Below are 288,358 nucleotides of genomic sequence, written 5' to 3' on the forward strand. Positions count from 1 at the left end.
AGTTCTGAAGTAAAGAAAAGCGATATGAATTTGAAATGATGGATCATTTCAATGACTTTATTATTTCCATTTTAGACATAACACAGGGAAACTTTATAATTTTTAAATCTCTTTGATTTAAAAATTGATTGATGGTTCGTTTACATTTAAGAGCACCTATGTGACTAAAGTCACCTAGTTCTTACATAAGCATGAGAAAAACAATAGACAACGTTAGATCAGAAGGACGGTTTCGTGTTTCAAGGGGCTAGACCGAGAGGTCAGAGTATGCGAGTCGAAAAGTGAGTGTGTTGCGAGAGTCAGAGTTGATCGAGACATCGAGGAGTAGAGTTGAGAGAATTGATCGAATTGTCAGTGTTGTAGAGTTGTTAGAGTTGCTAGTGAGAGAGAGAAAGAGAGAGTGTGTTAGATTCGTTGTGACGAGAGTTACCAAATAACTGTAAAGTTGTTTGAGATAGATACGAGTATCGCATTTAATTTCAGTTAAACAAACATCGTTTTCTGTCCAATTAACGCCTGTATATTCAATTCAATATTAATAAATTGTAAGTAATCGGGGAAAAATTTATATCTTTAATTTCTACGATACTACAGTATCTTTCTACATTTATTTTTCATTTTGCATATCTGTATGTTGCCTTAATTGCTGTCTACATATTATTTTAGTTGCATTTTTCTTTTGGATCGGAAATGACTAACCTGTGTTTCATCAATAATTTATCTTCCTTCTCTTGGTGCATTTCTAAATGAATTTTTTACTCCAAGAGTCAACATCACTTTTTTTCAACCTCTTTTTTAGTTGACAAGAGTACAAAGCTATATATAGGCCAAAACATGTATGTATTTTTCGATAAAAGATAAATCTTTATTCAAAATCTACGAGACTGCACGCAGATATTTCAAATTACAGCGAATATTATCACGAATACTTCGCGTTAAACATCTTACATCTTTTAACATTTTCAGAGACGCGTAAACATCCGCAAGCTATTTATCACTTTATCCATTGCATATTGTAGCGGCACATGAGTCATAGGACGATGCGAATCGAGAGTAACTCATGTTGTTGATTTGCCTCGGGGCATTGATACCGTCTCGATGTACGAAACTTGATAATAAACAAACTCCGGACAAAACAATATCGCCGCTATGCGCAACCGTCAACCGAAGTCGAATTTAAACTCGTTAGAAGGAGATCGTTAAAAGAGTACTGCCGATAGTTTTAAATACATTTGACTACACCAAATATTAACTTGTCTCATCACTATATACACCAACACGTTTAATCAACCTCCACATAACCGAGAAGTGATTTCAAATTTGACCCACGTTTCCATCTACTTCGCTTTCTTCTTTATTTTTGAAGAAATGCACTTTCACTATTTATCAGCTAAGCGAACTCGAAACAAATGAAAATTCCCAACCACCACGTAGATCAAAGCCTATCAGTCTTTTTCGAACCTGTAGGTTACAACGAGATTCTCATCTCGACCCGAAGCTCATAGTTAGAGTTCGAACTGGGCTATAAAGTAGCACGACCACAAGCAGCACGAACAGTCCGTAAAAATAGAGAACAGGATCAAGCGGTGCATCGGTATCGCTTATACGTACAATATTTCGTAGCACGTACGTCACGAGCGCGAGCTCGAACTCGCGGACCCGTTCGTTACGTAACAGCTACAGTCTGATAATAAATGTAAAATACAGGCGGGCTGAGTTACGAGGCGTTGTGCAGGGCCCGCAAAACGCCAGCCGAACTTTGAGCTTGTTCAACGAAGCGCTTCACGCGAGAAACATCGAGACGACTGGAAATAACGTATAGGCGAACCACAGCATGTAACCGTAACATGATCGATATAGTATATCGATGTCGATAAGGGAAACACGGCTTAGTTACTTATTTAAACGCCAATTTCCAAGCGCGCAAAGATCACATTTCAGAATGGCAGAATTTGAAGACCACGAGAAGAACGTAATTTGATCTTCACCTAACCAAACGTACGACACGGGACATTCCAACTTACGCGTCAAGTAACGTCCAAAATGCGACAAAATGAACTTGTTATGTTCCCTTGTGATCTTCGAATTCTATTCTCCTTGAGTGGATATTAAGAAACAATCGATGCTCGAGGAACTAACGAGCCGCGTTCGTTTCGTCGAATTTATTAAATTACCAATTACGACAAGTTGAAATTATTGTTTAACGCATTTATACAACGTCAAAGATAAATTGTGCAAAATACAAAACGTGTGAGCCGAAGAGGAAACCTGGAACTGTCGGTGCAGGCGATGACCATAAAATAGGTGTCGAGACGGTGCAGAGATAATCGGCTGGAAAGCCAACCAGCTGGGACCGAGCTATATGCTGGCAGCTCCGCCTCCTCGTGGCCGCCGCTGGTAACGACGCGACGCGATGCATGCATCGTTCTCCGGGCGGGGGGCGCTAGAGGGTAGACGAGAATGAAAACGAACACCTAGATGCGAAGCCAGTATGAATTTTTACTCGAGGTATGGCGCGGTCGATCAAAAGGTCGGGCTCTGAAACGCACACATTACTTGTAAGTCCAAGTGAGTTAATTGTGAAGAAATTTTTTGTGAAGAAATTTTTTGTGAAGAAATTGATTTAAAGAAACAAAGCATTACGATAATTGCAGTAACCCCTAATAAATAATCCCTGATTCTCTCGTTTCCGTATGAGCGAGTTAGAAAAGGCGATTTATGAGGAAAACGCTGACCATGCTTTTGTTACTCCTGCATTGTTCCTGCTGACCGTTAAGGCAGGCAGTCAGATTCGTAATAAGACTAAAACGTATCTGCGATCCTTTTAATTAACGACACCGCCTTCTTCTTCTCTCGCGCGATTCCCTTAACCTCTTAACCTATGATTTACGTTCGAGAATTTTGGGCCGAAAACGTAGACATGCTATTATATATTATATTTGGCTCGATCATCGTATTACGGGCTATGCTTGTAACATTTACGTTTGGTCCGATTATATACTACGGGCTATGCCCGCAATATTTACGTTTGTCCCGATCCCGTTGTAGGTTAAGGGATTAATTAACTCACGTGCCCACTTTTCGAGAGGCCGAGTTAATTGCACGCAATAAAACTCGAAAATATGCGAACTAGCGAATTTATTTACGTCGCGTGTCGTTGTCACGATCATCAGCCTTTTAGGAAACAAACCTCTGACAGAGTTATTACGCTGTTTCACAGCTCTTACAATATGAGAAATTAATTAATAATAATAATTAATTAATTAATTAATTAATTAATTAATTAACCTCCCTATTCTTCATTACCTTTTTCATGTTTACGTGTTTAAAATTTCTACATCATCGTAAGAAATATTTCGAATATTCGGGGCTCAAATGAAATTTCCACGGATTATCCCGCGAAGATATGTATGTCGGGTTTACATTGGAATTAGGGTTAGGGGCGTGAAACGAATCTTCGTTTGGATTACACGTGTCGTTATGCAATAGAGAAGACATCGACTAGTGCAAATACGATTATCATAGAACTGGAAAAGTCTTTTTTTTTTTTTGTTATTTAAAATTTCACATTCACAATTTGTCCAGTAGGACATTTGGTAAAATATTATAGCGGCGTGCTAATATAACATGTGGGTGACTACCCCCAGCGGGGTACCATCTTCGTGTTTGTTAAGATATATCCTTTGTGAGATCTGCTGGGTGTTTCCTTTTTAATCTTCTTTCTATGGTTGTGTTGAACGTTTCCGCTGCCAGCCGATTCAGGTGCGTTGCTATTCTTTCTCTGTACCTTCTTGCGAATCTGCTAATTTCTTCCTTGACCGTTGGTATTCCAAGGTCTTTCCGTATGTCCTCGTTTCTAACGTACCATGGGGCGTTTACAATTGATCTAAGAATTTTAGCTTGGATTGTCTCTATTTTGCTTATATGGCTCATTGCTGCTGTTCCCCAAAGTGGTAGTCCAAATTGGTTTAATGATCGTTTTGTATATTTTTAGTTTATTTTCTATGCTTAGTTTGGATTTTCAACTTGTTAACCAATACATTTGTCTCCTTGGTAATTGTATTTTGTCTATTATAGATTTAATATGCTGTTTCCATGTGAATCGTGTATCTAAGTGGAGTCCTAGGTATTTGACTTGCCTTGTTTGTATTATGTGCGTGCCGTTCAGTGTAATGTTTGGTGGTATCTGTTTTCGCAGTATGAATGTAATGTGGTTGCATTTATCGGGGTTTGCTTTAATTTGTTTAACTTGAAGCCACTTTTCTATGTTTGTAATATGTTCTTGTAGTAATGTGACTGCTGTTGCAGGGTTAATGTGCCTGACTAGTACAGCTGTGTCGTCCGCAAATGTCAGTATTTTGCTATTAGTAGTTGTTGGCATGTTGGCCGTGTATAGTGTGTATAGAATTGGTCCTAAGACGCTTCTTTGCGGAACCCCTGCCTTGATGTCTTTAACTTCAGAGTATGTGTCTTTAATTTTAACTAGGAAGGTTCTGCTGCGTAAGTAAGATTTAATTAATGGTATATCTGCTCCGGGAATTGTTTTCTGATTGATTGAAGTAGACTTTCGTGGTTTATTTTGTCAAATGCTTTCTCGATGTCCATAAAGAAGGTTGTGCAGTATTGTTTGTTTTCTACTGTTAGAATTATTTCATTTGTAAGTCTGTGCATTTGCTCTATCGTAGAGTGTTTGTTTCTGAATCCAAATTGGTGATCTGGTATTAATAAGCGTGTCTATTATCTGGGCCTCGACAAATATTGGTGGTGGTTTTGTAGTGTTCGTTGATTTAGTTGTGTTTTTGGTTGCTGGGTCGTCGTCTATTTCTTCCGTAAGTGAACTGAAGGAGTTTCTTAGTGGTAATTCTTGCAGCCATCGCTGCTTTTCCGTATCTAGATTACCTGTTATTTTTCTTTTTTTGTTATAGCTGGCCACCTTCCATCTTTCGTCCTGTTGAGTTGTTTCTTTGTTGGTTTCCATGTCAACTTCAATTGTGGCTGAGCAGTCATGTCCTTGATTTGTTTGTTGACTTGTTTTTGATGTGTCTGTTGTTTTGTATATGTAGTACGATTTTCTTTGTTTATAATTTTTATTGGTGTAATTTTTTTCATGGTAGGTTTGCTAGTCTTCTTAATAGAAGACACGGGTTTCCACCATTTGGCTATAGGCGTAGCCGTTCTTAACTTTCTCTTCCCCACTTGCCGCACTTTTCTGAAGCACTACTTTGCACGTCCAGTTAGCTCGGCTACTCGGGCAGTATTGTAATTACCATTAGGTGTTTAATGTTTTCCAGCCCAACTTATGATTCAAATGCAGTACAAGATATTTAACCGAAGTCGTTTGTTGGATTTTCTGATTTAACAATTTAACCTTAGAAGATTATTTCTTCTTAAAAATGAAGGCAATGTGCAAACAGTTGTTTGAGTTTAATTGGATTTTGTTATCTCTCTGTTAAGGAAATTCGAGGATTTGGGAATACAAATTATTGACTATATTTCCCATACAACAGTTATACACCTATATTCCTCTCTAAGAACGTCTTGCACGCACGCTGGTTGCCAACCGACTAGCCTGGATTCTTCTAACATCTGGCAACAGTCTTTTGTCTCCACTGAGTCCTTGACGCCCTCTAACCCTTAGACACACACTCTCATGTACAGTGTAAATGTATCACTTCCCTAACACGCCTCCTTACATTTATACTGTACACTTAATTTTATTTACATACTTGTCGAATTAACAAAATATTTGACATTTATCGCTTTCTTTACATTTCTCTTATTTTACATTCATCCATGACCTAAACCTTTCAAATTTCTCTCTACACAGTGCCTTCGTAAAAATATCCGCAGTGTTTTCTTCTGTACTTACTTTTATTATGTTTATCTTATTTTCCTTTATGTACCCGTGAACGTAGTGGTAATGAACTTCGATGTGTTTAGAATTTTTTGTAAAAGTTCCGTATTTTGCTATACTCATTACTCCAGAGTTATCCTCATAGATTTTTACAGGGTTATCGTCTACATTTACATCGAAGATTTTCATTAGTTCTCTGATAGTCATTACTTCGCTCACCGCTTCCGATAGAGCTACATACTCTGCATACGTCGAGGCTTTTGTCACACACCTTTGTTTTTTAGACTTCCATCCAATTACATTTCCATACAATCTAATTACATACCCAGAAGTCGATTTCCTATCTATATGATCTCCTGCCCAATCAGCGTCCACATAACAATCTATCGTTTCGCATTTTTCATTTCTTTTATAATGTAGCCCTAAATCTCTAGTCCGGTACAAATATTTCAATATTCGCAAGGCATATTTAAAATGTGTCTCGTTACAACAATCTTGAAATCTACTCAGATAATTCACACTATAACTTATATCGGGTCTGGTATTTACACTAATATACAGCAATGCGCCAATTAAATTCTTGTATCCAATGTCCTCTCTATTTATCTCAGCTTTTTCAATTTTTAAGTTGGTCTCCATAGGTGTACAGTACAATTTGCTGTTATGTAATTTATATTTGTTTGCTAATGATTCTATGTATTTCTTTTGGCTTAATCTCATTTCATTTTTTAAATAATCATACTCTATATTTATTCCAAGATATTCTTTTACTTCACCTAAATCTTTCATTTCAAATTTATCAGTTAATAATTTTTTTTTACACTTTGTATCTTCCCTTTGTTTTTACTACAAATCAACAAATCGTCTACGTATATTAACAAATAAACAACATTTTCTCCCTCTCCATAAGTATATAGGCACAGCTCTATATTGTTCTTTTTAAAACCTAATCTCGTCACATACTTATCAAAACACTCATACCAGTCCCTCGGACTTTCCTTTAACCCATAAAGCGCTTTCGATAATTTACAAACTCTATTCGTTCCGTCCGCATATCCCTTTGGTTGATTTACATATACCTCCGAGGTTACTTCACCATTTAAAAAGGCAGCTTCTACATCCATTTGCTCAATTATTAATCCATTTTGACAACAATATGATAGCAATATCTTAAAGGTCTGATTACTCGCCACTGGAGAATATATGTCATCGGCTACGTTTCTTTGTTGAAATCCCCTTACCACTAATCTAGCCTTATACCTGTCCTCTGATTTTTTCGTGTAAACCCATTTTACATCTAATACTTCTTTGCCTTTTACCCTTTCTACCAATTTCCAAGTTTTATTCTTATAGAGACATTCTATTTCCTTATCCATAGCCTGTTTCCAAACTTCATTATTTTCGCAACAAATCGCCTCCTCAAATGTACGAGGGATATCTACTTTACAATAATTTGCATGAATCTCGCAAATATTTTCCTTTTCTGGATACCTTACTGGAGTTTTCTTAATACGTGTAGATCTCCTAGGAGTGTTTGAGCTTTCAATACTACTATTATTTTCATCTTTCCTACCTTCTAACTCTTCCTTATCCATACCAACCAATGAATAGTTATCTTCGCTATCATTTCTATCTGCCTCTGATGAATTTTCCTCAAAACCGATACATTTAGTGTCTGTCTCTATGACCTCTACATGTCTAGATATTGTTATTTTCCCACCTAATAAGACTCTGTATCCTACTTCACTATATCCTAATAGAATTCCCATATCTGCCTTCTTGTCCCATTTGGAAACTCTTTTTCGTTCTGGCCTTCTTACAAAAACTTTACTTCCATATAGATGTAGATTTTTAACACTTGGTTTTCTCCCGAAGAATATTTCAAAAGGTGTCTTTCTTTCTATAGTATTCGCTAATATTCGATTTTTCAAGTATGCCGCTGTACAAACTATTTCCGGCCAGTACCTTTTATGTACTTTCGCTTCCGCTAACAAGCAACGCGCCATGTCCATCACTGTTCTATTATACCTTTCCGCTGTCCCGTTTAATTTATGTACGTATGTTGGGCAATTATTTATTCTTATACCTTTATCCCTAGCAAATTTATAAATTCGATTATTTAAATATTCTTTACCATTATCGCATCTTAATATTTTTAACCTCTTGCCCGTTAAATTTTCGGCTTCATTTACGAACTGTACGAAAGAATCAAAGACCTCATCTTTTGATTTTATACAATAGATCCTAGCTATTTTACTATAATCATCGATAAATGAAATGAAATATTTTTCTCCATTGAATCCGGTGGTCTTAAAGGGACCACATACGTCCGTATGAATAATTTCCATTATTTCCCTAGCCTTAGTTCGATTATTTTTGAAAGGTAAGTTATGCATTTTGCTTTCTATACACACCCTACATTTCAAAAATTCCTTTTCAAATTCATTCGGTATGCCAGTCACTAGCTGCTCTTTACCCAAAATCTCTAAATATTTAAAATTTACGTGTCCTAGCATCCTATGCCATCTTTCCTTTTTACTCATACCACTACGTTCGGCGCTGTTTACTAAGTGCTTCTTCCCTTTCAATATACTTTTTATTCTATATGTCCCATTTTCTTTGAACGCTACAGCTGTAAGTTTATTATCCTCATCTATTATTTTCGCAATATTTCCTTTGGAAATAACCGTATTCTTATTGTCTGTTAGTTTACCTAAACTAATCAAATTTGCGGACATTTCTTTCGCGTAAAATACTTTCCTCATATTTATTTCATTTTGTTTTCCGAATGCTTCAAAATAACTTATAACATTCCCAACTTTTGTCGCTTTTATCGGTCTATTATCGCCTAAATATATATTTACCGGTTCTTTTAGGTCGATAGATTTATCGAAATAATTTATATTATTAATTATGTGATCGGTACAACCGCTATCTAATAGCCACAATATTTCGTTCTTCCTTATTTCATTCGTCTCACTGCTGTTTGCTGCGTGCGCCGTTGCTATCCATATGCCTGCTCTTGAGTTTCCATGCTCGCCCGTGCCGGTTGTTGATTGACGATGAAAGTTTCCACGTCCTCTGCTCGTATTGCCTTTGTTCCCTCTTCCTCTGTTTCGACCACGTGTTGGCCCATGCCAATAGCCGTTACTGCTTCCCGCTTGGACGCCATTTTGACACTCTCTCGCAAAGTGTCCTAATCTACCACATCTGAAGCATCCTTCCTTTTTTGCAGAAAAGGCGTTGGTTTGCCTTTCTCCTCGATTGGATTTATTTTTCTTCTCTGCTATCTCTATTTTATTTTTCACATACGCTACCGTTTGATTCTCTTCTTTCAATGCGTCTATTATGTCCGCTATGTAGCTGTATTCTTCGGGTAACGTATTCAGCATGTAATTCAGCTTTTCCCTCTCACTTACTTGTGCGCCCGCACTTTTTAATTCATTGATTAATTTTTCGAAATCGTTAAAGAATGATGCTGAATCACTGTAGTTCTCCAGTCTTATGTTTTCCAATCTCCTTCTGCATACGATCTGCAGTGCCGTCGACTCTTTCAAGTACATTTCATCGAACCTTTTTATTATATCATACGCCGTTTTTCCTTCCCTAACATACTCCAATTGTCTGTTCGATATTGCACTATAAATTATATTAATCGCCTTCAAATCCTTTTTGTCCCAGTCTTCATCGTCTCTTTCGTTCTTCATTCTAGTTGTAACAACCTCGCATTCCTTATATTTGAGAAACATCGTGATTCTTTGCTTCCACATTCCATAATCCTCACCATCGAATATAGGTATCATGATTTCCGATCTCTCCATTTTAATTGATTCTTCTTTTTTTTCTTTTCTTACTCAAGCGTTCCTACGTGCTCGAAATATTTTTTTTTTTTTTCTGAAAGCTTTTTTTTCTTTACTGAAAACTCACTCGCAAGATCGTAACCACGCACTAAATATCTTGCAAAACTAGTAACCACGCTCTGCTACCATGTTAAGGAAATTCGAGGATTTGGGAATACAAATTATTGGCTATATTTCCATACAACAGTTATACATCTATATTCCTCTCTAAGAACGTCTTGCACGCACGCTGGTTGCCAACCGACTCTACACTTCGGTGTCTCGATTAACTCTGACTCTCGCAACACACACACTTTTCGACTCGCACACTCTGACCTTTCGGTCGTCCCACCTTGAAACCGTCCTTCTGATCTAACGTTGTCTATTGTTTTTCTTCTAACATCTGACAACAGTCTTTTGTCTCCACTGAGTCCTTGACGCCCTCTAACCCTTACACACACACTCTCATGTACAGTGTAAATGTATCACTTCCCTAACAAAAATGAAATGTAACAATGTATTAAATCTAGTCGGAAAATAAATGGCAGAGTCAGAAATATCGGCAAGTCGAATGACGAATTACTTCGTTTGCTGTTATGAGTGGATAGGAGGCTACTTAGGGCGAATACTGGCATTGTCGTGTTGTCGTCCCTTGATACGGCCATCATGCTTTCCTCGGAATTTGTTGCGCCATGCTGATCCCATTTTTTCCTAATCATTAGTCGGTTGAAAGAATATTCTTTATCCCATCTACTCCACCAATACTTTTTATACGGACAAAACTCGCCTCAATTGCTATCAGTTTAGTGGATAATTCTTCGTATGCGAGTGACGTGTTCCCTACCATCAAAATCCCGAACAACGCTTATTTAAGTACTTACGAGATAAGTTAGTGGGAAAGTTATTTGGAAGGATATTTCACAGGATATAATTTTTGAGATATGTGTAATTTTGTGTGTTACACACAAATTAGCCGCGTAATAGTGACACATATATGTGAGTATGAGTGTGTGTGGGAGAATGTGCGTGCGCAGCGTCTCGTAGAACAAAAGAACGGAGAAAATGATGGTGAGACAAAAAGAGTACTGAGACACGTTCAGTGTGTATCTACGAATATCTTGTAAATCACATATTAAATAAATATGAAACTATTTTAATATCATTTCTACGTGTAATGCGAGTGTTGCTATACGTTTATTTCGGCGACTAAGATCCACAATTCTCAACAATAATAAGACTATTAAACTGTTATAAAAGTAATATAGAAACATGGTTTATTTAAAAATTATTTTCAATGTAATGTTTTGTCCATGATGAAGTATTTACTTCTAGAAAAAATCTATATCTTTTTCTTTTGTATACTCGTGACCTGGACACCGCTGTTACGGTGAAAATAGAACTTAGTGAAGCAAAAAAGTTAACGAAAAGGAGAGGTCCATATTATTGTGTCCTTGAATATAAATGTTGTTTTTGGGTCACAAGGTCTAGAAACAAAAGAGCTATAAGTAGACCTTTATTGCTGTTTCTTGTAACTTTCAGCTAGAGTTACACACCAAGGTTAATTTTTTGGTAATGTCCTTTGCTGTCAATGTATCAACCTGCTCCCTATTATATTTTATTATACTGTATCACTGCTAGAGTGAGGATCTGGATCAGCATATACTATACCTCTACTTCAGCTTACTTCAATATATATTTCTATTATAAATTTATCCATGCGTTCCTCTATCAGATAACTTCAACAGTCCAGAAGCACTTTTTCGGATGACAATATTATGATATCTACGTTAAATAGAAGATTTCATTACATAAGCAGTCAGCCTTAATAATTTCATAACTAATAATTCTCTAAATTTTTTGATGTTTGTATTCTTCTTTGTCGTAGTCTTATAAACTGTTAAAGCGTTTTTCTGTAATTCCCAAAAGAAGCTGAATGCCAAGTTTCCGTTTGAGTGCTTTTCTGATTGTAGTGGCATAAGAAACCACTTAATTCGAATAATCTATACTACACTTTATTGTATGCAAGAACAGCTAGTGGTTTCAATTTTCCAGATGATTATTGGCTCGTAAAAGCAGCACGAATGTTACAAAAGCAGCATAATGTAAATTAATATATACATTAAATTATAAAAAAAAGCAATAATTTGTTTGGATAATACCTCTCCTGTTTTTTAAATAAATAAGTGCATAGTGTACCTCACAGATTCATAGAAGAAATAAAAAATAAGGGAACATCCACTAAATATTAAATAAAAGGATAACAAAATTAACATTGAATTTATATTGTTTCACAGCCAAAAACACAATTTTAAGAGAAAATTTAATTTTTTCCAGAAAGAAGACAATTTTTGTTTGTTCTATCTTCAGATTTGTTTTATATTATAATATAAAATTATACAAACGATCCTTTCAACTTTTGTTTTAGTATCATAAAAAATTTGAATATAGGGTTGAGTTTATAATTATTCGCAGCAGTATATATGGTAACTAATAGAAGTGTAAAAAGGTGTATAAAAGTGAGAAAAATATAACTAGCAGAAGAGTTTGAAAACGTGTCAACAAGTATCTATGTATCAGAGTTATTTTGTTATGAAAGATATGGGCACACGATAACTCACTTATTATTAGCTTTACTTATGTTTTGAAATATTAATTTATACTTAAATAAAAAAAATATGCAAAAATATGCAGAAATATGCAGAAATATGCAGAAATATGCGAAACTTGATCTACATTATGTACGCTTTGAATATATTTTATATATGTTTTATATCCTTAAATACATAAAAAATTTACCAAATTAATTTTTATGTACATTTTGTGATAGACAAAAATTATACTATCACTACTGCACTAAAATAATATGTCGGAGGTGAAAGGAAAACCGGAGCCTTCCTTTTGCAATTTTGAGGAAGCCTTCTAATGCTTTAGCCTAGATTTTATCATAACTGTAATTAAGCAATTGTCATTTGTAATTGTTTGATATTTGTGAAAGCGAAAGTGGGTTCGAGGTGACAACTGGTCGCCGAACGTAGCCACGGTCACGGGATAAACGTTTTACCTGACGAAGGTGTGGATCGGTTGTATTGTTCTCCCTAGAAATCACATAGAATTGTACCTTAGAGATGTCGATATAATGGGACACACGTTGTATTAGGAATCAATCTCCAGACAAAAACTGCCTAGTAACGGCGTTTGGATCTTTCTCGATGTTTCCAAAGAGTATACAACAAACTTTTGACAGAAACTGCCTAGCAACGACGATTGGAACCTTCTCGATGCCTCCAGCGAGCATATAACAAACAAATGCAGTCGTATAGCGAAAAAGATTTTCATCAGATATTCATTCGTGTGATCGCCTTGGAAAGTGATACATCGAGCAATTTACCGAGTGTCTCAGCAATCGTATTTTTGTGTTTAAAATTATTCTACGCATAGTAAAGAGTTATCCCATTGACCGTGGATTCGTTTGAACCCCGGAACATTGTTAATAGCGTTAATTAAATTCATTATTCGTAAAACCTATCAATCGTTAATCTCATTATTCGTTAAATTTATTATTCGTAAGACATATTATTCGTTCCTCTTATTGTTCGTTAAACTTATTATTCTTTAATCTAATTATTAGTTAAACTTATCGTTTGTTAATCTTATCATTTATTAAACTCATTATTCATAATATTTTGTAAAATCTTGTTTATTCGCGTAAATATATTCTCTGTTTCGTAAAACAATGGCTAATTCAAACGAAGAATCGTTACGCGCCTTAAATCCTAATGATAACCCGATATCAGAAGTGGGATCAAGCCCATGTGTCACCTTGGAACAACTCATGAAAATCATGGACCGGATAACTCAGCCGAGGGAGCAAAGACCGAGTACGGAACCTAAGGATGTAACGTTACCACGTTTTGACCCTGAAGGCACGGGCGCTGATCCATCCGCGTGGTGCTCATATACAGATGTGATTTTGAAAGACTACCCGATACAAGATAGTGCGTTACTTTCCGCTCTAAATCGCGCCCTAAAGGGGTCTGCTGCGCATTGGCTTTCACAAATAGTGCGCGGTGGAAAGCTTTCCTGGCCAACGTTTAAGGAACAATTCCTTTCGCGTTTTGGTGGCAGAGAGACAGCCGCCTCGGCGTTAATAAGGATATCCAGAGAACGACCGTCGGAGACCGAAACCCCAGGAGCTTATGGTAGTCGCCTCCGTTCCATATTGCAGATGAAGTTGCAAGATCTAACGATGCCCGAAGTAATCAATGCCTTTGCCCTTTATATGCTAAGCTCACAAGATCAACGCTTTCGACGACTAACGCTCGCAAATAATATCAAGACGGAGGACCAATTTTATGATGAAATGAGAGTTCTTCCTTACAACGATCAGCCGACATCTTCGTTAGGAAATTCATCGGGGGAACCTGAAGCCAAATTACGCGCCTTAAATCCTAATGATAACCCGACAAATATATAAATATTCAATTTTACTCACTTTACTGTACATAAAAAATTGTAAGCTGTAAAAGTCGTTTCATTTACGTTTCGTCCAAAAGAATAAATACGCGAGGATTTTCATAGGCAATTTTATGACATATACTTCCGAACATAAGAGACTGTTTTAGAATCAGGACATTAGTATTTCTGACGGCATCTTTCCAATAATTGTAATAATGCATTTCATTTTCTATGTCCATCGTGTTCTCAATAGTCGAGCGTGTTATAAACGCGAGCATTTCCGGAAGATCATTCGGACGGCCTCTTCGGCGCGGCAATCCCACTGAACGTGCCGCCGTGCCAAAATAGTGCACGGTGTCCGAGAAAGGTCGTCAGTGTCACGGTGACCGTGGGAATGCAGCGAAAGGATAATTATATCTCATATACCTTAGACATCAAAACAGGAAAACCATTATATTATTATTCCTGCGAAAAATGTACAAATCGACGTGTTATGTAAGACACATAAAATCCTAGAAATTAGACAACCAAGCTTAATTAGCAGTAAAACCGGGTGCATAATCACATACGATCATAATATCATGAAAATAGGAGGATCGCGTAAAAATATCTCTTACGAAACCAAATTTAAGAATAGTATATACAGCTTCGAAGAAACAGATGTTCCAATATTAGAGAAAATATTAGAAACAGCTCCAAAGGTAACTCACGATTTTAATCGATATAAAGCCAACCTCGATGCATTACAAACACAAATCAGTACCCTTCAATTTGAGCGACGCATAAATTCACTGAAGGAATATGGCATATCCACACTACAAATATTAGGAATCGTAGTCCTAGGATTAGGAACAATATATGTGTCGGAGATGAAAGAACACCGGAGCCTTTGGAATTTTTGATAATCCCGCAATATTGTAACCTAGAGTCTACTATAGCTGTAATTGAACAATTGTAGTTATTCAATCCGATTGTAATTGTTCGAGGGTTGTGATAATGAGCTTGGGCTCGAGGCGACAGTCAGTCGCCGAACGTAGCCGCGATCACGGGATAAACGCTTTGTCTAACAAAAGCATGGAATAATTCTATAGCTCTCCTTAAAAAGGAAATAGTTGTAACACTCGACAGTAAGCATTCCAACGGTCTCTGTCCCGTAGCTCGCCACACGCAGACCCTATTCTTCGAGTAAGATGATTGCCAGATGTCGATGCGTCTCCGCAGTAATGTTCAGCTAGCCCGAGGGCCCGTTATAAATCTTAAGATTTAGCTAACTAAAGTCCTTCAAACAGACAAACAGTCTTTGTCCCAACTACGGGAAAATAGGGGAGACCTATTTTTCAACGAGCGGCGTCTCCCACTAGCAACTTTCCCTCAAGGGCGGCTAGCATCTTTTTCTAACCACCGATATGGAGATTGACCAATTAGCAACAACGCCAATTTCCCTTACTTTCTGAACGAAGGCTTTTCTCGACGAATCCGATGATCTCGTGTCCTTAAACACACCCCATTATAGTTTTCCTCTGTGGCATCATCGGGACGGGAAAGGCATTCTCGCTCGCGATCTCATTGATGAAAGGAGTAACCCTTTACGACCAGTGAATATTACGCGTCCGACTTAGATTTTGTGAGTACGTTCATCTATCATCCCGTCGACCGCGGATTCGTTATTGAACCTAGAATCATTGTCATTAGTTTCTCGATTACCTACTCTACCACGGTTACTTGTCCGGTTCTATAATAATCGTATTTGCACTAGTCAATGTCTTCTCTATTGCATAACGACAACGTGTAACCCAAACGAAGATTCGTTTCACGCCCCTAACCCTAATTCTAATGTAAACCCGACATATGTAATGTACAAATGTAATATTCGAATATCTACGCCGATCACTTCCTAAAAATGTATGTATCAAAATACTCTGCCCTACCGCTCGTGTAAACAGGATCGATCAAACATCAACAGTACCAAGGACGGTCACCTTCCGAAATATCACCGAAGACGAAGATGAGGGTATCATTCAACTTAGAAGCCCCATCAGAGCCTTACGCTTTAGCGGAGCAAAGCGAAGCTAAGGAGGGGGGAATGTCACGGTGACCGTGGGAATGCAGCGAAAGGATAATTATATCTCACATACCTTAGCCATCAAAGCAGTAACTAAGCAGTAACGGAATCTCTATGTGTCCGGCATCCAGCGATAACCCCTCCACAGGAACCAAACCCTTGATATAAAAATACCTCCCAAGTCAGTACTCGACATTCTATTCTGTTCTGTTAAAACATTCTGTATCGTTACTCTGTCAGTTTCTAATAAAATTTGTAATAACGATCATAATTGAAGTGCGAATCTCTCACCTTACGTGCGGAACGTGAAATTACCCCGAATCGACGTGACATCAGCAACCGCGTTTACGCCTCACTGCAAACCAAGCTGCTCTGACGGTGTTTTTCGAAGAAAAAAGCTTTCCTCAAAACAGGGTATTTATAACTTCTTAACATACTCACTTTTAATTACAATTTGAAAACAAATAACATTATAGAATATAATAATATAATATAATATAATATAATTGTATGGATACGAATAGCTTTTAATAATGGAATTGCGTGTGGTATTTTTCGAAACATGGTGTTACACACAGGACAACATCACAAATCTGGCACTGGTATCGCGATTCGCTCCACATCAATCGATTATAATTGATAACACACTTCAGTTTTTTAATCATTTTTTGCGTGCGATAAAGACGTTTCGTATCAACAAATTTTTCATTGCGGAAAGAGGACAACATATACAATGCCCTCTTGTCTCACCATTTTATTGCTAATGAAGGCTTGTACAATACTCGTTGTATGTAAAATACGAGATGTCTTACGCAGGGCGACTATAGTCGCCCGTAATAGCGAAAGAGCTAGTCCGATCGGTCGAGAACCATCCGTGAGAACTACTGCGATCCATAATCCGAATATACTCCTTTTCATTTTGAGATATTCATCGAAATTTTCATCCGCGTTTCATCGAAAGTGATCATCCAAACAGAAGAGTGCACAAAGTAGAAACAAATTCTATTTTTGGTGAGTTGACTGGTAATGAAACGATACTGACTGATATAAACATTATATTTTATAACGTGTGTGTATGTTATATGCGTATTCAGACGAACAGTTTACATTTCTGTGTCACATGCCACGCAAGATGAATATCGATCAATCACAGTTCTGAATTTTTGCAAATTAGTGGATATAAGTGTTATTAATATTTGTTTATACAAAGCACTTTCTACGAATAAAGGAAATAAGCGAAATAAATCAAATTTGAGATGTTATCCTGAATAAGAAACATGTAACAAGCATATATATTACTTTATCATGCTAAAAATTACTTCTAGTGTAATAATAATTGTCAGACCGTTTTGGAGACCAGTGGTTCATTCGGTGCAATCATCCAGTAAACTGGTCCTGAGTGATATTTGCCATGGCCGAACTTCAGGAACAAACTTGCAAAGTTTGTGCAATATGTAAGTTGTATACAAATTCAAAATTTCAGTGGCAAAATGCCAGCTTTTTAGAGATTAATGAAGGTGCACTAGAAAAATTAAGTGAAGGAGCAGAAGATTCTCAAATCAACAGTGAATCGCGTGCTTTGCTTGTGTATGAAATTAATTTTGAATTTATTTCGTCCACAATTATTTGGCATGAATTGTTGTTTGCTATCTTTAGTGCTAGCAAAAGTTTACAGAACATCGAAAATTTAATTTCACCTGCGATCTCAGTTTAGCCATACATCTCCTAAAAGGATTAAAAGATTTTTTTACAAATTTTCAAAATAATAGCTATTTTAGAACAAGGGTAGTGGAAATACATAAACATTTTGTTAATAGCGACGTGTATGTACTGATAGGAACTAATATCTGAAGAATATCTGAATGTCTTGAAAAGCTTTTTAGAGTAGAAAATAAAGTACACTTTAGAAGTTTTGAATTGTGGAGTGAAATAGGTTTATATTTTTATTTATTCGGAAGTTTGTTTGTATTATTTATTGTATTCATTTTAATATATAAAACAAAATAACGAATGAAAAATGATAGAAAATAATGAAAAGAAATATTCAGAAAAATGTAATACTTTTCTGATCTTACAAACACAAACTTTAATATTCTACTTTTAGTTTCTAATCTAAAAAATTCTCTGCCGTAATTAATTTTTAAGGCGCTGAATACTCATATCGCTATCGTTTGTCATCGAAACATCTATGTATTTTTGTTTAGTCTTATTCTAAAGTAGCCGTTATCTCAAAAGGAGGGCAAAACTGTAAATCATAAAGTCATATCGTCACATCTTAATTAAAAATAAAGCGACATATGCGTCAGTTGCTACCGGATCGATGCCCTAACGTGAACCTAACTCTTATATTTTATTCATAATATATGTAGGTGTGATAGAGCGAATGGGTATTACGGGAGATTGAAATATTATTTAACTGCTAGGTAAAAAGAGACGTTCGCTTAAACTCGCTGACTAAGCTCCCTTGTCTTCTATTGAAAACTATTGACATCGCCGATAGCTCTGTGCCCTTAACCTTTGAGCTCGAGAGGAGACTCTCAGTTGTTACGGCGTTCCATGCTACAACTCCAGTGGAGAGTGAGAGGCGACTATCTCTGTTTATCCTACTTTATCTGTTACGACCGTTCGCGGAGAGACGCGGCCGCTAGGAGAACGCGTCAGCGAGAGGCGTAAATTCTTGCTACGATGATGTTAATCGACGCCGCGAAATAGTCGTTCCCCTATTTCGTTTAGGATAACAGAGGTGGTTTAATGAATGTAACACTGTATTAACAGGTTAACATAGAACAATATATTTTACAATAATATGATGAAGATGTTACAGAAATTTGACTCGACTTTGCGATATCTCTAGATAAATTCGTTTGCTCGTCAGATTTGTCGAAGTGTCACGTTTGACTCGTCAGAAGGAACTGAACTCCCTTCGATTATTTTCGTTTTTTCTGGAAGGCGACCCCCACTACGTTCGGATCACGCCACATTCTTTTACGCGAGGTAAAATAACGGCCACGAGTCGATGTTTCTGGAGGTCGCCCTGCTTAATGAACCATGCGCTTGCCACTACAATGTTTGTTTGCCGGGCAGTCGCGACGATCCGTCTGCGACGTTGTAGGACCGCGAGCGACGGTTAGAAAATACAGCCTGTGGTAAGCCTCGTGGCGTAACATTATCCGTATTTTATCTCTACACCCAATTGTATGTAATTGTACGCAAATATAAGAGCACAAAGCCTTTCGTTCAGTCGTTATCTCACCTCACTTGTATTTCGAAACAAACTGTAGAACAGACGGACAAACGAACGAGCGAATCTCAAATAGACGATTCTGAGAGTGTTGTGTGATAACAAGCTTTCAAGCTGCACTCAAATTTTTTTTTTTTTTTAATATTCAATTTGTACTTTAGAATTTGTTCAGCTGGACATTTGGTAAATTTTTCTAACTTAAACTCTCAAATGGATGCACAATTTCAGTGTACTTTCGAGAGCAAATGTCACAAGAAATTCTCAAACTGGCTTAACGATGCTCTAGAAAGAACCAGCCACGGAGCAGAGAAGACGATGAACCTTCTGGTAGAAGGATTATGATCCTCGGTACTTATCTCACAACTATCAGAAAACTACGACTGTCGTGACAAATTATTATTTACAAGTATATGATTCACAAATTATTATTTGTGAAATGTCAAAGCGTCGGAGAGATTCGAATGCAGAGCTCGAGAAAGGGAATTTTTAAATGAATGAGAAAGAAGAGTTTGAAAATAAACTTCCAAAATTGACGGAATATTTTTCAGTAAATATTTTTCAATCGATGAAGCAGAAACATATATCGCAATTCGCAAAAAGGTAAATTTTAGAGAAGAGGCTTTTTAAAATTTTCGAAGAGAATTTCAACGAGTCATTTCAATAACATTATCAGACTGACTAAACACAAGATATACCATTATTCGCGAAAGCAGTATGACCTTCCACTTATAGTGTCGCAAACAACTGAAGATATGAAATTATTATCGTAAAACTAAGGTCAGGGCGATACCTAATAATTTTGTCCTGTAGCGCAAAACTGACGGAATTTTAAATTTACCGTTTTATATGATAGAAAGAAAAGCATAATGTAGATTTGCTATTCAATAAAAGCAAATTCGAAATTCTTTTTAGTTGTGCCACCATCAATACCAAGTAGCGATATAAGAAATCTAAAAATCTTGATAATGTTAATATTTTCGATGAAAGTAGAGCTATGTGCGTTTAGCGGTTCCGTTCTACCGAATGGCGAACAAGCCATCGTGAGTTGTGCTTTTATATCGCAAATGAAATACGGTAGATGATGCTTGCCTTAGCAGAAGTGTTTGTTGTATCGCGTATTGTAGTTACATTTTCTCCTAGACCTTTAGTTTTTTGAATAAACTGAGAAATGTAAGAACAAATGTTGCGTCTGAGATGCTTTTTCGCTCTAATAATTATTTAAACATGTTTAAATGTTCATAGTGCAATAACAATACATATCATTTTATTCGGGAGAGTCCACAGAATTTTTTTGTCTCAGCCGTAACTCAATAGCTGCTACTATAAGGAGATAAAATATTTCCAAAGTTGAAAATTTCCGATTTTCTTCAAAATTGACTTTTTCAAAAATTGTGAGTTATAGGAAAAAACGGTTTGCAAATTCGAGTGTGGCTCGCAAAAGTCTACAAGAATCGCCTATTGAAGGTTGCAAAATTAAATATGTGTCGAACAGTGTTATCAACCGAGCACGAAGAAATTCGATTTTCTTGAAAATGAAGCTTCATACGGAAAGATTTTATTCCACATTTTTCTCTTATTTTTGCAGGTAGAATAACTTCCGTCTACTTAGTCGGAGACTAACCAAATTTACATGTTTCAAACAGATTTCCAAGATCAATTTTCTCGAAAACAAAGTGTATTATTCTTTATGTCCTTCTTGTTTTTCTTCGTACAAAACTGTTTTTCGTTTGTTGATGTTATTTGGCCGGACCTTATATTTCACATATTCTAACATACTGTATTCATATAAAAATTCGCAGTATAATAATCGTTATTTTCGGTGTTAAAATCATTAATAAATATTCGTTTAATTAATCTTAAAATTGTGATACAATTACGAAAAACTAACAAAAGAATCATGTCTAGATTTTACAAGGATGTCACGAATTATATATGTCGGAGATGAAAGAACACCGGAGCCTTTGGAATTTTTGATAATCCCGCAATATTGTAACCTAGAGTCTACTATAGCTGTAATTAAACAATTGTAGTTATTCAATCCGATTGTAATTGTTCGAGAGTTGTGATAATGAACTTGGGCTCGAGGCGACAGCCAGTCGCCGAACGTAGCCGCGGTCACGGGATGAACGCTTTGTCTAACAAAGGTATGGAGTAATTCTATAGCTCTCCTTAAAAGAAATATTCCTGGCGACACGCGACAGTAAACATTCCAACGGTCTCTGTCCCGTAGCTCGCCACACGCAGACCCTATTCTTCGAGTAAGATGATTGCCAGATGTCGATGCGTCTCCGCAGTACATGTTCGGCTAGCTCGAGGGCCCGTTATAAATCTTAAGGTTTAGTTAACTAAAGTCCTTCAAACAGACAAACAGTCTTTGTCCCAACTACGGGAAGATAGGGGAGACATATTTTTCAACGAGCGGCGTCTCCCACTAGCAACTTTCCCTCGAGGGCGGCTAGCATCTTTTTCTAACCACCGATATGGAGATTGATCAATTAGCAGCAACGCCAATTTCCCTTACTTTCTGAACGAAGGCTTTTCTCGACGATTCCGATGATCTCGTGTCCTTAGACACACCCCATTATAGTTTTCCTCTGTGGCATGATCGGGACGGGAAAGACATTCTTTCTCGCGATCTCATTGATGAAAGGAGTAACTCTTTACGACCAGTGAATATTACGCGTCCGACTTAGATTTTGTGAGTACGTTCATCTATCATCCCGTCGACCGCGGATTCGTTATTGAACCTAGGATCATTGTCATTAGTTTCTCGAGCACCTAATTACTGCGGTTACTTGTCCGGTTCTATAATAATCGTATTTGCACTAGTCAATGTCTTCTCCATTGCATAACGACAACGTGTAACCCAAACGAAGATTCGTTTCACGCCCCTAACCCTAATTCTAATGTAAACCCGACATATATTTTGTATGGCGCGTGCTATCATTTTGTTATCTCAAATTTATCTTCTATTTATATTTCTTTACATAATTTTCACAATATATTTATGAATTAGATGTATTTTCATAACCTACTACTAGCGTTCTACTAGCGAGTTTTCACATGCTCAATGAGATATGTAGTATAGGAAGTGTATAAATATATATTTTTTATGTATCTTCAAACACGAGCTAGAATATCGAGCATGTTATCATTTTCCTGTGGATTGTAAAATGATCAACCGTGGTTGATAAATTAACAAATTGTAAAAATTTGTCGATCTGTACTACGAGTGCGGAGTGCGAGTAGTAACGATAGTGAACACACAATTGAATACCCAAACGACAAAACTCCTGAGCTTTATACTTATTTTTACGTGGGTCCAAACTTTATCGATACGATATAGGCTCCGACCGCTCTGAGTTATTTAAAATATATGTCGGGTTAAAATCGGAATTTTGGGCGCGTGACAACTCTTCGCGTGGACTAGCCATCGTTTCACAAAGCCGAGATTATATGTACGCGTATATACAAGACTATCACAAAGCTTAACAAATAATTAAGTCTAATGAATAATAAATTTGATGAACAATGAAGTTAATAAATAATAAATTATACGAATAATTAAGTTTAACAGATAATAAGTCTAATGAATAATAAGCTTAACGAATAGTAAGATTAATGAATAATATGATTTACGAATAATGAATTTAATGTACACTATTAACAATGTGTTTGTTGGGTTCAAACGAATCCACAGCCAACGAGATAACTCTTTACTAAGCGTAAAAATAATCTTAGGCGCAAAATACGATTGACGAAAATGCTCGAGGTGTCACTCTCCAAGGCAATCGCACGAATGCCGGCCTCGTCTGAAATTTGATACGCACTCGTTAGAAGCATCGAGAAAGTTCCGAACGCCGTTGCTAGGCAGTTTCTGCTTGGAGTTTGGTTATTGATACAATGTATGTCCCATTGTATCGGCACCTCCGAGGTAACCTCACACGTGGCTAGGCCCGCTCTCGAGGCCGCATGCCGCCACAATCACACTTCTCGGAAAACCCATACAACCACTCGTCAGACCTCCGTTAGGCAAAACGTTTATCTCGTGACCGTGGCTACGTTCGGCGACCAATTGTCACCTCGAAGCCAATCTCGCTTATTACAAATCTTAAGCAATTACAACTATAATAAAATCTAGGCTAAGGTACTAGAGGATGTTCCCAAAATTTCCAAGGATCCTTTCCCTAGGGACCCAAAATTTCCTTTTGATCGGTACCCTCTCGACGGGGGGAGTATGTTACGTCGCGTAACACTCTACCTAGCCGAGGCCACACACCGCGGGCAATGTGGCAACCAGATGTCTTCGGATACTCGCAGCGTATCCTCCATAGTTTCAAGGACCTTCCATAAATCTCATAGATTTCCTAGGAAAGGTCCTTCAAACAAAACAAACATCTGGTTCGGAAGAATTTCCAAAGACTATTGTCTACCACGGCTTAACTAAGGAAAGTTGGTTTTTCGCACGTACGCTGCAACTGTCCTCTCACTAACCACTTTCTCTCGAGGGCGGTTAAGATCCTTCGTTTAACCAATTAGAAACGAAGCCTATTCCCTCACTCTCCTAAATAACATCGGCACCAACAAATCCGATGGTCCCGTGCGCTAGACACACCCATCCTTAGCTTTCCTCCGACACATCATCGTCTCCCAGTACAGTACTGATTTTACATCCTTCGAACGGTCAACATCCTTCCACCGGGTATACACACCCGCAGATCAGTCACTCGCTCATCTCGTGCATACGCATCAGCGTAACTGTCTTCGTTATAAGTTGTTGGAATAAACGGTGAAATATAACTTACTACTGTGTCATATTCATTTAACCACCTCTGTTATCTTAATCGAAACAGGGAAACGACTACTTCGCGGCGTCGATTCACCGAATCGTAGCGAGAATTTACGCCTCTCGCTGACGCGTTTTCCTCGCGACCGCGTCTCTCCGCGAACGGTCGTAACAAATTGATAATATTGTATTTGTTGCATAGTATTATAAGCATTAACTCTAGTATTTACTAGTTCATTACATGTCTAGCATATATGTTTATATTTATATGTAACTCTCCAAGTTGATTGATTAAAATATATTTATATATACATGTATATCTGGTGTTTCAATTATTTCCCCTTTTGTAGTTATTCTTATTTCCCGGTTTATTTGTTTGGTTCGTAACTCGTTCAATCCGTTGGCTGGTTTCATTTATTATTTCTTTTTATACTGATTGGATTTATTAGTTGCCCTCGCCTTGTTAATCCTTCCTTTAGTTTCGTAGCGCCGTGTGTTCGTTTGTGCATTCAAATCTTTATTCGCGCGTTTTGCATGGGATAGTTTTCTTGTTCTCGTTACGGCGCGTGCGGAGCGCGGGACGTGACAATATGTACGCGTATATACAAGACTATCACAAAGCTTAATTAAAAAATTAATTAAGTCTAATGAATAATAAATTTGATGAACAATGAAGTTAATAAATAATAAATTATACGAATAATTAAGTTTAACAGATAATAAGTCTAATGAATAATAAGCTTAACGAATAGTAAGATTAATGAATAATATGATTTACGAATAATGTATTTAATGTACACTATTAACAATGTGTTTGTTGGGTTCAAACGAATCCACGGCCAACGAGATAACTCTTTACTAAGCGTAAAAATAATCTTAGGCGCAAAATACGATTGACGAAAATGCTCGAGGTGTCACTCTCCAAGGCAATCGCACGAATGCCGGCCTCCCTTGAGGTTGTGCTGTTTGATCATCGATATTTCGTTTTCTTTTGAGGTATAGTAGCAGGTGGGTAACTGAGCCGCATATTGCTCCTAATAGGGCGATTCCACATCCGTAAGTTTCACGTAACTGGTATCCATGTATGGCTATATCTATTATCGTCTTGATTAGTTTAAATATTACAAGTATTCCAAATATTGCTGCACTGACGGTTCCAAATTCCATAAAACCAATCCATAAGCTTGATATGGTATTTTTTACTATTGTCGTTAATGTGTTTTCGACCATCATTCCCAGAATGTTTACTGTTCCAGGGACGATTGTTTTTCCTGTTGCTCCTCTGGCCAATGTGTTCAAAACTGCAGATTTTTCTGCCGGGAACATGACGTGGTCCCGAAGTGCATCAAGGTCCTTTTGGGTGTATATTCCGCTCGTGGCCAACGACGATGGTGCTGAATATTGCCACGTTTGACGTACATCCGGGCGGAGTTCCTGTGGTGCAATTGTTTCCATGGGTTTTGGTACGAATTTGTGCCAGAGTCCGTCGATATTGTATAGTGTAGGTAATACCGCGCTACATTCTCTGTGGATTCCGTGTTGCGTTAGAATGTGTGTTTTTGGCGTTAAAAATGCGGTGCGATTCCCTTGCCAAACGGGTAGCTCCGAGTAACATTCTGTTGTATGTCGTACCTTTACTTGTACCGGAATGCATTTGACTATGTGGACTGCTTCTCCTGCGATCAGGGCCATGTGTCCTGGGGTTTTGGTTATGGTATATGCAAATTCATCGGGCAGTAAGATTGCTAAGCTTAAAGCATTCTCTATTAGTTTCTTCTGCGTGGTACATCTTTGTGTCAATATATCATGGTACAATGTTGTCATTTGTCGTTTAATATGTTTCTCTACGTAAATGAATTTTGAGTTGACGTATGCGAATATGTCCAAGTTTTCGACTGCTGTCTTTCTTTTGGAGATGAACGTATTTCCTCTTGTTGTTTCTAACAGGAACAATTTGGGATGTTCGGTGGATAGTAGGGTATATCCACACAGTGGCTGTTCTCCGGTTTTAGTCAGTGCAAATGTTACTTCCTGCGTTGTTAGTGCGTAAACTGGTTGTGCTGATTCTCTGTTGGTTTTTATTTCTTGGATCTTTGTAGCAATTCCTTCATATAGCACATCGTACTGATCAAATTTGCATGGTGAGGGTGGTTGTGGTTGCCAATAAGTGTATCCGTCTTCAGCGTCTAGACAGTTTCCTTCGCTAAAGGTACATACCGTTCCTGATTTCAGTAGAATTTTGTTCTCCTCGATCCGTACTGGCACGACTGCTGATTTTAAACTTATCCTCACTGTTGCTTGTACGACGACCTTTTCCCAGCTCCCGTATGGCTCTACATACTGTGTTCCCTGGCAGCTGCCGTCGTCTGTTAGCTTGCCGGCTAGGACAAGCGACCTTGTTTCTGTTGCATTATCCTTTAGGCCAACTATAAGGTTTTGTGGTCCGAGTGAAAACGTGCCGTCTTGGTGCATCCTTGCGCATTGTTGGGCGGTTGTTTCATGGAGGTATTCGGCGAATCCGTTATGCACTGCCGACGTGTGAGAGTGCATGCCACAGTAATATACAATTCGAGTTATTTGCACCTTGCATTGCCTTACGTTGGTAAATTCAAATTCTGAGAGTTGAAGTAATTGTATATAAATATCTTGGGTTTCAGTCAATGTAGGCTGTATGCTGCAGTCCCCGATGGAGTTTAGAGAGATAGTGGTAACATTGAGGTGGTTGCCATTGCAGTCATATCCTACCAGGCCGTGTGTTATTTTGATGAGGGTGAGTACGATGACTAGGCAGTTCATCTTCCTATCAACAATTTATTAAATGGTTTCTTACTCTCGGGTTTATTAGAAATAAGAATAACCTTTTATTATTATTATTAATATATAAAAAAAAGTTTATATGTTTTTTGTGTGTTGTTTTTTTTTTATTATTATTTTTTTTTATTTCAATTATAGCTTGTCTTTGAATATATATATATATATATATATATATATATATATATATATATATATGTGCGTGCAATGGTAAATATGACGACTTATTTTACGAGTCACTTAGATTATCAATAGATATCGCCTACTTTACAACATGCGTGTATGTATATATTGTTAAACATTAGGTGAAAGTTATATGCATAGTTATAAATGTCATTTGTTTACAGGTGGATAGCAAAAGTATTTGGTTTCGTGAGTGGCGTACAGGTGCTTTACAGTTCTACGGTACGGATTGCTATTCCTTGGACTAAAAAAAAAAATTCTTTCGATGTCTGTCAGATTTTTGTAAACGAACATGCATGGAAGGATTTTCTGCAGAGATTCAAAATGCTCTCTGGATTCCTCGTGAAACGTCTGGACAACATCTACATGTTCTTCCATCCGTCGTTCAGAGAATGGTTGATGAATTCGCCATCAGTTCTATACACACATACAAAAATAGTTAATATATATATATTATATATATTTTTTTCTTTTTTTTTATATATATATGTTTCATTCGGACCTGTTCCTTGTATGAATACTGTATCTCTGTATATAATATAATATATATAATATGTTATGATTATGTTAGTTGTTATTTATTATATGTATTTTCCTTAACTCTCTCCCCTTTTTTTTGTTGTTGTTTTTTTTTTTATTAGTACCTAATATTACTATTATGATGCTGTATTTCATTCTATTGGCTATTATTTGTATTTGAGCGCGACGAATTTTTCAACATGGCCGCTCGCGTGTATCTTTGGTATGGCGTTGGTTTAATGTCAACAGTAGCGTGTCGTTGAAATAGTTAATTAATTGTTAATCACTATAATTTTACTTAGTAATGTTTTTGTAATATTGTTTTGTGTTTCATGATATTGTGTGTGTCAATACCGTGTGCTACCTTAATGTGATAGCATGGATTGTATTGTTATCGAATTTCGATAGTCATTGTTTTGATTATACGTGACTTGCATTTATATAAGTCTTGTTTAATTTAGTTAATGTTTTTTGTGTATTGTGTTACCAGATATTTTGTGTAGCGTAACTTTATTCTTTTGCACCGAGTTCAGTCATGTTGTTAATATTTAGTTAGTCTATCTTGATTAATTTCTAACCTACTTCTGTGTTTATTGACCTTTCTCATTCTTTTCTATTAATTTATTATTGCTTGTACTTGCTATTTGCTATTATTTTGTGTATGATATGAATTAGTTTCTTTATTAGTGATTAAAATCTATTTGTTAGATTAACATTGTCTGTAATTCTCCAGATTCTACTCTTTCGATGCTGCATCACTTACCTAGATCATTCCCACAACATCATCCGATTCTTCGATAAGCCTTGGATACTTACTACGGTTGTCTTCAATCGTCTTATATCTGTGGCTATAAAGGTACTGTTTAATTCATTTAATTTAATATGTGTATAATGCATTGTGTGTGCGACCGCTATTGTGCATTACAAAATCCACTTCTACATGTTAGATATAATAATATAACAATGCTACGTAGATTAATACATAATAAAATATCCTTTTACTTTCAATTAATCTATCTTAATTATTTTCTAACCACTTTCTATATTTATCAGCTATTTTATTTCTTCTTGTTAATCTGCGAAATCCATGCATGTACACTTCCTTGTATGGTGATTGATTGTTCACGAGGTAAGTTGCACTTTCACTGTTTTCGTTATTCGTTGAACTAGCTCGTTTCCCATTCAAACAGTAATTGGAGCACTTGTAATAAGCTTCTTTTCTTTTGAGGTTTCCGCCATCTGTGTTGTTCGATGAACAGTGCAATGCTTCCACAGTATTGTTATAACATTTAGTACTGTTGTATTTTGCATTAAGGCAATTGAAGTTAATTAGTTCATTTATTTTTCAGCTGGCTGTTGTACATGGTGTTTCGCAAACAGAGATCCATAACCTATTTTGCACGTAAACCTTCTCGTATGATGATTACTTGTTCACAAGGTAACTTTCACTTTCACTCTTTTAATTTTATTGAATCAACACGTTGTATATTCAAACAATAATTGGAGTACACATGATAATTTTCCTTTTTTTTTCTTTTTTAGGTTTTCCCTATCTGTATTATTCCACGAACAGTGTCACACTTCCTTTTGATTTATCCACAATATAGTTATAACACTTAGTAACCTCGTATTTTGCACTGAGACAATTGAGACTAATTTATTCATTTATTTTAGGTAGCTGTCGTACATTATGTTCCACGAACAACGATCCATAACCTATACTTGCACGTACACTTTCTTGTATGTTGATCACTTGTTCACAAGGTAACTTTCACTTTCACTAGTTAATTGTTCATTGAGTTAACACGTTTTATATTTAAGCAATAATTGAAACACATATAATAATTTTCCCTTTTTCCTTTTAGGTGTTCGATATCTGTATTATTCGACAAACAGCACTACAACATACACTACTGCACTACGTTGCCCACTGAAATCACTTTTATTCATTGTTTATTTCGATTATGCGCTAGTTTTAGCTTGTTTAAGTGCACTGTTCGCGGAATCCCTTTTACTTCAATCTTGACGTTTTGGTTCTGCAGGATTTCTAGCACTTTATATGGTCCAGTATATTGATCGGAGAATTTTCCTTTACTGGGTTCTTTTAGTAAATATATCGAATCTCCTACTTTAAAATCCTGGGGGTTGATTCGTCGGTCGTAATATTCTTTTGATCTTAGTTTGGATTTTATTAAATTTTCTCTTGCCATTCGTTGTACGGTGTTAATTTTATCGAACAGGTCTTCGAGATATTCTGCGTATGTTGGTTCCATGTTCTCTTCGATTATTACTTCACCAGTAGGTTCTCTGGCTAAATGTCCAAAAACTAATTCGTGCGGGGAGAATTTCGTTCCTTCGTGTACAGAGGTATTATAAGAAAACATAGCTAATTCTACCCATTCGTCCCAATTTCTGGAATTTTCAATGTATAATTTGAGATATTCAATCAGTACGTGGTGAGATCTTTCGATTGAACCGTTACTTTGTGGATGATATGCCGTCGTGGTGTATTGTTTGATGCGGAATCTCTTTGCTACTTTCTTCATTTGTGAGGATGTAAAGTTCGTTCCTTGATCAGTGAGAATAGCTCTCGGTGATCCGAAACGACAAATAAATCGCTTTACAAAAGCGTCCGCTATCTCGGTTGACGAGATTCCTCCTAGTGGAATCCCAATCGAGTATTTTGTTAATAAATCTTGGATGGTTAATATATATTCATTTCCCTTTTGAGTTTTTGGTAATGGTCCTACAATATCCATACTAATTTTATCGAATGCTTTACCTGGTGTGTCTGTAAGTACCATTGGTTGTTTTGCTTTTATTCTTGTGAGTTTCTTTAATTGACATTCCTTACATGTTCTTACGTAATCTTGAATTTCCTTTTTCATATTTTCCCAATAGTAGTGTTGTCGTATTCTTTGATAAGTTTTGGTAATTCCTTTGTGCCCTGCTACGCTTGATTCATGTTTTTCTCGTATTATGTTGTTCCGCGCTTCCACAGGTGGAGTAATTATTTCTCCAGTGCAAATGGTGATGGATAAGGTTTTTTCCATAAATATTTCCTTTAATTTTCTGATTGTATATCGCCAGGGTATTTCCTCCAAGTTTCCTTTGCTAATGCTAAACGAAGTTAACTGTTTTTCATTTACTACGTCTAATAGAGATCTTAGCGAGTTTAATAAATTGTCTGGTGTTATTGGAATATTTCTATTTTCCTTTATCGGTAGGGATACAATGTATTTTCCGGAATCGTAATTCAATCTTGCTTTTTCTAACATTAAATCTTCATAACGAGGCAATTTTCCCGTTTCCTTCATTTCTAAGGCTCCTTTATCTATCGGTTTGCCGTGTATATCTATAAATACTACTTTATGGTCACTTACTCTTGCAATTGAGTCTCGGGTTTCCGAAATTTTTAGTTCCGCAATTATCGTAGGTCTCGTGTCCTTTTCTTGTTGTTGAATTAGTTCTGGAACCACAGTGGAGGTTTCTTTTTCGCTTGTCGTGTCCGTGTCTTCCTTTTCTCGATTGGTTATTTCTCTGTCTGTACTTACATTGATTTCTGTTAGTGCTTGGTCTAAATATTTTATGGGGGTTTCTTCTATTGTAAAATGTTTTCGGGTAAAACCCTTTCCTTGGTTTTTGGAATCACTGGGTTGAGGCAAGACGCGTGGTTTGGCTTCGAATACGGGAGAGTCTTCCGTTGACGTGTCTATTTCGAATCTTTTTGGGACAGGATAGCGAATCGGTGAGACTTCCTCTCTCTTTCTGATTGGTAAACAAACTTCTGGAGGGTTCCTAGATAATGCGTCTGCGTTTGCGTTCGCTCTGCCTGCTTTGTATACAATATCAAATTCAAAATCCGATAATTTGAATTTCCATTTCCAAATTCTAGAAGTAGGATCCTTGATAGAATGCATCCACACTAAAGGTTTATGATCGGTTACGATAGTAAACTTTCTTCCGTAAAGATACGGTCGGAAGTGCATTGCGCTGTAAACAATTGCCAGACACTCCTTTTCTATGGTAGTGTCACGTCGATTCGGGGTAATTTCACGTTCCGCACGCAAGGTGAGAAATTCGTACTTAAATTTTGATTGTTATTAGAAAATTTATTGAACACTGACAGAGTAACGATACAGAATGGTCAAACAGCACAGAAAAGAATGTTCTTACAACAACTCGAGAGGTACTTTTTTATATCAAGGACCCGGCTCCTGTGGAGGGGCTATCGCTGGATGCCGGTCACATAGGGTTTCTATTACTGCTTAGCCATCATTTTGCTGACCAAGGTATGTGAGGCATAACCATCCTTTCGTTGCGTTCTCACGACCACCGTGACATTCCCCCCTCCTTAGCTTCGCTTTGCTCCGCTAAAGCGTAAGGCTCTGGTGGGGCTTCTAAGTTGAATGATCCCCTCATCTTCGTCTTCGGTGATATTTTGGAAGGTGACCGTCCTTGGTATTGTTGATGTTTGATCGATCCTGTTTACGCGAGCGGTAGGGCAGAGTATTTTGATACGTACATTTTTAGGAAATCATCGGCGTAGACATTCGAAAAGTTTACATTTGTACATTACATATATTGTTCCTAGTCCTAGGGCTATGATTCCTAATATTTGTAGTGTGGATATGCCATATTTCTTCAATGAATTTATGCGTCGCTCAAATTGCAGGGTACTGATTTGTGTTTGTAATGTGTCGAGGTTAGCTTTATATTGGTTAAAATTGTGAGTTACTTTTGGAGCTGTTTCTATTATTTTCTCTAATATTGGAACATCTGTTTCTTCGAAGCTGTATATGCTATTCTTAAATTTGGTTTCGTAAGAGATATTTTTATGTGATCCTCCTATTTTCATAATATTATGATCGTATGTGATTATGCACCCGGTTTTACTGCTAATTAAGCTTGGTTGTCTAATTTCTAGGATTTTATGTGTCTTACATAACACGTCGATTTGTACATTTTTCGCAGGAATAATAATATAATGGTTTTCCGTCTGCAAAGGTACGAACGTCAATTCTTCCAGCTTGAAGACAGCAGTCGGGCAAGTTTTGACCGTCTGTCGATTAGTAATTAATTCTGATCTGCATTCAAGTGAATTGATTCTATTGTGACTCGGTTGAGTTCTTTTACAAATGTGGATGATTGCCGTTCGTTTACAATATTTGTTTAAGTAGTGACTATCGACAAAGGTGTATTGTTCTGAGTCGGTTAGTATCAAATCAGTTTCTATTACAGGCGCAATGAATACAGAGTTTTGTTTGGAAGGTATCGGGTAAATTTTAGTTATTTTCCATTCATTGTTTTCCAAAAGCGGCACAGTTATTGTATATATAAGTTTGTTATCTCTTATCCATACCTTTAGTTTGCTTAGATCTAGAATTAGTTGAAAGTTTTGAACTGAAGGTTCGATATGGTTAGTCATAAAGTTTTGTCTCGTTATTTGGTCAAGTGTTTTTAAGAATTGTTGTGGGTTTATGATTCCTTGTTTCCCTAACATAACAGTGTTAAAAATTTCGTCGATGTTTATATGGAGTTCTGATATGGTAGATTCGCTTTGAATTAATAGGGAGACTAATATTTCGTTTTTTTCATTGTGGTTTTCAATCTTGTGTATATCGTTGGCTAAGTTTTCAAGTTGATTTGTTTTGGTATTGTCTAGCACGCGTTTGATGAGTGCGGTTTGGTTACTAAGAATTGTTTTTATTTTATTGTTGGAATCAAATAATGTATCGATGTTCTTGTTAATGAGTTCTAAATCGTTTTCGTCGAGAGTTCCGAATAAAGTTTTGGATACTGAGCCTATGACATTGAGCAATCCGCGTTTGCTTTTATAACGCAATAATAATTTGAGTTGCCGAGTCAGGTTTTGAAGATTTCTGTACTTAAATTTTAGGCTGCTTATTTCTGGTATGTAAGCGCAAGGTGGTTTACATTGACGGTCTATTAAATCTATTACGCGTTGTAATCTATTAACTTGGTCAATTGGATCGTTAAGGCCTACTATAAGGGTGATATCTATTTGTTCGTTGTACAGATAGCAATTGTCAATGTGTTCCAGGAATATGTTGGCGTAATTCAATGGTTTTACTTCTAGATCGCTTCTAATGTACTCGAGTGTTATGATGATCCATATTATGGTCTTCTTCCTGAAAGGTAGGGTTTTAGCCTGTTACCGTGGATTCTTTGCGTGTGACCGTTGGAATATTCGATAAGATAGGTGGGTGGATTGGATGAGAGGATTTCTGCAGGTCCTAGCCATTCGTGGTCTAGCTTGTTAGTTTTGTGATCGTTATGTACCCATACTTTATCTTTTACTCGGAATATCGTCTGTGTTTTAATAATTTTTCGCATTTGATCCCTCTGGTATCGCTTTTTGTTAGATTCGGTAACTCGTCTTGCTTTAGCTATATAGGCGTTGTGTCGATTTTTCCAGAGGTTAAACAATTGTTCTCTGGTTAGGCTAGGAGTGGTTGATATTGAGGATGGCATGTTAGCTTGTCGTCCAAATGTTAGTTCGAATGGGGTATGTCCGGTCGTCTCATGTACTGAAGTATTATATCCCATGCATATTAATTTTAAGTTTTCATCCCAGTCGTTCTGTCGGTCGGTCGTACAAGTTCGAATAAGGTCCTTTACTACGGCATGCGTTCGTTCAAGGGATCCGTTAGATTGTGGATGGAAAGAAGTGGTTTTTATGTGTCGGATTTTGAAAGCCCTTTCAAATGTGTCCATCAATTTACATACGAAATTTCGTCCCATGTCCGTCAGAATACTTTTTGGTGCGGAAAATATGTACACATAGTGATCCAAAAGTTCGTTAATGATTGAGTTGGCTGTTTGGTCTTTTAAGGGTATGAGGATGAGATATTTGGTTAATTGATCTTGGATAGACAGGATAAACTGATTGCCCCGTTTGGTTTTGGTGAGAGGTCCGAATATGTCCATTGCGATTTTGTCATTAGGATTAAGGGGTGTGTCAGTTATCATAGGTTGTTCCTTGGCCCTGATACGATTTAGCTTTTCTCGTTGGCAGGTTTCGCAGTTTTGTATGAATTCTGTAACGTCTTGTTCTAGGTTTGTCCAGTGATGGTGCTCTTGTATTCGTTTCACGGTGCGGTGTATACCTAAGTGTCCTACTAATTCGTTATGATTTTCGCGTAGTATCGTTTGTTTTTGTTCGTTATCGTAGTCTACTGGCGGATCTTGTCCAAATATTAATTTAATTTGAGGGAATCTAGTTGTTAGAAACGTTAGCATGAGTTGAATATTTACCTTTTCTAACGTGCTGAAGCTATTGTCGTTTATTCCTATTTGTAAGCGTCCGGTTCGGTGTTTAATAAAGTGTTTGGTTAATTGACGCAACCAATGCTGTTCGTTAAAGTCTCCCAGTTCGGTCTTTGTAATTTGTTTAAAGTGTGGTCTGTTAGGTTTTTGGGTTATCGGAGCTGGGGTGATATTGATTTTCCAGTCTATATACTCGTCATAATAGTCCGGGTTTTCTACATTGGGTTGGATTTCTTCATTAGTGATAGGATACAATCGGGATAGAGCATCTGCAGCTGTATTTTCTTTTCCATTTTTGTATTCGATTTCATAATCGTACTCCTCGAGTCTCAAACGCCATCGCATGAGTCTCGATGAGGGGTCTTTAACATTCTTTAACCATTTCAAGGCTTGATGATCGCTTTGAATTTTAAATTTTCTACCAAGTAGGTATTGTCTTAGTCTTTTGATTGACCATACTATTGCTAATAACTCTTTCTCGGTTGTGGAATAATTCTTTTCAGGAGGGTTCAAAGTTCGGGATATATAACAGCATGGATGTCCGTCTTGGGAGAGTATTGCTCCTAACCCTTCGTTACTTGCGTCTGTTGTTAATGTGAATGTTTTGTCAAAGTCTGGATATTGTAGTACAGGGGCTTTGCAGAGTTTTTGTTTTAGTGTGTCAAATGCAAGTTGTTGTCTATCGGTCCAGTAGAATGGAGTGTCCTTTTTTGTGAGATCTGTCAATGGTTTTGCGATTTTAGAAAAATTACGTATAAATTTTCTATAGTATCCAACGAGTCCTAAGAATGACTTTATGTGGGTCGCGGTCTTTGGTGTTTTAAAGTCTTTCACGGCTTGAATCTTTTTGGGATTAGGTTTTACTCCTTCCTTTGTTACTACGTGTCCTAAGTATTCTAATTCCGGTTTCAAAAATTCGCATTTGTCCGGTTGTATTTTTAATCCTAAATTTTGTAGTCTGTCTAGTATAATGGCTAGATTTCGGTTATGTTCTTGGATGGTGCTCCCGAATATTATAATGTCATCCAGGTATACGAAACAGTTATTTCCTATTAACCCCCGTAGCGCGGTATCCATCATACGTTGAAACGTCGCCGGTGCGTTTTTAAGGCCGAAGGGCATGCGATTATAGTGGAAGTGACCTTGTGGGGTTGAGAATGCAGTATATTTTTTGGAATTTTGCTCCATAGGTATCTGGTGAAATCCTGACGAGAGGTCTAGGGCCGAGAAAAATTTAGCTTTGCCTAAGTGCTCGAGTATTTCGTCCGAATTTGGTAAAGGATACGCGTCTTGGTCTGTTTGCTCGTTTAATTTTCTAAAATCTATAACGATTCTCCATTTTTGTTTGCCTGATGCATCTAATTTTTTTGGAACTACCCAAATTGGTGCGTTATATGGACTGTCCGATGGTTCTATGATTTGTTTGTCTAACATGTCGTTGATTTGAGTCTCGATTTCCTTTTTATGACATTCGGGCGGTCTATAAGATTTGATGTTTATAGGTTTGTCTGTCTTGAGTGTGATTGTATGTTCTGTCAAGTTGGTACATGGTAATGAGTCTGTTTCCATATTAAAAACGTCTAAGTAATTGATGAGTATTTTCTCAAGGGGTTCTCGAAGTTCTGGATCAATATGTTTGGTACGTATTATTTGTGCGAATTTATTAATTTGGCTTAGTTTATCGGGTTTCTCTATTTCGTTTGTAATGTGACAGATTTGCTTACCAGTGTCGATGAAACATACTGTTGTGGGCTTTCCTTCGATGTATTGGGCTGAGATTAGAGTTTCGCCTGGTCTTATCTTGCTATCGGTTTCCTGGAATGGTAATATAATTTCGTCTAAGGTTAGTTTATTGTTAGTGACGCTGTATTGATACTTTGTAAGGAATGGGAGTCCGATTATTCCATCTTCGATTAGGGGAAAGTTGTTAGGGACTACGTAGAATTGATGATTTTTCTTGAGCATGGTTAAATTGCAAATTTTGTTAGTGGTATGTTTGTCACTTCCCATTAGGAAGGTTTTTGGGTTAGAAGTTTGGACGTTTAGTGAGGCTTTTTCTTTTATAAGGTTGATTCCTGCTCCGGTATCGATGAGGAATCTGGCTCTTCCTCCGTCTCTTCGTTGCAGTACGATTGATAGTAATCTTCCGGTGGTGGTGCAGTTAACTCGAGGTAAGCTTCCTCTGGGTTCTCCGTTGTTTGGTTTACTCGAGGTGGAATCTTTCCTTGGCTGGCGAATGGAAAATTTCGAGAGTAGCATTTTTCGGCTGTGTGTCCAATTCGTAAACACTTTGGACACTTCGGTTTCATGCGGTTGTCTAATGGTCGGCTAGGTAGCTGAGCAAAAGTTTGTGGCTGTGAATCGGTAGTAGTTCGCTTGGATACTAATGTAATGTTGTGAGATTGATTCTTTGGGCGGTTGGCAACACGATTTGCATCTCGTAACCATTGTTCTCTATCAGCTGCTAGTTGTTGGGCAAGGTTCAGGTTCTTTGGATCGCTAGATACCACCATCTGTCCTATCTCGTATCGTAAGTTGAGCAAATATGTTTTAAGTGCTTCGCGTTCTTCAATATCTATAGCTACGCGTCGTTCTGTTGGTGTGCGGTTTTCGTTTTGGACTGCATAATTTAATTCGTTTAGCTGTTGTCGGAATCTGGAGTTAAAAGATTGTACACTTTCTGTTGCCCCTTGTTTTAAATTCTTTAATTTGTCCCTACAGTTGCTAATAGTTGTTGGTGTTAATACGTGTTGTCTTAAGCATGAATATAAGTCTTCGAACGAGTTGATTTTTAGATATCGTATGTTTCGTTTCGCGTTGTCGGTAATCTTTTCGATCAGTATGAGATCTAATAATAGCTCTCTGTCACTTGCCTTGCACCTAGCTCTTGCTTTGCGGACCGATAAGATGAAATCTTCAACGCCTACGTCATCTTGACCACGTAGTGTCTCGACAGTTCGTATGGCCTTATCTGCCTCGAGCCCTCGATCTTCGTTGTAGTTGTTTATTGGTTTAATCGCGGCGCGGCTAGATGCGGCTCGTGGTCTTTGTGACGTGTTCGGTCCGTCAGTTTCGTCATCCGTTACGTTATCAGCAGCGGTTTCTAAATGGGCGTTTATTTGCGACTGGTCAGTCTCGGTGTCGTATTTTATTTCCATGGTTTTTGCAAGATCGCGTATTTCTTTAGAGCGATTTCTATCGCTAGTTTCCGCAAATTCTTTTATGTTTTTAATGTTTTGATCGGTGCTGTTTCTAAAGCTTCTAAACTCGTGAGTTAGGCTTTCAAATTGTTCAATCAGGGTAGCGATTAGTTCGTTTTGTTTAGCGGTACTCTTGTCAGTTTCTATTACTGCTTAGCCATCATTTTGCTGACCAAGGTATGTGAGGCATAACCATCCTTTCGTTGCGTTCTCACGACCACCGTGACAGTAGAGTAGTTTTGTTCGGCGGAATTTAATAGTCTTGAGGCATACGCAATCGGCAAATCCTTTCCGATTGGCCCTTGACTCAGTACACCGCTTATTGCATATCCTGATGCGTCTGTGGTAAGGTTAAAAGGTTTAGAAAAGTCTGGATATTGTAGAATGGGTTTCGTCATTAACGCTGTTTTTAAATTATTGAATGCATCTTCTTGATTTTCCGTCCATTTGAAGGGAGTATCTTTCTTTAATAGTTGTGTCAATGGTTTCGCGACCTTGGAGAAATCGGGTATAAATCTTCTGTAATATCCTGCTAGTCCCAGAAATTGTTTGATATTTTTCGCCTTCTTTGGTCGTGGAAATTTTGATACGGCTTCGACCTTTTTTGGATCGGGTTTCACGCCATCCTCACTAATTATATGTCCCAAATAATTCACCTCATGCCGTAAAAATTCACACTTATCGGGTTGTAATCGTAATTTGGCTGTCCTCGGTCTTTCCATTAATTTATTAAATTTAATTTCGTGTTCCTGGAGAGATCTGGAATAAATCACTATGTCATCCAGATAGACGAATAGTTCTATTCCTTGCAGACCCGATAATACCGAGTTCATTAAACGTTGAAATGTTGCTGGGGCATTTTTTAATCCAAAGGGCATTCTTTTGAATTGAAAATGTCCGTATGGTGTCGAAAATGCCGTTTTGTGGGCGTCCTCTTGCGACATACGGATCTGGTGAAAGCCTGATGCTAAGTCAAACGTGGAAAAATATTTTGCACTTCCTAATTGATCCAATATTTCTGTGATGTTGGGTAATGGGAAGGCATCGCCAATCGTTTTATCGTTCAATTTTCTATAATCGATAACTAATCTCCAGCGTTTATTTCCTTGCGAATCGGGTTTTTTGGGCACAATCCATAACGGGGAGTTATATGGAGATATTGATGGTTCCACTACGTCCGTATCTAGCAATTCTTGAATCTGTCGATTTATCTCTTCTCGATGTATTGGCGGATATCGATACTGTTTGGTATTAATTGGTATATTATCTGTGGTAATTATTCTATGTTCCAGAACTTCAGTTGCCTCCAATGTATCTCTTGGAATATGAAATCTATCTTGATTGTTACGAATCAATTTTTTTTACATTTTCCTTTTCTTCTTCGTTCAAGTGTTCGAGTCGTAGTAACTCATTTATTTTTTCGTATCTACTTTCCTTCGATTTTAAAACTGTATTACACGCTGTCCTAGGAAGCGGGGAGGGATTTTCAAATTGCTTAATTACCATCGTCGGTGTTGTAAATTCGTAATCTCTTGAAGTAGTATTTATTACTCTTATATAGCCTTTTCCTTTATGATTCCTCACAACTGCATTTCCGAAATAGATTCCCTTGCTCGGCTCGATTCTTGGAATAAATCCCTCTTTTATCTCTGGATTAGCGATATTAATTGAACACGTTATTGAACTTCGCTTCGGTATAATTATTTTCTCCTTAGTGTCGAAGGGAATATAAATATTTCCCCATTTGATATGTTTTTCTTCATAATCTAAACGAGCTTTACAACCTGCAAAAAATTCGGATCCTAAGATTCCGTCTTGATCGATTAGTAATGAATCATCGACTACGTGAAAAATAACCGGATGGCCCGCGACCTGTATTACCGTCTGCCCTAGGGAGACCAGGCTCGTTGCCGTAATTCCTCGCACTTCAATTGATTCTTTCTCGTCGATGATGGCTGAATCGGGTAAAGCAGGTTTCTTGATAATATTGATTTCCGATCCAGAGTCTAACAATAAACTCGTCTTGGTTTTTAGATTTGGGGAAACTATTCGTGCAGTTGGGGTCGTTGGAGAATCGTTAAATTTTACTGAAATAATTCGGAGAGGTCGCCTTCCGAATCTGAATTCAACTCTTGATGATTTTCCTTCGCCGGTTGCTTGTGCTTCGCTCTTTCCCTTTTGTCTTGAGATTCTGGATTCTCTGTCTGTGGCCTTGTTTGGTTGTGGGATGACTCCCCCACAGTATTTAGTGGCTGTTCGTTCGATCTTATAGTCGGCATTGCGTTCGCTCCGTCTCTCGTTATGGGTGCTGGAGTTGATCTCGCGTGGGTGGCTGCCCTCGTCCTGTTTGTTGCCGTCGGCGCCGGTCGTCTGATTGCCGCTTGTACTCTCGGGCGATTCGGCGTATCGTTCCCTCGTGGCTCGCCCCATTCTCCCGAAGGACGTGTTTGGTTTCCCGACGGTCTCGAAGCGTAGGGTACGATTAATCCGGCGTCTACTCGGGCTTTAAATTTGTAACAGTCCTTCACTAAATGTCCGGGTTTTTTACAATAGTTACACATGATATTTTGTCTATTAGTATTCGGAAAATTCTGCGATGGAGGTACTGATCTTCGATCTTGGCGGTTGTTTCTGATATTGTTATTAGTGTTCGAGGGACATGCGTTATCGCGTCTGTAATAGTTCGAGGGTGTCGGTCGATGGGGTCGCGTTCTGTCGGTTATTTGTCTCAATTCGTGTGTTGCTTTAACGGCTTGACGATACGCATCTTCTAAAGTATGGTACCCTGCTATTTTTACTCGAAAAGTGTTAACAATGTGTTTTCATGATTTGTTTCTCGCGCCTGACTTCCATTAATCCCTAATATTCCTGTCGCCATGACGCGTATAAATCCAACATGGCTGCTCATAAATGTCATCAGTAAAGTTTTAGTGGCGGGTCTTTAGTTTTGTTTGATATCGAAGTAAATTTTCGTCTGTCGCTCGTTTTTCCTTATTCTACCGCAATCAGAACATTTATTTATTAACATTATTTTAAAGTGACAGTAGTATATCTCGTGTGAATATACGTATATATATATGTTTATGTTGTGTGTTACTTCAGTATAGCTAATGTTTTGTAATTCTTTGATCGCGTTATTTATTGTTTCGAGTAGTTTATTTTATAGAGCATTCGATAATATAAAACATATGCACTCACACGTACATATATATATATGTATATACGTATTTATATGCCTATTTCTCTTGCCCGTATAGTGTTCATACGAAATGAAATGTTAATTATTTGTTTTATATTAATTTCTTTTAATAAGATAGAACACGCACACGCACACGCACACGTATATATGTATATATTTCTGGCAAAGTGATTTTCATTCAGATTCTTTAGTGATATAGTGTTGTGTATTTGAGGTTATGTGTCAATCATTTGATTTCATATATACATATATATCTTGTATTGTGACAACATAGTATTGAAGGTTTTGTTTCTAGATTATTGTGCGTTTAATGTGTGTTTACATAATTGTGTTTGATGATAGAATTTCTGTATGCAATTCCTCGAATCGTTGCGGTGTTAATTATTTTGAGCGTTTGAGCTATCGACAGGTTGTCGCTTAGTCCCAAGTGTTGCGTTGTGTGTTCTATTTCTTTTGTAGATTATTAATAGTAGTTTTAGTTTAGAAAAATAGATTATTTATATGTTTATATAGAGACATGCATGTTTCATAATCAAATTCTTATTTTATAATGTTTTACCGGTATGTAGGCTAGTTTTAAGTATGTATCTTAGATTGTAGAATGCACATAGATTAGTAGTAGTTTAGAAAAATAGATTATTTATATGTTTATATAGAGACATGCATGTTTCATAATCAAATTCTTATTTTATAATGTTTTACCGGCATGTAGGCTAGTTTTAAATATGTATCTTAGATTGTAGAATAGAAAGAGCATACATTAATATAATTTATATATGTATATATACAGACATGCATGTTTCGTAACGTAGTTCTTATTTTATAATTCTTTACCGGAACGTAGGCTAGTTTCAAGTATGTATCTGTTTAATAGAATGCGCACACATATATATATGTTTCTGACAATGTAACTTTTATTTCTTTAATAATACAATATTGTATGTTTTATGTATTCGTTTGATTATTAAGTCTTAACTTCGTATATACTTATATTTCATAAATTGATAATATTGTATTTGTTGCATAGTATTATAAGCATTAACTCTAGTATTTACTAGTTCATTACATGTCTAGCATATATGTTTATATTTATATGTAACTCTCCAAGTTGATTGATTAAAATATATTTATATATACATGCATATCTGGTGTTTCAATTATTTCCCCTTTTGTAGTTATTCTTATTTCCCGGTTTATTTGTTTGGTTCGTAACTCGTTCAATCCGTTAGCTGGTTTCATTTATTATTTTTTTTTATACTGATTGGATTTATTAGTTGCCCTCGCCTTGTTAATCCTTCCTTTAGTTTCGTAGCGCCCGCTCTCGAGGCCGCATGCCGCCACAATCTCACTTCTCGGAAAACCCATACAACTACTCCAGACCTCCGTTAGGCAAAACGCTTATCTCGTGAGCGTGGCTACGTTCGGCGACCAATTGTCACCTCGAACCCAATCTCGCTATCACAAATTTTAAACAATTACAGCTATAATAAAATCTAGACTAAAGTACTAGAGGATATTCCCAAAATTTCCAAGGAAAGGCTTCGGCTTTCCTTTCATCTCCGACATATATATTATTTCTGGCATATATATTTCGGGTTCACATTATGATTAGGGTTAGGTGCGTGTAACGAATCTTCATTTGTATTAGCCATTGTTGTTATGTAACAGAGAAGATATTTACTAGTACAAATATGATTATTACAGAATTTGACAAGTAGCCGTAGTAATTAGATACTCGAGATGCTAATGACAATAATCCTACGTTCAATAACGAATCCGCGGTCAGCGGAATAACAAAATGCGCTTCCTTCCAAAGTCCAAGTTGTACTCAACTTGCTTGTCTACGGTACAAGTATTACTAAACTAACTTTTTGTTAAAACGTAGAATATTCACCAAGCGTAAAGACACTATGTAACTCGCTACTGAGACATCACGAGAGAGAATGACTTTCCGTCAGGGTGATGCTGCAGAGGAAAACTGTGATGGGGTGTGTCTAAGGACACGAGGTCATCGGATTCGTCGAGAAAAGCCCTTGTTCGGAAAGTGAGGGAAATTGACGTTGCTGTCAATTGGTCAATTTCCATGTTGGTATCGAGAAAAGGATGCTAGCCGCCCTTGAGGGAAGGTTGCTAGTGGGAAGCGTCGTTCGTGAAAAAAATACATTTCCCCTATCTTCACGTAGTTGGGACAAAAACTGTTTGTCTGTTTGAAGGACTTTAGTAAACTGAATCTTAAAATTTATAACGGGTTCTCAAGCTTGCTGAACATGTACTGTGGAGATGCATCGACATCTGGTAATCATCTTAGCCGGAGAATAGGGTCTGCGTGTGGCGAGCCACGGGACAGAAACCGTTGGAATGTTTACTGTCGAGTGCCGCTACAATTATTTCTTTTAAGGAGAGCTATAGAATTTCTCTATACCTCTGTTAGAGAAAGCGTTCATCCCTTGACCGCGGCTACATTCGGCGACTGATTGTCGCCTCGAGCCCAAATTCATTATCACAAATCTCGAACAAATACAATCGGATTGAATAACGACAATTGCTTAATTGCGGCTATAGTAGAATCTAGATTAATGTGTTAAGGGGTTTTCCCAAATTCCAAAGGGAAGGCTTCGGTGTCCTTTTATCTCCGACATATACATATAAATGTGATATAAATTATATCGTGTTTGGCCTCATTTTAATCAGAAAAATCTCACAAAAAAGTCAGTAAAAATTTAATTAAAAAAAATTAAACATAAGGTTTAACCATTGACTGATGGATAATTAGTATTCTTTCATGGACGATTGAATTCGGATCATTTTACACTACTCAACCGTCGAACTTAGTGGCGTGTTAAAGGGAACACTAGGGCCCCTGTAGGTTGATTTCCCCCCAGTAACGGGAATGACGACCGATTAATTGCGATCAATCATACAGAAAATATAACGAATTGATTATAAAAATAGTATGCTAATAAATAATTGATATTGTTTTACGAAAAGAATAACTGTTAGCATTTTATGCAAGCGTTGGATGAAAAAGGCCGACATTGTTTGACCGATATGTATCTTATTAAGCCGACTCTCACACCTTTTCCTGTTTCGCTTGCGCTGTCTTCTCTAAGTAATTCACTACTGTACAAAACTCTACTGTAATTCATCGCCAAGGAGACACGATTTTCGAACAACTATGAAGACAATACGTGTATGTGACTTTACGTATAAATGTTCGTGAAGATGAACGATGTGCATACGTCCACCTAAATGTATGAAATTTTACTCAGGTGGCTACACCTTTTAGGCCAAACGGTGTTCCATTGAATTCATAGTGAAAACGGGTTGTAGAAAAAACAGCTGGACGTCTCTGTTTCGAAGAAAAGTTGTGCCATTGTAGATTTTGGACTCGTGCTTGAAAGATTATCTCATCAGGTTATTTATATCACATAACTTGTGCTGTTTGGTTGGTTGGTTGGTTGGTTGGTTGGTTGGTAGACAAGTAATATGAACTTTATGCGCATAATTAATTTATGGTGTTACTGGTTTATTTAATCAACTATGTTATATCCGTTGTTTTCTATGATATCCGTTGCGTTATCATAGAAAGAGACTGGATTTGATTAGGAAAAGAAAACCAAGCTGTTTATGTTTCTTCCATCCAAAATCTTTTACAACGACCAGAACGTACAGCAATTAGTATGGTTTCACCTTCTTTGTCTTTTTAACGTGAAAGTAAATATTCACTTAAACCACGAATGACATAATGGATTAGACGTATGTAATGAATATTCGGTATCGAGTTTGCTATATGTTAACAAATTTATTACATCGTCATCCGTGGAATAAAAATTGGAATAAATATAAATAGCCGTTTTGTGCAAACGGCGGCCATAGAGTGTGGAAAGTAAAAACTACTGCAGGAATCAGTGTAATAGATGCATAGATAATTGGTGCGTTAAATCTATTGTGCAGTTCATGAATTATAGCGCACAGTACTAGTGTATAATGTACATGAAATTACACTTACGTGCTAGACAACAATTTATAAGTAGTACGTGATTCAGCAATAGTCTATTGACTTTCAAACAAGCGTACTTGAATGTATAACGAATAACCACGACATTGACATACGCTGTAATACTAAAAGTATATTTTTAACACGATGTACATGACCATAAATTATTAAGAAAAGTAGGAAGAATTGGAAAAAATTAAAAAAAGCCAACACCACACGGAGTTCCCAAGCGGTCACCCATCTAAGTACTATCCGTGCCCTACGTTGCTTAACTTTCGTGATCGGACGAGAACGAGTGCACTCAACGTGGTATGAGAGTTGGCTGAAGTGAGTAATTTTGTTACTTGCTCTTAATATTCAGGAAAAAAGAAGTGGTCAGTTGACTGTAGACTTCCGAGCAGGACGGACCTCTCAGTACGCGCGTCAAAGTAGACAAACATTCGTTAAAGTAGAAGGAATAAGTGACAAAAAGTGAAAAATATTGCATTGACATCATCTCTATAAATACAAATAAGAATAAAAATAAAATAAAATAAAATAAGACAAAATAAAATTGTATAAAAAGATAGAAGTTACCGATAATGAAGCCAAAAGCAACGAAACGGAACCCACCGTGGACCCGATAAAAAAAGCCATCAAGAGAAAAATAATCACACAAAAAACAGCCAAAAAAATCAAGAATAGTTTAAGACTTTCCGCTCAAAAGACGCGGAAACTCAACCCACAACCAAACCTGGTTGCCAGGACGAAAAGACTAGTAAACATCCTAGGAAACACAGTTATAGATTATCACTCCAGCCAAGAAGAAAAGGCTAAAGAAATGAAAAACATGAAGCCCGTAAGAGCTACCTCGCCTCCAGCAATCATAACAAAAAACAGATTCAGTATACTACAATCTGAACCAGAGCCTCATCCACAACCGGGACCATCAAACTACTCTACTTCGAGCTCAACGCTAGAACAAATAAAAAAGAAAAACGAAACATTACGAGGCAAAATAGGAAAACACAGTCCCACCATACCACCAAAACAATCAACACTGCAGGGGCGACAGACCCCATCGTACAACCCAGGAGGCCCAGCGCCACCAGCATCGCCAAGGGGGGACCGAGCACCGGACGGACGCCCCACCAGATACACCGCAGAGGGGCGTACGAACGCCCCATCCACTACAAGGGATAACAAACCGCCGCCTATCAACATAACGCTACAAGACCCAAAGGACACGGTAACGCTCATAGAGAAAGTAGCGGGCATCAATCAGTTCCAGGCTGAGATTAGAGTTTCGCCTGGTCTTATCTTGCTATCGGTTTCCTGGAATGGTAATATAATTTCGTCTAAGGTTAGTTTATTGTTAGTGACGCTGTATTGATACTTTGTAAGGAATGGGAGTCCGATTATTCCATCTTCGATTAGGGGAAAGTTGTTAGGGACTACGTAGAATTGATGATTTTTCTTGAGCATGGTTAAATTGCAAATTTTGTTAGTGGTATGTTTGTCACTTCCCATTAGGAAGGTTTTTGGGTTAGAAGTTTGGACGTTTAGTGAGGCTTTTTCTTTTATAAGGTTGATTCCTGCTCCGGTATCGATGAGGAATCTGGCTCTTCCTCCGTCTCTTCGTTGCAGTACGATTGATAGTAATCTTCCGGTGGTGGTGCAGTTAACTCGAGGTAAGCTTCCTCTGGGTTCTCCGTTGTTTGGTTTACTCGAGGTGGAATCTTTCCTTGGCTGGCGAATGGAAAATTTCGAGAGTAGCATTTTTCGGCTGTGTGTCCAATTCGTAAACACTTTGGACACTTCGGTTTCATGCGGTTGTCTAATGGTCGGCTAGGTAGCTGAGCAAAAGTTTGTGGCTGTGAATCGGTAGTAGTTCGCTTGGATACTAATGTAATGTTGTGAGATTGATTCTTTGGGCGGTTGGCAACACGATTTGCATCTCGTAACCATTGTTCTCTATCAGCTGCTAGTTGTTGGGCAAGGTTCAGGTTCTTTGGATCGCTAGATACCACCATCTGTCCTATCTCGTATCGTCCAGCAATCATAACAAAAAACAGATTTAGTATACTACAATCTGAACCAGAGTGTTACGCCGGGCGACCCTCTGCCTGGCCCAGGTCACTCACCGCGGGCCAGACGGACACCAGATGTCCGCTCTTCCGTACGGCGTACCCTCGATAGCCTTAAGTATCTTCCATAAATCTCAGGAATTTCCTAGTAGAGGTCCTTCAAACCAAACAAACGTCTGTTTCCGAAGAATTTCTAAAGACTCTTGTCTACCACGGCTTGACAAGGGAAAGTTAGTTTTTCTCACCTATTGTTACGACCGTTCGCGGAGAGACGCGGTCGCGAGGAAAACGCGTCAGCGAGAGGCGTAAATTCTCGCTACGATTCGGTGAATCGACGCCGCGAAGTAGTCGTTCCCCTGTTTCGGTTAAGATAACAGAGGTGGTTGATTGAATATGACACAGTAGTAAGTTATATTTCACCGTTTATTCCACAACTTATAACGAGGATAGTTACACTGGTGCGTGTGTACGAGATGATTGAGTGACTGATCTGCGGGTGTGTCTACCCGCTCGAAGGATGTTGACCGTTCGAAGGATGTGAAATCAGTACCGTCTTGGGAGACGATGATGTGTCGGAGGAAAGCTAAGGATGGGTGTGTCTAGCGCACGGGACCATCGGATTTGTTGGTGCCGATGTTGTTTAGGAGAGTGAGGGAATAGGCTTCGTTTTTAATTGGTTAAACGAAGGGTCTTAACCGCCCTCGAGAGAAATTGGTTAGTGGGAGGAAAGTTGCAGCGTGCGTGAGAATACCACGGCTTAACTAAGGAAAGTTGGTTTTTCTACCAGAGACAGAGAAACACCATACATACTTGTTAAAAGGTTTAGACAATAGTTACACCGAAACAGAAATACTCACAGACCTACAAGCCTTGCAAATAGACGACGTAAAATTCACAAAAGTCACACGATTCACGACAAAAAGATCAAGGGAGAACAATATATTGCTCCCAATTTACATAATACAAGTATCCCCCGACAGTAATATAAGTAACTTGTTAAAAGTTAACCATTTTAACTACTTCAGAATAAAATGGGAAAAAATAATTTTAAAAAATGATGATATAACTCAATGCCACAAATGCCAGCGATTAGGTCACACAGCACAAAACTGTAACCTAAACTACCGCTGTGTTAGATGCACTGAGCCCCATGGTCCAGGCGACTGCAAAATAAAAAGAGAAAACACAGTAACCAAAGACAAAATATTCTGCGTTAACTGCAAAAACTACGGACACCCCGCGTCATACAAATGTTGCCCCAAACTCGTAGAGCTTCGTAAAAAGCTAGCCGATAAAATCAAGAAAGACAAAGAAACAAAGATAAAACGAATTGCCCAAATACGCCGTAAATACGTCCCAGAACTAAAGCTCTCTGACGTAGTGAAACAACAAACAAAATTAAATCAAACAATCGAAAACACATAACAATTAACAAACTTAGATCCGCGCTCAAGCCAAAGCTCAATTACAATCGATAACTCCCCCCATCTAAACATTATAAACGTTATCGAAGACTTTAAAAAAGCTATTCTCCAAGCGTTAAAAGAACAACAAATGCAATTAAATGAAATAAAAAATACACTATCAACGCACGAAGAAAGGTTCGACGCCATCTTCAGCACTTTCAATAGTACAGATGACGAATAACCAAAATCCACTAAACCAACAATTACAGCAAAAAACACGTAAATTTAACCTAAAGCATCTGAAAATAAATACAATAAATGCTAACTCTTTAATTTCAAACCAAAAAAGATACAGTATGCTAACCCTAATAAATAAAGAAGCCCCCGATATGGTACTCATCTCAGAAACAAAACTAAACAAAAGACACAATGTACACTTCAAAAACTACTCCATGATAAGACACGACAGACCGAACGCCAGTCAAGGAGGAGGAACAGCGATCCTCATAAAAAACCCTATAAAATACAAAACAATTCTTATTGATAACAATATTGAGAAACAATGATCATAAAAATAAAAATAAGCAATAAGGAAAATTTATTCATCACTGCAGCCTACGCAACCTACGAAAACCAGAAAGACTTTAACTACGAATTCAATAATCTTTTCGAACTCTTACAGCTCAACAAACCGGAAAACTACTATATAATAGCAGGAGACCTTAAGGCAAAGCATACAAGCTGGAAAAACGAAATAAACAACACGAGAGGCAACTTCATTAGAAACTGGCTAGACAATAAAAGCATCCACTACAAAACAAACTTATACAGCTCCGAGCTACCCTCTTACCCAAAAGGAGGCTCATACCTGGACATATGCCTAGCAGATGCGCGACTAAAATTCCAAAACCTACGTCCAAATAACACTCTCAATACCTTAGCCTATGACAGTGACCATAACGCCCTAGTATTTCACATAAACAAAAATACATCTGACTTCCTAACACTCGAAACTCAGACCGAGACACCCAGGTACAATTACAAAAAGACAGACTGGAAAAAGTTCCAAAACATACTTGAACAAAACTGCGACCTAAAGATCTACAACAACGTCAACCTAACAAATAGACAAATCGACTCATTCATAGACGAAATAGAAAAACATACACAAATCGCTCTCCAAAAATCCGTGCCAATCATAAAACAAAAAAATTCATGCGAGCCCTATATCAACAATAAAATAAAAGATCTACACCGAGATAAAAGCTACATACTCTCTAAAATAAACAATATAAAATTTAACTATTCTTACGACAAAAGAGAAGAATTAGAATTCCTAAAGTACCTACTACACAGAATAAAAGCGCAATTGAAACAAGAATTCGCAAATTCTATAAACCATTACTGGACAAACAAAATAAAAAACATCTCCAAAAACGACTCAGCAAACATGTTCCCACAAATAAATCAAATCTTTAGAGCAAAAGAACAAAACCCCATCCCACCTCTCAAATTGCCCCCAGAAAATGCCTCCCTCATCCAAGAAGCAGGTATAACGATATACAACACCATCAAAGACACCGAGGGTAACTTCATAATATCTAAAACAATAGAAAAACTAGACATTATCGGCACCCACTTTTCCAAAATACACACGCAAAACGAACACATGGGCCGAGAACAACTAAACAGAATTATCATCGTCGAAACAAACAAACTCAAAAATGAATTGGAACAAGACAACACGCTAAACAAAACAGTCTGCACATTCCCAAACGAAAACACCGCAGACAACCCCAAACAACCAGATCCAGAAATAAACTACTTCACAAATTACAATCAACTAAACACAATCCTCTCCAAACTAAACAACAAAAAATCCTCCGGCTTCGACGGCATCCCAAACATCTTACTCAAGCGCCTACCGAACAAAATAAAATGGTACTACACAGTACTCTTCAACAATGCTCTAAACAACACATACTTCCCCAGAAAATGGAAAAAAGCCAAACTGATAGCTATAACAAAAAAGGATAAAGACGGCTCATCGCCCGCAAACCTACGACCCATAAGTCTCCTCCCCAACATAAGCAAAGTATTTGAAATAATCATAAACAACCCCCTAACCTCCTTCTGCACAAAAAATAACATAATCCCAGAGAATCAATTCGGCTTCCGACACAAACACTCCACAATCCACGCAATAAACAAACTCACGTTGGACATCTGCTGGGCTCTAAACGCAAAAGAACGAGTAGCCGCCTGCTTAATAGACCTCGAAAAAGCCTTCGACACAGTCTGGATCCCAGGTCTCATATACAAATTGATCAAAAAAAAGTTCCCTAAACACCTGATTAAAATAGTCTGGGACATGATCACAAACAGAACATTCGCAATGACAGAAGGTTCACACTCATCAAGCAAAGAATTCTCCATAAAAAACGGTCTACAACAAGGTACAGTAAATTCCCCGTTACTTTTCAGTATTTACAACAGCGACTTACTAAACCTCTTTGAGCTCAATACATCCATCCATAAACGCTCCATAGCCTTCGCAGACGACCTAATCATCTACGTAACAGGCCGCAAAACCAAAACTATAAAAACGGAACTCCAAGAACTCTTTGAGAAAATAAACGACTATTACCACGCATGGAAACTAAAAATCAACATAAGTAAATGCGAAACCATACTGTTTAGGCCCAAGTCAAGTGAAATCGGCCCAATAGAAAGAGAACACTGCAAAAAATTTCAGATAAGAGAAAAAACAGACAAAGGGGCCCTCATACCACACAAAAATTGCGTAAAATACTTAGGGGTAAACATAGATTACAAATTAAACTACAAGCAGCACACCGAAATTCAACTTACCAAGGCCAATAAAGCATTTTGGAAAATGAAAAAACTATTCCACTCCAAACATCTCGACAGCAAAGTAAAAATTCTATGCTATCAAGCACTAATCAGACCGATCATAACCTACGGCTGCCCAATCTGGTACAACATATCAGCCTCCCAAATGGAAAAAATTCGCATATTCGAAAGAAAATGCATCAGAGCTTGTCTGAGCACTTACAGATCCGAACACAGCGGATTCAAAAAATACGTAAAAAACAAAATAATATACGACCTAGCCAACGTTCACCGCATAGACTGTCACATCCTAAAGCTAATACGAAACCACTTCGCGCAAGCGGCAAAGATAAAAGAAAATAGTTTAATCTTCAGCTGCTTATTTCCAAATGACACATATTACAAAAACACTCTGACAACAGGCTACATCCCGCCAGAAGCTTTCCCATACCTTTTTATTTATTTGTTGAAATTACAATCAATTCTCGCGTTGAGAATTTTCAGTAATTTTTCTGGCGTGGCGCAGTGACATGGCTGATTATTTACAATAAGTTAATACTTATTATAGATAGGTATAATTTATAAGTATTATAAGTAAGTGCAAATGCTTAATTTGGATAATTAAGAGAATCTAACGTTTAGGTCTAGCGGGTAGTGCCTCTTCAGCCTGCGAATCTGGTCCGTCGTATCGAGTAGTCCAGTGATTAGGGGGTTTCGGTGTTTGTTGATTCTTTTGTTATATCTGTCGCTATATTTTGCTATTTCCTCTTTGACGGTGGGTATCTTGAGGTCGCGGTGTATTGTTTCATTGATTACATACCAAGGTGCGTCAATTAGGGATCTTAGCGTTTTCGATTGAAAGCGTTGGAGTATTTCAATGTTGGAGTTACTTGTTGTTCCCCATAGTTGGATTCCGTAGGTCCAGACAGGTTTTATTACGGTCTTGTAGAGGGTAATTTTATTCTCTATGTTTAGTTTGGAGCGTCGGCCCGTGAGCCAATAGAGTTTTTTTAGTTTGTCCTTTAGTTGCTTCGTTTTATCTGAGATGTGTGTCTTCCACGTTAGTCTCCTGTCCAGGGTCATGCCCAGGTATCGGACTGTGTCCCTGCTAGGGATTGTTGCATCGTTGATGGTGACCTGGGGGCAGGTTTGTTTTCGGAGCGTGAAGGTTACATGTGAGGATTTCTTTTCGTTGACTTTGAAGCCCCATTTGTGAAACCACTTTTCCATGGAGTCGAGACTTCGCTGGAGAGTGGATGAGGCTATTACCGGGTCTGCGTGGGTAGCTAATAGCGCTGTGTCGTCTGCAAATGTCGCTATTGTTATATCGTTTGATATAGGTAGGTCGGCAGTGTAGATGGAGTACAGTAGGGGTCCGAGGACACTACCTTGGGGTATGCCGGCTTCTATTGGGAATGTTGCGGAAGTGGCGTCTAGGCATTTAACCATGAATTGTCTATTGGTTAGGTAAGATTTTAGGATGGAGTAGTAGGGGTGAGGTAGGATCTTTTTAATCTTGTATAGTAGCCCTTCATGCCATACTTTGTCGAATGCCTGTTGGATGTCTAGGAAAACCGCTGAGCAATATTTTTTCTTTTCGAGTGTTTGGCTGATCGTATGAGTTAAGCGGTGGATTTGCTCTACTGTAGAATGATGTTTTCGGAAGCCGAATTGGTGATCTGGGAGTGTTTTCAAGTTCTCTAGGATTGGAAGGAGTCGGTTCGTGAGCATCTTCTCGAATAGTTTGGACAGGGTAGGTAAAAGACTGATTGGGCGATAGGAGCAGGTTTCGTGTATCGGTTTACCGGGTTTAGGGATGAGGGTAATCAATGAGATTTTCCAGGCCTTAGGATAGTGTTCCAGGCGAAGGATAGCATTAAAAATCGATGTGATGAGTGCTATCCCTTTTGTGGGAAGTTCCTTGATTGCTTTATTGCTTATTAGGTCGTGTCCTGCTGCTTTCTTGGGGTTTAGGCGACTGATTGTTTCTATAGTCTCTGCAGAGGAGAAGGGTTCGATAGGAGGGGACATTTGGAAGGGGGTGTGCAGGTATTCGGTAACGTCCGCGGCGGCTTTGGGGGAATGGGGTTTGAATACTTTTGACAAGTGTTTAGCGAACAGGTCGGCTTTTTCTGTAGGGCTTCGCGCCCATCCACCTTGCGGGCGGCGGATCGGTGGGATTATTTGTGGGGGGCGTGTGAGTTTCCTGGAGGCCTTCCGTAGTGAGTAGTTGGCGTCGGCTGTGGGGGATAAGCTGGCGAGGTATTTATGGAAGCAGTCGTTTTTATAGATTTTTAAGGTTCTGGATAGCTTCCTAGTTGCGTTGTTAAGTTTGCGTTTGTCCTCCGGTGTTCTATGGGTCTGCCATACTCTTCTTAGTCTACGTTTTTCTGCTATTTTTTTTAGTATGTATTGGGGATATTCTTGTTTGCTGTTAGATGGCTTTGTCGGTGTGGAGAGGCGGATTGCGTTTATTATGCTCGTGTTTAAGTATTCCGTGGCTGCTTCGATATCTTCCTTTGTTTTTAGTGGGGTGAAGGCTGAGGTTGAGTGTGTAAAGACTTCTCTGAAGAGCTGCCAGTTGGTGTGTTGGTTGTGAATGGAGCCATTAGGTGTATTCTCGATGATTGTTGAGCTGACTGTTGCTATCACGGGAGAATGATCAGAGGAGAGATCAGCCGAGGAGTTGATCTGGACGTGTCTTGATGGGATATTTTTAGTTATGAAGAAGTCGAGAAGGTCGGGTATTTTGTTGGTGTCAGTGGGCCAGTATGTGGGTTCGTATGTGGTGAGGTAGTTGAGGTTGTTGTTTATTATGCTGTTTAAGAGGTTTTTGCCTCTTGCTGTAACCAGTCTGCTGCCCCATTGAATGTGCTTGGCGTTATAGTCTCCTCCAACTATGAATCTATTGCCCAGGGTGTCCAGGAAGTTATCAAAGTCTTCTTTGGCGATGGAGTGTCTGGGAGGGCAGTATACTGCTGAGGTGGTGATTGAGCCATGACAGTCTTCTATTGCTACGTTTGTTGCTTGTAGGTAGTCTTTCTGGAATGATGGAAGTTCGTAGTGCTTAATACTTGCTTTGATTATTATTCCGGTGCCACCGTGGGCCTTTCCGCTGGGGTGTTGGGTATGGTAGAATTCGTAACCATTTATTTTCAGGTAGCTCTTGTCGGTGAAGTGGGTTTCCGATACGAGCATTACGTCGATTTGCTGGTGTTTTAAGAAGAGTTCTAGTTCAAGTTTGTGTTGCGCTAGACCGTTGGCGTTCCAGAGTGCTATGCGCCTTGGTTTTATTTTGAGTCGGGGCGTGCTAATTTTTCCACGATGAGTGTTAGTAGCGATAGCAAGTGATTTATTTGCTCTGATTGTTTCTCTATTAGCTTTTCAAGCCTTGAGGAGTTGTCTGTGTTAGGTGGGTTGGGGTCACTGTTTTGGGGAAGGTTCCTTTGGCTGTTCGGGTTATTTTGGATGCCTTGTACTGCTTGGGCATAGGAGGTTGAGGTGGAGATGAATTTGGTAGGACTGGGTGCTTGGTTGGTTGAGGGGGTTGGGGTAGTCGTGAATTTCGGCGGGCTGGGTGTTTGGTTGGATACCTCTTTTGCTCTGAGCTTAGGGTACCTGTTCGTGTATAGTGTTTTATATGCTGGGCAGCCTTTGTAGTTGGCGGGGTGGTCCCCTTGGCAGTGGATGCATTTCGCTGGAGTTTCCGGTGATTTGGCGCACTGGTCAGTGGAGTGAGTGCCTGCGCATTTAACGCAGCGGAAAGTATGGTTGCAGTATTTCTGCGTATGACCGTACCTTTGGCACCTTTTGCATTGCACTATTTCTTTTTTCACAAGCGGTGGTTCGAATTTTACTATTGCGTTCATTAGGCGACTGATATTGTAGATTTCCTTATTGTTTGGCTTTTGTTTTATATCTATGAAAAATAAGGATAACGGGTCTTTCGAGACTCTATGCCTTATATTACTTACGTTGATGACTTCGTGGCCGAGTTTTGAGAGTTCGTATTTGAGTTCGTCTATGTCTGCTGAGTGGTGTATGTTTCGTAGGACCACCCGGAAAGGCCTTTCCTGTTTGAGTTGGTAGGTGTGGAAGTTGGCATTCATTGGCCCTACTCGCACCAGTTGCTATTAAGTGAAGTCTAATATGTCTATTCTGGCAGAAATTTTGGAAATCTTTACCCGTAAAACACCTTCCTTGGTCTGCTATTACCCGGCAGGGATTGCCGAATAAAAATATAGCGGACTTAAGTGCTATAATGGTATTAAAGGAATCTAATTTACGAGTATGATACAGGTATACAAATTTCGTGAAAGCATCAACTAAAACAATGATATACTCTTTCGAGTCACTCTTACCACTTAATTTACCCGTTATATCCATGTGTACCGTATGCCAGGGTATGCTGGTCTTAGGTATGGGATGTAGTTCAGCTTGTACTTTACCCGAACTAGCCTTCGAAACTCGACAAGCATGACAGTTCTCAACGAATTTGCGAACATATTTCGCCATTCCTTCAAACCAGTAATACTCGTATAGTTTCTCAAGCGTTTTATCCCAACCTAAGTGCATAATGGACTGATGCACATGATTAATGACGGACCACCTGAAACCCCTTGGGACAATGGGCAAGCAAAGAGTTCTACCTTTTCTCTGTATTTTCCGATGGAGTGTACCAGACCGTAATTCATACGTATTCGCAATATCTTCCGCGAGCTCTTCATTTTGCAACTTACGGACGATCTCAGAGATTTGTGGGTCGCGACGTTGTTCTGCTAACAACCAATCATCGGAGATTTCAGATAGATTGATTTCTTTCTCTACAATTTTGTTGATCGTACGGTGATCCAGATCTACGGGATTTCTCGAAAAGAAATCTACATGAGCCATTCGTTTGCCTTCCCGATACATAATGTCAAAGGTAAAAGTTTGCAGGTAAGCCCACCATCTGTAAACCCTGTCATTTAAATGTACCTTGTCACTGGATGCCTTCAGAGAATTACAATCAGTGACAACAAGAAATTCCCGACCGTGCAGATAGTGACGAAAATGCTTGATGGCGTTTACCACTGCCAGCGTTTCTAACTCATAAGAATGATATCTAGATTCCGCAGGGCTAGTCCGCTTGCTATAATACTCAACTACTCTATTTTTACCTTCGACCCTATGCATTAGGATAGCCCCAAATCCTTCGGAACTAGCATCCGTATGTAGTTCTATTGGATATTTGGGGTCAAAAATCATTAGCACCGGCTCATTGGTCAGAATAGAAATTACTTTTTGCCTAATTTTTTCATGTTTATCCGTCCAATTTATGTTCTTGCTACCGGAAGTGAGAGCATACAAAGATTTCATTACCTGTGAGAATTTAGGAACAAATTTTCGAAAGTAAGAAGCTAAACCAATAAATTGCCGGAGCTGTGTAACAGTCGTTGGTGCGGGCAAAGAGCTCAAGGCTTGTACTTTACCTGGGTTTGGTCGGACTTCTCCGTTATGAATCACATAACCCAGATAAAGTACTGACGTCTTCAAGAAAGAACATTTAGAAAAGTTGAAAGAGAATCCGGCGTTTACGAGGGTATCTAGGACGGTGTTTAATCTTTCTAACGCCTGATCTATCGTATCGGCAATAATTAAAACATCATCCAAATAAACGACAACATATGAATAAGCAAGATCACCTAAGGCATTGAAAATGGCCCTCTGAAAAACAGACGGTGCATTCTTCAATCCAAACGGCATCGTCATGTATTCATATTGACCATCAGGAGTAACGAACGCGGTATATTCAGTCGAATTCGGGTGAATAGGAATTTGATGAAACCCGCTGGCCATATCCAGGCTTATAAAGTATTTCGCCCCTCTCAGTCTCGCGATCTGATCAGCTATGAGAGGAAGAGGGTACCGATCCGCGACGGTGTTTTTATTTAATGCTCGGTAATCTACACATAATCTATCTGAACCGTTCTTTTTTTTAACAAGTAATAAAGGGCTTGCGAATGGTGAATTACTCGGTCTTATGATTTTTGCTCGGATCAGTTCACCTATCCTCTCTCGAACTATTCCCCGCTCCTCCTCACTGAGTCTATAAGGACTTCGTTGCACGGTAACGTTGGGATCAATTAAACGAATTTCTAATTGACCCGTATTTACACGATTCCGCGGAAAACCCGTAATAAATGACTCTTTGTATTTCTCGAGAACAGAAATCAATCGATCTTTATCGTTACCAACTACATCAGTGTCGACCTCATTAATGTTGATCACATCTTCCGCGACTCTGCTACAAGCGTTAACTATTTTTGTCTTACAAATATCGACACTGTTTCGTGTAACATTCACGTCAAAACCTTGGCTCAAAATTTCACGACCAATCATGATATCGTATTTTAAGTAATTATCAGAAAGGGCATGAAAAGTTATCTCCAATGTAAAACCGTTAATACATACAGTGGATAAAATCTGAGATGTACTGTTAACACAAGTATTCCCTATGCCTCGCATTATTACTACATCAGTCGTTCGTTTGCCAGAAAATTTCGAAGCTACGGATTCTTTGATTAATGAGCATTCGGCTCCGGAATCGAAATAAAATGGGTACGACTCACCCAGATGACTTAATTTACCAGCTGGAGGCTCTACCACACAGGAGTCGACTCGACGTTCATTCTTGAAGCCGGATTTTCTGTTCTGCAGTTGTGGACAATCAGGTGCGATATGACCCTCCGCACGACACTTGAAGCAAACCACCTTGGACGATGAAGCTGGACGGTTTCTTTCCTGGTGTTGTGTATCCTTTGTATCCTTTGTATCCTTTGTATCCTTCCGCTGTTCACTACGCATCCTCTTGCGACACTCCGTTATTTTGTGTCCAAGAGTACCACAATAATGACACTTCACCCGGTAATGCGATAACTTGCGTCGTTTAACTTCAGGTTCCTCCGATGTATTTCCTAACAAAGTTGCCGGCAGATCGTTGTAAGGATAAGCTCTCATTTCTTCATAAAATTGTTCCTCCGTCTTGATATTATTTGCGAGCGTTAATCGATGAAAGCGTTGATCTTGTGAGTTTAGCATATAAAGAGTTAAGGCATTGAGTACTTCGGGCATCGTTAGATCTTGCATCTTTATCTGCAACATGGAACGGAGGCGACTACCGTAAGCTCCTAGAGTTTCGATCTCCGTCGGTCGTTCTCTGGACATCCTTATTAATGCCGTGGCGGCTGTCTCTCTGCCACCAAAACGCGAAAGGAATTGTTCCTTAAACGTTGGCCAGGAAAGTTTTCCACCGCGCACTATTTGTGAAAGCCAATGTGCAGCAGATCCCTTTAGGGCACGATTTAAAGCAGAAAGTAACACACTATCTTGCATCGGATAGTCTTTCAAAATCACATCTGTGTATGAGCACCACGCGAATGGATCAGCGCCCGTGCCTTCAGGATCAAAACGTGACAACGTTACATCCTTAGGTTCCATACTCGACTTTTGCTCCCTAGGCTGAGTCATCTGGTTCATGATTCTCATGAGTTGTTCCAAAGTGACACTTGGGCTTGATCCCACTTCTGATGTCGGGTTAACATTAGGATTTAAGGCGCGTAACGATTCTTCGTTTGAATTAGCCATTGTTTTACAAAACAGAGAGTATATTTACACGAATAAACAAGGTTTTACAAATATTATGAATAATGAATTTTTATAAATGATATGATTGATTAACAAATGATAAATTAAATTATTAATTAGATTAAAGAATAATAAGTTTTATCGAACAATAAAAGAAACGAATAATATATCTTACGATTTACTAATTTAACGAATAATGAAAATTAACGATTGATAAATTTACAAATATTGAATTTAATTTTACGCTATAAACAATGATCCGGGGTTCAAACGAATCCACGGTCAACGGGAAAACTTTAAACAATTTTATAACACAAAAAAAAATACGTTTGCTGAGTCACTCGGAAAAAATTACTCGATGTATCACTTTCCAAGGCGATCACACGAAGGCCTCTCTGCATAAAATCTTTTTCGTAATCCGACTGCATTTTGTTTGTTATATTCTCGCTGGAAACATCGAGAAGGTTCCAATCGTTGTTGCTAGGCAATATCTGTCAGAAGTTTGTTATATACTCCTTGGAAACATCGAGAAAGATCCAAACGCCGTTGCTAGGCAGTTTCTGTCTGGAGATTGATTCCTCATACAACGTGTGTCCCATTATATCGACATCTCTAAAGTACAATTCTATGTGATTTCTAGGGAGAACAATACAACCGATCCACACCTTCGTCAGGCAAAACGTTTATCCCGTGACCGTGGCTACGTTCAGCGACCAGTTGTCACCTCGAACCCACTTTCGCTTTTCACAAATGTCAAACAATTACAGATGACAATTACTTAATTACAGTTATGATAAGATCTGGGCTAAAGCATTTAAAGGCCTCCTCAAAATTGCATAGGGAAGGCTCCGGTTTTCATTTCATCTCCGACATATATATAAAAGGGGGGCAATATAAAAATAAAAAAATAATATATATAATAAATAATAACAAACGTAAATAACCTAACACTATCAGATTTAAAATATATTTTAATATATATATATATATATATATATATATATATATATATATTTTAATATATATATATATATATATATATGTCGGATCAGGATTCGAATTTTGGGCGCGCGACGACTCTTCATGTGGACTAGCCATCGTTTCACAAAGCCGAGATTTTATTTACACGTATATACAGGTCTATCACTAAGCTTAACAAATAATAAGTACAACTAATAATAAGTCTAACAAACACTAAGCCTAATGAATAATACGATCTACGAATAATTAAATTAAATAATACTATTAGCAATGTTTGAGTTCAAACGAATCCACGGTCACCGGGATAACTCCTTACTAAGCGAAACTAACTTAGACGCAAATGCGATCCTCGAAAACGCTCGATGTATCACTCTCCAAGGCAATCGCAAGAATGCCAGCCTCGTGGAGATTTTTCTCCCTGTACGATTGCATTTTGTTTTCTATACCCGTTTGGAAGCATCGAGAAGGTTCCAAACGCCGTTGCTAGGCACACTCGTTGGAAGCATCGAGAAAGTTCCAAACGTCGTTGCTAGGCAGTTTCTGCCTGGAGTTTTGGTTACTAAATACAATGTATGTCCCATTGCATCGGCACCTCCGAGGCAACATCACACGTGGCTCGGCCCGCTCTCGAGGCCGCATGCCGCCACAACCACACTTCTCGGAAAACACATACAACCACTCCAGACCTCCGTTAGATAAAACATCCATCCCGTGACCGTGGCTACGTTCAGCGACCGATTGTCACCTCGAACCCAATCTCGCTTATTACAAATCTTAAACAATTACAACTATAATAAAATCTAGGCCAAGGTACTAGAGGATGTTCCCAAAATTTCCAAGGAAGGGCTTCGGCTTTCCTTTCATCTCCGACACGGCCATCCTGACTATCACACGTCCTCGGGTGTACCTTCGTTAACAAAACAAAAGGAAACAAGATTAGTGTCATTGTGATTAGCATTCAAAGTGCCAGTTGCATTCTGCGTGCTTTCAGTCGGGTCGTAATGACATGACGGACCATTCTCGATTTCACACCCAAATGGGTCTCATCTTTCGAATCGCACATACTCTCAAAGTTCGTTACATAACCAGCTTCGTAACACGATCGCTGTCAACACTAGACCGCCTCCAGCCTCGTGACATTGTCACTGTCGGTACTAGACCAGCTCCAGCTTCGTGACATCGTCGCTGTCGGTACTAGACCAGCTCCAAATCCGTGACATTGTCGCTGTCGGTACTAGACCAGCTCCAACCTCGTGACATCGTCGCTATCGGTACTAAACCAGCTCCAACCTCGTGGCATTGTCGCTGTCGGTACTAAACCGGCTCCCAGCTTTGTGACATCGTCGCTGTCGGTACTAAACCGGCTCCCAGCTTCGTGACATCGTCGCTGTCGGTACTAAACCGGCTCCCAGCTTCGTGACATCGTCGCTGTCGGTACTAAACCAGCTCCAACCTCGTGGCATTGTCGCTGTCGGTACTAAACCGGCTCCCAGCTTCGTGACATCGTCGCTGTCGGTACTAAACCGGCTCCCAGCTTCGTGACATCGTCGCTGTCGGTACTAAACCGGCTCCCAGCTTCGTGACATCGTCGCTGTCGGTACTAAACCGGCTCCCAGCTTCGTGACATCGTCGCTGTCGGTACTAAACCGGCTCCCAGCTTCGTGACATCGTCACTCCCAGTGCCTGACCGCACTGAACTCCGTCCCATGGCCGCACCTGGGCTCATATAATTCTACGATCCTCTGGGATCGGGGTACTCACATCGCCATGGTCACTGTTCTCGTCATCACAACAGACATCCAACTCCGCAGGAATGCGACTATCCGGCATTTTCCTTAACCTGTCATGACTGTACTTGTATGACCTTTTCCCATCCAGTGTTTTCAAGGTATATCGGTCTCCTCCCAGGACCTCCGATATCACAAACGGACCCCTGAATTTTGGATCCAATTTTGTCTGGTTCCTTTCTTCATTTTGGCGTAGTACCAAATCACCGGGATTAAACCTAACTACTTTAGCTTTGGTTTTATCGAATCTCTCTTTGTCATACCTAGCACTAGTTTCCATCTCTTTTATTGCCTGCTGTCTTACACTGGAGATATCTATTTCTTTTTCCTCGATGTTATCAGGTAGTAATAAGTCATACGGTCTTGCTGCTCTACCAATCAATAACTCTAAAGGACTCGATTTGGTTACGCGGTTGATGGTGCAATTCAAAGCCAATTGCATCTCCCCGATCGCGTCTTGCCATGAGCGCCCGGTCGTTTCCACCGTTGTGAACATATTTTTTAACGTGCTCATAACACGTTCTACTTGCCCATTGGCCCTACTTGCACCGGTCGCGATCAAATGAACTTTGATTTGTTTGCTTGCACAGAATTCTTGAAATTCCCGGCCCGTGAAACATCTACCCTGATCTGCTATTATTCGACAGGGACTACCGAACAAAAACACGGCGGACTTAAGTGCCTTGATAACGCTAAGCGAATCCAATTTGCGTGTGTGATGTAAGTGCACGAATTTCGTAAAGGCATCGATCAAGACGACTACATACTCTTTCGAGTCATTCTTGCCACTCAGCTTGCCCGTTATGTCCATGTGCACCGTATGCCACGGTATGCCGGTCTTAGGTATAGGATGCAGTTCAGCCTGTATTTTACCTGAACTAGCCTTCGAAACTCTACAAGCATGGCAGTTCTCGACAAATTTGCGAACATACTTCGCCATTCCCTCGAACCAATAATACTCATAGATCTTCTCGAGCGTTTTATCCCATCCTAAGTGCATAATTGACTGATGCACATGGTTGATGACGGACCATCTAAAACCTCTCGGAACAATGGGTAAGCAAAGGGTTCTGCCCTTTCGTTGTATTTTACGGTAAAGTGTACCGGATCGCAGTTCGTAGGTATTCGCGATATCTTCCGCGAGCTCTTCGTTCTGTAATTTATTAACGATTTCGGAGATTTGCGGATCGCGACGTTGTTCCGCTAATAGCCAATCTTCGGAGATCTCGGCCAGATTAATCTCTTTCTCTGCGACCTTGTCTATCATACGGCGATTCAAGTCTACGGAGTTTCGCGAAAAGAAATCCACGTGGGCCATTCGTTTACCCTCTCGATACATGATGTCAAAATCTAATGTTTGCAAATAAGCCCACCACCTATAAACCCGGTCGTTTAAGTTTACTTTGTTGCTGGAGGCTTTCAAAGAATTACAGTCGGTAACTACTAAGAATTTCCGTCCATGTAAGTAGTGTCGGAAATGCTTGACGGCGCTTACTACTGCTAGTGTCTCCAGTTCGTACGAATGATACCTAGATTCCGCGGGACTGGTCCTTTTACTATAATATTCGATGACTCTGTTTTCCTTTTCGACTCTATGCATTAAAATAGCTCCATACCCCTCCGAACTAGCGTCGGTATGTAGCTCTATGGGACGATTGGGATCAAATATCATTAACACCGGCGCGTCGGTCAGAACGGAAATTATCTGTTGTCTTATCTTTTCGTGCCTGTCCGTCCAAGTTATGTGCTTGTTACTAGAAGTGAGTGCGTACAAGGGTTTCATCACTTGTGAAAATTTAGGAATAAATTTTCGGAAGTAAGAGGCCAAACCTATAAACTGCCTAAGCTGTGTGACGGTCGACGGTGCAGGTAAAGAATTCAAAGCTTGTATTTTTCCCGGGTTTGGACGAACTTCTCCGTTACGAATTACATATCCCAAATAAAGTACCGACGTCTTCAGAAAAGAACATTTAGCGAAATTGAAAGAAAATCCGGCGTTTACGAGAGTGTTTAGTACAGTGTGCAACCTTTCTAGAGCTTGATCTATTGAGTCGGCGATTATTAGAACGTCGTCCAAATAAACAACGACATACGAATAAGCGAGGTCGCCTAAGGCCTTGAAAATGGCTCTCTGGAAAACGGCTGGTGCATTTTTTCCATGTCCAGGCTAATGAAGTATCTCGCACTCTGCAATCTCGCGATTTGGTCAGCAATAAGGGGTAAGGGATACCGATCCGCGACCGTATTTTTATTCAGCGCTCGAAAGTCTACACACAATCTGTCTGAGCCGTCCTTCTTCTTCACGAGTATTATAGGGCTCGCGAACGGCGAATTACTAGGTTTTACAATTTGTGCTTTAATTAATTCGTCTATCCTCTCGCGTACTATTCTTCGCTCTTCCACGCTAAGCCTGTAAGGGCTTCTCTGCACGGTGACGTTGGGATCGATTAGCCGTATTTCCAACTGGCCCGTACTGACGCGAGTACGCGGGAAACCCGTAATGAATGATTCTTTAAATTTTTCGAGAACAGAGATTAATCGATCTTTATAGTTACCGATCACATCAGTGTCAACCTCGTTAATGTTGACCGCATCTTCCGCGACTTTACCACAAGCGTTAACGACCTTTGTTTTACAAATAACGAGGCTATTTTGCGTGATATTTACGTCGAATCCCTGGCTCAAAATCTCGCGACCAATCATGACGTCGTATTTTAGGTAATCGTCAGCAAGGACATGAAAAACTATCTCCAATGTAAGACCGTTAATACAAACAGTGGACAAAATCTGAAGTGTACTCTTAATACAAGTATTCCCGATCCCCCGCATCACTACCACATCGGTTATTCTTTTACCCGAAAATTTCGAGGCTAGGGACTCTTTGATTAACGAACACTCGGCCCCAGAATCAAAGTAAAATGGATACGACTCACCCAGATGGCTTAATCTACCAGCCGGAGCTTCTACTACACAGGAGTCGATCCGGCGTTCGTCAATGGAATCGTAGTTTCTTTTCCGCGATGATGGGCAATTAGGCGCGATATGTCCCTCCTCGTGGCATTTGAAGCAGGTCACCTTCGACGATGCGGCTGGTCGTTTTTCCTTCGGGTTTCGTATATCCTGCTCCTTCCCCGTTTGTGTTTGCAGGCGACACTCCGTTCTCCTATGTCCGTGAGCACCACAGCGGTAGCACTTAATCCGAGGAACTGATAGCCTGCTGCGTTTAGCTTCAGGTTCCGTTAGTGAATTTCTTGGCGAAAATGTCGGCTGATCGTTGTAAGGGAGAATCCTCATTTCATCATGAAATTGGTCCTCCGTCCTGATATTATTCGCGAGCGTTAGTCGCCGAAAGCGTCGATCTTGTGAACTCAGCATATAAAGGGCGAGGGCATTGATCACTTCGGGCATCGTTAGATCTTGCAACTTCATCTGCAGCATGGAGCGGAGGCGACTACCGTACGCTCCCGGAGATTCAGTCTCCGACGGTCGTTCTCTGGATATCCTTATTAACGCCGAAGCGGCTGTCTCTCTGCCACCAAAACGCGAAAGAAATTGTTCCTTAAACGTTGGCCAGGTAAGCTTTCCACCGCGCACCATTTGTGAAAGCCAATGCGCAGCAGAACCCCTTAGGGCGCGATTTAGAGCGGAAAGTAACGCACTCTCTTGCATCGGGTGGTCTTTCAAAATCAGATCAGCATGAGAGCACCACGCGGATGGATCGGCGCCCGCGCCTTCGGGGTCAAAACGTGGTAACGTTGCATCCTTAGATTCCGTACTCGGTCGTTGCTCCCCCGGTTTGTGCGCTAGCGTCTGAATTAACTCGCGCATAAGGTCCATTTGCCCTTGTAGCACTTTAAACGGTTCTGATCCCACTTCTGATGTCGGATCAGGATTCGAATTTTGGGCGCGCGACGACTCTTCATGTGGACTAGCCATCGTTTCACAAAGCCGAGATTTTATTTACACGTATATACAGGTCTATCACTAAGCTTAACAAATAATAAGTACAACTAATAATAAGTCTAACAAACACTAAGCCTAATGAATAATACGATCTACGAATAATTAAATTAAATAATACTATTAGCAATGTTTGAGTTCAAACGAATCCACGGTCACCGGGATAACTCCTTACTAAGCGAAACTAACTTAGACGCAAATGCGATCCTCGAAAACGCTCGATGTATCACTCTCCAAGGCAATCGCAAGAATGCCAGCCTCGTGGAGATTTTTCTCCCTGTACGATTGCATTTTGTTTTCTATACCCGTTTGGAAGCATCGAGAAGGTTCCAAACGCCGTTGCTAGGCACACTCGTTGGAAGCATCGAGAAAGTTCCAAACGTCGTTGCTAGGCAGTTTCTGCCTGGAGTTTTGGTTACTAAATACAATGTATGTCCCATTGCATCGGCACCTCCGAGGCAACATCACACGTGGCTCGGCCCGCTCTCGAGGCCGCATGCCGCCACAACCACACTTCTCGGAAAACACATACAACCACTCCAGACCTCCGTTAGATAAAACATCCATCCCGTGACCGTGGCTACGTTCAGCGACCGATTGTCACCTCGAACCCAATCTCGCTTATTACAAATCTTAAACAATTACAACTATAATAAAATCTAGGCCAAGGTACTAGAGGATGTTCCCAAAATTTCCAAGGAAGGGCTTCGGCTTTCCTTTCATCTCCGACATATATATATATATATATATATATATTGAACACAAAACAAAATATATCAAAAATTAATAACAATAAGGAACATCAAACAGCGAACCAACGAAATTGAAGCAGCTACACTAAATCAAAATCGAAACAAGGAGCTCCGGGATAAAGTTCGCTGAACTCACGCATACACCAATAGCGCACAACAGGGGAAATTCCCTTTCTCCCAGAAGCATGGTGACGAAGATGCGCCTCCAAAACCTCTTCGGGAATTTCATTCGCAAAACGAACTTTCACGCAACGATCAGTATCAACGATTTCAACCAGAGGGGGTTCCCCTCACAGGACTGATAGAAAACTAAGTTGAAATATGGAACTTACATTTTGTCACGTACGATTCCGAGAAGCCCAAAACTGCAACATCCCGATTCCCACGGAAGCGTACCCCCAGCGGACCACCACCCCGTGGGGGATGACATTATAAATAAGCATAGCAACATAGCGCAGCGTTCATTAGTTTGTTCATAAATCTTGCGATCGTTTGTTATTACGGCTCATCATTCTTTGCGCCCATTACTGCGTTTAGAATTTGTATAAGTATTTTTGCGTTTCGGGGTCTTTAGTTTTTCGGTAAAGAAAAAGGAGTCGCGATTAAATAAAAGAAAATTTTAAGTCCTCATTACGGTATTAATTCAGTTAGCGAGTTACTCAATTTGTATCGAAATAGCTTAATAAAGTAAAGGCTGGTAAAAACCCTATATTCGAGATTAAATAATAAACCCAACAAACCTCGTCGATCACCGAAACACCTGGAGTAATGGCACCCGATAGCACCTTTTCCTCAAGGTAAGAGAATTAATTTTAAAAACTTTCTTCTTCTCTGGTAATCTCGTTGTCCTCGAGAATTGAATTAAAAACCTCCTATCATCGATTTCATTCATTTTCGCGAACGGTTTTAAAGATAGAAACATTGCTTAAATTTTAAACAAAGGTGTTGTCCGTTGTGTCGGCTTTTTTCAGCTTTTTTTTTTGAACGGTGTTTTCAGCTACTGAAACATCCTCTGATCTTCGCATTCCTCCTCCCATTGTTGGTAAAATATTACCCGTCTTTGGGCAAGGCTTGCGAAATCACACGAGTTCCACGCAGAGAGGATCGTTAGAATCATCCTCGTTAATTAAACTCAAAAGGCAAGAAGATCGTGGCGACAGACTTCATCGTGGTAAATGAATTGAGTTTCGGTCCTAACGACAAACTACTACGGCGGAATTAAAAGAGAAGAAGAAGTCGAACGTAAAAATAAATTTATATAAAACAACGAACAATCTCATATTCCTATCTAATCCAGCAACGCTAAAATATAAATATCCAGCTAATAAAATATATATATATGTCGGAGATGAAAGAACAGCGGAGCCTTTGGAATTTTGGATAATCCCGCAACATTGTAACCTAGAGTCTACTATAGCCGTAATTGAACAATTGTAGTTATTCAACCCGATTGTAATTGTTCGAGAGTCGTGATAGTGAGCTTGGGCTCGAGGCGACAGTCAGTCGCCGAACGTAGCCGCGGTCACGGGATGAACGTTTTGCCTAACAAGGTATGGAGTAATTCTATAGCTCTCCTTAAAAGAAATATTCGGGGCGACACGAGACAATAAACATTCCAACGGTTTCTGTCCCGTGGCTCGCCACGTGCAGACCCTATTCTTCGAGTAAGATGATTGCCAGATGTCGATGCGTCTCCGCAGGACATGTTCGGCTAGCCCGAGAGCCCGTTATAAATCTTAAGGTTTAGTTAACTAAAGTCCTTCAAACAGACAAACAGTCTTTGTCCCAACTACGGGAAGATAGGGGAGACATATTTTTCAACTAGTGGCGTCTCCCACTAGCAACTTTCCCTCGAGGGCGGCTAACATCCTTTTCTAACCACCGATATGGAGATTGACCAATTAGCAGCAACGCCAATTTCCCTTACTTTCTGAACGAAGGCTTTTCTCGACGAATCCGATGATCTCGTGTCCTTAGACACACCCCATTATAGTTTTCCTCTGTGGCATCATCGGGACAGGAAAGGCATTCTCGCTCGCGATCTCATCGATGAGAGGAGTAACCCTTTACGACCAGTGAATATCACGCATCCGACTTAGATTTTGTGAGTACGTTCATCTATCATCCCGTCGACCGCGGATTCGTTATTGAACCTAGGATCATTGTCATTAGTTTCTCGAGTGCCTAACTACCACGGTTACTTGTCCGGCTCTATAATAATCGTATTTGCACTAGCCGATGTCTCCTCTATTGCACAACGACAACGTGTAACCCAAACGAAGATTCGTTTCACGCCCCTAACCCTAATTCTAATGTGCGCTCCGACATCAGAAGTGGGATCAGTGCCGGTTATAACAGTGCAAGAGCTTACGACCATCGTGCGCGAGTTAATTCCGTCGCTAGTGCAAGAATCGAGTGTGGAACCTAACAATTTTTCGACTCCGCTGCATGGTGCGCAGCTACCAATCTGATTATGGAGGAAAATCCTTTACAAAGCAGTTTCCTGAATATAATTTCAATACCGAGTGTCGAATCGACTTCCACGTAGTGGAGGCGCCAACTGGTAGATCAAGCCATCCGGGTGAGTCGTTTCCATTTTACCCCGATTTCGGAGCCGAGTGTTCGCTAATTAAAGAATCCGTAGTCTTGAGAATTTCTGGCAAAAGAACGATTGATATAGTAGTAATGCGAGGAATAAGAGATATTGGTACTAAACGTATCGCTCAAATCTTGCCCGTTGCAGGTGTTAGTGGTTAGAGATAAATTTTTCATGTCCTGGCTGATAGTTATTTAAAAATACGATATCGCGATTGCTCGTCAAATTTTAAGCCAAGATCTTGACGTAATATTACACAAACTAGCCTCGCTATGTGTAAAACAAAAATAATTCATGCCCGTAATAAAACCGCTGAAAACGAGATCGATGTCAATGAAGTTGACAGTGAGGTACGTGGTAGTGATAAAAGTCGATTAATCTTTCTTTTCGAAAATTCAGAGATTCATCCGTTACGGGTTCCCTACGTACTCGTACAAAAAATACAGGACAGTTAGAAGTACAATTAATTGATCCTAACATCGCCGTACAAGGAGTCCTAATAGACTTCGCGAGCGCAGAGTAGTACGTGATAGAACAAGCGACTTAATTACAGCCAAAAATCATAAAGCCTAGTAATTCACCGTTCGCGAGCCCCGTGTTACTCGTGAAGACGAACAATGGTACAGATAGATGATAGACAGATTTTCGAGAACTAAATAAACATACGGTCGCGGATCGGTAGCCTTTACCCCTCATTGCGGATCGAGTCGCGAGATTGCAAAAGCGAGATATTTTATTATTCTGGACATGGCCGGTGGGTTTCTCCAAACCCCTATTCATCCTAATTCTAGGAAGTATACAGCATTGATTACCCTCGATGAACAATTTGGATAATAAGTTGTTGTTTTCTTCGAATTCTTTTGTGCCTTTGTTCGATCTATTCGATGTCCTTTATTTGCATAACATAAGTGCGTGCGCGTTTAATGTTTCTTCCGGAAGTCATTTTCGGGACGGCGATACTATGCTGACTCCGTCGAAAATGGGGATTCTTATATCTTCGGACAACCCTAATAATTTTGCAACTCATACTTGTCTAAATATTCTAATATTTATGTTCTTCCTTGCTACAATTTTGTAAACCATCAAAGCGTGTACTACGGAAACCCTCAGGAGTAGTCGCGTGCCAAGTCTTCTGTAGCATTTGACCCTTTTTAATTGTGGTAACATAAGAAATCATTTGGTCGGAGTGATCTGTACTACACTTTCCTTCATTGTATTCAGCAGCGGCTGCTGATTTCGATGTTGCGAACAAACGAAACGAGAGATCGTTCTTGAGATTCCTTTGAAAACACGTATAACAGCCAACGTGCCATTCGTACGTTGTCGTCTATTTGGATGATGTCCTAATTATTGCCGACTCGATAGATCAAGCTCTAAAAGTATTGCACACCGTACTAGATACCCTTGTAAAAGCCGGATTCTCCTTTAACTTTTCAAAATGTTCTTTTCTAAAGGCATCGGTACTCTATTTGGAATATGTAATTTACGTCGGAGAAGTTCGTCCCAATCCGGGTAAAATGCACGCCTTGAGTTCTTTACCTGCGTCAACGACCGTCACACAGCTCAGGCAGTTCATAGGTTTAGCCCTTTATTTCCGAAAATTCGTCCCTAAATTTTCACGGGTAATGAAACCCTTGTATGCGCTTACTTCCGATAATAAAAACATGACTTGGACAGATAGGCATGGAAAAATAAGGCAAAAGGTAATTTCCGCCCTGACCGACGCGCCGGTGTTAATGGTATTTGACCCGAACTACCCGATAGAACTTCGTATCGACGCTAGTTCGGATGGATAGGAGGTCATTTTAATGCACAGGGTTGAAGGTAAAAATCAAGTAGTGGAATATTACAGCAAAAGAACTAGCCCTGCAGAATCTAGGTATCATTCCTACGAATTAGAAACGCTAGCAGTTGTAAACGCCGTCAAGCACTTCCGTCATTATCTCCACGGACGAGAATTTCTTGTCGTCTCCGATTGTAATCCTTTGAAGGCTTCCAGTAGTAAGGTAAATTTAAATGACAGGGTTTACAGGTGGTGGGCTTACTTACAAACTTTTACTTTTGACATTCTGTACCGGGAAGGTAAACGAATGGCCCACGTAAATTTTGTCTCGCGAAATCCCGTAGACTTGGATCACCTTACGATCAACGAAGTCATAGAGAAGGAAATCAATCTGACCGAAATCTCCGAAGACTAGCTATTAGTGGAATAACGTCGCGACTCCCAAATTTCTGGGATCGTCAATAAATTACAGAACGAAGAGCTCGCGGAAGACGTCGCGAATACGTATGAGTTACGGTCCGGTACCCTTCATCGTAAAATACAGAGAAAAGGCAGAACTCTCTGCTTGTCCATTGTCCCCAGAGGTTTTAGATGATCTGTTATTAACCATGTGCAACAGTCAATTATGCACTTAGGTTGGGATAAAACGCTTGAGAAACCGTGCGAGTGTTACTGGTTCGAAGGAATGGCGGAGTATGTTCGCCAATTCGTAGAGAACTGTCACGCTTGTCAAGTTTCAAAGGCCAGTTCAGGTAAAATACAAGCTGAATTACATCCTATACCTAAGACCAGCATACCTTGGCATACAGTTCACGTGGACATAACGGGCAAACTAAGCGGTAAAAGTGGTTCGAAAGAGTATGTCATTGTTTTGGTCGACGTCTTCACTAAATTCGCATATCTGCATCATACTCGCAAAGTAGATTTCCTTAGTACCGGTAAAGCACTTAAGTACTATATTTTTATTCAGCAGTCCTTGCCGGATAATAGCGGACCAAGAGAGGTGTCCTAACGGGTAAAGAATTCCAAGATTTCTGGCAAGGTGAACACTAAAACTCCACTTAATCTCAACCGGTGCGAGTAGGGCCAACGGTCAGGTAGAGCGTATTACGGTACGTTGAAAATTATGTTCACGATCATAGAAACGACCGGGCGATCGTGGCTAGACGCGGTTGGCAAAAATACGGCTGGCTTTAAATTGCACCACCAACCGCGTGACTAAATCGAGCCCATTGGAACTATTAATTGGTGGAACAGCAAAGACCTTACGACTCATTGATACCCGATAATATCGAAGAAAAAGAAGTAGATATCTCTGATGTAAGACAGCGGGCAATAGAGGATATAGAAATTAGTGCTAGGTACGATAAAGGTGGAGTTGACAAAACTAAAACTAAGGTAGTTAGGTTTAACCTTGGTGATTTTGTATTATGCAAAAACGAGGAAAGAAACTAGACGAAGTTAGATCCGAAATTCAGAAGTCCATTCGAGATAGCAAAGATTTTGGAAGGAGGTAGATATACTTTAAAAACCTTAGACGGCAAACAATCATATAAGGACAGACATGACAGACTGAGAAAGATGCTAGAAAGTTGCGCCCCTGCTGAGATGGACGTCTGTGGTGGTGACAACGATGGTGATAATAACGATGCAAGTGCACTGACCTCAGAGGATCATTAACACCACGTTGTGGTCGTAGTGTATACCCACAGTGACGTTTTGCGTATCTGCAATATATCCACTGTGATGTCTCATACATCTGTAATATACCCACAGTGACGTTTTGCGTATCTGCAATATATCCACTGTGATGTCTCACACATCTGTAATATACCCACAGTGACGTTTTGCGTATCTGCAATATATCCACTGTGATGTCTCATATATCTGTAATATACCCACAGTGACGTTTTGCGTATCTGCAATATATCCACTGTGATGTCTCATACATCTGTGATATACCCACAGTGACGTTTTGCGTGTCTGCAATATATCCACTGTGATGTCTCATACATCTGTAATATACCCACAGTGACGTTTGCGTATTTGCAATATATCCACTGTGATGTCTCATGTATCTGTAATATACCCACAGTGACGTTTTGCGTATCTGCAATATATCCACTGTGATGTCTCATACATCTGTAATATACCCACAGTGACGTTTTGCGTGTCTGCAATATATCCACTGTGATGTTTCATACATCTGCAATATACCCATAGTGATACACCCAACGTAGCAATATGATCCAACCAACTGAGATTCATCAGTGTACGAAATCGAACATGATCTGTCGTGTCATTACGGTCTGGCGACTCACAGAACGCAACTAGCACTTTGAATACAAATTATAACGCTACAAATTCTTGTTCTCTTTTAGTTTTGTGTTGTCAAGCCTCCGAACGAAATTTTGTTATTGCACTGGACCCTTGACTTGCTTGGACATTTAGTTAAATCGTAAATAATGTCAGTTGAATCTAATGAAAGAAAACACGATATTTTAGTTACACACGAGGACGTGTGATAGTCAGGAAGGCCGTGTCGGAGATGAAAGAACAGCGGAGCCTTTGGAATTTTGGATAATCCCGCAACATTGTAACCTAGAGTCTACTATAGCCGTAATTGAACAATTGTAGTTATTCAACCCGATTGTAATTGTTCGAGAGTCGTGATAGTGAGCTTGGGCTCGAGGCGACAGTCAGTCGCCGAACGTAGCCGCGGTCACGGGATGAACGTTTTGCCTAACAAGGTATGGAGTAATTCTATAGCTCTCCTTAAAAGAAATATTCGGGGCGACACGAGACAATAAACATTCCAACGGTTTCTGTCCCGTGGCTCGCCACGTGCAGACCCTATTCTTCGAGTAAGATGATTGCCAGATGTCGATGCGTCTCCGCAGGACATGTTCGGCTAGCCCGAGAGCCCGTTATAAATCTTAAGGTTTAGTTAACTAAAGTCCTTCAAACAGACAAACAGTCTTTGTCCCAACTACGGGAAGATAGGGGAGACATATTTTTCAACTAGTGGCGTCTCCCACTAGCAACTTTCCCTCGAGGGCGGCTAACATCCTTTTCTAACCACCGATATGGAGATTGACCAATTAGCAGCAACGCCAATTTCCCTTACTTTCTGAACGAAGGCTTTTCTCGACGAATCCGATGATCTCGTGTCCTTAGACACACCCCATTATAGTTTTCCTCTGTGGCATCATCGGGACAGGAAAGGCATTCTCGCTCGCGATCTCATCGATGAGAGGAGTAACCCTTTACGACCAGTGAATATCACGCATCCGACTTAGATTTTGTGAGTACGTTCATCTATCATCCCGTCGACCGCGGATTCGTTATTGAACCTAGGATCATTGTCATTAGTTTCTCGAGTGCCTAACTACCACGGTTACTTGTCCGGCTCTATAATAATCGTATTTGCACTAGCCGATGTCTCCTCTATTGCACAACGACAACGTGTAACCCAAACGAAGATTCGTTTCACGCCCCTAACCCTAATTCTAATGTGCGCTCCGACATATATAATAACCTAAGCAATTCTACGTCAAAATAAAAATCCGTTCAACGAGGAAAAATATTCATTGTACCCAGCTTTAATCCTCTCCCGCGCTAGTATCCCTGCGCATAGCAAGTTAGCCGAAAAGTGAAATTCGTTTACCAGTTGCATTAAGCGTCAGTTAACGCTATCCTTTAAACGCAAAAGAAAATAATAAAAATAAAATATTTTGAAATAGTCTTTAGACTATTTCTGGTGGCAGCAACTACCGTATTAATTAATTACCTAAATCGGAATTAAATACACAATAATATCATTTCAACTTATTTCCCTTCAGATTACATACAAACTCAAACTATATAAAAAAAAAAATTTTTCAGTAAAATTTAAACTTAAGATTTGATCGATTTAAACAAACAAATTAATACGTAACATTTGGAGTAGTAAATTTTTGGTGGCAGCGGTGGGATCCGCTTCACGGAGGATTAAAGTTGGTTTAAACGATTTGACACGCTCCATAGTAGATTAAAGTTGTCACACTTGTTAATAAAATATATATTTAAAAAACAATGGCGACTGTAGTGGAATCGTTTGACGAAGAAATGGTTTTGACATTGTCGGAAAAGCTTAAAGCATGGGATGCGAACTTTCGCGATATGAGTGCAAAACTCGCCGAATTACAAAGCGGATTATTCGAACTTAAAACGAAACAGGAACCTCAAACACCCAAATCGCCGCCGACAGCACAACAGGAAACGGTCCAGACAGGTGGACATACCCAGCCAATTAAGCTAAAAGACGCGATCGAATCGGTGCCAGTGTTTGACGGATATCGACCATCGGTATTCCATTTTTTAAGAGCTTGTGAGCGCGCGCGAAATATGATTCCCAGATATCAAGAACCTCAATTGGTAAAATTGTTAGTAAATAAGCTTCGTGGACACGCGTTCCTCGCCATCGAAGACACGGAATTAATGAGTTTAAATGATTTCGGAAACAAATTAAAGGATCTATTCGGCCCAAAGAAATCTCTTAATGAATATAAGGGAGAATTAGGAACGATATTTCAACGACCCGGGGAAGATATATTAGATTATATGGATCGCGTTAGAAATCTTAGATTAGCAATAATGGACGGAGAAAGAGGCGACTACGGCATCATATCCCCCGATGTACAAGATAATATAGATTGGGAAACGAGAGAAGCTTTCGTTAAAGGACTTCCGAACGAGGTATATGTACAAGTAAAAATAGCAGGGTACCATACTTTAGAAGATGCGTATCGTCAAGCCGTTAAAGCAACACACGAATTGAGACAAATAACCGACAGAACGCGACCCCATCGACCGACACCCTCGAACTATTACAGACGCGATAACGCACGTCCCTCGAACACTAATAACAATATCAGAAACAACCGCCAAGATCGAAGATCAGTACCTCCATCGCAGAATTTTCCGAATACTAATAGACAAAATATCATGTGTAACTATTGTAAAAAACCCGGACATTTAGTGAAGGACTGTTACAAATTTAAAGCCCGAGTAGACGCCGGATTAATCGTACCCTACGCTTCGAGACCGTCGGGAAACCAAACACGTCCTTCGGGAGAATGGGGCGAGCCACGAGGGAACGATACGCCGAATCGCCCGAGAGTACAAGCGGCAATCAGGCGACCGGCGCCGACGGCAACAAACAGGACGAGGGCAGCCACCCACGCGAGATCAACTCCACCACCCATAACGAGAGACGGAGCGAACGCAATGCCGACTATAAGATCGAACGAACAGCCACTAAATACTGTGGGGGAGTCATCCCACAACCAAACAAGGCCACAGACAGAGAATCCAGAATCTCAAGACAAAAGGGAAAGAGCGAAGCACAAGCAACCGGCGAAGGAAAATCATCAAGAGTTGAATTCAGATTCGGAAGGCGACCTCTCCGAATTATTTCAGTAAAATTTAACGATTCTCCAACGACCCCAACTGCACGAATAGTTTCCCCAAATCTAAAAACCAAGACGAGTTTATTGTTAGACTCTGGATCGGAAATCAATATTATCAAGAAACCTGCTTTACCCGATTCAGCCATCATCGACGAGAAAGAATCAATTGAAGTGCAAGGAATTACGGCAACGAGCCTGGTCTCCCTAGGGCAGACGGTAATACAGGTCGCGGGCCATCCGGTTATTTTTCACGTAGTCGATGATTCATTACTAATCGATCAAGACGGAATCTTAGGATCCGAATTTTTTGCAGGTTGTAAAGCTCGTTTAGATTATGAAGAAAAACATATCAAATGGGGAAATATTTATATTCCCTTCGACACTAAGGAGAAAATAATTATACCGAAGCGAAGTTCAATAACGTGTTCAATTAATATCGCTAATCCAGAGATAAAAGAGGGATTTATTCCAAGAATCGAGCCGAGCAAGGGAATCTATTTCGGAAATGCAGTTGTGAGGAATCATAAAGGAAAAGGCTATATAAGAGTAATAAATACTACTTCAAGAGATTACGAATTTACAACACCGACGATGGTAATTAAGGAATTTGAAAATCCCTCCCCGCTTCCTAGGACAGCGTGTAATACAGTTTTAAAATCGAAGGAAAGTAGATACGAAAAAATAAATGAGTTACTACGACTCGAACACTTGAATGAAGAAGAAAAGGAAAATGTAAAAAAATTGATTCGTAACAATCAAGATAGATTTCATATTCCAGGAGATACATTGGAGGCAACTGAAGTTCTGCAACATAGAATAATTACCACAGATAATATACCAATTAATACCAAACAGTATCGATATCCGCCAATACATCGAGAAGAGATAAATCGACAGATTCAAGAATTGCTAGATACGGACGTAGTGGAACCATCAATATCTCCATATAACTCCCCGTTATGGATTGTGCCCAAAAAACCCGATTCGCAAGGAAATAAACGCTGGAGATTAGTTATCGATTATAGAAAATTGAACGATAAAACGATTGGCGATGCCTTCCCATTACCCAACATCACAGAAATATTGGATCAATTAGGAAGTGCAAAATATTTTTCCACGTTTGACTTAGCATCAGGCTTTCACCAGATCCGTATGTCGCAAGAGGACGCCCACAAAACGGCATTTTCGACACCATACGGACATTTTCAATTCAAAAGAATGCCCTTTGGATTAAAAAATGCCCCAGCAACATTTCAACGTTTAATGAACTCGGTATTATCGGGTCTGCAAGGAATAGAACTATTCGTCTATCTGGATGACATAGTGATTTATTCCAGATCTCTCCAGGAACACGAAATTAAATTTAATAAATTAATGGAAAGACCGAGGACAGCCAAATTACGATTACAACCCGATAAGTGTGAATTTTTACGGCATGAGGTGAATTATTTGGGACATATAATTAGTGAGGATGGCGTGAAACCCGATCCAAAAAAGGTCGAAGCCGTATCAAAATTTCCACGACCAAAGAAGGCGAAAAATATCAAACAATTTCTGGGACTAGCAGGATATTACAGAAGATTTATACCCGATTTCTCCAAGGTCGCGAAACCATTGACACAACTATTAAAGAAAGATACTCCCTTCAAATGGACGGAAAATCAAGAAGATGCATTCAATAATTTAAAAACAGCGTTAATGACGAAACCCATTCTACAATATCCAGACTTTTCTAAACCTTTTAACCTTACCACAGACGCATCAGGATATGCAATAAGCGGTGTACTGAGTCAAGGGCCAATCGGAAAGGATTTGCCGATTGCGTATGCCTCAAGACTATTAAATTCCGCCGAACAAAACTACTCTACTGTCACGGTGGTCGTGAGAACGCAACGAAAGGATGGTTATGCCTCACATACCTTGGTCAGCAAAATGATGGCTAAGCAGTAATAGAAACTGACAAGAGTACCGCTAAACAAAACGAACTAATCGCTACCCTGATTGAACAATTTGAAAGCCTAACTCACGAGTTTAGAAGCTTTAGAAACAGCACCGATCAAAACATTAAAAACATAAAAGAATTTGCGGAAACTAGCGATAGAAATCGCTCTAAAGAAATACGCGATCTTGCAAAAACCATGGAAATAAAATACGACACCGAGACTGACCAGTCGCAAATAAACGCCCATTTAGAAACCGCTGCTGATAACGTAACGGATGACGAAACTGACGGACCGAACACGTCACAAAGACCACGAGCCGCATCTAGCCGCGCCGCGATTAAACCAATAAACAACTACAACGAAGATCGAGGGCTCGAGGCAGATAAGGCCATACGAACTGTCGAGACACTACGTGGTCAAGATGACGTAGGCGTTGAAGATTTCATCTTATCGGTCCGCAAAGCAAGAGCTAGGTGCAAGGCAAGTGACAGAGAGCTATTATTAGATCTCATACTGATCGAAAAGATTACCGACAACGCGAAACGAAACATACGATATCTAAAAATCAACTCGTTCGAAGACTTATATTCATGCTTAAGACAACACGTATTAACACCAACAACTATTAGCAACTGTAGGGACAAATTAAACAATTTAAAACAAGGGGCAACAGAAAGTGTACAATCTTTTAACTCCAGATTCCGACAACAGCTAAACGAATTAAATTATGCAGTCCAAAACGAAAACCGCACACCAACAGAACGACGCGTAGCTATAGATATTGAAGAACGCGAAGCACTTAAAACATATTTGCTCAACTTACGATACGAGATAGGACAGATGGTGGTATCTAGCGATCCAAAGAACCTGAACCTTGCCCAACAACTAGCAGCTGATAGAGAACAATGGTTACGAGATGCAAATCGTGTTGCCAACCGCCCAAAGAATCAATCTCACAACATTACATTAGTATCCAAGCGAACTACTACCGATTCACAGCCACAAACTTTTGCTCAGCTACCTAGCCGACCATTAGACAACCGCATGAAACCGAAGTGTCCAAAGTGTTTACGAATTGGACACACAGCCGAAAAATGCTACTCTCGAAATTTTCCATTCGCCAGCCAAGGAAAGATTCCACCTCGAGTAAACCAAACAACGGAGAACCCAGAGGAAGCTTACCTCGAGTTAACTGCACCACCACCGGAAGATTACTATCAATCGTACTGCAACGAAGAGACGGAGGAAGAGCCAGATTCCTCATCGATACCGGAGCAGGAATCAACCTTATAAAAGAAAAAGCCTCACTAAACGTCCAAACTTCTAACCCAAAAACCTTCCTAATGGGAAGTGACAAACATACCACTAACAAAATTTGCAATTTAACCATGCTCAAGAAAAATCATCAATTCTACGTAGTCCCTAACAACTTTCCCCTAATCGAAGATGGAATAATCGGACTCCCATTCCTTACAAAGTATCAATACAGCGTCACTAACAATAAACTAACCTTAGACGAAATTATATTACCATTCCAGGAAACCGATAGCAAGATAAGACCAGGCGAAACTCTAATCTCAGCCCAATACATCGAAGGAAAGCCCACAACAGTATGTTTCATCGACACTGGTAAGCAAATCTGTCACATTACAAACGAAATAGAGAAACCCGATAAACTAAGCCAAATTAATAAATTCGCACAAATAATACGTACCAAACATATTGATCCAGAACTTCGAGAACCCCTTGAGAAAATCCTCATCAATTACTTAGACGTTTTTAATATGGAAACAGACTCATTACCATGTACCAACTTGACAGAACATACAATCACACTCAAGACAGACAAACCTATAAACATCAAATCTTATAGACCGCCCGAATGTCATAAAAAGGAAATCGAGACTCAAATCAACGACATGTTAGACAAACAAATCATAGAACCATCGGACAGTCCATATAACGCACCAATTTGGGTAGTTCCAAAAAAATTAGATGCATCAGGCAAACAAAAATGGAGAATCGTTATAGATTTTAGAAAATTAAACGAGCAAACAGACCAAGACGCGTATCCTTTACCAAATTCGGACGAAATACTCGAGCACTTAGGCAAAGCTAAATTTTTCTCGGCCCTAGACCTCTCGTCAGGATTTCACCAGATACCTATGGAGCAAAATTCCAAAAAATATACTGCATTCTCAACCCCACAAGGTCACTTCCACTATAATCGCATGCCCTTCGGCCTTAAAAACGCACCGGCGACGTTTCAACGTATGATGGATACCGCGCTACGGGGGTTAATAGGAAATAACTGTTTCGTATACCTGGATGACATTATAATATTCGGGAGCACCACCCAAGAACATAACCGAAATCTAGCCATTATACTAGACAGACTACAAAATTTAGGATTAAAAATACAACCGGACAAATGCGAATTTTTGAAACCGGAATTAGAATACTTAGGACACGTAGTAACAAAGGAAGGAGTAAAACCTAATCCCAAAAAGATTCAAGCCGTGAAAGACTTTAAAACACCAAAGACCGCGACCCACATAAAGTCATTCTTAGGACTCGTTGGATACTATAGAAAATTTATACGTAATTTTTCTAAAATCGCAAAACCATTGACAGATCTCACAAAAAAGGACACTCCATTCTACTGGACCGATAGACAACAACTTGCATTTGACACACTAAAACAAAAACTCTGCAAAGCCCCTGTACTACAATATCCAGACTTTGACAAAACATTCACATTAACAACAGACGCAAGTAACGAAGGGTTAGGAGCAATACTCTCCCAAGACAGACATCCATGCTGTTATATATCCCGAACTTTGAACCCTCCTGAAAAGAATTATTCCACAACCGAGAAAGAGTTATTAGCAATAGTATGGTCAATCAAAAGACTAAGACAATACCTACTTGGTAGAAAATTTAAAATTCAAAGCGATCATCAAGCCTTGAAATGGTTAAAGAATGTTAAAGACCCCTCATCGAGACTCATGCGATGGCGTTTGAGACTCGAGGAGTACGATTATGAAATCGAATACAAAAATGGAAAAGAAAATACAGCTGCAGATGCTCTATCCCGATTGTATCCTATCACTAATGAAGAAATCCAACCCAATGTAGAAAACCCGGACTATTATGACGAGTATATAGACTGGAAAATCAATATCACCCCAGCTCCGATAACCCAAAAACCTAACAGACCACACTTTAAACAAATTACAAAGACCGAACTGGGAGACTTTAACGAACAGCATTGGTTGCGTCAATTAACCAAACACTTTATTAAACACCGAACCGGACGCTTACAAATAGGAATAAACGACAATAGCTTCAGCACGTTAGAAAAGGTAAATATTCAACTCATGCTAACGTTTCTAACAACTAGATTCCCTCAAATTAAATTAATATTTGGACAAGATCCGCCAGTAGACTACGATAACGAACAAAAACAAACGATACTACGCGAAAATCATAACGAATTAGTAGGACACTTAGGTATACACCGCACCGTGAAACGAATACAAGAGCACCATCACTGGACAAACCTAGAACAAGACGTTACAGAATTCATACAAAACTGCGAAACCTGCCAACGAGAAAAGCTAAATCGTATCAGGGCCAAGGAACAACCTATGATAACTGACACACCCCTTAATCCTAATGACAAAATCGCAATGGACATATTCGGACCTCTCACCAAAACCAAACGGGGCAATCAGTTTATCCTGTCTATCCAAGATCAATTAACCAAATATCTCATCCTCATACCCTTAAAAGACCAAACAGCCAACTCAATCATTAACGAACTTTTGGATCACTATGTGTACATATTTTCCGCACCAAAAAGTATTCTGACGGACATGGGACGAAATTTCGTATGTAAATTGATGGACACATTTGAAAGGGCTTTCAAAATCCGACACATAAAAACCACTTCTTTCCATCCACAATCTAACGGATCCCTTGAACGAACGCATGCCGTAGTAAAGGACCTTATTCGAACTTGTACGACCGACCGACAGAACGACTGGGATGAAAACTTAAAATTAATATGCATGGGATATAATACTTCAGTACACGAGACGACCGGACATACCCCATTCGAACTAACATTTGGACGACAAGCTAACATGCCATCCTCAATATCAACCACTCCTAGCCTAACCAGAGAACAATTGTTTAACCTCTGGAAAAATCGACACAACGCCTATATAGCTAAAGCAAGACGAGTTACCGAATCTAACAAAAAGCGATACCAGAGGGATCAAATGCGAAAAATTATTAAAACACAGACGATATTCCGAGTAAAAGATAAAGTATGGGTACATAACGATCACAAAACTAACAAGCTAGACCACGAATGGCTAGGACCTGCAGAAATCCTCTCATCCAATCCACCCACCTATCTTATCGAATATTCCAACGGTCACACGCAAAGAATCCACGGTAACAGGCTAAAACCCTACCTTTCAGGAAGAAGACCATAATATGGATCATCATAACACTCGAGTACATTAGAAGCGATCTAGAAGTAAAACCATTGAATTACGCCAACATATTCCTGGAACACATTGACAATTGCTATCTGTACAACGAACAAATAGATATCACCCTTATAGTAGGCCTTAACGATCCAATTGACCAAGTTAATAGATTACAACGCGTAATAGATTTAATAGACCGTCAATGTAAACCACCTTGCGCTTACATACCAGAAATAAGCAGCCTAAAATTTAAGTACAGAAATCTTCAAAACCTGACTCGGCAACTCAAATTATTATTGCGTTATAAAAGCAAACGCGGATTGCTCAATGTCATAGGCTCAGTATCCAAAACTTTATTCGGAACTCTCGACGAAAACGATTTAGAACTCATTAACAAGAACATCGATACATTATTTGATTCCAACAATAAAATAAAAACAATTCTTAGTAACCAAACCGCACTCATCAAACGCGTGCTAGACAATACCAAAACAAATCAACTTGAAAACTTAGCCAACGATATACACAAGATTGAAAACCACAATGAAAAAAACGAAATATTAGTCTCCCTATTAATTCAAACCGAATCTACCATATCAGAACTCCATATAAACATCGACGAAATTTTTAACACTGTTATGTTAGGGAAACAAGGAATCATAAACCCACAAGTTATAGAACCCGAACAATTCTTAAAAACACTTGACCAAATAACGAGACAAAACTTTATGACTAACCATATCGAACCTTCAGTTCAAAACTTTCAACTAATTCTAGATCTAAACAAACTAAAGGTATGGATAAGAGATAACAAACTTATATATACAATAACTGTGCCGCTTTTGGAAAACAATGAATGGAAAATAACTAAAATTTACCCGATACCTTCCAAACAAAACTCTGTATTCATTGCGCCTGTAATAGAAACTGATTTGATACTAACCGACTCAGAACAATACACCTTTGTCGATAGTCACTACTTAAACAAATATTGTAAACGAACGGCAATCATCCACATTTGTAAAAGAACTCAACCGAGTCACAATAGAATCAATTCACCTGAATGCAGATCAGAATTAATTACTAATCGACAGACGGTCAAAACTTGCCCGACTGCTGTCTTCAAGCTGGAAGAATTGACGTTCGTACCTTTGCAGACGGAAAACCATTATATTATTATTCCTGCGAAAAATGTACAAATCGACGTGTTATGTAAGACACATAAAATCCTAGAAATTAGACAACCAAGCTTAATTAGCAGTAAAACCGGGTGCATAATCACATACGATCATAATATTATGAAAATAGGAGGATCACATAAAAATATCTCTTACGAAACCAAATTTAAGAATAGCATATACAGCTTCGAAGAAACAGATGTTCCAATATTAGAGAAAATATTAGAAACAGCTCCAAAAGTAACTCACAATTTTAACCAATATAAAGCCAACCTCGACACATTACAAACACAAATCAGTACCCTGCAATTTGAGCGACGCATAAATTCATTGAAGAAATATGGCATATCCACACTACAAATATTAGGAATCATAGCCCTAGGACTAGGAACAATATATGTAATGTACAAATGTAAACTTTTCGAATGTCTACGCCGATCATTTCCTAAAAATGTACGTATCAAAATACTCTGCCCTACCGCTCGCGTAAACAGGATCGATCAAACATCAACAGTACCAAGGACGGTCACCTTCCAAAATATCACCGAAGACGAAGATGAGGGGATCATTCAACTTAGAAGCCCCACCAGAGCCTTACGCTTTAGCGGAGCAAAGCGAAGCTAAGGAGGGGGGAATGTCACGGTGGTCGTGAGAACGCAACGAAAGGATGGTTATGCCTCACATACCTTGGTCAGCAAAATGATGGCTAAGCAGTAATAGAAACCCTATGTGACCGGCATCCAGCGATAGCCCCTCCACAGGAGCCGGGTCCTTGATATAAAAAAGTACCTCTCGAGTCGTTGTAAGAACATTCTTTTCTGTGCTGTTTGACCATTCTGTATTGTTACTGTGTCAGTGTTCAATAAATTTTCTAATAACAATCAAAATTTAAGTACGAATTTCTCACCTTGCGTGCGGAACGTGAAATTACCCCGAATCGACGTGACACTACCATAGAAAAGGAGTGGCTGGCAATTGTTTACAGCGCAATGCACTTCCGACCGTATCTTTACGGAAGAAAGTTTACTATCGTAACCAATCATAAACCTTTAGTGTGGATGCATTCTATCAAAGATCCTACTTCCAGAATTTGGAAATGGAAATTAAAATTATCGGACTTTGAATTTGATATTGTATACAAAGAAGGCAGAGCGAACGTAAACGCAGACGCAGGAACCTTCCAGAAGTATGTTTACCAATCAGAAAGAGAGAGGAAGTCTCACCGATTCGCTATCCTGTCCCAAAAAGATTCGAAATAGACACGTCAACGGAAGACTCTCCCGTATTCGAAGCCAAACCACGCGTCTTGCCTCAACCCAGTGATTCCAAAAACCAAGGAAAGGGTTTTACCCGAAAACATTTTACAATAGAAGAAACCCCCATAAAATATTTAGACCAAGCACTAACAGAAATCAATGTAAGTACAGACAGAGAAATAACCAATCGAGAAAAGGAAGACACGGACACGACAAGCGAAAAAGAAACCTCCACTGTAGTTCCAGAACTAATTCAACAACAAGAAAAGGACACGAGACCTACGATAATTGCGGAACTAAAAATTTCGGAAACCCGAGACTCAATTGCAAGAGTAAGTGACCATAAAGTAGTATTTATAGATATACACGGCAAACCGATAGATAAAGGAGCCTTAGAAATGAAGGAAACGGGAAAATTGCCTCGTTATGAAGATTTAATGTTAGAAAAAGCAAGATTGAATTACGATTCCGGAAAATACATTGTATCCCTACCGATAAAGGAAAATAGAAATATTCCAATAACACCAGACAATTTATTAAACTCGCTAAGATCTCTATTAGACGTAGTAAATGAAAAACAGTTAACTTCGTTTAGCATTAGCAAAGGAAACTTGGAGGAAATACCCTGGCGATATACAATCAGAAAATTAAAGGGAATATTTATGGAAAAAACCTTATCCATCACCATTTGCACTGGAGAAGTAATTACTCCACCTGTGGAAGCGCAGAACAACATAATACGAGAAAAACATGAATCAAGCGTAGCAGGACACAAAGGAATTACCAAAACTTATCAAAGAATACGACAACACTACTATTGGGAAAATATGAAAAAGGAAATTCAAGATTACGTAAGAACATGTAAGGAATGTCAATTAAAGAAACTCACAAGAATAAAAGCAAAACAACCAATGGTACTTACAGACACACCAGGTAAAGCATTCGATAAAATTAGTATGGATATTGTAGGACCATTACCAAAAACTCAAAAGGGAAATGAATATATATTAACCATCCAAGATTTATTAACAAAATACTCAATTGGGATTCCACTAGGAGGAATCTGTTCAGCCGAGATAGCGGACGCTTTTGTAAAGCGATTTATTTGTCGTTTCGGATCACCGAGAGCTATTCTCACTGATCAAGGAACGAACTTTACATCCTCACTAATGAAGAAAGTAGCAAAGAGATTCCGCATCAAACAATACACCACGACGGCATATCATCCACAAAGTAACGGTTCAATCGAAAGATCTCACCACGTACTGATTGAATATCTCAAATTATACATTGAAAATTCCAGAAATTGGGACGAATGGGTAGAATTAGCTATGTTTTCTTATAATACCTCTGTACACGAAGGAACGAAATTCTCCCCGCACGAATTAGTTTTTGGACATTTAGCCAGAGAACCTACTGGTGAAGTAATAATCGAAGAGAACATGGAACCAACATACGCAGAATATCTCGAAGACCTGTTCGATAAAATTAACACCGTACAACGAATGGCAAGAGAAAATTTAATAAAATCCAAACTAAGATCAAAAGAATATTACGACCGACGAATCAACCCGCAGGATTTTAAAGTAGGAGATTCGATATATTTACTAAAAGAACCCAGTAAAGGAAAATTCTCCGATCAATATACTGGACCATATAAAGTGCTAGAAATCCTGCAGAACCAAAACGTCAAGATTGAAGTAAAAGGGATTCCGCGAACAGTGCACTTAAACAAGCTAAAACTAGCGCATAATCGAAATAAACAATGAATAAAGTGATTTCAGTGGGCAACGTAGTGCAGTAGTGTATGTTGTAGTGCTGTTTGTCGAATAATACAGATATCGAACACCTAAAAGGAAAAAGGGAAAATTATTATATGTGTTTCAATTATTGCTTAAATATAAAACGTGTTAACTCAATGAACAATTAACTAGTGAAAGTGAAAGTTACCTTGTGAACAAGTGATCAACATACAAGAAAGTGTACGTGCAAGTATAGGTTATGGATCGTTGTTCGTGGAACATAATGTACGACAGCTACCTAAAATAAATGAATAAATTAGTCTCAATTGTCTCAGTGCAAAATACGAGGTTACTAAGTGTTATAACTATATTGTGGATAAATCAAAAGGAAGTGTGACACTGTTCGTGGAATAATACAGATAGGGAAAACCTAAAAAAGAAAAAAAAAGGAAAATTATCATGTGTACTCCAATTATTGTTTGAATATACAACGTGTTGATTCAATAAAATTAAAAGAGTGAAAGTGAAAGTTACCTTGTGAACAAGTAATCATCATACGAGAAGGTTTACGTGCAAAATAGGTTATGGATCTCTGTTTGCGAAACACCATGTACAACAGCCAGCTGAAAAATAAATGAACTAATTAACTTCAATTGCCTTAATGCAAAATACAACAGTACTAAATGTTATAACAATACTGTGGAAGCATTGCACTGTTCATCGAACAACACAGATGGCGGAAACCTCAAAAGAAAAGAAGCTTATTACAAGTGCTCCAATTACTGTTTGAATGGGAAACGAGCTAGTTCAACGAATAACGAAAACAGTGAAAGTGCAACTTACCTCGTGAACAATCAATCACCATACAAGGAAGTGTACATGCATGGATTTCGCAGATTAACAAGAAGAAATAAAATAGCTGATAAATATAGAAAGTGGTTAGAAAATAATTAAGATAGATTAATTGAAAGTAAAAGGATATTTTATTATGTATTAATCTACGTAGCATTGTTATATTATTATATCTAACATGTAGAAGTGGATTTTGTAATGCACAATAGCGGTCGCACACACAATGCATTATACACATATTAAATTAAATGAATTAAACAGTACCTTTATAGCCACAGATATAAGACGATTGAAGACAACCGTAGTAAGTATCCAAGGCTTATCGAAGAATCGGATGATGTTGTGGGAATGATCTAGGTAAGTGATGCAGCATCGAAAGAGTAGAATCTGAAGAATTACAGACAATGTTAATCTAACAAATAGATTTTAATCACTAATAAAGAAACTAATTCATATCATACACAAAATAATAGCAAATAGCAAGTACAAGGAATAATAAATTAATAGAAAAGAATGAGAAAGGTCAATAAACACAGAAGTAGGTTAGAAATTAATCAAGATAGACTAACTAAATATTAACAACATGACTGAACTCGGTGCAAAAGAATAAAGTTACGCTACACAAAATATCTGGTAACACAATACACAAAAAACATTAACTAAATTAAACAAGACTTATATAAATGCAAGTCACGTATAATCAAAACAATGACTATCGAAATTCGATAACAATACAATCCATGCTATCACATTAAGGTAGCACACGGTATTGACACACACAATATCATGAAACACAAAACAATATTACAAAAACATTACTAAGTAAAATTATAGTGATTAACAATTAATTAACTATTTCAACGACACGCTACTGTTGACATTAAACCAACGCCATACCAAAGATACACGCGAGCGGCCATGTTGAAAAATTCGTCGCGCTCACATCCAAATAATAGCCAATAGAATGTAATACAGCATCGTAATAGTAATGTTAGGTACTAATAAAAAAAAAAAACAACAACAAAAAAAAGGGGAGAGAGTTAAGGAAAATACATATAATAAATAACAACTAACATAATCATAACATATTATATATATTATATTATATATAGAGATACAGTATTCATACAAGGAACAGGTCCGAATGAAACATATATATATAAAAAAAAAGAAAAAAAAATATATAATATATATATATTAACTATTTTTGTATGTGTGTATAGAACTGATGGCGAATTCATCAACCATTCTCTGAACGACGGATGGAAGAACATGTAGATGTTGTCCAGACGTTTCACGAGGAATCCAGAGAGCATTTTGAATCTCTGCAGAAAATCCTTCCATGCATGTTCGATTACAAAAATCTGACAGACATCGAAAGAATTTTTTTTTTTAGTCCAAGGAATAGCAATCCGTACCGTAGAACTGTAAAGCACCTGTACGCCACTCACGAAACCAAATACTTTTGCTATCCACCTGTAAACAAATGACATTTATAACTATGCATATAACTTTCACCTAATGTTTAACAATATATACATACACGCATGTTGTAAAGTAGGCGATATCTATTGATAATCTAAGTGACTCGTAAAATAAGTCGTCATATTTACCATTGCACGCACATATATATATATATATATATATATATATATATATATATATATTCAAAGACAAGCTATAATTGTAATAAAAAAAAATAATAATAATAATAAAAAAAAAAACAACACAAAAAAAACATATAAACTTTTTTTTTATATATTAATAATAATAATAAAAAGTTATTCTTATTTCTAATAAACCCGAGAGTAAGAAACGATTTAATAAATTGTTGATAGGAAGATGAACTGCCTAGTCATCGTACTCACCCTCATCAAAATAACACACGGCCTGGTAGGATATGACTGCAATGGCAACCACCTCAATGTTACCACTATCTCTCTAAACTCCATCGGGGACTGCAGCATACAGCCTACATTGACTGAAACCCAAGATATTTATATACAATTACTTCAACTCTCAGAATTTGAATTTACCAACGTAAGGCAATGCAAGGTGCAAATAACTCGAATTGTATATTACTGTGGCATGCACTCTCACACGTCGGCAGTGCATAACGGATTCGCCGAATACCTCCATGAAACAACCGCCCAACAATGCGCAAGGATGCACCAAGACGGCACGTTTTCACTCGGACCACAAAACCTTATAGTTGGCCTAAAGGATAATGCAACAGAAACAAGGTCGCTTGTCCTAGCCGGCAAGCTAACAGACGACAGCAGCTGCCAGGGAACACAGTATGTAGACCCATACGGGAGCTGGGAAAAGGTCGTCGTACAAGCAACAATGAGGATAAGTTTAAAATCAGCAGTCGTGCCAGTACGGATCGAGGCGAACAAAATTCTACTGAAATCAGGAACGGTATGTACCTTTAGCGAAGGAAACTGTCTAGACGCTGAAGACGGATACACTTATTGGCAACCACAACCACCCTCACCATGCAAATTTGATCAGTACGATGTGCTATATGAAGGAATTGCTACAAAGATCCAAGAAATAAAAACCAACAGAGAATCAGCACAACCAGTTTACGCACTAACAACGCAGGAAGTAACATTTGCACTGACTAAAACCGGAGAACAGCCACTGTGTGGATATACCCTACTATCCACCGAACATCCCAAATTGTTCCTGTTAGAAACAACAAGAGGAAATACGTTCATCTCCAAAAGAAAAACAGCAGTCGAAAACTTGGACATATTCGCATACGTCAACTCAAAATTCATTTACGTAGAGAAACATATTAAACGACAAATGACAACATTGTACCATGATATATTGACACAAAGATGTACCACGCAGAAGAAACTAATAGAGAATGCTTTAAGCTTAGCAATCTTACTGCCCGATGAATTTGCATATACCATAACCAAAACCCCAGGACACATGGCCCTGATCGCAGGAGAAGCAGTCCACATAGTCAAATGCATTCCGGTACAAGTAAAGGTACGACATACAACAGAATGTTACTCGGAGCTACCCGTTTGGCAAGGGAATCGCACCGCATTTTTAACGCCAAAAACACACATTCTAACGCAACACGGAAACCACAGAGAATGTAGCGCGGTATTACCTACACTATACAATATCGACGGACTCTGGCACAAATTCGTACCAAAACCCATGGAAACAATTGCACCACAGGAACTCCGCCCGGATGTACGTCAAACGTGGCAATATTCAGCACCATCGTCGTTGGCCACGAGCGGAATATACACCCAAAAGGACCTTGATGCACTTCGGGACCACGTCATGTTCCCGGCAGAAAAATCTGCAGTTTTGAACACATTGGCCAGAGGAGCAACAGGAAAAACAATCGTCCCTGGAACAGTAAACATTCTGGGAATGATGGTCGAAAACACATTAACGACAATAGCAAAAAATACCATATCAAGCTTATGGATTGGTTTTATGGAATTTGGAACCGTCAGTGCAGCAATATTTGGAATACTTGTAATATTTAAACTAATCAAGACGATAATAGATATAGCCATACATGGATACCAGTTACGTGAAACTTACGGATGTGGAATCGCCCTATTAGGAGCAATATGCGGCTCAGTTACCCACCTGCTACTATACCTCAAAAGAAAACGAAATATCGATGATCAAACAGCACAACCTCAAGGGAGGCCGGCATTCGTGCGATTGCCTTGGAGAGTGACACCTCGAGCATTTTCGTCAATCGTATTTTGCGCCTAAGATTATTTTTACGCTTAGTAAAGAGTTATCTCGTTGGCCGTGGATTCGTTTGAACCCAACAAACACATTGTTAATAGTGTACATTAAATACATTATTCGTAAATCATATTATTCATTAATCTTACTATTCGTTAAGCTTATTATTCATTAGACTTATTATCTGTTAAACTTAATTATTCGTATAATTTATTATTTATTAACTTCATTGTTCATCAAATTTATTATTCATTAGACTTAATTAATTTTTTAATTAAGCTTTGTGATAGTCTTGTATATACGCGTACATATTGTCACGTCCCGCGCTCCGCACGCGCCGTAACGAGAACAAGAAAACTATCCCATGCAAAACGCGCGAATAAAGATTTGAATGCACAAACGAACACACGGCGCTACGAAACTAAAGGAAGGATTAACAAGGCGAGGGCAACTAATAAATCCAATCAGTATAAAAAGAAATAATAAATGAAACCAGCCAACGGATTGAACGAGTTACGAACCAAACAAATAAACCGGGAAATAAGAATAACTACAAAAGGGGAAATAATTGAAACACCAGATATACATGTATATATAAATATATTTTAATCAATCAACTTGGAGAGTTACATATAAATATAAACATATATGCTAGACATGTAATGAACTAGTAAATACTAGAGTTAATGCTTATAATACTATGCAACAAATACAATATTATCGATTTGTTACGACCGTTCGCGGAGAGACGCGGTCGCGAGGAAAACGCGTCAGCGAGAGGCGTAAATTCTCGCTACGATTCGGTGAATCGACGCCGCGAAGTAGTCGTTTCCCTGTTTCGATTAAGATAACAGAGGTGGTTAAATGAATATGACACAGTAGTAAGTTATATTTCACCGTTTATTCCAACAACTTATAACGAAGACAGTTACGCTGATGCGTATGTACGAGATGAGCGAGTGACTGATCTGCGGGTGTGTATACCCGGTGGAAGGATGTTGACCGTTCGAAGGATGTAAAATCAGTACTGTACTGGGAGACGATGATGTGTCGGAGGAAAGTTAAGGATGGGTGTGTCTAGCGCACGGGACCATCGGATTTGTTGGTGCCGATGTTATTTAGGAGAGTGAGGGAATAGGCTTCGTTTCTAATTGGTTAAACGAAGGATCTTAACCGCCCTCGAGAGAAAGTGGTTAGTGGGAGGACAGTTGCAGCGTACGTGCGAAAAACCAACTTTCCTTAGTTAAGCCGTGGTAGACAATAGTCTTTGGAAATTCTTCCGAACCAGATGTTTGTTTTGTTTGAAGGACCTTTCCTAGGAAATCTATGAGATTTATGGAAGGTCCTTGAAACTATGGAGGATACGCTGCGAGTATCCGAAGACATCTGGTTGCCACATTGCCCGCGGTGTGTGGCCTCGGCTAGGTAGAGTGTTACGCGACGTAACACAATTTATGAAATATAAGTATATACGAAGTTAAGACTTAATAATCAAACGAATACATAAAACATACAATATTGTATTATTAAAGAAATAAAAGTTACATTGTCAGAAACATATATATATGTGTGCGCATTCTATTAAACAGATACATACTTGAAACTAGCCTACATTCCGGTAAAGAATTATAAAATAAGAACTACATTACGAAACATGCATGTCTGTATATATACATATATAAATTATATTAATGTATGCTCTTTCTACATTATTGATTCAAATCAACAATCTAAGATACATACTTAAAACTAGCCTACGTTCCGGTAAAGAGTTATAAAATAAGAACTACGCTACGAAACATGCATGTCTCTATACAAACATATAAAAATCTATATTCTAAACTACTACTAATCTATGTGCATTGTACAATCTAAGATACATATTTAAAACTAGCCTACATGCCGGTAAAACATTATAAAATAAGAATTTGATTATGAAACATGCATGTCTCTATATAAACATATAAATAATCTATTTTTCTAAACTACTACTAATCTATGTGCATTCTACAATCTAAGATACATACTTAAAACTAGCCTATATACCGGTAAAACATTATAAAATAAGAATTTGATTATGAAACATGCATGTCTCTATATAAACATATAAATAATCTATTTTTCTAAACTAAAACTACTATTAATAATCTACAAAAGAAATAGAACACACAACGCAACACTTGGGACTAAGCGACAACCTGTCGATAGCTCAAACGCTCAAAATAATTAACACCGCAACGATTCGAGGAATTGCATACAGAAATTCTATCATCAAACACAATTATGTAAACACACATTAAACGCACAATAATCTAGAAACAAAACCTTCAATACTATGTTGTCACAATACAAGATATATATGTATATATGAAATCAAATGATTGACACATAACCTCAAATACACAACACTATATCACTAAAGAATCTGAATGAAAATCACTTTGCCAGAAATATATACATATATACGTGTGCGTGTGCGTGTTCTATCTTATTAAAAGAAATTAATATAAAACAAATAATTAACATTTCATTTCGTATGAACACTATACGGGCAAGAGAAATAGGCATATAAATATGTATATACATATATATATATATGTACGTGTGAGTGCATATGTTTTGTATTATCGAATGCTCTATAAAATAAACTACTCGAAACAATAAATAACGCGATCAAAGAATTACAAAACATTAGCTATACTGAAGTAACACACAACATAAACATATATATATACGTATATTCACACGAGATATACTACTGTCACTTTAAAATAATGTTAATAAATAAATGTTCTGATTGCGGTAGAATAAGGAAAAACGAGCGACAGACGAAAATTTACTTCGATATCAAACAAAACTAAAGACCCGCCACTAAAACTTTACTGATGACATTTATGAGCAGCCATGTTGGATTTATACGCGTCATGGCGACAGGAATATTAGGGATTAATGGAAGTCAGGCGCGAGAAACAAATCATGAAAACACATTGTTAACACTTTTCTTTAATAAATTTTGTGCGCAACTACAAATGTATAAAAAATATATATATATATGTCGGAGATGAAAGGAAAGCCGAAGCCTTTCCTTGGAAATTTTGGGAACATCCTCTAGTACCTTAGCCAAGATTTTATTATAGTTGTAATTGCTTAAGATTTGTAATAAGCGAGATTGGGTTCGAGGTGACAATCGGTCGCTGAACGTAGCCACGGTCACGGGATGGATGTTTTATCTAACGGAGGTCTGGAGTGGTTGTATGTGTTTTCCGAGAAATGTGGTTGTGGCGGCATGCGGCCTCGAGAGCGGGCCTAGCCACGTGTGATGTTGCCTCGGCAATGGGACATACATTGTATTAGTAATCAAAACTCCAGGCAGAAACTGCCTAGCAACGGCGTTTGGAACCTTCTCGATGCTTCCAAACGGGTATAGAAAACAAAATGCAATCGTACAGGGAGAAAAATCTCCACGAGGCTGGCATTCTTGCGATTGCCTTGGAGAGTGATACATCGAGCATTTTCGACGATCGCATTTGCGTCTAAGTTAGTTTCGCTTAGTAAGGAGTTATCCCGGTGACCGTGGATTCGTTTGAACTCAAACATTGCTAATAGTATTATTTAATTTAATTATTCGTAGATCGTATTATTCATTAGGCTTAGTGTTTGTTAGACTTATTACTAGTTGTACCTATTATTTGTTAAGCTTAGTGATAGACCTGTATATACGTGTAAATAAAATCTCGGCTTTGTGAAACGATGGCTAGTCCACATGAAGAGTCGTCGCGCGCCCAAAATTCGAATCGTGATCCGACATCAGAAGTGGGATTAGAACCGTTTAAAGTGCTACAAGAGCAAATGGTCCTTATGCGCGAGTTAATTCAGACGCTAGCGCACAAACCGGGGGAGCAAAGACCGAGTACGGAATCTAAGGATGCAACGTTACCACGTTTTGACCCCGAAGGCGCGGGCGCCGATCCATCCGCGTGGTGCTCTCATGCTGATCTGATTTTGAAAGACCACCCGATGCAAGATAGTGCGTTACTTTCCGCTCTAAATCGCGCCCTAAGGGGTTCTGCTGCGCATTGGCTTTCACAAATGGTGCGCGGTGGAAAGCTTACCTGGCCAACGTTTAAGGAACAATTTCTTTCGCGTTTTGGTGGCAGAGAGACAGCCGCTTCGGCGTTAATAAGGATATCCAGAGAACGACCGTCGGAGACTGAATGCCCGGGAGCGTACGGTAGTCCCCTCCGCTCCATGCTGCAGATGAAGTTGCAAGATCTAACGATGCCCGAAGTGATCAATGCCCTCGCCCTTTATATACTGAGTTCACAAGATCGACGCTTTCGGCGACTAACGCTCGCGAATAATATCAGGACTGAGGATGAATTTCATGATGAAATGAGGATTCTCCCTTACAACGATCAGCCGACATTTTCGCCAAGAAATTCACTAACGGAACCTGAAGCTAAACGAAGCAGGCTATCAGTTCCTCGGATTAAGTGCTACCGCTGTGGTGCTCACGGACATAGGAGAACGGAGTGTCGCCTGCAAACACAAACGGGGAAGGAGCAGGATATACGAAACCCGAAGGAAAAACGACCAGCCGCATCGTCGAAGGTGACCTGCTTCAAATGCCACGAGGAGGGACATATCGCGCCTAATTGCCCATCATCGCGGAAAAGAAACTACGATTCCATTGACGAACGCCGGATCGACTCCTGTGTAGTGGAAGCTCCGGCTGGTAGATTAAGCCATCTGGGTGAGTCGTATCCATTTTACTTTGATTCTGGGGCCGAGTGTTCGTTAATCAAAGAGTCCCTAGCCTCGAAATTTTCGGGTAAAAGAATAACCGATGTGGTAGTGATGCGGGGGATCGGGAATACTTGTATTAAGAGTACACTTCAGATTTTGTCCACTGTTTGTATTAACGGTCTTACATTGGAGATAGTTTTTCATGTCCTTGCTGACGATTACCTAAAATACGACGTCATGATTGGTCGCGAGATTTTGAGCCAGGGATTCGACGTAAATATCACGCAAAATAGCCTCGTTATTTGTAAAACAAAGGTCGTTAACGCTTGTGGTAAAGTCGCGGAAGATGCGGTCAACATTAACGAGGTTGACACTGATGCGATCGGTAACTATAAAGATCGATTAATCTCTGTTCTCGAAAAATTTAAAGAATCATTCATTACGGGTTTCCCGCGTACTCGCGTCAGTACGGGCCAGTTGGAAATACGGCTAATTGATCCCAACGTCACCGTGCAGAGAAGCCCTTACAGGCTTAGCGAGGAAGAGCGAAGAATAGTACGCGAGAGAATAGACGAATTAATTAAAGCACAAATTGTAAAACCTAGTAATTCGCCGTTCGCGAGCCCTATGATACTCGTGAAGAACGGCTCAGACAGATTGTGTGTAGACTTTCGAGCGCTGAATAAAAATACGGTCGCGGATCGGTATCCCTTACCCCTTATTGCTGACCAAATCGCGAGATTGCAGAGTGCGAGATACTTCATTAGCCTGGACATGGCTAGCGGATTTCACCAGATTCTCATTCATCCTAACTCGACGGAATATACTGCGTTCGTTACCCCCGACGGTCAATACGAATACGTGACGATGCCGTTTGGGTTGAAAAATGCACCAGCCGTTTTCCAGAGAGCCATTTTCAAGGCCTTAGGCGACCTCGCTTATTCGTATGTCGTTGTTTATTTGGACGACGTTCTAATAATCGCCGACTCAATAGATCAAGCTCTAGAAAGGTTGCACACTGTACTAAACACTCTCGTAAACGCCGGATTTTCTTTCAATTTCGCTAAATGTTCTTTTCTGAAGACGTCGGTACTTTATTTGGGATATGTAATTCGTAACGGAGAAGTTCGTCCAAACCCGGGAAAAATACAAGCTTTGAATTCTTTACCTGCACCGTCGACCGTCACACAGCTTAGGCAGTTTATAGGTTTGGCCTCTTACTTCCGAAAATTTATTCCTAAATTTTCACAAGTGATGAAACCCTTGTACGCACTCACTTCTAGTAACAAGCACATAACTTGGACGGACAGGCACGAAAAGATAAGACAACAGATAATTTCCGTTCTGACCGACGCGCCGGTGTTAATGATATTTGATCCCAATCGTCCCATAGAGCTACATACCGACGCTAGTTCGGAGGGGTATGGAGCTATTTTAATGCATAGAGTCGAAAAGGAAAACAGAGTCATCGAATATTATAGTAAAAGGACCAGTCCCGCGGAATCTAGGTATCATTCGTACGAACTGGAGACACTAGCAGTAGTAAGCGCCGTCAAGCATTTCCGACACTACTTACATGGACGGAAATTCTTAGTAGTTACCGACTGTAATTCTTTGAAAGCCTCCAGCAACAAAGTAAACTTAAACGACCGGGTTTATAGGTGGTGGGCTTATTTGCAAACATTAGATTTTGACATCATGTATCGAGAGGGTAAACGAATGGCCCACGTGGATTTCTTTTCGCGAAACTCCGTAGACTTGAATCGCCGTATGATAGACAAGGTCGCAGAGAAAGAGATTAATCTGGCCGAGATCTCCGAAGATTGGCTATTAGCGGAACAACGTCGCGATCCGCAAATCTCCGAAATCGTTAATAAATTACAGAACGAAGAGCTCGCGGAAGATATCGCGAATACCTACGAACTGCGATCCGGTACACTTTACCGTAAAATACAACGAAAGGGCAGAACCCTTTGCTTACCCATTGTTCCGAGAGGTTTTAGATGGTCCGTCATCAACCATGTGCATCAGTCAATTATGCACTTAGGATGGGATAAAACGCTCGAGAAGATCTATGAGTATTATTGGTTCGAGGGAATGGCGAAGTATGTTCGCAAATTTGTCGAGAACTGCCATGCTTGTAGAGTTTCGAAGGCTAGTTCAGGTAAAATACAGGCTGAACTGCATCCTATACCTAAGACCGGCATACCGTGGCATACGGTGCACATGGACATAACGGGCAAGCTGAGTGGCAAGAATGACTCGAAAGAGTATGTAGTCGTCTTGATCGATGCCTTTACGAAATTCGTGCACTTACATCACACACGCAAATTGGATTCGCTTAGCGTTATCAAGGCACTTAAGTCCGCCGTGTTTTTGTTCGGTAGTCCCTGTCGAATAATAGCAGATCAGGGTAGATGTTTCACGGGCCGGGAATTTCAAGAATTCTGTGCAAGCAAACAAATCAAAGTTCATTTGATCGCGACCGGTGCAAGTAGGGCCAATGGGCAAGTAGAACGTGTTATGAGCACGTTAAAAAATATGTTCACAACGGTGGAAACGACCGGGCGCTCATGGCAAGACGCGATCGGGGAGATGCAATTGGCTTTGAATTGCACCATCAACCGCGTAACCAAATCGAGTCCTTTAGAGTTATTGATTGGTAGAGCAGCAAGACCGTATGACTTATTACTACCTGATAACATCGAGGAAAAAGAAATAGATATCTCCAGTGTAAGACAACAGGCAATAAAAGAGATGGAAACTAGTGCTAGGTATGACAAAGAGAGATTCGATAAAACCAAAGCTAAAGTAGTTAGGTTTAATCCCGGTGATTTGGTACTACGCCAAAATGAAGAAAGGAACCAGACAAAATTGGATCCAAAATTCAGGGGCCCGTTTGTGATATCGGAGGTCCTGGAAGGAGACCGATATACCTTGAAAACACTGGATGGGAAAAGGTCATACAAGTACAGTCATGACAGGTTAAGGAAAATGCCGGATAGTTGCATTCCTGCGGAGTTGGATGTCTGTTGTGATGACGAGAACAGTGACCATGGCGATGTGAGTACCCCGATCCCAGAGGATCGTAGAATTATATGAGCCCAGGTGCGGCTATGGGATGGAGTTTAGTGCGGTCAGGCACTGGAAGTGACGATGTCACGAAGCTGGGAGCAATTAATTCATTAATAAACCATCTAAAGAAATTTCTCTAATCGAAATAGTCCTTAGACTATTTCTGGTGGCAGCAACTACCGTGTAAATCGAATGTTTCGATAAAAAAGAATTTTTTAAACTTTAGAAATAGAACTTAACCGGAAATCTTAAATCAATATCTTAAATACAATCATATCATTTAAATTTTCCCTTCCTATTAAATTCAAATTAAATTAAATCAAATTAAATTAAATCACTATAAACATCTAAAAAAAATGTTCCCACAAATAAATCAAATCTTCAGACCAAAAGGACAAAACCCCATCCCACCTCTCAAATTGCCCCCAGAAAAAGCCTCCCTCATCCAAGAAGCAGGTATAGCGATACACAACGCCATCAAAGACACCGAGGGTAACTCCATCATAACTAAAACAACAGAAAAGCTAGACATTATCGGCACCCACTTTTCCAAAATATACACACAAAATGAACCTATGGGCCGAGAACAACTAAACAGAATTATCATCGCCGAAACAAACAAACTCAAAAATGAAATGGAACAAGTCAAAACGCTAAACAGAACAGTCCGCACATTCTCAAACGAAAACACCGCAGACAACCCCAAACAACCAGATCCAGAAATAAACTACTTCACAAATTACATTCAATTAAACACAATCTTCTCCAAACTAAACAACAAAAAATCCTCCGGCTTCGACGGCATCCCAAACATTTTACTCAAGCGCCTGCCGAACAAAATAAGATGGTACTACACAGTATTCTTCAACAATGCACTAAACAACACATATTTCCCCAGAAAATGGAAAAAAGCCAAATTGATAGCTATTACAAAAAAAGATAAAGATGGCTCATCGCCCGCAAACCTACGACCCATAAGTCTCCTCCCCAACATAAGCAAAGTATTTAAAATAATCATAAACAACACCCTAACCTCCTTCTGCACAAAAAATGACATAATCCCAGAAAATCAATTTGGCTTCCGGCACAAACACTCCACAATTCACGCAATAAACAAACTTACGTCGGACATCTGCTGGGCTCTAAACGCAAAGCAACGAGTAGCCGCCTGCTTAATAGACCTCGAAGAAGCTTTCGACACAGTCTGGATCCCAGGTCTCATATACAAATTGATCAAGAAAAACTTTCCTAAATACCTAATTAAAATAGTCTGGAACATGATTACAAGCAGAACATTCGTAATGACCGAAGGTTCACACACATCAAGCAAAGAATTCTCCATAAAAAACGGTCTACAACAAGGTACAGTAAATTCCCCGTTACTTTTCAGTATTTACAACAGTGACCTACTAAATCTCTTACTACCACGCATGGAAACTAAAAATCAATACAAGCAAATGCGAAACCATACTGTTTAGACCCATGTCAAGTGAAATCGGCCCAATTGAAAGAGAATACTGCAAAAAATTCCAACTAGGAGAAAAAGCAAACAAAGGGGCACTCATACCATATCAGAACTCAATTCTGCCCCCGTATAACACAGGTGCAAACATTGTAAATATTGTAAATTTTGTAAATAAACCTATTTAACATCCCCCTCCCCCTCCCTCTCCCTCTTCTCATCCCGCCCCTCCCCAAAGTTACACAGCACCCAAAAAGTAGACTACCGAAGCGTGCTGTTTTGCGACCAAGTTTTCAGGACAGAAAAAAACAACCAACAACAAAATCACATAAAAGCTCCACTCCCCAACGGCTTAAATCCAACGAATAGATTAAAACACAAAAAATGTAAAACGGCGACACATAACATAGTATGGCTATGTCGTATCGTCGCGTATCGGTACTTCTGTCTAACACATCTTATCAAAATTCATGGTTTATTGTGAATACCCAAATGTATTAAAATGTATCTTGGTTTAAATAAACGTTATTAAAAAAAATATATAATAAATTTTACCACTATATCTAAAGTTCAATTCTTCAACTTATTTGTGAAATGTTCGAACTGCGACGCGAGGAGATTACCGGTAATATGTCAATTTCGTGATTTGTTGTGTCTCGTGTGTGGCAACAGCAACGACGGCGACGTCTATCGAGAGTAAAAGTAATATCGAAGTATACCTTACCATGACATTTTAAAATGTGTAATCTTTGATAAATGTATATTAATAAAATTTCATATGAAGAAAGTTTTTGGGAATCCGTATTATATCCATCGAGCAGAAAACGAAGACTTGACGGAAGTCGACGACAATGGAGATAAAAGTCTCTATCGTAATATTACTTTTATTGATTTTAACGTCAGATGGAACGGGTTTCGGCAGAAAACGATCCTCCAAATGTCAGAGGTAACGAGCAGGCTTCAAGTAAAAACGAGCAGAAGTCAACACCCGATTATTATTATTACTGTGACTCAACAGAGTTTGGAGTAGTACAAAGGATTCCGTATTTGCGTTCTTGTTCACCGTGCGACATGATAGAAATTGATTTCTCTTCCGCTTGTATCAGATACGGGATGTGCCTTGCCATTGCTAAAAAAGTTGATTCTTTTTCTCCGGTCTCGGTTATTCTATTTCTCTTTATTTGCATATTTTTTAAACACAAATATAGATGTTTTACGATTATTTATATTGTTGATGACATTATTTGACGAATTCTTCGAGAACTTCGCAAGGAAATCCAGACATAAATGATATTTAAAATGTTTATAGCAGTTCTGAAGTAAAGAAAAGCGATATGAATTTGAAATGATGGATCATTTCAATGACTTTATTATTTCCATTTTAGACATAACACAGGGAAACTTTATAATTTTTAAATCTCTTTGATTTAAAAATTGATTGATGGTTCGTTTACATTTAAGAGCACCTATGTGACTAAAGTCACCTAGTTCTTACATAGGCATGAGAAAAACAATAGACAACGTTAGATCAGAAGGACGGTTTCGTGTTTCAAGGGGCTAGACCGAGAGGTCAGAGTATGCGAGTCGAAAAGTGAGTGTGTTGCGAGAGTCAGAGTTGATCGAGACATCGAGGAGTAGAGTTGAGAGAATTGATCGAATTGTCAGTGTTGTAGAGTTGTTAGAGTTGCTAGTGAGAGAGAGAAAGAGAGAGTGTGTTAGATTCGTTGTGACGAGAGTTACCAAATAACTGTAAAGTTGTTTGAGATAGATACGAGTATCGCATTTAATTTCAGTTAAACAAACATCGTTTTCTGTCCAATTAACGCCTGTATATTCAATTCAATATTAATAAATTGTAAGTAATCGGGGAAAAATTTATATCTTTAATTTCTACGATACTACAGTATCTTTCTACATTTATTTTTCATTTTGCGTATCTGTATGTTGCCTTAATTGCTGTCTACATATTATTTTAGTTGCATTTTTCTTTTGGATCGGAAATGACTAACCTGTGTTTCATCAATAATTTATCTTCCTTCTCTTGGTGCATTTCTAAATGAATTTTTTACTCCAAGAGTCAACATCACTTTTTTTCAACCTCTTTTTTAGTTGACAAGAGTACAAAGCTATATATAGGCCAAAACATGTATGTATTTTTCGATAAAAGATAAATCTTTATTCAAAATCTACGAGACTGCACGCAGATATTTCAAATTACAGCGAATATTATCACGAATACTTCGCGTTAAACATCTTACATCTTTTAACATTTTCAGAGACGCGTAAACATCCGCAAGCTATTTATCACTTTATCCATTGCATATTGTAGCGGCACATGAGTCATAGGACGATGCGAATCGAGAGTAACTCATGTTGTTGATTTGCCTCGGGGCATTGATACCGTCTCGATGTACGAAACTTGATAATAAACAAACTCCGGACAAAACAATATCGCCGCTATGCGCAACCGTCAACCGAAGTCGAATTTAAACTCGTTAGAAGGAGATCGTTAAAAGAGTACTGCCGATAGTTTTAAATACATTTGACTACACCAAATATTAACTTGTCTCATCACTATATACACCAACACGTTTAATCAACCTCCACATAACCGAGAAGTGATTTCAAATTTGACCCACGTTTCCATCTACTTCGCTTTCTTCTTTATTTTTGAAGAAATGCACTTTCACTATTTATCAGCTAAGCGAACTCGAAACAAATGAAAATTCCCAACCACCACGTAGATCAAAGCCTATCAGTCTTTTTCGAACCTGTAGGTTACAACGAGATTCTCATCTCGACCCGAAGCTCATAGTTAGAGTTCGAACTGGGCTATAAAGTAGCACGACCACAAGCAGCACGAACAGTCCGTAAAAATAGAGAACAGGATCAAGCGGTGCATCGGTATCGCTTATACGTACAATATTTCGTAGCACGTACGTCACGAGCGCGAGCTCGAACTCGCGGACCCGTTCGTTACGTAACAGCTGCAGTCTGATAATAAATGTAAAATACAGGCGGGCTGAGTTACGAGGCGTTGTGCAGGGCCCGCAAAACGCCAGCCGAACTTTGAGCTTGTTCAACGAAGCGCTTCACGCGAGAAACATCGAGACGACTGGAAATAACGTATAGGCGAACCACAGCATGTAACCGTAACATGATCGATATAGTATATCGATGTCGATAAGGGAAACACGGCTTAGTTACTTATTTAAACGCCAATTTCCAAGCGCGCAAAGATCACATTTCAGAATGGCAGAATTTGAAGACCACGAGAAGAACGTAATTTGATCTTCACCTAACCAAACGTACGACACGGGACATTCCAACTTACGCGTCAAGTAACGTCCAAAATGCGACAAAATGAACTTGTTATGTTCCCTTGTGATCTTCGAATTCTATTCTCCTTGAGTGGATATTAAGAAACAATCGATGCTCGAGGAACTAACGAGCCGCGTTCGTTTCGTCGAATTTATTAAATTACCAATTACGACAAGTTGAAATTATTGTTTAACGCATTTATACAACGTCAAAGATAAATTGTGCAAAATACAAAACGTGTGAGCCGAAGAGGAAACCTGGAACTGTCGGTGCAGGCGATGACCATAAAATAGGTGTCGAGACGGTGCAGAGATAATCGGCTGGAAAGCCAACCAGCTGGGACCGAGCTATATGCTGGCAGCTCCGCCTCCTCGTGGCCGCCGCTGGTAACGACGCGACGCGATGCATGCATCGTTCTCCGGGCGGGGGGCGCTAGAGGGTAGACGAGAATGAAAACGAACACCTAGATGCGAAGCCAGTATGAATTTTTACTCGAGGTATGGCGCGGTCGATCAAAAGGTCGGGCTCTGAAACGCACACATTACTTGTAAGTCCAAGTGAGTTAATTGTGAAGAAATTTTTTGTGAAGAAATTTTTTGTGAAGAAATTGATTTAAAGAAACAAAGCATTACGATAATTGCAGTAACCCCTAATAAATAATCCCTGATTCTCTCGTTTCCGTATGAGCGAGTTAGAAAAGGCGATTTATGAGGAAAACGCTGACCATGCTTTTGTTACTCCTGCATTGTTCCTGCTGACCGTTAAGGCAGGCAGTCAGATTCGTAATAAGACTAAAACGTATCTGCGATCCTTTTAATTAACGACACCGCCTTCTTCTTCTCTCGCGCGATTCCCTTAACCTCTTAACCTATGATTTACGTTCGAGAATTTTGGGCCGAAAACGTAGACATGCTATTATATATTATATTTGGCTCGATCATCGTATTACGGGCTATGCTTGTAACATTTACGTTTGGTCCGATTATATACTACGGGCTATGCCCGCAATATTTACGTTTGTCCCGATCCCGTTGTAGGTTAAGGGATTAATTAACTCACGTGCCCACTTTTCGAGAGGCCGAGTTAATTGCACGCAATAAAACTCGAAAATATGCGAACTAGCGAATTTATTTACGTCGCGTGTCGTTGTCACGATCATCAGCCTTTTAGGAAACAAACCTCTGACAGAGTTATTACGCTGTTTCACAGCTCTTACAATATGAGAAATTAATTAATAATAATAATTAATTAATTAATTAATTAATTAATTAATTAACCTCCCTATTCTTCATTACCTTTTTCATGTTTACGTGTTTAAAATTTCTACATCATCGTAAGAAATATTTCGAATATTCGGGGCTCAAATGAAATTTCCACGGATTATCCCGCGAAGATATGTATGTCGGGTTTACATTGGAATTAGGGTTAGGGGCGTGAAACGAATCTTCGTTTGGATTACACGTGTCGTTATGCAATAGAGAAGACATCGACTAGTGCAAATACGATTATCATAGAACTGGAAAAGTCTTTTTTTTTTTTGTTATTTAAAATTTCACATTCACAATTTGTCCAGTAGGACATTTGGTAAAATATTATAGCGGCGTGCTAATATAACATGTGGGTGGCTACCCCCAGCGGGGTACCATCTTCGTGTTTGTTAAGATATATCCTTTGTGAGATCTGCTGGGTGTTTCCTTTTTAGTCTTCTTTCTATGGTTGTGTTGAACGTTTCCGCTGCCAGCCGATTCAGGTGCGTTGCTATTCTTTCTCTGTACCTTCTTGCGAATCTGCTAATTTCTTCCTTGACCGTTGGTATTCCAAGGTCTTTCCGTATGTCCTCGTTTCTAACGTACCATGGGGCGTTTACAATTGATCTAAGAATTTTAGCTTGGATTGTCTCTATTTTGCTTATATGGCTCATTGCTGCTGTTCCCCAAAGTGGTAGTCCAAATTGGTTTAATGATCGTTTTGTATATTTTTAGTTTGTTTTCTATGCTTAGTTTGGATTTTCAACTTGTTAACCAATACATTTGTCTCCTTGGTAATTGTATTTTGTCTATTATAGATTTAATATGCTGTTTCCATGTGAATCGTGTATCTAAGTGGAGTCCTAGGTATTTGACTTGCCTTGTTTGTATTATGTGCGTGCCGTTCAGTGTAATGTTTGGTGGTATCTGTTTTCGCAGTATGAATGTAATGTGGTTGCATTTATCGGGGTTTGCTTTAATTTGTTTAACTTGAAGCCACTTTTCTATGTTTGTAATATGTTCTTGTAGTAATGTGACTGCTGTTGCAGGGTTAATGTGCCTGACTAGTACAGCTGTGTCGTCCGTAAATGTCAGTATTTTGCTATTAGTAGTTGTTGGCATGTTGGCCGTGTATAGTGTGTATAGAATTGGTCCTAAGACGCTTCTTTGCGGAACCCCTGCCATGATGTCTTTAACTTCAGAGTATGTGTCTTTAATTTTAACTAGGAAGGTTCTGCTGCGTAAGTAAGATTTAATTAATGGTATATCTGCTCCGGGAATTGTTTTCTGATTGATTGAAGTAGACTTTCGTGGTTTATTTTGTCAAATGCTTTCTCGATGTCCATAAAGAAGGTTGTGCAGTATTGTTTGTTTTCTACTGCTAGAATTATTTCATTTGTAAGTCTGTGCATTTGCTCTATCGTAGAGTGTTTGTTTCTGAATCCAAATTGGTGATCTGGTATTAATAAGCGTGTCTATTATCTGGGCCTCGACAAATATTGGTGGTGGTTTTGTAGTGTTCGTTGATTTAGTTGTGTTTTTGGTTGCTGGGTCGTCGTCTATTTCTTCCGTAAGTGAACTGAAGGAGTTTCTTAGTGGTAATTCTTGCAGCCATCGCTGCTTTTCCGTATCTAGATTACCTGTTATTTTTCTTTTTTTGTTATAGCTGGCCACCTTCCATCTTTCGTCCTGTTGAGTTGTTTCTTTGTTGGTTTCCATGTCAACTTCAATTGTGGCTGAGCAGTCATGTCCTTGATTTGTTTGTTGACTTGTTTTTGATGTGTCTGTTGTTTTGTATATGTAGTACTGATTTTCTTTGTTTATAATTTTTATTGGTGTAATTTTTTTCATGGTAGGTTTGCTAGTCTTCTTAATAGAAGACACGGGTTTCCACCATTTGGCTATAGGCGTAGCCGTTCTTAACTTTCTCTTCCCCACTTGCCGCACTTTTCTGAAGCACTACTTTGCACGTCCAGTTAGCTCGGCTACTCGGGCAGTATTGTAATTACCATTAGGTGTTTAATGTTTTCCAGCCCAACTTATGATTCAAATGCAGTACAAGATATTTAACCGAAGTCGTTTGTTGGATTTTCTGATTTAACAATTTAACCTTAGAAGATTATTTCTTCTTAAAAATGAAGGCAATGTGCAAACAGTTGTTTGAGTTTAATTGGATTTTGTTATCTCTCTGTTAAGGAAATTCGAGGATTTGGGAATACAAATTATTGACTATATTTCCCATACAACAGTTATACACCTATATTCCTCTCTAAGAACGTCTTGCACGCACGCTGGTTGCCAACCGACTAGCCTGGATTCTTCTAACATCTGGCAACAGTCTTTTGTCTCCACTGAGTCCTTGACGCCCTCTAACCCTTACACACACACTCTCATGTACAGTGTAAATGTATCACTTCCCTAACACGCCTCCTTACATTTATACTGTACACTTAATTTTATTTACATACTTGTCGAATTAACAAAATATTTGACATTTATCGCTTTCTTTACATTTCTCTTATTTTACATTCATCCATGACCTAAACCTTTCAAATTTCTCTCTACACAGTGCCTTCGTAAAAATATCCGCAGTGTTTTCTTCTGTACTTACTTTTATTATGTTTATCTTATTTTCCTTTATGTACCCGTGAACGTAGTGGTAATGAACTTCGATGTGTTTAGAATTTTTTGTAAAAGTTCCGTATTTTGCTATACTCATTACTCCAGAGTTATCCTCATAGATTTTTACAGGGTTATCGTCTACATTTACATCGAAGATTTTCATTAGTTCTCTGATAGTCATTACTTCGCTCACCGCTTCCGATAGAGCTACATACTCTGCATACGTCGAGGCTTTTGTCACACACCTTTGTTTTTTAGACTTCCATCCAATTACATTTCCATACAATCTAATTACATACCCAGAAGTCGATTTCCTATCTATATGATCTCCTGCCCAATCAGCGTCCACATAACAATCTATCGTTTCGCATTTTTCATTTCTTTTATAATGTAGCCCTAAATCTCTAGTCCGGTACAAATATTTCAATATTCGCAAGGCATATTTAAAATGTGTCTCGTTACAACAATCTTGAAATCTACTCAGATAATTCACACTATAACTTATATCGGGTCTGGTATTTACACTAATATACAGCAATGCGCCAATTAAATTCTTGTATCCAATGTCCTCTCTATTTATCTCAGCTTTTTCAATTTTTAAGTTGGTCTCCATAGGTGTACAGTACAATTTGCTGTTATGTAATTTATATTTGTTTGCTAATGATTCTATGTATTTCTTTTGGCTTAATCTCATTTCATTTTTTAAATAATCATACTCTATATTTATTCCAAGATATTCTTTTACTTCACCTAAATCTTTCATTTCAAATTTATCAGTTAATAATTTTTTTTTACACTTTGTATCTTCCCTTTGTTTTTACTACAAATCAACAAATCGTCTACGTATATTAACAAATAAACAACATTTTCTCCCTCTCCATAAGTATATAGGCACAGCTCTATATTGTTCTTTTTAAAACCTAATCTCGTCACATACTTATCAAAACACTCATACCAGTCCCTCGGACTTTCCTTTAACCCATAAAGCGCTTTCGATAATTTACAAACTCTATTCGTTCCGTCCGCATATCCCTTTGGTTGATTTACATATACCTCCGAGGTTACTTCACCATTTAAAAAGGCAGTTTCTACATCCATTTGCTCAATTATTAATCCATTTTGACAACAATATGATAGCAATATCTTAAAGGTCTGATTACTCGCCACTGGAGAATATATGTCATCGGCTACGTTTCTTTGTTGAAATCCCCTTACCACTAATCTAGCCTTATACCTGTCCTCTGATTTTTTCGTGTAAACCCATTTTACATCTAATACTTCTTTGCCTTTTACCCTTTCTACCAATTTCCAAGTTTTATTCTTATAGAGACATTCTATTTCCTTATCCATAGCCTGTTTCCAAACTTCATTATTTTCGCAACAAATCGCCTCCTCAAATGTACGAGGGATATCTACTTTACAATAATTTGCATGAATCTCGCAAATATTTTCCTTTTCTGGATACCTTACTGGAGTTTTCTTAATACGTGTAGATCTCCTAGGAGTGTTTGAGCTTTCAATACTACTATTATTTTCATCTTTCCTACCTTCTAACTCTTCCTTATCCATACCAACCAATGAATAGTTATCTTCGCTATCATTTCTATCTGCCTCTGATGAATTTTCCTCAAAACCGATACATTTAGTGTCTGTCTCTATGACCTCTACATGTCTAGCTATTGTTATTTTCCCACCTAATAAGACTCTGTATCCTACTTCACTATATCCTAATAGAATTCCCATATCTGCCTTCTTGTCCCATTTGGAAACTCTTTTTCGTTCTGGCCTTCTTACAAAAACTTTACTTCCATATAGATGTAGATTTTTAACACTTGGTTTTCTTCCGAAGAATATTTCAAAAGGTGTCTTTCTTTCTATAGTATTCGCTAATATTCGATTTTTCAAGTATGCCGCTGTACAAACTATTTCCGGCCAGTACCTTTTATGTACTTTCGCTTCCGCTAACAAGCAACGCGCCATGTCCATCACTGTTCTATTATACCTTTCCGCTGTCCCGTTTAATTCATGTACGTATGTTGGGCAATTATTTATTCTTATACCTTTATCCCTAGCAAATTTATAAATTCGATTATTTAAATATTCTTTACCATTATCGCATCTTAATATTTTTAACCTCTTGCCCGTTAAATTTTCGGCTTCATTTACGAACTGTACGAAAGAATCAAAGACCTCATCTTTTGATTTTATACAATAGATCCTAGCTATTTTACTATAATCATCGATAAATGAAATGAAATATTTTTCTCCATTGAATCCGGTGGTCTTAAAGGGACCACATACGTCCGTATGAATAATTTCCATTATTTCCCTAGCCTTAGTTCGATTATTTTTGAAAGGTAAGTTATGCATTTTGCTTTCTATACACACCCTACATTTCAAAAATTCCTTTTCAAATTCATTCGGTATGCCAGTCACTAGCTGCTCTTTACCCAAAATCTCTAAATATTTAAAATTTACGTGTCCTAGCATCCTATGCCATCTTTCCTTTTTACTCATACCACTACGTTCGGCGCTGTTTACTAAGTGCTTCTTCCCTTTCAATATACTTTTTATTCTATATGTCCCATTTTCTTTGAACGCTACAGCTGTAAGTTTATTATCCTCATCTATTATTTTCGCAATATTTCCTTTGGAAATAACCGTATTCTTATTGTCTGTTAGTTTACCTAAACTAATCAAATTTGCGGACATTTCTTTCGCGTAAAATACTTTCCTCATATTTATTTCATTTTGTTTTCCGAATGCTTCAAAATAACTTATAACATTCCCAACTTTTGTCGCTTTTATCGGTCTATTATCGCCTAAATATATATTTACCGGTTCTTTTAGGTCGATAGATTTATCGAAATAATTTATATTATTAATTATGTGATCGGTACAACCGCTATCTAATAGCCACAATATTTCGTTCTTCCTTATTTCATTCGTCTCACTGCTGTTTGCTGCGTGCGCCGTTGCTATCCATATGCCTGCTCTTGAGTTTCCATGCTCGCCCGTGCCGGTTGTTGATTGACGATGAAAGTTTCCACGTCCTCTGCTCGTATTGCCTTTGTTCCCTCTTCCTCTGTTTCGACCACGTGTTGGCCCATGCCAATAGCCGTTACTGCTTCCCGCTTGGACGCCATTTTGACACTCTCTCGCAAAGTGTCCTAATCTACCACATCTGAAGCATCCTTCCTTTTTTGCAGAAAAGGCGTTGGTTTGCCTTTCTCCTCGATTGGATTTATTTTTCTTCTCTGCTATCTCTATTTTATTTTTCACATACGCTACCGTTTGATTCTCTTCTTTCAATGCGTCTATTATGTCCGCTATGTAGCTGTATTCTTCGGGTAACGTATTCAGCATGTAATTCAGCATTTCCCTCTCACTTACTTGTGCGCCCGCACTTTTTAATTCATTGATTAATTTTTCGAAATCGTTAAAGAATGATGCTGAATCACTGTAGTTCTCCAGTCTTATGTTTTCCAATCTCCTTCTGCATACGATCTGCAGTGCCGTCGACTCTTTCAAGTACATTTCATCGAACCTTTTTATTATATCATACGCCGTTTTTCCTTCCCTAACATACTCCAATTGTCTGTTCGATATTGCACTATAAATTATATTAATCGCCTTCAAATCCTTTTTGTCCCAGTCTTCATCGTCTCTTTCGTTCTTCATTCTAGTTGTAACAACCTCGCATTCCTTATATTTGAGAAACATCGTGATTCTTTGCTTCCACATTCCATAATCCTCACCATCGAATATAGGTATCATGATTTCCGATCTCTCCATTTTAATTGATTCTTCTTTTTTTTCTTTTCTTACTCAAGCGTTCCTACGTGCTCGAAATATTTTTTTTTTTTTCTGAAAGCTTTTTTTTCTTTACTGAAAACTCACTCGCAAGATCGTAACCACGCACTAAATATCTTGCAAAACTAGTAACCACGCTCTGCTACCATGTTAAGGAAATTCGAGGATTTGGGAATACAAATTATTGGCTATATTTCCATACAACAGTTATACATCTATATTCCTCTCTAAGAACGTCTTGCACGCACGCTGGTTGCCAACCGACTCTACACTTCGGTGTCTCGATTAACTCTGACTCTCGCAACACACACACTTTTCGACTCGCACACTCTGACCTTTCGGTCGTCCCACCTTGAAACCGTCCTTCTGATCTAACGTTGTCTATTGTTTTTCTTCTAACATCTGACAACAGTCTTTTGTCTCCACTGAGTCCTTGACGCCCTCTAACCCTTACACACACACTCTCATGTACAGTGTAAATGTATCACTTCCCTAACAAAAATGAAATGTAACAATGTATTAAATCTAGTCGGAAAATAAATGGCAGAGTCAGAAATATCGGCAAGTCGAATGACGAATTACTTCGTTTGCTGTTATGAGTGGATAGGAGGCTACTTAGGGCGAATACTGGCATTGTCGTGTTGTCGTCCCTTGATACGGCCATCATGCTTTCCTCGGAATTTGTTGCGCCATGCTGATCCCATTTTTTCCTAATCATTAGTCGGTTGAAAGAATATTCTTTATCCCATCTACTCCACCAATACTTTTTATACGGACAAAACTCGCCTCAATTGCTATCAGTTTAGTGGATAATTCTTCGTATGCGAGTGACGTGTTCCCTACCATCAAAATCCCGAACAACGCTTATTTAAGTACTTACGAGATAAGTTAGTGGGAAAGTTATTTGGAAGGATATTTCACAGGATATAATTTTTGAGATATGTGTAATTTTGTGTGTTACACACAAATTAGCCGCGTAATAGTGACACATATATGTGAGTATGAGTGTGTGTGGGAGAATGTGCGTGCGCAGCGTCTCGTAGAACAAAAGAACGGAGAAAATGATGGTGAGACAAAAAGAGTACTGAGACACGTTCAGTGTGTATCTACGAATATCTTGTAAATCACATATTAAATAAATATGAAACTATTTTAATATCATTTCTACGTGTAATGCGAGTGTTGCTATACGTTTATTTCGGCGACTAAGATCCACAATTCTCAACAATAATAAGACTATTAAACTGTTATAAAAGTAATATAGAAACATGGTTTATTTAAAAATTATTTTCAATGTAATGTTTTGTCCATGATGAAGTATTTACTTCTAGAAAAAATCTATATCTTTTTCTTTTGTATACTCGTGACCTGGACACCGCTGTTACGGTGAAAATAGAACTTAGTGAAGCAAAAAAGTTAACGAAAAGGAGAGGTCCATATTATTGTGTCCTTGAATATAAATGTTGTTTTTGGGTCACAAGGTCTAGAAACAAAAGAGCTATAAGTAGACCTTTATTGCTGTTTCTTGTAACTTTCAGCTAGAGTTACACACCAAGGTTAATTTTTTGGTAATGTCCTTTGCTGTCAATGTATCAACCTGCTCCCTATTATATTTTATTATACTGTATCACTGCTAGAGTGAGGATCTGGATCAGCATATACTATACCTCTACTTCAGCTTACTTCAATATATATTTCTATTATAAATTTATCCATGCGTTCCTCTATCAGATAACTTCAACAGTCCAGAAGCACTTTTTCGGATGACAATATTATGATATCTACGTTAAATAGAAGATTTCATTACATAAGCAGTCAGCCTTAATAATTTCATAACTAATAATTCTCTAAATTTTTTGATGTTTGTATTCTTCTTTGTCGTAGTCTTATAAACTGTTAAAGCGTTTTTCTGTAATTCCCAAAAGAAGCTGAATGCCAAGTTTCCGTTTGAGTGCTTTTCTGATTGTAGTGGCATAAGAAACCACTTAATTCGAATAATCTATACTACACTTTATTGTATGCAAGAACAGCTAGTGGTTTCAATTTTCCAGATGATTATTGGCTCGTAAAAGCAGCACGAATGTTACAAAAGCAGCATAATGTAAATTAATATATACATTAAATTCTAAAAAAAAGCAATAATTTGTTTGGATAATACCTCTCCTGTTTTTTAAATAAATAAGTGCATAGTGTACCTCACAGATTCATAGAAGAAATAAAAAATAAGGGAACATCCACTAAATATTAAATAAAAGGATAACAAAATTAACATTGAATTTATATTGTTTCACAGCCAAAAACACAATTTTAAGAGAAAATTTAATTTTTTCCAGAAAGAAGACAATTTTTGTTTGTTCTATCTTCAGATTTGTTTTATATTATAATATAAAATTATACAAACGATCCTTTCAACTTTTGTTTTAGTATCATAAAAAATTTGAATATAGGGTTTATAATTATTCGCAGCAGTATATATGGTAACTAATAGAAGTGTAAAAAGGTGTATAAAAGTGAGAAAAATATAACTAGCAGAAGAGTTTGAAAACGTGTCAACAAGTATCTATGTATCAGAGTTATTTTGTTATGAAAGATATGGGCACACGATAACTCACTTATTATTAGCTTTACTTATGTTTTGAAATATTAATTTATACTTAAATAAAAAAAATATGCAAAAATATGCAGAAATATGCAGAAATATGCGAAACTTGATCTACATTATGTACGCTTTGAATATATTTTATATATGTTTTATATCCTTAAATACATAAAAAATTTACCAAATTAATTTTTATGTACATTTTGTGATAGACAAAAATTATACTATCACTACTGCACTAAAATAATATGTCGGAGGTGAAAGGAAAACTGGAGCCTTCCTTTTGCAATTTTGAGGAAGCCTTCTAATGCTTTAGCCTAGATTTTATCATAACTGTAATTAAGCAATTGTCATTTGTAATTGTTTGATATTTGTGAAAGCGAAAGTGGGTTCGAGGTGACAACTGGTCGCCGAACGTAGCCACGGTCACGGGATAAACGTTTTACCTGACGAAGGTGTGGATCGGTTGTATTGTTCTCCCTAGAAATCACATAGAATTGTACCTTAGAGATGTCGATATAATGGGACACACGTTGTATTAGGAATCAATCTCCAGACAAAAACTGCCTAGTAACGGCGTTTGGATCTTTCTCGATGTTTCCAAAGAGTATACAACAAACTTTTGACAGAAACTGCCTAGCAACGACGATTGGAACCTTCTCGATGCCTCCAGCGAGCATATAACAAACAAATGCAGTCGTATAGCGAAAAAGATTTTCATCAGATATTCATTCGTGTGATCGCCTTGGAAAGTGATACATCGAGCAATTTACCGAGTGTCTCAGCAATCGTATTTTTGTGTTTAAAATTATTCTACGCATAGTAAAGAGTTATCCCATTGACCGTGGATTCGTTTGAACCCCGGAACATTGTTAATAGCGTTAATTAAATTCATTATTCGTAAAACCTATCAATCGTTAATCTCATTATTCGTTAAATTTATTATTCGTAAGACATATTATTCGTTCCTCTTATTGTTCGTTAAACTTATTATTCTTTAATCTAATTATTAGTTAAACTTATCGTTTGTTAATCTTATCATTTATTAAACTCATTATTCATAATATTTTGTAAAATCTTGTTTATTCGCGTAAATATATTCTCTGTTTCGTAAAACAATGGCTAATTCAAACGAAGAATCGTTACGCGCCTTAAATCCTAATGATAACCCGATATCAGAAGTGGGATCAAGCCCATGTGTCACCTTGGAACAACTCATGAAAATCATGGACCGGATAACTCAGCCGAGGGAGCAAAGACCGAGTACGGAACCTAAGGATGTAACGTTACCACGTTTTGACCCTGAAGGCACGGGCGCTGATCCATCCGCGTGGTGCTCATATACAGATGTGATTTTGAAAGACTACCCGATACAAGATAGTGCGTTACTTTCCGCTCTAAATCGCGCCCTAAAGGGGTCTGCTGCGCATTGGCTTTCACAAATAGTGCGCGGTGGAAAGCTTTCCTGGCCAACGTTTAAGGAACAATTCCTTTCGCGTTTTGGTGGCAGAGAGACAGCCGCCTCGGCGTTAATAAGGATATCCAGAGAACGACCGTCGGAGACCGAAACCCCAGGAGCGTATGGTAGTCGCCTCCGTTACATATTGCAGATGAAGTTGCAAGATCTAACGATGCCCGAAGTAATCAATGCCTTTGCCCTTTATATGCTAAGCTCACAAGATCAACGCTTTCGACGACTAACGCTCGCAAATAATATCAAGACGGAGGACCAATTTTATGATGAAATGAGAGTTCTTCCTTACAACGATCAGCCGACATCTTCGTTAGGAAATTCATCGGGGGAACCTGAAGCCAAATTACGCGCCTTAAATCCTAATGATAACCCGACAAATATATAAATATTCAATTTTACTCATTTTACTGTACATAAAAAATTGTAAGCTGTAAAAGTCGTTTCATTTACGTTTCGTCCAAAAGAATAAATACGCGAGGATTTTCATAGGCAATTTTATGACATATACTTCCGAACATAAGAGACTGTTTTAGAATCAGGACATTAGTATTTCTGACGGCATCTTTCCAATAATTGTAATAATGCATTTCATTTTCTATGTCCATCGTGTGCTCAATAGTCGAGCGTGTTATAAACGCGAGCATTTCCGGAAGATCATTTGGACGGCCTCTTCGGCGCGGCAATCCCACTGAACGTGCCGCCGTGCCAAAATAGTGCACGGTGTCCGAGAAAGGTCGTCAGTGTCACGGTGACCGTGGGAATGCAGCGAAAGGATAATTATATCTCATATACCTTAGACATCAAAACAGGAAAACCATTATATTATTATTCCTGCGAAAAATGTACAAATCGACGTGTTATGTAAGACACATAAAATCCTAGAAATTGGACAACCAAGCTTAATTAGCAGTAAAACCGGGTGCATAATCACATACGATCATAATATCATGAAAATAGGAGGATCGCGTAAAAATATCTCTTACGAAACCAAATTTAAGAATAGTATATACAGCTTCGAAGAAACAGATGTTCCAATATTAGAGAAAATATTAGAAACAGCTCCAAAGGTAACTCACGATTTTAATCGATATAAAGCCAACCTCGATGCATTACAAACACAAATCAGTACCCTTCAATTTGAGCGACGCATAAATTCACTGAAGGAATATGGCATATCCACACTACAAATATTAGGAATCGTAGTCCTAGGATTAGGAACAATATATGTGTCGGAGATGAAAGAACACCGGAGCCTTTGAAATTTTTGATATTCCCGCAATATTGTAACCTAGAGTCTACTATAGCTGTAATTGAACAATTGTAGTTATTCAATCCGATTGTAATTGTTCGAGGGTTGTGATAATGAGCTTGGGCTCGAGGCGACAGTCAGTCGCCGAACGTAGCCGCGATCACGGGATAAACGCTTTGTCTAACAAAGGCATGGAATAATTCTATAGCTCTCCTTAAAAAGGAAATAGTTGTAACACTCGACAGTAAGCATTCCAACGGTCTCTGTCCCGTAGCTCGCCACACGCAGACCCTATTCTTCGAGTAAGATGATTGCCAGATGTCGATGCGTCTCCGCAGTAATGTTCAGCTAGCTCGAGGGCCCGTTATAAATCTTAAGATTTAGCTAACTAAAGTCCTTCAAACAGACAAACAGTCTTTGTCCCAACTACGGGAAAATAGGGGAGACCTATTTTTCAACGAGCGGCGTCTCCCACTAGCAACTTTCCCTCAAGGGCGGCTAGCATCTTTTTCTAACCACCGATATGGAGATTGACCAATTAGCAACAACGCCAATTTCCCTTACTTTCTGAACGAAGGCTTTTCTCGACGAATCCGATGATCTCGTGTCCTTAGACACACCCCATTATAGTTTTCCTCTGTGGCATCATCGGGACGGGAAAGGCATTCTCGCTCGCGATCTCATTGATGAAAGGAGTAACCCTTTACGACCAGTGAATATTACGCGTCCGACTTAGATTTTGTGAGTACGTTCATCTATCATCCCGTCGACCGCGGATTCGTTATTGAACCTAGAATCATTGTCATTAGTTTCTCGATTACCTACTCTACCACGGTTACTTGTCCGGTTCTATAATAATCGTATTTGCACTAGTCAATGTCTTCTCTATTGCATAACGACAACGTGTAACCCAAACGAAGATTCGTTTCACGCCCCTAACCCTAATTCTAATGTAAACCCGACATATGTAATGTACAAATGTAATATTCGAATATCTACGCCGATCACTTCCTAAAAATGTACGTATCAAAATACTCTGCCCTACCGCTCGTGTAAACGGGATCGATCAAACATCAACAGTACCAAGGACGGTCACCTTCCGAAATATCACCGAAGACGAAGATGAGGGTATCATTCAACTTAGAAGCCCCATCAGAGCCTTACGCTTTAGCGGAGCAAAGCGAAGCTAAGGAGGGGGGAATGTCACGGTGACCGTGGGAATGCAGCGAAAGGATAATTATATCTCACATACCTTAGCCATCAAAGCAGTAACTAAGCAGTAACGGAATCTCTATGTGTCCGGCATCCAGCGATAACCCCTCCACAGGAACCAAACCCTTGATATAAAAATACCTCCCAAGTCAGTACTCGACATTCTATTCTGTTCTGTTAAAACATTCTGTATCGTTACTCTGTCAGTTTCTAATAAAATTTGTAATAACGATCATAATTGAAGTGCGAATCTCTCACCTTACGTGCGGAACGTGAAATTACCCCGAATCGACGTGACATCAGCAACCGCGTTTACGCCTCACTGCAAACCAAGCTGCTCTGACGGTGTTTTTCGAAGAAAAAAGCTTTCATCAAAACAGGGTATTTATAACTTCTTAACATACTCACTTTTAATTACAATTTGAGAACAAATAACATTATAGAATATAATAATATAATATAATATAATATAATTGTATGGATACGAATAGCTTTTAATAATGGAATTGCGTGTGGTATTTTTCGAAACATGGTGTTACACACAGGACAACATCACAAATCTGGCACTGGTATCGCGATTCGCTCCACATCAATCGATTATAATTGATAACACACTTCAGTTTTTTAATCATTTTTTGCGTGCGATAAAGACGTTTCGTATCAACAAATTTTTCATTGCGGAAAGAGGACAACATATACAATGCCCTCTTGTCTCACCATTTTATTGCTAATGAAGGCTTGTACAATACTCGTTGTATGTAAAATACGAGATGTCTTACGCAGGGCGACTATAGTCGCCCGTAATAGCGAAAGAGCTAGTCCGATCGGTCGAGAACCATCCGTGAGAACTACTGCGATCCATAATCCGAATATACTCCTTTTCATTTTGAGATATTCATCGAAATTTTCATCCGCGTTTCATCGAAAGTGATCATCCAAACAGAAGAGTGCACAAAGTAGAAACAAATTCTATTTTTGGTGAGTTGACTGGTAATGAAACGATACTGACTGATATAAACATTATATTTTATAACGTGTGTGTATGTTATATGCGTATTCAGACGAACAGTTTACATTTCTGTGTCACATGCCACGCAAGATGAATATCGATCAATCACAGTTCTGAATTTTTGCAAATTAGTGGATATAAGTGTTATTAATATTTGTTTATACAAAGCACTTTCTACGAATAAAGGAAATAAGCGAAATAAATCAAATTTGAGATGTTATCCTGAATAAGAAACATGTAACAAGCATATATATTACTTTATCATGCTAAAAATTACTTCTAGTGTAATAATAATTGTCAGACCGTTTTGGAGACCAGTGGTTCATTCGGTGCAATCATCCAGTAAACTGGTCCTGAGTGATATTTGCCATGGCCGAACTTCAGGAACAAACTTGCAAAGTTTGTGCAATATGTAAGTTGTATACAAATTCAAAATTTCAGTGGCAAAATGCCAGCTTTTTAGAGATTAATGAAGGTGCACTAGAAAAATTAAGTGAAGGAGCAGAAGATTCTCAAATCAACAGTGAATCGCGTGCTTTGCTTGTGTATGAAATTAATTTTGAATTTATTTCGTCCACAATTATTTGGCATGAATTGTTGTTTGCTATCTTTAGTGCTAGCAAAAGTTTACAGAACATCGAAAATTTAATTTCACCTGCGATCTCAGTTTAGCCATACATCTCCTAAAAGGATTAAAAGATTTTTTTACAAATTTTCAAAATAATAGCTATTTTAGAACAAGGGTAGTGGAAATACATAAACATTTTGTTAATAGCGACGTGTATGTACTGATAGGAACTAATATCTGAAGAATATCTGAATGTCTTGAAAAGCTTTTTAGAGTAGAAAATAAAGTACACTTTAGAAGTTTTGAATTGTGGAGTGAAATAGGTTTATATTTTTATTTATTCGGAAGTTTGTTTGTATTATTTATTGTATTCATTTTAATATATAAAACAAAATAACGAATGAAAAATGATAGAAAATAATGAAAAGAAATATTCAGAAAAATGTAATACTTTTCTGATCTTACAAACACAAACTTTAATATTCTACTTTTAGTTTCTAATCTAAAAAATTCTCTGCCGTAATTAATTTTTAAGGCGCTGAATACTCATATCGCTATCGTTTGTCATCGAAACATCTATGTATTTTTGTTTAGTCTTATTCTAAAGTAGCCGTTATCTCAAAAGGAGGGCAAAACTGTAAATCATAAAGTCATATCGTCACATCTTAATTAAAAATAAAGCGACATATGCGTCAGTTGCTACCGGATCGATGCCCTAACGTGAACCTAACTCTTATATTTTATTCATAATATATGTAGGTGTGATAGAGCGAATGGGTATTACGGGAGATTGAAATATTATTTAACTGCTAGGTAAAAAGAGACGTTCGCTTAAACTCGCTGACTAAGCTCCCTTGTCTTCTATTGAAAACTATTGACATCGCCGATAGCTCTGTGCCCTTAACCTTTGAGCTCGAGAGGAGACTCTCAGTTGTTACGGCGTTCCATGCTACAACTCCAGTGGAGAGTGAGAGGCGACTATCTCTGTTTATCCTACTTTATCTGTTACGACCGTTCGCGGAGAGACGCGGCCGCTAGGAGAACGCGTCAGCGAGAGGCGTAAATTCTTGCTACGATGATGTTAATCGACGCCGCGAAATAGTCGTTCCCCTATTTCGTTTAGGATAACAGAGGTGGTTTAATGAATGTAACACTGTATTAACAGGTTAACATAGAACAATATATTTTACAATAATATGATGAAGATGTTACAGAAATTTGACTCGACTTTGCGATATCTCTAGATAAATTCGTTTGCTCGTCAGATTTGTCGAAGTGTCACGTTTGACTCGTCAGAAGGAACTGAACTCCCTTCGATTATTTTCGTTTTTTCTGGAAGGCGACCCCCACTACGTTCGGATCACGCCACATTCTTTTACGCGAGGTAAAATAACGGCCACGAGTCGATGTTTCTGGAGGTCGCCCTGCTTAATGAACCATGCGCTTGCCACTACAATGTTTGTTTGCCGGGCAGCCGCGACGATCCGTCTGCGACGTTGTAGGACCGCGAGCGACGGTTAGAAAATACAGCCTGTGGTAAGCCTCGTGGCGTAACATTATCCGTATTTTATCTCTACACCCAATTGTATGTAATTGTACGCAAATATAAGAGCACAAAGCCTTTCGTTCAGTCGTTATCTCACCTCACTTGTATTTCGAAACAAACTGTAGAACAGACGGACAAACGAACGAGCGAATCTCAAATAGACGATTCTGAGAGTGTTGTGTGATAACAAGCTTTCAAGCTGCACTCAAATTTTTTTTTTTTTTTTAATATTCAATTTGTACTTTAGAATTTGTTCAGCTGGACATTTGGTAAATTTTTCTAACTTAAACTCTCAAATGGATGCACAATTTCAGTGTACTTTCGAGAGCAAATGTCACAAGAAATTCTCAAACTGGCTTAACGATGCTCTAGAAAGAACCAGCCACGGAGCAGAGAAGACGATGAACCTTCTGGTAGAAGGATTATGATCCTCGGTACTTATCTCACAACTATCAGAAAACTACGACTGTCGTGACAAATTATTATTTACAAGTATATGATTCACAAATTATTATTTGTGAAATGTCAAAGCGTCGGAGAGATTCGAATGCAGAGCTCGAGAAAGGGAATTTTTAAATGAATGAGAAAGAAGAGTTTGAAAATAAACTTCCAAAATTGACGGAATATTTTTCAGTAAATATTTTTCAATCGATGAAGCAGAAACATATATCGCAATTCGCAAAAAGGTAAATTTTAGAGAAGAGGCTTTTTAAAATTTTCGAAGAGAATTTCAACGAGTCATTTCAATAACATTATCAGACTGACTAAACACAAGATATACCATTATTCGCGAAAGCAGTATGACCTTCCACTTATAGTGTCGCAAACAACTGAAGATATGAAATTATTATCGTAAAACTAAGGTCAGGGTGATACCTAATAATTTTGTCCTGTAGCGCAAAACTGACGGAATTTTAAATTTACCGTTTTATATGATAGAAAGAAAAGCATAATGTAGATTTGCTATTCAATAAAAGCAAATTCGAAATTCTTTTTAGTTGTGCCACCATCAATACCAAGTAGCGATATAAGAAATCTAAAAATCTTGATAATGTTAATATTTTCGATGAAAGTAGAGCTATGTGCGTTTAGCGGTTCCGTTCTACCGAATGGCGAACAAGCCATCGTGAGTTGTGCTTTTATATCGCAAATGAAATACGGTAGATGATGCTTGCCTTAGCAGAAGTGTTTGTTGTATCGCGTATTGTAGTTACATTTTCTCCTAGACCTTTAGTTTTTTGAATAAACTGAGAAATGTAAGAACAAATGTTGCGTCTGAGATGCTTTTTCGCTCTAATAATTATTTAAACATGTTTAAATGTTCATAGTGCAATAACAATACATATCATTTTATTCGGGAGAGTCCACAGAATTTTTTTGTCTCAGCCGTAACTCAATAGCTGCTACTATAAGGAGATAAAATATTTCCAAAGTTGAAAATTTCCGATTTTCTTCAAAATTGACTTTTTCAAAAATTGTGAGTTATAGGAAAAAACGGTTTGCAAATTCGAGTGTAGCTCGCAAAAGTCTACAAGAATCGCCTATTGAAGGTTGCAAAATTAAATATGTGTCGAACAGTGTTATCAACCGAGCACGAAGAAATTCGATTTTCTTGAAAATGAAGCTTCATACGGAAAGATTTTATTCCACATTTTTCTCTTATTTTTGCAGGTAGAATAACTTCCGTCTACTTAGTCGGAGACTAACCAAATTTACATGTTTCAAACAGATTTCCAAGATCAATTTTCTCGAAAACAAAGTGTATTATTCTTTATGTCCTTCTTGTTTTTCTTCGTACAAAACTGTTTTTCGTTTGTTGATGTTATTTGGCCGGACCTTATATTTCACATATTCTAACATACTGTATTCATATAAAAATTCGCAGTATAATAATCGTTATTTTCGGTGTTAAAATCATTAATAAATATTCGTTTAATTAATCTTAAAATTGTGATACAATTACGAAAAACTAACAAAAGAATCATGTCTAGATTTTACAAGGATGTCACGAATTATATATGTCGGAGATGAAAGAACACCGGAGCCTTTGGAATTTTTGATAATCCCGCAATATTGTAACCTAGAGTCTACTATAGCTGTAATTAAACAATTGTAGTTATTCAATCCGATTGTAATTGTTCGAGAGTTGTGATAATGAACTTGGGCTCGAGGCGACAGCCAGTCGCCGAACGTAGCCGCGGTCACGGGATGAACGCTTTGTCTAACAAAGGTATGGAGTAATTCTATAGCTCTCCTTAAAAGAAATATTCCTGGCGACACGCGACAGTAAACATTCCAACGGTCTCTGTCCCGTAGCTCGCCACACGCAGACCCTATTCTTCGAGTAAGATGATTGCCAGATGTCGATGCGTCTCCGCAGTACATGTTCGGCTAGCTCGAGGGCCCGTTATAAATCTTAAGGTTTAGTTAACTAAAGTCCTTCAAACAGACAAACAGTCTTTGTCCCAACTACGGGAAGATAGGGGAGACATATTTTTCAACGAGCGGCGTCTCCCACTAGCAACTTTCCCTCGAGGGCGGCTAGCATCTTTTTCTAACCACCGATATGGAGATTGATCAATTAGCAGCAACGCCAATTTCCCTTACTTTCTGAACGAAGGCTTTTCTCGACGATTCCGATGATCTCGTGTCCTTAGACACACCCCATTATAGTTTTCCTCTGTGGCATGATCGGGACGGGAAAGACATTCTTTCTCGCGATCTCATTGATGAAAGGAGTAACTCTTTACGACCAGTGAATATTACGCGTCCGACTTAGATTTTGTGAGTACGTTCATCTATCATCCCGTCGACCGCGGATTCGTTATTGAACCTAGGATCATTGTCATTAGTTTCTCGAGCACCTAATTACCGCGGTTACTTGTCCGGTTCTATAATAATCGTATTTGCACTAGTCAATGTCTTCTCCATTGCATAACGACAACGTGTAACCCAAACGAAGATTCGTTTCACGCCCCTAACCCTAATTCTAATGTAAACCCGACATATATTTTGTATGGCGCGTGCTATCATTTTGTTATCTCAAATTTATCTTCTATTTATATTTCTTTACATAATTTTCACAATATATTTATGAATTAGATGTATTTTCATAACCTACTACTAGCGTTCTACTAGCGAGTTTTCACATGCTCAATGAGATATGTAGTATAGGAAGTGTATAAATATATATTTTTTATGTATCTTCAAACACGAGCTAGAATATCGAGCATGTTATCATTTTCCTGTGGATTGTAAAATGATCAACCGTGGTTGATAAATTAACAAATTGTAAAAATTTGTCGATCTGTACTACGAGTGCGGAGTGCGAGTAGTAACGATAGTGAACACACAATTGAATACCCAAACGACAAAACTCCTGAGCTTTATACTTATTTTTACGTGGGTCCAAACTTTATCGATACGATATAGGCTCCGACCGCTCTGGGTTATTTAAAATATATGTCGGGTTAAAATCGGAATTTTGGGCGCGTGACAACTCTTCGCGTGGACTAGCCATCGTTTCACAAAGCCGAGATTATATGTACGCGTATATACAAGACTATCACAAAGCTTAACAAATAATTAAGTCTAATGAATAATAAATTTGATGAACAATGAAGTTAATAAATAATAAATTATACGAATAATTAAGTTTAACAGATAATAAGTCTAATGAATAATAAGCTTAACGAATAGTAAGATTAATGAATAATATGATTTACGAATAATGAATTTAATGTACACTATTAACAATGTGTTTGTTGGGTTCAAACGAATCCACAGCCAACGAGATAACTCTTTACTAAGCGTAAAAATAATCTTAGGCGCAAAATACGATTGACGAAAATGCTCGAGGTGTCACTCTCCAAGGCAATCGCACGAATGCCGGCCTCGTCTGAAATTTGATACGCACTCGTTAGAAGCATCGAGAAAGTTCCGAACGCCGTTGCTAGGCAGTTTCTGCTTGGAGTTTGGTTATTGATACAATGTATGTCCCATTGTATCGGCACCTCCGAGGTAACCTCACACGTGGCTAGGCCCGCTCTCGAGGCCGCATGCCGCCACATTCACACTTCTCGGAAAACCCATACAACCACTCGTCAGACCTCCGTTAGGCAAAACGTTTATCTCGTGACCGTGGCTACGTTCGGCGACCAATTGTCACCTCGAAGCCAATCTCGCTTATTACAAATCTTAAGCAATTACAACTATAATAAAATCTAGGCTAAGGTACTAGAGGATGTTCCCAAAATTTCCAAGGATCCTTTCCCCAAGGACCCAAAATTTCCTTTTGATCGGTACCCTCTCGACGGGGGGAGTATGTTACGTCGCGTAACACTCTACCTTTTTTTTTTTTTTTTTTTTTTTTTTTTCGTGGAGGAAACCTTCATAGGCACCCGCGCCCCTCCGGGGAGAGGGCGCTGGGTAGTGCCGGATTCTTACCGGCTAAAACCTCCACGGTGGCCTGTCCTGACGCCTGAGTCGAGATGCACCCGGGATCTCTCCCGAATTACTCCGGTTGCCCCCGGGCGTCTATCTCTCCTTCTTTGTCGAAGGGAGGCGTCCTGCTCTTCTTGGACCGCTGGGGGGGAACCACGCCCCCCAGCGCCTCGCTCCTGCTGCGTCATCCTGGGACCCCGTCCCCTGACGCCTCTTCCTGGTTCGACGTGGTCCTGGCAGGCGTGGGGCCCACTAACTTCTCCGAAAATTCTCCGCACCGGATCGGCGCACTGGCAGGTGCCGCGGACACCGCCAGCTGCCATCCGTCTATGAGAGAATATCAGATCCGTCGGGATGCTCACAGGACTCCGTGGGGGCCACCAACTTCTCCGAAATTTCCGCACCGGATCGGTGAACTGGCTAGTGTCGCGGGCACCGGCCAGCCGCCACCCGACTATAAGAAATATCAGATCCATCGGTGTTTTCCCAGGGTAGTCCTGCGTCCCGGGGGCTTCTGCCTGCCTCGTGCTCCTTGGATGGTCCCAGAAAAATGGCTTCGGTGCGCCTCCTTCCTTCTTCGTCAACGCCTCACGGGCGTAACACTCTACCTAGCCGAGGCCACACACCGCGGGCAATGTGGCAACCAGATGTCTTCGGATACTCGCAGCGTATCCTCCATAGTTTCAAGGACCTTCCATAAATCTCATAGATTTCCTAGGAAAGGTCCTTCAAACAAAACAAACATCTGGTTCGGAAGAATTTCCAAAGACTATTGTCTACCACGGCTTAACTAAGGAAAGTTGGTTTTTCGCACGTACGCTGCAACTGTCCTCCCACTAACCACTTTCTCTCGAGGGCGGTTAAGATCCTTCGTTTAACCAATTAGAAACGAAGCCTATTCCCTCACTCTCCTAAATAACATCGGCACCAACAAATCCGATGGTCCCGTGCGCTAGACACACCCATCCTTAACTTTCCTCCGACACATCATCGTCTCCCAGTACAGTACTGATTTTACATCCTTCGAACGGTCAACATCCTTCCACCGGGTATACACACCCGCAGATCAGTCACTCGCTCATCTCGTACATACGCATCAGCGTAACTGTCTTCGTTATAAGTTGTTGGAATAAACGGTGAAATATAACTTACTACTGTGTCATATTCATTTAACCACCTCTGTTATCTTAATCGAAACAGGGAAACGACTACTTCGCGGCGTCGATTCACCGAATCGTAGCGAGAATTTACGCCTCTCGCTGACGCGTTTTCCTCGCGACCGCGTCTCTCCGCGAACGGTCGTAACAAATCGATAATATTGTATTTGTTGCATAGTATTATAAGCATTAACTCTAGTATTTACTAGTTCATTACATGTCTAGCATATATGTTTATATTTATATGTAACTCTCCAAGTTGATTGATTAAAATATATTTATATATACATGTATATCTGGTGTTTCAATTATTTCCCCTTTTGTAGTTATTCTTATTTCCCGGTTTATTTGTTTGGTTCGTAACTCGTTCAATCCGTTGGCTGGTTTCATTTATTATTTCTTTTTATACTGATTGGATTTATTAGTTGCCCTCGCCTTGTTAATCCTTCCTTTAGTTTCGTAGCGCCGTGTGTTCGTTTGTGCATTCAAATCTTTATTCGCGCGTTTTGCATGGGATAGTTTTCTTGTTCTCGTTACGGCGCGTGCGGAGCGCGGGACGTGACAATATGTACGCGTATATACAAGACTATCACAAAGCTTAATTAAAAAATTAATTAAGTCTAATGAATAATAAATTTGATGAACAATGAAGTTAATAAATAATAAATTATACGAATAATTAAGTTTAACAGATAATAAGTCTAATGAATAATAAGCTTAACGAATAGTAAGATTAATGAATAATATGATTTACGAATAATGTATTTAATGTACACTATTAACAATGTGTTTGTTGGGTTCAAACGAATCCACGGCCAACGAGATAACTCTTTACTAAGCGTAAAAATAATCTTAGGCGCAAAATACGATTGACGAAAATGCTCGAGGTGTCACTCTCCAAGGCAATCGCACGAATGCCGGCCTCCCTTGAGGTTGTGCTGTTTGATCATCGATATTTCGTTTTCTTTTGAGGTATAGTAGCAGGTGGGTAACTGAGCCGCATATTGCTCCTAATAGGGCGATTCCACATCCGTAAGTTTCACGTAACTGGTATCCATGTATGGCTATATCTATTATCGTCTTGATTAGTTTAAATATTACAAGTATTCCAAATATTGCTGCACTGACGGTTCCAAATTCCATAAAACCAATCCATAAGCTTGATATGGTATTTTTTGCTATTGTCGTTAATGTGTTTTCGACCATCATTCCCAGAATGTTTACTGTTCCAGGGACGATTGTTTTTCCTGTTGCTCCTCTGGCCAATGTGTTCAAAACTGCAGATTTTTCTGCCGGGAACATGACGTGGTCCCGAAGTGCATCAAGGTCCTTTTGGGTGTATATTCCGCTCGTGGCCAACGACGATGGTGCTGAATGTTGCCACGTTTGACGTACATCCGGGCGGAGTTCCTGTGGTGCAATTGTTTCCATGGGTTTTGGTACGAATTTGTGCCAGAGTCCGTCGATATTGTATAGTGTAGGTAATACCGCGCTACATTCTCTGTGGTTTCCGTGTTGCGTTAGAATGTGTGTTTTTGGCGTTAAAAATGCGGTGCGATTCCCTTGCCAAACGGGTAGCTCCGAGTAACATTCTGTTGTATGTCGTACCTTTACTTGTACCGGAATGCATTTGACTATGTGGACTGCTTCTCCTGCGATCAGGGCCATGTGTCCTGGGGTTTTGGTTATGGTATATGCAAATTCATCGGGCAGTAAGATTGCTAAGCTTAAAGCATTCTCTATTAGTTTCTTCTGCGTGGTACATCTTTGTGTCAATATATCATGGTACAATGTTGTCATTTGTCGTTTAATATGTTTCTCTACGTAAATGAATTTTGAGTTGACGTATGCGAATATGTCCAAGTTTTCGACTGCTGTTTTTCTTTTGGAGATGAACGTATTTCCTCTTGTTGTTTCTAACAGGAACAATTTGGGATGTTCGGTGGATAGTAGGGTATATCCACACAGTGGCTGTTCTCCGGTTTTAGTCAGTGCAAATGTTACTTCCTGCGTTGTTAGTGCGTAAACTGGTTGTGCTGATTCTCTGTTGGTTTTTATTTCTTGGATCTTTGTAGCAATTCCTTCATATAGCACATCGTACTGATCAAATTTGCATGGTGAGGGTGGTTGTGGTTGCCAATAAGTGTATCCGTCTTCAGCGTCTAGACAGTTTCCTTCGCTAAAGGTACATACCGTTCCTGATTTCAGTAGAATTTTGTTCGCCTCGATCCGTACTGGCACGACTGCTGATTTTAAACTTATCCTCATTGTTGCTTGTACGACGACCTTTTCCCAGCTCCCGTATGGGTCTACATACTGTGTTCCCTGGCAGCTGCTGTCGTCTGTTAGCTTGCCGGCTAGGACAAGCGACCTTGTTTCTGTTGCATTATCCTTTAGGCCAACTATAAGGTTTTGTGGTCCGAGTGAAAACGTGCCGTCTTGGTGCATCCTTGCGCATTGTTGGGCGGTTGTTTCATGGAGGTATTCGGCGAATCCGTTATGCACTGCCGACGTGTGAGAGTGCATGCCACAGTAATATACAATTCGAGTTATTTGCACCTTGCATTGCCTTACGTTGGTAAATTCAAATTCTGAGAGTTGAAGTAATTGTATATAAATATCTTGGGTTTCAGTCAATGTAGGCTGTATGCTGCAGTCCCCGATGGAGTTTAGAGAGATAGTGGTAACATTGAGGTGGTTGCCATTGCAGTCATATCCTACCAGGCCGTGTGTTATTTTGATGAGGGTGAGTACGATGACTAGGCAGTTCATCTTCCTATCAACAATTTATTAAATCGTTTCTTACTCTCGGGTTTATTAGAAATAAGAATAACTTTTTATTATTATTATTAATATATAAAAAAAAGTTTATATGTTTTTTTTTGTGTTGTTTTTTTTTATTATTATTATTATTTTTTTTTATTACAATTATAGCTTGTCTTTGAATATATATATATATATATATATATATATATATATATATATATATATATATGTGCGTGCAATGGTAAATATGACGACTTATTTTACGAGTCACTTAGATTATCAATAGATATCGCCTACTTTACAACATGCGTGTATGTATATATTGTTAAACATTAGGTGAAAGTTATATGCATAGTTATAAATGTCATTTGTTTACAGGTGGATAGCAAAAGTATTTGGTTTCGTGAGTGGCGTACAGGTGCTTTACAGTTCTACGGTACGGATTGCTATTCCTTGGACTAAAAAAAAAAATTCTTTCGATGTCTGTCAGATTTTTGTAAACGAACATGCATGGAAGGATTTTCTGCAGAGATTCAAAATGCTCTCTGGATTCCTCGTGAAACGTCTGGACAACATCTACATGTTCTTCCATCCGTCGTTCAGAGAATGGTTGATGAATTCGCCATCAGTTCTATACACACATACAAAAATAGTTAATATATATATTATATATTTTTTTTTCTTTTTTTTTTTATATATATATATGTTTCATTCGGACCTGTTCCTTGTATGAATACTGTATCTCTGTATATAATATAATATATATAATATGTTATGATTATGTTAGTTGTTATTTATTATATGTATTTTCCTTAACTCTCTCCCCTTTTTTTTTGTTGTTGTTTTTTTTTTTTATTAGTACCTAACATTACTATTATGATGCTGTATTACATTCTATTGGCTATTATTTGGATGTGAGCGCGACGAATTTTTCAACATGGCCGCTCGCGTGTATCTTTGGTATGGCGTTGGTTTAATGTCAACAGTAGCGTGTCGTTGAAATAGTTAATTAATTGTTAATCACTATAATTTTACTTAGTAATGTTTTTGTAATATTGTTTTGTGTTTCATGATATTGTGTGTGTCAATACCGTGTGCTACCTTAATGTGATAGCATGGATTGTATTGTTATCGAATTTCGATAGTCATTGTTTTGATTATACGTGACTTGCATTTATATAAGTCTTGTTTAATTTAGTTAATGTTTTTTGTGTATTGTGTTACCAGATATTTTGTGTAGCGTAACTTTATTCTTTTGCACCGAGTTCAGTCATGTTGTTAATATTTAGTTAGTCTATCTTGATTAATTTCTAACCTACTTCTGTGTTTATTGACCTTTCTCATTCTTTTCTATTAATTTATTATTGCTTGTACTTGCTATTTGCTATTATTTTGTGTATGATATGAATTAGTTTCTTTATTAGTGATTAAAATCTATTTGTTAGATTAACATTGTCTGTAATTCTTCAGATTCTACTCTTTCGATGCTGCATCACTTACCTAGATCATTCCCACAACATCATCCGATTCTTCGATAAGCCTTGGATACTTACTACGGTTGTCTTCAATCGTCTTATATCTGTGGCTCTAAAGGTACTGTTTAATTCATTTAATTTAATATGTGTATAATGCATTGTGTGTGCGACCGCTATTGTGCATTACAAAATCCACTTCTACATGTTAGATATAATAATATAACAATGCTACGTAGATTAATACATAATAAAATATCCTTTTACTTTCAATTAATCTATCTTAATTATTTTCTAACCACTTTCTATATTTATCAGCTATTTTATTTCTTCTTGTTAATCTGCGAAATCCATGCATGTACACTTCCTTGTATGGTGATTGATTGTTCACGAGGTAAGTTGCACTTTCACTGTTTTCGTTATTCGTTGAACTAGCTCGTTTCCCATTCAAACAGTAATTGGAGCACTTGTAATAAGCTTCTTTTCTTTTGAGGTTTCCGCCATCTGTGTTGTTCGATGAACAGTGCAATGCTTCCACAGTATTGTTATAACATTTAGTACTGTTGTATTTTGCATTAAGGCAATTGAAGTTAATTAGTTCATTTATTTTTCAGCTGGCTGTTGTACATGGTGTTTCGCAAACAGAGATCCATAACCTATTTTGCACGTAAACCTTCTCGTATGATGATTACTTGTTCACAAGGTAACTTTCACTTTCACTCTTTTAATTTTATTGAATCAACACGTTGTATATTCAAACAGTAATTGGAGTACACATGATAATTTTCCTTTTTTTTTCTTTTTTAGGTTTTCCCTATCTGTATTATTCCACGAACAGTGTCACACTTCCTTTTGATTTATCCACAATATAGTTATAACACTTAGTAACCTCGTATTTTGCACTGAGACAATTGAGACTAATTTATTCATTTATTTTAGGTAGCTGTCGTACATTATGTTCCACGAACAACGATCCATAACCTATACTTGCACGTACACTTTCTTGTATGTTGATCACTTGTTCACAAGGTAACTTTCACTTTCACTAGTTAATTGTTCATTGAGTTAACACGTTTTATATTTAAGCAATAATTGAAACACATATAATAATTTTCCCTTTTTCCTTTTAGGTGTTCGATATCTGTATTATTCGACAAACAGCACTACAACATACACTACTGCACTACGTTGCCCACTGAAATCACTTTATTCATTGTTTATTTCGATTATGCGCTAGTTTTAGCTTGTTTAAGTGCACTGTTCGCGGAATCCCTTTTACTTCAATCTTGACGTTTTGGTTCTGCAGGATTTCTAGCACTTTATATGGTCCAGTATATTGATCGGAGAATTTTCCTTTACTGGGTTCTTTTAGTAAATATATCGAATCTCCTACTTTAAAATCCTGCGGGTTGATTCGTCGGTCGTAATATTCTTTTGATCTTAGTTTGGATTTTATTAAATTTTCTCTTGCCATTCGTTGTACGGTGTTAATTTTATCGAACAGGTCTTCGAGATATTCTGCGTATGTTGGTTCCATGTTCTCTTCGATTATTACTTCACCAGTAGGTTCTCTGGCTAAATGTCCAAAAACTAATTCGTGCGGGGAGAATTTCGTTCCTTCGTGTACAGAGGTATTATAAGAAAACATAGCTAATTCTACCCATTCGTCCCAATTTCTGGAATTTTCAATGTATAATTTGAGATATTCAATCAGTACGTGGTGAGATCTTTCGATTGAACCGTTACTTTGTGGATGATATGCCGTCGTGGTGTATTGTTTGATGCGGAATCTCTTTGCTACTTTCTTCATTAGTGAGGATGTAAAGTTCGTTCCTTGATCAGTGAGAATAGCTCTCGGTGATCCGAAACGACAAATAAATCGCTTTACAAAAGCGTCCGCTATCTCGGCTGAACAGATTCCTCCTAGTGGAATCCCAATTGAGTATTTTGTTAATAAATCTTGGATGGTTAATATATATTCATTTCCCTTTTGAGTTTTTGTGAATGGTCCTACAATATCCATACTAATTTTATCGAATGCTTTACCCGGTGTGTCTGTAAGTACCATTGGTTGTTTTGCTTTTATTCTTGTGAGTTTCTTTAATTGACATTCCTTACATGTTCTTACGTAATCTTGAATTTCCTTTTTCATATTTTCCCAATAGTAGTGTTGTCGTATTCTTTGATAAGTTTTGGTAATTCCTTTGTGTCCTGCTACGCTTGATTCATGTTTTTCTCGTATTATGTTGTTCCGCGCTTCCACAGGTGGAGTAATTACTTCTCCAGTGCAAATGGTGATGGATAAGGTTTTTTCCATAAATATTCCCTTTAATTTTCTGATTGTATATCGCCAGGGTATTTCCTCCAAGTTTCCTTTGCTAATGCTAAACGAAGTTAACTGTTTTTCATTTACTACGTCTAATAGAGATCTTAGCGAGTTTAATAAATTGTCTGGTGTTATTGGAATATTTCTATTTTCCTTTATCGGTAGGGATACAATGTATTTTCCGGAATCGTAATTCAATCTTGCTTTTTCTAACATTAAATCTTCATAACGAGGCAATTTTCCCGTTTCCTTCATTTCTAAGGCTCCTTTATCTATCGGTTTGCCGTGTATATCTATAAATACTACTTTATGGTCACTTACTCTTGCAATTGAGTCTCGGGTTTCCGAAATTTTTAGTTCCGCAATTATCGTAGGTCTCGTGTCCTTTTCTTGTTGTTGAATTAGTTCTGGAACTACAGTGGAGGTTTCTTTTTCGCTTGTCGTGTCCGTGTCTTCCTTTTCTCGATTGGTTATTTCTCTGTCTGTACTTACATTGATTTCTGTTAGTGCTTGGTCTAAATATTTTATGGGGGTTTCTTCTATTGTAAAATGTTTTCGGGTAAAACCCTTTCCTTGGTTTTTGGAATCACTGGGTTGAGGCAAGACGCGTGGTTTGGCTTCGAATACGGGAGAGTCTTCCGTTGACGTGTCTATTTCGAATCTTTTTGGGACAGGATAGCGAATCGGTGAGACTTCCTCTCTCTTTCTGATTGGTAAACATACTTCTGGAAGGTTCCTGCGTCTGCGTTTACGTTCGCTCTGCCTTCTTTGTATACAATATCAAATTCAAAGTCCGATAATTTTAATTTCCATTTCCAAATTCTGGAAGTAGGATCTTTGATAGAATGCATCCACACTAAAGGTTTATGATCGGTTACGATAGTAAACTTTCTTCCGTAAAGATACGGTCGGAAGTGCATTGCGCTGTAAACAATTGCCAGCCACTCCTTTTCTATGGTAGTGTCACGTCGATTCGGGGTAATTTCACGTTCCGCACGCAAGGTGAGAAATTCGTACTTAAATTTTGATTGTTATTAGAAAATTTATTGAACACTGACACAGTAACAATACAGAATGGTCAAACAGCACAGAAAAGAATGTTCTTACAACGACTCGAGAGGTACTTTTTTATATCAAGGACCCGGCTCCTGTGGAGGGGCTATCGCTGGATGCCGGTCACATAGGGTTTCTATTACTGCTTAGCCATCATTTTGCTGACCAAGGTATGTGAGGCATAACCATCCTTTCGTTGCGTTCTCACGACCACCGTGACATTCCCCCCTCCTTAGCTTCGCTTTGCTCCGCTAAAGCGTAAGGCTCTGGTGGGGCTTCTAAGTTGAATGATCCCCTCATCTTCGTCTTCGGTGATATTTTGGAAGGTGACCGTCCTTGGTACTGTTGATGTTTGATCGATCCTGTTTACGCGAGCGGTAGGGCAGAGTATTTTGATACGTACATTTTTAGGAAATGATCGGCGTAGACATTCGAAAAGTTTACATTTGTACATTACATATATTGTTCCTAGTCCTAGGGCTATGATTCCTAATATTTGTAGTGTGGATATGCCATATTTCTTCAATGAATTTATGCGTCGCTCAAATTGCAGGGTACTGATTTGTGTTTGTAATGTGTCGAGGTTGGCTTTATATTGGTTAAAATTGTGAGTTACTTTTGGAGCTGTTTCTAATATTTTCTCTAATATTGGAACATCTGTTTCTTCGAAGCTGTATATGCTATTCTTAAATTTGGTTTCGTAAGAGATATTTTTATGTGATCCTCCTATTTTCATAATATTATGATCGTATGTGATTATGCACCCGGTTTTACTGCTAATTAAGCTTGGTTGTCTAATTTCTAGGATTTTATGTGTCTTACATAACACGTCGATTTGTACATTTTTCGCAGGAATAATAATATAATGGTTTTCCGTCTGTAAAGGTACGAACGTCAATTCTTCCAGCTTGAAGACAGCAGTCGGGCAAGTTTTGACCGTCTGTCGATTAGTAATTAATTCTGATCTGCATTCAGGTGAATTGATTCTGTTGTGACTCGGTTGAGTTCTTTTACAAATGTGGATGATTGCCGTTCGTTTACAATATTTGTTTAAGTAGTGACTATCGACAAAGGTGTATTGTTCTGAGTCGGTTAGTATCAAATCAGTTTCTATTACAGGCGCAATGAATACAGAGTTTTGTTTGGAAGGTATCGGGTAAATTTTAGTTATTTTCCATTCATTGTTTTCCAAAAGCGGCACAGTTATTGTATATATAAGTTTGTTATCTCTTATCCATACCTTTAGTTTGTTTAGATCTAGAATTAGTTGAAAGTTTTGAACTGAAGGTTCGATATGGTTAGTCATAAAGTTTTGTCTCGTTATTTGGTCAAGTGTTTTTAAGAATTGTTCGGGTTCTATAACTTGTGGGTTTATGATTCCTTGTTTCCCTAACATAACAGTGTTAAAAATTTCGTCGATGTTTATATGGAGTTCTGATATGGTAGATTCGGTTTGAATTAATAGGGAGACTAATATTTCGTTTTTTTCATTGTGGTTTTCAATCTTGTGTATATCGTTGGCTAAGTTTTCAAGTTGATTTGTTTTGGTATTGTCTAGCACGCGTTTGATGAGTGCGGTTTGGTTACTAAGAATTGTTTTTATTTTATTGTTGGAATCAAATAATGTATCGATGTTCTTGTTAATGAGTTCTAAATCGTTTTCGTCGAGAGTTCCGAATAAAGTTTTGGATACTGAGCCTATGACATTGAGCAATCCGCGTTTGCTTTTATAACGCAATAATAATTTGAGTTGCCGAGTCAGGTTTTGAAGATTTCTGTACTTAAATTTTAGGCTGCTTATTTCTGGTATGTAAGCGCAAGGTGGTTTACATTGACGGTCTATTAAATCTATTACGCGTTGTAATCTATTAACTTGGTCAATTGGATCGTTAAGGCCTACTATAAGGGTGATATCTATTTGTTCGTTGTACAGATAGCAATTGTCAATGTGTTCCAGGAATATGTTGGCGTAATTCAATGGTTTTACTTCTAGATCGCTTCTAATGTACTCGAGTGTTATGATGATCCATATTATGGTCTTCTTCCTGAAAGGTAGGGTTTTAGCCTGTTACCGTGGATTCTTTGCGTGTGACCGTTGGAATATTCGATAAGATAGGTGGGTGGATTGGATGAGAGGATTTCTGCAGGTCCTAGCCATTCGTGGTCTAGCTTGTTAGTTTTGTGATCGTTATGTACCCATACTTTATCTTTTACTCGGAATATCGTCTGTGTTTTAATAATTTTTCGCATTTGATCCCTCTGGTATCGCTTTTTGTTAGATTCGGTAACTCGTCTTGCTTTAGCTATATAGGCGTTGTGTCGATTTTTCCAGAGGTTAAACAATTGTTCTCTGGTTAGGCTAGGAGTGGTTGATATTGAGGATGGCATGTTAGCTTGTCGTCCAAATGTTAGTTCGAATGGGGTATGTCCGGTTGTCTCATGTACTGAAGTATTATATCCCATGCATATTAATTTTAAGTTTTCATCCCAGTCGTTCTGTCGGTCGGTCGTACAAGTTCGAATAAGGTCCTTTACTACGGCATGCGTTCGTTCAAGGGATCCGTTAGATTGTGGATGGAAAGAAGTGGTTTTTATGTGTCGGATTTTGAAAGCCCTTTCAAATGTGTCCATCAATTTACATACGAAATTTCGTCCCATGTCCGTCAGAATACTTTTTGGTGCGGAAAATATGTACACATAGTGATCCAAAAGTTCGTTAATGATTGAGTTGGCTGTTTGGTCTTTTAAGGGTATGAGGATGAGATATTTGGTTAATTGATCTTGGATAGACAGGATAAACTGATTGCCCCGTTTGGTTTTGGTGAGAGGTCCGAATATGTCCATTGCGATTTTGTCATTAGGATTAAGGGGTGTGTCAGTTATCATAGGTTGTTCCTTGGCCCTGATACGATTTAGCTTTTCTCGTTGGCAGGTTTCGCAGTTTTGTATGAATTCTGTAACGTCTTGTTCTAGGTTTGTCCAGTGATGGTGCTCTTATATTCGTTTCACGGTGCGGTGTATACCTAAGTGTCCTACTAATTCGTTATGATTTTCGCGTAGTATCGTTTGTTTTTGTTCGTTATCGTAGTCTACTGGCGGATCTTGTCCAAATATTAATTTAATTTGAGGGAATCTAGTTGTTAGAAACGTTAGCATGAGTTGAATATTTACCTTTTCTAACGTGCTGAAGCTATTGTCGTTTATTCCTATTTGTAAGCGTCCGGTTCGGTGTTTAATAAAGTGTTTGGTTAATTGACGCAACCAATGCTGTTCGTTAAAGTCTCCCAGTTCGGTCTTTGTAATTTGTTTAAAGTGTGGTCTGTTAGGTTTTTGGGTTATCGGAGCTGGGGTGATATTGATTTTCCAGTCTATATACTCGTCATAATAGTCCGGGTTTTCTACATTGGGTTGGATTTCTTCATTAGTGATAGGATACAATCGGGATAGAGCATCTGCAGCTGTATTTTCTTTTCCATTTTTGTATTCGATTTCATAATCGTACTCCTCGAGTCTCAAACGCCATCGCATGAGTCTCGATGAGGGGTCTTTAACATTCTTTAACCATTTCAAGGCTTGATGATCGCTTTGAATTTTAAATTTTCTACCAAGTAGGTATTGTCTTAGTCTTTTGATTGACCATACTATTGCTAATAACTCTTTCTCGGTTGTGGAATAATTCTTTTCAGGAGGGTTCAAAGTTCGGGATATATAACAGCATGGATGTCCGTCTTGGGAGAGTATTGCTCCTAACCCTTCGTTACTTGCGTCTGTTGTTAATGTGAATGTTTTGTCAAAGTCTGGATATTGTAGTACAGGGGCTTTGCAGAGTTTTTGTTTTAGTGTGTCAAATGCAAGTTGTTGTCTATCGGTCCAGTAGAATGGAGTGTCCTTTTTTGTGAGATCTGTCAATGGTTTTGCGATTTTAGAAAAATTACGTATAAATTTTCTATAGTATCCAACGAGTCCTAAGAATGACTTTATGTGGGTCGCGGTCTTTGGTGTTTTAAAGTCTTTCACGGCTTGAATCTTTTTGGGATTAGGTTTTACTCCTTCCTTTGTTACTACGTGTCCTAAGTATTCTAATTCCGGTTTCAAAAATTCGCATTTGTCCGGTTGTATTTTTAATCCTAAATTTTGTAGTCTGTCTAGTATAATGGCTAGATTTCGGTTATGTTCTTGGGTGGTGCTCCCGAATATTATAATGTCATCCAGGTATACGAAACAGTTATTTCCTATTAACCCCCGTAGCGCGGTATCCATCATACGTTGAAACGTCGCCGGTGCGTTTTTAAGGCCGAAGGGCATGCGATTATAGTGGAAGTGACCTTGTGGGGTTGAGAATGCAGTATATTTTTTGGAATTTTGCTCCATAGGTATCTGGTGAAATCCTGACGAGAGGTCTAGGGCCGAGAAAAATTTAGCTTTGCCTAAGTGCTCGAGTATTTCGTCCGAATTTGGTAAAGGATACGCGTCTTGGTCTGTTTACTCGTTTAATTTTCTAAAATCTATAACGATTCTCCATTTTTGTTTGCCTGATGCATCTAATTTTTTTGGAACTACCCAAATTGGTGCGTTATATGGACTGTCCGATGGTTCTATGATTTGTTTGTCTAACATGTCGTTGATTTGAGTCTCGATTTCCTTTTTATGACATTCGGGCGGTCTATAAGATTTGATGTTTATAGGTTTGTCTGTCTTGAGTGTGATTGTATGTTCTGTCAAGTTGGTACATGGTAATGAGTCTGTTTCCATATTAAAAACGTCTAAGTAATTGATGAGGATTTTCTCAAGGGGTTCTCGAAGTTCTGGATCAATATGTTTGGTACGTATTATTTGTGCGAATTTATTAATTTGGCTTAGTTTATCGGGTTTCTCTATTTCGTTTGTAATGTGACAGATTTGCTTACCAGTGTCGATGAAACATACTGTTGTGGGCTTTCCTTCGATGTATTGGGCTGAGATTAGAGTTTCGCCTGGTCTTATCTTGCTATCGGTTTCCTGGAATGGTAATATAATTTCGTCTAAGGTTAGTTTATTGTTAGTGACGCTGTATTGATACTTTGTAAGGAATGGGAGTCCGATTATTCCATCTTCGATTAGGGGAAAGTAGTTAGGGACTACGTAGAATTGATGATTTTTCTTGAGCATGGTTAAATGCAAATTTTGTTAGTGGTATGTTTGTCACTTCCCATTAGGAAGGTTTTTGGGTTAGAAGTTTGGACGTTTAGTGAGGCTTTTTCTTTTATAAGGTTGATTCCTGCTCCGGTATCGATGAGGAATCTGGCTCTTCCTCCGTCTCTTCGTTGCAGTACGATTGATAGTAATCTTCCGGTGGTGGTGCAGTTAACTCGAGGTAAGCTTCCTCTGGGTTCTCCGTTGTTTGGTTTACTCGAGGTGGAATCTTTCCTTGGCTGGCGAATGGAAAATTTCGAGAGTAGCATTTTTCGGCTGTGTGTCCAATTCGTAAACACTTTGGACACTTCGGTTTCATGCGGTTGTCTAATGGTCGGCTAGGTAGCTGAGCAAAAGTTTGTGGCTGTGAATCGGTAGTAGTTCGCTTGGATACTAATGTAATGTTGTGAGATTGATTCTTTGGGCGGTTGGCAACACGATTTGCATCTCGTAACCATTGTTCTCTATCAGCTGCTAGTTGTTGGGCAAGGTTCAGGTTCTTTGGATCGCTAGATACCACCATCTGTCCTATCTCGTATCGTAAGTTGAGCAAATATGTTTTAAGTGCTTCGCGTTCTTCAATATCTATAGCTACGCGTCGTTCTGTTGGTGTGCGGTTTTCGTTTTGGACTGCATAATTTAATTCGTTTAGCTGTTGTCGGAATCTGGAGTTAAAAGATTGTACACTTTCTGTTGCCCCTTGTTTTAAATTGTTTAATTTGTCCCTACAGTTGCTAATAGTTGTTGGTGTTAATACGTGTTGTCTTAAGCATGAATATAAGTCTTCGAACGAGTTGATTTTTAGATATCGTATGTTTCGTTTCGCGTTGTCGGTAATCTTTTCGATCAGTATGAGATCTAATAATAGCTCTCTGTCACTTGCCTTGCACCTAGCTCTTGCTTTGCGGACCGATAAGATGAAATCTTCAACGCCTACGTCATCTTGACCACGTAGTGTCTCGACAGTTCGTATGGCCTTATCTGCCTCGAGCCCTCGATCTTCGTTGTAGTTGTTTATTGGTTTAATCGCGGCGCGGCTAGATGCGGCTCGTGGTCTTTGTGACGTGTTCGGTCCGTCAGTTTCGTCATCCGTTACGTTATCAGCAGCGGTTTCTAAATGGGCGTTTATTTGCGACTGGTCAGTCTCGGTGTCGTATTTTATTTCCATGGTTTTTGCAAGATCGCGTATTTCTTTAGAGCGATTTCTATCGCTAGTTTCCGCAAATTCTTTTATGTTTTTAATGTTTTGATCGGTGCTGTTTCTAAAGCTTCTAAACTCGTGAGTTAGGCTTTCAAATTGTTCAATCAGGGTAGCGATTAGTTCGTTTTGTTTAGCGGTACTCTTGTCAGTTTCTATTACTGCTTAGCCATCATTTTGCTGACCAAGGTATGTGAGGCATAACCATCCTTTCGTTGCGTTCTCACGACCACCGTGACAGTAGAGTAGTTTTGTTCGGCGGAATTTAATAGTCTTGAGGCATACGCAATCGGCAAATCCTTTCCGATTGGCCCTTGACTCAGTACACCGCTTATTGCATATCCTGATGCGTCTGTGGTAAGGTTAAAAGGTTTAGAAAAGTCTGGATATTGTAGAATGGGTTTCGTCATTAACGCTGTTTTTAAATTATTGAATGCATCTTCTTGATTTTCCGTCCATTTGAAGGGAGTATCTTTCTTTAATAGTTGTGTCAATGGTTTCGCGACCTTGGAGAAATCGGGTATAAATCTTCTGTAATATCCTGCTAGTCCCAGAAATTGTTTGATATTTTTCGCCTTCTTTGGTCGTGGAAATTTTGATACGGCTTCGACCTTTTTTGGATCGGGTTTCACGCCATCCTCACTAATTATATGTCCCAAATAATTCACCTCATGCCGTAAAAATTCACACTTATCGGGTTGTAATCGTAATTTGGCTGTCCTCGGTCTTTCCATTAATTTATTAAATTTAATTTCGTGTTCCTGGAGAGATCTGGAATAAATCACTATGTCATCCAGATAGACGAATAGTTCTATTCCTTGCAGACCCGATAATACCGAGTTCATTAAACGTTGAAATGTTGCTGGGGCATTTTTTAATCCAAAGGGCATTCTTTTGAATTGAAAATGTCCGTATGGTGTCGAAAATGCCGTTTTGTGGGCGTCCTCTTGCGACATACGGATCTGGTGAAAGCCTGATGCTAAGTCAAACGTGGAAAAATATTTTGCACTTCCTAATTGATCCAATATTTCTGTGATGTTGGGTAATGGGAAGGCATCGCCAATCGTTTTATCGTTCAATTTTCTATAATCGATAACTAATCTCCAGCGTTTATTTCCTTGCGAATCGGGTTTTTTGGGCACAATCCATAACGGGGAGTTATATGGAGATATTGATGGTTCCACTACGTCCGTATCTAGCAATTCTTGAATCTGTCGATTTATCTCTTCTCGATGTATTGGCGGATATCGATACTGTTTGGTATTAATTGGTATATTATCTGTGGTAATTATTCTATGTTCCAGAACTTCAGTTGCCTCCAATGTATCTCCTGGAATATGAAATCTATCTTGATTGTTACGAATCAATTTTTTTACATTTTCCTTTTCTTCTTCATTCAAGTGTTCGAGTCGTAGTAACTCATTTATTTTTTCGTATCTACTTTCCTTCGATTTTAAAACTGTATTACACGCTGTCCTAGGAAGCGGGGAGGGATTTTCAAATTCCTTAATTACCATCGTCGGTGTTGTAAATTCGTAATCTCTTGAAGTAGTATTTATTACTCTTATATAGCCTTTTCCTTTATGATTCCTCACAACTGCATTTCCGAAATAGATTCCCTTGCTCGGCTCGATTCTTGGAATAAATCCCTCTTTTATCTCTGGATTAGCGATATTAATTGAACACGTTATTGAACTTCGCTTCGGTATAATTATTTTCTCCTTAGTGTCGAAGGGAATATAAATATTTCCCCATTTGATATGTTTTTCTTCATAATCTAAACGAGCTTTACAACCTGCAAAAAATTCGGATCCTAAGATTCCGTCTTGATCGATTAGTAATGAATCATCGACTACGTGAAAAATAACCGGATGGCCCGCGACCTGTATTACCGTCTGCCCTAGGGAGACCAGGCTCGTTGCCGTAATTCCTTGCACTTCAATTGATTCTTTCTCGTCGATGATGGCTGAATCGGGTAAAGCAGGTTTCTTGATAATATTGATTTCCGATCCAGAGTCTAACAATAAACTCGTCTTGGTTTTTAGATTTGGGGAAACTATTCGTGCAGTTGGGGTCGTTGGAGAATCGTTAAATTTTACTGAAATAATTCGGAGAGGTCGCCTTCCGAATCTGAATTCAACTCTTGATGATTTTCCTTCGCCGGTTGCTTGTGCTTCGCTCTTTCCCTTTTGTCTTGAGATTCTGGATTCTCTGTCTGTGGCCTTGTTTGGTTGTGGGATGACTCCCCCACAGTATTTAGTGGCTGTTCGTTCGATCTTATAGTCGGCATTGCGTTCGCTCCGTCTCTCGTTATGGGTGGTGGAGTTGATCTCGCGTGGGTGGCTGCCCTCGTCCTGTTTGTTGCCGTCGGCGCCGGTCGCCTGATTGCCGCTTGTACTCTCGGGCGATTCGGCGTATCGTTCCCTCGTGGCTCGCCCCATTCTCCCGAAGGACGTGTTTGGTTTCCCGACGGTCTCGAAGCGTAGGGTACGATTAATCCGGCGTCTACTCGGGCTTTAAATTTGTAACAGTCCTTCACTAAATGTCCGGGTTTTTTTACAATAGTTACACATGATATTTTGTCTATTAGTATTCGGAAAATTCTGCGATGGAGGTACTGATCTTCGATCTTGGCGGTTGTTTCTGATATTGTTATTAGTGTTCGAGGGACGTGCGTTATCGCGTCTGTAATAGTTCGAGGGTGTCGGTCGATGGGGTCGCGTTCTGTCGGTTATTTGTCTCAATTCGTGTGTTGCTTTAACGGCTTGACGATACGCATCTTCTAAAGTATGGTACCCTGCTATTTTTACTCGTACATATACCTCGTTCGGAAGTCCTTTAACGAAAGCTTCTCTCGTTTCCCAATCTATAGTATCTTGTACGTCGGGGGATATGATGCCGTAGTCGCCTCTTTCTCCGTCCATTATTGCTAATCTAAGATTTCTAACGCGATCCATATAATCTAATATATCTTCCCCGGGTCGTTGAAATATCGTTCCTAATTCTCCCTTATATTCATTAAGAGATTTCTTTGGGCCGAATAGATCCTTTAATTTGTTTCCGAAATCATTTAAACTCATTAATTCCGTGTCTTCGATGGCGAGGAACGCGTGTCCACGAAGCTTATTTACTAACAATTTTACCAATTGAGGTTCTTGATATCTGGGAATCATATTTCGCGCGCGCTCACAAGCTCTTAAAAAATGGAATACCGATGGTCGATATCCGTCAAACACTGGCACCGATTCGATCGCGTCTTTTAGCTTAATTGGCTGGGTATGTCCACCTGTCTGGACCGTTTCCTGTTGTGCTGTCGGCGGCGATTTGGGTGTTTGAGGTTCCTGTTTCGTTTTAAGTTCGAATAATCCGCTTTGTAATTCGGCGAGTTTTGCACTCATATCGCGAAAGTTCGCATCCCATGCTTTAAGCTTTTCCGACAATGTCAAAACCATTTCTTCGTCAAACGATTCCACTACAGTCGCCATTGTTTTTTAAATATATATTTTATTAACAAGTGTGACAACTTTAATCTACTATGGAGCGTGTCAAATCGTTTAAACCAACTTTAATCCTCCGTGAAGCGGATCCCACCGCTGCCACCAAAAATTTACTACTCCAAATGTTACGTATTAATTTGTTTGTTTAAATCGATCAAATCTTAAGTTTAAATTTTACTGAAAAATTTTTTTTTTTATATAGTTTGAGTTTGTATGTAATCTGAAGGGAAATAAGTTGAAATGATATTATTGTGTATTTAATTCCGATTTAGGTAATTAATTAATACGGTAGTTGCTGCCACCAGAAATAGTCTAAAGACTATTTCAAAATATTTTATTTTTATTATTTTCTTTTGCGTTTAAAGGATAGCGTTAACTGACGCTTAATGCAACTGGTAAACGAATTTCACTTTTCGGCTAACTTGCTATGCGCAGGGATACTAGCGCGGGAGAGGATTAAAGCTGGGTACAATGAATATTTTTCCTCGTTGAACGGATTTTTATTTTGACGTAGAATTGCTTAGGTTATTATATATATATATTTTATTAGCTGGATATTTATATTTTAGCGTTGCTGGATTAGATAGGAATATGAGATTGTTCGTTGTTTTATATAAATTTATTTTTACGTTCGACTTCTTCTTCTCTTTTAATTCCGCCGTAGTAGTTTGTCGTTAGGACCGAAACTCAATTCATTTACCACGATGAAGTCTGTCGCCACGATCTTCTTGCCTTTTGAGTTTAATTAACGAGGATGATTCTAACGATCCTCTCTGCGTGGAACTCGTGTGATTTCGCAAGCCTTGCCCAAAGACGGGTAATATTTTACCAACAATGGGAGGAGGAATGCGAAGATCAGAGGATGTTTCAGTAGCTGAAAACACCGTTCAAAAAAAAAAGCTGAAAAAAGCCGACACAACGGACAACACCTTTGTTTAAAATTTAAGCAATGTTTCTATCTTTAAAACCGTTCGCGAAAATGAATGAAATCGATGATAGGAGGTTTTTAATTCAATTCTCGAGGACAACGAGATTACCAGAGAAGAAGAAAGTTTTTAAAATTAATTCTCTTACCTTGAGGAAAAGGTGCTATCGGGTGCCATTACTCCAGGTGTTTCGGTGATCGACGAGGTTTGTTGGGTTTATTATTTAATCTCGAATATAGGGTTTTTACCAGCCTTTACTTTATTAAGCTATTTCGATACAAATTGAGTAACTCGCTAACTGAATTAATACCGTAATGAGGACTTAAAATTTTCTTTTATTTAATCGCGACTCCTTTTTCTTTACCGAAAAACTAAAGACCCCGAAACGCAAAAATACTTATACAAATTCTAAACGCAGTAATGGGCGCAAAGAATGATGAGCCGTAATAACAAACGATCGCAAGATTTATGAACAAACTAATGAACGCTGCGCTATGTTGCTATGCTTATTTATAATGTCATCCCCCACGGGGTGGTGGTCCGCTGGGGGTACGCTTCCGTGGGAATCGGGATGTTGCAGTTTTGGGCTTCTCGGAATCGTACGTGACAAAATGTAAGTTCCATATTTCAACTTAGTTTTCTATCAGTCCTGTGAGGGGAACCCCCTCTGGTTGAAATCGTTGATACTGATCGTTGCGTGAAAGTTCGTTTTGCGAATGAAATTCCCGAAGAGGTTTTGGAGGCGCATCTTCGTCACCATGCTTCTGGGAGAAAGGGAATTTCCCCTGTTGTGCGCTATTGGTGTATGCGTGAGTTCAGCGAACTTTATCCCGGAGCTCCTTGTTTCGATTTTGATTTAGTGTAGCTGCTTCAATTTCGTTGGTTCGCTGTTTGATGTTCCTTATTGTTATTAATTTTTGATATATTTTGTTTTGTGTTCAATATATATATATATATATATATATATATATATATATATATATATATATATATATATATATTAAAATATATATATATATATATATATATATATATTAAAATATATTTTAAATCTGATAGTGTTAGGTTATTTACGTTTGTTATTATTTATTATATATATTATTTTTTTATTTTTATATTGCCCCCCTTTTATATATATGTCGGAGATGAAATGAAAACCGGAGCCTTCCCTATGCAATTTTGAGGAGGCCTTTAAATGCTTTAGCCCAGATCTTATCATAACTGTAATTAAGTAATTGTCATCTGTAATTGTTTGACATTTGTGAAAAGCGAAAGTGGGTTCGAGGTGACAACTGGTCGCTGAACGTAGCCACGGTCACGGGATAAACGTTTTGCCTGACGAAGGTGTGGATCGGTTGTATTGTTCTCCCTAGAAATCACATAGAATTGTACTTTAGAGATGTCGATATAATGGGACACACGTTGTATGAGGAATCAATCTCCAGACAGAAACTGCCTAGCAACGGCGTTTGGATCTTTCTCGATGTTTCCAAGGAGTATATAACAAACTTCTGACAGATATTGCCTAGCAACAACGATTGGAACCTTCTCGATGTTTCCAGCGAGAATATAACAAACAAAATGCAGTCGGATTACGAAAAAGATTTTATGCAGAGAGGCCTTCGTGTGATCGCCTTGGAAAGTGATACATCGAGTAATTTTTTCCGAGTGACTCAGCAAACGTATTTTTTTTTGTGTTATAAAATTGTTTAAAGTTTTCCCGTTGACCGTGGATTCGTTTGAACCCCGGATCATTGTTTATAGCGTAAAATTAAATTCAATATTTGTAAATTTATCAATCGTTAATTTTCATTATTCGTTAAATTAGTAAATCGTAAGATATATTATTCGTTTCTTTTATTGTTCGATAAAACTTATTATTCTTTAATCTAATTAATAATTTAATTTATCATTTGTTAATCAATCATATCATTTATAAAAATTCATTATTCATAATATTTGTAAAACCTTGTTTATTCGTGTAAATATACTCTCTGTTTTGTAAAACAATGGCTAATTCAAACGAAGAATCGTTACGCGCCTTAAATCCTAATGTTAACCCGACATCAGAAGTGGGATCAAGCCCAAGTGTCACTTTGGAACAACTCATGAGAATCATGAACCAGATGACTCAGCCTAGGGAGCAAAAGTCGAGTATGGAACCTAAGGATGTAACGTTGTCACGTTTTGATCCTGAAGGCACGGGCGCTGATCCATTCGCGTGGTGCTCATACACAGATGTGATTTTGAAAGACTATCCGATGCAAGATAGTGTGTTACTTTCTGCTTTAAATCGTGCCCTAAAGGGATCTGCTGCACATTGGCTTTCACAAATAGTGCGCGGTGGAAAACTTTCCTGGCCAACGTTTAAGGAACAATTCCTTTCGCGTTTTGGTGGCAGAGAGACAGCCGCCACGGCATTAATAAGGATGTCCAGAGAACGACCGACGGAGATCGAAACTCTAGGAGCTTACGGTAGTCGCCTCCGTTCCATGTTGCAGATAAAGATGCAAGATCTAACGATGCCCGAAGTACTCAATGCCTTAACTCTTTATATGCTAAACTCACAAGATCAACGCTTTCATCGATTAACGCTCGCAAATAATATCAAGACGGAGGAACAATTTTATGAAGAAATGAGAGCTTATCCTTACAACGATCTGCCGGCAACTTTGTTAGGAAATACATCGGAGGAACCTGAAGTTAAACGACGCAAGTTATCGCATTACCGGGTGAAGTGTCATTATTGTGGTACTCTTGGACACAAAATAACGGAGTGTCGCAAGAGGATGCGTAGTGAACAGCGGAAGGATACAAAGGATACAAAGGATACAAAGGATACACAACACCAGGAAAGAAACCGTCCAGCTTCATCGTCCAAGGTGGTTTGCTTCAAGTGTCGTGCGGAGGGTCATATCGCACCTGATTGTCCACAACTGCAGAACAGAAAATCCGGCTTCAAGAATGAACGTCGAGTCGACTCCTGTGTGGTAGAGCCTCCAGCTGGTAAATTAAGTCATCTGGGTGAGTCGTACCCATTTTATTTCGATTCCGGAGCCGAATGCTCATTAATCAAAGAATCCGTAGCTTCGAAATTTTCTGGCAAACGAACGACTGATGTAGTAATAATGCGAGGCATAGGGAATACTTGTGTTAACAGTACATCTCAGATTTTATCCACTGTATGTATTAACGGTTTTACATTGGAGATAACTTTTCATGCCCTTTCTGATAATTACTTAAAATACGATATCATGATTGGTCGTGAAATTTTGAGCCAAGGTTTTGACGTGAATGTTACACGAAACAGTGTCGATATTTGTAAGACAAAAATAGTTAACGCTTGTAGCAGAGTCGCGGAAGATGTGATCAACATTAATGAGGTCGACACTGATGTAGTTGGTAACGATAAAGATCGATTGATTTCTGTTCTCGAGAAATACAAAGAGTCATTTATTACGGGTTTTCCGCGGAATCGTGTAAATACGGGTCAATTAGAAATTCGTTTAATTGATCCCAACGTTACCGTGCAACGAAGTCCTTATAGACTCAGTGAGGAGGAGCGGGGAATAGTTCGAGAGAGGATAGGTGAACTGATCCGAGCAAAAATCATAAGACCGAGTAATTCACCATTCGCAAGCCCTTTATTACTTGTTAAAAAAAAGAACGGTTCAGATAGATTATGTGTAGATTACCGAGCATTAAATAAAAACACCGTCGCGGATCGGTACCCTCTTCCTCTCATAGCTGATCAGATCGCGAGACTGAGAGGGGCGAAATACTTTATAAGCCTGGATATGGCCAGCGGGTTTCATCAAATTCCTATTCACCCGAATTCGACTGAATATACCGCGTTCGTTACTCCTGATGGTCAATATGAATACATGACGATGCCGTTTGGATTGAAGAATGCACCGTCTGTTTTTCAGAGGGCCATTTTCAATGCCTTAGGTGATCTTGCTTATTCATATGTTGTCGTTTATTTGGATGATGTTTTAATTATTGCCGATACGATAGATCAGGCGTTAGAAAGATTAAACACCGTCCTAGATACCCTCGTAAACGCCGGATTCTCTTTCAACTTTTCTAAATGTTCTTTCTTGAAGACGTCAGTACTTTATCTGGGTTATGTGATTCATAACGGAGAAGTCCGACCAAACCCAGGTAAAGTACAAGCCTTGAGCTCTTTGCCCGCACCAACGACTGTTACACAGCTCCGGCAATTTATTGGTTTAGCTTCTTACTTTCGAAAATTTGTTCCTAAATTCTCACAGGTAATGAAATCTTTGTATGCTCTCACTTCCGGTAGCAAGAACATAAATTGGACGGATAAACATGAAAAAATTAGGCAAAAAGTAATTTCTATTCTGACCAATGAGCCGGTGCTAATGATTTTTGACCCCAAATATCCAATAGAACTACATACGGATGCTAGTTCCGAAGGATTTGGGGCTATCCTAATGCATAGGGTCGAAGGTAAAAATAGAGTAGTTGAGTATTATAGCAAGCGGACTAGCCCTGCGGAATCTAGATATCATTCTTATGAGTTAGAAACGCTGGCTGTGGTAAACGCCATCAAGCATTTTCGTCACTATCTGCACGGTCGGGAATTTCTTGTTGTCACTGATTGTAATTCTCTGAAGGCATCCAGTGACAAGGTACATTTAAATGACAGGGTTTACAGATGGTGGGCTTACCTGCAAACTTTTACCTTTGACATTATGTATCGGGAAGGCAAACGAATGGCTCATGTAGATTTCTTTTCGAGAAATCCCGTAGATCTGGATCACCGTACGATCAACAAAATTGTAGAGAAAGAAATCAATCTATCTGAAATCTCCGATGATTGGTTGTTAGCAGAACAACGTCGCGACCCACAAATCTCTGAGATCGTCCGTAAGTTGCAAAATGAAGAGCTCGCGGAAGATATTGCGAATACGTATGAATTACGGTCTGGTACACTCCATCGGAAAATACAGAGAAAAGGTAGAACTCTTTGCTTGCCCATTGTCCCAAGGGGTTTCAGGTGGTCCGTCATTAATCATGTGCATCAGTCCATTATGCACTTAGGTTGGGATAAAACGCTTGAGAAACTATACGAGTATTACTGGTTTGAAGGAATGGCGAAATATGTTCGCAAATTCGTTGAGAACTGTCATGCTTGTCGAGTTTCGAAGGCTAGTTCGGGTAAAGTACAAGCTGAACTACATCCCATACCTAAGACCAGCATACCCTGGCATACGGTACACATGGATATAACGGGTAAATTAAGTGGTAAGAGTGACTCGAAAGAGTATATCATTGTTTTAGTTGATGCTTTCACGAAATTTGTATACCTGTATCATACTCGTAAATTAGATTCCTTTAATACCATTATAGCACTTAAGTCCGCTATATTTTTATTCGGCAATCCCTGCCGGGTAATAGCAGACCAAGGAAGGTGTTTTACGGGTAAAGATTTCCAAAATTTCTGCCAGAATAGACATATTAGACTTCACTTAATAGCAACTGGTGCGAGTAGGGCCAATGAATGCCAACTTCCACACCTACCAACTCAAACAGGAAAGGCCTTTCCGGGTGGTCCTACGAAACATACACCACTCAGCAGACATAGACGAACTCAAATACGAACTCTCAAAACTCGGCCACGAAGTCATCAACGTAAGTAATATAAGGCATAGAGTCTCGAAAGACCCGTTATCCTTATTTTTCATAGATATAAAACAAAAGCCAAACAATAAGGAAATCTACAATATCAGTCGCCTAATGAACGCAATAGTAAAATTCGAACCACCGCTTGTGAAAAAAGAAATAGTGCAATGCAAAAGGTGCCAAAGGTACGGTCATACGCAGAAATACTGCAACCATACTTTCCGCTGCGTTAAATGCGCAGGCACTCACTCCACTGACCAGTGCGCCAAATCACCGGAAACTCCAGCGAAATGCATCCACTGCCAAGGGGACCACCCCGCCAACTACAAAGGCTGCCCAGCATATAAAACACTATACACGAACAGGTACCCTAAGCTCAGAGCAAAAGAGGTATCCAACCAAACACCCAGCCCGCCGAAATTCACGACTACCCCAACCCCCTCAACCAACCAAGCACCCAGTCCTACCAAATTCATCTCCACCTCAACCTCCTATGCCCAAGCAGTACAAGGCATCCAAAATAACCCGAACAGCCAAAGGAACCTTCCCCAAAACAGTGACCCCAACCCACCTAACACAGACAACTCCTCAAGGCTTGAAAAGCTAATAGAGAAACAATCAGAGCAAATAAATCACTTGCTATCGCTACTAACACTCATCGTGGAAAAATTAGCACGCCCCGACTCAAAATAAAACCAAGGCGCATAGCACTCTGGAACGCCAACGGTCTAGCGCAACACAAACTTGAACTAGAACTCTTCTTAAAACACCAGCAAATCGACGTAATGCTCGTATCGGAAACCCACTTCACCGACAAGAGCTACCTGAAAATAAATGGTTACGAATTCTACCATACCCAACACCCCAGCGGAAAGGCCCACGGTGGCACCGGAATAATAATCAAAGCAAGTATTAAGCACTACGAACTTCCATCATTCCAGAAAGACTACCTACAAGCAACAAACGTAGCAATAGAAGACTGTCATGGCTCAATCACCACCTCAGCAGTATACTGCCCTCCCAGACACTCCATCGCCAAAGAAGACTTTGATAACTTCCTGGACACCCTGGGCAATAGATTCATAGTTGGAGGAGACTATAACGCCAAGCACATTCAATGGGGCAGCAGACTGGTTACAGCAAGAGGCAAAAACCTCTTAAACAGCATAATAAACAACAACCTCAACTACCTCACCACATACGAACCCACATACTGGCCCACTGACACCAACAAAATACCCGACCTTCTCGACTTCTTCATAACTAAAAATATCCCATCAAGACACGTCCAGATCAACTCCTCGGCTGATCTCTCCTCTGATCATTCTCCCGTGATAGCAACAGTCAGCTCAACAATCATCGAGAATACACCTAATGGCTCCATTCACAACCAACACACCAACTGGCAGCTCTTCAGAGAAGTCTTTACACACTCAACCTCAGCCTTCACCCCACTAAAAACAAAGGAAGATATCGAAGCAGCCACGGAATACTTAAACACGAGCATAATAAACGCAATCCGCCTCTCCACACCGACAAAGCCATCTAACAGCAAACAAGAATATCCCCAATACATACTAAAAAAAATAGCAGAAAAACGTAGACTAAGAAGAGTATGGCAGACCCATAGAACACCGGAGGACAAACGCAAACTTAACAACGCAACTAGGAAGCTATCCAGAACCTTAAAAATCTATAAAAACGACTGCTTCCATAAATACCTCGCCAGCTTATCCCCCACAGCCGACGCCAACTACTCACTACGGAAGGCCTCCAGGAAACTCACACGCCCCCCACAAATAATCCCACCGATCCGCCGCCCGCAAGGTGGATGGGCGCGAAGCCCTACAGAAAAAGCCGACCTGTTCGCTAAACACTTGTCAAAAGTATTCAAACCCCATTCCCCCAAAGCCGCCGCGGACGTTACCGAATACCTGCACACCCCCTTCCAAATGTCCCCTCCTATCGAACCCTTCTCCTCTGCAGAGACTATAGAAACAATCAGTCGCCTAAACCCCAAGAAAGCAGCAGGACACGACCTAATAAGCAATAAAGCAATCAAGGAACTTCCCACAAAAGGGATAGCACTCATCACATCGATTTTTAATGCTATCCTTCGCCTGGAACACTATCCTAAGGCCTGGAAAATCTCATTGATTACCCTCATCCCTAAACCCGGTAAACCGATACACGAAACCTGCTCCTATCGCCCAATCAGTCTTTTACCTACCCTGTCCAAACTATTCGAGAAGATGCTCACGAACCGACTCCTTCCAATCCTAGAGAACTTGAAAACACTCCCAGATCACCAATTCGGCTTCCGAAAACATCATTCTACAGTAGAGCAAATCCACCGCTTAACTCATACGATCAGCCAAACACTCGAAAAGAAAAAATATTGCTCAGCGGTTTTCCTAGACATCCAACAGGCATTCGACAAAGTATGGCATGAAGGGCTACTATACAAGATTAAAAAGATCCTACCTCACCCCTACTACTCCATCCTAAAATCTTACCTAACCAATAGACAATTCATGGTTAAATGCCTAGACGCCACTTCCGCAACATTCCCAATAGAAGCCGGCATACCCCAAGGTAGTGTCCTCGGACCCCTACTGTACTCCATCTACACTGCCGACCTACCTATATCAAACGATATAACAATAGCGACATTTGCAGACGACACAGCGCTATTAGCTACCCACGCAGACCCGGTAATAGCCTCATCCACTCTCCAGCGAAGTCTCGACTCCATGGAAAAGTGGTTTCACAAATGGGGCTTCAAAGTCAACGAAAAGAAATCCTCACATGTAACCTTCACGCTCCGAAAACAAACCTGCCCCCAGGTCACCATCAACGATGCAACAATCCCTAGCAGGGACACAGTCCGATACCTGGGCATGACCCTGGACAGGAGACTAACGTGGAAGACACACATCTCAGATAAAACGAAGCAACTAAAGGACAAACTAAAAAAACTCTATTGGCTCACGGGCCGACGCTCCAAACTAAACATAGAGAATAAAATTACCCTCTACAAGACCGTAATAAAACCTGTCTGGACCTACGGAATCCAACTATGGGGAACAACAAGTAACTCCAACATTGAAATACTCCAACGCTTTCAATCGAAAACGCTAAGATCCCTAATTGACGCACCTTGGTATGTAATCAATGAAACAATACACCGCGACCTCAAGATACCCACCGTCAAAGAGGAAATAGCAAAATATAGCGACAGATATAACAAAAGAATCAACAAACACCGAAACCCCCTAATCACTGGACTACTCGATACGACGGACCAGATTCGCAGGCTGAAGAGGCACTACCCGCTAGACCTAAACGTTAGATTCTCTTAATTATCCAAATTAAGCATTTGCACTTACTTATAATACTTATAAATTATACCTATCTATAATAAGTATTAACTTATTGTAAATAATCAGCCATGTCACTGCGCCACGCCAGAAAAATTACTGAAAATTCTCAACGCGAGAATTGATTGTAATTTCAACAAATAAATAAAAAGGTATGGGAAAGCTTCTGGCGGGATGTAGCCTGTTGTCAGAGTGTTTTTGTAATATGTGTCATTTGGAAATAAGCAGCTGAAGATTAAACTATTTTCTTTTATCTTTGCCGCTTGCGCGAAGTGGTTTCGTATTAGCTTTAGGATGTGACAGTCTATGCGGTGAACGTTGGCTAGGTCGTATATTATTTTGTTTTTTACGTATTTTTTGAATCCGCTGTGTTCGGATCTGTAAGTGCTCAGACAAGCTCTGATGCATTTTCTTTCGAATATGCGAATTTTTTCCATTTGGGAGGCTGATATGTTGTACCAGATTGGGCAGCCGTAGGTTATGATCGGTCTGATTAGTGCTTGATAGCATAGAATTTTTACTTTGCTGTCGAGATGTTTGGAGTGGAATAGTTTTTTCATTTTCCAAAATGCTTTATTGGCCTTGGTAAGTTGAATTTCGGTGTGCTGCTTGTAGTTTAATTTGTAATCTATGTTTACCCCTAAGTATTTTACGCAATTTTTGTGTGGTATGAGGGCCCCTTTGTCTGTTTTTTCTCTTATCTGAAATTTTTTGCAGTGTTCTCTTTCTATTGGGCCGATTTCACTTGACTTGGGCCTAAACAGTATGGTTTCGCATTTACTTATGTTGATTTTTAGTTTCCATGCGTGGTAATAGTCGTTTATTTTCTCAAAGAGTTCTTGGAGTTCCGTTTTTATAGTTTTGGTTTTGCGGCCTGTTACGTAGATGATTAGGTCGTCTGCGAAGGCTATGGAGCGTTTATGGATGGATGTATTGAGCTCAAAGAGGTTTAGTAAGTCGCTGTTGTAAATACTGAAAAGTAACGGGGAATTTACTGTACCTTGTTGTAGACCGTTTTTTATGGAGAATTCTTTGCTTGATGAGTGTGAACCTTCTGTCATTGCGAATGTTCTGTTTGTGATCATGTCCCAGACTATTTTAATCAGGTGTTTAGGGAACTTTTTTTTGATCAATTTGTATATGAGACCTGGGATCCAGACTGTGTCGAAGGCTTTTTCGAGGTCTATTAAGCAGGCGGCTACTCGTTCTTTTGCGTTTAGAGCCCAGCAGATGTCCAACGTGAGTTTGTTTATTGCGTGGATTGTGGAGTGTTTGTGTCGGAAGCCGAATTGATTCTCTGGGATTATGTTATTTTTTGTGCAGAAGGAGGTTAGGGGGTTGTTTATGATTATTTCAAATACTTTGCTTATGTTGGGGAGGAGACTTATGGGTCGTAGGTTTGCGGGCGATGAGCCGTCTTTATCCTTTTTTGTTATAGCTATCAGTTTGGCTTTTTTCCATTTTCTGGGGAAGTATGTGTTGTTTAGAGCATTGTTGAAGAGTACTGTGTAGTACCATTTTATTTTGTTCGGTAGGCGCTTGAGTAAGATGTTTGGGATGCCGTCGAAGCCGGAGGATTTTTTGTTGTTTAGTTTGGAGAGGATTGTGTTTAGTTGATTGTAATTTGTGAAGTAGTTTATTTCTGGATCTGGTTGTTTGGGGTTGTCTGCGGTGTTTTCGTTTGGGAATGTGCAGACTGTTTTGTTTAGCGTGTTGTCTTGTTCCAATTCATTTTTGAGTTTGTTTGTTTCGACGATGATAATTCTGTTTAGTTGTTCTCGGCCCATGTGTTCGTTTTGCGTGTGTATTTTGGAAAAGTGGGTGCCGATAATGTCTAGTTTTTCTATTGTTTTAGATATTATGAAGTTACCCTCGGTGTCTTTGATGGTGTTGTATATCGTTATACCTGCTTCTTGGATGAGGGAGGCATTTTCTGGGGGCAATTTGAGAGGTGGGATGGGGTTTTGTTCTTTTGCTCTAAAGATTTGATTTATTTGTGGGAACATGTTTGCTGAGTCGTTTTTGGAGATGTTTTTTATTTTGTTTGTCCAGTAATGGTTTATAGAATTTGCGAATTCTTGTTTCAATTGCGCTTTTATTCTGTGTAGTAGGTACTTTAGGAATTCTAATTCTTCTCTTTTGTCGTAAGAATAGTTAAATTTTATATTGTTTATTTTAGAGAGTATGTAGCTTTTATCTCGGTGTAGATCTTTTATTTTATTGTTGATATAGGGCTCGCATGAATTTTTTTGTTTTATGATTGGCACGGATTTTTGGAGAGCGATTTGTGTATGTTTTTCTATTTCGTCTATGAATGAGTCGATTTGTCTATTTGTTAGGTTGACGTTGTTGTAGATCTTTAGGTCGCAGTTTTGTTCAAGTATGTTTTGGAACTTTTTCCAGTCTGTCTTTTTGTAATTGTACCTGGGTGTCTCGGTCTGAGTTTCGAGTGTTAGGAAGTCAGATGTATTTTTGTTTATGTGAAATACTAGGGCGTTATGGTCACTGTCATAGGCTAAGGTATTGAGAGTGTTATTTGGACGTAGGTTTTGGAATTTTAGTCGCGCATCTGCTAGGCATATGTCCAGGTATGAGCCTCCTTTTGGGTAAGAGGGTAGCTCGGAGCTGTATAAGTTTGTTTTGTAGTGGATGCTTTTATTGTCTAGCCAGTTTCTAATGAAGTTGCCTCTCGTGTTGTTTATTTCGTTTTTCCAGCTTGTATGCTTTGCCTTAAGGTCTCCTGCTATTATATAGTAGTTTTCCGGTTTGTTGAGCTGTAAGAGTTCGAAAAGATTATTGAATTCGTAGTTAAAGTCTTTCTGGTTTTCGTAGGTTGCGTAGGCTGCAGTGATGAATAAATTTTCCTTATTGCTTATTTTTATTTTTATGATCATTGTTTCTCAATATTGTTATCAATAAGAATTGTTTTGTATTTTATAGGGTTTTTTATGAGGATCGCTGTTCCTCCTCCTTGACTGGCGTTCGGTCTGTCGTGTCTTATCATGGAGTAGTTTTTGAAGTGTACATTGTGTCTTTTGTTTAGTTTTGTTTCTGAGATGAGTACCATATCGGGGGCTTCTTTATTTATTAGGGTTAGCATACTGTATCTTTTTTGGTTTGAAATTAAAGAGTTAGCATTTATTGTATTTATTTTCAGATGCTTTAGGTTAAATTTACGTGTTTTTTGCTGTAATTGTTGGTTTAGTGGATTTTGGTTATTCGTCATCTGTACTATTGAAAGTGCTGAAGATGGCGTCGAACCTTTCTTCGTGCGTTGATAGTGTATTTTTTATTTCATTTAATTGCATTTGTTGTTCTTTTAACGCTTGGAGAATAGCTTTTTTAAAGTCTTCGATAACGTTTATAATGTTTAGATGGGGGGAGTTATCGATTGTAATTGAGCTTTGGCTTGAGCGCGGATCTAAGTTTGTTAATTGTTATGTGTTTTCGATTGTTTGATTTAATTTTGTTTGTTGTTTCACTACGTCAGAGAGCTTTAGTTCTGGGACGTATTTACGGCGTATTTGGGCAATTCGTTTTATCTTTGTTTCTTTGTCTTTCTTGATTTTATCGGCTAGCTTTTTACGAAGCTCTACGAGTTTGGGGCAACATTTGTATGACGCGGGGTGTCCGTAGTTTTTGCAGTTAACGCAGAATATTTTGTCTTTGGTTACTGTGTTTTCTCTTTTTATTTTGCAGTCGCCTGGACCATGGGGCTCAGTGCATCTAACACAGCGGTAGTTTAGGTTACAGTTTTGTGCTGTGTGACCTAATCGCTGGCATTTGTGGCATTGAGTTATATCATCATTTTTTAAAATTATTTTTTCCCATTTTATTCTGAAGTAGTTAAAATGGTTAACTTTTAACAAGTTACTTATATTACTGTCGGGGGATACTTGTATTATGTAAATTGGGAGCAATATATTGTTCTCCCTTGATCTTTTTGTCGTGAATCGTGTGACTTTTGTGAATTTTACGTCGTCTATTTGCAAGGCTTGTAGGTCTGTGAGTATTTCTGTTTCGGTGTAACTATTGTCTAAACCTTTTAACAAGTATGTATGGTGTTTCTCTGTCTCTGGTAGAAAAACCAACTTTCCTTAGTTAAGCCGTGGTATTCTCACGCACGCTGCAACTTTCCTCCCACTAACCAATTTCTCTCGAGGGCGGTTAAGACCCTTCGTTTAACCAATTAAAAACGAAGCCTATTCCCTCACTCTCCTAAACAACATCGGCACCAACAAATCCGATGGTCCCGTGCGCTAGACACACCCATCCTTAGCTTTCCTCCGACACATCATCGTCTCCCAAGACGGTACTGATTTCACATCCTTCGAACGGTCAACATCCTTCGAGCGGGTAGACACACCCGCAGATCAGACTACTTCGCGGCGTCGATTCACCGAATCGTAGCGAGAATTTACGCCTCTCGCTGACGCGTTTTCCTCGCGACCGCGTCTCTCCGCGAACGGTCGTAACAATAGGTGAGAAAAACTAACTTTCCCTTGTCAAGCCGTGGTAGACAAGAGTCTTTAGAAATTCTTCGGAAACAGACGTTTGTTTGGTTTGAAGGACCTCTACTAGGAAATTCCTGAGATTTATGGAAGATACTTAAGGCTATCGAGGGTACGCCGTACGGAAGAGCGGACATCTGGTGTCCGTCTGGCCCGCGGTGAGTGACCTGGGCCAGGCAGAGGGTCGCCCGGCGTAACACTCTGGTTCAGATTGTAGTATACTAAATCTGTTTTTTGTTATGATTGCTGGACGATACGAGATAGGACAGATGGTGGTATCTAGCGATCCAAAGAACCTGAACCTTGCCCAACAACTAGCAGCTGATAGAGAACAATGGTTACGAGATGCAAATCGTGTTGCCAACCGCCCAAAGAATCAATCTCACAACATTACATTAGTATCCAAGCGAACTACTACCGATTCACAGCCACAAACTTTTGCTCAGCTACCTAGCCGACCATTAGACAACCGCATGAAACCGAAGTGTCCAAAGTGTTTACGAATTGGACACACAGCCGAAAAATGCTACTCTCGAAATTTTCCATTCGCCAGCCAAGGAAAGATTCCACCTCGAGTAAACCAAACAACGGAGAACCCAGAGGAAGCTTACCTCGAGTTAACTGCACCACCACCGGAAGATTACTATCAATCGTACTGCAACGAAGAGACGGAGGAAGAGCCAGATTCCTCATCGATACCGGAGCAGGAATCAACCTTATAAAAGAAAAAGCCTCACTAAACGTCCAAACTTCTAACCCAAAAACCTTCCTAATGGGAAGTGACAAACATACCACTAACAAAATTTGCAATTTAACCATGCTCAAGAAAAATCATCAATTCTACGTAGTCCCTAACAACTTTCCCCTAATCGAAGATGGAATAATCGGACTCCCATTCCTTACAAAGTATCAATACAGCGTCACTAACAATAAACTAACCTTAGACGAAATTATATTACCATTCCAGGAAACCGATAGCAAGATAAGACCAGGCGAAACTCTAATCTCAGCCTGGAACTGATTGATGCCCGCTACTTTCTCTATGAGCGTTACCGTGTCCTTTGGGTCTTGTAGCGTTATGTTGATAGGCGGCGGTTTGTTATCCCTTGTAGTGGATGGGGCGTTCGTACGCCCCTCTGCGGTGTATCTGGTGGGGCGTCCGTCCGGTGCTCGGTCCCCCCTTGGCGATGCTGGTGGCGCTGGGCCTCCTGGGTTGTACGATGGGGTCTGTCGCCCCTGCAGTGTTGATTGTTTTGGTGGTATGGTGGGACTGTGTTTTCCTATTTTGCCTCGTAATGTTTCGTTTTTCTTTTTTATTTGTTCTAGCGTTGAGCTCGAAGTAGAGTAGTTTGATGGTCCCGGTTGTGGATGAGGCTCTGGTTCAGATTGTAGTATACTGAATCTGTTTTTTGTTATGATTGCTGGAGGCGAGGTAGCTCTTACGGGCTTCATGTTTTTCATTTCTTTAGCCTTTTCTTCTTGGCTGGAGTGATAATCTATAACTGTGTTTCCTAGGATGTTTACTAGTCTTTTCGTCCTGGCAACCAGGTTTGGTTGTGGGTTGAGTTTCCGCGTCTTTTGAGCGGAAAGTCTTAAACTATTCTTGATTTTTTTGGCTGTTTTTTGTGTGATTATTTTTCTCTTGATGGCTTTTTTTATCGGGTCCACGGTGGGTTCCGTTTCGTTGCTTTTGGCTTCATTATCGGTAACTTCTATCTTTTTATACAATTTTATTTTGTCTTATTTTATTTTATTTTATTTTTATTCTTATTTGTATTTATAGAGATGATGTCAATGCAATATTTTTCACTTTTTGTCACTTATTCCTTCTACTTTAACGAATGTTTGTCTACTTTGACGCGCGTACTGAGAGGTCCGTCCTGCTCGGAAGTCTACAGTCAACTGACCACTTCTTTTTTCCTGAATATTAAGAGCAAGTAACAAAATTACTCACTTCAGCCAACTCTCATACCACGTTGAGTGCACTCGTTCTCGTCCGATCACGAAAGTTAAGCAACGTAGGGCACGGATAGTACTTAGATGGGTGACCGCTTGGGAACTCCGTGTGGTGTTGGCTTTTTTTAATTTTTTCCAATTCTTCCTACTTTTCTTAATAATTTATGGTCATGTACATCGTGTTAAAAATATACTTTTAGTATTACAGCGTATGTCAATGTCGTGGTTATTCGTTATACATTCAAGTACGCTTGTTTGAAAGTCAATAGACTATTGCTGAATCACGTACTACTTATAAATTGTTGTCTAGCACGTAAGTGTAATTTCATGTACATTATACACTAGTACTGTGCGCTATAATTCATGAACTGCACAATAGATTTAACGCACCAATTATCTATGCATCTATTACACTGATTCCTGCAGTAGTTTTTACTTTCCACACTCTATGGCCGCCGTTTGCACAAAACGGCTATTTATATTTATTCCAATTTTTATTCCACGGATGACGATGTAATAAATTTGTTAACATATAGCAAACTCGATACCGAATATTCATTACATACGTCTAATCCATTATGTCATTCGTGGTTTAAGTGAATATTTACTTTCACGTTAAAAAGACAAAGAAGGTGAAACCATACTAATTGCTGTACGTTCTGGTCGTTGTAAAAGATTTTGGATGGAAGAAACATAAACAGCTTGGTTTTCTTTTCCTAATCAAATCCAGTCTCTTTCTATGATAACGCAACGGATATCATAGAAAACAACGGATATAACATAGTTGATTAAATAAACCAGTAACACCATAAATTAATTATGCGCATAAAGTTCATATTACTTGTCTACCAACCAACCAACCAACCAACCAACCAACCAAACAGCACAAGTTATGTGATATAAATAACCTGATGAGATAATCTTTCAAGCACGAGTCCAAAATCTACAATGGCACAACTTTTCTTCGAAACAGAGACGTCCAGCTGTTTTTTCTACAACCCGTTTTCACTATGAATTCAATGGAACACCGTTTGGCCTAAAAGGTGTAGCCACCTGAGTAAAATTTCATACATTTAGGTGGACGTATGCACATCGTTCATCTTCACGAACATTTATACGTAAAGTCACATACACGTATTGTCTTCATAGTTGTTCGAAAATCGTGTCTCCTTGGCGATGAATTACAGTAGAGTTTTGTACAGTAGTGAATTACTTAGAGAAGACAGCGCAAGCGAAACAGGAAAAGGTGTGAGAGTCGGCTTAATAAGATACATATCGGTCAAACAATGTCGGCCTTTTTCATCCAACGCTTGCATAAAATGCTAACAGTTATTCTTTTCGTAAAACAATATCAATTATTTATTAGCATACTATTTTTATAATCAATTCGTTATATTTTCTGTATGATTGATCGCAATTAATCGGTCGTCATTCCCGTTACTGGGGGGAAATCAACCTACAGGGGCCCTAGTGTTCCCTTTAACACGCCACTAAGTTCGACGGTTGAGTAGTGTAAAATGATCCGAATTCAATCGTCCATGAAAGAATACTAATTATCCATCAGTCAATGGTTAAACCTTATGTTTAATTTTTTTTAATTAAATTTTTACTGACTTTTTTGTGAGATTTTTCTGATTAAAATGAGGCCAAACACGATATAATTTATATCACATTTATATGTATATGTCGGAGATAAAAGGACACCGAAGCCTTCCCTTTGGAATTTGGGAAAACCCCTTAACACATTAATCTAGATTCTACTATAGCCGCAATTAAGCAATTGTCGTTATTCAATCCGATTGTATTTGTTCGAGATTTGTGATAATGAATTTGGGCTCGAGGCGACAATCAGTCGCCGAATGTAGCCGCGGTCAAGGGATGAACGCTTTCTCTAACAGAGGTATAGAGAAATTCTATAGCTCTCCTTAAAAGAAATAATTGTAGCGGCACTCGACAGTAAACATTCCAACGGTTTCTGTCCCGTGGCTCGCCACACGCAGACCCTATTCTCCGGCTAAGATGATTACCAGATGTCGATGCATCTCCACAGTACATGTTCAGCAAGCTTGAGAACCCGTTATAAATTTTAAGATTCAGTTTACTAAAGTCCTTCAAACAGACAAACAGTTTTTGTCCCAACTACGTGAAGATAGGGGAAATGTATTTTTTTCACGAACGACGCTTCCCACTAGCAACCTTCCCTCAAGGGCGGCTAGCATCCTTTTCTCGATACCAACATGGAAATTGACCAATTGACAGCAACGTCAATTTCCCTCACTTTCCGAACAAGGGCTTTTCTCGACGAATCCGATGACCTCGTGTCCTTAGACACACCCCATCACAGTTTTCCTCTGCAGCATCACCCTGACGGAAAGTCATTCTCTCTCGTGATGTCTCAGTAGCGAGTTACATAGTGTCTTTACGCTTGGTGAATATTCTACGTTTTAACAAAAAGTTAGTTTAGTAATACTTGTACCGTAGACAAGCAAGTTGAGTACAACTTGGACTTTGGAAGGAAGCGCATTTTGTTATTCCGCTGACCGCGGATTCGTTATTGAACGTAGGATTATTGTCATTAGCATCTCGAGTATCTAATTACTACGGCTACTTGTCAAATTCTGTAATAATCATATTTGTACTAGTAAATATCTTCTCTGTTACATAACAACAATGGCTAATACAAATGAAGATTCGTTACACGCACCTAACCCTAATCATAATGTGAACCCGAAATATATATGCCAGAAATAATATATATGTCGGAGATGAAAGGAAAGCCGAAGCCTTTCCTTGGAAATTTTGGGAATATCCTCTAGTACTTTAGTCTAGATTTTATTATAGCTGTAATTGTTTAAAATTTGTGATAGCGAGATTGGGTTCGAGGTGACAATTGGTCGCCGAACGTAGCCACGCTCACGAGATAAGCGTTTTGCCTAACGGAGGTCTGGAGTAGTTGTATGGGTTTTCCGAGAAGTGAGATTGTGGCGGCATGCGGCCTCGAGAGCGGGCGCTACGAAACTAAAGGAAGGATTAACAAGGCGAGGGCAACTAATAAATCCAATCAGTATAAAAAAAAATAATAAATGAAACCAGCTAACGGATTGAACGAGTTACGAACCAAACAAATAAACCGGGAAATAAGAATAACTACAAAAGGGGAAATAATTGAAACACCAGATATGCATGTATATATAAATATATTTTAATCAATCAACTTGGAGAGTTACATATAAATATAAACATATATGCTAGACATGTAATGAACTAGTAAATACTAGAGTTAATGCTTATAATACTATGCAACAAATACAATATTATCAATTTATGAAATATAAGTATATACGAAGTTAAGACTTAATAATCAAACGAATACATAAAACATACAATATTGTATTATTAAAGAAATAAAAGTTACATTGTCAGAAACATATATATATGTGTGCGCATTCTATTAAACAGATACATACTTGAAACTAGCCTACGTTCCGGTAAAGAATTATAAAATAAGAACTACGTTACGAAACATGCATGTCTGTATATATACATATATAAATTATATTAATGTATGCTCTTTCTACATTATTGATTCAAATCAACAATCTAAGATACATACTTAAAACTAGCCTACGTTCCGGTAAAGAGTTATAAAATAAGAACTACGCTACGAAACATGCATGTCTCTATACAAACATATAAAAATCTATATTCTAAACTACTACTAATCTATGTGCATTCTACAATCTAAGATACATATTTAAAACTAGCCTACATGCCGGTAAAACATTATAAAATAAGAATTTGATTATGAAACATGCATGTCTCTATATAAACATATAAATAATCTATTTTTCTAAACTAAAACTACTATTAATAATCTACAAAAGAAATAGAACACACAACGCAACACTTGGGACTAAGCGACAACCTGTCGATAGCTCAAACGCTCAAAATAATTAACACCGCAACGATTCGAGGAATTGCATACAGAAATTCTATCATCAAACACAATTATGTAAACACACATTAAACGCACAATAATCTAGAAACAAAACCTTCAATACTATGTTGTCATAATACAAGATATATATGTATATATGAAATCAAATGATTGACACATAACCTCAAATACACAACACTATATCACTAAAGAATCTGAATGAAAATCACTTTGCCAGAAATATATACATATATACGTGTGCGTGTTCTATCTTATTAAAAGAAATTAATATAAAACAAATAATTAACATTTCATTTCGTATGAACACTATACGGGCAAGAGAAATAGGCATATAAATACGTATATACATATATATATATGTACGTGTGAGTGCATATGTTTTATATTATCGAATGCTCTATAAAATAAACTACTCGAAACAATAAATAACGCGATCAAAGAATTACAAAACATTAGCTATACTGAAGTAACACACAACATAAACATATATATATACGTATATTCACACGAGATATACTACTGTCACTTTAAAATAATGTTAATAAATAAATGTTCTGATTGCGGTAGAATAAGGAAAAACGAGCGACAGACGAAAATTTACTTCGATATCAAACAAAACTAAAGACCCGCCACTAAAACTTTACTGATGACATTTATGAGCAGCCATGTTGGATTTATACGCGTCATGGCGACAGGAATATTAGGGATTAATGGAAGTCAGGCACGAGAAACAAATCATGAAAACACATTGTTAACACTTTTCGAGTAAAAATAGCAGGGTACCATACTTTAGAAGATGCGTATCGTCAAGCCGTTAAAGCAACACACGAATTGAGACAAATAACCGACAGAACGCGACCCCATCGACCGACACCCTCGAACTATTACAGACGCGATAACGCATGTCCCTCGAACACTAATAACAATATCAGAAACAACCGCCAAGATCGAAGATCAGTACCTCCATCGCAGAATTTTCCGAATACTAATAGACAAAATATCATGTGTAACTATTGTAAAAAAACCCGGACATTTAGTGAAGGACTGTTACAAATTTAAAGCCCGAGTAGACGCCGGATTAATCGTACCCTACGCTTCGAGACCGTCGGGAAACCAAACACGTCCTTCGGGAGAATGGGGCGAGCCACGAGGGAACGATACGCCGAATCGCCCGAGAGTACAAGCGGCAATCAGGCGACCGGCGCCGACGGCAACAAACAGGACGAGGGCAGCCACCCACGCGAGATCAACTCCACCACCCATAACGAGAGACGGAGCGAACGCAATGCCGACTATAAGATCGAACGAACAGCCACTAAATACTGTGGGGGAGTCATCCCACAACCAAACAAGGCCACAGACAGAGAATCCAGAATCTCAAGACAAAAGGGAAAGAGCGAAGCACAAGCAACCGGCGAAGGAAAATCATCAAGAGTTGAATTCAGATTCGGAAGGCGACCTCTCCGAATTATTTCAGTAAAATTTAACGATTCTCCAACGACCCCAACTGCACGAATAGTTTCCCCAAATCTAAAAACCAAGACGAGTTTATTGTTAGACTCTGGATCGGAAATCAATATTATCAAGAAACCTGCTTTACCCGATTCAGCCATCATCGACGAGAAAGAATCAATTGAAGTGCGAGGAATTACGGCAACGAGCCTGGTCTCCCTAGGGCAGACGGTAATACAGGTCGCGGGCCATCCGGTTATTTTTCACGTAGTCGATGATTCATTACTAATCGATCAAGACGGAATCTTAGGATCCGAATTTTTTGCAGGTTGTAAAGCTCGTTTAGATTATGAAGAAAAACATATCAAATGGGGAAATATTTATATTCCCTTCGACACTAAGGAGAAAATAATTATACCGAAGCGAAGTTCAATAACGTGTTCAATTAATATCGCTAATCCAGAGATAAAAGAGGGATTTATTCCAAGAATCGAGCCGAGCAAGGGAATCTATTTCGGAAATGCAGTTGTGAGGAATCATAAAGGAAAAGGCTATATAAGAGTAATAAATACTACTTCAAGAGATTACGAATTTACAACACCGACGATGGTAATTAAGGAATTTGAAAATCCCTCCCCGCTTCCTAGGACAGCGTGTAATACAGTTTTAAAATCGAAGGAAAGTAGATACGAAAAAATAAATGAGTTACTACGACTCGAACACTTGAACGAAGAAGAAAAGGAAAATGTAAAAAAAATTGATTCGTAACAATCAAGATAGATTTCATATTCCAAGAGATACATTGGAGGCAACTGAAGTTCTGCAACATAGAATAATTACCACAGATAATATACCAATTAATACCAAACAGTATCGATATCCGCCAATACATCGAGAAGAGATAAATCGACAGATTCAAGAATTGCTAGATACGGACGTAGTGGAACCATCAATATCTCCATATAACTCCCCGTTATGGATTGTGCCCAAAAAAACCCGATTCGCAAGGAAATAAACGCTGGAGATTAGTTATCGATTATAGAAAATTGAACGATAAAACGATTGGCGATGCCTTCCCATTACCCAACATCACAGAAATATTGGATCAATTAGGAAGTGCAAAATATTTTTCCACGTTTGACTTAGCATCAGGCTTTCACCAGATCCGTATGTCGCAAGAGGACGCCCACAAAACGGCATTTTCGACACCATACGGACATTTTCAATTCAAAAGAATGCCCTTTGGATTAAAAAATGCCCCAGCAACATTTCAACGTTTAATGAACTCGGTATTATCGGGTCTGCAAGGAATAGAACTATTCGTCTATCTGGATGACATAGTGATTTATTCCAGATCTCTCCAGGAACACGAAATTAAATTTAATAAATTAATGGAAAGACCGAGGACAGCCAAATTACGATTACAACCCGATAAGTGTGAATTTTTACGGCATGAGGTGAATTATTTGGGACATATAATTAGTGAGGATGGCGTGAAACCCGATCCAAAAAAGGTCGAAGCCGTATCAAAATTTCCACGACCAAAGAAGGCGAAAAATATCAAACAATTTCTGGGACTAGCAGGATATTACAGAAGATTTATACCCGATTTCTCCAAGGTCGCGAAACCATTGACACAACTATTAAAGAAAGATACTCCCTTCAAATGGACGGAAAATCAAGAAGATGCATTCAATAATTTAAAAACAGCGTTAATGACGAAACCCATTCTACAATATCCAGACTTTTCTAAACCTTTTAACCTTACCACAGACGCATCAGGATATGCAATAAGCGGTGTACTGAGTCAAGGGCCAATCGGAAAGGATTTGCCGATTGCGTATGCCTCAAGACTATTAAATTCCGCCGAACAAAACTACTCTACTGTCACGGTGGTCGTGAGAACGCAACGAAAGGATGGTTATGCCTCACATACCTTGGTCAGCAAAATGATGGCTAAGCAGTAATAGAAACTGACAAGAGTACCGCTAAACAAAACGAACTAATCGCTACCCTGATTGAACAATTTGAAAGCCTAACTCACGAGTTTAGAAGCTTTAGAAACAGCACCGATCAAAACATTAAAAACATAAAAGAATTTGCGGAAACTAGCGATAGAAATCGCTCTAAAGAAATACGCGATCTTGCAAAAACCATGGAAATAAAATACGACACCGAGACTGACCAGTCGCAAATAAACGCCCATTTAGAAACCGCTGCTGATAACGTAACGGATGACGAAACTGACGGACCGAACACGTCACAAAGACCACGAGCCGCATCTAGCCGCGCCGCGATTAAACCAATAAACAACTACAACGAAGATCGAGGGCTCGAGGCAGATAAGGCCATACGAACTGTCGAGACACTACGTGGTCAAGATGACGTAGGCGTTGAAGATTTCATCTTATCGGTCCGCAAAGCAAGAGCTAGGTGCAAGGCAAGTGACAGAGAGCTATTATTAGATCTCATACTGATCGAAAAGATTACCGACAACGCGAAACGAAACATACGATATCTAAAAATCAACTCGTTCGAAGACTTATATTCATGCTTAAGACAACACGTATTAACACCAACAACTATTAGCAACTGTAGGGACAAATTAAACAATTTAAAACAAGGGGCAACAGAAAGTGTACAATCTTTTAACTCCAGATTCCGACAACAGCTAAACGAATTAAATTATGCAGTCCAAAACGAAAACCGCACACCAACAGAACGACGCGTAGCTATAGATATTGAAGAACGCGAAGCACTTAAAACATATTTGCTCAACTTACGATACGAGATAGGACAGATGGTGGTATCTAGCGATCCAAAGAACCTGAACCTTGCCCAACAACTAGCAGCTGATAGAGAACAATGGTTACGAGATGCAAATCGTGTTGCCAACCGCCCAAAGAATCAATCTCACAACATTACATTAGTATCCAAGCGAACTACTACCGATTCACAGCCATAAACTTTTGCTCAGCTACCTAGCCGACCATTAGACAACCGCATGAAACCGAAGTGTCCAAAGTGTTTACGAATTGGACACACAGCCGAAAAATGCTACTCTCGAAATTTTCCAAACCAATTCATATCATACACAAAATAATAGCAAATAGCAAGTACATGCAATAATAAATTAATAGGGAAAATAAGAAAGGTTAATAAACACAGGAATAGGTTAGAAATTAATCAAGATAGACTAACTAAATATTAACAACATGACTGAACTCGGTGCAAAAGAATAAAGTTACGCTACACAAAATATCTGGTAACACAATACACAAAAAACATTAACTAAATTAAACAAGACTTATATAAATGCAAGTCACGTATAATCAAAACAATGACTATCGAAATTCGATAACAATACAATCCATGCTATCACATTAAGGTAGCACACGGTATTGACACACACAATATCATGAAACACAAAACAATATTACAAAAACATTACTAAGTAAAATTATAGTGATTAACAATTAATTAACTATTTCAACGACACGCTACTGTTGACATTAAACCAACGCCATACCAAAGATACACGCGAGCGGCCATGTTGAAAAATTCGTCGCGCTCACATCCAAATAATAGCCAATAGAATGTAATACAGCATCATAATAGTAATGTTAGGTACTAATAAAAAAAAAAACAACAACAAAAAAAAGGGGAGAGAGTTAAGGAAAATACATATAATAAATAACAACTAACATAATCATAACATATTATATATATTATATTATATACAGAGATACAGTATTCATACAAGGAACAGGTCCGAATGAAACATATATATATATAAAAAAAAAAAGAAAAAAAAATATATAATATATATATTAACTATTTTTGTATGTGTGTATAGAACTGATGGCGAATTCATCAACCATTCTCTGAACGACGGATGGAAGAACATGTAGATGTTGTCCAGACGTTTCACGAGGAATCCAGAGAGCATTTTGAATCTCTGCAGAAAATCCTTCCATGCATGTTCGTTTACAAAAATCTGACAGACATCGAAAGAATTTTTTTTTTATTCCAAGGAATAGCAATCCGTACCATAGAACTGTAAAGCACCTGTACGCCACTCACGAAACCAAATACTTTCGCTATCCACCTGTAAACAAATGACATTTATAACTGTGCATATAACTTTCACCTAATGTTTAACAATATATACATACACGCATGTTGTAAAGTAGGCGATATCTATTGATAATCTAAGTGACTCGTAAAATAAGTCGTCATATTTACCATTGCACGCACATATATATATATATATATATATATATATATTCAAAGACAAGCTATAATTGTAATAAAAAAAAAAATAATAATAATAAAAAAAAAACAACACAAAAAAAAGCTAGGTGCAAGGCAAGTGACAGAGAGCTATTATTAGATCTCATACTGATCGAAAAGATTACCGACAACGCGAAACGAAACATACGATATCTAAAAATCAACTCGTTCGAAGACTTATATTCATGCTTAAGACAACACGTATTAACACCAACAACTATTAGCAACTGTAGGGACAAATTAAAGAATTTAAAACAAGGGGCAACAGAAAGTGTACAATCTTTTAACTCCAGATTCCGACAACAGCTAAACGAATTAAATTATGCAGTCCAAAACGAAAACCGCACACCAACAGAACGACGCGTAGCTATAGATATTGAAGAACGCGAAGCACTTAAAACATATTTGCTCAACTTACGATACGAGATAGGACAGATGGTGGTATCTAGCGATCCAAAGAACCTGAACCTTGCCCAACAACTAGCAGCTGATAGAGAACAATGGTTACGAGATGCAAATCGTGTTGCCAACCGCCCAAAGAATCAATCTCACAACATTACATTAGTATCCAAGCGAACTACTACCGATTCACAGCCACAAACTTTTGCTCAGCTACCTAGCCGACCATTAGACAACCGCATGAAACCGAAGTGTCCAAAGTGTTTACGAATTGGACACACAGCCGAAAAATGCTACTCTCGAAATTTTCCATTCGCCAGCCAAGGAAAGATTCCACCTCGAGTAAACCAAACAACGGAGAACCCAGAGGAAGCTTACCTCGAGTTAACTGCACCACCACCGGAAGATTACTATCAATCGTACTGCAACGAAGAGACGGAGGAAGAGCCAGATTCCTCATCGATACCGGAGCAGGAATCAACCTTATAAAAGAAAAAGCCTCACTAAACGTCCAAACTTCTAACCCAAAAACCTTCCTAATGGGAAGTGACAAACATACCACTAACAAAATTTGCAATTTAACCATGCTCAAGAAAAATCATCAATTCTACGTAGTCCCTAACAACTTTCCCCTAATCGAAGATGGAATAATCGGACTCCCATTCCTTACAAAGTATCAATACAGCGTCACTAACAATAAACTAACCTTAGACGAAATTATATTACCATTCCAGGAAACCGATAGCAAGATAAGACCAGGCGAAACTCTAATCTCAGCCCAATACATCGAAGGAAAGCCCACAACAGTATGTTTCATCGACACTGGTAAGCAAATCTGTCACATTACAAACGAAATAGAGAAACCCGATAAACTAAGCCAAATTAATAAATTCGCACAAATAATACGTACCAAACATATTGATCCAGAACTTCGAGAACCCCTTGAGAAAATCCTCATCAATTACTTAGACGTTTTTAATATGGAAACAGACTCATTACCATGTACCAACTTGACAGAACATACAATCACACTCAAGACAGACAAACCTATAAACATCAAATCTTATAGACCGCCCGAATGTCATAAAAAGGAAATCGAGACTCAAATCAACGACATGTTAGACAAACAAATCATAGAACCATCGGACAGTCCATATAACGCACCAATTTGGGTAGTTCCAAAAAAATTAGATGCATCAGGCAAACAAAAATGGAGAATCGTTATAGATTTTAGAAAATTAAACGAGCAAACAGACCAAGACGCGTATCCTTTACCAAATTCGGACGAAATACTCGAGCACTTAGGCAAAGCTAAATTTTTCTCGGCCCTAGACCTCTCGTCAGGATTTCACCAGATACCTATGGAGCAAAATTCCAAAAAATATACTGCATTCTCAACCCCACAAGGTCACTTCCACTATAATCGCATGCCCTTCGGCCTTAAAAACGCACCGGCGACGTTTCAACGTATGATGGATACTGCGCTACGGGGGTTAATAGGAAATAACTGTTTCGTATACCTGGATGACATTATAATATTCGGGAGCACCATCCAAGAACATAACCGAAATCTAGCCATTATACTAGACAGACTACAAAATTTAGGATTAAAAATACAACCGGACAAATGCGAATTTTTGAAACCGGAATTAGAATACTTAGGACACGTAGTAACAAAGGAAGGAGTAAAACCTAATCCCAAAAAGATTCAAGCCGTGAAAGACTTTAAAACACCAAAGACCGCGACCCACATAAAGTCATTCTTAGGACTCGTTGGATACTATAGAAAATTTATACGTAATTTTTCTAAAATCGCAAAACCATTGACAGATCTCACAAAAAAGGACACTCCATTCTACTGGACCGATAGACAACAACTTGCATTTGACACACTAAAACAAAAACTCTGCGAAGCCCCTGTACTACAATATCCAGACTTTGACAAAACATTCACATTAACAACAGACGCAAGTAACGAAGGGTTAGGAGCAATACTCTCCCAAGACGGACATCCATGCTGTTATATATCCCGAACTTTGAACCCTCCTGAAAAGAATTATTCCACAACCGAGAAAGAGTTATTAGCAATAGTATGGTCAATCAAAAGACTAAGACAATACCTACTTGGTAGAAAATTTAAAATTCAAAGCGATCATCAAGCCTTGAAATGGTTAAAGAATGTTAAAGACCCCTCATCGAGACTCATGCGATGGCGTTTGAGACTCGAGGAGTACGATTATGAAATCGAATACAAAAAAGGAAAAGAAAATACAGCTGCAGATGCTCTATCCCGATTGTATCCTATCACTAATGAAGAAATCCAACCCAATGTAGAAAACCCGGACTATTATGACGAGTATATAGACTGGAAAATCAATATCACCCCAGCTCCGATAACCCAAAAACCTAACAGACCACACTTTAAACAAATTACAAAGACCGAACTGGGAGACTTTAACGAACAGCATTGGTTGCGTCAATTAACCAAACACTTTATTAAACACCGAACCGGACGCTTACAAATAGGAATAAACGACAATAGCTTCAGCACGTTAGAAAAGGTAAATATTCAACTCATGCTAACGTTTCTAACAACTAGATTCCCTCAAATTAAATTAATATTTGGACAAGATCCGCCAGTAGACTACGATAACGAACAAAAACAAACGATACTACGCGAAAATCATAACGAATTAGTAGGACACTTAGGTATACACCGCACCGTGAAACGAATACAAGAGCACCATCACTGGACAAACCTAGAACAAGACGTTACAGAATTCATACAAAACTGCGAAACCTGCCAACGAGAAAAGCTAAATCGTATCAGGGCCAAGGAACAACCTATGATAACTGACACACCCCTTAATCCTAATGACAAAATCGCAATGGACATATTCGGACCTCTCACCAAAACCAAACGGGGCAATCAGTTTATCCTGTCTATCCAAGATCAATTAACCAAATATCTCATCCTCATACCCTTAAAAGACCAAACAGCCAACTCAATCATTAACGAACTTTTGGATCACTATGTGTACATATTTTCCGCACCAAAAAGTATTCTGACGGACATGGGACGAAATTTCGTATGTAAATTGATGGACACATTTGAAAGGGCTTTCAAAATCCGACACATAAAAACCACTTCTTTCCATCCACAATCTAACGGATCCCTTGAACGAACGCATGCCGTAGTAAAGGACCTTATTCGAACTTGTACGACCGACCGACAGAACGACTGGGATGAAAACTTAAAATTAATATGCATGGGATATAATACTTCAGTACATGAGACGACCGGACATACCCCATTCGAACTAACATTTGGACGACAAGCTAACATGCCATCCTCAATATCAACCACTCCTAGCCTAACCAGAGAACAATTGTTTAACCTCTGGAAAAATCGACACAACGCCTATATAGCTAAAGCAAGACGAGTTACCGAATCTAACAAAAAGCGATACCAGAGGGATCAAATGCGAAAAATTATTAAAACACAGACGATATTCCGAGTAAAAGATAAAGTATGGGTACATAACGATCACAAAACTAACAAGCTAGACCACGAATGGCTAGGACCTGCAGAAATCCTCTCATCCAATCCACCCACCTATCTTATCGAATATTCCAACGGTCACACGCAAAGAATCCACGGTAACAGGCTAAAACCCTACCTTTCAGGAAGAAGACCATAATATGGATCATCATAACACTCGAGTACATTAGAAGCGATCTAGAAGTAAAACCATTGAATTACGCCAACATATTCCTGGAACACATTGACAATTGCTATCTGTACAACGAACAAATAGATATCACCCTTATAGTAGGCCTTAACGATCCAATTGACCAAGTTAATAGATTACAACGCGTAATAGATTTAATAGACCGTCAATGTAAACCACCTTGCGCTTACATACCAGAAATAAGCAGCCTAAAATTTAAGTACAGAAATCTTCAAAACCTGACTAGGCAACTCAAATTATTATTGCGTTATAAAAGCAAACGCGGATTGCTCAATGTCATAGGCTCAGTATCCAAAACTTTATTCGGAACTCTCGACGAAAACGATTTAGAACTCATTAACAAGAACATCGATACATTATTTGATTCCAACAATAAAATAAAAACAATTCTTAGTAACCAAACCGCACTCATCAAACGCGTGCTAGACAATACCAAAACAAATCAACTTGAAAACTTAGCCAACGATATACACAAGATTGAAAACCACAATGAAAAAAACGAAATATTAGTCTCCCTATTAATTCAAACCGAATCTACCATATCAGAACTCCATATAAACATCGACGAAATTTTTAACACTGTTATGTTAGGGAAACAAGGAATCATAAACCCACAACAATTCTTAAAAACACTTGACCAAATAACGAGACAAAACTTTATGACTAACCATATCGAACCTTCAGTTCAAAACTTTCAACTAATTCTAGATCTAAGCAAACTAAAGGTATGGATAAGAGATAACAAACTTATATATACAATAACTGTGCCGCTTTTGGAAAACAATGAATGGAAAATAACTAAAATTTACCCGATACCTTCCAAACAAAACTCTGTATTCATTGCGCCTGTAATAGAAACTGATTTGATACTAACCGACTCAGAACAATACACCTTTGTCGATAGTCACTACTTAAACAAATATTGTAAACGAACGGCAATCATCCACATTTGTAAAAGAACTCAACCGAGTCACAATAGAATCAATTCACCTGAATGCAGATCAGAATTAATTACTAATCGACAGACGGTCAAAACTTGCCCGACTGCTGTCTTCAAGCTGGAAGAATTGACGTTCGTACCTTTGCAGACGGAAAACCATTATATTATTATTCCTGCGAAAAATGTACAAATCGACGTGTTATGTAAGACACATAAAATCCTAGAAATTAGACAACCAAGCTTAATTAGCAGTAAAACCGGGTGCATAATCACATACGATCATAATATTATGAAAATAGGATGATCACATAAAAATATCTCTTACGAAACCAAATTTAAGAATAGCATATACAGCTTCGAAGAAACAGATGTTCCAATATTAGAGAAAATATTAGAAACAGCTCCAAAAGTAACTCACAATTTTAACCAATATAAAGCCAACCTCGACACATTACAAACACAAATCAGTACCCTGCAATTTGAGCGACGCATAAATTCATTGAAGGAATATGGCATATCCACACTACAAATATTAGGAATCATAGCCCTAGGACTAGGAACAATATATGTAATGTACAAATGTAAACTTTTCGAATGTCTACGCCGATCATTTCCTAAAAATGTACGTATCAAAATACTCTGCCCTACCGCTCGCGTAAACAGGATCGATCAAACATCAACAGTACCAAGGACGGTCACCTTCCAAAATATCACCGAAGACGAAGATGAGGGGATCATTCAACTTAGAAGCCCCACCAGAGCCTTACGCTTTAGCGGAGCAAAGCGAAGCTAAGGAGGGGGGAATGTCACGGTGGTCGTGAGAACGCAACGAAAGGATGGTTATGCCTCACATACCTTGGTCAGCAAAATGATGGCTAAGCAGTAATAGAAACCCTATGTGACCGGCATCCAGCGATAGCCCCTCCACAGGAGCCGGGTCCTTGATATAAAAAAGTACCTCTCGAGTCGTTGTAAGAACATTCTTTTCTGTGCTGTTTGACCATTCTGTATTGTTACTGTGTCAGTGTTCAATAAATTTTCTAATAACAATCAAAATTTAAGTACGAATTTCTCACCTTGCGTGCGGAACGTGAAATTACCCCGAATCGACGTGACACTACCATAGAAAAGGAGTGGCTGGCAATTGTTTACAGCGCAATGCACTTCCGACCGTATCTTTACGGAAGAAAGTTTACCATCGTAACCGATCATAAACCTTTAGTGTGGATGCATTCTATCAAAGATCCTACTTCCAGAATTTGGAAATGGAAATTAAAATTATCGGACTTTGAATTTGATATTGTATACAAAGAAGGCAGAGCGAACGTAAACGCAGACGCAGGAACCTTCCAGAAGTATGTTTACCAATCAGAAAGAGAGAGGAAGTCTCACCGATTCGCTATCCTGTCCCAAAAAGATTCGAAATAGACACGTCAACGGAAGACTCTCCCGTATTCGAAGCCAAACCACGCGTCTTGCCTCAACCCAGTGATTCCAAAAACCAAGGAAAGGGTTTTACCCGAAAACATTTTACAATAGAAGAAACCCCCATAAAATATTTAGACCAAGCACTAACAGAAATCAATGTAAGTACAGACAGAGAAATAACCAATCGAGAAAAGGAAGACACGGACACGACAAGCGAAAAAGAAACCTCCACTGTAGTTCCAGAACTAATTCAACAACAAGAAAAGGACACGAGACCTACGATAATTGCGGAACTAAAAATTTCGGAAACCCGAGACTCAATTGCAAGAGTAAGTGACCATAAAGTAGTATTTATAGATATACACGGCAAACCGATAGATAAAGGAGCCTTAGAAATGAAGGAAACGGGAAAATTGCCTCGTTATGAAGATTTAATGTTAGAAAAAGCAAGATTGAATTACGATTCCGGAAAATACATTGTATCCCTACCGATAAAGGAAAATAGAAATATTCCAATAACACCAGACAATTTATTAAACTCGCTAAGATCTCTATTAGACGTAGTAAATGAAAAACAGTTAACTTCGTTTAGCATTAGCAAAGGAAACTTGGAGGAAATACCCTGGCGATATACAATCAGAAAATTAAAGGAAATATTTATGGAAAAAACCTTATCCATCACCATTTGCACTGGAGAAGTAATTACTCCACCTGTGGAAGCGCGGAACAACATAATACGAGAAAAACATGAATCAAGCGTAGCAGGGCACAAAGGAATTACCAAAACTTATCAAAGAATACGACAACACTACTATTGGGAAAATATGAAAAAGGAAATTCAAGATTACGTAAGAACATGTAAGGAATGTCAATTAAAGAAACTCACAAGAATAAAAGCAAAACAACCAATGGTACTTACAGACACACCAGGTAAAGCATTCGATAAAATTAGTATGGATATTGTAGGACCATTACCAAAAACTCAAAAGGGAAATGAATATATATTAACCATCCAAGATTTATTAACAAAATACTCAATTGGGATTCCACTAGGAGGAATCTGTTCAGCCGAGATAGCGGACGCTTTTGTAAAGCGATTTATTTGTCGTTTCGGATCACCGAGAGCTATTCTCACTGATCAAGGAACGAACTTTACATCCTCACTAATGAAGAAAGTAGCAAAGAGATTCCGCATCAAACAATACACCACGACGGCATATCATCCACAAAGTAACGGTTCAATCGAAAGATCTCACCACGTACTGATTGAATATCTCAAATTATACATTGAAAATTCCAGAAATTGGGACGAATGGGTAGAATTAGCTATGTTTTCTTATAATACCTCTGTACACGAAGGAACGAAATTCTCCCCGCACGAATTAGTTTTTGGACATTTAGCCAGAGAACCTACTGGTGAAGTAATAATCGAAGAGAACATGGAACCAACATACGCAGAATATCTCGAAGACCTGTTCGATAAAATTAACACCGTACAACGAATGGCAAGAGAAAATTTAATAAAATCCAAACTAAGATCAAAAGAATATTACGACCGACGAATCAACCCGCAGGATTTTAAAGTAGGAGATTCGATATATTTACTAAAAGAACCCAGTAAAGGAAAATTCTCCGATCAATATACTGGACCATATAAAGTGCTAGAAATCCTGCAGAACCAAAACGTCAAGATTGAAGTAAAAGGGATTCCGCGAACAGTGCACTTAAACAAGCTAAAACTAGCGCATAATCGAAATAAACAATGAATAAAGTGATTTCAGTGGGCAACGTAGTGCAGTAGTGTATGTTGTAGTGCTGTTTGTCGAATAATACAGATATCGAACACCTAAAAGGAAAAAGGGAAAATTATTATATGTGTTTCAATTATTGCTTAAATATAAAACGTGTTAACTCAATGAACAATTAACTAGTGAAAGTGAAAGTTACCTTGTGAACAAGTGATCAACATACAAGAAAGTGTACGTGCAAGTATAGGTTATGGATCGTTGTTCGTGGAACATAATGTACGACAGCTACCTAAAATAAATGAATAAATTAGTCTCAATTGTCTCAGTGCAAAATACGAGGTTACTAAGTGTTATAACTATATTGTGGATAAATCAAAAGGAAGTGTGACACTGTTCGTGGAATAATACAGATAGGGAAAACCTAAAAAAGAAAAAAAAAGGAAAATTATCATGTGTACTCCAATTATTGTTTGAATATACAACGTGTTGATTCAATAAAATTAAAAGAGTGAAAGTGAAAGTTACCTTGTGAACAAGTAATCATCATACGAGAAGGTTTACGTGCAAAATAGGTTATGGATCTCTGTTTGCGAAACACCATGTACAACAGCCAGCTGAAAAATAAATGAACTAATTAACTTCAATTGCCTTAATGCAAAATACAACAGTACTAAATGTTATAACAATACTGTGGAAGCATTGCACTGTTCATCGAACAACACAGATGGCGGAAACCTCAAAAGAAAAGAAGCTTATTACAAGTGCTCCAATTACTGTTTGAATGGGAAACGAGCTAGTTCAACGAATAACGAAAACAGTGAAAGTGCAACTTACCTCGTGAACAATCAATCACCATACAAGGAAGTGTACATGCATGGATTTCGCAGATTAACAAGAAGAAATAAAATAGCTGATAAATATAGAAAGTGGTTAGAAAATAATTAAGATAGATTAATTGAAAGTAAAAGGATATTTTATTATGTATTAATCTACGTAGCATTGTTATATTATTATATCTAACATGTAGAAGTGGATTTTGTAATGCACAATAGCGGTCGCACACACAATGCATTATACACATATTAAATTAAATGAATTAAACAGTACCTTTATAGCCACAGATATAAGACGATTGAAGACAACCGTAGTAAGTATCCAAGGCTTATCGAAGAATCGGATGATGTTGTGGGAATGATCTAGGTAAGTGATGCAGCATCGAAAGAGTAGAATCTGAAGAATTACAGACAATGTTAATCTAACAAATAGATTTTAATCACTAATAAAGAAACTAATTCATATCATACACAAAATAATAGCAAATAGCAAGTACAAGGAATAATAAATTAATAGAAAAGAATGAGAAAGGTCAATAAACACAGAAGTAGGTTAGAAATTAATCAAGATAGACTAACTAAATATTAACAACATGACTGAACTCGGTGCAAAAGAATAAAGTTACGCTACACAAAATATCTGGTAACACAATACACAAAAAACATTAACTAAATTAAACAAGACTTATATAAATGCAAGTCACGTATAATCAAAACAATGACTATCGAAATTCGATAACAATACAATCCATGCTATCACATTAAGGTAGCACACGGTATTGACACACACAATATCATGAAACACAAAACAATATTACAAAAACATTACTAAGTAAAATTATAGTGATTAACAATTAATTAACTATTTCAACGACACGCTACTGTTGACATTAAACCAACGCCATACCAAAGATACACGCGAGCGGCCATGTTGAAAAATTCGTCGCGCTCACATCCAAATAATAGCCAATAGAATGTAATACAGCATCGTAATAGTAATGTTAGGTACTAATAAAAAAAAAAACAACAACAAAAAAAAAGGGGAGAGAGTTAAGGAAAATACATATAATAAATAACAACTAACATAATCATAACATATTATATATATTATATTATATACAGAGATACAGTATTCATACAAGGAACAGGTCCGAATGAAACATATATATATATAAAAAAAAAAAGAAAAAAAAATATATAATATATATATTAACTATTTTTGTATGTGTGTATAGAACTGATGGCGAATTCATCAACCATTCTCTGAACGACGGATGGAAGAACATGTAGATGTTGTCCAGACGTTTCACGAGGAATCCAGAGAGCATTTTGAATCTCTGCAGAAAATCCTTCCATGCATGTTCGTTTACAAAAATCTGACAGACATCGAAAGAATTTTTTTTTTTAGTCCAAGGAATAGCAATCCGTACCGTAGAACTGTAAAGCACCTGTACGCCACTCACGAAACCAAATACTTTTGCTATCCACCTGTAAACAAATGACATTTATAACTATGCATATAACTTTCACCTAATGTTTAACAATATATACATACACGCATGTTGTAAAGTAGGCGATATCTATTGATAATCTAAGTGACTCGTAAAATAAGTCGTCATATTTACCATTGCACGCACATATATATATATATATATATATATATATATATATATATATATATATATTCAAAGACAAGCTATAATTGTAATAAAAAAAAATAATAATAATAATAAAAAAAAAAACAACACAAAAAAAACATATAAACTTTTTTTTTATATATTAATAATAATAATAAAAAGTTATTCTTATTTCTAATAAACCCGAGAGTAAGAAACGATTTAATAAATTGTTGATAGGAAGATGAACTGCCTAGTCGTCGTACTCACCCTCATCAAAATAACACACGGCCTGGTAGGATATGACTGCAATGGCAACCACCTCAATGTTACCACTATCTCTCTAAACTCCATCGGGGACTGCAGCATACAGCCTACATTGACTGAAACCCAAGATATTTATATACAATTACTTCAACTCTCAGAATTTGAATTTACCAACGTAAGGCAATGCAAGGTGCAAATAACTCGAATTGTATATTACTGTGGCATGCACTCTCACACGTCGGCAGTGCATAACGGATTCGCCGAATACCTCCATGAAACAACCGCCCAACAATGCGCAAGGATGCACCAAGACGGCACGTTTTCACTCGGACCACAAAACCTTATAGTTGGCCTAAAGGATAATGCAACAGAAACAAGGTCGCTTGTCCTAGCCGGCAAGCTAACAGACGACAGCAGCTGCCAGGGAACACAGTATGTAGACCCATACGGGAGCTGGGAAAAGGTCGTCGTACAAGCAACAATGAGGATAAGTTTAAAATCAGCAGTCGTGCCAGTACGGATCGAGGCGAACAAAATTCTACTGAAATCAGGAACGGTATGTACCTTTAGCGAAGGAAACTGTCTAGACGCTGAAGACGGATACACTTATTGGCAACCACAACCACCCTCACCATGCAAATTTGATCAGTACGATGTGCTATATGAAGGAATTGCTACAAAGATCCAAGAAATAAAAACCAACAGAGAATCAGCACAACCAGTTTACGCACTAACAACGCAGGAAGTAACATTTGCACTGACTAAAACCGGAGAACAGCCACTGTGTGGATATACCCTACTATCCACCGAACATCCCAAATTGTTCCTGTTAGAAACAACAAGAGGAAATACGTTCATCTCCAAAAGAAAGACAGCAGTCGAAAACTTGGACATATTCGCATACGTCAACTCAAAATTCATTTACGTAGAGAAACATATTAAACGACAAATGACAACATTGTACCATGATATATTGACACAAAGATGTACCACGCAGAAGAAACTAATAGAGAATGCTTTAAGCTTAGCAATCTTACTGCCCGATGAATTTGCATATACCATAACCAAAACCCCAGGACACATGGCCCTGATCGCAGGAGAAGCAGTCCACATAGTCAAATGCATTCCGGTACAAGTAAAGGTACGACATACAACAGAATGTTACTCGGAGCTACCCGTTTGGCAAGGGAATCGCACCGCATTTTTAACGCCAAAAACACACATTCTAACGCAACACGGAAACCACAGAGAATGTAGCGCGGTATTACCTACACTATACAATATCGACGGACTCTGGCACAAATTCGTACCAAAACCCATGGAAACAATTGCACCACAGGAATTCCGCCCGGATGTACGTCAAACGTGGCAATATTCAGCACCATCGTCGTTGGCCACGAGCGGAATATACACCCAAAAGGACCTTGATGCACTTCGGGACCACGTCATGTTCCCGGCAGAAAAATCTGCAGTTTTGAACACATTGGCCAGAGGAGCAACAGGAAAAACAATCGTCCCTGGAACAGTAAACATTCTGGGAATGATGGACGAAAACACATTAACGACAATAGCAAAAAATACCATATCAAGCTTATGGATTGGTTTCATGGAATTTGGAACCGTCAGTGCAGCAATATTTGGAATACTTGTAATATTTAAACTAATCAAGACGATAATAGATATAGCCATACATGGATACCAGTTACGTGAAACTTAGGGATGTGGAATCGCCCTATTAGGAGCAATATGCGGCTCAGTTACCCACCTGCTACTATACCTCAAAAGAAAACGAAATATCGATGATCAAACAGCACAACCTCAAGGGATATCGATAACACCGGTAGTCACTCAACAACCAACGCCATCTACATCCGCCTTGAGCGAACTCAGAGACACCATCAGTCAAATTCCCTTTGGAAATTTGAACTCCAAGGGCGGGGGTGTCACGTCCCGCGCTCCGCACGCGCCGTAACGAGAACAAGAAAACTATCCCATGCAAAACGCGCGAATAAAGATTTGAATGCACAAACGAACACACGGCGCTACGAAACTAAAGGAAGGATTAACAAGGCGAGGGCAACTAATAAATCCAATCAGTATAAAAAAAAATAATAAATGAAACCAGCTAACGGATTGAACGAGTTACGAATCAAACAAATAAACCGGGAAATAAGAATAACTACAAAAGGGGAAATAATTGAAACACCAGATATACATGTATATATAAATATATTTTAATCAATCAACTTGGAGAGTTACATATAAATATAAACATATATGCTAGACATGTAATGAACTAGTAAATACTAGAGTTAATGCTTATAATACTATGCAACAAATACAATATTATCGATTTGTTACGACCGTTCGAGGAAAACGCGTCAGGGAGAGGCGTAAATTCTCGCTACGATTCGGTGAATCGACGCCGCGAAGTAGTCGTTCCCCTGTTTCGATTAAGATAACAGAGGTGGTTAAATGAATATGACACAGTAGTAAGTTATATTTCACCGTTTATTCCAACAACTTATAACGAAGACAGTTACGCTGATGCGTATGTACGAGATGAGCGAGTGACTGATCTGCGGGTGTGTATACCCGGTGGAAGGATGTTGACCGTTCGAAGGATGTAAAATCAGTACTGTACTGGGAGACGATGATGTGTCGGAGGAAAGCTAAGGATGGGTGTGTCTAGCGCACGGGACCATCGGATTTGTTGGTGCCGATGTTATTTAGGAGAGTGAGGGAATAGGCTTCGTTTCTAATTGGTTAAACGAAGGATCTTAACCGCCCTCGAGAAAAAGTAGTTAGTGGGAGGACAATTGCAGCGTACGTGCGAAAAACCAACTTTCCTTAGTTAAGCCGTGGTAGACAATAGTCTTTGGAAATTCTTCCGAACCAGATGTTTGTTTTGTTTGAAGGACCTTTCCTAGGAAATCTATGAGATTTATGGAAGGTCCTTGAAACTATGGAGGATACGCTGCGAGTATCCGAAGACATCTGCTGGTTGCCACATTGCCCGCGGTGTGTGACCTCGGCTAGGTAGAGTGTTCCGCGACGTAACACAATTTATGAAATATAAGTATATACGAAGTTAAGACTTATTAATCAAACGAATACATAAAACATACAATAATGTATTATTAAAGAAATAAAAGTTACATTGTCAGAAACATATATATATGTGTGCGCATTCTATTAAACAGATACATACTTGAAACTAGCCTACGTTCCGGTAAAGAATTATAAATTAAGAACTACATTACGAAACATGCATGTCTGTATATATACATATATAAATTATATTAATGTATGCTCTTTCTACATTATTGATTCAAATCAACAATCTAAGATACATACTTAAAACTAGCCTACGTTCCGGTAAAGAGTTATAAAATAAGAACTACGCTACGAAACATGCATGTCTCTATACAAACATATAAAAATCTATATTCTAAACTACTACTAATCTATGTGCATTCTACAATCTAAGATACATATTTAAAACTAGCCTACTTGCCGGTAAAACATTATAAAATAAGAATTTGATTATGAAACATGCATGTCTCTATATAAACATATAAATAATCTATTTTTCTAAACTAAAACTACTATTAATAATCTACAAAAGAAATAGAACACACAACGCAACACTTGGGACTAAGCGACAACCTGTCGATAGCCCAAACGCTCAAAATAATTAACACCGCAACGATTCGAGGAATTGCATACAGAAATTCTATCATCAAACACAATTATGTAAACACATATTAAACGCACAATAATCTAGAAACAAAACCTTCAATACTATGTTGTCACAATACAAGATATATATGTATATATGAAATCAAATGATTGACACATAACCTCAAATACACAACACTATATCACTAAAGAATCTGAATGAAAATCACTTTGCCAGAAATATATACATATATACGTGTGCGTGTGCGTGTTCTATCTTATTAAAAGAAATTAATATAAAACAAATAATTAACATTTCATTTCGTATGAACACTATACGGGCAAGAGAAATAGGCATATAAATACGTATATACATATATATATGTCGGAGATGAAATGAAAACCGGAGCCTTCCCTATGCAATTTTGAGGAAGCCTTTTAATGCTTTAGCCCAGATCTTATCATAACTGTAATTAAGTAATTGTCATCTGTAATTGTTTGACATTTGTGAAAAGCGAAAGTGGGTTCGAGGTGACAACTGGTCGCTGAACGTAGCCACGGTCACGGGATAAACGTTTTGCCTGACGAAGGTGTGGATCGGTTGTATTGTTCTCCCTAGAAATCACATAGAATTGTACTTTAGAGATGTCGATATAATGGGACACACGTTGTATGAGGAATCAATCTCCAGACAGAAACTGCCTAGCAACGGCGTTTGGATCTTTCTCGATGTTTCCAAGGAGTATATAACAAACTTCTGACAGATATTGCCTAGCAACAACGATTGGAACCTTCTCGATGTTTCCAGCGAGAATATAACAAACAAAATGCAGTCGGATTACGAAAAAGATTTTATTCAGAGAGGCATTCGTGTGATCGCCTTGGAAAGTGATACATCGAGTAATTTTTCCGAGTGATTCGGCAAACGTATTTTTTTTGTGTTATAAAATTGTTTAAAGTTTTCCCGTTGACCGTGGATTCGTTTGAACCCCGGATCATTGTTTATAGCGTAAATTAAATTCAATATTTGTAAATTTATCAATCGTTAATTTTCATTATTCGTTAAATTAGTAAATCGTAAGATATATTATTCGTTTCTTTTATTGTTCGATAAAACTTATTATTCTTTAATCTAATTAATAATTTAATTTATCATTTGTTAATCAATCATATCATTTATAAAAATTCATTATTCATAATATTTGTAAAACCTTGTTTATTCGTGTAAATATATTCTCTGTTTTGTAAAACAATGGCTAATTCAAACGAAGAATCGTTGCGCGCCTTAAATCTTAATGTTAACCCGACATATATATGTACGTGTGAGTGCATATGTTTATATTATCGAATGCTCTATAAAATAAACTACTCGAAACAATAAATAACGCGATCAAAGAATTACAAAACATTAGCTATACTGAAGTAACACACAACATAAACATATATATATACGTATATTCACACGAGATATACTACTGTCACTTTAAAATAATGTTAATAAATAAATGTTCTGATTGCGGTAGAATAAGGAAAAACGAGCGACAGACGAAAATTTACTTCGATATCAAACAAAACTAAAGACCCGCCACTAAAACTTTACTGATGACATTTATGAGCAGCCATGTTGGATTTATACGCGTCATGGCGACAGGAATATTAGGGATTAATGGAAGTCAGGCGCGAGAAACAAATCATGAAAACACATTGTTAACACTTTTCTTTAATAAATTTTGTGCGCAACTACAAATGTATAAAAAATATATATATATATATATGTCGGAGATGAAAGGAAAGCCGAAGCCTTTCCTTGGAAATTTTGGGAACATCCTCTAGTACCTTAGCCTAGATTTTATTATAGTTGTAATTGCTTAAGATTTGTAATAAACGAGATTGGGTTCGAGGTGACAATCGGTCGCTGAACGTAGCCACGGTCACGGGATGGATGTTTTATCTAACGGAGGTCTGGAGTGGTTGTATGTGTTTTCCGAGAAATGTGGTTGTGGCGGCATGCGGCCTCGAGAGCGGGCCTAGCCACGTGTGATGTTGCCTCGGCAATGGGACATACATTGTATTAGTAATCAAAACTCCAGGCAGAAACTGCCTAGCAACGGCGTTAGGAACTTTCTCGATGCTTCCAACGAGTGTGCCTAGCAACGGCGTTTGGAACCTTCTCGATGCTTCCAAACGGGTATAGAAAACAAAATGCAATCGTACAGGGAGAAAAATCTCCACGAGGCTGGCATTCTTGCGATTGCCTTGGAGAGTGATACATCGAGCATTTTCGACGATCGCATTTGCGTCTAAGTTAGTTTCGCTTAGTAAGGAGTTATCCCGGTGACCGTGGATTCGTTTGAACTCAAACATTGCTAATAGTATTATTTAATTTAATTATTCGTAGATCGTATTATTCATTAGGCTTAGTGTTTGTTAGACTTATTACTAGTTGTACCTATTATTTGTTAAGCTTAGTGATAGACCTGTATATACGTGTAAATAAAATCTCGGCTTTGTGAAACGATGGCTAGTCCACATGAAGAGTCGTCGCGCGCCCAAAATTCGAATCGTGATCCGATATATGTATTGGAAAAGCAAGTGGAGGAGCTGAAGAGAGAAATGAAAGAGGGAAGGGAAAGAAGGGAAAGAAGGGAAAGAGAGACAGACAGAGAGAAAGGAGAGTGGGAATGGGAAAAGAAAGAATTATTGGGTAGAATCAGAAGAATTGGAGAGGATCAGGACAGGACAGAGAGAGAGAGGAAAGAAGAAGAAACATAGTAATCAAGGGAGTGGACTGGAACGAAGGAAGCAATGAAGAGACAGTAAAGGAGTTCATAAACGAAAAAATGAGGATAGGGGCAGAAGTAGAAAAAGCACATATGATGAAGGTGGGGTGGGGGGGGGGCAAGAACACAATAATAGTGGCAACGATGAAATCAATGGAGGAAAAAATAAGGATAATGAAGGAGAAAAGCAAATGGGAAAAGGGTGTATACATGGACGATGATCTGACAAAAAAAGAAAGGGATGGGAAGCAACACATAAGAAGGGTAGCCAGAGAAAGAATGGAACAAGGCGAATATGTAAGGACAGGATACAAGAAACTAACAATAGAGAACAAATGGTACAGGTGGAACGAAAACGGAGAGAGGCTGGAGGAAGAAAGAAAGAGAGGGCAAGGAAAATGAAAAAAGAGGAACAGGAGGGGGGACTACAATGGGGATGAAAACGTGCTTCTGAAATGTAGCAGGGCTAATAAGTAAGGACAAAAGAGAAAAGTTAAAATATAGACTACCCAAAGAATTCGACTGGAAATGCAGGGCAGCAATGACAGTAAGGAAAAAAGGAAGAGCAAAGGGAAGAATAACAACGGGTATAAATAAAAACCTAAGAGAAATAGGATATAAAGGAATTAGTGATAATATAGTTGGAAGAAAAATAATATACAATTACAAGACGTATAGGATAATGATGGTTTATAATCAAGATACATAAGGGACATGGAAAAAAATAGAGGAAAGAGTAGACGGAAGAGAAGAGGAAGTGGTGATCATCGGCGGAGACTGGAACGCATGAACGGGAGAAGAGGGAGGGTCGATAAACGAGGACGTAGGGAAAGAAAAAAACAGACGATCAAAAGACAAGACAATAAACATGGAAGGAAGAACACTGCTAAAGATAATCAATGGCAGCGATAAAGAAGGAGAGGAGCGGACCTATATTGGCGAGAGAGGAAACTCAGTAATAGACTATGTGATTGGCAATCAGGAGGCGACAGAAGAAATAATTTACATGAAAATAGGAAAAAGAACAGAGTCAGGCCACATGCCGTTAGAAATAGAAATAGGGGGGGGGACGGAATTACAAAGAAAATGAGGAAAAGGAAGAAGAAGAGAAGGAGAAGAGGGAATGGACAAACAAAAGTGTGGAAAAATACTTGGACGAATGTAAAGACTGGACCTGCAACGGAAGAACAGTAGCGGAAATGTGGACAGAAATCAACAAGAAGATAAACGAAGCAATGCAAAAGAAGAAAGTAAAGATAAGGAATAGAAAGAGAGGAAAAGAGAGATGAGAAGGAAGGTGACAAAGTTTATGAAAGGAAAATACAGTAGAGAAGCTCTTATGGAGGAAAAAAGGCATTCAAATAGAGGTGCAAACAAAGAAAGGAAAGATACGAAGAAGAAGAAATGGTGAAAATCAAGAAGATCAAAACAGAACAAGAAGCGTGGAAATACATAAATAAATACAGAAGAAGAAGAGAGAATATAGATGAAGATTTTATGAAATAAGCGAGGAAGAGTGGAAAAATCATTTTATGGAAATTTTAGAAGGAACAGAGCACAAAGAGGGCAGGAAAAAAGAGGAGCATCGAGCAGAAGAGAAAATAATGGAGGAGAGAGAAGATAATATATAGAGAAGGAAGAGGTGATATAGAAACTAAGAAACTTGAAGGAGAAGTATGCACCGAAGGAAGTGGGTGAAGCGTTATGGGCTCTGTTAAGGAAAATATGGAATGGGGTGGGGATACCAGAAGATTGGAAAAAAGGAGCAAATATGTCCGATATATAAAAAGAGGGACAAGAGAGCAGGGAAGGGTTACAGAAAAGTAACATTAATGGATACAGCATACAAGATCTGTGCAGGGATACTGCACGAACGACTGGAGGCAGAGATTGAAAACAAACTGAAAGAGAGCCAATTCGGATTCAGAAAAGAAAGACGCGGTATTTGTGATAAACCATATCATAGACAAACAGTTGAGTAGAGAAAAAGAAAAACTACATGCCTGCTTTGCGGACTTAAAAGCGGCGTTCGACAGGCTAAACAGAAAGAAATTGGAGGAGAAAATGAGAAAAATGGGGATTAACGAAAACTTGCCCAGAAGGATTAAAGAGATATACGCAGAAACAAAGAATGTGGTAAGAATCAAGAATAACAACACAAAAGAATTTTGGACAGTGAGGGGAGTCAGACAAGGATGCCCGTTGAGCCCTACGTTATTTAACATCTACGTGGCGGGGCTGGAAGAAGAATTAAGGAAAGGACAAGTCGGGGGGGGGCATAGTGGTAGGAGAAAGAAAGGTATGGTCATTGACATATGCAGACGATATTGTGCTGATGGCTGATAGAGAGGAGAAGCTAAAGGAAATGCTAAAGAGATTCGAAATATTTTTAAAGGAAACCGAATTGGAACTGAGCACGAAAAAGGCCAAGAGTGTAGTTTTCGAAAAAAACGAAAGAACAAGAGGAGACAAAGAAAATGGAAATGGGGAGAACGAGAATTAGAAGAAGTGGACGAGATAAGATACCTAGGGTACATACTACTGAAAAAAACGGTAGTGATGAGAAACACATAGAAGACAGGAAAAAGAGAGCAAGAATAGCAATGAAGAAAACATGGAGCGTGGAAGAAAAAATTTCCAAACAGGACAACAAGAGGAGAATGAAGATGTTTGGAACGCTGGTAGAGAACGTGGCGCTGTTTGGAGCATAGGTATGAGGCTGGAACATGGAAGAAAGGCTGGATAGAATACAAAGAAGATATGTGAAATGGAGCTTAGGTTTAGATATGACAACACCGAATTATATATCGATGGAAGAATGTAAGCTAACAGAAATCAAAGAAAAAGTATTAGGAAGAGCAGCAAGGTATGAAGGGAAAGCCATAGAGTCAAAAAAGGAACTAGTAAAGAAGTGCATAAAGGAAAGAGAGAGAAACTGGGGAAATGGCCAATAACGGAAAAGAGCAAGAAAGAGAAAGAAGGGACTAGAAAGGATGAGAAATGGAGGGACACAGATGGAAGTAAGAGAAGAGCAAGAAAAGATGACACTAGACCAAATTATAGAAGAAAGGAGAAAGAGAGAAGCAGAAGAGAGGGGGGAAAGGATAAGGGAATCAAAATATGACAAACATTATAGAAAAATCGTCAAAGAAGAGTTAGCAAAATACTTAGAAGGGAGGATGAAGTGGAAGGACAGAAAAATATTAGCAAGATTCAGATGTGGAAACGAGACTAAATCAAGGGAATACTGGAAAGAAGAGGGAGAAAAAAGATGCAAGCTATGTAAAAAGAAAGAAGAAGACCTGAGACACGTAATAGAAGAATGAGAAATAACAGGAGAACCAAGGGACACAGAAAATAATAATAATAATAATAATAATAATAATGATGATGATGATGATAATGATAATGATAATGATAATGATAATGATAATGATAATGATAATAATAATAATAATAATAATAATAATAATAATAATAATAATAATAATAATAATAATAATAATAATAATAATAATAATAATAATAATGATAATGGTAATAATAATGATAATAGTTATCCTTACTCATCCTCAATTATTAACAAATCACACACCCATACATTCTAATTAAAACGTTAAAAACCTTCCTTATTTTATTTTGTTTTTTTTTTATTATGGGTAATAGCACAGAAATCCCCATGCTATAGTAATTAGCAAATGATACAAAAATGTAAGTATTTGTAGAAACAAATAAGAACGTTTAATAAAGGAAAAATTAAAAAGAAAATGATAGATACTTCTACCTCTCAGAGGGATCAAGCAAAAGGACCAAACGCATCGAGATCTACAGTAAGACACGGTAAACCGGCCTATCCTGTTCAATATCCATGTTTAGTGTCCTATTATAAATGTATGGCATGAACAAGAACGGCAATCAAAATAATAAATCAGCAATAGCATTCGTAAATGATATGTTAATAAACAATAAAACAAGAAACAATAAACCGTGACAAATAAAAACCCAGCTGCAAGACCTAGTCAAGAAAGTAGAAAATTACGCTTTCCAACACGGAAGCTAAGAATCTACACCCATAAATGTGAAACAATCTCGTTCAGTCCATATATTTCAAAAACTTCAAAAGCAAAGTACGGCGTGAGAATAAATTCGAAAATATTCTTCCATACAACAGAAAATATCAACGGAAAATTTTCCGATGCAAACAAAGTTAGATGCTTCGGAGTCCATCTAAACTTCGGGTTAAATCACAACGACAACATAAAGACACAGTTATAGAAAGCAGATAAATTCTTCTTATACCTCATAAGACTACCTTACTCGAAAGATTCGCACAGATCAATAAAACTTCACTGCTACAAAACACTAATTAGACCAACCATTCTAATGTATGGTCGTTAAATCTGTTTCAATGTAAGTGTCAACGCCACGGAAAAATTAAGAATCATTGAAAGAAAATACATCACAGCATGTTTAGGAATATATAGATTGCCAGAATTGAAATTTAGCAAATACAGCAAATCACAAGCTATACGAAGAGCCCAAATTAATCCATATCGATTCTTCATTCTTAAATTAGTCAGACCACTGGTCAAAGATACACAAAATAATCACAAACTTCATCGTCGCCCACAATCTATAGTCAAACCCGTTATACCATAAACACGTTCAAAAAACAGGTTATTTCCCCCCGGAATCCTTCACCTGTTTAGATAGCGTGAAATTAATCCAAAACAATAATAACTTAGCATTATTCTATCACTACAGCAGAAACGTAATAATAAAAAATACTGTACGATAGCGACATAGACCATAAGGATAGCAATATAAGACTTATGTATAAATTGTCAACCGTAGATTTAAGTAAGACACTCAAAGACAATAAAGATAAAAATAAATAAGACAATAAAGATAAATAACCACCGTAGAAAATTAAATTATAGCAATAAGAAAACCGTATGTTTAGTTAGTAAATGAACCAAAGATTGTAAGCAAAGATCACAAAAGAACAATGCAAATGTCACGTAAACTTGAGGGTTAGACGATAAAATAAAATAGCTGAGTCGTAACACAACTATTAATTTTGTTTTCATTAATCTTTATTATGAATTCAGCAATCACAATGAAATACACACTGAATTAACACACACAAATCACAATTCACTCCAATCACCTTATGTAAAACCTAGTTACACTGATACGTTAAGTACGCGACTGTTATAAGAATAGAGACCGGTAAAGATATGTTGACTATTCTAAGGATACGGAATAAGTGAAGTTTTACTGACGATACTGTGTCTGGGGAAAGCTAGGGATGGGTGTGTCTAAGGACACGGGACTATCGGACTTGTTGATGATAATTTTGGTTAAGGAAGTGAGGGTAGTAGACATCTTTCTCCGATTGGATAATAAGACGGTTGGTGGACCAGGAAGGGTTTTAGCCGCCCTCGTGAGAAAGTTGCTAACGCAACATAGCAGACGCGAGGAAAACCTACTTTCCCTGTTAACCCGTAGTAAACAATAAACGTAAAAGGAAATCTAAGACAAGAGATACTCGCTTGGCCTGAAGGACCTTAACTATGAAAATTCCAAGACCCCTGGTGGGTACTTAGGACTACTGAGGGCACGCGCCAAGGATGTGCAGACATCTGGGCGCCATCCTGCCCGCGGTGTGTGGCCTGGTCTCTGATGTGAATTGACGTTATACAAACACAGTTAAATTAAGAAAATGTTCCCTGCGATTGTGTAATCATATATACGTAATTATATATCTCATACGTTTATTCTCTTTCTTTCCCCTCCTAAAATGTCAGCGATCCATAATACAATATCGGGCCTCCCTATACTAGTTTGTAAGTTCATAGTCTAAGGAATGGTTACATTGTAAGTCAATAAATGGTAGTATGAAGTGCAACGTTTATGTGAGCACCTATACTAGGCGTACATTACGCAAACATTAAAAACTTCCCACAAGCTGAGACCCTCAACTCATAAATCAAATTCTTTTTATTTTTGATTCATTGTAGTAAATGAAATCATTTACCAACATATTTGTCACACTTTTCTCATTCAGATAAGACCAAGCACGATATAATTTGGAGCATATTTGCTTACCGAGTAAATGATAATTAAATACATATCAATAAGTAAATCTAACATCACAAATATATTAGTAAAAGTTTAATTTTGGAAAAGTTAGAAATAAAAAAGTTTTACTTTTGATTCAGCACATAGATACATTGTCTCCGCGCTATCTGCCACTGGACCATATTACACCACCACAAAATATCCCGAAGTTCTTGTTGGACTCAACGGGTATAACATCGCATATACTTTGCATATTTACTGCATAGGCCTCCGCAGTTTATTTAATTTTTTATAATCATTGTAACAAAAGTTAGTGTTATAATTTCATTTTATTGCAGCATAAGTCCAGTTTTTGTGTGTGCAATAAAATATTGTTATACTACTATCACCAGGAACGATGTGTAAAAGTACACTTACAAGAAAAGATAAAAATTTATTTCACAGTTATACTTAAATGTGGCATAAAGAGTAATATGTGAAAGAAAATTTCAGAAACATTGATTTCCAGAATTATTTCATTACTTTCCACATACAGTTGTCAATATCCACAGTTGGCTGAATCCCACATGTAGAGTGTAATAAAAGAAGAACAAGACAATACGATAAAATGTTGTAAGAAACAAGAAATTCTAACAGTGAAATAAATAAAAAAACAGAAAAAGATAAAACAGATAATAGGAAACTACAACGGAACAAAGAAAGCTCAAGAAAGTAGACAGTTACAACTAAAATGGCAGAAGAAAGAAACACAAGAGGAAAATTAGAAAAACACATCATAAACAGCAAAATGGCAACAAAAGACAAAGAATAGATAACAACAAGTATAAACAAAGGAAATATAGTTGTGAACACAGGGAATAAAGGCATGAAATTTGAAATCCTGAAAAAGATACATATGTTTAGGGAAATGAGAAATTTTTTTTTTTTTTTTTTTTATTTATTTGTTGAAATTACAATCAATTCTCGCGTTGAGAAGAAATGAGAAATATGAAAGACAAATTAAAGGAGATAAGAAAGGCAAATAATATATTTAGTTACACCTAATACAAGATGTTAAGCTAGAGAAAAATAACAGGAGATAAGGAAATAAAATGGATAGAAAAAAGAAGAAAACTTGAAACTACAAGATAAGATAGATGAACTCGAAGGGATGACGATAAATTAAAAGTGATAAACGAAGCGGAATATATTCAAGAGATAAAAACAAAACACCATTAAAAGCTGTAACAGTTATACTTTCAGACCAGAAGAATAAGATGAGAGTATAAGTAAATGAAAAGATATGGAACATTCAAGGACATTAGATATAGCATTGCAAAGAAAGGACAAGATCATACATGATCTATCACAAACGCTATCATACTTTGAGAAAAATATATTTTTTATCTTTCTTAAAATCCTTTTTAAGAAGGAAAAATGATTTGAAACAAGAACAAAAGAAACTTTCAATCATTTTTCTTGCCTTAAATCGCAGTGTAAAAATAAAGATGAAAATTTGGGGAAATTAGGATTACATCAACATGGATTTTAGCAACAGGTTTGGAACCATGCAGGATCTTAATCCTACTACAGAATTTATCATCAATACTTTTGCGACATAAATTCCTGAAGATGGATTTCTAATATCTTCATTGGAATTTTGTAAATTTCTACCAGAATAAAATATCCAAAATTAAAGCTAGTGGTTTGTTGAATGACTTGACATATCTCATAGCTGTGTATCCTTATATTCTAGAATGAAGCTGATAAAAAATAAACAGTGTTCAATGTTATAGCGGATTGTAAAGACAATACAATGAACGAGCATACCTTGTTGTCGCGAATTGAAACGTTGCTCGTCACCGTGTGTGTCTGATTTGACGTGCAAGACATTTCCTTGCGGAAGTTGACCCTCTAGTTGTTGGCGCGAGGTTCGCCGCTAACGGTTGCTGCGATGCTGATGATGATGTGATCATGTGGCACTGTATGATTTACTGCTGTATCTCTGTTCACTTGATCGTCCAATGCTCGTGATCCGGCTCGAAGGACCAAATGTTACGACCGTTCGCGTAGAGACGCGATCGCGAGGGAAACGTGTGACCGGGAGACGTAAATTTTTGCTACGATTATGATAATCGACGCCGCGAATTAGTCGTTCCCCTGTTTCGTTTAGAATAACAGAGATAGTTCAAATGATTTTAACTTTGAATTAACACGGTTAATATAAACGTGCATATTTAACGATATTTAAAGTTATAATGAATACGTCACAAATGATTTAACGATGATACAATTAGTTTGTTACAGTAATTTGACCCGATTTTATGATATTTCTCGATGTATTCGTTAAACTAAGCGACTTTGATTTTATTCGTCTGAACCTTTCGATGCATCCCGTTTGAATTCTCATTTGCCACTGACTGCCCTTCCATTTTGTCCTTTGTCTTCTCTGAGATACGACCCCCACTACGCTCGGATCACGCCGCCGTTCGCGCCTATGATCACGTATACCAGCTTCTTTATGCGGATAAAATAACGCACCGAAGGCGAATAGATGTTTCTGGAACTCGCTGCTTGACGACAACTATGCGTTTATCGCTACTTTGTGTATATCTCGACGGTCATGTAAGACGATCTGTTTGCGACGGTTAGGAACACGGCCTATAGTAAGCCTTGGGGCGTAATAAACGGAGAGAATAGAATAATCTACAGGATTATCAACGGTGAAGTATATAAATATACTAACGACTCAGAAAACATAATTGAAGCGAGTTGCTTAGATATGAAATTATTGTTAATAACTAAAAGAATAATAGTACAAGTTAGATTAGCAGAGAGACAAACGTGATTGTGCAGTGAGTCTAGGAAACAGGATAAAATATAAAACAAATAAAAATGGAATATGCAATACGTCCTATCCAAGAAGATTGGATACCAACTAATGCATAATAAAAGAATGTCCGCAATATTTGGAATTAAGAACAAAATTCTTGAAATAAACAACCACCATCTTTATGAACAGAGAAAATTGATTATTGAGACTAAAGAATTTTATTAAGAAACAACATGACGCTCAGAGCATAATAACTGAAGTTATAATAACCTGAGCACAACTCAAAAACTTAGCTATGACCCTTTTGTAATAACTAACAAACAAACATTTCAAACTTAATTAATTATAAACAAGCTACAGATAATTTGAAGTTGGATATGAACAAGCTTAATAACAAAATTAAATAAATAGAATTTTTCTTATTTAAATGCGACAGTTCGTATTACAAAACAAATTTTGTTCAGGAATAAGGTTTTCTGAAAATTTCCAGCGAAAATTTTTGCAGTTTCCTAAAGGAATTATAACCTATGAGATAAATGAAATAAAAATACAAAAACCAACTGATATTAAAAGAAGAATGATTATTTTACAAGATAATATGAAACGGTGTAAGGGATTACATATGTAACATATTGTCCCGATGTACACATATCTGCGAAGCTACTTACTACCCTGTATATTCCAGAAACTTCTTAGTTTGCCCCAGCCTTAGCAATTTGAAACTATTTTATTAAAATTAAGAATTTTCCACATTAGATCGAACGCACTTCTAATAGGTACCAAACAGTATATATATATATATAGCAAGATTTTACATATCTCTAAATTATTCACAGAAAATTAATACGGCACATAATTAGACTTCGGATTGTAAATATTAAGAATAAATAACCGATACAGTCTCACAAAAATAGAAGGATAAAGATAGAGATAAGGGATCAAAAACAACAGTTATTTTTCAAATTTGTATGAAAAGCCCTTAAGAAAATAAGTTCCTCCTTAAATTGAAAACAGTTATATGTATAGAAATCAAACTTGCGATAAAAGTAAAAAAGATAGAAAATAAGAAAATTGTATTTGTTTTTATGACTCACTTTTACATGTAGTATAATTTCCACCGCTATTTTAGTACAGAACAAATTTTTAGGTTAAAATTATTCATACAAAGCTAGTACGTAGTTGAATATTTTTTCATTTTATAGAAATTTATAGAAATTTCAGAAATCAACCTTCTAATAATCAAATTATGTTCTTCACTCATCAGATATTACCAATTAATGCTTGGTGGGCAAAAGAATTGTTTTAGTAAATGTCTATTTAATGTGTATCACGTATCCGAAAGACGACTCAACTCAGACGATAACTGATTCCGCGACACTGTGAATCTGACGACAACAGACTAATGCTGTATAAATACATATGACACTGTTATTTTGCGGCATGCTTGTGAAGTCTAGACGTGATTCTATTGTTAGCTTTTCATGATTGTACTACAAATTTTAGACTGATTAAATAAATATCTAATAACGGTTTTAACGCGTTGACTGTCACGCGTGTTTTCAAAGAAATCTCTGTCAGGCCACGCGTACAGCAGTACCGAGCGTTTTCTGCTAGGTGCTCCCCATCGATGTTTTAGTAATACGAGTTGCTCAAGTGGTGATCTCAAGAATGATCTTTCGTTTCATTTGTTCGCAACATTAAAACCACTATCTATCGTTGAATATAATGAAGGAAAGTGTGGTATAGATTATTCCGACCAAATGGTTTCTTATGCCACCACAATTAGAAAAGGAATCAAATGGTACAGAAAACTTGGCATTCAATTCCTTCTGAGAATTTCTGTTGTAAACGCTTTGACGGTTTAGAAAATTGCAACAAGGAAAAATATAAATATTAGAATATTTAGACAATTATTAGTTGCAAAATTATTAAGGTTGTCTGAAAATACAAAAAATCCTTGTCTTCGACGGAGTCAGCATAATATCGCCATTCGCAAAAATTATTCCGGAAGAAGCATTAGACGCGCATGCAAACTATCTATGTTATGCAAATAAAAGACGTCGGGTGGACCGAACAATGACACAAAAGAATTTGAAGAAAACAACAACTTATTGACCAAATTGTCCCGACCAACCTCAGCTACGTATAGAATGCTTTAAGGTTTTACATTCTAAATAATTTTTTAATAAACCATTTTCGTATTTCTATTTTATAACAATTCAACAGTTTTATTATTATGGAATATCTTTTCAAATACCTACGACGATCCTTCGCAAGTAGTCAAATAAGCGACATCCGAATATGGGTTACGCGGCCTGGTCAGAAACTTTGCTGACACCCGAATACAGGTGTCGTGGCAGTCAACGTGTTAATACTTAAAAATAATGATTATTATACCACGAATTTTTATATGGATAATAATATAATAAAATTTGTAAAATATGTATATGTCGGTCTAACCTTTCTCAGACATAGTATCGCCAGAAAAACTCACTTATTCTGTATCCTTAGAATAGTCAATGTATCTATACCGGTCTCTATCCTTATAACAATCGCGTACTTAACGTATTGTTGTAACTAAATCTTACATAACGTGATTGGAGTGAGTTGTGATTTATGTTAATTCAGTGTGTGTTACATTGTGATTGCTGAATTAATAATAAAGTTTAATTAAAACAAAGTTAATAGTTGTGTTACGACTCAGCTATTTTATTTTCACCAATCAACCCCAAAAATTACGTGACACTGTCGTAGTCAACGACGCGAGTGAACTAGCGAAGATGAGCACATCTGAGGGCAGATGTGATTACCAGTACGGCAGAGTGTAGTATCGTGGACGAAGGGTCTAGCGAGAGGGGGGGGGGGGCGTGCGAATTATAAACAAGCGGTTGCTGAGCATGTGCGTGGTGCGGCTAAAACAAAAGATATAAGGTTAAGACAAAAGACAGGGGGTTGCTAAGGGACGATAAACGAATTAACAGCAATATGAATTGAGAGGCCAGAGAGTGCGGGTTGCGTTGTTGAGATAGTGTTGTTAGCGTTGTGAAGAGAGAGTTGAATCTGTGTTGACGAGAGTTGTTAATTAATTATCTAGTTGTCTTAATTATAATACGTTTTTGCGATTAGTTCATGTTAAATAATCATTGTTTTCTGTTTAATTAACATCTGTTTAATCAATTTATTATTAATAAACTAATTATAATAGTTTACGATACTACAATATATTTAAATCAATGACTTTATGTACATCTGTATCAAGAAACTGTATCAAAATCATTCACGTACATAGTGAAATCATTGACGTTGATGTTTGTATTAAAAATCATCTTATATAGACATATAAAGTGATTCAGATAATATGGGAAGTACGGAGCCCAATTCACCACACTAAAACGAGGAGAAAGGTCTATATAAACATTTACCCAATATAACCGGGTATTATTATTAACCGAAATTATATATATAATTTCGAATGACAGCTTATTTTGTGTTGTAGCATGTAATTTTTCACAGAAATGCGACGGAATGCGAGTATCATGTAAACATTGTGTTATGTTAACGTACAAGCTACATTCACTGAATCAGAGTCTGTATGGGAAACGATTTTCGAATCGCCGTTTGCTTGAGAGGAAAATGTTACAAATAATAAACGAGCGTTTTCGAAATACCCGTTCTTAGAGGAAGCTTACAACAAAAGGAAATGCGCGTGTCGGTAAAAGTGTTAGACAAGAACGAGGTTAAGCAGTACGTCGGGGGGGGGGGGGGAGAAAAAGAGGAAAGTAAAAAGTGATATGCAGCTTGGTAGAGGTTCAGAAGAAAAGTCTGAGGAAATTATGAAAGGAAAATGTCTGACATAAAATGTGATGATTAAGAAAAGAGTGGGGCATGAAACATGTGATATAAAATATATCTTATATGTTCTATTTTGGTTCATATATATGTCGGAGATAAAAGAACATCGGTGCCTTCCCTTTGGAACTTCAGGAAAATCCCTTAACACCGTAATCTAGATTCTATCATAGGCATAATTAAACAATTGTCGTCTTTTAATCCGATTGTATTTGTTCGAGATTTGTAATAATGAGCTTGGGCTCGAGGCGACAGCCAGTCGCCGAACGTAGCTGCGATCAGGGGATGAACGCTTTGTCTAACAAAGGTATGGAGTAATTCTATAGCTCTCCTTAAAAGAAATATTTGTGGCGGCACGCGACAGTAAACATTCCAACGGTTTCTGTCCCCTGGCTCGCCACACGCAGACCCTATTCTTCGAGTAAGATGATTGCCAGATGTCGATGCGTCTCCGCAGTACATGTTCGGCTAGCCCGAGGGCCCGTTATAAATCTTAAGATTTAGTCAACTAAAGTCCTTCAAACAGATAAACAGTCTTTGTCCCAACTACGGGAAAATAGGGGAGACCTATTTTTCAACGAACGGCGTCTCCAACTAGCAACATTCCCTCGAGGGCGGCCAGCATCTTTTTCTAACCACCGATATGGAGATTGACCAATTAGCAGCAACGCCAATTTCCCTTACTTTCTGAACGAAGGCTTTTCTCGACGAATCCGATGATCTCGTGTCCTTAGACACACCCCATCATAGTTTTTCTCTGTGGCATCATCGGGACGGAAATTCATTCTTTCTTGCGATCTCATCGACGAAAAGAGTAACCCCATACGACCAGTGAATATTACGCGTTTTATTAAAGAGTCCGACTTAGATTTTGTGAGCCCGTACATCTACTATCCCGTTGACCGCGGTTTCGTTATTGCACTTAGGATCATTGTCATTAGTTTCTCGAGTATCTAATTACCACGGTTACTTGTCCGATTCTATAATAATCGCAGTTGCACTAGTCAATGTCTTCCCTATTGCACAACGACAATGTGTAATCCAAATGAAGATTCGTTTCACGCCCCTAACCCTAATTCTAATGTAAACCCGACATTTATAATGTAAAAAATGTATATGTAATACAAAAAGAATGTAGAATATAGGTACTAATGTTTAATCTGATTTTCTGTAATTTTGACAGTTTTGTAAACTTTTATTTTTATATTTTTATATTTTCTATATCTTTGTGCTCTTGTATTTTTTATATAATTCTATATTCAAGTAACAGTATAAAAAGGATACGAAAAGTATGGAATGGCAATGCATGTAACGGTACGTGAATGTTACGCGTGCGCAAGATAACCAGGAGAGGTTGTATAGGAATCAAGAGGTCGTTGGACAAAGAGAACGTTTTTTAGCATTACCTTATGTTTAAGACATTCATATATTCTGCAGATATTAGTTCCTATCAGTATACCCACGTCGTTATTAACAAGATGTTTATGTATTTCCATTATCTTTGTTCTAAAATTCACTGTTATTTTGGGAATTTGTTAAAAAATCTCTTAATCCTTTTAGGAGATGTATCACTCTAAACTGAGATCTAAACTCAGATCACAGGTTTTTTTTATTTTATAGATTAGATTCACAATTTGTCCAGTTTGGACATTTGGTAGAATTTTTTAGCTGTTAGATTATTATGTAGGTAGCTACCCCCAGTGGGATACCATCTTCGTGTTTGTTTGATTGTGTCCTTTGTGAGGTCTGCTGGGTATTTCCCTTTCAGCCTTCTATCCATGTTTGAGGTGTTGATCGTTTCCGCAGCTAGCCAGTTTGGCTGTGTTCCTATTTTTTCTTTGTATTTTTCTGCGTGTCTGCTAATTTTCTCTTTGACCATTGGTATTCCCAGGTCCTTCCGTATGCCTTCGTTTCTAACGTACCATGGGGCGTTTACTATTGTTCTAAGAATTTTAGCTTGTACTGTCTCTATTTTGTTTATATGGCTCATTGCCGCTGCCCCCCATAGTGGTATTCCGTACGTCCAGATGGGTTTTATGATCGTTTTGTATATTTTTAATTTATTTTCTATGCTTAATTTGGATTTTCGACTTGTTAGCCAATGCATTTGCCTCCTTGTTGTCTGTATTTTGTCTATTATTGATTTAGTATGCTGTTTCCATGTGAGTTGTGTTTCTAGGTGGTTTAGTCCTAGGTATTTGACTTGCCTTGTTTGCGGTATGTGCGTGCCGGTGTCTGTTTTCGCAGTGTGAGTGTAATATGGTTGCATTTATCGGGGTTTGCTTTTATTTGTTTATCTTGCAGCCACTTTTCTATTTTTGTGATATGTTCTTGTAGTAATTTGACTGCTGTTTCTGGGTTAGTGTGCCTGACTAGTACAGCTGTGTCGTCCGTGAGTGTCAGTATTTTGCTATTGGTAGTTGTTGGTATGTTTTGTGTATAGTATTGATCCTAAGACGCTTCCTCGCGGAACCCCTGCCTTGATGTCTTTAACTTCAGAGTATGTGTCCTTGATTTTTATTACGAAGGTTCTGCTGCTTAAGTAAGATTTTATTAATTGGTATATTTGCTCCGGAAATTGTTTCCTGATTGTTTGTAGTAGGCTTTCGTGGTTTATTTTGTCAAATGCTTTATCTATGTCCATAGAGAGGGCTGTGCAGTATTGTTTGTTTTCTAATGCTAGTATTATTTCTTTAATGAGCCTGTGCATTTGCTCTATAGTGGAGTGTATGTTTCTGAATCGAAATTGGTGATCTGGTATTAATTTTTCCTTCTATATTATTGGTTTTATGCGGTTGCATATTATTTCCTCTAGTATTTTGGAAAACACAGGAAGTAGTGATATTGGTCTGTAAGATGCAGTTTGGTGTGGTTCTTTGCCTGGTTTGGGTAACATTATGTCCTGTGCTAGTTTCCACAGTTTAGGAAAGTATTGGATTCTTAGTATTGCATTGAATATTATTGTCATTAGTGTTATCGCTTTTGGCGGAAGGTTTTTCAAGATTTTACCATTGATTAGATCGATTCGTGGTGCTTTATTGTTTTTTGTTTTCTCGATTATGTTTCTAATTTCTTGTGCTGTTGTTTTAGGTATGGTATAGTGGTTGTCAGTTGAGGTACTAGTGGTAAACGCGTCCTCGTCCGTATGACATTTGGGGTTGCTGTTGTTGATATTATGTGGTATAAATGTGTTTCAAAGGTGGTTGGAAGATTCTTCAGCTTGCTCTTCGTTGCTTCTTGCCCATGTGTTGTCTGCCGTCCTGATTGCTGGGACTAGTTTTATTGGTTTCTTTTTTTTTCGTGGCTTTCCATAGGGAGTAGTTGGAGTTCTCGTGAGCAGAGAGTGACTCTATGAATTTTGTGAATTTGTTATTGTTGTGCACTTTTATTTTGTTTTTTATTTCCTTTGCAAGTTTGTTTAGGTGATTTTTGTTTTCTCGTGTTCTATGTTTTTGCCATTTTGCTTTCGCTTTTCTTTTTTCTCTAATTTTTTCAAGTATGTCTGATGGAATTATTTTTGTTTGTCTGTTGGTTGGTTCAGGTATAGTGGTTGTCCATGATGCTTCTTGGATAGTTTCTGTCAATGGTGTTACTGCCTGTTCGACGTGTTCGGGTGTTTCCAATGGGATGCTGCAACTGGTTTTGCTCTCGATTATTTCTTTAAAAATTTGCCATTTGGTTTTTCTGTTGCATAGTGTCCCTGGATTGCTATAAAGTATTAATTTGTTTCTGTAAGCAATTGGGCTGTATGCAATGAGGCTGGGTGTTATTTTTAGTTTATTTGCGTTTAGTCCCTTTGTAACTGCAAAATCGAGTAGGCCAGGTATTTTGCTTAGGTCTGTCGGCCAGTATGTCTTCCTGTGGATAATATATTGAGGTTGTTGTTAATGTATTTTTCCAGGGTTCTACCTCGAGGTGTGGTAATTCTTGATCCCCATAGCGTGTGGTTTGCATTGTAGTCTCCCGTTGCGATATACTTGTCACCTAAGTGTTGAAAGTACTCTTCCCACGTTTGTGATGTCATTTTGTGTCGCGGTGGTACATATACTGCTGACAACTGTAAATGGTTGCTGCTAGTTTGTACAGTAACGGTGGTTGCTTGTATATATTCCTTACTAGCTTGGCTGTGTTAGTGGTGTTTAAATGTCGTTTCTTATTATTACTGCGGTCCCTCCGTGTGATTTTCCTGAAGGATGCTTGGTATCATATATTGTGTAGTACGGTATTTTTATGTAACTTTTTATAGTGAAGTGTGTTTCCGATACGAGTAGTATGTCGATATTATTATTATACAGGAATGTTTTAGTTTCTAGGGCCCTTTGTTGTAGTCCGTTAGAGTTCCAGGCTGCTATTTTAAGCATGTCCATTTTTATTTTTTACTTAGCAAGTTTGTGAGTAGTTGTAACATGACTGTTGTTTGTTGTACTTGTTGCCTTAGTATTGTGTTTTTCTCACTTACCATTTTTCTTAATATCTCTGTACCTTTAATGGATTGTCTGAGCATTTCTTTGATTTCTGTATCGTCTTCGGTGTTGTTGCTTTGATTCTGTTTGTTTGTGGGCGTTGTTTGTCTAATGTTTTGGGTTACTTGCGCGTAGCTGCGGTTTCCTTGGGGATCGGTGTTTCCGTTTATAGCTTTTGGTTCATTTTGTGCTTTCAATGTTGCTTAATTATCCGTTATACTTTGTTGTGGTTGGTAGTTATTGATTGATCTATTGCCAAGTGGTGGAAACTGTTTACGTTGTGATTGTTTTCTGATTTCGCATCCTTTATAGCTGGCTGGGTGGTTTCCATTACAGTTGTAACATTTTACATCATTTATTTTCCCTACGTATGGACAGTGTGTTGTTAAATGCTTCGTATCGTATCTTGTCATATTGTTTATTGCTCTTGTTTGGTGACCAATTTTTGCTAATTCGTCACTTAATTTTTTTTGTGTTAGTTTTTGAATGTAGTCCTCTTATAACTATTTCGTAGCTCCTTTCCGTTTTCAGCTGGTATGTGTGGTACACAGCGTTTTTTCTTTTAATTCTTTTATCACTTTCCTATAATTTTCTGGGGTGTTTATTTGAATTTTTACTTGTTCTAATTTTGTTTGTTTTATTGTGTAGTTTTCCTTCCCAACTATATCGTTTAGTCGATCAATAAGCGGGTCTATTATCTGGGCGTCGACAAATATTGGTGGTGGTTTTGTAGTTTGCGTTGATTTAGTTGTGTTTTTGGTTGTTGGGTCGTCTATTTCTTCCGTAAGTGAGCTGAAGGAGTTTCTTAATGGTAATTCTTGCAGCCATCGCTGCTTTTCTGTATCTGAATTTCCTGTTATTTTTCGTTTCTTGTTACAACTTGCCACCTTCCAGCTTTCATCCTGTTGGGTTAATTCGTTATTGGTAATATTCTCTTCATTGTTTGGTATTGTTTCCATATCAACTTCGTTTGTAGCTGAGCATTCCTGTTCTTCGTTTATTGGTTGGCTTGGTTTTGATATGTTTGTTGTTTTATTTATGTAGTATTGTTCGTCTTTGTTAATTATTTTTATCGGTGGGATGTGCTTTTTCATTTTAGTTTTGCTTGTAGTCTTCTTAGTAGAAGACACGAGTTTCCACCATTTAGCTATGGGCGTTGCCGTTCGTAACTTTCTCTTCCCCACTTGCCGCACTTTTTCTGAAGCACTGTTTTACACGTCCGTTTGGCTCGGTTGCTCTGGCAGAACTCGATTTACAACATTGAGAACATTTATATCGAAAATTCTTTCTCGCATGAAGCTTCTGTATTAATACAAAAGGCACGAATTAAGATATATGATTGTTCACAAGTATTAGAGCACTTGCTGATCTTATAGATTTTATAGAAAATGTGATACATGATTGACCAAGATTATTAAGAAAATGAAGTTTACATCCGTATGAGATTAACGATCCGAAATACACACTTTGTGAAAATTCGTGACAGTTGGAGGAAAAGTAATGAATTAACGATTATGTGACAGCAGTTAAAATCCGTCGATCTAAGGTCTTTATTAAATTAAATAGTTCAAAATCGTTTACATATTAGGTGATCCCATAAGTTTTTGTGTATATATTTCATGTGTCGATTTCTAAACATACGGCGATAAGGGACCAATGCACTTGAGCTTAGCTGATCGAGAACAGGCTAGAGTAGATCTTCGTGGGCATAAGATCGTAATATAGTGAACACAGTGACTTCTAACAGTAAAAAATCACGAGTGAAATGCGTATCCATTTTCGACATCTATATGAATTTCGGAAAGAAAGTTCGGTCACAATTGCCAGGAAAAACATATGTGCTGTTTACGGAGAAAATGCGCTTTCATCTCGCACCTGTAGGAAGTGGTTCCAACGTTTTAGAGCTGGGAATTTCTGTTTAGAAGAGGAGGTACGCTCCGGGCGTCCTCCTCAGACAGACGGAGATAAAATTCGGGATCTTGTTGAAAAATCACCAAGTTTGACAGTTCAAGAGATGTCAAATGTCCTGAAAATACCTAAGACAACAATTCATAGGTGTTTAAAAAAATGGGGATGGTGTCAAAGTTGAACGTTTGGGTGCCCCATGGACTTACGGAACGGAACCGTCTTGAACGAACGACAGCGTGCATGTCATTAATTGCACGTAATAAACGTGAACCATTCCTTAAACGCCCCTGGTAACTGGTGATGAAAAGTGGATACTTTGCGAAAACCCTGAACGGAAACGTAGCTGATCCCAACGAAATCAGCCACCTGAACGCTGTGCAAAACCAGGGTTACATCCACGTAAAGTTCTTTTGTGTGTATGGTGGGATTATAAAGGAATACTCTATTTTGAACTTTTATCTAGTGGTGATACCATTAATTCAGACAAATATTGCGCTCAGTTAGAAAAATTAAGGGAAGCACTAGCTGAAAAACGGCCAGGTTTAGTGAATAGGAACAGCGTTATCTTCCATCACGACAATGCTAAACCGCATGTCGCGAAAAGCGTTACAAAAAAATTGTCTGAATTTAATTGAAAAATTTTACCACATCCCCCATATTCCCCAGACATTGCCTTATCTGATTACCACCTGTTCAGAGCATTACAACACTTTTTAGTAGCTAAAAAATTTGAAAATATTGACACTCTCAAAAATAGCATAGAAAATTATTTTAAAGAAAAACAAGAGAACTTTTATCGAGACGGAACCTACCAGAAAAATGGGAAGAAGTTGTACAACGAGAGGGGGATTACATTTTTTCATGAAACTGAAAGGTATGTAAACGATCTTAACATATATAACCTCTCGAAAAACGGCACGAACTTATGGGATGACCTAATAATTAAACAACTATAAATATATCAAAAGATTATAATAAAAGAATGTAATAGAATATCTAATGTCCGTACTTGTAAATACAACGAAAAACGTAACGTGTAGATTGCAGATGTTTATGAATGTAAAATTTGCGAAAAGCATATGAAAGTTATACACATAAAATATACAAATATTGAGATATGCACGAAAACTATGCGTATATGCACAAAGATATGTACAATTTATGAGTAATATGTCTAATATTGATTTATTAACGTTATGTGAATTGATACAAAAGGATATTTAACAATTTCGTTTTAAATAAAAATCTATTTATGACGACGCGCCAAAATTCGCATTACGATAAATTACGATAAATTATAAATTACTTTTCCGTATCTGCAGCACTCGAATTGTACAAGTAATGTGTGCGTTTGAGGGCCCGACCTTTTGGTCGACCGCGCCATACCTGCAGTAAAAACGCATACTGGCTTCGCATTTAGATGTTCGCGTTCGACTTGGGAATGGCGCGCATAGATGGTCGGCGCGCGACTTGCCCTCTCCTTGCGGATCATTGGACAAGTTAAACCTACCCTTTCGGGCGGCAGCTCGCTTAGCTGGCGCCACGCGATACCTGCCACCATATAGCTCGGTCCCAGCAGGTTGGCTCTCCAGCCGATTATTCCTGCTCGGCAACCATTTTGTAGGCTTACCGCTTGCACCGACGGTCACAGTTTTCCTCTCCAGCTCGCACGCTTCGTGCTTTTTTCTGCGCCCCGGTTCTTCGTTACTGTTGTTTTCTTGGTTCTATCTTGTTTATTGTTCTATCTTCGATCCAGTGTTCTGTTTGTTGTATCCGTTTATTTCTTCGTTGCGATTCTTTGTTTGGTTGTTGTTGTTGTCTCTATAAACTTGAAATATAAATGCAATTTCCTTTTAAATACAGTAACGAGGTTTATTCAATTTCGATAACATTGTATTAGTAAGATATCGAAGCTAGCAACTTTTCGTTGAAGTTTATTTTATATTTCTTAAATTATTCGGGTAAAGATAACTCCACACTGACGGCCTATTGTCCACAGACAGATGTCGTAGTAATCGGCGGACAATGTCTGTCAGTGAAACTTAAGGCGCGTACGGGCAGACTACAGGCGTCTGTAGACATTGCCTGCCGACAACACATGCCAAAACATGTATATAAACTGCCTGCAAGCAACGTCGCTTGTCCAAACTAGAAGTTTGCCGGGTATCACTGCGTATCGATGAGTCGAAGATGCCTTGGAGATGCAACACACGGATCGTTTAAATCTACCTGTAATCCAATCAAGCTAGCCTAAAAAAAAGACAAATTCAACATTAAATTGTATCGGACATTTTGCTACAACGCTCAACTGATAGAAATCATGCTCAGGAACAAATATATGTCTTTGCTAACTTTCTAAATATATGTAGACGACGTTTTAAATTGCTAGTAGTTGAAACAAACAATATGATATATTTTTGAGTGATCTATAAGGATTTACAGGCCCACTGGGAAATCTTATTAGTGTTCTCTTGCACTATGTATTAAAGCGCATCAACACCGATAGAAGCACTGTACACGCGATATCGTCGCGTCGTGTCTCCTGAAAATCGCCGATAAGTCGCTCGAAACTTTACTGGAAACATTTCTCCATGTTCTACTGACAATCACATAGCATGTGTCATTGCTGGAATTTGATAAATTTGGTTGAGAACACGAAAGAATTTTCCGTTTACAGTAAAGCAAGGGACTATCGAGTTGGAACAATTCGCGTTTGAAAATAGCGTTCTATGATAAAATAGCGGTGGAAATTATACTACATGTAAAAGTGAGTCATAAAAACAAATACAATTTTCTTATTTTCTATCTTTTTTACTTTTATCGCAAGTTTGATTTCTATACATATAACTGTTTTCAATTTAAGGAGGAACTTATTTTCTTAAGGGCTTTTCATACAAATTTGAAAAATAACTGTTGTTTTTGATCCCTTATCTCTATCTTTATCCTTCTATTTTTGTGAGACTGTATCGGTTATTTATTCTTAATATTTACAATCCGAAGTCTAATTATGTGCCGTATTAATTTTCTGTGAATAATTTAGAGATATGTAAAATCTTGCTATATATATATATATACTGTTTGGTACCTATTAGAAGTGCGTTCGATCTAATGTGGAAAATTCTTAATTTTAATAAAATAGTTTCAAATTGCTAAGGCTGGGGCAAACTAAGAAGTTTCTGGAATATACAGGGTAGTAAGTAGCTTCGCAGATATGTGTACATCGGGACAATATGTTACATATGTAATCCCTTACACCGTTTCATATTATCTTGTAAAATAATCATTCTTCTTTTAATATCAGTTGGTTTTTGTATTTTTATTTCATTTATCTCATAGGTTATAATTCCTTTAGGAAACTGCAAAAATTTTCGCTGGAAATTTTCAGAAAACCTTATTCCTGAACAAAATTTGTTTTGTAATACGAACTGTCGCATTTAAATAAGAAAAATTCTATTTATTTAATTTTGTTATTAAGCTTGTTCATATCCAACTTCAAATTATCTGTAGCTTGTTTATAATTAATTAAGTTTGAAATGTTTGTTTGTTAGTTATTACAAAAGGGTCATAGCTAAGTTTTTGAGTTGTGCTCAGGTTATTATAACTTCAGTTATTATGCTCTGAGCGTCATGTTGTTTCTTAATAAAATTCTTTAGTCTCAATAATCAATTTTCTCTGTTCATAAAGATGGTGGTTGTTTATTTCAAGAATTTTGTTCTTAATTCCAAATATTGCGGACATTCTTTTATTATGCATTAGTTGGTATCCAATCTTCTTGGATAGGACGTATTGCATATTCCATTTTTATTTGTTTTATATTTTATCCTGTTTCCTAGACTCACTGCACAATCACGTTTGTCTCTCTGCTAATCTAACTTGTACTATTATTCTTTTAGTTATTAACAATAATTTCATATCTAAGCAACTCGCTTCAATTATGTTTTCTGAGTCGTTAGTATATTTATATACTTCACCGTTGATAATCCTGTAGATTATTCTATTCTCTCCGTTTATTACGCCCCAAGGCTTACTATAGGCCGTGTTCCTAACCGTCGCAAACAGATCGTCTTACATGACCGTCGAGATATACACAAAGTAGCGATAAACGCATAGTTGTCGTCAAGCAGCGAGTTCCAGAAACATCTATTCGCCTTCGGTGCGTTATTTTATCCGCATAAAGAAGCTGGTATACGTGATCATAGGCGCGAACGGCGGCGTGATCCGAGCGTAGTGGGGGTCGTATCTCAGAGAAGACAAAGGACAAAATGGAAGGGCAGTCAGTGGCAAATGAGAATTCAAACGGGATGCATCGAAAGGTTCAGACGAATAAAATCAAAGTCGCTTAGTTTAACGAATACATCGAGAAATATCATAAAATCGGGTCAAATTACTGTAACAAACTAATTGTATCATCGTTAAATCATTTGTGACGTATTCATTATAACTTTAAATATCGTTAAATATGCACGTTTATATTAACCGTGTTAATTCAAAGTTAAAATCATTTGAACTATCTCTGTTATTCTAAACGAAACAGGGGAACGACTAATTCGCGGCGTCGATTATCATAATCGTAGCAAAAATTTACGTCTCCCGGTCACACGTTTCCCTCGCGATCGCGTCTCTACGCGAACGGTCGTAACATTTGGTCCTTCGAGCCGGATCACGAGCATTGGACGATCAAGTGAACAGAGATACAGCAGTAAATCATACAGTGCCACATGATCACATCATCATCAGCATCGCAGCAACCGTTAGCGGCGAACCTCGCGCCAACAACTAGAGGGTCAACTTCCGCAAGGAAATGTCTTGCACGTCAAATCAGACACACACGGTGACGAGCAACGTTTCAATTCGCGACAACAAGGTATGCTCGTTCATAGTATTGTCTTTACAATCCGCTATAATATTTTTTTCATCTTTATTTTTACACTGCGATTTAAGGCAAGAAAAATGATTGAAAGTTTCTTTTGTTCTTGTTTCAAATCATTTTTCCTTCTTAAAAGGATTTTAAGAAAGATAAAAAATATATTTTTCTCAAAGTATGATAGCGTTTGTGATAGATCATGTATGATCTTGTCCTTTCTTTGCAATGCTATATCTAGTGTCCTTAAATGTTCCATATCTTTTCATTTACTTATACTCTCATCTTATTCTTCTGGTCTGAAGGTATAACTGTTACAGCTTTTAATGGTGTTTTGTTTTTATCTCTTGAATATGAGGTGGAATGGTGTAATAGGTACTGAAGTACACTAGGTGATATTTAACCAATAATGTTTATTAAACAGATAACAACAACTGACAATTTGCAAATAACATCGGCTGATTCTTAACGATTATTATACTTACTTGATTAGGAAAACAAATAATTGAATATCCATATACAAATTTAAATATATTATTTACATCATTATATTTTATATATTTAATTTTATCATTTTTTATAAATAATATTTGAGATATATTATTAAAAAAAAATAATTAGTTAATGAACTTGAATAAGTATATGACTTGAAATCATATTATAGAAATAAAATTTTCCATTAACTTTAAATAAACAATTATCTAATTATAAACTAAAATTTAATTATATAGTTAAATTATTATAATTATTAAACATAAACAATTTATTTAATTTAAATCAAAATTAATTATATTTACATTTTTTTTTAATTTTAAATTTATCTAATAAATTTATAATTTATTTAATGAAACCTATAAATAAATTAAACATAAAAAATAAAAAATTTAATTTATATACATATATCTACAAATATATATATATAAATATTTTAAAATTTAAGTACACATAAATTTATATATATATATTTAATATATTTAAATACACACACAAATTTACTTATTTATATTTATATATGTCGGAGCGGACATTAGAATTAGGGTTAGGGGCGTGAAACGAATCTTCGTTTGGGTTACACGTTGTCGTTATGCAATAGAGAAGACATTGACTAGTGCAAATACGATTATTATAGAGCCGGACAAGTAACCGTGGTAGTTAGGCACTCGAGAAACTAATGACAATGATCCTAGGTTCAATAACGAATCCGCGGTCGACGGGATGATAGATGAACGTACTCACAAAATCTAAGTCGGATGCGTGATATTCACTGGTCGTAAAGGGTTACTCCTTTCATCAGTGAGATCGCGAACAAGAATGCCTTTCCCGTCCCGATGATGCCACAGAGGAAAACTATAATGGGGTGTGTCTAAGGATACGAGATCATCGGATTCGTCGAGAAAAGCCTTCGTTCAGAAAGTAAGGGAAATTGACGTTGCTGCTAATTGGTCAATCTCCATATCGGTGGTTAGAAAAAGATGCTAGCCGCTCTCGAGGGAAAGTTGCTAGTGGGAGACCGCGCTCGTTGAAAAATATGTCTCCCCTATCTTCCCGTAGTTGGGACAAAGACTGTTTGTCTGTTTGAAGGACTTTAGTTAACTAAACCTTAAGATTTATAACGGGCCCTCGGGCTAGCCGAGCATGTACTGCGGAGACGCATCGACATCTGGCAATCATCTTACTCGAAGAATAGGGTCTGCGTGTGGCGGGCCACGGGACAGAAACCGTTGGAATGTTTACTGTCGCGTGTCGCCACGAATATTTCCTTTAAGGAGAGCTATAGAATTACTCCATACCTTTGCTAGGCAAAGCGTTCATCCCGTGACCGCGGCCACGTTCGGCGACTGACTGTCGCCTCGAGCCCAAGCTCATTATCACAACTCTCGAACAATTACAATCGGATTGAATAACTACAATTGTTCAGTTACAGACTCCGGTGTTCTTTCATCTCCGACATATATATATATATATAAACACAAACTTACTAATAATATTAATATATTTATATAAATACATACAAATTTATTAATATACACACATATTTAAATATATATAAAATACACACACACACATATTTAAATATAATTTTTAAAATAATATTAATTTTTAAATTAATAATATTAATTAGAAATCAATAAATAAATATTAAATAATTTATTTATATATATATATAAATTTAATAAAAATTAATTTTTTAATTAATTAAATTTATATAAACAAACTTTTATATATTTAAATATAATAATTAAAAACTTAATCTATATATATATACATATAAATTTTTATAATTCTTAAATTAATAAAATTAATTTAAAATTAATTATAATTTATTATAAAAAAATTTTATTAAAAATTAAATATTTTTTTAAATACAAATTAAAATACTATCAAAACAATAAATTCTTTTATTAAATAAATTAATATTAAATATATTAAAATTAACACTAATAATTCAACCCAACATATTATTATTAATTTATCATATCGAATACGAGGTAATACACCACGAATTATAATTAATAAAATTAAATGAAATAAATAAACTAAAATAAAACTAAATGATCATCAATTTAATCCAAAAAACATTATTGTTAATAATAATCTTATAAATATAACATTTAAATATTCAGATAAAAAAATTAATACAAATAATCTTCTATAATATTCAACATTAAATCCAGAAACTAATTCTGATTCACCTTCAATCAAATCAAATGGAACTCGATTTAAATCAATTAACGATCTTATAATAAAAATAATATATAAAGGATATATAAAAAAAAAATATACATTATATTGAAATTTTAAAAATATAAAAAAAGAATAATTTTCAATTAAAATTATTAATAAAAAAAAATTAAAAATAATAAAATTTCAAATGAAATTATTTGAGAAACAGAACGTAATGAACCTAAAATTGAATAATTACATAAAGATACTCAACCAATAATCATAATAGGATAAACTATTAAACTCAAAATTAATATTAAAAAAATAATTCTATAATCAATAAAAAAAAAAGAATAAATTCAAGGATAAATTAATCATAATATTAATGATAAAAAAAATATAATTATTGGTCTATATAAATATAAATTATTAAAATTAAAAAAAAAAAATTCTTTTAATAACAATTTTAAAGCATCTCTAAAAGGTTGAAATAAACCTTTAATTATTAATTTATTTGGACCTTTTCGTAATTGAATATATCCTAATATTTTACGTTCAAATAAAGTTAAAAAAGCTACTCTAATCAAAATTATTAATATTATAAATAAAATATTAAAAAAAAAAATTATTATATATTATAATTTTATTATAATTTATTTAAATTCTAAATTTAATGCACTAAATTTGCTAATATAATAAAAATTATTAATTAACATTTAAAATATAATTTAATTAAAAATTATAGTCCTTTCGTACAAATAATTTATTTATTTTTATAGATAGAAACCAATCTGACTCACGTCGATTTGAACTCAAATCATGTAAGATTTTAAAAGTCGAACAGACTTAATTATTAAACTTCTGCATTTAAAATTTATCTTAATTCAACATCGAGGTCGCAATCATCTTTATTAATATGATCTTTAAAAAGATATTACGCTGTTATCCCTAAGGTAATTTATTCTTTTAATTTATAATACAAGATCATTAATTATTCTTAAATTAAAGTTTATATTTAAAATAAAGTTCTATAAATTTAACAATCCTCCCAATTAAATATTTATATTTAAAAATAAATATAATCTAAATATAAATATAAAATTCTATAGGGTCTTATCGTCCCATAAAAATATTTTAGCATTTTTACTAAAAATTTAAATTAATTATATATATATGAGACAGTATATATCTCATTAACTCTTTCATTCTAGTTTTTAATTAAAAAACAATTGATTATGCTACCTTTGTACAGTCAATTATACTGCAGCCATTAAATAATTAAATCATTGGGCAGATAGACTTAAAATTAAAATCAATAAGCCATGTTTTTGATAAACAGGTGAATATATTTAATTTGCCTAATTCCTTATATATATATATATATATTTCAGAATTTATTAAAAAATAAAAATTTTAAACATAAAATATTACTAATATAATCATTATACTTAATTTAAATAAATTATAAATTATTTTTTTTTAATAAATATATATATATTATTCAATTTTATATAAATTTCTTAAATTTTTAAAATAAAATCATTAAATTATTAAGTATTTATTAATAAAAATTATTACTGAATCAATATAATTATAATATAAATTTTTAAATAATAATAATAATTTAATTATATATTTAAATTTATAGATTATCCCATAAATTTTTTATATAAAAATAAAAAAAATTATAAAATAAATTTTTTATATTTTTTATATATAAATTAAATTCGTTTAAAAAAAAACTAGATATAAAAATAATCGATTAACATTTAATTTCTAAATATATATTATAATTTTTTATTCAACAAAAACATAATTATATATTTAACTCTTTTTCTTTCGAGAATAATAAAATTATTAAATTATATTAATTAACCCTGATACAAAAGGTACAAAATTTATTTTACTTATTTAATTCTTTAAAATTTCATTCACATTACTCAATCTATAAATCATTATATTATTTCATAAATTATTACTTTAACAATTATTTATTATACAACTTTACAAAAATATAATTTAATAAATTTTAAACTAAAATATTAAATTTATTATTTAAAAAAAAATTCAATTTAAATAATTTTCATTAAAAATGAAATATTATAAAAACTAATTTTTTATCTAAAAACATTTTCCAATATTTTTACTATGTTACGACTTATTCCACAAATGAAATTGACGGGCAATTTGTACACTTTTCAAAACTATTTTCAAATTAATTAATTTATTAATTTTACTTTTGAATCCTCTTTCAAATTAATATTAAAATATAATTATTAAAAAATTAAATTTATTATAACTCATAAATTCTTAAATATACTACATATTGATATGAATTAAAATTTTTTATTAAATTTTTATTAAAATTAATTTTAGGGTTATTATAACTTCAGTTATTATGCTCTGAGCGTCATGTTGTTTCTTAATAAAATTCTTTAGTCTCAATAATCAATTTTCTCTGTTCATAAAGATGGTGGTTGTTTATTTCAAGAATTTTGTTCTTAATTCCAAATATTGCGGACATTCTTTTATTATGCATTAGTTGGTATCCAATCTTCTTGGATAGGACGTATTGCATATTCCATTTTTATTTGTTTTATATTTTATCCTGTTTCCTAGACTCACTGCACAATCACGTTTGTCTCTCTGCTAATCTAACTTGTACTATTATTCTTTTAGTTATTAACAATAATTTCATATCTAAGCAACTCGCTTCAATTATGTTTTCTGAGTCGTTAGTATATTTATATACTTCACCGTTGATAATCCTGTAGATTATTCTATTCTCTCCGTTTATTACGCCCCAAGGCTTACTATAGGCCGTGTTCCTAACCGTCGCAAACAGATCGTCTTACATGACCGTCGAGATATACACAAAGTAGCGATAAACGCATAGTTGTCGTCAAGCAGCGAGTTCCAGAAACATCTATTCGCCTTCGGTGCGTTATTTTATCCGCATAAAGAAGCTGGTATACGTGATCATAGGCGCGAACGGCGGCGTGATCCGAGCGTAGTGGGGGTCGTATCTCAGAGAAGACAAAGGACAAAATGGAAGGGCAGTCAGTGGCAAATGAGAATTCAAACGGGATGCATCGAAAGGTTCAGACGAATAAAATCAAAGTCGCTTAGTTTAACGAATACATCGAGAAATATCATAAAATCGGGTCAAATTACTGTAACAAACTAATTGTATCATCGTTAAATCATTTGTGACGTATTCATTATAACTTTAAATATCGTTAAATATGCACGTTTATATTAACCGTGTTAATTCAAAGTTAAAATCATTTGAACTATCTCTGTTATTCTAAACGAAACAGGGGAACGACTAATTCGCGGCGTCGATTATCATAATCGTAGCAAAAATTTACGTCTCCCGGTCACACGTTTCCCTCGCGATCGCGTCTCTACGCGAACGGTCGTAACATTTGGTCCTTCGAGCCGGATCACGAGCATTGGACGATCAAGTGAACAGAGATACAGCAGTAAATCATACAGTGCCACATGATCACATCATCATCAGCATCGCAGCAACCGTTAGCGGCGAACCTCGCGCCAACAACTAGAGGGTCAACTTCCGCAAGGAAATGTCTTGCACGTCAAATCAGACACACACGGTGACGAGCAACGTTTCAATTCGCGACAACAAGGTATGCTCGTTCATTGTATTGTCTTTACAATCCGCTATAACATTGAACACTGTTTATTTTTTATCAGCTTCATTCTAGAATATAAGGATACACAGCTATGAGATATGTCAAGTCATTCAACAAACCACTAGCTTTAATTTTGGATATTTTATTCTGGTAGAAATTTACAAAATTCCAATGAAGATATTAGAAATCCATCTTCAGGAATTTATGTCGCAAAAGTATTGATGATAAATTCTGTAGTAGGATTAAGATCCTGCATGGTTCCAAACCTGTTGCTAAAATCCATGTTGATGTAATCCTAATTTCCCCAAATTTTCATCTTTATTTTTACACTGCGATTTAAGGCAAGAAAAATGATTGAAAGTTTCTTTTGTTCTTGTTTCAAATCATTTTTCCTTCTTAAAAAGGATTTTAAGAAAGATAAAAAATATATTTTTCTCAAAGTATGATAGCGTTTGTGATAGATCATGTATGATCTTGTCCTTTCTTTGCAATGCTATATCTAATGTCCTTGAATGTTCCATATCTTTTCATTTACTTATACTCTCATCTTATTCTTCTGGTCTGAAAGTATAACTGTTACAGCTTTTAATGGTGTTTTGTTTTTATCTCTTGAATATATTCCGCTTCGTTTATCACTTTTAATTTATCGTCATCCCTTCGAGTTCATCTATCTTATCTTGTAGTTTCAAGTTTTCTTCTTTTTTCTATCCATTTTATTTCCTTATCTCCTGTTATTTTTCTCTAGCTTAACATCTTGTATTAGGTGTAACTAAATATATTATTTGCCTTTCTTATCTCCTTTAATTTGTCTTTCATATTTCTCATTTCTTCTCAACGCGAGAATTGATTGTAATTTCAACAAATAAATAAAAAAAAAAAAAAAAAAAATTTCTCATTTCCCTAAACATATGTATCTTTTTCAGGATTTCAAATTTCATGCCTTTATTCCCTGTGTTCACAACTATATTTCCTTTGTTTATACTTGTTGTTATCTATTCTTTGTCTTTTGTTGCCATTTTGCTGTTTATGATGTGTTTTTCTAATTTTCCTCTTGTGTTTCTTTCTTCTGCCATTTTAGTTGTAACTGTCTACTTTCTTGAGCTTTCTTTGTTCCGTTGTAGTTTCCTATTATCTGTTTTATCTTTTTCTGTTTTTTTATTTATTTCACTGTTAGAATTTCTTGTTTCTTACAACATTTTATCGTATTGTCTTGTTCTTCTTTTATTACACTCTACATGTGGGATTCAGCCAACTGTGGATATTGACAACTGTATGTGGAAAGTAATGAAATAATTCTGGAAATCAATGTTTCTGAAATTTTCTTTCACATATTACTCTTTATGCCACATTTAAGTATAACTGTGAAATAAATTTTTATCTTTTCTTGTAAGTGTACTTTTACACATCGTTCCTGGTGATAGTAGTATAACAATATTTTATTGCACACACAAAAACTGGACTTATGCTGCAATAAAATGAAATTATAACACTAACTTTTGTTACAATGATTATAAAAAATTAAATAAACTGCGGAGGCCTATGCAGTAAATATGCAAAGTATATGCGATGTTATACCCGTTGAGTCCAACAAGAACTTCGGGATATTTTGTGGTGGTGTAATATGGTCCAGTGGCAGATAGCGCGGAGACAATGTATCTATGTGCTGAATCAAAAGTAAAACTTTTTTATTTCTAACTTTTCCAAAATTAAACTTTTACTAATATATTTGTGATGTTAGATTTACTTATTGATATGTATTTAATTATCATTTACTCGGTAAGCAAATATGCTCCAAATTATATCGTGCTTGGTCTTATCTGAATGAGAAAAGTGTGACAAATATGTTGGTAAATGATTTCATTTACTACAATGAATCAAAAATAAAAAGAATTTGATTTATGAGTTGAGGGTCTCAGCTTGTGGGAAGTTTTTAATGTTTGCGTAATGTACGCCTAGTATAGGTGCTCACATAAACGTTGCACTTCATACTACCATTTATTGACTTACAATGTAACCATTCCTTAGACTATGAACTTACAAACTAGTATAGGGAGGCCCGATATTGTATTATGGATCGCTGACATTTTAGGAGGGGAAAGAAAGAGAATAAACGTATGAGATATATAATTACGTATATATGATTACACAATCGCAGGGAACATTTTCTTAATTTAACTGTGTTTGTATAACGTCAATTCACATCAGAGACCAGGCCACACACCGCGGGCAGGATGGCGCCCAGATGTCTGCACATCCTTGGCGCGTGCCCTCAGTAGTCCTAAGTACCCACCAGGGGTCTTGGAATTTTCATAGTTAAGGTCCTTCAGGCCAAGCGAGTATCTCTTGTCTTAGATTTCCTTTTACGTTTATTGTTTACTACGGGTTAACAGGGAAAGTAGGTTTTCCTCGCGTCTGCTATGTTGCGTTAGCAACTTTCTCACGAGGGCGGCTAAAACCCTTCCTGGTCCACCAACCGTCTTATTATCCAATCGGAGAAAGATGTCTACTACCCTCACTTCCTTAACCAAAATTATCATCAACAAGTCCGATAGTCCCGTGTCCTTAGACACACCCATCCCTAGCTTTCCCCAGACACAGTATCGTCAGTAAAACTTCACTTATTCCGTATCCTTAGAATAGTCAACATATCTTTACCGGTCTCTATTCTTATAACAGTCGCGTACTTAACGTATCAGTGTAACTAGGTTTTACATAAGGTGATTGGAGTGAATTGTGATTTGTGTGTGTTAATTCAGTGTGTATTTCATTGTGATTGCTGAATTCATAATAAAGATTAATGAAAACAAAATTAATAGTTGTGTTACGACTCAGCTATTTTATTTTATCGTCTAACCCTCAAGTTTACGTGACATTTGCATTGTTCTTTTGTGATCTTTGCTTACAATCTTTGGTTCATTTACTAACTAAACATACGGTTTTCTTATTGCTATAATTTAATTTTCTACGGTGGTTATTTATCTTTATTGTCTTATTTATTTTTATCTTTATTGTCTTTGAGTGTCTTACTTAAATCTACGGTTGACAATTTATACATAAGTCTTATATTGCTATCCTTATGGTCTATGTCGCTATCGTACAGTATTTTTTATTATTACGTTTCTGCTGTAGTGATAGAATAATGCTAAGTTATTATTGTTTTGGATTAATTTCACGCTATCTAAACAGGTGAAGGATTCCGGGGGGAAATAACCTGTTTTTTGAACGTGTTTATGGTATAACGGGTTTGACTATAGATTGTGGGCGACGATGAAGTTTGTGATTATTTTGTGTATCTTTGACCAGTGGTCTGACTAATTTAAGAATGAAGAATCGATATGGATTAATTTGGGCTCTTCGTATAGCTTGTGATTTGCTGTATTTGCTAAATTTCAATTCTGGCAATCTATATATTCCTAAACATGCTGTGATGTATTTTCTTTCAATGATTCTTAATTTTTCCGTGGCGTTGACACTTACATTGAAACAGATTTAACGACCATACATTAGAATGGTTGGTCTAATTAGTGTTTTGTAGCAGTGAAGTTTTATTGATCTGTGCGAATCTTTCGAGTAAGGTAGTCTTATGAGGTATAAGAAGAATTTATCTGCTTTCTATAACTGTGTCTTTATGTTGTCGTTGTGATTTAACCCGAAGTTTAGATGGACTCCGAAGCATCTAACTTTGTTTGCATCGGAAAATTTTCCGTTGATATTTTCTGTTGTATGGAAGAATATTTTCGAATTTATTCTCACGCCGTACTTTGCTTTTGAAGTTTTTGAAATATATGGACTGAACGAGATTGTTTCACATTTATGGGTGTAGATTCTTAGCTTCCGTGTTGGAAAGCGTAATTTTCTACTTTCTTGACTAGGTCTTGCAGCTGGATTTTTATTTGTCACGGTTTATTGTTTCTTGTTTTATTGTTTATTAACATATCATTTACGAATGCTATTGCTGATTTATTATTTTGATTGCCGTTCTTGTTCATGCCATACATTTATAATAGGACACTAAACATGGATATTGAACAGGATAGGCCGGTTTACCGTGTCTTACTGTAGATCTCGATGCGTTTGGTCCTTTTGCTTGATCCCTCCGAGAGGTAGAAGTATCTATCATTTTCTTTTTCATTTTTCCTTTATTAAACGTTCTTATTTGTTTCTACAAATACTTACATTTTTGTATCATTTGCTAATTACTATAGCATGGGGATTTCTGTGCTATTACCCATAATAAAAAAAAAACAAAATAAAATAAGGAAGGTTTTTAACGTTTTAATTAGAATGTATGGGTGTGTGATTTGTTAATAATTGAGGATGAGTAAGGATAACTATTATCATTATTATTACCATTATCATTATCATCATCATCATCATCATTATTATTATTATTATTATTATTATTATTATTATTATTATCATCATCATTATCATTATCATTATCATTATCATTATTATTATTATTATTATTATTTTCTGTGTCCCTTGGTTCTCCTGTTATTTCTCATTCTTCTATTACGTGTCTCAGGTCTTCTTCTTTCTTTTTACATAGGTTGCATCTTTTTTCTCCCTCTTCTTTCCAGTATTCCCTTGATTTAGTCTCGTTTCCACATCTGAATCTTGCTAATATTTTTCTGTCCTTCCACTTCATCCTCCCTTCTAAGTATTTTGCTAACTCTTCTTTGGCGATTTTTCTATAATGTTTGTCATATTTTGATTCCCTTATCCTTTCCCCCCTCTCTTCTGCTTCTCTCTTTCTCCTTTCTTCTATAATTTGGTCTAGTGTCATCTTTTCTTGCTCTTCTCTTACTTCCATCTGTGTCCCTCCATTTCTCATCCTTTCTAGTCCCTTCTTTCTCTTTCTTGCTCTTTTCCGTTATTGGCCATTTCCCCAGTTTCTCTCTCTTTCCTTTATGCACTTCTTTACTAGTTCCTTTTTTGACTCTATGGCTTTCCCTTCATACCTTGCTGCTCTTCCTAATACTTTTTCTTTGATTTCTGTTAGCTTACATTCTTCCATCGATATATAATTCGGTGTTGTCATATCTAAACCTAAGCTCCATTTCACATATCTTCTTTGTATTCTATCCAGCCTTTCTTCCATGTTCCAGCCTCATACCTATGCTCCAAACAGCGCCACGTTCTCTACCAGCGTTCCAAACATCTTCATTCTCCTCTTGTTGTCCTGTTTGGAAATTTTTTCTTCCACGCTCCATGTTTTCTTCATTGCTATTCTTGCTCTCTTTTTCCTGTCTTCTATGTGTTTCTCATTACTACCGTTCTTTCAGTAGTATGTACCCTAGGTATCTTATCTCGTCCACTTCTTCTAATTCTCGTTCTCCCCATTTCCATTTTCTTTGTCTCCTCTTGTTCTTTCGTTTTTTTCGAAAACTACACTCTTGGCTTTTTTCGTGCTCAGTTCCAATTCGGTTTCCTTTAAAAATATTTCGAATCTCTTTAGCATTTCCTTTAGCTTCTCCTCTCTATCAGCCATCAGCACAATATCGTCTGCATATGTCAATGACCATACCTTTCTTTCTCCTACCACTATGCCCCCCCCCTGACTTGTCCTTTCCTTAATTCTTCTTCCAGCCCCGCCACGTAGATGTTAAATAACGTAGGGCTTAACGGGCATCCTTGTCTGACTCCCCTCACTGTCCAAAATTCTTTTGTGTTGTTATTCTTGATTCTTACCACATTCTTTGTTTCTGCGTATATCTCTTTAATCCTTCTGGGCAAGATTTCGTTAATCCCCATTTTTCTCATTTTCTCCTCCAATTTCTTTCTGTTTAGCCTGTCGAACGCCGCTTTTAAGTCCGCAAAGCAGGCATGTAGTTTTTCTTTTTCTCTACTCAACTGTTTGTCTATGATATGGTTTATCACAAATACCGCGTCTTTCTTTTCTGAATCCGAATTGGCTCTCTTTCAGTTTGTTTTCAATCTCTGCCTCCAGTCGTTCGTGCAGTATCCCTGCACAGATCTTGTATGCTGTATCCATTAATGTTACTTTTCTGTAACCCTTCCCTGCTCTCTTGTCCCTCTTTTTATATATCGGACATATTTGCTCCTTTTTTCCAATCTTCTGGTATCCCCACCCCATTCCATATTTTCCTTAACAGAGCCCATAACGCTTCACCCACTTCCTTCGGTGCATACTTCCATACTTCATTTTCTAACCCGCCTTCCCCCATTGCTTTCTTCTCCTTCAAGTTTCTTAGTTTGTATATCACCTCTTCCTTCTCTATATATTATCTTCTCTCTCCTCCATTATTTTCTCTTCTGCTCGATGCTCCTCTTTTTTCCTGCCCTCTTTGTGCTCTGTTCCTTCTAAAATTTCCATAAAATGATTTTTCCACTCTTCCTCGCTTATTTCATAAAATCTTCATCTATATTCTCTCTTCTTCTTCTGTATTTATTTATGTATTTCCACGCTTCTTGTTCTGTTTTGATCTTCTTGATTTTCACCATTTCTTCTTCTACGTTATAAAGTCGTCCCATATAACGTAATACGTTATAACGTAATACCATATAACGTAATACGTTATAACGTCCTCCCATATAACGAAATACGTCACAACGTCATTCCATATAACGTAATACGTTATAACGTCATCCCATATAACGTAATACGGTATACCGTCATACCATATAAACTATTTACGTTATAATGTCATACCCTATAGCGTATTACGTGATAACGTCATCCCGTATAACGTAATACGTTATAACGTCGTCCCATATAACGTAATACGTTATAACGTCATGCCATATAACGTAATACGTTATAACGTCATCCCATACAACGTAATACGGTATACCGTCATACCATATAACGTCATGCCATATTACGTAATACGTTATTACGTCATCCCATATAACGTAATACGGTATAACGTCGTTCCATATAACGTAATACGTTATAACGTCGTCCCATATAACGTAATACGTTACAACGACATCCCATATAACGTAATACGTTATAACGTCATCCCATATAACGTAATACGTTGCAGCATCATCCCATATAAAGTAATACGTTATAACGTCATCCCGTATAACGTAATACGTTATAACGTCGTCCCATATAACGTAATACGTTATAACGTCATCCCATATAACGTAATACGTTATAACGTCATCCCATACAACGTAATACGGTATACCGTCATACCATATAACCTAAATACGTTATGACGTCATACCATATAACGTATTAAGTGATAACGACATCCCATATAACGTAATACGTTACTACGTCATCCCATATATAACGTCGTCCCATATAACGTAATACGTTACAACGTCATCCCATATAACGTAATACGGTATAACGTCGTTCCATATAACGTTATACGTTATAACGTCGTCCCATATAACGTAATACGTTATAACCATACGTAATACGTCATACCATATAACCTATTTACGTTATGACGTCATACCATATAACGTATTACGTGATAACGTCATCCCATATAACGTAATACGTTATTACGTCATCCCATATAATGTAATACGTTATAACGCCGTCCCATTTGACGTAATACGTGACAACGTCATCCCATATAACGTAATACGTTATAACGTCATTAAATATAACGTAATAAGTTATAACGTTCTCCCATATAACGTAATACGTTATAACGTCGTCCCATATAACGTAATACGTTATAACGTCATCCCATATAACGTAATACGTTATAACGTCATCCCATATAACGAAATACGGTATACCGTCATAGCATATAACCTATTTACGTTATGACGTCATGCCATATAACGTATTATGTGATAACGTCATCCCATATTACGTAATACGTTATTACGTCATCTCATATAACGTAATACGGTATAACTTCGTCCCATTTAACGTAATACGTTACAACGTCATCCCATTTAACGTAATACGTTACAGCGTCATCCCATATAACGTAATACGTTATAACGTCAACCCATATAACGTAATAGGGTATAACGTCATTCCATATAACCTATTACGTTATAACGTCATACCATATAGCGTATTACGTGATAACGTCATCCGATATAAAGTAATACGTTATTACGTCATCCCATATAACGTAATACGTTATAACGCCATCCCATATAACGTAATACGGTATACCGTCATACCATATAACCTATTTACATTATAACGTCATCCCATATAACGTAATACGTTACAACATCATCCCATATAACGTAATAGGTTATAACGTCGTCCCATATAACGTAATACGTTAAAACGTCATACCATATAACGTAATACGTTATAACGTCATACCATATAGCGTATTACGTGATAACGTCATCCCATATAACGTAATACGTTATTACGTTATCCCATATAACGTAATACGTTATAACGCCATCCCATATAACGTAATACGTTATAACGTCATCCCATATAACGAAATACGGTATACCGTCATAGCATATAACCTATTTACGTTATGACGTCATGCCATATAACGTATTATGTGATAACGTAATCCCATATTACGTAATACGTTATTACGTCATTACATATAACGTAATACGGTATAACGTCGTTCCATATAACGTAATACGTTATAACGTTCTCCCATATAACGTAATACGTTAAAACGTCATACCATATAACGTAATGCGTTATAACGTCCTCCCATGTAACGTAATACGTTATAACGTCGTCCCATATAACGTAATATGTTATAACGTACTCCCATATAACGTAATACGTTAAAACGTCATACCATATAACGTAATACGTTATAACGTCGTCCCATATAACGTAATACGTTATAACGTCATCGGATATAACGTAATACGTTATAACGTAATCCCATATAACATAAGACGGTATAACGTCATACCATATGACCTATTTACGTTATAACGTCATACCATATAACGTATTACGTGATAACGTCATCCCATATAACGTAATACGTTATTACGTCATCCCATATAACGAAATACGTTATAACGTCGTCCCATTTAACGTAATACGTTACAACGTCTTCCCATTTAACGTAATATGTTACAACGTCATCCCGTATAACGTAATACGTTATAACGTCAACCCATATAACGTAATAGGGTATAACGTCATACCATATAACCTATTACGTTATAACGTCATACCATATAGCGTATTACGTGATAACGTCATCCCATATAACGTAATACGTTATTACGTCATCCCATATAACGTAATACGTTATAACGTCGTCCCATTTAACGTAATACGTTACAACGTCATCCCATTTAACGTAATACGTTACAACGTCATCCCATATAACGTAATACGGTATAACGTCGTTCTATATAACGTAATTCGTTATAACGTCGTCCCATTTAACGTAATACGTTACAACGTCGTCCCATATAACGTAATACGTTATAACGCCATCCCATATAACGTAATACGGTATACCGTCATACCATATAACCTATTTACATTATAACGTCATACCATATAACGTATTATGTGATAACGTCATCCCATATTACGTAATACGTTATTACGTCATCCCATATATCGTGATACGTTATAACGTCGTCCCATTTAACGTAATACGTTACAACGTCATCCCATTTAACGTAATACGTTACAACGTCATCCCATATAACGTAATACGTTATAACGTCATCCCATATAACGTAATACGGTATACCGTCATACCATATAACCTATTTACATTATGACGTCACACCATATAACGTATTATGTGATAACGTACTCCCATATAACGAAATACGTTATAACGTCATCCCATATAACGTAATACGGTATACCGTCATACCATATAACCTATTTACATTATGACGTCATACCATATAACGTATTATGTGATAACGTACTCCCATATAACGAAATACGTTATAACGTCATCCCATATAACGTAATACGTTATAACGTCATACCATATAACGTATTAAGTGATAACGTCGTCCCATATAACGTAATACGTTGCAACATCATCCCATATAACGTAATACGTTATAACGTCGTCCCATATAACGTAATACGTTACAACATCATCCCATATAACGTAATACGTTATAACGTCGTCCCATATAACGTAATACATTAAAACGTCATACCATATAACGCAATACGTTATAACGTCCTCCCATATAACGAAATAAGTTATAACGTCGTCCCATATAACGTAATACGTTACAACATCATCCCATATAACGTAATACGTTATAACGTCATCCCATATCACGTAATACGGTATACCGTCATACCATATAACCTATTTACATTATGACGTCATACCATATAACGTATTATGTGATAACGTACTCCCATATAACGAAATACGTTATAACGTCATCCCATATAACGTAATACGTTATAACGTCATCCCATATAACGTAAAACGTTACAACGTCATCCCATATAACGTAATACGCTATAACGTCGTCCCATTTAACGTAATACGTTACAACGTCATTCCATTTTACGTAATACGTTACAACGTCAACCCATATAACGTAATACGTTATAACGTCATCCCATATAACGTAATACGGTATACCGTCATACCATATAACCTATTTACATTATGACGTCATACCATATAACGTATTATGTGATAACGTACTCCCATATAACGAAATACGTTATAACGTCATCCCATATAACGTAATACGTTATAACGTCATACCATATAACGTATTAAGTGATAACGTCATCCCATATAACGTAATACGTTACAACATCATCCCATATAACGTAATAGGTTATAACGTCGTCCCATATAACGTAATACGTTAAAACGTCATACCATATAACGTAATACGTTATAACGTCCTCCCATATAACGAAATACGTTATAACGTCATCCAATATAACGTAATACGTTACAACGTCATCCCATATAACGTAATACGGTATAACGTCGTTCCATATAACGTAATACGTTATAACGCCGTCCCATATAACGTAATACGTTATAACCATACGTAATACGTCATACCATATAACCTATTTACGTTATGACGTCATACCATATAACGTATTACGTGATAACGTCATCCCATATAACGTAATACGTTATTACGTCATCCGATATAATGTAATACGTTATAACGCCGTCCCATTTGACGTAATACGTGACAACGTCATCCCATATAACGTAATACGTTTTAACGTAATTAAATATAACGTAATACGTTATAACGTTCTCCCATACAACGTAATACGTTAAAACGTCATACCATATAACGTAATACGTTATAACGTCATCCCATATAACGTAATACGTTATTACGTCATCCCATATAATGTAATACGTTATAACGCCGTCCCATTTGACGTAATACGTGACAACGTCATCCCATATAACGTAATACGTTTTAACGTCATTAAATATAACGTAATACGTTATAACGTTCTCCCATACAACGTAATACGTTAAAACGTCATACCATATAACGTAATACGTTATAACGTCATCCCATTTGACGTAATACGTGACAACGTCATCCCATATAACGTAATACGTTTTAACGTCATTAAATATAACGTAATACGTTATAACGTTCTCCCATACAACGTAATACGTTATAACGTCATCCCATATAACGTAATACGTTATAACGTCATCCCATATAACGAAATACGGTATACCGTCATAGCATATAACCTATTTACGTTATGACGTCATACCATATAACGTATTATGTGATAACGTCATCCCATATTACGTAATACGTTATTACGTCATCCCATATATCGTGATACGTTATAGCGTCGTCCGATTTAACGAAATACGTTATAACGTCATCCCATATAACGTAATACGTTATAACGTCATACCATATAACGTATTAAGTGATAACGTCATCCCATATAACGTAATACGTTACAACATCATCCCATATAACGTAATAGGTTATAACGTCGTCCCATATAACGTAATACGTTATAACCATACGTAATACGTCATACCATATAACCTATTTACGTTATGACGTCATACCATATAACGTATTACGTGATAACGTCATCTCATATAACGTAATACGTTATTACGTCATCCCATATAATGTAATACGTTATAACGCCGTCCCATTTGACGTAATACGTGACAACGTCATCCCATATAACGTAATACGTTATAACGTCATTAAATATAACGTAATACGTTATAACGTTCTCCCATACAACGTAATACGTTAAAACGTCATACCATATAACGTAATACGTTATAACGTCATCCCATATAACGTAATACGTTATAACGTCATCCCATATAACGTAATACGGTTTAACGTCGTTCCATATAACGTAATACGTTATAACGTCATCCCATATAACGTAATACGTTATAACGTCATACCATATAACGTATTAAGTGATAACGTCATCCCATATAACGTAATACGTTACTACGTCATCCCATATAACGTAATACGTTATAACGTCGTCCCATATAACGTAATACGTTACAACATCATCCCATATAACGTAATACGTTATAACGTCGTCCCATATAACGTAATACGTTATAACGTTCTCCCATATAACGTAATACGTTAAAACGTCATATCATATAACGTAATGCGTTATAACGTCCTCCCATATAACGAAATACGTTATAACGTCATGCCATATAACGTAATACGTTATAACGTCATCCCATATAACGTAATACGGTATAACGTCGTTCCATATAACGTAATACGTTATAACGTCGTCCCATATAACGTAATACGTTATAACGTCATCCCATATAACGTAATACGTTATAACGTCATCCCATATAACGAAATACGGTATACCGTCATAGCATATAACCTATTTACGTTATGACGTCATACCATATAACGTATTATGTGATAACGTCATCCCATATTACGTAATACGTTATTACGTCATCCCATATATCGTGATACGTTATAACGTCGTCCCATTTAACGAAATACGTTATAACGTCATCCCATATAACGTAATACGTTATAACGTCATACCATATAACGTATTAAGTGATAACGTCATCCCATATAACGTAATACGTTACAACATCATCCCATATAACGTAATAGGTTATAACGTCGTCCCATATAACGTAATACGTTAAAACGTCATACCATATAACGTAATACGTTATAACGTCCTCCCATATAACGAAATACGTTATAACGTCATCCAATATAACGTAATACGTTACAACGTCATCCCATATAACGTAATACGGTATAACGTCGTTCCATATAACGTAATACGTTATAACGCCGTCCCATATAACGTAATACGTTATAACCATACGTAATACGTCATACCATATAACCTATTTACGTTATGACGTCATACCATATAACGTATTACGTGATAACGTCATCCCATATAACGTAATACGTTATTACGTCATCCCATATAATGTAATACGTTATAACGCCGTCCCATTTGACGTAATACGTGACAACGTCATCCCATATAACGTAATACGTTATAACGTCATTAAATATAACGTAATACGTTATAACGTTCTCCCATGCAACGTAATACGTTAAAACGTCATACCATATAACGTAATACGTTATAACGTCATCCCATATAACGTAATACGTTATAACGTCATCCCATATAACGTAATACGGTATAACGTCGTTCCATATAACGTAATACGTTATAACGTCATCCCATAAAACGTAATACGTTATAACGTCATACCATATAACGTATTAAGTGATAAGGTCATCCCATATAACGTAATACGTTACTACGTCATCCCATATAACGTAATACGTTATAACGTCGTCCCATATAACGTAATACGTTACAACATCATCTCATATAACGTAATACGTTATAACGTCGTCCCATATAACGTAATACGTTATAACGTTCTCCCATATAACGTAATACGTTAAAACGTCATATCATATAACGTACTGCGTTATAACGTCCTCCCATATAACGTAATACGTTTTAACGTCATTAAATATAACGTAATACGTTATAACGTTCTCCCATACAACGTAATACGTTATAACGTCATCCCATATAACGTAATACGTTATAACGTCATCCCATATAACGAAATACGGTATACCGTCATAGCATATAACCTATTTACGTTATGACGTCATACCATATAACGTATTATGTGATAACGTCATCCCATATTACGTAATACGTTATTACGTCATCCCATATATCGTGATACGTTATAGCGTCGTCCGATTTAACGAAATACGTTATAACGTCATCCCATATAACGTAATACGTTATAACGTCATACCATATAACGTATTAAGTGATAACGTCATCCCATATAACGTAATACGTTACAACATCATCCCATATAACGTAATAGGTTATAACGTCGTCTCATATAACGTAATACGTTATAACCATACGTAATACGTCATACCATATAACCTATTTACGTTATGACGTCATACCATATATCGTATTACGTGATAACGTCATCTCATATAACGTAATACGTTATTACGTCATCCCATATAATGTAATACGTTATAACGCCGTCCCATTTGACGTAATACGTGACAACGTCATCCCATATAACGTAATACGTTATAACGTCATTAAATATAACGTAATACGTTATAACGTTCTCCCATACAACGTAATACGTTAAAACGTCATACCATATAACGTAATACGTTATAACGTCATCCCATATAACGTAATACGTTATAACGTCATCCCATATAACGTAATACGGTTTAACGTCGTTCCATATAACGTAATACGTTATAACGTCATCCCATATAACGTAATACGTTATAACGTCATACCATATAACGTATTAAGTGATAACGTCATCCCATATAACGTAATACGTTACTACGTCATCCCATATAACGTAATACGTTATAACGTCGTCCCATATAACGTAATACGTTACAACATCATCCCATATAACGTAATACGTTATAACGTCGTCCCATATAACGTAATACGTTATAACGTTCTCCCATATAACGTAATACGTTAAAACGTCATATCATATAACGTAATGCGTTATAACGTCCTCCCATATAACGAAATACGTTATAACGTCATGCCATATAACGTAATACGTTATAACGTCATCCCATATAACGTAATACGGTATAACGTCGTTCCATATAACGTAATACGTTATAACGTCGTCCCATATAACGTAATACGTTATAACGTCATCCCATATAACGTAATACGTTATAACGTCATCCCATATAACGAAATACGGTATACCGTCATAGCATATAACCTATTTACGTTATGACGTCATACCATATAACGTATTATGTGATAACGTCATCCCATATTACGTAATACGTTATTACGTCATCCCATATATCGTGATACGTTATAACGTCGTCCCATTTAACGAAATACGTTATAACGTCATCCCATATAACGTAATACGTTATAACGTCATACCATATAACGTATTAAGTGATAACGTCATCCCATATAACGTAATACGTTACAACATCATCCCATATAACGTAATAGGTTATAACGTCGTCCCATATAACGTAATACGTTAAAACGTCATACCATATAACGTAATACGTTATAACGTCCTCCCATATAACGAAATACGTTATAACGTCATCCAATATAACGTAATACGTTACAACGTCATCCCATATAACGTAATACGGTATAACGTCGTTCCATATAACGTAATACGTTATAACGCCGTCCCATATAACGTAATACGTTATAACCATACGTAATACGTCATACCATATAACCTATTTACGTTATGACGTCATACCATATAACGTATTACGTGATAACGTCATCCCATATAACGTAATACGTTATTACGTCATCCCATATAATGTAATACGTTATAACGCCGTCCCATTTGACGTAATACGTGACAACGTCATCCCATATAACGTAATACGTTATAACGTCATTAAATATAACGTAATACGTTATAACGTTCTCCCATGCAACGTAATACGTTAAAACGTCATACCATATAACGTAATACGTTATAACGTCATCCCATATAACGTAATACGTTATAACGTCATCCCATATAACTTAATACGGTATAACGTCGTTCCATATAACGTAATACGTTATAACGTCATCCCATAAAACGTAATACGTTATAACGTCATACCATATAACGTATTAAGTGATAAGGTCATCCCATATAACGTAATACGTTACTACGTCATCCCATATAACGTAATACGTTATAACGTCGTCCCATATAACGTAATACGTTACAACATCATCTCATATAACGTAATACGTTATAACGTCGTCCCATATAACGTAATACGTTATAACGTTCTCCCATATAACGTAATACGTTAAAACGTCATATCATATAACGTAATGCGTTATAACGTCCTCCCATATAACGAAATACGTTATAACGTCATGCCATATAACGTAATACGTTATAACGTCATCCCATATAACGTAATACGGTATAACGTCGTTCCGTATAACGTAAATCGTTATAACGTCGTCCCATATAACGTAATACGTTATAACGTCATCCCATATAACGTAATACGTTATAACGTCATCCCATATAACGAAATACGGTATACCGTCATAGCATATAACCTATTTACGTTATGACGTCATACCATATAACGTATTATGTGATAACGTCATCGCATATTACGTAATACGTTATTACGTCATCCCATATATCGTGATAGGTTATAACGTCGTCCCATTTAACGTAATACGTTACAACGCCATCCCATTTAACGTCATACGTTACAACGTCATCCCATATAACGTAATACGTTATAACGTCATCCCATATAACGTAATACGGTATAACGTCGTCCCATTTAACGTAATACGTTACAACGTCATCCCATTTAACGTAATACGTTACAACGTCATCCCAAATAACGTAATACGTTATAACGTCATCCCATATAACGTAATACGGTATACCGTCATACCATATAACCTATTTACATTATGACGTCATACCATATAACGTATTATGTGATAACGTCATCCCATATAACGTAATACGTTATTACGTCATCCCATATAACGAAATACGTTACAACGTCATCCCATTTAACGTAATACGTTATTACGTCATCCCATATAACGAAATACGTTACAACGTCATCCCATTTAACGTAATACGTTACAACGTCATCCCATTTAACGTAATACGTTACAACGTCATCCCATATAACGTAATACGTTATAACGTCGTCCCATTTAACGTAATACGTTATAACGTCATACCATATAGCGTATTACGTGATAACGTCATCCCATATAACGTAATACGTTATTACGTCATCCCATATAACGTAATACGCTATAACGTCGTCCCATTTAACGTATTACGTTACAACGTCATCCCATTTAACGTAATACGTTACAACGTCATCCCATATAACGTAATACGTTATAACGTCATCCCATATAACGTAATAGGGTATAACGTCATACCATATAACCTATTACGTTATAACGTCATACCATATAGCGTATTACGTGATAACGTCATCCCATATAACGTAATACGTTATAACGTCATCCCATATAACGAAATACGGTATACCGTCATAGCATATAACCTATTTACGTTATGACGTCATACCATATAACGTATTACGTGATAACGTCATCCCATATAACGTAATACGTTATTACGTCATCCCATATAATGTATTACGTTATAACGCCGTCCCATTTGACGTAATACGTGACAACGTCATCCCATATGACGTAATACGTTATAACGTCATTAAATATAACGTAATACGTTATAACGTTCTCCCATACAACGTAATACGTTAAAACGTCATACCATATAACGTAATACGTTATAACGTCATCCCATATAACGTAATACGGTATAACGTCGTTCCATATAACGTAATACGTTATAACGTCGTCCCATATAACGTAATACGTTATAGCGTCATCCCATATAACGTAATACGTTATAACGTCATCCCATATAACGAAATACGGTATACCGTCATAGCATATAACCTATTTACGTTATGACGTCATACCATATTACGTATTATGTGATAACGTCATCCCATATTACGTAATACGTTATTACGTCATCCCATATATCGTGATACGTTATAACGTCGTCCCATTTAACGAAATACGTTATAACGTCATCCCATATAACGTAATACGTTATAACGTCATACCATATAACGTATTAAGTGATAACGTCATCCCATATAACGTAATACGTTACAACATCATCCCATATAACGTAATAGGTTATAACGTCGTCCCATATAACGTAATACGTTAAAACGTCATACCATATAACGTAATACGTTGTAACGTCCTCCCATATAACGAAATACGTTATAACGTCATCCAATATAACGTAATACGTTACAACGTCATCCCATATAACGTAATACGGTATAACGTCGTTCCATATAACGTAATACGTTATAACGCCGTCCCATATAACGTAATACGTTATAACCATACGTAATACGTCATACCATATAACCTATTTACGTTATGACGTCATACCATATAACGTATTACGTGATAACGTCATCCCATATAACGTAATACGTTATTACGTCATCCCATATAATGTAATACGTTATAACGCCGTCCCATTTGACGTAATACGTGACAACGTCATCCCATATAACGTAATACGTTATAACGTCATTAAATATAACGTAATACGTTATAACGTTCTCCCATGCAACGTAATACGTTAAAACGTCATACCATATAACGTAATACGTTATAACGTCATTAAATATAACGTAATACGTTATAACGTTCTCCCATGCAACGTAATACGTTAAAACGTCATACCATATAACGTAATACGTTATAACGTCATCCCATATAACGTAATACGTTATAACGTCATCCCATATAACGTAATACGGTATAACGTCGTTCCATATAACGTAATACGTTATAACGTCATCCCATAAAACGTAATACGTTATAACGTCATACCATATAACGTATTAAGTGATAAGGTCATCCCATATAACGTAATACGTTACTACGTCATCCCATATAACGTAATACGTTATAACGTCGTCCCATATAACGTAATACGTTACAACATCATCTCATATAACGTAATATGTTATAACGTCGTCCCATATAACGTAATACGTTATAACGTTCTCCCATATAACGTAATACGTTAAAACGTCATATCATATAACGTAATGCGTTATAACGTCCTCCCATATAACGAAATACGTTATAACGTCATGCCATATAACGTAATACGTTATAACGTCATCCCATATAACGTAATACGGTATAACGTCGTTCCATATAACGTAATACGTTATAACGTCGTCCCATATAACGTAATACGTTATAACGTCATCCCATATAACGTAATACGTTATAACGTCATCCCATATAACGAAATACGGTATACCGTCATAGCATATAACCTATTTACGTTATGACGTCATACCATATAACGTATTATGTGATAACGTCATCGCATATTACGTAATACGTTATTACGTCATCCCATATATCGTGATAGGTTATAACGTCGTCCCATTTAACGTAATACGTTACAACGCCATCCCATTTAACGTCATACGTTACAACGTCATCCCATATAACGTAATACGTTATAACGTCATCCCATATAACGTAATACGGTATAACGTCGTCCCATTTAACGTAATACGTTACAACGTCATCCCATTTAACGTAATACGTTACAACGTCATCCCAAATAACGTAATACGTTATAACGTCATCCCATATAACGTAATACGGTATACCGTCATACCATATAACCTATTTACATTATGACGTCATACCATATAACGTATTATGTGATAACGTCATCCCATATAACGTAATACGTTATTACGTCATCCCATATAACGAAATACGTTACAACGTCATCCCATTTAACGTAATACGTTATTACGTCATCCCATATAACGAAATACGTTACAACGTCATCCCATTTAACGTAATACGTTACAACGTCATCCCATTTAACGTAATACGTTACAACGTCATCCCATATAACGTAATACGTTATAACGTCGTCCCATTTAACGTAATACGTTATAACGTCATACCATATAGCGTATTACGTGATAACGTCATCCTATATAACGTAATACGTTATTACGTCATCCCATATAACGTAATACGCTATAACGTCGTCCCATTTAACGTAATACGTTACAACGTCATCCCATTTAACGTAATACGTTACAACGTCATCCCATATAACGTAATACGTTATAACGTCATCCCATATAACGTAATAGGGTATAACGTCTTACCATATAACCTATTACGTTATAACGTCATACCATATAGCGTATTACGTGATAACGTCATCCCATATAACGTAATACGTTATAACGTCATCCCATATAACGAAATACGGTATACCGTCATAGCATATAACCTATTTACGTTATGACGTCATACCATATAACGTATTACGTGATAACGTCATCCCATATAACGTAATACGTTATTACGTCATCCCATATAATGTATTACGTTATAACGCCGTCCCATTTGACGTAATACGTGACAACGTCATCCCATATGACGTAATACGTTATAACGTCATTAAATATAACGTAATACGTTATAACGTTCTCCCATACAACGTAATACGTTAAAACGTCATACCATATAACGTAATACGTTATAACGTCATCCCATATAACGTAATACGGTATAACGTCGTTCCATATAACGTAATACGTTATAACGTCGTCCCATATAACGTAATACGTTATAGCGTCATCCCATATAACGTAATACGTTATAACGTCATCCCATATAACGAAATACGGTATACCGTCATAGCATATAACCTATTTACGTTATGACGTCATACCATATAACGTATTATGTGATAACGTCATCCCATATTACGTAATACGTTATTACGTCATCCCATATATCGTGATACGTTATAACGTCGTCCCATTTAACGAAATACGTTATAACGTCATCCCATATAACGTAATACGTTATAACGTCATACCATATAACGTATTAAGTGATAACGTCATCCCATATAACGTAATACGTTACAACATCATCCCATATAACGTAATAGGTTATAACGTCGTCCCATATAACGTAATACGTTAAAACGTCATACCATATAACGTAATACGTTATAACGTCCTCCCATATAACGAAATACGTTATAACGTCATCCAATATAACGTAATACGTTACAACGTCATCCCATATAACGTAATACGGTATAACGTCGTTCCATATAACGTAATACGTTATAACGCCGTCCCATATAACGTAATACGTTATAACCATACGTAATACGTCATACCATATAACCTATTTACGTTATGACGTCATACCATATAACGTATTACGTGATAACGTCATCCCATATAACGTAATACGTTATTACGTCATCCCATATAATGTAATACGTTATAACGCCGTCCCATTTGACGTAATACGTGACAACGTCATCCCATATAACGTAATACGTTATAACGTCATTAAATATAACGTAATACGTTATAACGTTCTCCCATGCAACGTAATACGTTAAAACGTCATACCATATAACGTAATACGTTATAACGTCATCCCATATAACGTAATACGTTATAACGTCATCCCATATAACGTAATACGGTATAACGTCGTTCCATATAACGTAATACGTTATAACGTCATCCCATAAAACGTAATACGTTATAACGTCATACCATATAACGTATTAAGTGATAAGGTCATCCCATATAACGTAATACGTTACTACGTCATCCCATATAACGTAATACGTTATAACGTCGTCCCATATAACGTAATACGTTACAACATCATCTCATATAACGTAATACGTTATAACGTCGTCCCATATAACGTAATACGTTATAACGTTCTCCCATATAACGTAATACGTTAAAACGTCATATCATATAACGTAATGCGTTATAACGTCCTCCCATATAACGAAATACGTTATAACGTCATGCCATATAACGTAATACGTTATAACGTCATCCCATATAACGTAATACGGTATAACGTCGTTCCATATAACGTAATACGTTATAACGTCGTCCCATATAACGTAATACGTTATAACGTCATCCCATATAACGTAATACGTTATAACGTCATCCCATATAACGAAATACGGTATACCGTCATAGCATATAACCTATTTACGTTATGACGTCATACCATATAACGTATTACGTGATAACGTCATCGCATATTACGTAATACGTTATTACGTCATCCCATATATCGTGATACGTTATAACGTCGTCCCATTTAACGTAATACGTTACAACGCCATCCCATTTAACGTCATACGTTACAACGTCATCCCATATAACGTAATACGTTATAACGTCATCCCATATAACGTAATACGGTATAACGTCGTCCCATTTAACGTAATACGTTACAACGTCATCCCATTTAACGTAATACGTTACAACGTCATCCCAAATAACGTAATACGTTATAACGTCATCCCATATAACGTAATACGGTATACCGTCATACCATATAACCTATTTACATTATGACGTCATACCATATAACGTATTATGTGATAACGTCATCCCATATAACGTAATACGTTATTACGTCATCCCATATAACGAAATACGTTACAACGTCATCCCATTTAACGTAATACGTTATTACGTCATCCCATATAACGAAATACGTTACAACGTCATCCCATTTAACGTAATACGTTACAACGTCATCCCATTTAACGTAATACGTTACAACGTCATCCCATATAACGTAATACGTTATAACGTCGTCCCATTTAACGTAATACGTTATAACGTCATACCATATAGCGTATTACGTGATAACGTCATCCCATATAACGTAATACGTTATTACGTCATCCCATATAACGTAATACGCTATAACGTCGTCCCATTTAACGTAATACGTTACAACGTCATCCCATTTAACGTAATACGTTACAACGTCATCCCATATAACGTAATACGTTATAACGTCATCCCATATAACGTAATAGGGTATAACGTCATACCATATAACCTATTACGTTATAACGTCATACCATATAGCGTATTACGTGATAACGTCATCCCATATAACGTAATACGTTATAACGTCATCCCATATAACGGAATACGGTATACCGTCATAGCATATAACCTATTTACGTTATGACGTCATACCATATAACGTATTACGTGATAACGTCATCCCATATAACGTAATACGTTATTACGTCATCCCATATAATGTAATACGTTATAACGCCGTCCCATTTGACGTAATACGTGACAACGTCATCCCATATGACGTAATACGTTATAACGTCATTAAATATAACGTAATACGTTATAACGTTCTCCCATACAACGTAATACGTTAAAACGTCATACCATATAACGTAATATGTTATAACGTCATCCCATATAACGTAATACGTTATAACGTCATCCCATATAACGTAATACGGTATAACGTCGTTCCATAAAACGTAATACGTTATAACGTCATCCCATATAACGTAATACGTTATAACGTCATACCATATAACGTATTAAGTGATAACGTCATCCCATATAACGTAATACGTTACTACGTCATCCCATATAACGTAATACGTTATAACGTCGTCCCATATAACGTAATACGTTACAACATCATCCCATATAACGTAATACGTTATAACGTCGTCCCATATAACGTAATACGTTATAACGTCGTCCCATATAACGTAATACGTTATAACGTTCTCCCATATAACGTAATACGGTATAACGTCGTTCCATATAACGTAATACGTTATAACGTCGTCCCATATAACGTAATACGTTATAACGTCATCCCATATAACGTAATACGTTATAACGTTATCCCATATAACGTAATACGGTATAACGTCATACCATATAACCTATTTACGTTATAACGTCATACCATATAACGTATTACGTGATAACGTCATCCCATATAACGTAATACGTTATTACGTCATCTCATATAACGTAAAACGTTATAACGTCGTCCCATATAACGTAATACGTTATAACATCATCTCATATAACGTAATACGTTATAACGTCGTCCCATATAACGTAATACGTTATAACGTTCTCCCATATAACGTAATACGTTAAAACGTCATATCATATAACGTAATGCGTTATAACGTCCTCCCATATAACGAAATACGTTATAACGTCATGCCATATAACGTAATACGTTATAACGTCATCCCATATAACGTAATACGGTATAACGTCGTTCCATATAACGTAATACGTTATAACGTCGTCCCATATAACGTAATACGTTATAACGTCATCCCATATAACGTAATACGTTATAACGTCATCCCATATAACGAAATACGGTATACCGTCATAGCATATAACCTATTTACGTTATGACGTCATACCATATAACGTATTATGTGATAACGTCATCGCATATTACGTAATACGTTATTACGTCATCCCATATATCGTGATACGTTATAACGTCGTCCCATTTAACGTAATACGTTACAACGCCATCCCATTTAACGTCATACGTTACAACGTCATCCCATATAACGTAATACGTTATAACGTCATCCCATATAACGTAATACGGTATAACGTCGTCCCATTTAACGTAATACGTTACAACGTCATCCCATTTAACGTAATACGTTACAACGTCATCCCAAATAACGTAATACGTTATAACGTCATCCCATATAACGTAATACGGTATACCGTCATACCATATAACCTATTTACATTATGACGTCATACCATATAACGTATTATGTGATAACGTCATCCCATATAACGTAATACGTTATTACGTCATCCCATATAACGAAATACGTTACAACGTCATCCCATTTAACGTAATACGTTATTACGTCATCCCATATAACGAAATACGTTACAACGTCATCCCATTTAACGTAATACGTTACAACGTCATCCCATTTAACGTAATACGTTACAACGTCATCCCATATAACGTAATACGTTATAACGTCATCCCATATAACGTAATACGGTATACCGTCATACCATATAACCTATTTACATTATGACGTCATACCATATAACGTATTATGTGATAACGTCATCCCATATAACGTAATACGTTATAACGTCATCCCATATAACGAAATACGTTACAACGTCATCCCATTTAACGTAATACGTTACAACGTCATCCCATTTAACGTAATACGTTACAACGTCATCCCATATAACGTAATACGTTATAACGTCATCCCATATAACGTAATAGGGTATAACGTCATACCATATAACCTATTACGTTATAACGTCATACCATATAGCGTATTACGTGATAACGTCATCCCATATAACGTAATACGTTATTACGTCATCCCATATAACGTAATACGCTATAACGTCGTCCCATTTAACGTAATACGTTACAACGTCATCCCATTTAACGTAATACGTTACAACGTCATCCCATATAACGTAATACGTTATAACGTCATCCCATATAACGTAATAGGGTATAACGTCATACCATATAACCTATTACGTTATAACGTCATACCATATAGCGTATTACGTGATAACGTCATCCCATATAACGAAATACGTTATAACGTCATCCAATATAACGTAATACGTTACAACGTCATCCCATATAACGTAATACGGTATAACGTCGTTCCATATAACGTAATACGTTATAACGCCGTCCCATATAACGTAATACGTTATAACCATACGTAATACGTCATACCATATAACCTATTTACGTTATGACGTCATACCATATAACGTATTACGTGATAACGTCATCCCATATAACGTAATACGTTATTACGTCATCCCATATAATGTAATACGTTATAACGCCGTCCCATTTGACGTAATACGTGACAACGTCATCCCATATAACGTAATACGTTATAACGTCATTAAATATAACGTAATACGTTATAACGTTCTCCCATGCAACGTAATACGTTAAAACGTCATACCATATAACGTAATACGTTATAACGTCATCCCATATAACGTAATACGTTATAACGTCATCCCATATAACGTAATACGGTATAACGTCGTTCCATATAACGTAATACGTTATAACGTCATCCCATAAAACGTAATACGTTATAACGTCATACCATATAACGTATTAAGTGATAAGGTCATCCCATATAACGTAATACGTTACTACGTCATCCCATATAACGTAATACGTTATAACGTCGTCCCATATAACGTAATACGTTACAACATCATCTCATATAACGTAATACGTTATAACGTCGTCCCATATAACGTAATACGTTATAACGTTCTCCCATATAACGTAATACGTTAAAACGTCATATCATATAACGTAATGCGTTATAACGTCCTCCCATATAACGAAATACGTTATAACGTCATGCCATATAACGTAATACGTTATAACGTCATCCCATATAACGTAATACGGTATAACGTCGTTCCGTATAACGTAATACGTTATAACGTCGTCCCATATAACGTAATACGTTATAACGTCATCCCATATAACGTAATACGTTATAACGTCATCCCATATAACGAAATACGGTATACCGTCATAGCATATAACCTATTTACGTTATGACGTCATACCATATAACGTATTATGTGATAACGTCATCGCATATTACGTAATACGTTATTACGTCATCCCATATATCGTGATAGGTTATAACGTCGTCCCATTTAACGTAATACGTTACAACGCCATCCCATTTAACGTCATACGTTACAACGTCATCCCATATAACGTAATACGTTATAACGTCATCCCATATAACGTAATACGGTATAACGTCGTCCCATTTAACGTAATACGTTACAACGTCATCCCTAAACGTAATACGTTACAACGTCATCCCAAATAACGTAATACGTTATAACGTCATCCCATATAACGTAATACGGTATACCGTCATACCATATAACCTATTTACATTATGACGTCATACCATATAACGTATTATGTGATAACGTCATCCCATATAACGTAATACGTTATTACGTCATCCCATATAACGAAATACGTTACAACGTCATCCCATTTAACGTAATACGTTATTACGTCATCCCATATAACGAAATACGTTACAACGTCATCCCATTTAACGTAATACGTTACAACGTCATCCCATTTAACGTAATACGTTACAACGTCATCCCATATAACGTAATACGTTATAACGTCGTCCCATTTAACGTAATACGTTATAACGTCATACCATATAGCGTATTACGTGATAACGTCATCCCATATAACGTAATACGTTATTACGTCATCCCATATAACGTAATACGCTATAACGTCGTCCCATTTAACGTAATACGTTACAACGTCATCCCATTTAACGTAATACGTTACAACGTCATCCCATATAACGTAATACGTTATAACGTCATCCCATATAACGTAATAGGGTATAACGTCATACCATATAACCTATTACGTTATAACGTCATACCATATAGCGTATTACGTGATAACGTCATCCCATATAACGTAATACGTTATAACGTCATCCCATATAACGAAATACGGTATACCGTCATAGCATATAACCTATTTACGTTATGACGTCATACCATATAACGTATTACGTGATAACGTCATCCCATATAACGTAATACGTTATTACGTCATCCCATATAATGTATTACGTTATAACGCCGTCCCATTTGACGTAATACGTGACAACGTCATCCCATATGACGTAATACGTTATAACGTCATTAAATATAACGTAATACGTTATAACGTTCTCCCATACAACGTAATACGTTAAAACGTCATACCATATAACGTAATACGTTATAACGTCATCCCATATAACGTAATACGGTATAACGTCGTTCCATATAACGTAATACGTTATAACGTCGTCCCATATAACGTAATACGTTATAGCGTCATCCCATATAACGTAATACGTTATAACGTCATCCCATATAACGAAATACGGTATACCGTCATAGCATATAACCTATTTACGTTATGACGTCATACCATATTACGTATTATGTGATAACGTCATCCCATATTACGTAATACGTTATTACGTCATCCCATATATCGTGATACGTTATAACGTCGTCCCATTTAACGAAATACGTTATAACGTCATCCCATATAACGTAATACGTTATAACGTCATACCATATAACGTATTAAGTGATAACGTCATCCCATATAACGTAATACGTTACAACATCATCCCATATAACGTAATAGGTTATAACGTCGTCCCATATAACGTAATACGTTAAAACGTCATACCATATAACGTAATACGTTATAACGTCCTCCCATATAACGAAATACGTTATAACGTCATCCAATATAACGTAATACGTTACAACGTCATCCCATATAACGTAATACGGTATAACGTCGTTCCATATAACGTAATACGTTATAACGCCGTCCCATATAACGTAATACGTTATAACCATACGTAATACGTCATACCATATAACCTATTTACGTTATGACGTCATACCATATAACGTATTACGTGATAACGTCATCCCATATAACGTAATACGTTATTACGTCATCCCATATAATGTAATACGTTATAACGCCGTCCCATTTGACGTAATACGTGACAACGTCATCCCATATAACGTAATACGTTATAACGTCATTAAATATAACGTAATACGTTATAACGTTCTCCCATGCAACGTAATACGTTAAAACGTCATACCATATAACGTAATACGTTATAACGTCATTAAATATAACGTAATACGTTATAACGTTCTCCCATGCAACGTAATACGTTAAAACGTCATACCATATAACGTAATACGTTATAACGTCATCCCATATAACGTAATACGTTATAACGTCATCCCATATAACGTAATACGGTATAACGTCGTTCCATATAACGTAATACGTTATAACGTCATCCCATAAAACGTAATACGTTATAACGTCATGCCATATAACGTAATACGTTATAACGTCATCCCATATAACGTAATACGGTATAACGTCGTTCCATATAACGTAATACGTTATAACGTCGTCCCATATAACGTAATACGTTATAACGTCATCCCATATAACGTAATACGTTATAACGTCATCCCATATAACGAAATACGGTATACCGTCATAGCATATAACCTATTTACGTTATGACGTCATACCATATAACGTATTATGTGATAACGTCATCGCATATTACGTAATACGTTATTACGTCATCCCATATATCGTGATAGGTTATAACGTCGTCCCATTTAACGTAATACGTTACAACGCCATCCCATTTAACGTCATACGTTACAACGTCATCCCATATAACGTAATACGTTATAACGTCATCCCATATAACGTAATACGGTATACCGTCATACCATATAACCTATTTACATTATGACGTCATACCATATAACGTATTATGTGATAACGTCATCCCATATAACGTAATACGTTATTACGTCATCCCATATAACGTAATACGTTAAAACGTCATATCATATAACGTAATGCGTTATAACGTCCTCCCATATAACGAAATACGTTATAACGTCATGCCATATAACGTAATACGTTATAACGTCATCCCATATAACGTAATACGGTATAACGTCGTTCCATATAACGTAATACGTTATAACGTCGTCCCATATAACGTAATACGTTATAACGTCATCCCATATAACGTAATACGTTATAACGTCATCCCATATAACGAAATACGGTATACCGTCATAGCATATAACCTATTTACGTTATGACGTCATACCATATAACGTATTATGTGATAACGTCATCGCATATTACGTAATACGTTATTACGTCATCCCATATATCGTGATACGTTATAACGTCGTCCCATTTAACGTAATACGTTACAACGCCATCCCATTTAACGTCATACGTTACAACGTCATCCCATATAACGTAATACGTTATAACGTCATCCCATATAACGTAATACGGTATAACGTCGTCCCATTTAACGTAATACGTTACAACGTCATCCCATTTAACGTAATACGTTACAACGTCATCCCAAATAACGTAATACGTTATAACGTCATCCCATATAACGTAATACGGTATACCGTCATACCATATAACCTATTTACATTATGACGTCATACCATATAACGTATTATGTGATAACGTCATCCCATATAACGTAATACGTTATTACGTCATCCCATATAACGAAATACGTTACAACGTCATCCCATTTAACGTAATACGTTATTACGTCATCCCATATAACGAAATACGTTACAACGTCATCCCATTTAACGTAATACGTTACAACGTCATCCCATTTAACGTAATACGTTACAACGTCATCCCATATAACGTAATACGTTATAACGTCGTCCCATTTAACGTAATACGTTATAACGTCATACCATATAGCGTATTACGTGATAACGTCATCCCATATAACGTAATACGTTATTACGTCATCCCATATAACGTAATACGCTATAACGTCGTCCCATTTAACGTAATACGTTACAACGTCATCCCATTTAACGTAATACGTTACAACGTCATCCCATATAACGTAATACGTTATAACGTCATCCCATATAACGTAATAGGGTATAACGTCATACCATATAACCTATTACGTTATAACGTCATACCATATAGCGTATTACGTGATAACGTCATCCCATATAACGTAATACGTTATAACGTCATCCCATATAACGGAATACGGTATACCGTCATAGCATATAACCTATTTACGTTATGACGTCATACCATATAACGTATTACGTGATAACGTCATCCCATATAACGTAATACGTTATTACGTCATCCCATATAATGTAATACGTTATAACGCCGTCCCATTTGACGTAATACGTGACAACGTCATCCCATATGACGTAATACGTTATAACGTCATTAAATATAACGTAATACGTTATAACGTTCTCCCATACAACGTAATACGTTAAAACGTCATACCATATAACGTAATATGTTATAACGTCATCCCATATAACGTAATACGTTATAACGTCATCCCATATAACGTAATACGGTATAACGTCGTTCCATAAAACGTAATACGTTATAACGTCATCCCATATAACGTAATACGTTATAACGTCATACCATATAACGTATTAAGTGATAACGTCATCCCATATAACGTAATACGTTACTACGTCATCCCATATAACGTAATACGTTATATTTCGTCCCATATAACGTAATACGTTATAACGTTCTCCCATATAACGTAATACGGTATAACGTCGTTCCATATAACGTAATACGTTATAACGTCGTCCCATATAACGTAATACGTTATAACGTCATCCCATATAACGTAATACGTTATAACGTTATCCCATATAACGTAATACGGTATAACGTCATACCATATAACCTATTTACGTTATAACGTCATACCATATAACGTATTACGTGATAACGTCATCCCATATAACGTAATACGTTATTACGTCATCTCATATAACGTAAAACGTTATAACGTCGTCCCATATAACGTAATACGTTATAACATCATCTCATATAACGTAATACGTTATAACGTCGTCCCATATAACGTAATACGTTATAACGTTCTCCCATATAACGTAATACGTTAAAACGTCATATCATATAACGTAATGCGTTATAACGTCCTCCCATATAACGAAATACGTTATAACGTCATGCCATATAACGTAATACGTTATAACGTCATCCCATATAACGTAATACGGTATAACGTCGTTCCATATAACGTAATACGTTATAACGTCGTCCCATATAACGTAATACGTTATAACGTCATCCCATATAACGTAATACGTTATAACGTCATCCCATATAACGAAATACGGTATACCGTCATAGCATATAACCTATTTACGTTATGACGTCATACCATATAACGTATTATGTGATAACGTCATCGCATATTACGTAATACGTTATTACGTCATCCCATATATCGTGATACGTTATAACGTCGTCCCATTTAACGTAATACGTTACAACGCCATCCCATTTAACGTCATACGTTACAACGTCATCCCATATAACGTAATACGTTATAACGTCATCCCATATAACGTAATACGGTATAACGTCGTCCCATTTAACGTAATACGTTACAACGTCATCCCATTTAACGTAATACGTTACAACGTCATCCCAAATAACGTAATACGTTATAACGTCATCCCATATAACGTAATACGGTATACCGTCATACCATATAACCTATTTACATTATGACGTCATACCATATAACGTATTATGTGATAACGTCATCCCATATAACGTAATACGTTATTACGTCATCCCATATAACGAAATACGTTACAACGTCATCCCATTTAACGTAATACGTTATTACGTCATCCCATATAACGAAATACGTTACAACGTCATCCCATTTAACGTAATACGTTACAACGTCATCCCATTTAACGTAATACGTTACAACGTCATCCCATATAACGTAATACGTTATAACGTCATCCCATATAACGTAATACGGTATACCGTCATACCATATAACCTATTTACATTATGACGTCATACCATATAACGTATTATGTGATAACGTCATCCCATATAACGTAATACGTTATAACGTCATCCCATATAACGAAATACGTTACAACGTCATCCCATTTAACGTAATACGTTACAACGTCATCCCATTTAACGTAATACGTTACAACGTCATCCCATATAACGTAATACGTTATAACGTCATCCCATATAACGTAATACGGTATAACGTCGTTCCATATAACGTAATACGTTATAACGTCGTCCCATATAACGTAATACGTTATAACGTCATCCCATATAACGTAATACGTTATAACGTCATCCCATATAACGAAATACGGTATACCGTCATAGCATATAACCTATTTACGTTATGACGTCATACCATATAACGTATTATGTGATAACGTCATCGCATATTACGTAATACGTTATTACGTCATCCCATATATCGTGATACGTTATAACGTCGTCCCATTTAACGTAATACGTTACAACGCCATCCCATTTAACGTCATACGTTACAACGTCATCCCATATAACGTAATACGTTATAACGTCATCCCATATAACGTAATACGGTATAACGTCGTCCCATTTAACGTAATACGTTACAACGTCATCCCATTTAACGTAATACGTTACAACGTCATCCCAAATAACGTAATACGTTATAACGTCATCCCATATAACGTAATACGGTATACCGTCATACCATATAACCTATTTACATTATGACGTCATACCATATAACGTATTATGTGATAACGTCATCCCATATAACGTAATACGTTATTACGTCATCCCATATAACGAAATACGTTACAACGTCATCCCATTTAACGTAATACGTTATTCCGTCATCCCATATAACGAAATACGTTACAACGTCATCCCATTTAACGTAATACGTTACAACGTCATCCCATTTAACGTAATACGTTACAACGTCATCCCATATAACGTAATACGTTATAACGTCGTCCCATTTAACGTAATACGTTATAACGTCATACCATATAGCGTATTACGTGATAACGTCATCCCATATAACGTAATACGTTATTACGTCATCCCATATAACGTAATACGCTATAACGTCGTCCCATTTAACGTAATACGTTACAACGTCATCCCATTTAACGTAATACGTTACAACGTCATCCCATATAACGTAATACGTTATAACGTCATCCCATATAACGTAATAGGGTATAACGTCATACCATATAACCTATTACGTTATAACGTCATACCATATAGCGTATTACGTGATAACGTCATCCCATATAACGTAATACGTTATAACGTCATCCCATATAACGGAATACGGTATACCGTCATAGCATATAACCTATTTACGTTATGACGTCATACCATATAACGTATTACGTGATAACGTCATCCCATATAACGTAATACGTTATTACGTCATCCCATATAATGTAATACGTTATAACGCCGTCCCATTTGACGTAATACGTGACAACGTCATCCCATATGACGTAATACGTTATAACGTCATTAAATATAACGTAATACGTTATAACGTTCTCCCATACAACGTAATACGTTAAAACGTCATACCATATAACGTAATATGTTATAACGTCATCCCATATAACGTAATACGTTATAACGTCATCCCATATAACGTAATACGGTATAACGTCGTTCCATAAAACGTAATACGTTATAACGTCATCCCATATAACGTAATACGTTATAACGTCATACCATATAACGTATTAAGTGATAACGTCATCCCATATAACGTAATACGTTACTACGTCATCCCATATAACGTAATACGTTATAACGTCGTCCCATATAACGTAATACGTTATAACGTTCTCCCATATAACGTAATACGGTATAACGTCGTTCCATATAACGTAATACGTTATAACGTCGTCCCATATAACGTAATACGTTATAACGTCATCCCATATAACGTAATACGTTATAACGTTATCCCATATAACGTAATACGGTATAACGTCATACCATATAACCTATTTACGTTATAACGTCATACCATATAACGTATTACGTGATAACGTCATCCCATATAACGTAATACGTTATTACGTCATCTCATATAACGTAAAACGTTATAACGTCGTCCCATATAACGTAATACGTTATAACATCATCTCATATAACGTAATACGTTATAACGTCGTCCCATATAACGTAATACGTTATAACGTTCTCCCATATAACGTAATACGTTAAAACGTCATATCATATAACGTAATGCGTTATAACGTCCTCCCATATAACGAAATACGTTATAACGTCATGCCATATAACGTAATACGTTATAACGTCATCCCATATAACGTAATACGGTATAACGTCGTTCCATATAACGTAATACGTTATAACGTCGTCCCATATAACGTAATACGTTATAACGTCATCCCATATAACGTAATACGTTATAACGTCATCCCATATAACGAAATACGGTATACCGTCATAGCATATAACCTATTTACGTTATGACGTCATACCATATAACGTATTATGTGATAACGTCATCGCATATTACGTAATACGTTATTACGTCATCCCATATATCGTGATACGTTATAACGTCGTCCCATTTAACGTAATACGTTACAACGCCATCCCATTTAACGTCATACGTTACAACGTCATCCCATATAACGTAATACGTTATAACGTCATCCCATATAACGTAATACGGTATAACGTCGTCCCATTTAACGTAATACGTTACAACGTCATCCCATTTAACGTAATACGTTACAACGTCATCCCAAATAACGTAATACGTTATAACGTCATCCCATATAACGTAATACGGTATACCGTCATACCATATAACCTATTTACATTATGACGTCATACCATATAACGTATTATGTGATAACGTCATCCCATATAACGTAATACGTTATTACGTCATCCCATATAACGAAATACGTTACAACGTCATCCCATTTAACGTAATACGTTATTACGTCATCCCATATAACGAAATACGTTACAACGTCATCCCATTTAACGTAATACGTTACAACGTCATCCCATTTAACGTAATACGTTACAACGTCATCCCATATAACGTAATACGTTATAACGTCATCCCATATAACGTAATACGGTATACCGTCATACCATATAACCTATTTACATTATGACGTCATACCATATAACGTATTATGTGATAACGTCATCCCATATAACGTAATACGTTATAACGTCATCCCATATAACGAAATACGTTACAACGTCATCCCATTTAACGTAATACGTTACAACGTCATCCCATTTAACGTAATACGTTACAACGTCATCCCATATAACGTAATACGTTATAACGTCATCCCATATAACGTAATAGGGTATAACGTCATACCATATAACCTATTACGTTATAACGTCATACCATATAGCGTATTACGTGATAACGTCATCCCATATAACGTAATACGTTATTACGTCATCCCATATAACGTAATACGCTATAACGTCGTCCCATTTAACGTAATACGTTACAACGTCATCCCATTTAACGTAATACGTTACAACGTCATCCCATATAACGTAATACGTTATAACGTCATCCCATATAACGTAATAGGGTATAACGTCATACCATATAACCTATTACGTTATAACGTCATACCATATAGCGTATTACGTGATAACGTCATCCCATATAACGTAATACGTTATAACGTCATCCCATATAACGGAATACGGTATACCGTCATAGCATATAACCTATTTACGTTATGACGTCATACCATATAACGTATTACGTGATAACGTCATCCCATATAACGTAATACGTTATTACGTCATCCCATATAATGTAATACGTTATAACGCCGTCCCATTTGACGTAATACGTGACAACGTCATCCCATATGACGTAATACGTTATAACGTCATTAAATATAACGTAATACGTTATAACGTTCTCCCATACAACGTAATACGTTAAAACGTCATACCATATAACGTAATATGTTATAACGTCATCCCATATAACGTAATACGTTATAACGTCATCCCATATAACGTAATACGGTATAACGTCGTTCCATAAAACGTAATACGTTATAACGTCATCCCATATAACGTAATACGTTATAACGTCATACCATATAACGTATTAAGTGATAACGTCATCCCATATAACGTAATACGTTACTACGTCATCCCATATAACGTAATACGTTATAACGTCGTCCCATATAACGTAATACGTTATAACGTTCTCCCATATAACGTAATACGGTATAACGTCGTTCCATATAACGTAATACGTTATAACGTCGTCCCATATAACGTAATACGTTATAACGTCATCCCATATAACGTAATACGTTATAACGTTATCCCATATAACGTAATACGGTATAACGTCATACCATATAACCTATTTACGTTATAACGTCATACCATATAACGTATTACGTGATAACGTCATCCCATATAACGTAATACGTTATTACGTCATCTCATATAACGTAAAACGTTATAACGTCGTCCCATATAACGTAATACGTTATAACATCATCTCATATAACGTAATACGTTATAACGTCGTCCCATATAACGTAATACGTTATAACGTTCTCCCATATAACGTAATACGTTAAAACGTCATATCATATAACGTAATGCGTTATAACGTCCTCCCATATAACGAAATACGTTATAACGTCATGCCATATAACGTAATACGTTATAACGTCATCCCATATAACGTAATACGGTATAACGTCGTTCCATATAACGTAATACGTTATAACGTCGTCCCATATAACGTAATACGTTATAACGTCATCCCATATAACGTAATACGTTATAACGTCATCCCATATAACGAAATACGGTATACCGTCATAGCATATAACCTATTTACGTTATGACGTCATACCATATAACGTATTATGTGATAACGTCATCGCATATTACGTAATACGTTATTACGTCATCCCATATATCGTGATACGTTATAACGTCGTCCCATTTAACGTAATACGTTACAACGCCATCCCATTTAACGTCATACGTTACAACGTCATCCCATATAACGTAATACGTTATAACGTCATCCCATATAACGTAATACGGTATAACGTCGTCCCATTTAACGTAATACGTTACAACGTCATCCCATTTAACGTAATACGTTACAACGTCATCCCAAATAACGTAATACGTTATAACGTCATCCCATATAACGTAATACGGTATACCGTCATACCATATAACCTATTTACATTATGACGTCATACCATATAACGTATTATGTGATAACGTCATCCCATATAACGTAATACGTTATTACGTCATCCCATATAACGAAATACGTTACAACGTCATCCCATTTAACGTAATACGTTATTACGTCATCCCATATAACGAAATACGTTACAACGTCATCCCATTTAACGTAATACGTTACAACGTCATCCCATTTAACGTAATACGTTACAACGTCATCCCATATAACGTAATACGTTATAACGTCATCCCATATAACGTAATACGGTATACCGTCATACCATATAACCTATTTACATTATGACGTCATACCATATAACGTATTATGTGATAACGTCATCCCATATAACGTAATACGTTATAACGTCATCCCATATAACGAAATACGTTACAACGTCATCCCATTTAACGTAATACGTTACAACGTCATCCCATTTAACGTAATACGTTACAACGTCATCCCATATAACGTAATACGTTATAACGTCATCCCATATAACGTAATAGGGTATAACGTCATACCATATAACCTATTACGTTATAACGTCATACCATATAGCGTATTACGTGATAACGTCATCCCATATAACGTAATACGTTATTACGTCATCCCATATAACGTAATACGCTATAACGTCGTCCCATTTAACGTAATACGTTACAACGTCATCCCATTTAACGTAATACGTTACAACGTCATCCCATATAACGTAATACGTTATAACGTCATCCCATATAACGTAATAGGGTATAACGTCATACCATATAACCTATTACGTTATAACGTCATACCATATAGCGTATTACGTGATAACGTCATCCCATATAACGTAATACGTTATAACGTCATCCCATATAACGGAATACGGTATACCGTCATAGCATATAACCTATTTACGTTATGACGTCATACCATATAACGTATTACGTGATAACGTCATCCCATATAACGTAATACGTTATTACGTCATCCCATATAATGTAATACGTTATAACGCCGTCCCATTTGACGTAATACGTGACAACGTCATCCCATATGACGTAATACGTTATAACGTCATTAAATATAACGTAATACGTTATAACGTTCTCCCATACAACGTAATACGTTAAAACGTCATACCATATAACGTAATATGTTATAACGTCATCCCATATAACGTAATACGTTATAACGTCATCCCATATAACGTAATACGGTATAACGTCGTTCCATATAACGTAATACGTTATAACGTCATCCCATATAACGTAATACGTTATAACGTCATACCATATAACGTATTAAGTGATAACGTCATCCCATATAACGTAATACGTTACTACGTCATCCCATATAACGTAATACGTTATAACGTCGTCCCATATAACGTAATACGTTACAACATCATCCCATATAACGTAATACGTTATAACGTCGTCCCATATAACGTAATACGTTATAACGTCGTCCCATATAACGTAATACGTTATAACGTTCTCCCATATAACGTAATACGGTATAACGTCGTTCCATATAACGTAATACGTTATAACGTCGTCCCATATAACGTAATACGTTATAACGTCATCCCATATAACGTAATACGTTATAACGTTATCCCATATAACGTAATACGGTATAACGTCATACCATATAACCTATTTACGTTATAACGTCATACCATATAACGTATTACGTGATAACGTCATCCCATATAACGTAATACGTTATTACGTCATCTCATATAACGTAAAACGTTATAACGTCGTCCCATTTAACGTAATACGTTACAACGTCATCCTATTTAACGTAATACGTTACAACGTCATCCCATATAACGTAATACGTTATAACGTCATCCCATATAACGTAATACGTTATAACGTCATCCCATACAACGTAATACGGTATACCATCTTACCATATAACCTATTTACGTTATGAAGTCATACCATATAACGTATTATGTGATAACGTCATCCCATATTACGTAATACGTTATTACGTCATCTCATATAACGTAATACGGTATAACGTCGTTCCATATAACGTAATACGGTATAACGTCATCCCATATAACGTAATACGGTATACCGTCATACCATATAACCTATTTACATTATGACGTCATACCATATAACGTATTATGTGATAACGTACTGCCATATAACGAAATACGTTATAACGTCATCCCATATAACGTAATACGTTATAACGTCATACCATATAACGTATTAAGTGATAACGTCGTCCCATATAACGTAATACGTTGCAACATCATCCCATTTAACGTAATACGTTACAGCGTCATCCCATTTAACGTAATACGTTACAACGTCATCCCATATAACGTGATACGTTATAACGTCATCCCATATAACGTAATAGGGTATAACGTCATACCATATAACCTATTATGTTATAACGTCATACCATATAACCTATTTACGTTTTAACGTCATACCATATAGCGTATTACGTGATAACGTCATCCCATATAACGTAATACGTTATAACGTCGTCCCATATAACGTAATACGTTATAACGTCATCCCTTATAACGTAATACGGTATACCGTCATACTATATAACCTATTTACGTTATAACGTCGTTCCATATAACGTAATACGTTATAACGTCGTCCCATATAACGTAATACGTTATAACGTCATCCCATATAACGTAATACGTTATAACGTAATCCCATATAACGTAATACGGTATAACGTCATACCATATAACTTATTTACGTTATAACGTCATACCATATAACGTATTACGTGATAACGTCATCCCATATAACGTAATACGTTATAACGTCATCCCATATAACGTAATACGTTATAACGTAATCCCATATAACGTAATACGGTATAACGTCATACCATATAACTTATTTACTTTATAACGTCATACCATATAACGTATTATGTGATAACGTCATCCCATATTACGTAATACGTTATTACGACATCCCATATCACGTAATACGGTATAACGTCGTTCCATATAACGTAATACGTTATAACGTCGTCCCATATAACGTAATACGTTATAACGTCATCCCTTATAACGTAATACGGTATACCGTCATACTATATAACCTATTTACGTTATAACGTCATCCCATATAACGTAATATGTTATTACGTCATCCCATATAACGTAATACGTTATAACGTCATCCCATATAACGTAATACGGTATAACGTCGTTCCATATAACGTAATACGTTATAACGTCATCCCATATAACGTAATACGTTATAACGTAATTCCATATAACGTAATACGGTATAACGTCATACCATATAACCTATTACGTTTTAACGTCATACCATATAGCGTATTACGTGATAACGTCATCCCATATAACGTAATACGTTATAACGTCATCCCATATAACGTAATACGTTATAACGTCATCCCATATAACGTAATACGTTATAACGTCATCCCTTATAACGTAATACGGTATAACGTCATACTATATAACCTATTTACGTTATAACGTCGTTCCATATAACCTATTACGTTTTAACGTCATACCATATAGCGTATTACGTGATAACGTCATCCCATATAACGTAATACGTTATAGCGTCATCCCATATAACGTAATACGGTATAACGTCGTTCCATATAACGTAATACGGTATACCGTCATACTATATAACCTATTTACGTTATAACGTCATTCCATATAACGTAATATGTTATTACGTCATCCCATATAACGTAATACGTTATAACGTCATCCCATATAACGTAATACGGTATAACGTCGTTCCATATAACGTAATACGTTATAACGTCATCCCATATAACGTAATACGTTATAACGTAATTCCATATAACGTAATACGGTATAACGTCATACCATATAACCTATTACGTTTTAACGTCATACCATATAGCGTATTACGTGATAACGTCATCCCATATAACGTAATACGTTATAACGTCATCCCATATAACGTAATATGTTATAACGTCATCCCATATAACGTAATACGTTATAACGTCATCCCTTATAACGTAATACGGTATAACGTCATACTATATAACCTATTTACGTTATAACGTCGTTCCATATAACGTAATACGTTATAACGTCGTCCCATATAACGTAATACGTTATAACGTCATCCCATATAACGTAATACGTTATAACGTCATCCCATATAACGTAATACGGTATAACGTCATACTATATAACCTATTTACGTTATAACGTCGTTCCATATAACGTAATACGTTATAACGTCGTCCCATATAACGTAATACGTTATAACGTCATCCCATATAACGTAATACGGTATAACGTCGTTCCATATAACGTAATACGTTATAACGTAATCCCATATAACGTAATACGTTATAACGTCATACCATATAACGTATTAAGTGATAACGTCATCCCATATAACGTAATACGTTATAACGTCATCCCATATAACGTAATACGTTATAACGTAATTCCATATAACGTAATACGGTATAACGTCATACCATATAACCTATTACGTTATAACGTCATATCATATAACCTATTTACGTCTTAACGTCATACCATATAGCGTATTACGTGATAACGTCATCCCATATAACGTAATACGTTATAACGTCATCCCATATAACGTAATACGGTATAACGTCGTTCCATATAACGTAATACGTTATAACGTCATCCCATATAACGTAATACGTTATAACGTCATACCATATAACGTATTAAGTGATAATGTCATCCCATATAACGTAATACGTTATAACGTCATCCCATATAACGTAATACGTTATAACGTAATTCCATATAACGTAATACGGTATAACGTCATACCATATAACCTATTACGTTATAACGTCATATCATATAACCTATTTACGTCTTAACGTCATACCATATAGCGTATTACTTGATAACGTCATCCCATATAACGTAATACGTTATAACGTCATCCCATATAACGTAATACGTTATAACGTCATCCCATATAACGTAATACGTTATAACGTCATCCCTTATAACGTAATACGGTATAACGTCATACTATATAACCTATTTACGTTATAACGTCGTTCCATATAACGTAATACGTTATAACGTCGTCCCATATAACGTAATACGTTATAACGTCATCCCATATAACGTAATACGTTATAACGTCATCCCATATAACTTAATACGGTATAACGTCATACTATATAACCTATTTACGTTATAACGTCGTTCCATATAACGTAATACGTTATAACGTCGTCCCATATAACGTAATACGTTATAACGTCATCCCATATAACGTAATACGGTATAACGTCGTTCCATATAACGTAATACGTTATAACGTCATCCCATATAACGTAATACGTTATAACGTCATACCATATAACGTATTAAGTGATAACGTCATCCCATATAACGTAATACGTTACTACGTCATCCCATATAACGTAATACGTTATAACGTCGTCCCATATAACGTAATACGTTACAACATCATCCCATATAACGTAATACGTTATAACGTCGTCCCATATAACGTAATACGTTATAACGTTCTCCCATATAACGTAATACGGTATAACGTCGTTCCATATAACGTAATACGTTATAACGTCGTCCCATATAACGTAATACGTTATAACGTCATCCCATATAACGTAATACGTTAAAACGTCATCCCATATAACGTAATACGGTATAACGTCATACCATATAACCTATTTACGTTATAACGTCATACCATATAACGTATTACGTGATAACGTCATCCCATATAACGTAATACGTTATTACGTCATCCCATATGACGTAATACGTTATAACGTCGTCCCATTTAACGTAATACGTTACAACGTCATCCCAATTAACGTAATACGTTACAACGTCATCCCATATAACGTAATACGGTATAACGTCGTTCCATACAACGTAATACGTAATAACGTCGTCACATAAAACGTAATACGTTATAACGTCATCCCATATAACGTAATACGTTATAACGACATCCCATACAACGTAATACGGTATACCGTCTTACCATATAACCTATTTACGTTATGACGTCATACCATATAACGTATTATGTGATAACGTCATCCCATATTACGTAATACGTTATAACGTCATACCATATAACGTAATACGTTATAACGTCATACCATATAACGTATTAAGTGATAACGTCATCCCATATAACGTAATACGTTATAACGTCATCCCATATGACGTAATACGTTATAACGTAATTCCATATAACGTAATGCGGTATAACGTCATACCATATAACCTATTACGTTATAACGTCATATCATATAACCTATTTACGTCTTAACGTCATACCATATAGCGTATTACGTGATAACGTCATCCCATATAACGTAATACGTTATAACGTCATCCCATATAACGTAATACGTTATAACGTCATCCCATATAACGTAATACGTTATAACGTCATCCCTTATAACGTAATACGGTATAACGTCATACTATATAACCTATTTACGTTATAACGTCGTTCCATATAACGTAATACGTTATAACGTCGTCCCATATAACGTAATACGTTATAACGTCATCCCATATAACGTAATACGTTATAACGTCATCCCATATAACGTAATACGGTATAACGTCATACTATATAACCTATTTACGTTATAACGTCGTTCCATATAACGTAATACGTTATAACGTCGTCCCATATAACGTAATACGTTATAACGTCATCCCATATAACGTAATACGGTATAACGTCGTTCCATATAACGTAATACGTTATAACGTCATCCCATATAACGTAATACGTTATAACGTCATACCATATAACGTATTAAGTGATAACGTCATCCCATATAACGTAATACGTTACTACGTCATCCCATATAACGTAATACGTTATAACGTCGTCCCATATAACGTAATACGTTACAACATCATCCCATATAACGTAATACGTTATAACGTCGTCCCATATAACGTAATACGTTATAACGTTCTCCCATATAACGTAATACGGTATAACGTCGTTCCATATAACGTAATACGTTATAACGTCGTCCCATATAACGTAATACGTTACAACATCATCCCATATAACGTAATACGTTATAACGTCGTCCCATATAACGTAATACGTTATAACGTTCTCCCATATAACGTAATACGGTATAACGTCGTTCCATATAACGTAATACGTTATAACGTCGTCCCATATAACGTAATACGTTATAACGTCATCCCATATAACGTAATACGTTATAACGTCATCCCATATAACGTAATACGGTATAACGTCATACCATATAACCTATTTACGTTATAACGTCATACCATATAACGTATTACGTGATAACGTCATCCCATATAACGTAATACGTTATTACGTCATCCCATATGACGTAATACGTTATAACGTCGTCACATAAAACGTAATACGTTATAACGTCATCCCATATAACGTAATACGTTATAACGACATCCCATACAACGTAATACGGTATACCGTCTTACCATATAACCTATTCACGTTATGACGTCATACCATATAACGTATTATGTGATAACGTCATCCCATATTACGTAATACGTTATTACGTCATCTCATATAACGTAATACGGTATAACGTCGTTCCATATAACGTAAGACGTTATAACGTCGTCCCATATAACGTAATACGTTATAACGTCATCCCATATAACGTAATACGTTATAACGTTATCCCATATAACGTAATACAGTATAACGTCATACCATATAACCTATTTACGTTATAACGTCATACCATATAACGTATTACGTGATAACGTCATCCCATATAACGTAATACGTTATTACGTCATCCCATATAACGTAAAACGTTATAACGTCGTCCCATTTAACGTAATACGTTACAGCGTCATCCTATTTAACGAAATACGTTACAACGTCATCCCATATAACGTAATACGTTATAACGTCATCCCATACAACGTAATACGTTATAACGTCATCCCATACAACGTAATACGGTATACCATCTTACCATATAACCTATTTACGTTATGACGTCATACCATATAACGTATTATGTGATAACGTCATCCCATATTACGTAATACGTTATTACGTCATCTCATATAACGTAATACGGTATAATGTCGTTCCATATAACGTAATACGGTATAACGTCATCCCATATAACGTAATACGGTATACCGTCATACCATATAACCTATTTACATTATGACGTCATACCATATAACGTAATACGTTATGACGTCCTCCCATATATCGAAATACGTTATAACGTCATCCCATATAACGTAATACGTGATAACGTTATCCCATATAACGTAATACGTTATAACGTCATCCAATATAACATAATACCGTATAACGTCATACCATATATCCTATTACGTTATAACGTCATACCATATAACCCATTTCGTTATAGCGTCATCCCATAAAACGTAATACGTTATAACGTCGTCCCATATAACGTAATACGTTATAACGTCATCCCATATAACGTAATACGTTATAACGTCATCCCTTATAACGTAATACGGTATACCGTCATACCATATAACCTATTTACATTATGACGTCATACCATATAACGTATTATGTGATAATGTCATCCCATATAACGTAATACGTTGTAACGTCATCCCATATAACGTCATACTTTATAACGTCATACCATATAACGTAATACGTTATAACGTCAACCCATATAACGTAATACGTTATAACGTCATCCCATACAACGTAATACGGTATACCGTCATAGCATATAACATATTTACGTTATGGCGTTATTCCATATAACGTATTATGTGATAACGTCATCCCATATTACGTAATACGTTATTACGTCATCCCATATAATGTAAAACGGTATAACGTCGTTCCATATAACGTAATACGTTATAACGTCGTCCCAATACCGTAATACGTTATAATGTCATCCCATATAACGTAATACGTTATAACGTCATCCCATATAACGTAATCCTGTATAACGTCGTTCCATATAACGTAATACGTTATAACGTCGTCCCATATAACGTAATACGTTATAACGTCATTCCATATAACGTAATACGTTATAACGTCATCCCATATAACGTAATACGGTATAACGTCATACCATATAACCTATTTACGTTATAACGTCATACCATATAACGTAATACGGTATAACGTCATACCATATAACCTATTTACGTTATAACGCCATACCATATAACGTAATACGTTACAACATCATCCCATTTAACGTAATACGTTACAACGTCATCCCATATAACTTAATACGTTATAACGTCATCCCATATAACGTAATAGGGTATAACGTCATACCATATAACCTATTACGTTATAACGTCATACCATATAACCTATTTACGTTTTAACGTCATACCATATAGCGTATTACGTGATAACGTCATCCCATATAACGTAATACGGTATAACGTCGTCCCATATAACGTAATACGTTATAACGTCGTCCCATATAACGTAATACGTTATAACGTCATCCCATATAACGTAATACTTTATAACGTCATATCATATAACCTATTTACGTTTTAACGTCATACCATGTAGCGTATTACGTGATAACGTAATCCCATATAACGTAATACGTTATAACGTCATCCCATATAACGTAATACGTTATAACGTCATCCCATATAACGTAATACGTTATAACGTCATCCCATATAACGTAATACGGTATACAGTCATACCATATAACCTATTTACATTATGACGTCATACCATATAACGTATTATGTGATAACGTCATCCCATATTACGTAATACGTTATTACGACATCCCATATAACGTAATACGGTATAACGTCGTTCCATATAACGTAATACGTTATAACGTCGTCCCATATAACGTAATACGTTATAACGTCATCCCATATAACGTAATACGTTATAACGTCATCCCATATAACGTAATACGGTATAACGTCATACCATATAACCTATTTACGTTATAACGTCGTTCCATATAACGTAACACGTTATAACGTGGTCCCATATAACGTAATACGTTATAACGTCATCCCACATAACGTAATACGTTATAACGTAATCCCATATAACGTAATACGGTATAACGTCATACCATATAACCTATTTACGTTATAACGTCATACCATATAACGCATTACGTGATAACGTCATCCCATCTAACGTAATACGTTATAACGTCATCCCATATAACGTAATACGGTATAACGTCATACCATATAAGCTATGTACGTTATAACGTCATACCATATAACGTATTACGTTATAACGGCATACCATATAGCGTATTACGTGATAACGTCATCCCATATAACGTAATACGTTATAACGCCGTCCCATTTAACGTAATACGTTACAACGTCATCCCATTTAACGTAATACGTTACAACGTCATCGCATATAACGTAATACGTTATAACGTCATCCCATATAACGTAATAGCGTATAACGTCATACCATATAACCTATTACGTTATAACGTCATACCATATAACCTATTTACGTTATAACGTCATACCATATAGCGTATTACGTGATAACGTCATCCCATATAACGTAATACGTTATAACGTCGTCCCATATAACGTAATACGTTATAACGTCATCCCATATAACGTTATACGTTATAACATCATCCCATATAACGTAATACGGTATACCCTCATACCATATAACCTATTTACATTATGACGTCATACCATATAACGTGTTATGTGATAACGTCATTCCATATTACGTAATACGTTATTACGTCATCCCATATAACGTAATACGGTATAACGTCGTTCCATATAACGTAATACGTTATAACGTCATCCCATATAACGCAATACGTTATAACGTCATCCCATATAACGTAATACGTTATAACGTCATCCCATATAACGTAATACGGTATAACGTCATACCATATAAGCTATGTACGTTATAACGTCATACCATATAACGTATTACGTTATAACGGCATACCATATAGCGTATTACGTGATAACGTCATCCCATATAACGTAATACGTTATAACGTCATACCATATGACGTAATACGTTATAACGTCCTCCCATATATCGAAATACGTTATAACGTCATCCCATATAACGTAATACGTTATAACGTCATCCAATATGAGATAATACCATATAACGTCATACCATATAACCTATTACATTATAACGTCATACCATATAACCCATTTCGTTATAGCGTCATCCCATATAACGTAATACGTTATAACGTCGTCCCATATAACGTAATACCTTATAACGTCATCCCATATAACGTAATACGTTATAACGTCATCCCATATAACGTAATACGTTATAACGTCATACCATATAACCTATTTACGTTTTAACGTCATACCATATAGCGTATTACGTGATAACGTCATCCCATATAACGTAATACGTTATAACGTCGTTCCATGTAACGTAATACGTTATAACGTCATCCCATATAACGTAATACGTTATAACGTCATCCCATATAACGTAATACGGTATACCGTCATACCATATAACGTAATACGTTATAACGTCGTTCCATGTAACGTAATACGTTATAACGTCATCCCATATAACGTAATACGTTATAACGTCATCCCATATAACGTAATACGGTATACCGTCATACCATATAACGTAATACGTTATAACGTCGTCCCATATAACGTAATACGTTATAACGTAATCCCATATAACGTAATACGGTATAACGTCATACCATATAACCTATTTACGTTATAACGTCATACCATATAACGCATTACGTGATAACGTCATCCCATCTAACGTAATACGTTATTACGTCATCCCATATAACGTAATACGTTATAACGCCGTCCCATTTAACGTAATACGTTACAACGTCATCCCATTTAACGTAATACGTTACAACGTCGTCGCATATAACGTAATACGTTATAACGTCATCCCATATAACGTAATAGCGTATAACGTCATACCATACAACCTATTACGTTATAACGTCATACCATATAACCTATTTACGTTATAACGTCATACCATATAGCGTATTACGTTATAACGTCATCCCATATAACGTAATACGTTACAACGTCGTCCCATATAACGTAATACGTTATAACGTCATCCCATATAACGTTATACGTTATAACATCATCCCATATAACGTAATACGGTATACCGTCATACCATATAACCTATTTATTATGACGTCATACCATATAACGTGTTATGTGATAACGTCATCCCATATTACGTAATACGTTATTACGTCATCCCATATAACGTAATACGGTATAACGTCGTTCCATATAACGTAATACGTTATAACGTCGTCCCATATAACGTAATACGTTATAACGTCATCCCATATAACGTAATACGTTATTACGTCATCCCATATAACGTAATACGGTATAACGTCATACCATATAACCTATGTACGTTATAACGTCATACCATATAACGTAATACGTTATAATGTCATAGCATATAACGTAATACGTTATAACGTCCTCCCATATATCGAAATACGTTATAACGTCATCCCATATAACGTAATACGTTATAACGTCATCCAATATAACATAATACCGTATAACGTCATACCATATAACCTATTTACATTATGACGTCATACCATATAACGTATTATGTGATAACGTCATCCCATATAACGTAATACTGTATAACGTCGTTCCATATAACGTAATACGTTATAACGTCGTCCCATATAACGTAATACGTTATAACGTCATCCCATATAACGTAATACTGTATAACGTCGTCCCATATAACGTAATACGTTATAACGTCGTCCCATATAACGTAATACGTTATAACGTCATCCCATATAACGTAATACGTTATAACGTAATTCCATATAACGTAATACGTTTTAACGTCATACCATATAGCGTATTACGTGATAACGTCATCCCAGATAACGTAATACGTTATAACGTCGTCCCATATAACGTAATACGTTATAACGTCATCCCATATAACGTAATACGTTATAACGTCATACCATATAACCTATTTACGTTTTAACGTCATACCATATAGCGTATTACGTGATAACGTCATCCCATATAACGTAATACGTTATAACGTCGTTCCATGTAACGTAATACGTTATAACGTCATCCCATATAACGTAATACGTTATAACGTCATCCCATATAACGTAATACGGTATACCGTCATACCATATAACCTATTTACATTATGACGTCATACCATATAACGTATTATGTGATAACGTCATCCCATATTACGTAATACGTTATTACGACATCCCATATCACGTAATACGGTATAACGTCGTTCCATATAACGTAATACGTTATAACGTCGTCCCATATAACGTAATACGTTATAACGTCGTCCCATATAACGTAATACGTTATAACGTCATCCCATATAACGTAATATGGTATAACGTCATACCATATAACCTATTTACGTTATAGCGTCATACCATATAACGTATTATGTGATAACGTCATCCCATATTACGTAATACGTTATTACGTCATCCCATATAACGTAATACGGTATAACGTCGTTCCATATAACGTAATACGTTATAACGTCGTCCCATATAACGTAATACGTTATAACGTCATCCCATATAACGTATTACGTTATAACGTCATCCCATATAACGTAATACGGTATTACGTCATACCATATAACCTATTTCCGTTATAACGTCATACCATATAACGTATTACGTGATAACGTCTTCCCATATAACGTAATACGTTATTACGTCATCCCATATAACGTAATACGTTATAACGTCGTCCCATTTAACGTAATACGTTACAACGTCATCCCATTTAACGTAATACGTTACAACGTCATCCCATATAACGTAATACGGTATAACGTCGTTCCATATAACGTAATACGTTATATCGTCGTCCCATATAACGTAATAAGTTATAACGTCATCCCATATAACGTAATACGTTATAACGTCATCCCATACAACGTAATACGGTATACCGTCATACCATATAACCTATTTACGTTATGACGTCATACCATATAACGTATTATGTGATAACGTCATCCCATAATACGTAATACGTTATTACGTCATCTCATATAACGTAATACGGTATAACGTCGTTCCATATAACGTAATACGTTATAACGTCGTCCCATATAACGTAATACGTTATAACGTCATCCCATATAACGTAATACGTTATAACGTAATCCCATATAACGTAATACGTTATAACGTCATACCATATAACCTATTTACGTTATAACGTCATACCATATAACGTATTACGTGATAACGTCATCCCATATAACGTAATACGTTATTACGTCATCCCATATATCGTAATACGTTATAACGTCGTCCCATTTAACGAAATACGTTATAACGTCGTCCCATTTAACGTAATACGTTACAACGTCATCCCATTTAACGTAATACGTTACAACGTCATCCCATATAACGTAATACGTTATATCGTCATCCCATACAACGTAATACGGTATACAGTCATACCATATAACCTATTTACGTTATGACGTCATACCATATAACGTATTATGTGATAACGTCATCCCATAATACGTAATACGTTATTACGTCATCTCATATAACGTAATACGGTATAACGTCGTTCCATATAACGTAATACGTTATAACGTCGTCCCATATAACGTAATACGTTATAACGTCATCCCATATAACGTAATACGTTAGAACGTAATCCCATATAACGTAATACGTTATAACGTCATACCATATAACCTATTTACGTTATAACGTCATACCATATAACGTATTACGTGATAACGTCGTCCCATACAACGTAATACGGTATAACGTCATACCATATAACCTATTACGTTATGACGTCATACCATATAACGTAATACGGTATAACGTCATACCATATAACCTATGTACGTTATAACGTCATACCATATAACGTAATACGTTATAATGTCGTTCCATATAACGTAATACGTTATAACGTCGTCCCATATAACGTAATACGTTATAACGTCATCCCATGTAACGTAATACGTTATTATGTCATCCAATATAACATAATACCGTATAACGTCATACCATATAACCTATTTACATTATGACGTCATACCATATAACGTATTATGTGATAACGTCATCCCATATAACGTAATACTGTATAACGTCGTTCCATATAACGTAATACGTTATATCGTCGTCCCATATAACGTAATACGTTATAACGTCATCCCATATAACGTAATACTGTATAACGTCGTCCCATATAACGTAATACGTTATAACGTCGTCCCATATAACGTAATACGTTATAACGTCATCCCATATAACGTAATACGTTATAACGTAATTCCATATAACGTAATACGTTTTAACGTCATACCATATAGCGTATTACGTGATAACGTCATCCCAGATAACGTAATACGTTATAACGTCGTCCCATATAACGTAATACGTTATAACGTCATCCCATATAACGTAATACGTTATAACGTCATACCATATAACCTATTTACGGTTTAACGTCATACCATATAGCGTATTACGTGATAACGTCATCCCATATAACGTAATACGTTATAACGTCGTTCCATATAACGTAATACGTTATAACGTCATCCCATATAACGTAATACGTTATAACGTCATCCCATATAACGTAATACGGTATACCGTCATACCATATAACCTATTTACATTATGACGTCATACCATATAACGTATTATGTGATAACGTCATCCCATATTACGTAATACGTTATTACGACATCCCATATCACGTAATACGGTATAACGTCGTTCCATATAACGTAATACGTTATAACGTCGTCCCATATAACGTAATACGTTATAACGTCGTCCCATATAACGTAATACGTTATAACGTCATCCCATATAACGTAATATGGTATAACGTCATACCATATAACCTATTTACGTTATAACGTCATACCATATAACGTATTATGTGATAACGTCATCCCATATTACGTAATACGTTATTACGTCATCCCATATAACGTAATACGGTATAACGTCGTTCCATATAACGTAATACGTTATAACGTCGTCCCATATAACGTAATACGTTATAACGTCATCCCATATAACGTATTACGTTATAACGTCATCCCATATAACGTAATACGGTATTACGTCATACCATATAACCTATTTCCGTTATAACGTCATACCATATAACGTATTACGTGATAACGTCTTCCCATATAACGTAATACGTTATTACGTCATCCCATATAACGTAATACGTTATAACGTCGTCCCATTTAACGTAATACGTTACAACGTCATCCCATTTAACGTAATACGTTACAACGTCATCCCATATAACGTAATACGGTATAACGTCGTTCCATATAACGTAATACGTTATATCGTCGTCCCATATAACGTAATACGTTATAACGTCATCCCATATAACGTAATACGTTATAACGTCATCCCATACAACGTAATACGGTATACCGTCATACCATATAACCTATTTACGTTATGACGTCATACCATATAACGTATTATGTGATAACGTCATCCCATAATACGTAATACGTTATTACGTCATCTCATATAACGTAATACGGTATAACGTCGTTCCATATAACGTAATACGTTATAACGTCGTCCCATATAACGTAATACGTTATAACGTCATCCCATATAACGTAATACGTTATAACGTAATCCCATATAACGTAATACGTTATAACGTCATACCATATAACCTATTTACGTTATAACGTCATACCATATAACGTATTACGTGATAACGTCATCCCATATAACGTAATACGTTATTACGTCATCCCATATAACGTAATACGTTATAACGTCGTCCCATTTAACGAAATACGTTATAACGTCGTCCCATTTAACGTAATACGTTACAACGTCAGCCCATTTAACGTAATACGTTACAACGTCATCCCATATAACGTAATACGTTATAACGTAATCCCATATAACGTAATACGTTATAACGTCATACCATATAACCTATTTACGTTATAACGTCATACCATATAACGTATTACGTGATAACGTCGTCCCATACAACGTAATACGGTATAACGTCATACCATATAACCTATTACGTTATGACGTCGTTCCATATAACGTAATACGTTATAACGTCGTCCCATATAACGTAATACGTTATAACGTCATCCCATATAACGCAATACGTTATTACGTCATCCCATATAACGTAATACGTTATAACGTCGTCCCATTTAACGTAATACGTTACAACGTCATCCCATATAACGTAATACGTTATAACGTCATCCCATATAACGTAATAGCGTATAACGTCATACCATATAACCTATTACGTTATAACGTCATACCATATATCCTATTTACGTTATAACGTCATACCATATAGCGTATTACGTGATAACGTCATCCCATATAACGTAATACGTTATAACGTCGTCCCATATAACGTAATACGTTATAACGTCGTCCCATATAACGTAATACGTTATAACGTCATCCCATATAACGTAATACGTTATAACGTCATCCCATATAACGTAATAGCGTATAACGTCATACCATATAACCTATTACGTTATAACGTCATACCATATATCCTATTTACGTTATAACGTCATACCATATAGCGTATTACGTGATAACGTCATCCCATATAACGTAATACGTGATAACGTCATCCCATATAACGTAATACGTTATAACGTCATCCAATATAACATAATACCGTATAACGTCATACCATATAACCTATTACGTTATAACGTCATACCATATAACCTATTTACGTTATAACGTCATACCATATAGCGCATTACGTGATAACGTCATCCCATATAACGTAATAGCGTATAACGTCATACCATATAACCTATTACGTTATAACGTCATACCATATAACCTATTTACGTTATAACGTCATACCATATAGCGCATTACGTGATAACGTCATCCCATATAACGTAATACGGTATTCCGTCATACCATATAACCTATTACGTTATAACGTCATACCATATAACCCATTTCGTTATAGCGTCATCCCATATAACGTAGTACGTTATAACGTCATCCCATATAACGTAATACGTTATAACGTCATCCAATATAACATAATACCGTATAACGTCATACCATATAACCTATTACGTTATAACGTCATACCATATAACCCATTTCGTTATAGCGTCATCCGATATAACATAATACGTTATAACGCCATCCAATATAACATAATACCGTATAACGTCATACCATATAACCTATTACGTTATAACGTCATACCATATAACCCATTTCGTTATAGCGTCATCCCATATAACGTAATACGTTATAACGTCGTCCCATATAACGTAATACGCTATAACGTCATCCCATATAACGTAATACGTTATAACGTCATCCCATATAACGTAATACGGTATAACGTCATACCATATAACCTATTTACGTTATGACGTCATACCATATAACGTATTACGTTATAACGGCATACCATATAGCGTATTACGTGATAGCGTCATCCCATACAACGTAATACGTTATAACGTCATACCATATAACGTAATACGTTATAACGTCCTCCCATATATCGAAATACGTTATAACGTCATCCCATATAACGTAGTACGTTATAACGTCATCCCATATAACGTAATACGTTATAACGTCATCCAATATAATATAATACCGTATAACGTCATACCATATAACCTATTACGTTATAACGTCATACCATATAACCCATTTCGTTATAACGTCATCCCATATAACGTAATACGTTATAACGTCATCCCTTATAACGTAATACGGTATACCGTCATACCATATAACCTATTTACATTATGACGTCATACCATATAACGTATTATGTGATAACGTCATCCCATATTACGTAATACGTTATTACGTCATCCCATATAACGTAATACGGTATAACGTCGTTCCATATAACGTAATACGTTATAACGTCGTCCCATATAACGTAATACGTTATAACGTCATCCCATATAACGTAATACGTTATAACGACATCCCATACAACGTAATACGGTATACCGTCATAGCATATAACCTATTTACGTTATGGCGTCATACCATATAACGTATTATGTGATAACGTCATGCCATATTACGTAATACGTTATTACGTCATCCCATATAATGTAAAACGGTATAACGTCGTTCCATATAACGTAATACGTTATAACGTCGTCCCAATAACGTAATACGTTATAATGTCATCCCATATAACGTAATACGTTATAACGTCATCCCATATAACGTAATACTGTATAACGTCGTTCCATATAACGTAATACGTTATAACGTCGTCCCATATAACGTAATACGGTATAACGTCGTTCCATATAACGTAATACGGTATAACGTCATACCATATAACGTAATACGTTATAACGTCAAACCATATAACGTAATACGTTATAACGTCGTCCCATATAACGTAATACGTTATAACGTCATCCCATATAACGTAATACGTTACAACGTCATCCCATTTAACGTAATACGTTACTACGTCATCCCATATAACGTAATACGTAATAACGTCATCCCATATAACGTAATAGGGTATAACGTCATACCATATAACCTATTACGTTATAACGTCATACCATATAACCTATTTACGTTTTTACGTCATACCATATAGCGTATTACGTGATAACGTCATCCCATTTAACGTAATACGTTACAACGTCATCCCATATAACGTAATACGTTATAACGTCATCCCATATAACGTAATAGCGTATAACGTCATACCATATAACCTATTACGTTATAACGTCATACCATATAAACTATTTACGTTATAACGTCATACCATATAGCGCATTACGTGATAACGTCATCCCATATAACGTAATACGGTATTCCGTCATACCATATAACCTATTTACATTATGACGTCATACCATATAACGTATTACGTTATAATGGCATACCATATAGCGTATTACGTGATAGCGTCATCCCATACAACGTAATACGTTATAACGTCATACCATATAACGTAATACGTTATAACGTCCTCCCATATATCGAAATACGTTATAACGTCATCCCATATAACGTAGTACGTTATAACGTCATCCCATATAACGTAATACGTTATAACGTCATCCAATATAACATAATACCGTATAACGTCATACCATATAACCTATTACGTTATAACGTCATACCATATAACCCATTTCGTTATAGCGTCATCCCATATAACGTAATACGTTATAACGTCATCCAATATAACATAATACCGTATAACGTCATACCATATAACCTATTACGTTATAACGTCATACCATATAACCCATTTCGTTATAGCGTCATCCCATATAACGTAATACGTTATAACGTCGTCCCATATAACGTAATACGCTATAACGTCATCCCATATAACGTAATACGTTATAACGTCATCCCATATAACGTAATACGGTATAACGTCATACCATATAACCTATTTACGTTATGACGTCATACCATATAACGTATTACGTTATAACGGCATACCATATAGCGTATTACGTGATAGCGTCATCCCATACAACGTAATACGTTATAACGTCATACCATATAACGTAATACGTTATAACGTCCTCCCATATATCGAAATACGTTATAACGTCATCCCATATAACGTAGTACGTTATAACGGCATCCCATATAACGTAATACGTTATAACGTCATCCAATATAACATAATACCGTATAACGTCATACCATATAACCTATTACGTTATAACGTCATACCATATAACCCATTTCGTTATAACGTCATCCCATATAACGTAATACGTTATAACGTCATCCCTTATAACGTAATACGGTATACCGTCATACCATATAACCTATTTACATTATGACGTCATACCATATAACGTATTATGTGATAACGTCATCCCATATTACGTAATACGTTATTACGTCATCCCATATAACGTAATACGGTATAACGTCGTTCCATATAACGTAATACGTTATAACGTCGTCCCATATAACGTAATACGTTATAACGTCATCCCATATAACGTAATACGTTATAACGACATCCCATACAACGTAATACGGTATACCGTCATAGCATATAACCTATTTACGTTATGGCGTCATACCATATAACGTATTATGTGATAACGTCATGCCATATTACGTAATACGTTATTACGTCATCCCATATAATGTAAAACGGTATAACGTCGTTCCATATAACGTAATACGTTATAACGTCGTCCCAATAACGTAATACGTTATAATGTCATCCCATATAACGTAATACGTTATAACGTCATCCCATATAACGTAATACTGTATAACGTCGTTCCATATAACGTAATACGTTATAACGTCGTCCCATATAACGTAATACGGTATAACGTCGTTCCATATAACGTAATACGGTATAACGTCATACCATATAACGTTATACGTTATAACGTCAAACCATATAACGTAATACGTTATGACGTCATCCCATACAACGTAATACGGTATACCGTCATACCATATAACCTATTTACGTTATGACGTCATAAAATATAACGTATTATGTGATAACGTCATCCCATAATACGTAATACGTTATTACGTCTTCTCATATAACGTAATACGGTATAACGTCGTTCCATATAACGTAATACGTTATATCGTCGTCCCATATAACGTAATACGTTATAACGTCATCCCATATAACGCAATACGTTATTACGTCATCCCATATAACGTAATACGTTATAACGTCAACCCATATAACGTAATAGGGTATAACGTCATACCATATAACCTATTACGTTATAACGTCATACCATATAACCTATTTACGTTTTAACGTCATACCATATAGCGTATTACGTGATAACGTCATCCCATTTAACGTAATACGTTACAACGTCATCCCATATAACGTAATACGTCATAACGTCATCCCATATAACGTAATAGCGTATAACGTCATACCATATAACCTATTATGTGATAACGTCATACCATATAACGTAATACGTTATAACGTCCTCCCATATATCGAAATACGTTATAACGTCATCCCATATAACGTAGTACGTTATAACGTCATCCCATATAACGTAATACGTTATAACGTCATCCAATATAACATAATACCGTATAACGTCATACCATATAACCTATTACGTTATAACGTCATACCATGTAACCCATTTCGTTATAACGTCATCCAATGTAACATAATACCGTATAACGTCATACCATATAACCTATTACGTTATAACGTCATACCATATAACCCATTTCGTTATAGCGTCATCCCATATAACGTAATACGTTATAACGTCGTCCCATATAACGTAATACGTTATAACGTCTTCCCATATAACGTAATACGGTATAACGTCATACCATATAACCTATTTACGTTATAACGTCATACAATATAACGTATTACGTTATAACGGCATACCATATAGCGTATTACGTGATAGCGTCATCCCATACAACGTAATACGTTATAACGTCGTCCCATTTAACGTAATACGTTACAACGTCATCCCATTTAACGTAATACGTTACAACGTCATCCCATATAACGTAATACGTTATATCGTCATCCCATACAACGTAATACGGTATACAGTCATACCATATAACCTATTTACGTTATGACGTCATACCATATAACGTATTACGTGATAACGTCATCCCATATAACGTAATACGTTATTACGTCATCCCATATAACGTAATACGTTATAACGTCGTCCCATTTAACGAAATACGTTATAACGTCGTCCCATTTAACGTAATACGTTACAACGTCATCCCATTTAACGTAATACGTTACAACGTCATCCCATATAACGTAATACGTTATATCGTCATCCCATACAACGTAATACGGTATACAGTCATACCATATAACCTATTTACGTTATGACGTCATACCATATAACGTATTATGTGATAACGTCATCCCATAATACGTAATACGTTATTACGTCATCTCATATAACGTAATACGGTATAACGTCGTTCCATATAACGTAATACGTTATAACGTCGTCCCATATAACGTAATACGTTATAACGTCATCCCATATAACGTAATACGTTATAACGTAATCCCATATAACGTAATACGTTATAACGTCATACCATATAACCTATTTACGTTATAACGTCATACCATATAACGTATTACGTGATAACGTCGTCCCATACAACGTAATACGGTATAACGTCATACCATATAACCTATTACGTTATGACGTCATACCATATAACGTATTATGTGATAACGTCATCCCATATAACGCAATACGTTATTACGTCATCCCATATAACGTAATACGTTATAACGTCGTCCCATTTAACGTAATACGTTACAACGTCATCCCATATAACGTAATACGTTATTACGTCATCTCATATAAAGTAATACGGTATAACGTCGTCCCATATAACGTAATACGTTATAACGTCATCCCATATAACGTAATACGTTATAACGTCATCCCATATAACGTAATACGTTATAACGTCATCCCATATAACGTAATACGGTATAACGTCATACCATATAACCTATGTACGTTATAACGTCATACCATATAACGTAATACGTTATAATGTCATAGCATATAACGTAATACGTTATAACGTCCTCCCATATAACGTAATACGTTATAACGTCGTCCCATATAACGTAATACGTTATAACGTCATCCCATATAACGTAATACGTTATAACGTAATTCCATATAACGTAATACGTTTTAACGTCATACCATATAGCGTATTACGTGATAACGTCATCCCAGATAACGTAATACGTTATAACGTCGTCCCATATAACGTAATACGTTATAACGTCATCCCATATAACGTAATACGTTATAACGTCATACCATGTAACGTAATACGTTATTATGTCATCCAATATAACATAATACCGTATAACGTCATACCATATAACCTATTTACATTATGACGTCATACCATATAACGTATTATGTGATAACGTCATCCCATATAACGTAATACTGTATAACGTCGTTCCATATAACGTAATACGTTATAACGTCGTCCCATATAACGTAATACGTTATAACGTCATCCCATATAACGTAATACTGTATAACGTCGTCCCATATAACGTAATACGTTATAACGTCGTCCCATATAACGTAATACGTTATAACGTCATCCCATATAACGTAATACGTTATAACGTAATTCCATATAACGTAATACGTTTTAACGTCATACCATATAGCGTATTACGTGATAACGTCATCCCAGATAACGTAATACGTTATAACGTCGTCCCATATAACGTAATACGTTATAACGTCATCCCATATAACGTAATACGTTATAACGTCATACCATATAACCTATTTACGTTTTAACGTCATACCATATAGCGTATTACGTGATAACGTCATACCATATAACGTAATACGTTATAACGTCCTCCCATATATCGAAATACGTTATAACGTCATCCCATATAACGTAGTACGTTATAACGTCATCCCATATAACGTAATACGGTATAACGTCATACCATATAACCTATTTACGTTATAACGTCATACAATATAACGTATTACGTTATAACGGCATACCATATAGCGTATTACGTGATAGCGTCATCCCATACAACGTAATACGTTATAACGTCATACCATATAACGTAATACGGTATAACGTCGTTCCATATAACGTAATACGTTATAACGTCGTCCCATATAACGTAATACGTTATAACGTCATCCCATATAACGTAATAGCGTATAACGTCATACCATATAACCTATTACGTTATAACGTCATACCATATATCCTATTTACGTTATAACGTCATACCATATAACGTATTACGTGATAACGTCGTCCCATACAACGTAATACGGTATAACGTCATACCATATAACCTATTACGTTATGACGTCATACCATATAACGTATTATGTGATAACGTCATCCCATATAACGCAATACGTTATTACGTTATCCCATATAACGTAATACGTTATAACGTCGTCCCATTTAACGTAATACGTTACAACGTCATCCCATTTAACGTAATACGTTACAACGTCATCCCATATAACGTAATACGTTATATCGTCATCCCATACAACGTAATACGGTATACAGTCATACCATATAACCTATTTACGTTATGACGTCATACCATATAACGTATTACGTGATAACGTCACCCCATATAACGTAATACGTTATTACGTCATCCCATATAACGTAATACGTTATAACGTCGTCCCATTTAACGAAATACGTTATAACGTCGTCCCATTTAACGTAATACGTTACAACGTCATCCCATTTAACGTAATACGTTACAACGTCATCCCATATAACGTAATACGTTATATCGTCATCCCATACAACGTAATACGGTATACAGTCATACCATATAACCTATTTACGTTATGACGTCATACCATATAACGTATTATGTGATAACGTCATCCCATAATACGTAATACGTTATTACGTCATCTCATATAACGTAATACGGTATAACGTCGTTCCATATAACGTAATACGTTATAACGTCGTCCCATATAACGTAATACGTTATAACGTCATCCCATATAACGTAATACGTTATAACGTAATCCCATATAACGTAATACGTTACAACGTCATCCCATATATCGTAATACGTTATTACGTCATCTCATATAAAGTAATACGGTATAACGTCGTCCCATATAACGTAATACGTTATAACGTCATCCCATATAACGTAATACGTTATAACGTCATCCCATATAACGTAATACGTTATAACGTCATCCCATATAACGTAATACGGTATAACGTCATACCATATAACCTATGTACGTTATAACGTCATACCATATAACGTAATACGTTATAATGTCATAGCATATAACGTAATACGTTATAACGTCCTCCCATATATCGAAATACGTTATAACGTCATCCCATGTAACGTAATACGTTATTATGTCATCCAATATAACATAATACCATATAACGTCATACCATATAACCTATTTACATTATGACGTCATACCATATAACGTATTATGTGATAACGTCATCCCATATAACGTAATACTGTATAACGTCGTTCCATATAACGTAATACGTTATAACGTCGTCCCATATAACGTAATACGTTATAACGTCATCCCATATAACGTAATACTGTATAACGTCGTCCCATATAACGTAATACGTTATAACGTCGTCCCATATAACGTAATACGTTATAACGTCATCCCATATAACGTAATACGTTATAACGTAATTCCATATAACGTAATACGTTTTAACGTCATACCATATAGCGTATTACGTGATAACGTCATCCCAGATAACGTAATACGTTATAACGTCGTCCCATATAACGTAATACGTTATAACGTCATCCCATATAACGTAATACGTTATAACGTCATACCATATAACCTATTTACGTTATAACGGCATACCATATAGCGTATTACGTGATAGCGTCATCCCATACAACGTAATACGTTATAACGTCATACCATATAACGTAATACGTTATAACGTCCTCCCATATATCGAAATACGTTATAACGTCATCCCATATAACGTAGTACGTTATAACGGCATCCCATATAACGTAATACGTTATAACGTCATCCAATATAACATAATACCGTATAACGTCATACCATATAACCTATTACGTTATAACGTCATACCATATAACCCATTTCGTTATAACGTCATCCCATATAACGTAATACGTTATAACGTCATCCCTTATAACGTAATACGGTATACCGTCATACCATATAACCTATTTACATTATGACGTCATACCATATAACGTATTATGTGATAACGTCATCCCATATTACGTAATACGTTATTACGTCATCCCATATAACGTAATACGGTATAACGTCGTTCCATATAACGTAATACGTTATAACGTCGTCCCATATAACGTAATACGTTATAACGTCATCCCATATAACGTAATACGTTATAACGACATCCCATACAACGTAATACGGTATACCGTCATAGCATATAACCTATTTACGTTATGGCGTCATACCATATAACGTATTATGTGATAACGTCATGCCATATTACGTAATACGTTATTACGTCATCCCATATAATGTAAAACGGTATAACGTCGTTCCATATAACGTAATACGTTATAACGTCGTCCCAATAACGTAATACGTTATAATGTCATCCCATATAACGTAATACGTTATAACGTCATCCCATATAACGTAATACTGTATAACGTCGTTCCATATAACGTAATACGTTATAACGTCGTCCCATATAACGTAATACGGTATAACGTCGTTCCATATAACGTAATACGGTATAACGTCATACCATATAACGTAATACGTTATAACGTCAAACCATATAACGTAATACGTTATGACGTCATCCCATGCAACGTAATACGGTATACCGTCATACCATATAACCTATTTACGTTATGACGTCATAAAATATAACGTATTATGTGATAACGTCATCCCATAATACGTAATACGTTATTACGTCTTCTCATATAACGTAATACGGTATAACGTCGTTCCATATAACGTAATACGTTATATCGTCGTCCCATATAACGTAATACGTTATAACGTCATCCCATATAACGCAATACGTTATTACGTCATCCCATATAACGTAATACGTTATAACGTCAACCCATATAACGTAATAGGGTATAACGTCATACCATATAACCTATTACGTTATAACGTCATACCATATAACCTATTTACGTTTTAACGTCATACCATATAGCGTATTACGTGATAACGTCATCCCATTTAACGTAATACGTTACAACGTCATCCCATATAACGTAATACGTCATAACGTCATCCCATATAACGTAATAGCGTATAACGTCATACCATATAACCTATTATGTGATAACGTCATACCATATAACGTAATACGTTATAACGTCCTCCCATATATCGAAATACGTTATAACGTCATCCCATATAACGTAGTACGTTATAACGTCATCCCATATAACGTAATACGTTATAACGTCATCCAATATAACATAATACCGTATAACGTCATACCATATAACCTATTACGTTATAACGTCATACCATGTAACCCATTTCGTTATAACGTCATCCAATGTAACATAATACCGTATAACGTCATACCATATAACCTATTACGTTATAACGTCATACCATATAACCCATTTCGTTATAGCGTCATCCCATATAACGTAATACGTTATAACGTCGTCCCATATAACGTAATACGTTATAACGTCTTCCCATATAACGTAATACGGTATAACGTCATACCATATAACCTATTTACGTTATAACGTCATACAATATAACGTATTACGTTATAACGGCATACCATATAGCGTATTACGTGATAGCGTCATCCCATACAACGTAATACGTTATAACGTCGTCCCATTTAACGTAATACGTTACAACGTCATCCCATTTAACGTAATACGTTACAACGTCATCCCATATAACGTAATACGTTATATCGTCATCCCATACAACGTAATACGGTATACAGTCATACCATATAACCTATTTACGTTATGACGTCATACCATATAACGTATTACGTGATAACGTCATCCCATATAACGTAATACGTTATTACGTCATCCCATATAACGTAATACGTTATAACGTCGTCCCATTTAACGAAATACGTTATAACGTCGTCCCATTTAACGTAATACGTTACAACGTCATCCCATTTCACGTAATACGTTACAACGTCATCCCATATAACGTAATACGTTATATCGTCATCCCATACAACGTAATACGGTATACAGTCATACCATATAACCTATTTACGTTATGACGTCATACCATATAACGTATTATGTGATAACGTCATCCCATAATACGTAATACGTTATTACGTCATCTCATATAACGTAATACGGTATAACGTCGTTCCATATAACGTAATACGTTATAACGTCGTCCCATATAACGTAATACGTTATAACGTCATCCCATATAACGTAATACGGTATAACGTCATACCATATAACCTATTACGTTATGACGTCATACCATATAACGTATTATGTGATAACGTCATCCCATATAACGCAATACGTTATTACGTCATCCCATATAACGTAATACGTTATAACGTCGTCCCATTTAACGTAATACGTTACAACGTCATCCCATTTAACGTAATACGTTACAACGTCATCCCATATAACGTAATACGTTATATCGTCATCCCATACAACGTAATACGGTATACAGTCATACCATATAACCTATTTACGTTATGACGTCATACCATATAACGTATTACGTGATAACGTCACCCCATATAACGTAATACGTTATTACGTCATCCCATATAACGTAATACGTTATAACGTCGTCCCATTTAACGAAATACGTTATAACGTCGTCCCATTTAACGTAATACGTTACAACGTCATCCCATTTAACGTAATACGTTACAACGTCATCCCATATAACGTAATACGTTATATCGTCATCCCATACAACGTAATACGGTATACAGTCATACCATATAACCTATTTACGTTATGACGTCATACCATATAACGTATTATGTGATAACGTCATCCCATAATACGTAATACGTTATTACGTCATCTCATATAACGTAATACGGTATAACGTCGTTCCATATAACGTAATACGTTATAACGTCGTCCCATATAACGTAATACGTTATAACGTCATCCCATATAACGTAATACGTTATAACGTAATCCCATATAACGTAATACGTTATAACGTCATACCATATAACCTATTTACGTTATAACGTCATACCATATAACGTATTACGTGATAACGTCGTCCCATACAACGTAATACGGTATAACGTCATACCATATAACCTATTACGTTATGACGTCATACCATATAACGTATTATGTGATAACGTCATCCCATATAACGCAATACGTTATTACGTCATCCCATATAACGTAATACGTTATAACGTCGTCCCATTTAACGTAATACGTTACAACGTCATCCCATATATCGTAATACGTTATTACGTCATCTCATATAAAGTAATACGGTATAACGTCGTCCCATATAACGTAATACGTTATAACGTCATCCCATATAACGTAATACGTTATAACGTCATCCCATATAACGTAATACGTTATAACGTCATCCCATATAACGTAATACGGTATAACGTCATACCATATAACCTATGTACGTTATAACGTCATACCATATAACGTAATACGTTATAATGTCATAGCATATAACGTAATACGTTATAACGTCCTCCCATATATCGAAATACGTTATAACGTCATCCCATGTAACGTAATACGTTATTATGTCATCCAATATAACATAATACCATATAACGTCATACCATATAACCTATTTACATTATGACGTCATACCATATAACGTATTATGTGATAACGTCATCCCATATAACGTAATACTGTATAACGTCGTTCCATATAACGTAATACGTTATAACGTCGTCCCATATAACGTAATACGTTATAACGTCATCCCATATAACGTAATACTGTATAACGTCGTCCCATATAACGTAATACGTTATAACGTCGTCCCATATAACGTAATACGTTATAACGTCATCCCATATAACGTAATACGTTATAACGTAATTCCATATAACGTAATACGTTTTAACGTCATACCATATAGCGTATTACGTGATAACGTCATCCCAGATAACGTAATACGTTATAACGTCGTCCCATATAACGTAATACGTTATAACGTCATCCCATATAACGTAATACGTTATAACGTCATACCATATAACCTATTTACGTTTTAACGTCATACCATATAGCGTATTACGTGATAACGTCATCCCATATAACGTAATACGTTATAACGTCGTTCCATATAACGTAATACGTTATAACGTCATCCCATATAACGTAATACGTTATAACGTCATCCCATATAACGTAATACGGTATACCGTCATACCATATAACCTATTTACATTATGACGTCATACCATATAACGTATTATGTGATAACGTCATCCCATATTACGTAATACGTTATTACGACATCCCATATCACGTAATACGGTATAACGTCGTTCCATATAACGTAATACGTTATAACGTCGTCCCATATAACGTAATACGTTATAACGTCGTCCCATATAACGTAATACGTTATAACGTCATCCCATATAACGTAATACTGTATAACGTCGTCCCATATAACGTAATACGTTATAACGTCGTCCCATATAACGTAATACGTTATAACGTCATCCCATATAACGTAATACGTTATGACGTAATTCCATATAACGTAATACGTTTTAACGTCATACCATATAGCGTATTACGTGATAACGTCATCCCAGATAACGTAATACGTTATAACGTCGTCCCATATAACGTAATACGTTATAACGTCATCCCATATAACGTAATACGTTATAACGTCATACCATATAACCTATTTACGTTTTAACGTCATACCATATAGCGTATTACGTGATAACGTCGTCCCATATAACGTAATACGTTATAACGTCGTCCCATATAACGTAATACGTTATAACGTCATCCCATATAACGTAATATGGTATAACGTCATACCATATAACCTATTTA

The 288,358-nt window shown here is 37.0% G+C and overlaps 5 protein-coding genes, 3 long non-coding RNA genes and 2 other non-coding genes across 18 annotated transcripts; 5 read left to right on the forward strand and 5 right to left on the reverse strand.

Annotated features, from left to right (window-relative positions):
• The first annotated feature begins 212 nt into the window (after positions 1 to 212).
• On the forward strand, positions 213 to 1,651 carry LOC143304171 (uncharacterized). Its single transcript, XR_013060876.1, has 3 exons — positions 213 to 545; positions 667 to 836; positions 967 to 1,651. It is a non-coding gene; the product is annotated as an uncharacterized LOC143304171 (long non-coding RNA).
• A 23,359-nt stretch (positions 1,652 to 25,010) lies between these two features.
• On the reverse strand, positions 25,011 to 27,855 carry LOC143304165 (uncharacterized). Its single transcript, XM_076626532.1, has 3 exons — positions 27,734 to 27,855; positions 27,524 to 27,648; positions 25,011 to 27,037 (listed from the first exon to the last, which is right to left on the reverse strand). Exons 2-3 carry the CDS (start codon positions 27,607 to 27,609, stop codon positions 25,114 to 25,116), a joined length of 2,010 nt encoding a protein of 669 aa, XP_076482647.1. The 5' UTR covers positions 27,610 to 27,648; positions 27,734 to 27,855; the 3' UTR covers positions 25,011 to 25,113.
• A 91-nt stretch (positions 27,856 to 27,946) lies between these two features.
• LOC143304169 (uncharacterized) lies at positions 27,947 to 29,708 on the forward strand. 6 transcript variants are annotated; one of them, XR_013060870.1, is made up of 5 exons: positions 27,981 to 27,998; positions 28,484 to 28,606; positions 29,100 to 29,188; positions 29,293 to 29,514; positions 29,616 to 29,708. It is a non-coding gene; the product is annotated as an uncharacterized LOC143304169 (long non-coding RNA). The 6 variants fall into 6 exon arrangements; XR_013060869.1 differs by having other exon boundaries at positions 29,425 to 29,514; XR_013060871.1 differs by having other exon boundaries at positions 29,429 to 29,514.
• Positions 29,709 to 45,640: 15,932 nt separating this feature from the next.
• LOC143304179 (5S ribosomal RNA) lies at positions 45,641 to 45,759 on the reverse strand. Its single transcript, XR_013060881.1, has one exon. It is a non-coding gene; the product is annotated as a 5S ribosomal RNA (ribosomal RNA).
• Positions 45,760 to 49,470: 3,711 nt separating this feature from the next.
• LOC143304162 (uncharacterized) lies at positions 49,471 to 52,308 on the forward strand. The gene is made up of 2 exons (XM_076626529.1): positions 49,471 to 51,364; positions 51,458 to 52,308. Exons 1-2 carry the CDS (start codon positions 49,471 to 49,473, stop codon positions 52,288 to 52,290), a joined length of 2,727 nt encoding a protein of 908 aa, XP_076482644.1. The 3' UTR covers positions 52,291 to 52,308.
• Positions 52,309 to 75,291: 22,983 nt separating this feature from the next.
• LOC143304168 (uncharacterized) lies at positions 75,292 to 181,107 on the reverse strand. Of its 3 annotated transcripts, none has more exons than XM_076626537.1 (6): positions 181,045 to 181,107; positions 180,437 to 180,559; positions 88,434 to 88,556; positions 87,852 to 87,940; positions 87,526 to 87,611; positions 75,292 to 87,424 (listed from the first exon to the last, which is right to left on the reverse strand). In XM_076626537.1, exons 1-4 carry the CDS (start codon positions 181,090 to 181,092, stop codon positions 87,884 to 87,886), a joined length of 351 nt encoding a protein of 116 aa, XP_076482652.1. In that variant the 5' UTR covers positions 181,093 to 181,107; the 3' UTR covers positions 75,292 to 87,424; positions 87,526 to 87,611; positions 87,852 to 87,883. The 3 variants fall into 3 exon arrangements, with proteins under 3 accessions (XP_076482652.1, XP_076482650.1, XP_076482651.1); XM_076626535.1 differs by having other exon boundaries at positions 87,526 to 87,615; XM_076626536.1 differs by having other exon boundaries at positions 87,526 to 87,747.
• Positions 89,374 to 93,467, forward strand: LOC143304166 (uncharacterized). Its single transcript, XM_076626533.1, has 2 exons — positions 89,374 to 89,517; positions 90,008 to 93,467. The coding sequence occupies exons 1-2, from the start codon at positions 89,432 to 89,434 to the stop codon at positions 91,929 to 91,931; spliced, it is 2,010 nt and encodes a 669-aa protein (XP_076482648.1). The 5' UTR covers positions 89,374 to 89,431; the 3' UTR covers positions 91,932 to 93,467.
• LOC143304164 (uncharacterized) lies at positions 154,943 to 157,787 on the reverse strand. The gene is made up of 2 exons (XM_076626531.1): positions 155,893 to 157,787; positions 154,943 to 155,799 (listed from the first exon to the last, which is right to left on the reverse strand). Exons 1-2 carry the CDS (start codon positions 157,784 to 157,786, stop codon positions 154,967 to 154,969), a joined length of 2,727 nt encoding a protein of 908 aa, XP_076482646.1. The 5' UTR covers position 157,787; the 3' UTR covers positions 154,943 to 154,966.
• On the forward strand, positions 161,362 to 161,480 carry LOC117165545 (5S ribosomal RNA). Its single transcript, XR_004465982.1, has one exon. It is a non-coding gene; the product is annotated as a 5S ribosomal RNA (ribosomal RNA).
• Positions 170,476 to 180,062, reverse strand: LOC117163025 (uncharacterized). Of its 2 annotated transcripts, XR_013060868.1 has the most exons (5): positions 180,019 to 180,062; positions 179,855 to 179,943; positions 179,529 to 179,750; positions 170,945 to 179,427; positions 170,476 to 170,877 (listed from the first exon to the last, which is right to left on the reverse strand). It is a non-coding gene; the product is annotated as an uncharacterized LOC117163025 (long non-coding RNA). The 2 variants fall into 2 exon arrangements; XR_004465398.2 differs by lacking the exons at positions 179,529 to 179,750; positions 179,855 to 179,943; positions 180,019 to 180,062 and having other exon boundaries at positions 170,476 to 170,727; positions 170,820 to 170,877; positions 170,945 to 171,080.
• Positions 181,108 to 288,358: the final 107,251 nt, after the last annotated feature.

The sequence above is a fragment of the Bombus vancouverensis genome, unplaced genomic scaffold (assembly GCF_051014615.1).
Source record: "Bombus vancouverensis nearcticus unplaced genomic scaffold, iyBomVanc1_principal scaffold0025, whole genome shotgun sequence".
Taxonomy (NCBI): domain Eukaryota; kingdom Metazoa; phylum Arthropoda; class Insecta; order Hymenoptera; family Apidae; genus Bombus; species Bombus vancouverensis.

Bases quoted from the DNA above. Each gene is read 5' to 3' on its own strand.
- LOC143304162 (XM_076626529.1), top strand. From the start codon at position 49,471: ATGATCATAAAAATAAAAATAAGCAATAAGGAAAATTTATTCATCACT. The intron at 51,365-51,457 runs GTACAGTAAATT...AACGCTCCATAG, and splicing joins AAAAAACGGTCTACAACAAG to CCTTCGCAGACGACCTAATC.
- LOC143304168 (XM_076626537.1), bottom strand. From the start codon at position 181,092: ATGGCCGCTCGCGTGTATCTTTGGTATGGCGTTGGTTTAATGTCAACA. The intron at 88,557-180,436 runs GTACTGTTTAAT...GTAATTCTTCAG, and splicing joins TTATATCTGTGGCTATAAAG to ATTCTACTCTTTCGATGCTG. The intron at 87,941-88,433 runs GTACTGTTTAAT...TTTATTTTTCAG, and splicing joins TTATATCTGTGGCTATAAAG to CTGGCTGTTGTACATGGTGT.
- LOC143304166 (XM_076626533.1), top strand. From the start codon at position 89,432: ATGGAAGAACATGTAGATGTTGTCCAGACGTTTCACGAGGAATCCAGA. The intron at 89,518-90,007 runs GTTCGATTACAA...AATTGTTGATAG, and splicing joins CAGAAAATCCTTCCATGCAT to GAAGATGAACTGCCTAGTCA.
- LOC143304164 (XM_076626531.1), bottom strand. From the start codon at position 157,786: ATGATCATAAAAATAAAAATAAGCAATAAGGAAAATTTATTCATCACT. The intron at 155,800-155,892 runs GTACAGTAAATT...AACGCTCCATAG, and splicing joins AAAAAACGGTCTACAACAAG to CCTTCGCAGACGACCTAATC.
- LOC143304165 (XM_076626532.1), bottom strand. From the start codon at position 27,609: ATGGAAGAACATGTAGATGTTGTCCAGACGTTTCACGAGGAATCCAGA. The intron at 27,038-27,523 runs GTTCGTTTACAA...AATTGTTGATAG, and splicing joins CAGAAAATCCTTCCATGCAT to GAAGATGAACTGCCTAGTCA.